The sequence below is a fragment of the Nothobranchius furzeri genome, chromosome 14 (genome assembly GCF_043380555.1).
Source record: "Nothobranchius furzeri strain GRZ-AD chromosome 14, NfurGRZ-RIMD1, whole genome shotgun sequence".
Classification (NCBI taxonomy): domain Eukaryota; kingdom Metazoa; phylum Chordata; class Actinopteri; order Cyprinodontiformes; family Nothobranchiidae; genus Nothobranchius; species Nothobranchius furzeri.
In genome coordinates this window covers 57,633,327-57,921,684 of record NC_091754.1, presented here as the reverse complement: position 1 = coordinate 57,921,684, position 288,358 = coordinate 57,633,327, and the positions used below count along the sequence as shown (strand labels likewise).

Sequence of the window (288,358 nt, the reverse complement as noted above, 5' to 3'; positions counted from 1 at the left end):
CGAGCTTTAGCAGAACACCTTGTGTTCTGAGACTGGTAAACACTCATTATTACAGTTTGTAATAAAAGAAGGAACACGGAGTGATCTCTTCAAGCATGTCTAGACAGAAAAAGAGGATTGTGTCATTGGTTTTAGGGCAATGAGTGTCGACGGGAGTAGATTCATTTCTTTATCCTGTTTTCTGTCCTTTTAGGCTTTACTGGTTCACTGAAAACCTTTCCATTGTGCTAGCTAGCCGGGACGCTTTTCTCTGCAACATCTGCCTTTAGAACTGCTTCGAAGGCGTCTTGATGGCAGACGAGGACAGTTTTTAGAGGAGCAAAGATTTGTCTAGAAAGGCGATCATCTCAGCAGAATGTTTGAAATCATTCACCACCTTGAAAACACAAAAGGTTTAGCCGCTTTAGCTAGCTAAATGTAACTCAGACGTCTGCATTTGAGACACAGTTTCAATTAAAGACAACGGCTTTTTGAAAAGACATTCAAGTCAGCATTTCCTAAAACTTAACAATTTCCAAGAAATTTTAGTTGGGAAAAACCCGCTTCACTGTTGAAAGCGCAGGGGCGTGTCCAGGGAGTGGCCTGGGGTAGCACATGCCACCCTTGGAATCTGATTGACCACCCCAGGTGCCACCACACTAATTTACCTTTAAATAGGCATTTCATTGTCCACAAAAGGCTTGGGGGTAAAACAAAAAAAAGCATAACCATCGGTGCCACCCATGCACAAAGTTGTGCCTCACCTGGGCCACCCCATTTTAAAAGATCTAGACACGCCTCTGTGAAAACGCTATCAGTCCAAGAATTCCTAATGACAGTAACATTCTAATTACTGATTGGCTGCACCTTGCGGTAAGGCGTTTCCTGTTTCCTGTTTTCAGTGTTGCACTACAAGTAGCTGTTTGGTGTTTGGGGCTCGCTAAAACTGATTTAATTTCTCTGTACTAGGATATCTCTGAGTTATTGTAGCACATAAGCACGCTAAAACACACATTTTCTGTCGTTCCACCTAGCTTTTAGGGAACCATTTGAGTTCGCACGCAGTTTATTTGGTGTTGAAAAGTTTGCTCGTCCAGTTAGCTTAGCCTCAGCACGGCTATGGCTACTACTGTCTCTGCTTCTCCGTCTCCTATCTCTTGCTCTCTGTGTCAGATGTTTAGTTCCTCCTCTGCCTCCTTTAGCGATAATGGTACGTGTAATAAATGTAGCATTTTTGTAGCTTTGGAGGCGAGGGTGTCGGAATTGGAGTCCCGGCTCCGCGCTGTTGAAAAACCCGTAAACAGCCGTAGCTACTTAGCTAGCGCGGGGCTAACTAGCTCAGAACAACCCTGTTGCGATCCTCCAGTGGAACCCGAGCAGCTGGGTGACGGTACGCAGGAAGCATAGAACCCAGCCGGTGGGCCACCACCAACCCGTCCACGTTTCTTACAGATTTTCCCCGCTCAGTGACGCACCCACTGACAAGCCGACTCTGATCACTGGCAGCTCCATAGTCAGAAACGTGGCATTAGAGGCTCCAGCAACCATAGTTAAATGTTTACCTGGGGCCAGAGCGGGCGACATTAAATCTTATCTGAAACTGCTGGCTAAGGATAAGCGTAAATACAGTAAGATTGTTATTCACGCTGGCGGTAACGACACCCGGTTACGCCAATCGGAGGTCACTAAAATTAATGTTGCTTCGGTGTGCAAGTTTGCCAAAACAATGTCGGGCTCCGTAATTTTCTCTGGCCCCCTCCCTGATCGGACCAGTGACGACATGTTTAGCCGCAAGCTGTCCTTCAACTGCTGGTTGTCTAGGTGGTGTCCTGAAAACAACATGGGCAACGTTGATAATTGGAAAACTTTTTGGGGAAAACCTGGTCTGATGCGGAGAGACGGCATCCATCCCTCTTTGGATGGAGCAGCTCTTCTTTCTAGGAACATGGCCAGTTTTATTAGTCCTCCATGACAACCCAGGGTCCAGACCAGGAAGCAGAGTCGTAGTTTAACCCACCCCTCTGCAGCTTCTGTACTGTTACCCACCCACTACCCCATAGAGACAGTGTCCTGCCCACGGCCAAAATCACACAGATTAAATATCAGGCTTAATAAAGCAAATCATGGAAATCTCATAAATATTAGAACAAATTCAACTGAGCAGAAAACTAGAAAAATTAAATGTGGGTTGTTGATCATTAGATCCATTTTTTCTAAGACTTTGTTAGTTAATGAGTTGGTTTGTGTTAATCAGATCTCTTTGCTCTCTCTCACAGAATCCTGGTGTTATCTTTGACCATGACATGTCATTCAAATCCCAGGTTAAACAGGTTTGCAGGATTTCCTTTTTCTACCTTCGGAATATTGCTAAGATTAGAAGCATCCTTTCCAGGAGTGATGCTGAAAAACTAGTTCATGCATTTATTACATCAAGACTGGATTACTGTAATTCATTACTCTCAGGAAGTCCACAAGTTAAAAGTCTTCAGCTTGTCCAAAATGCTGCAGCTAGAGTTCTGATGAGAATGAAAAAGAGAGATCATATCTCTCCTGTCTTAGCTTCCCTACATTGGCTACCTGTTAAATTCAGAATAGATTTTAAGATCCTTCTTCTCACATATAAAGCTCTTAATAATCAAGCTCTCTCATACATCTGTGACCTGATTGTTCCATACGTTCCTAACCGAGCACTTCGCTCTCAGACTGCAGGTCTACTGGTGGTTCCCAGAATATGTAAAATTAGGATGGGAGGCAGATCTTTTAGTTATCAGGCTCCTCTCCTGTGGAACCAGCTCCCAGCTTTAGTCTGTGAGGCAGACACTTTGTCTACTTTTAAGAATAGGCTTAAAACATTTTTATTTGATAGGGCTTATGGTTAAAATCTGATGTTAGCCTAAATCAGGACAAGTGGGGGAGTAGAGGGAGGTGGAGTGTGCAGTCGGTAAAGACGGCTCTCCCTTGCCCTGCCTCCAACACGCCTCCATCTAAAAAGGCTAGGTTATCCAGAGTTATCTCTGTAGTTATGCTGCTATAGGCTTAGACTGCTGGAGGATACACTGACCACTTTTCACACTCTACTGCTTTCTTCTACAGTCTGCTCTTTAACTGTACTATTTTGTCCAATTTCAGCTGTTAACTTTATTTTCTCTAAGTGTTTTTCTCCCCAGAAGAAGCTACAATGATGTTCTGCTGAGTTGTGGTGGCCTCATGGTGGGGGCCATCAATCTAGCACACTGCTGCTAACCACTAATACATTCTCCCTTGATAATAACTTTTTGCTTTCCTTGATGTTGGATGTGCTACTACTAGTTTACCCGTTTAATTATAGATCCACTAGGACAAATATGTCAGGACTCAGGTATCTCCCGGCTGACGTTCGGACCACAACTCCCGACATGCTCCTCATGGGGAGCTCCCAGCGTGCTCCTCGCGGGGATTCCCTCCACGTCACAGCCAAGCAAGGCTATATATGGAAGACGCCGGTACCGGCTTCTCATCTCAGTCATCGTTTCTTCCTCACAGAGATACGACCGGAGAAATAATAAAACAGTTAAACGTCTCACCTTGTTCGTCTCCTTCATCCAGTCTGATCAGCCCGACAGGATGACTGAGATCCAAGTAGATCCGACGGAGATCGATCGTCTCCGCCACGAGAACGTGCAGCTGCGTTCCATGGTAGATCAGCTCAACACCAAGGTGAACTCCTTGTCCGACCACACCCTGCGTCTATCCACGGCTCTCACGGCTCTCCAACAACAAGCAAACGATCAGCAGCAACAGATCGCGGCACTCCAGCATCCAACCCGCTCTGCTCCTAGGGAGGAGCCCCACTTCAGCCTGCCGGAGAGGTGGAACGGAGAGACGGGGAGCCCTGATGGTCTGCTCGCCACGCTGGACATGCAGTTCGAGTGCCAACCTGGACGCTACCCATCTGCGCGCTCCCGAGTGGCGCATCTCACCTCCCTGCTCTCCGGACGCGCCGCGGAGTGGGCTGCTGCGCTTTACAATTCCAAATCCCCTGCCTGCAACGACTATGCTGCGTTTGTGTCCGCTCTCCGGAAGACCTTTGTTCCCCCCAGCAGCGAAGTGGGAGCAGAGACACGCCTTCTCAAACTCCGCCAGCGGGAACGCTCGGTGTGCGCTTATGCGTCGGAGTTCCGCACCATCTCCGCCAAGCTGCAGTGGAATGACTCCGCTCTGCGGGCCGCCTTCCTGGAGGGGCTGGCACCCTACATCCGTGATGAGTTGGCGGGAAGGGAGCTGCCTCAGACCCTGGATGAGGTGGTTGATCTGGCGCTGCGCATCGACCAGCGGGTTCTGGTTCGACCCAAGTTATCCACGCGTCGCCCCAGGATGCCGGTGCCTCGCCCTCGTTCACCCACGCCAGCTCCTGTACCCATGCTGACGGAGGAGCCCATGCAGCTCGGCCACCTTCCCCCCGAGGAGAGACAACGACGGTGGCGCGAGGGCCTCTGTGCCTACTGTGGCTCTCCCGACCACCGACGCCTGGACTGCCCGCGACGATCGGGAAACGGGGGGCCCCACTGAGTATTGGGGTCGCTCAGTCTGGGTCTTCTTCTACCCCTGTCGCTACTAACCGTCTCCTTATTCCTGTCACCCTCCTCCATGGTGAGGCCTCACTCCACGTAAACGCATTGGTGGACTCGGGGGCCGCGGACAATTTCATGGACCTGGATCTGGCAAAACGCCTACGGATTCCCCTACAACCCCTGGAGAGGGTTATACCAGTGACCTCGGTGGACGGTAGGCCTCTCCAACCCTACCCAGTCCGAGACCGAACCCAGCCACTCCGTATGATCACCCAAGGCCACCAGGAGACCCTCCATTTCCTGATCATTTCTGCTCCCTCTTCTCCCCTAATCCTGGGGTTCCCCTGGCTCCGTCTCCACGACCCTCATATTTCCTGGTCCCAGAACCGCCTGCTGGGCTGGGGGACCTCGTGCCAGACCCACCTCGCTCCTCCTCCATCCTCGGCGGGTCTTCCGGACGGGGGCCCCAGCTCCACACCGCCCCACCTGCCGCTGCCCTATCGGGACCTGGCCGCGGTGTTCGACAAGCGGCGCGCCACCTCCCTGCCACCTCACCGGCCATATGATATGGAGATCAAGCTGCTACCCGGAACCAGTCCTCCCCGCGGGCGCCTTTTCTCTCTCGCGCCTCCCGAGACCAAAGCGATGGAAGAATATATCGCCCAGGCCCTCCAGCAGGGGTTCATTCGACCCTCCTCCTCTCCGGGTGCCGCTGGCTTCTTCTTCGTGAGGAAAAAGGAAGGCGATCTTCGCCCCTGCATAGACTATCGGGGTCTGAACAAGATCACGGTCAAGGACCGCCATCCTCTGCCGCTCCTCACTACCGCTCTGGATGCCATCTCCCAGGCACGGATCTTTACGAAACTGGATCTCCGGAGCGCCTACAATCTGGTCCGTATAAAGGCCGGGGATGAGTGGAAGACCGCTTTCATAACACCCACCGGCCACTGGGAGTACCTGGTTATGCCCTTCGGACTATGCAATAGCCCTGCTGTCTTCCAACGTCTCATTAATGATGTCCTCCGCGACATGCTGGGACGGTGGGTGTTCGCCTATCTGGACGATATACTGATCTACTCCAAATCCGAGGCCGAACACATCCATCATGTTCGCGCCGTCCTGACCCGGCTCCTGGACCACAACCTGTACTGTAAACCCGAGAAATGCTCCTTCCATCAGCAGTCCATATCCTTCCTGGGTTACAGGATCTCGGACGAAGGGACAACCATGGACCCTCAGAAAATCCAGGCGGTGAAGGACTGGCCCTTGCCAACCAGCCTGAAACAACTGCAGAGTTTTCTGGGTTTCTGCAACTTTTACCGCCGTTTTATAAAGAACTATAGCACCCTCGTAGCCCCTCTCACCTCTCTCACTCGACCAGGCTCCCCTGGCCAGCCGTTTCATCTAACTCCCGACGCCATTCGGGCCTTCCACCACCTGGTCACCCGCTTTACCTCGGCCCCGATCCTCCGCCATCCAGATCCTGCAGTCCCCTTTGTGGTCGAGGTCGACGCCTCTGACGTCGGCGCCGGCACCATCCTGTCTCAAGGCGGGCCCGACGACAGGCTCCATCCCTGCGCCTACTTCTCCAGGAAGTTTTCCACCACCCAGCAGAAGTACGGTGTGGGCGACCGTGAGTTACTGGCCATAAAATGGGCATTGGAGGAATGGAGGCAGTGGCTTCTGGGCACCACTCAGCCTTTCACGATCTGGACTGACCATCAGAACCTGACCCACATAAAATCTGCCAAGCAGCTTAATCCTCGCCAGGCTCGCTGGGCCCTTTTCTTTGAACCCTACGACTTCCATCTCGCCTACCGCCCGGGAGCCAAGAACCAGAAGGCGGACGCCCTCTCCCGCCAATTCACCCACTCCTCGCCCTCGTCCGAGCCAGCGCCAATCCTCCCGGAACACCGTTTCCTGGGCCAACTGAGGTGGCCGTTGGAGGAAGCTATCCAGAACGCCCTCCGGGACGACCCCGCGCCTCCTGAGACCCCCGCGGGTCGCCTCTATGTCCCCACGGCCTGTCGCAGCGAGGCGTTGTCCTGGGCCCACTCATCACGCCTGTCTGGCCACGCTGGTTTCTCCAGAACTCTTAAATTCCTCCAGCGAGCCCTCTGGTGGCCAGGCATGGCGAGGGATGTGAAAGAATACACCAGCGCCTGTGACGTCTGTGCACGCTCCAAGAACCCCAACCAGGCCTCGGCTGGTGCCCTCCGACCTCTTCCGGTGCCCAGCCGCCCCTGGTCCCACGTGGGGCTGGACTTCGTCACGGGTCTCCCGTCGGTCAATAACCTCAACACTGTCATGACGGTTACGGACCGCTTTTCCAAGTCTGTCCATTTCATCGCCCTTCCGGGTCTCCCCTCAGCCCAACGCACAGCGGAACTGTTCCTGGAGAACGTGGTGCGCCTCCACGGGTTCCCAGTCGACGTGGTCTCGGATCGGGGGCCCCAGTTCACGGCCCGGTTCTGGAAAGCTTTCTGTCGGCTGATGGGAGCATCGGTCAGTCTATCCTCAGGCTACCACCCGCAGACCAATGGCCAGACGGAGCGGGCTAACCAACAGCTGGGTCGGTACCTTCGTTGTTTTGTCTCGGCTCAACCCTCACAGTGGCCTAAATACCTCCTCTGGGCGGAGCTGTCCCACAATCTTCACACCTCATCTGCCACTCGGCTGTCCCCTTTCGAGGTCTGCTATGGCTTCCAGCCCCCGGTCTTTGCCCACCAAGAACCCGAGGTCGCCGTTCCAGCAGCGGAAGCCATGGTGAGACGCTGCAAGAGTGCCTGGATCAAAGCACGAGCCTCCATAACCAGAGCTAACACCAGCTATGCTCGCCAGCATCTCAGTCGACACCGTCCTGGTCCCTCCTATGCTCCTGGGGACAAGGTCTGGGTGTCCACGGCTGACCTTCGGGTCCGTGCCGGGGCCAAGAAACTCGCTCCTCGGTTCCTCGGCCCATACCCCATCCAAAGGGTCATCAACCCGGTCACGTACCGGTTGCGACTGCCGGCTACTCTCCGCATCCATCCCACCTTCCATACCTCCCGGCTCAAGCCCTTCGTGGAGTCCTCCCTTCTCCCGCCTCCGGCTCCGGCGCCGCCTCCTGCCCGCTTCCTCGACGGTGAGCCTATCTACACCGTCCGGCGCATCCTGGACGCTCGCCGCAGGGGTCGGGGCTGGCAGTACCTAGTGGACTGGAAGGACTATGGCCCCGAGGAACGCTCCTGGGAGCCGGCTCGGTCCATCCTGGACCCTTCCCTGATCTCCGACTTCTGGGTCCGCCGGGGTCGCGCTGGGACTTCTGGAGCCGTCCCTGGACCGGGGGGTCCTGTCAGGACTCAGGTATCTCCCGGCTGACGTTCGGACCACAACTCCCGACATGCTCCTCATGGGGAGCTCCCAGCGTGCTCCTCGCGGGGATTCCCTCCACGTCACAGCCAAGCAAGGCTATATATGGAAGACGCCGGTACCGGCTTCTCATCTCAGTCATCGTTTCTTCCTCACAGAGATACGACCGGAGAAATAATAAAACAGTTAAACGTCTCACCTTGTTCGTCTCCTTCATCCAGTCTGATCAGCCCGACAAAATACAATAAAGGTTATCTCTCACCAAGTAGAATATTTACTAAGAAATCACAATGTAACAATAGACACATTGCTTTGTCTTTGTGTGTGTGTGTGTGTGTGTGTGTGTGTGTGTGTGTGTGTGTGTGTGTGTGTGTGTGTGTGTGTGTGTGTGTGTGTGTGCGCTCTGTCTTCTTGATCCCGTGAGTCGTGGAGGATGGCTGCTTATACTGAGCCAGGATTCTCTGGAGGTTTCTTCCTGTTGAAAGGGAGTTTTCCTCTCCACTGTCGCTACATGCTTGCTTAGTATGAGGATTGCTGTCAGTGACTTGATGCAATTTGCTGGGTTCCTTATATAGGAAACATTATTTCTGATTGGCTTAACGAACTGACCTGAATTGGAATGTTTATTATGTGAAGTGCCTTGAGACGACTCTTGTCGTGATTTGGCGCTATATAAATAAAATTGAATTGAATTGAATTAATCTGTTTTATTCCACGAAAATCAAGAACAAATGATTCTAAGCCGGCGTCCCTGAGGTAAGCACAGGATGTCGGTGGCATTGTGGCGTGTTGTTACCAAGCGGGCCTTGACCTCCAAGCACAATAACCAGCAAGGCTACAGATTCTTATTTTTAAACTGAAAACAGAAATATAGTAGGCTTAAGACATTGTTCTACTTGTACTTTTAGGTTGAGAACATGATCTGGTCTTTTGTTGAATTATATTTGGCTTGAAACTCGGAGCCAGGGGCGGATCTACAGATGAGCAGGAGCCCCCCTGCTCCAGGACATTTTGAAATGAGACCATTTATAATTTTCAATAAAAACCTTTGGTTTACAATTTGAGCTTTTGAAGACAAAATCGTCTTGTTTCCTCAGAATTTTCATAATAAAATCAGGATAATTACTTAATGACTTTTTTGTTCATTTTATAAATAAATTTGGGAGCTGTTCTTGCCCTCTTCCGTAAACAGCTACTATAAAAGACGTGTTTTTGTTTTTGAAAGAGAAAAAAAGTCATCATTTTGGTTTTATCATTAGGTTTTAAAATGAAGAAACATAGTCTTTTTTTTATTGAGCTGTTGAGATTTGCTGAAGATAATATAAAATAACCTAAATATGCTAAAAACATGATTCATTTTAGTGCTGTTCTGTGGTGGAAAGAAATTTTCCATGAAATACTGAAAAGCTGCTTAGACCTGCATTTTTAAAAAATTAATCAAAACATGAATGAGTTGATAAGAGCCATGTGGATGGTCCACAGAGCTGCAGGTTTCAGACTGCTGGCGTAGACCATAAAACTGACATAACTTGTTTTTAACAGGTATAACATGTCCTCTTTAATACTGGTCACTCTGTAAAGGCTCTTGAGTTCATTAAAAAAATTTCTCTCAAAGATCTTCAACCATCCTTTAAAGGTGTGCTTCATTCATTTAAAGGGACTTTACGGAGTTTTGAATTTGTATGCTCACGATTGCCCCCTCAGGCCAAAAGCGTAACGGCAGCTTCAATAGTAGGCTCGTGCACGAGGCGCGCATGCTGTACGTGCACACTCCTTAACGAAAATAACAGCTGAGACAGTCCCGTGTGTGTGTGTGTGTGTGTGTGTGTGTGTGTGTGTGTGTGTGTGTGCGTGGCCCGGAGGACAGAGGACAGGAGAACGTGCAGCTAATTAATTAAATAATTTGGTTCTGTACCTTTCTCTTCAGCACAGCCGACAAAGGTTTATGATGGGTCAGTCCTCCTGCATGCTCAGATCATTCCCTTCCCTTGCTTGAAAAATTGTTCCAAAATGAAAGTTGAACCCACATCTTTTTTATCTGTGAATTCAATGCCGTTCGACGAGTCTCAAATAAAAATTTGGGCATCTTACTGTAAAATAATATACCATTAATGTAAAAAAGAAACTCTAAATGAACCATGTTCACATCCAGAATCGAACCCAGGTCTTCTGCATGAGAGTCAGACATCTTACAAGGTGAGCTACACTCTAGTAACATTCACAGTATCTAACATTTATATCCTTGATGACAGCTGAAACAACGTCAAACCAAAGAACGGTTTGGAGTGAAAATGGCTATTTTGTTGCTAATTTGCAGGAAATATCTAGAAGAAAGTTCTACAGAAAGTAGCTAAGGGTCCTCATAAATGTAGCTAGCTTTGTCACTAGGCGTTAGGAACAGCGACAAAGTGGCACTGCCTCTCTCTCTGCTGCTAAAGCTACGGATAGCAAATGCTACGGGCGATGCCTGAGCGTGAACGCGCATGAAGCAGCCTGCTCGACCCGAGCATCTCTCTTTTTCTGTGATTTTACAGAAAAACAGGCAATCACAGTAAAAATGCCAGGGCTCATTCTACAGGACCAGGGCATTGCAGGAGAATGTATGAAGAAGACATTTATTATTTCTATACATGTTTTGGCTGTCAATCTTCCATAATGCCCCTTAAGAAGCTTTATTTCTGGAATTTATTTTTTATCGTTGTCATTAAATAGAAGTTGGACAGATGACTTGAATTTGACTTGAAAATTCAAAGTTAAGGACTTGGACTTGGTTGTCATTGACTTGGACTTGACTCGAGGCTTGACTGGAAAGACTTGGGACTTGCAGAGCAGTGACTTGGTCACAGCTCTGGGATTTAGTAATGTTGTATTTAGAGGAACTCAATCAGTCATGAAACGTCAGGTTGTTTAGCTCGCTGGGAAGAAGTCAGTTCAAATGCTAAATGTCCTCCTGTGTGTGTGTGTGTGTGTGTGTGTGTGTGTGTGTGTGTGTGTGTGTGTGTGTGTGTGTGTGTGTGTGTGTGTGTGTGTGTGTGTGTGTGTGTGTGTGTGTGTGTGGTTTTCTAGCTCATGGCGTGGGACGTCTGCGTCCATAAGACTACGGTGACATAGGGTTCTGGGAATGTGAGGTACCTCTGTACTTGACTCTAAAAAAAGCCGTGCCACCTCCACTAACCCTGTCTCCGAAGTCCGTCCCTTTTTTTCACGAAGAGGCTTCTAAAATAAAATCAGCTGTCACGAGATGCCTGAGCCCCACTGAGCTCAGTGCTGGAGCTGGTCTCCAATCCACACTTTCCTGCCCTGGACTGATTTTCCGAGTTGGCCCGGGTGACTAGACCCACTTTCTGGAATTCCCTCGATCGTTCCCATTTGATTGGATTCTATTGCTGTTCTAGAACAGGAACGACTTCCACAGAAGGTAGGAGCCGACGTCCCGCTCATCCAGCTGATCTCTGCTGATCATTACAGTCCACTGAGGCTGCAGCACTTCCAGCGCTTAAAGAGAGAAACATTAACCTAAACAGATGATATTTTAGATGACGACGCATTCTTGTGCGTTATCAGCAAAAGGAAAAGGATTTTGTTTAGCTAATTGAAACTTCCCAAAGACCTCCTTCTGCAGCACATTCTCCACAAGGATTAGTGAGTCATAAAACATGCATGGCCCCTTCCTGCTCCCCCTTCATCTGGAATATTCCAAAAGCGAATCAAATTGGAGACAAAGTGCTAAGCCTAGCATAAGGAAGCGCTCGAGGACAATCCGCTCTCCTTGTAAAAGAAGTTATTTTGATAGATTTGACAGAGTAATTATTGTGCCTGTTTTACTTTGTCGGCGAGGAAGAAATTACCCTCCACAGGCTGACATTTCAATTAGTGTATAGCTCACTTGGCTCTCCTGTCAAACCTCGCCAGGCAAACGCTTCGGTCAGTACACGCCGAACACTAAACTGCATGGCTTAAGGCCGCTGATGTGAGTATAGGGCGGACACGGAGGTGACGCCTCTGTGATTAGAGGACGGCCCTGCCGGACGCAGGTCTACGGTTCTCGAACTCGCTTTGAGCTACAAAGGTACTCTGCCTTTCCTCACGTCCTTAAACGACTCTCTTATTTCTCTGGATCCACTCACTAACCCCTCACCCTTCTGCTCCTCGTCTCCATGCCATCCGGGCGAGAGAGCGACAGCTCACCTTTGGCGACTCTAGAGCTGGATTGGGCCAGCAGGAAGAGCATGGAGGTCAATGGGCCTTGGCTAAGCTCAATATAGCCACTGAGTCGTATTTGCTGCCAGCAGCATGGCCTCACATGTTGACTTATTATGGTCTTTTCCACTTCCATTACACATCAGCCGGTGTCATCACTTGGGCCGCCGTTGTGGAATTGAAGAGATAAAAATCTGTGGAGAAATAAAAACTGACGGTCATGGCGGTGGTAAATACTCGTCAGCGCGGGCCAACATCTATTCTCCACTGACAGGAGAAATGACCTGGGCTTGAGGAGCAGCCTGGTGGGTTTTATTCCTAAATCAATGCTGTTACCACAGCATTAAAGGAGAAGTTCGCAGAAATGTAGTTTTTGTCAGAGACCCTGAAGCTGTTCACGACTAGAAGGTTCACAAAGTAGATTTCTGTCACCATGAACCTGGTGTGTCCATCGTGTGGCCTGGGGGCCATTTGCAGCCCTAGAGTGATTTTGTGAGGCCTGACTTGTGTTTTTAAAGTGGTGGAATTTGGTCTTTTGATGTAGATCGACACTTTTAGGTTGAGATTTTCACTAATATCTTGTGAACTTTTGCGCAGTGTAGAAAAAAACAAACAAAAAAATGCCATATAATAGTTTTTAATGTTTTTAAATTAAAAATGCATACATTTTTGGCACCTATGAGGAGTTGTCTTGAAAACTCTCTAATATCTCAAATTTTTAATAATTTTCTTAAAGGTTATTTGTATAAATTATTGCCCTCCTCTAAATCATTTCTTTGATGCTTGATTTGGCAGAATTATCCTGGAATTCCAGCTAGAAGCTAGCTAAGTAGCTTCTTAGCTACACTTGAAATTTGCTCCACAAATAACCAGGAAATTCTACGTACACGTGTTTCGAAACTGACAAAGCTAATATTGTCATGACATTTTTAAGGTTGGAGGTTTTTTTAGGATGATGGTAATTCACTACAGATCCATCCCTGTTGTGACTAGCCGTTAGCATCTCAATCTGCTCAGCACCAACCTTTGTTTTGAGGTTTTTCCAAAGAGCGATTAAGCACAGGAAATGATTTTTCAATTTGGAATCTTTTCAAACAAACTTACTTTAAAATATGAACTATTGTTTTACACCAGTGGTAAAAAGCCAGTTCCTGTAAACCAATATTTGTTGGCGTCAACTGTGTAACAGCAGCATCAGAAAAGCTTCTGTTGCATGTTTTATTCTGTTCTATTGCATGCTGATTGAAAAGTATTACAGCAAAAATATTATGGGGGAAATTCAAAGAAGTTATTTTGATATGTTTAGTTATAGACAGTAAATGAAGTATAGAAAATTACATTATACTAAATGTGTATTGAAAAGTCTCAAGAACATTTAGAATCAAACCAAATTACACAAAAATTCATCTAAATCTATTAATTCAATTGGATTAAATATGAATATTTAGCTATAAAATAAACTCATTCTGATGCTAACGATCTATTAAAAATAAAGGTAGAGTGAAGAGATCTCTTATCTAACATCTGAAAGTCCATTTGATGGTTTGATTCAATCATTGCTCGATTATTAATGTCTCCGTTGATGTTCTTCTCCCTGCACCTCAGTAGAGGATTTATGGTTGCCATCTAACTAATAAAGAAAAGCCAAAATAGAGGATTTCTTTATTTCACTTTTTTGTTTTATTTGATTTAAAAACTTTTAACATTGAAATGAAACATTACAAATTTAGATTAGAATCTAGATACGGAGACTGAACTTAATATAGTTACGTGTTTCTTTACGCTCGGCGCCCCATACCTCCCCCTCAACCGTGTCCCCTTCAGACATGGCCTCCACGAAGCTCCCCGTTACGAGGGAACATGACGCTGCAGTCCGAGCCGGGTTATAAAAAGGCTGGCTTTATTTTCTTCCCTTCCAGTTATAGTCCCCCCTCAAACCACCTTACCTCACCTCCATGCTATGGCAGCTCTGCATATGACTGAAGTCAGACATAACCGAAGCACTGTTGTCATTGCTCTGAGACCCTGGACCCTTCCTGATGAGCGTAGGACAGCTCTAGAGCATGACGTGAACACTTAAACATGGTGATGAATGAGGGAATAACCCTGGTGTTCTTTTAATCTGCTCCGTATTGAGATACATCAGAGCCTCAGGTGGTGGATTTATGACCCGTATTTATAGGAAGTAGCGGATGTTGTTTTAGCTGACAGCCCATTTCTCCTCTCAGCGGTTCTACCTTACATTCTAGACGTGGCAGAAAGCTACAACAGGTGTGGCGGTGATACTTTTATCCCAAAGTAACTGAACCGCATCCTCACCATTAGTTTTTGAGTATTTAGATTTAGTATTTTGTTTTTCTTCGTGTAAAAAGCTAATTCGGTATTTTGACATTGCAATAAAGTTATGAGCTATTTTCTCCGTTTGTTTTATATAATGTTAATGATTCTATTGAAATGTAATGACAATATAATTTTTGTTTTTGAAATTGTTTCTTATGCTGCACCGTCTGCGCTGTGCATGGGCGTAGTTTTGGGGGAGGGCAGGGGGGACATGTCCCCCCTCACTTTTTACCACCCCAAAACAATATTCCGCTATATTAAACAGACACTGTTTGAGCTCTAGGACCAAATGGAAAACAACCACTTGTGTACCCCCTTGGTGTGCCCCCCCCCCCCTTCTAAAGTCAAAACTACGTCCATTGCGCTGTAACTGCTCAACCTTTAACATTGCTTTTGTTCTGGTTCTGAAATCTGAAATTCATTTGTGTATTTAATTTTATCTAAAAGTATGTGTATTGCAATTGTGTTGTTAAATTGATTTTAATGTTCCTACTAATCTCAGAACGCACATTGAACTGCCTCTGTATTAAGTGTGCTTTACAAATAAAGCTGCCTTCCTAAAGATGCTAAACTAATTTCTCCATCAATTATTTATTGATGGATATTTATCCATCAAACTCAATATATTTGCTGTAAAAATGGTTTAAAACGCGATAAATATAAAAAGGGAAGCAATAGTCTTTGATGTCCTTTTAAATAATTATATTTTTACAATATTCTATATTATATTGGGTGACTGCTTCCATCAAAAATCTATGAAGCATAAATAAGATAAGGATTAAACTAACCAGAGTCCTTTATGCTAACCATAAATCAGTCTACAAAAGTAATATTTCATATAAAACATTTCAGTGAGTAATTTAGGTCAGACAAACAATTCCTTTTGGCTCGAATGTTTTCAGCTTGGTTATGATGGATAATTATGATGTTTTCTTCATAAATAAAATAAAAGGGGTTGACACGACAGCCATGTTTTAGACCTGAAACAAAAGTTAGTCGCCGAGGGAGATATATATATATATATATATATATATATATATATATATATATATATATATATATATATATATATATATATATATTAGGGATGTAAGAAAATATCGATATGGCAATATATCATGATTTTTTTCCTGCGATTATTACATCGACATTCAAAAGTCGTGTATCGGAAATATCGATATGGCAACATATCGTGATATTTTTTCATGCGATTATTACATCGATATTCAAAAGCCGTGTATCTAATTCTTGAAAGAATTTACATGCAAACATTTTTGTATTTTCTTTTCATTTTGTGCAATTCAATTGCCACTCTCTAGTTGGCAGCAGTGTGCAACGGGTTTTGTTTCCACCATTGAAACGTAAATCCCTCCATCATGGTTCAGATACCTCATGTTAAACATGTTACATATCAGTTTGGACTGTTTATTGAACATTCTTACAATAAATTCAGTAAAAAAAATCGCTTGTAACGTCTGACTGAATATATCGCAATGTATTGTGACATTTCGTATTGTCTCCCCTGTATGTATGGTATCACTAGAAATTCAAAGATACACATCCCAGATATGTATATATATATATATATATATATATATATATATATATATATATATATATATATATATATATATATATATACATATATATATATATATATACACACACATACATACATACATACGCGTGTGTGTGTGTGTGTGTGTCTGTGGGAAGTTGAAGCCCAGCAAAACTGAATCTCCCCCTAGTGGCTGGCTGCAGTATTTATTTCAAGTACCGCCTCCTCCATGTAAATGAATGAGTGAATGTCCTTACTAAATTGTATATCTCTGTCAGTATTTTCCAGGCGATTCACACAGTTTCTACCTTACAAAACACTTAGAACCCGAGATCTTTTAGTCCCAATGGCTCCAAACATACAACCTGATGAGATGTTGAGTGAACGGAGGACACCCACATACCCTACAGAGATGGATTTCAGCTGTAAAGTCCCATTTTATGAAAAGCTCATACGACACCATCAGGACCGTGATTTGGGAGGCTTTGCAACCACATGGTCACTAACTTCTTTTTGCTAAATGTACTCCAGAACACACTCGTGTTGAGCAAAACAATCAGGAGAATTTCAATATATCAAAAGGTTAGAAAAGAAGGCGAATAATTTCTATTTAGGGTCTTCTTTCATCTGAGAGCGCCGCGGCTCAAAGAGAGAAAACATGCCAAGGGCTAAAAGGTTCAGTGTGGGTGGAGGTTGAGCCTTAGCAGAGCTTTCTCTCATTCCTAATGATGCTTTGTAGCACAAAAAAAGTCAGATGTAGAATCAGCGCTCGTCTCTAATTGGCTATCCACAGGGATGTGCTGAAATATATGAACTAAAAACCACCGAAATCGCTCTAAATGATGAGTTTTCTGTCAGGATTTATTATCCTACATCTGCTTCTGTTCTACTTCTTAGGTCAAATATCCGTATCCTGAACTCCAAGATGAATTCACCAAATTCCGCTTGGGTTTTCAGGAAAATTCTACAATAACAGACAACACAGGCGTGCGTTTAACGGATTTATTTATTTTACATGTAATTCAGGATATCTTCACTAAGTTTCCAACAGCTAATGAAGTAAAGCTCGACTCCACTGATTCACTTTTGTTCTGTTACAGTAGAAGAAGCCTTTTCCTAGTTATCTGTCCCTGAAGTACAATTACTGAAAAGTGAGTTCTATCACAGCTTTCCCCGATGTGCCAAACCAGTATCGAGTAGGTGGCAAATATCAGCCCATCCCTGGAGGAGACACGCGTTGCATGAAGTATGGCTGGCTTTTGATTCAACGGTTATGGGGTGTTTTTATTTGAAAGTCACATTCATGTTTTTTTTTGTGTGTGTTCTTTGGGTGTGAAGCTGCAGGCAGCACTAGTAGAACCAGATCCGGGCGTCTGGAGGAAAAGGCAGTCAGCGCCGAGAACCAGGAGGTCGAGTCGGTGTCGGTGAAGGAGAGGATGGCGATGTATCAGGCTGCCGTGTCCAACAAGGAGAGCAGCAGCTGCCCCTCTGCAGCGGTAAGACGATACTTCCAGTCGTGTGCAACAAGAGAAGGAGGCCAGGATGTGTCGAGCAGACACCCGCCGCCACTTGCTCTGATCAGGGAGGTGGCACTGACCTCTGCTGGGATGGTGGGGTGCAGGGGGATGTAACCGATGTGTCAGCGCATGATAACAAGTAAACAGGAGCAGGTCTTACTGTAAACGCTTTAGAGATAAACAAAATCTAAATGAAAAGTAGTTTTCAAATGGTTTTATTTGCGCAGGCAGCGAAGCGACATCAGACCAGTCTCTCTCTCTTTCTGACCTGTCAGGACAATGTCTCCAGTCAACCTAACATGCAGGTTTCTGGTCTGTAGACCGGAGTGTGTGAGGAGAACATGTATGCTCCACGCAGAAAGGCCACAGCAGGAATTCAAACTAGCAACCCTCTTACTGCAAGGAACTGTGATATAATTCGTGCCACCGTACAACTGACAAAATCAAATGTAGCCCAAGACTTCAGGTGAATCATCTGTTGGATGATAAATAAAAGTGGAACTGAAAATTGGCACAGCTGTAATTAGATCCTCCACCAGAGGGCAGTAGAGCCATTTTTACACAGCAGGTTTTAGGTGAACAGACTAATCCTGTTAAAGCACTAGAGCTCTGACAAAGAGACAGATCAAGTACAACACATTCAACTTTTAACATACGGGGTATTTTCGTCTACCGAAATTTAATGACCCTTTGCACCGACGTCACCTAATCACGTGGGTCCACCGTGGTGGACGGCAAAAGCATGTAAACAGTGAGCGACACGATTGCTAAACAAAGGGAAAAGCAGAGCCTGAAATTGTTTTTGGGATCAAAACAAAAACAAAACTCCTCCAGCATTCCTTCAACTAGTTCATGCCCAGTTCAGTTATCAGAAGAAGTAGCACATCTAGCGGTATGCTAACTAGCTTACCAACGTTAGCGTACGTTCTCTCTGCAGCTGTTCACCGATGTAAACATGTTGCTGACTTTGCCTAAATTCACCCCGCTGGATTTATAATTTTATGTTATAAACAGCGTTTCACTTTAAACCAAAGCTGATTGTTAAAAAGTCCGGATCCCTGCCAGCTTCTGTTGCTGGTGGTGTTACCGGGTTCAGCTGCTGCTCTCACACTGGAATGAGAAGATCTCTGAACGCCGACGCTCATATAAATAAATAAATAACGTCATTTTAACACACGTAATCATACATCGGAGCTTTAATATTGTTAATAATTGTCTCGCTTTACACTACAGTGCAGCCTCCATCAGGATTATCAACAACTATAAACACATCACATTTATCCCTGTCCCCGTCTTCCTCGTGAAATAAATGAACGTTAATCTTACTCGGTAAAAACATGTTCGCTGCAAATCTGAGGCCTGCTAGTCTGCTTGATTGATTGATTGCTGCAGTTCATCTCCGTCCTCAGTCTCCATCAAAGTTATTAAAAAGAAAAAGCGAGTTGAGTTTACATCCTTGTCTGTTAGTGGAGCAACCACGCAGCAAGCTAAAACCATTTTACAGTCAAATCAACTAAATAAAAGCGATAAAAGGCTACAAACTGGCTTGTTTTGACTAGCTTCACTGAGTTTCTATGGGTGTAAACGGTCTAATTGCCATCCATCATGGCGAAGGTGGCGGTCTCATGAGTGGCGTGACGTCACGTGCAAGGGTCAAAGGTGGAGAAACGAGGGCCCAGGCGGGATTCAGCCCCCAGACTCCCGGGTGAGAGTCATGCATGCTAACCAGTCAGCCAAAGGGACGTCCCCTTGGCCAAGTAGTCAGGGCGCATGATCAATCGGGACACTGTGACAGGACCAGGGGCGGCGTTAGGCCCGGCTACTTGGGCTGAAGCCCCGGATCTTTCATGATAAGCCCCGGATCTAAATCGCGGAAGTAACATGCAGTACCAAAGTCCAACAGAGAGGGCGCAGCTGGCAGTAGTTTGTATACAGCCTGCCTGAGCCTCCACCACTGAAGAAGAAGCCCTTCAGCAGCCGGCTTCTTCTACACTCTCTGCCTGAAACGCATGAGTGAAGATGGATATAAGGACGTTTTTTAGACCAAAAGTACGGCGACAGAACCCCAGCTTTGATGAGACTGGTGTTGACTCAGGTTTGTGAGTCTTATTTGAAAATATTTGTTGTGCTGCTGGTTTGCCTAAAGTTAGCTTACTATCAGGTAAAGTTGTTGGAGAAAGAACGAGAATATTTACTATCATCTCACACTAAACACTAACAGGAACAATACTCTGCCCTGAAAATGCTTCATATGTAGCTTCAGATTAAAAATTATGTGGTACAAGACAAATATATATATATGATGTTGACTAGTGCGTGTCACGTGTGTGCGCTCACACGGTCACACTTAGTTGCAGTGAAACTCCGCCCACTCCTGCGCCACAAAATGAGCGTCTTAGGCAAGTCAGTATTGGCTGGTTAGGGTCCAGCCCAGCACTCTAACCACTAGACTACTGTTACATGACACCAGTCGCCTAAGCCACGGGGGAGGGGGCTGGACAAGGGAGACAGGTAGACTAGCTTCCAGGAGACCAGGGCCTGATGATTAAATTAGTTTCCATTTCCAGGATTTTCTAAGTAAAACTCAAAATTTTCAGCTGAAACCGGAAACTGGGGTTGGATTGAGTGTCACTCCAGTTTCACACTGAAAGCATCAGTGGCGCGGAACGGCAGCGGAACGTCGCCGCTTCAAAAAGAATTTATCGTAGTTTATGGAGTGTTTCAAACCAGCGGCGACGCGACAATTTCAAGATAGGATCGACTTCTATTTTTGCGGCATGTCGCTTCTGGGATGCGCCAATTTCCGTAGCTAACATAGGGCTAGACAGGAAATCACACCTTTTCAGTGTAAAATCGTTGTAAAATTTCGGATTTCAGATGTCGCGTTGGGTGTGAGTAGTTTAATCGTTCTAAAGCGTATTGTTCTTCCTACTCAAACAGACAGGCGTCCTCTTTTTACAACTTTACGATAAAATAAAATTCATCCTTCCACTTTCTTTTTAAAACAGTCGTAATGCAAACCACTTTGCTGCTGGGCTAAAAGAAAGAACTATGTTGTTTAACTGTTATTCTCATAAGTGTCTCTAAGAGAAACAGATTGTTTAAAGCGTTGCTTTCAGATCACACACCACGCTGAACAGATCTGACTAATCTGAGGTTATACCAGCAGTGCATCTACCTGGAAGTGTGGACCCCTTTTTTATTCCTCTCATCAGAAGTCATTTTTCTTACATCTTAAGAAAATGTCAGCATTGTTTGGGTCAGGCAGAACACACTAACACTTTAATAGTGGATTCGGAAACATTCAAATCAACCCTGCAATTAAAATCCTTGTTCGTTTGGATCAGCAGACACAGCCTCTATACGTCAGAGGGGTTTCACTCATTTTTCCTCGCACAGTTAAAAACGCAAAAAGCAGAATATGTAATTCCAAAGATCCTTTATTACCATGTTATTATTCATCACCAAGGGAGAGACAAGTCTCTATGACTTTGAGGTGAATGTTTGGACTTCACACAACCAACACTTCAATGGAGGGAGCGGTTTGTCAGCCAAGACCGCCACAATAAACAGGCCTATTTAGAGTCTAAAATGAAGGCCAACACCATATGATGTTCTACTTCTAGAGCAGGGGTGGGCAATCCTGATCCTCGGGGGCCGTTATCCAGCAGGTTTTAGTTTTTTCTCTGATTAAACACACCTGGTTTGAATCTGCTGGTGATTAACAGGTTGCTGCAGAGCCTGATGAGCTTCTGAACAGGTGATTTGTCTAGCAATCAGGTGTGTTGGAGCAGGTAAACAACTAAAACCTGCTGGAAAGTGGCGCTCGAGGACCAGGATTGCCCACCCCTGCTCTAGAGTATGTTCTACAACTATGGCATTTAAAGTGACAATGTGTAGTTTTGACTCTTAATCTCTGTAAATATTAATCAAAATTTTGTTGAAAATGAATTAAATGATGCCCAGGTGTTCGTAACCTGATGCCCAGGTGTTCGTAGCATAGCAAAACAAACAGCTTATCAGCATGGCGGTGGAGGGTTGATGACTTGGGCTGCTTGAAGTTCTTGACTCCGCCATGAACTCTTCTGTTGACCAAATTTGGTCCAACAGCTGAGGCTTGGAACAAACTGTGTCCCGAAACACACCAGCAGAGCTTCAAGGTTTAATCAATGGTCCAGTCAGAGTCCAGACCTAAGCATGAACAGAAACGAATGCTTGCAAATTTTCAGTAAATTAGCATTGTAAAGAAGACTGGACCAAAGGTCTTCATGTGGAGTCGGATAATATTCAAGTTACTGCTGCCTGAATGGGTTCTATAAGCTTGTGGATTCATAAAACACTTTTTCATTTTCCACAGACTGAACTTAGTTTCGGTTTTCATTAAAAAGTGACATAAATGCTGTATTTTCTCCTTTTAGCAAATATAATATAGTGCTTTTCTGACCCCTGCCTCAAGTCAAGTGTGACATTCTATAAATGGCTGTTGCTCAATTCCTCCGGAGCTAAACGAATCAATGAATATGTCAAATTGGTCAAATTTTCTCTTTTGGAAAAGCAGAAGAGCCATTTGTGTCACAGTGTAGGAACCATCCTCAAGCCTGGCCTGCCAAACTCGTTCTCTGTCTATTCTACACAGAGAACGATTCAATTCAATTAAATTCAAGTTTATTTATATAGCGCCAAATCACGACAAGAGTTGTCTCAAGGCACTTCACATAATAAACATTCCAATTCAGGACAGTTCATTAAGCCAATCACAAATAATGTTTCCTATATAAGGAACCCAGCAAATTGCATCAAGTCACTGACTAGTGTCAGTGACTTTACAGCAATCCTCATACTAAGCAAGCATAAAGCGACAGTGGAGAGGAAAACTCCCTTTTAACAGGAAGAAACCTCCAGAGAGTCTGGACACTCACTGGTAGAGAGGGGCGGGACTAGCCAGCTCAAAAATAACCAATCAGAAAAAAGGCGGAAATGACGACTGTAAAATGTAGTGTGTGTGTATGTATATATATATATATATATATATATATATATATATATATATATATATATATATATATGTTTATTTTATTTTATTTTATTTTATTTTTCTACTGTAGTTGAAGATGGCGTCTGGCGACGGTGCAAACATCTTTATTTCGAAGAAAGGCTTTTAGCCATTTAGAACAGAGGAAAGAGCCGCAACAAACTCCGCTTCAGACGCCATCTTCATTGTATATGACTAATCTGAGCGTCGCAGTGTGTGACATAAGCGGCTCGGCACTGATTGGCTCACTTACAATTCTCAGGGGGTGGGGTTATTTGAATGGGAGCGTTACCAGACCCTTTGCTTCCAATAAGGAAGAATTGGCAAGCATGGCCATGTGGAGACTACTGACAGCTGAAAGTTAACGTACTTGGATCCGGTGTAGTGGTTCCATAGGTGGGGGCAGGGTGTCATTCATTATTTTTAGGTGGTGAGTGGCTGAAACCACCCCAGATCACGACTGGTCGTAACTAAGTAGGATATGACATCAGCAGATTGTCCAAGGCAAGCCGTAGAAAACTAGAAAAGTTTGTGTGAATCAGAAAGGATAAACAAGCAAATAAGCGCTGTTCCTGCTGCTTTAAAGTCGTCGTTATCTCCCAACACTAAAACACAAAGCGGAAGTCCCCCCCACAACAACGTCATTCATGGGGCGTTGGTGTCTCAGAGCACTGTAAAAAACCGTGCTTCTTCTGGTCATTGAACGCCACACTTTGCATCCTCTGAATGATTTGATTGCCGTACTTGGACGTCGACAGAAGTTGATGCTTTTTGGCACTGATCAGGGACATCACCCACTACCAAAGCAGTCGGGATATGCTGATTGAACGTCCCACTCAGTTCCCCCGTCTCACAAGTTACCCTGACGTTTGAACAACAGATACACGCTTATAGAGTTAGTAAACTAAATAACATTATTATGCATGATGATTTATTCTCGCTGTGGGACGAGTCATTGTTTTCGTAATCTGTTCATTTCCATTCATTGTTGCTAGATGTTAATTAAATCTGTATTAGCAGGTTTACAGGGCAGGGCTGCATGATGGTGCAGCTGACAGCTCTGGCATGTTCTCCCCACTCATGCGTGGGTTTTCTCTGGGTACTCTCGTTTCCTAGCCTGAGCCATCCATCATATGTGAACATATGATCTGGCAATGATCCATTAACGGCTCTCAGTCGTGAGGTGGGATCTACAGTTGTCTCTCAAACTGTCTCTGCATGCTATTGGACAACAAACAACACAACATACTCACCGTTGCAGATGTCAGTCAACGAGGCTGTCCGCCATACTTCGTCACAGATCCAATCACATCCACTGAAGTTCCTCTATCTGCTTTTGACCCAAAGAAAAGCCCAAGTCCAAATAGTCCAAAGACGAAGCCAAAGAAAATTTAAACGAGCCGTCCCTAACCCTAACCCTCCCCACCAAAAGAGTGCTGACTCAATCACCAAACCAATAGAGCGTTGGGATTGGATCGATAAGGACATCAGTCAACGGGGCAGTCCGCCATTACATCGTGGAAGAACTACATAAAACATAAAAAAATACGTAAAACATAATTTTTCTAAATAAACGCGCTGTGATTGGTCAGTCACAATACTGGCTGGGCTTACGGAGGTTCTGGTGGAGCGTGCCGAGACCGAAATGCAAAGCTAAATGATTTTGATCCGGCGAATGACAGTTTAGATGCTAGGCTACTGGTTTCCTTCTGCTGACTAAAAACCTGTATGTTTGGTTAACTGGTGACTATAAACTGTCTCTAGACCCCACAACCCCAGTAGGAACGAACCAGTACAGATACTGGCTCCATGAGGGTTTTAGATCGTTGTCAGTAAATTCAATTCAATTCAATTCAAAAATACTTTATTAATCCCAGAGGGAAATTGATTGCTGTAGTAGCTCAGAATAACAATAATAATCAAGTCATCAAAGAGTTGTTGTATATTACAATGGCTGTTGGCAGGAAGGATCTCCAGTAGCGGTCAGTGTTGCAGCCAAACTGAAGGAGCCTCTGACTGAAGACACTCTTCCGTTGTCGGACAGTCTTGTGAAGAGAATGCTCAGGGTTGTCCATCATTGTCTTGATTCTCTGGAGAATCCTTCTTTGCATTATCTCCTCCAGTGGTTCCGAAACTGCCAAAACTCTGGCTGAGTCCTTGAAAGGGCTTGGAGTTCCTCCATCTTGTTGGCCAGTGATCTCACATTGCCCATTATGATCGATGGAAGAGTTGGTTTGAACCTCCTCTTTCTCTGTCTCCGTCCCGCTCTGCACCCACGCTTCTTGCGTTTTAGCTCATTTGGGATTTGTGGCTTCAGTTGAGGTATTGTTTCAGCCTTTCCAACGTTAATCAGCTGCTTCCGATTGTAAACCAGCTTGTTGCCATTGTTATTCATCATAACAAATGCTCAAAAAGTGAAAAAAAGCTAAAAAAATAGCAGTAAAAATCCTCCAAGCTTCACAGCACCAGAAACAGAAAAGTAAAGTGTCCAAAAAATACAATTTTTCTTGAGAAACCAGAAGAAAAAATGCCCAAGAAAAGGCAAAATTTACATATAGTCAACAGAGCTACTCCAACATGCAGCCACCCAGAGCAGCGCAGTTCCGGACATATATAATGTATACCCCTTCTGGAAATAAAAGTCAATCATTGGTGAAAACACAACTTTATTTACTTTAATGAATAACATGTAAATAATGAAAGCAAGTTCCATATTTATTCATCGTGATCAAAATCATCAGTGACCATTGATGTCTACATAAATTAGTGAAATATTGATAACGACGGCCATAAGATGTCACCTGTCTGCAGAACCTCAAAGCCTTTGCATATGAGAGGAAAGTATTTACATATCACATGGGTATGCACACAGCAGCAGCAGCAGCAGCACAGGGAGATGTTGTCTCATATAGCAGCCTTCCCTTCCAGCTGTGTGCACAGACCTACACATAAATCTTTTATTAGCATTGTAATTGAAGATCACAAAAGGAGATTATTGTCTGGAATAGAGTGCATTCCTGCCTGAGTCTCATAGAAAGACCTTCTCTACTTTATTCTGATTTGAAAGGAAAAAGTCCATTTCTTCCGTGGCTCTTCTAATGATAAAGGAATGTTTTTATAATTCCTGGCTTTAAGGGGGAAAAAAATCTAATTATAAAATAGCTTAAAGACGGAGATGGGAAACCTTTTAACTTCCTAAAATAATGGCATCCCTTTAAAGCCTCTTCTATAGAGCTAGGGCCTGTTTTTATTTGGTTTTACAGACTCAATAAATTAGGTTTTATTCTTAATGTGTCTGGTGGGAATTATCTGATGCTTTTTAATATATCGTTTAAATCTTATTTTATTGTTTTGTAATTTAATACTCGAAAAAACTGATGAATTAAAACAGTTTAATGAAATAAACTGAGAGGAAACAGGCAATAGAATGGGTTTACCTGCAGGAACAAACATAAAACTGTGGTGAATAAACAGAATTTTAACTGTGGGATGGTGAGTTTACAAAGTGCAAACAGGTGAGCAGAATAAAATAAGAATAAAGCCTAAAGTCGTTCCCTTGCATAAAGGAGGTGACTCAAAAATTCTGAACAAGTACAGGCCTACATCAATAATCAACTGCGTGGTTAAAGTCTTTGAGAAATTAATCTTCAATCAACTTTATGCCTATCTCTCCGATAATCATTTATTTACTCAGTGCCAGTCTGGCTTCAGAAAACATTTCTCTACTACCGCTGCTGTCTTGAAATGTACCAATGATGTATTCTCTAGCTTTGATAATAATTTGTGCACTGGAGCCATTTTCTTAGATCTCTCCAAAGCATTTGATTTAGTTGACCATTATCTTTCACTGGATTAATTCCATGCTGTTGGCCTTTCAAGATCATCCTTACTTTGGTTTAACTCTTACCTACATCATCGTCGCCAGTGTGTGTTGCACAGGGGCTGTCAGTCAAATTTTACTGGAATATCTAAAGGCATCCCTCAAGGTTCTTCCTTGGGACCTTTGTTGTTTTCAATTTATGTTAATGATATGCCCCTGTGCTGCACAGACTGCAATATTCATCTTTACGCTGATGACACAGTTATTTATTGTAGTAAGCCAACTGTCACTGAGATACATTTTTCGCTACAAAAAGACTTTAATTCTATTCAGCAGTGGCTGTTGGCCAATAAACTTCTCCTTAAAATCACATTCCTTACTGTTTCATAAGAAAGCCCTAGAAATTGGCGAAAAAAACCTTAAGCTTTGTTTTCTCGACTCCTCTCCTCTGGAGACCACGGAGACCATCAAATATCTTGGTGTTTGGCTGAAACCTGATTTATCCTTTAAAACACAAACAATCAACTACAAAAAAAATTTAAATTCGCGTCTTGAAATCCTCTATCAATCTGTTAATTGTTTTAACTTTCTGGTCAGGAAAAGAACCGCCGCACAGCTGCTTCTGCCTATTCTGGACTATGCTGACATTATCTATCAGAACACTTCATCCTCCTGTTTGTACTCTATTGATGTTACTTATCAGAGTCTCTGTCGTTTTGTTCTTCGTTATCCATTTAGGACACATCGAAGTGTGATGTATCGACAGTTGTCCTGGTTCGCACCTGCTGTCAGGAGACAATTTCACTGGTTTCAGTTCATTTTTAAAACTTTTTACCTTAATTATCCGGATTATCTTAAAATGCATTTAATTCCCTATAATTCACTTTACAGCTGCGGCATAATGACCAGATCTTTTTTGTTGTTCCTAGAGTGAAAAGAGAGGTAGGGAAACATGCTTTTGGTTTTAAGGCTCCATGTGATTGGACTAATCTTCCTCTATCTGTTCGTTCTTTATCATCATTCACAACTTTTCGAAGGGCTCTGGTCGATTATCTTCGGAATAATTGTCTATGCTACTAATTGTTCAACTGGTTGTCGGACCTGTTCCCGGTGAGGGTTGGACTCCGCCAGGGCTGCCCTTTGTCACCGGTTCTGTTCATTACCTTTATGGACAGAATTTCTAGACGCAGCCGTGGTGTGGAGTGTGTCGAGTTTGGTGGCAGGAGAATCTCGTCTCTGCTTTTTGCGGATGATGTGGTCCTCCTAGCTTCATCCAGCTCTGATCTTCAGCTCTTGCTGGGTAGGTTCGCGGCCGAGTGTGAAGCGGCTGGGATGAGGATCAGCACCTCCAAATCTGAGACTATGGTTCTCGACCGGAAAAGGGTGGCTTGCCAACTCCGGGTCGGGGGAGAGGTCCTACCTCAAGTGGAGGAGTTTAAGTACCTCGGGGTCTTGTTCACGAGTGAGGGTAGGAGGGGTCAGGAGATCGACAGGCGGATTGGTTCGGCATCTGCAGTGATGCGGACGCTGAGCCGATCTGTCGTGGTGAAGAGGGAGCTGAGCCAGAAAGCCAGGCTCTCGATTTACCGGTCGATCTACGTCCCAATCCTCACCTATGGTCATGAGCTTTGGGTAATAACCGAAAGAACGAGATCGCGGATACAAGCAGCCAAAATGAGTTTCCTCCGTAGGGTGGCCGGCTCATTCTTAGAGATAGGGTGAGGAGCTCGGACATTCGGGAGGGACTCGGAGTAGAACCGCTGCTCCTCCGGATCAAAAGGAGTCAGTTGAGGTGGTTTGGGCATCTGGTCAGGACGCCTCCTGGACAACTCCCTGGGGAGGTGTTTCGGGCATGTCCTGCCGGCAGGAGGCCCCCGGGTCGACCCAGGACACGTTGGAGAGGTTACATCTCCAATCTGGTCCGGGAATGCCTTGGGGTCCTGCCGGAGGAGCTGGTGGAGGTGGCCGGGGAGAGGACGGTCTGGAGCTCCCTAGTTGGGATGCTGCCCCTGCGACCCGGACCCGGATAAGCGGAGGAAGACGATGACGACGACAGTTGTTGCTTTTGTTTTGTCCTTGTTAGCTGGGGACGTGTCGTTTGGGGTGAAGTATTGTGAGCCTTTGAGGGTGTGTGTGTGTGTGTGTGTGTGGGTGTGGGTGTGTGTGTGTGTGTGTGTGTGTGTGGGGGGGGGGGGTATGTGTGTGAGTCTGTAAATGATTGTTGTAATGTTTTGATTTTGACTTTTGCTCCGCTGTCTTGCTCTTAATTTTTGGTCTTCTTTTTGCTGTAAAGGAGGACCCACTCAAAAACGAGATGTTTCATCTCAAGTGGTTATTCCTCCGTATAAAAATATGTTTACACACACACATATATATATATATATATATATATATATATATATAGAGAGAGAGAGAGAGAGAGAGAGAGAGAGAGCGAGAGAGAGAGAGAGAGAGAGAGAGAGAGAGAGAGAGAGAGAGAGAGAGAGAGAGAGAGAGAGAGAAAATTATAGTACAAGTTAAATTAACTAAATAGTCTGAAATGTTACTGTTTCTTAAAGTGTGGTTTACTCATTTCTTCAATACATTTGCAGTGTTTTCTGTAAATCAATGCTTTATGAGTCATTAAACTTAAAATAGCCATGTTGCTCCTGTTCTGAGATGCAGAAGTTTGCTGGTGCAGAGGTGGGCTGAAAACAGCAGAATTGCTCATTATGATTAATGATATGTACACACCTCGCTTCTGATTGGCTAACAGAACTCGCTCAGCCATGTCGCATGTCACTATAATCAAGACACTCTCCGCTCTCTCTTCTTGCTGCAAAATTTGTTTTACATAGCCTTCCTGTGGGCGGGCACGAGCCGAGCTGGGCGGGACAATTAATGCAAATTCACAGTGTGACATAGTTATGTGAGGATTTTCAAGTCCTTTCATGTTCAGCCAGCATGAAAAATGCAGTGACCGATAAAAAATGTATTGATTATTTTTGATTATTATTCAGTAAACCACACCTTTAACACAATGATGATGATTAGAATAATAATAATAAATAATGTTTTTATTATTTTTATTAATCAATAAAATTATTATTTTTGTTTCTGTAAGAAATGTTTGTTTTTTACATCTGTAAAAACGCACCAAACGCATTCAGAAGTTGTGATTTTTGAGAAAAGTTCTAATCTTGTTGTAGAAATAAATATTTTACTGATGCATTAAATGCACTTTGGACCTTATGTTTCTAGAAATTAGATTTTGTCATCCTTAAAGTTTTATTATTAATGTCAGAAAACATGTTGATTAGTTAATTGGATTAAAAACCTGAGCTTCCGGCTTTCTCCATAATCCCTTGTTGTTTCATTCATCCTAATCCTGATTAGCTTTAATCTACAGGAGATGCTGACACATTTAAAACCAGACCAGCGTGCCTCCAGCATCAGCAGGACTCTGCTGTGCATTAATACAATACAAACATGTGGAATTTAACACCACAGATGAGGACAGAGATTAGTTCGCTGAGGTTTAAAATTCAATCTGCTCAAACCCATTTCCACTCGTGGTGTGTTTAATCCGTGGTGCAGATGGGTTTCTAGGACTAACTCGTGTTATCTGTTGCTGCTGATAGGTGACGGATGAGTCGGAGGCCTGCTCGCTGCCTGGTGGTCTGGCCACTGTCAAGAAACAGTTTGAGAGCCACGGGTTTGCCTCTTCATCGTCTCACTCCAGCAGCTCCCAGATCCATGTCCAGAGGAGATCTGTCCAGGTGAGACGTGCATCTGTCACACAAACACATTTTATTCTTACGCCTTTGGGAGTTTTGTCCCACTCGTCACAGAATAGTTCAAATTCAGCCACATAGAAACGTTTTCCTGCATTGAACCCATTTAAGGTCAAAGGTCAGACTTTCTCCTTCAGGATGTTCTACTAAAGATCATAATTCATGGTTACTGCAGGTGATCCCAGACCATCAGTCTACCACCTCCATGCCTGACTGTTGGTAGGGTGTAGGGTGAATGGTACACACATCTTCCAGAAAGTTCCACTTTTGTCTCGACAGTCTAAAGAATGTTTAATAAGAAATCTTTGGGAGCCATCTTGTAATGAATGTTTCATAGTGGTGCTGCAAGGTTGTCATGGGGCCCCGAGCCCCAATTCACAGATGGAGAATCTCTGAGTAGAGATGGGAGGGGTTACAGATTTGGAAATGTGTGGTGGAGCAATCGGGATGGAGGAAGAAGGCCTTGTTAGTGTGGGACGACTGTCAAATTACAGATTTTCACTTTCTCACCGCTGTTGTGGTTCTGATTTTGAAGGTTCTCTGCCCTCTCGAGCCCCCTTGTGGCCTGGGGGCCCCAAGAATTAGCCTGCCCTGCCTGCCGTCCCGCAGCGCCTCTGTGTATTGTTCTCAGTCAGGAGAGGACTTGGTCCTGGAACCATGGAAGCTATCTTTTTATTCCGTCTCTTTCCTATAGTTGAATCATGACCTCTGCGGCCTTTAACACCTGTTTTTGGTTTCTTTAGCATGGGGCATGATGTGTTTATTTAAAAAATCTTTTAAATTGTTCATGTCGTCAGACAGGTTCTTCTTACTTCTACTGATCTGTCAGTGATCAGGCCCGAGCGAGGCTGAAGGAACTCTGCTTTAGAAATCTGGACCTGATTCCTTCCCACAGCATTGTGTTTATTTTAGGGTTTTATTTAAGGATCGAGTCACGCACCAAAGAAAACACGTTTCTAATCTACGCAACACAGCAAACATTGACTCTGTGTAAACTTCATGTAATTATCGATAAAAGCACTTGGAACGTGTGAAACGCTTGTCACCACACTTCAGTAACCATAGAAACGTGTTAGTAAATGATCTAAAATCACAAAAGCAGCAAGGATGTTAAAAACCATCATCAAGGCACCTTTTGGTCTTGCCTTTAAATCAGTTAAAGTCACATTGAATTCTAACGTCTATCATTAAGTTGTAATGTTAATAAATGATATGTTGGGTTAAGTAATTAGCTTTAAAGGGACATTATGGAAGTCTGACAGCCAAAACATGTATAGAAATAATAAATGTCTTCTTCATACGTTCTCCTGCAATGCCCTGGTCCTGTAGAATGAGCCCTGGCATTTTTACTGTGATTGCCTGTTTTTCTGTAAAATCACAGAAAAAGAGAGATGCTCGGGTCGAGCAGGCTGCTTCATGCGCGTTCACGCTCAGGCATAGCCCGTAGCATTTGCTATCCGTAGCTTTAGCAGCAGAGAGAGAGGCAGTGCCACTTTGTCGCTGTTCCTAACGCCTAGTGACAAAGCTAGCTACATTTCTGAGGACCCTTAGCTACTTTCTGTAGAACTTTCTTCTAGATATTTCCTGCAAATTAGCAACAAAATAGCCATTTTCACTCCGAACCATTCTTTGGTTTGACGTTGTTTCAGCTGTCATCAAGGATATAAAAGTTACAGATAGGCTGAATGTCATTGGTGCTTTAGCTCACATAGTAAGGTGTTGGACTCTCATGTAAAAGCCTTGAGTTGAACTCCAGGTGCAAACACAATTTGTTATTTAGATTTTCTTTTTTACATTAATGGTATATTTTTACAGTAAGATGCCCAAATTTTTATTTGAGACTCGCCGAACGGCATTGAATTCACAGATAAAAAAGATGTGGGTTCAACTTTCATTTTGGAACAATTTTTCAAGCAAGGGAAGGGAATGATCTGAGCATGCAGGAGGACTGACCCATCTTAAACCTTTGTCGGCTGTGCTGAAGAGAAAGGTACAGAACCAAATTATTTAATTAATTAGCTGCGTGTTCTCCTGTCCTCTGTCCTCCGGGCCACACACACACACACACACACACACACACACACACACACACACACACACACACACACACACACACACACACACACACACACACACACACACACGGAGCTGATTGTCAGCTGTTATTTTCGTTAAGGAGTGTGCACGTACAGCATGCGAGCCTCGTGCACGAGCCTACTATTGAAGCTGCCGTTACGCTTTTGGCCTGAGGGGGCGATCGCGAGCAAAAAAATTCAAAAGTCCCTTTAAGCTATTTATTATTATTATTATTTACACTACTTGTGACCAAAAGCTGTAATACTCTATTTACAAATAGGATGTCAATTTGTCTGGTCTTTATTTGTTTTAATCAGAAGATTCTAGGATAATTTTATTCGTTAAGGAATTGTACCCACTTCGCTTTGATTCGAGAAACAGTCAGGTTTAGGAAAAAATAAGAATTTATTTTACAAACAATTAAGACTTGACAGATCAACTATCATTCACTGTGAGTGGATGTGAACTAAAGGGTGGTGTCTGGAACTTACGTGTGAATATAATGTAATGGAGTCATAATCTCCGTTTCTTAGAAAGAGTTCTGGACGGAAATAATTTGGTTTGCAAATAAGCTTTAAAGTTGTTATTATCAAAACCACATTCAGACACTATCTGTGTGTCTACATTACCCGGATTCGGAGACCCTCTTGTGGATCCGAAAGAGAGAGGGGTCGGATGACCGCTGGCACCGGAGGGCAGTAGAGTACCGAGGAGGTACCAATCCTTTCAGTCCAGAGATGTCTCCCGGGTCACGACGGATGGATGAAACCGAGCTTCTTAAAAATAACTCGGAAGGAGTTTTTGCGTCAGCTTTGTTCTGCAGGTGCTATCTTGTTGTTCTCAGCTTCGCAGGCTCAAAAAAGGTTTAAAACGTTCTGACAACGTGTCAAAATCTTTGCTGGTTAAAAGAGGCTTTGCTCAGATGGCCGGTCCAAAGCGTTTCCTCTAAAACTCTCAAACTGTTGACCTGTTTGAACTGAGGAAAAACCAGAGTAAACTAGTTTTAATAGATTGATGTTATCTTGGTTAGCCAACCAGAAGTTGACAAGTCTGAGGACATTACCAAGCATCTCAGAGATACACCCTCTTTTGATCTGGAGACTATGAATCTGGGCAACAGGTGACCTGACGTGACTGTGTGCCATGCGTTAACTTAACTTACTCTGTCTTTGTGCGAGTGCACATGTGATGACCTCATCCAGTAAACATGCTAATCATTAAGCACAGATCAATGAACATTTCATTGTTTTACAATCACTATAAGTAGTGATAACAAAAGTTCATTTAATGATCATTTTTAATTATAAAATCTTCTTTTCTTCTGGGAATAAAGGAGTTCATTTAAAAGAGTTTCTCTGTGATGGACCTTGGAGGAGAGAATGTTATTGTTTATCTCTGTCAGGCTCTTATTCCAGCTGGTGTGAAGAAGCAGGCTCTGATTTAAAGGGACTACAGTGATCCCTCGTTTATCGCGGTAGATGCGTTCCAGACCTGGCCGCGATAGGTGAAAATCCGCGAAGTAAGGACACCATATTTACAGTATTTATTTAACAGGTATGTATTCAGTATTCAGACTTTTAAAACCCTCCCTTTACATAGAAAAAAAATTTACTTGTTTTTTTTTATAGTTTTATTACAAAAAGTGAATTTTATGATGAAATTGATGGAAAAAAACCAGGAATTTCTTGATATTTCGCATAGAAGAATACCACGAATCTGCGAATTTCCCTTGAAAAAGGCTCCAAAGAAAAAATCTGCGAAGTCGTTAATCCGCGATAAATGAACCACAAAGTAGCGAGGGATCACTGTACATGTAGACTTCCTGTCTCCTGTGAGGGGAAAATATGGTAGGCTATGTCATAGCCAGGGGTAAGCTGACCTGGCTGTGGCTCTGACCTGTGGGATCCCAAAATCAGGCCATTTTGTGACGTTACAAAGTAACGGATGTGAGGTAATATTAGGGTTCAGCTTATCCATGAACAGTGATTAAAGAGACATTTATTTTATTTCACTCCCCCGCTTTAAATCCAGGAGTGCTAGGAAGACAGAGCACCTCCATCTTTTCTTGTCAGAGTAAAATAATAAAGATCTACCCTCCTGAAGCTCTTCGTGGGAGAAACTCGGCTGCTGAGGCCGAGGCCTTCCAGCAGGTCGAGTCAAAGAGGGCCCCTTGAACGCAGCTCGTCTACACCAAGCTGTCACCGAGTGCGTGAGCGAAATGCCAGAACGCGTTAGCTGCAGCCTCAGACGAGAGCCGGATCTTCATGAAGAAGGTCGTTTCCACCCCGTCTTGCATTTCCCTCTTTGCTCACTGGAGCGTAGGAGCAGAGTGGACCCGTCCAACGCTCGCCGAGTGCTGAATTTTACATAAGAGAAAATGTCTAAATCAGTTGCATCAAGAAGCTGCGTCTGTGCAGTGGCAGCAGCAAACCAGTTGCAGGTGTAATATCCAAACAATTTAACATCAGGAAACAGAAGGTTTGATTGCGCTGACAGCGGTTTCAGAGCAGAAAACCTCCACCCTTCATGGATCTTTTATGTTAACATCACAGCAAACAAGCCAAAACATCACATTTCTCTTTCATCTCCTCTAAATTGCATGAATCTCAGAGGAGGAAGTGCCTGACGCAGTTCTGAGCAGGTTTTACGTAATTTATTACCATTTTCTCCCCAATGCTGAAATCCTCCTCTGGCAAGGCTCTAACTTAGCAGCTCCCTGGGAAGCAGCGCAGTAATGGAAAAACATTTGTTATCGACCACAGAGGGGATTTTATTAAGCTCTTCCACAATATAAAAATTACTTAGCCTCCCACTGTTTCTTGCCGCTCGCAGGTGATAAAACCTTGTCGTGCGTTTGTGTGCAGACACTTGTGAGCTGGAGGGGTTGTACATGCGGCACCGTGGGAGGGATTCTGTGTCCGTGTTCACATTCCTCTGTGTCTGACAGGAGATGTCGAGCTCCTCTGAGGTGACAGTAAGAAGCAGTGCAAGAGAGATTGTTCCTGCAACAACCCACTCTCGACAAGAGGTATTTCTACCCAACTCATGACTAGCGTGTGTGGCTCATATTGAAGCAGCAGCTTGTTTTTTTTGCCAGGCCCACCTGTAGAGCCCCGTTGAAATTTGACTTGAGCATTGTAAATTGTTAGCGAGGCGCTACGAGACGACATTTGTAGATATCTCTTTAAATAAAGAGCATAACATGAAAACATTAACTGTAAAACAATGTGTTTTGTCTCAGTTGACTGGCCAAAGGTGTGCATTCACGAGCAAGAGGCATCGTTTACAGCCGTAAGAACGGAAGTGCGGAAAAGTGCTTAAAGTTGTAACACATTTTTCCACCTCTAGATGGGGTCCTGTGCCTGCTGAAAGTGGAATCACAACTGCGATAACAACTAGCTAACACTTACGTGAGCCAGCTAATACTGAAATAAACCACAAAGTAAAAAGATCCATACTGTTGGACAAAATATATTATTACTTACAAGTCCAGTGGCAACAAAGCCAGGTCATCATCATTCCGTGGTTTTGTAGCCTCTTTTAGCTTCCTCAAACTAGTGTAGATCATGCTGATGTTCACTCTAGTATTAGCTCTTTCCTTTGCCTACAAAGACATTACTCTCTTACTTTAACTTCCAGACTCCATCATAATTCCAACAAAAAAGCTACTTTTTTCTTTTTGTGCTTTTATTGACAATCAGTGAATTGAAAAAGCTAACTGCTCGCATAACAGCTAACAACCTTAAAGTTACTACCATGGATGTCTACATCAAATTATAGTCAAAAATATTTTGTATTGGAAAAATAAAATAAAAAGTGATTTTCTATCCCCTTTTGTAAAGGAAAAGTTTTCTCGCGAGAGCACACGCGACATTTAAGCAGACATTATAATAATGCAAACGAGAGGCGCATTGATTGGTTGAGGGGTGTTGGCACCGTAGATTTCGCTTCAGGATCTCTCTCCAAAATAACATACTTCTGCCTAAACGTTTGAATTTCAGGCAAGTTTCTCATGTTGGAATGGCCCCTCTTTCTAGAAGAATCCTCGATGCCATCTTCACCTCTTATTGCCCCAAATGTTTTTTTGCATTCTGGCTTAAAATGGCTAGCACTGACACCAATACTAGTGGGGAAAGTTTTGAGAACAGCACCACTAAAAATAAAATCAATCCACGTGTTCCTGGTAGAGTGGTCCGATTTTGGTAAAACAAACTCATTTATGTGAGGAGTTTGGCAGTCAACAACTGAGCAGCTCACATGTGAAACTCGCTTCGACATTTTCTATTCTCCCAATTTCACGGGGGAAGCGAAGCCGTGCGATCTATGGCTGCGTTGCTCTGTGCTGTCCATATATGGTACTGTACATCCTGCCTTTGTGACAGCATCAAGGCCAGAAATCAAGATTTTGTTTTGGAGTGCGCATGCGTGTGGAGTGCACGTGGGCTGGTTGAAGAAGCAAAGCATAAATATGGGCTTCCCGGCCCGTGAAAAATCATTAGGAAGCCATTATATATACTTATTCAAGTGGAAAAGTGAGAATTTCAGGTGATGACTCCTTTAAAGCAGGTAAAGAGATTCCCCCATTTAGCTTGGTTTATGCTTGACGCATTTACTTTCCGCTTGGTGATGCGGCTCGCGGATGGAACGCGCTTCACAACTTGCAGCGTTTATGGTTCATGCGGCTTGTCTCTGCGGTGAGCCAATATTCTCCCAAACTGTAGGGGGCAGCATGGAGCTCTACGGCATGCATCCAACACTACACCATAGTAGAAGTAAAAATTACTGTTGTTTACAACATGGCATTCCAGCATTTTTTAACAGCGTCCTCGTCTTTTCCGACAGTGCGAGCTATTTCTCTCCAAGAATTATTAACAACATGTTGATCACGGTGATCTTTGAGAGCTGAATCATACAAATGTCTGTATTTACGAACCTCTGCCATACTAGTTCTTGCCAGTCCGCCATGTTTTTCCGCGTCCGACTGTCCGCGTGGTTAGAAAATTTCCTAGGTGCACAATGCGGAAAATTTTGGCCATGCGGAGGCGCGGTGGAGGAGGTGGTTGTTAAAATGACGCTATTGTGCCACGCGGAGCCGTGCGAACCTCGCGGAGGCGTCAAGCATAAACCAAGCTTTAGAGCACCTACCTACTCCACAAAACTAAGTGCAGTATTTGGCCAGCAGAGGGCAGCAGTGACCGATATGATACTGGTCAAAGCTCCAGCTTAAAGTTTAGAAAACATATTTAGTGTTACTTTAAAGAGAGAGACATTAAAATGTTTATTTCGTACAGAAAATATGTCTTAATTGGAAAATCTGGGCTGTCACGTTAGGTAGCAGAATCTTAGGCAAAATTTGTGAAACAACAATTTCCACCGAAACCGCAGTGGAATTCAGATTATCATTATTATTGTTTTCATGTGAAACTTTGTATCTTTATTATATACTCTGTGTATAACAGATTTTACATCATTTAAAGTTTAAAAGGATCATGGAAAGTTGGACTTGAGATAACTGAGCTTGTATCTTTAACACTTGTACAAAATCACAGATTTTGAACATTTTACCTTTAAGCTATGCCCAACCAATAGAGAGTGATGATGTCATTGCACCTTTGCAAAAACTTCTGAAAACTATCCTTCTACACTGAGCTCTGAAACTGTCCCCTCTCCCAAGTTTGGGTCAAACTCTCCAGTAATAAAGAGCTTTCTGCTGAGGTCCGCTCACGTTTGGAGCGAAAACGGCATTAGGCTAACATTAGCTTTCATCAGCTGACACATTCCCAAATCTAATTTCCAAATTGTTCTTGGGCCTTACTGGACAAATTTGATGTTATAATTTCAGAAAACAGCTGCACACTTCCAAGCATCCTCAGAATAATTTTTTTCTTCTAAACTCAATTAAATCAAGTTAATGCAAAGCTTGTCATTTGTGACTGATTAAAAACAAGTTAGTGTCCATTAAAGATCTTCTGCCATCTTTTCTACAGGTGATCCACCACAGCACCGTGGCCAGCAGTTATGGGAACCATTCCAGTGAGACAGGTGATGCTGCTCATGCCTTTTATATTGTAATTTTTACGTTTTTAACACAGCGCCGCTTGTGTCCTGTATATTAATGATCATTCCTGCTATGGGGCAGAATAAGGGATGAGCTCGGTAAAGGCGTTACAGAGCAGATGATTTCCTATTCAGCTCACAGCAGCAAATCTAATAAGGGCAAAGTCAGGAAGGTGGAATGTTGGGGAGTGGAAATTGGGCAATCACAGCTGCATGGTTACAGAAAACGAAAACTACTCGGGTTTTTAATGAAATGATTTATTTCCTTTTCCTATTCCCCTGAGCCTCCTCACTTTGAATGACTTAATGAGGCAGCCTTCTTCTCGTGTCTAATTCAGTTATGCTTGTTGGAGGGGAGGACCTACCAAAGGTTTCCACTCAGGCTTTGAAGCAGCAGTATGAAAAAACGATTGAGGAAGCTGCACCAGCGAAGGCAGTGAAGGTAATGATCCTGTCTGTTTATCTAAAAAGATCATAGTTTGTGTGTTTTTTGATGGCGCATCAGTACGAAGATGAGGCCACATCAGGAAATCATCGAAAGGAAATTGTGCGTGCCGCGGGCTGGTGTGGGGCTAAATTGGATTGGTTAAGACATTTGAAGCTCTTGTCATAAAACAGGCAGAAGCTGCAACCTTTTGCACAAAGATAATCACTGAATTACAAGAATTACCATTACTGCCTACAGTTTAGCAAATATTTCAATCAAGACCGTAATTATGAGAGCGTTTGGATAAAAATGTGTAATTTTTACTATTTTGAATGCATTCACGTCCTAATTAGAGTTGATTTTACATCTGAAATAGAAGTTTTTATATCAAAACTTGCATCTTAAATTACCTTCAGCTTCTGTTGTCTTTCCTTTAGGATTTCCAAAGAGAACTGATCAGAATTTTCTAACAATTCTCTCCTTCCTTCATTTCCCCACGACTGGACTAATGTGTAAACCAAAGGTTGATGTGGATTTCAGCCAGTTTCAGTGGGCCCCGGTTAACCAGTCGTCCAAAATGTCCACTGCGTCTAGCTACAACACCTCGTCCACCGTTAAAACAATGGCTGCTTCGTCTGTAGCATCCACCTCATCTCTGAATCAAGAGGCAACAGAACGTTTCCCTCCCCCGCCGGCAGACCTGCCTCAGCTGTCACAAGAAGTCTCTGAATACTCTTCTCAGTCTCAGGAGAAGACCTCCCAACAGAAGTGCACTTTTAATAAGGAGCAGTACTTCAAACACAAGAGCATGGCTGAGCTGAAGCGCCTCTACAAGCACATACATCCGGAAGTGCGCAAAAACCTTGAGGAAGATTTTATGAGTCAGCTCTCTGAAGCAGAAAAGGCAGCATTTGAGAGCGCAGAGACGACAGGTGATGTCCAGCAGGTGCGCCACATGTTTGAAAATGACGACAACAGCTCCGGTGAATGCTCAAGCCCCGACAGCGAATACCTGGAGTGGGAAGAGATCCTCAAAGGTGAAGTGCAAACAATGCGCTGGATGTTCGAAAACAAGCCCTTAGACGCAATCAAAGACGATTCCCCAGATGAAAGTGAGGGGAAGAATATTGCTCAACAGGAAATCATTGCTGGCAAGGATGTCAGGTATACAGCTTGGATGTTTGAGACTCAGCCCATGGACGCTCTCGGGACCGAGGCTGCAGAGGACACCGAGCATTCTCAGAAACAGACGGACCTGGCAAGAGGAGATGTCCGTACCGCAACCTGGCTTTTTGAAACTCAGCCGCTGGATTGCCTAAATAGGATTTATCAAGAAGATGAACAGGAGATGTGCTGCGTTGTCACTAAAGACATCACTGGTGGTGATGTAAAAACCGCCAGGTACCTCTTTGAGACCCAGCATCTGGATTCCCTGGGTAAAACAGAAACCATCGAGGAGAATCACTTCCTGAGCTTGAAGTCGGAGCTGGAAGAGGTTAAAGGCGGGGTGAAGATGACCACCCGTAGGTTTGAGACGCAGCCCATGTGTGTCATCAGAGGAGACTCGGGAGAGATGCTGGAAATCACCACAATCCGCAGGGAGGAGACGGAGAAGGGAGACGTGAAGACCTCACGGTGGATGTTTGAAACCCAGGCTTTAGACATGATCAACAAAGACCCTACCAAGGTAAAGCTGATATGTGGCATTTCCATGGAGAACGACTTTCAAGGAGGCGTGAACAAGGGCAGGTGGCTTTTTGAGACAAAGACACTTGACACCATCAATGATGAGGAATGGGAGTGCTCCAGAAAGCAAAAAGAACAGGTTGTTGGAGCTGATGTGAGGAAGCACTGTCTTGTTTTTGAGACTCAGCCAATGGACACACTGAAGGATAACACCAATGCACGACCGTCGGTCGTGGAGGAGATTGTAGGGGGTGACGTTCGATCAGCCAAGCATTTATTTGAAACAGTACCCATGGAAAATCTGAAAGAGCTGCCTGAAGTGGGAAAACTTCAGAAAATGGTAACATCTGAAGAAGAGAAGGGGGATGTAAGGCATCAGAAGTGGGTCTTTGAGAGCCAGCCGCTAGAAAGCATAAGAGAGGAGAAGAAGGAAATTACAAAAACGGTCAACATCGAAGCGCTGGACAAAGGAGATGTGATCAGTTATAAAGAAAGGTTTGAAACTATGGATTTGAGTAAATGTGAAGGAACAAAGAAAATCCAAGTTGAAGGTGTTCAAAGTGGTTCTGTTAGGTCCAACAGAGAACTTTTTGAATCAGCCCCAATGTACGCCATGCAGGACAGCTCTGGCCATTATCACGAGGTGAAGACGGTGAGGCGGGAGGAGATTGTGAAGGGGGATGTGCGCAGCTGCAGGTGGATGTTTGAAACACGCCCCATCGACGAGTTCGACGAAAGCATCAACAAATTCCAGATCATAAAAGGAATTTCCAAACAGGAGGTTGAGTCTGGAGACGTCAAAACAGCCAAGTGGCTGTTTGAAACGCAACCACTCGATGCCATTAAGTTCTTCAGTAATGTTGAGGAGGAAGAACACAAAACTAAAGAATACGTCAACATTGAGAAAGGGGACGTGAAAACCTGTAGGTGGCTCTTTGAGACCCAGCCGATGGACGTTCTGTACGAAAAGGTGGAAAAGAGCGAGACCGACATGGAGGAAGTGCAAAAAGGTGACGTGAAAACATGCACCTGGCTTTTTGAGACGCAGACGCTTGACAACATTCGTGACCACACAGAGAGTGAGACGATTCTGAAAACCTGCACAGTAAAGCAGGAGGACATTCAGGGAAAGGACGTGCAAATGGCTCGCTTCCTGTTTGAAACGGAGAACCTGGAGAACATTGTGAGCGAGGACAGCGGCTCTTTCAGGAGAGTCACAGAGATCGACGTCCAGTCAGGTGATGTTTCCAGGATGAAGTACATCTTTGAGAATCGCTCCTCTGACATCATGAGCTCCACCTCAGAGGAAACGATGCAGCGGCTGAAGAAGCAGCAGGCCGAGGACATCCAGAAGGGGAACGTGGTCAATTGTACCTGGATGTTTGAAAATCAGCCAATCGATGCCATCACTGATGATATCACGAAGGCGAGGGAGGTTCGGACCGTGACCGATGTCCAGGGCGGTGACGTCAACAAGGGGCGTTTTACTTTTGAGACTTATTCTCTAGATAAAATCAGAGAGGAGTCCTCTCTAACGGACGTATCGAAACTCACTAGCATCTTTAGAGAAGACACAGAGAAGGGAGATGTGAAAAATTACACCATGATGTTTGAAACTCAACCACTCTACGCCATCCGGGATAAGGAGGGCCATTATCATGAAGTAACCACGGTTACCAAAGAAGAAATTATGAGAGGGGACGTGGTGGGGGCACGGTGGCTGTTTGAGACAAAGCCCCTGGATTCGATTAGAGACTCAGAAGAGGTCTACGTTATTAAAGCTGTGACGGAGGAAGGTATTAACAAAGGAGACGTTAACTCTGCCCGCTGGAGGTTTGAAACTCAACCCATTGATGAAATAACAGAAGACATCAAAGTGAGGTCGAGGATAGTAGCAGACATTCAAGGCGGCGATGTGAAGACAAATAAGCAGAGATTCGAGACCGATGAGATGTCTCAAAAGTACGTCAGAACGGTGAGTGTGAGCGAAATCCAAAAAGGCGACGTCAGATCCGCCACGTGGATGTTCGAAACCCGCACGATCGATGAAATTCGAGGCGACGGCGAAGAGTACGACGGCATGGAGAGAGTTACTAAAGAGGAGGTGATGAAAGGTGATGTCAAGCAGTCTGTGTGGCTTTTTGAGAAGAACCCCCTTGACACAATCAAAGAGTGTGGTGGCACACAGACTGTCGTGGCAAAGGAGGAGATCCCACAGGCCGATGTAAAGATGACCACATGGCTTTTTGAAACCACTCCGTTAAACCAGTTCAACGAGAGCAGCGTGGAGAAAACGGAAATTATTGGTAAGAGTGTTAAAGAGACTCTCGAGGAGCTTTACTGCCAGAAAATGGTCAGTTCACAGGGTATTCTCATTGAGGCAGATGAAATCGGCGACGTCCGCATGGCAAAGTACAAACTCATGAACCAAGAGGCTCCGCAAATCCAAAAAGAAGAGATCATTAGAGGAGATCTGAGCAACATCATGATGAACCTTCTAAACAACAGGGAGACCACTGAAAGGGTCGTAACGGTTGACGAGCAGGAACGAGGGAACATTAACACCACAGTGAAGCGGCTTTTCAACCAGGAGAAAGAAATGAATGTTGAGAAAGAAGCGATTATCCGCGGGGACATCCAGGAGGCGATGAGCAACCTGCTCAAGAATGAAGGCTCCTCCAAGCGTGGGATTCTGATTCAGGAAGATGAAAAAGGCGATGTGAGGATGACGATCTATTCGCTTCTGAACAAGGAGGAGAACGTCAGCATGGGGAAGGAGGAAATAATTCAAGGGAACGTCAGCAAGACACTTCAGCGTCTACTCTCCAACTCAGGAGAAGATGATCCTAAAAAGATACGGGTCGGAGACACGGAAAGAGGAAATGTTAGCTTCTACACTACGTGCATTGAGTCAGGGGCCTTGGATTATCTCAAACAGTTTCAGTCTGAGGAAACTCAAGTAGAGGTGCAAAAGGAGAGCATCATAGGTGGCGACATTGAAGAAACAAAGATTTTGTTAAGGAAGAATCAGCAGCAGATAGGCCGCACTGTGGCAGAGGACGACATCGTTCCAGGAGACGTAGACGGCATTGTCAAGGTGTTCATGGCAGAGCCCAATGTTACGTACCGAAACCTGGAGAAAGACATTGTTAAAGGTGACCTTAGTGCAGCTTTAGATTCACTGTCCCAGGCTATCAATCAGAAAGTGATCATAGAGAAAGAAGAGGTGGTGAAAGGGGACATACCAATGACTTTGAAGTTCCTCGAAGAGGCAAAGCATCAAGCCAAGGAAATGGAAAAGCCTGAAATTATCAGAGGAGACATCAGAGGTGCCCTTCAGTCACTGGAGAAATCTGCAACTGCCAAAACGGACGCAAGTGTTGAAGATTTAGTTCCGGGAAATATCAAAGGGACCCTGAAATCCCTGGAGGAGGCGAAACAAGTGGTGAAAGAGATGGCAAAAGAGGAGATTGTCAGAGGAGACATTCACACGGCCATGCAGAGTTTACACGAGGCCACGAGTGAGAAAAAGACTTATCAGCACCAAGTCAGCGAACAAGGGGACGTTAAAGCCACCATTCAGCTTTTGCTCGAGCCAACCACTTCGCCGAGATCTCAACGCAGAGGCAGCGTTGAAGGAGACGTGAAAACGTCCATCAAATGTCTTTACGAGGGGCAGGAGACAACACAGGTGGAAAAAGAAGAGGTTGTTAAGGGAGATGTTCAGGGTGCTATAAAGTGCCTGATGCAGAAGAAGCAGTATTCAAACAAGAAACGTGTGCATCCTCCTAAGAAGGCAAAAATGCCCATGAAAAATCCATCAACTGTAAAGCAAATGGAGCATGAAAGCATGCATGAGGAGCAGAGTGAGGAAGTAGCACTCGCTGCAGCCCCCGTGGTGAAAAACCTCTCACAGAGCAGTGAGTCACAGAGGCACCATGAAAGCAAATCTGTGAAAACGCAGGTAATAACTCAAGAGGACCACTCTGTCGCTGTAGTCAAAACAGGCAATCCTGCCGGGGCCTCTCATCAGAAGAGCAGAGAAGAACAGAAGGACAAAGTGGTGCCCCCACAGAAAGTACAAGCTCCTAAGCCTATTACGATAAAGAACACACAAAAGACTATTCATGATCAAACAGAGAGTAAAGCTGTCGACGCGGCTCTGATGAAAGGGGTGCAAAACACAACGCAGACAAACGTCTCGAGCAAACAGATACGCGAGACGAAAACAAGCAAACAGGTGCTGACTGCAGCGACGGAGAAGACGGTGGTGCAGACCGTCTCAGAGCAGAAGGTGCTCGCTCAGAAGCAGAGCATCAAAAACCTGAAGAGTGAATATCGGAACCTCGACACTAAAGGGAAGGGAGCGGTCAAAAAGGCCACACCTGAGATTCACTTCCCCCCTCCACCCTCCTCGCCACCTCCGCCCTCTGAGTCGGAGTTCTCGCTTCCCCCGCCGCCATCTCCAGTGACAGAGAGCCCCGCATCACCCACATCCAGGCTTCTTATCATGAGGGAGGACAGTGATCTGCCTCCCCCACCTCCCCCGCCTCCTCCACCCATGGAATGCGTAAAGTCTGAGCCTGAGTTTTTCCCACCTCCGCCCCCTCCACTGTCCTCTGCAGGTGGACAGGATTTTCTCCCTCCACCTCCATCACAGCAAGAGCTCAATGCGTTACCTCAGCTTCCTCCTGCAAAGCAAGGAAAGCCTTTTGGTAAACATTTGTTTAAAGAGGCCAAGCAGCCGGAGCCACCCAAGCAGCTCCAAGTTAAACCCAAGTGGCAAAAAAAGCAACCAGCTCCTCCTCCGGCTTCCTCTCAGCCTCCTCCTGGCCAAGAAGCAGCAGCACCAGCATCAAGTAAAGAGGAAACTCAAGTTCAGGAGGCAAAACACGAAAAAGTCCTACAAACCAAGATGGTTAGCCAGACAAAAACAGTAGCAGTGTCACCAACGAGAATCCCAAGCACCCCAGTGATTAAACCAGAGCTAAAACAAAGCCCACAACCACCCAAAAAAGTGTTTGCTCCTCCCCTTAAACTGCCCTCACCTCCTGACCCAGCTCCAGCTCCTAAGGCGAAACCCTTCGCTCGCAAATTCAAAACGCCTCTCATGCTCGCAGAGGAACGGTATCGTCAACAGATGCAGGAGAAAGAGGAAACAGACAAAAGTACAGCTTCTACTCCCACTTCACCACCGCTCAGTACACAATCACCTGCTGCTGGCGCAGAGCCGTCTGCAGCAGATAACACTGAGAAAGAAGTGATGACAAAAGTCATAAGTCAAGATGAAATATTAGTAAAGGAGGCACCTGCCAAGAAATGCCCTTCCCAAATCCCTCTGAGCAAACCCTCGATCTCCGTCGTGAATAAAAAGTCCACCTCTGCATCTTCAAAAGTGTCCTTCGATCAAAAGCAAGCGTGTGAAAAAGCCCCACCCTCAGCCGGCGTTTCTGGATCTCAGTCTTGTCATCAGGCCTCAGAAAAGGAAATGCAGTCATGCTCGAGCGTGGTCGCTTCTTCAGTCACGGAGCAGCAGCGGTTTATTAAGACGTCCAGCAGCAGGTCCATCACTGCCACACACAGCGCCGTCCAGGACGACGTAAATCTTCAAAGCCAGCCCGCGGTCACACTGAAAACGGAGGACGTAAAGAATAATAATGTGCCTCTGTCGCAGGAGGTGAAAACCGGTCCCTCTCAGCCCACTAAAATTCCAAAGGTAACTCCGAGTTTCAAAGTGAAAACGTTTAAGATGCCAACAGAGAAGAATGAAGAGAAGTCTGACAGTTCTGGGCAGACGGGAATAATAAAAAGCGAAACACATTCACAGCAGGAAAAAGGTATGGCGTCGCAGAAAGCTGAATCAAAAGTCGATTTGGAAAGCAGTCGGCTGACTGCGGCGAGAACCGAGATGAAAACAGAAGTTAAAGAGAATAAAATACAGGTGTCGTCACCGGTGACGGAGGTGGAAGTGAAGGCTCAGGCGAAAAGGGGAAAGCAGGTGCAAAAAAAGGAGGCGGAAAAAAAGCCGTCGTCATCAGTTAGCGTTTCAGGAGCTAAGATGACCAAGATAGCATCTGTGCCGACTCATCAAGGGCAGGACCTTGTTTTGGCGTCCCACAGTCATCAAAGCGTGAAGGCGGAGCACATCCAGAGGCACGAGGAGGTTGTTGTCACTGAGAGAGTGTTTCAGCAGAAGCAAGAGGCCGTTCATGTGCAGCAGCAGCAAACCAGGCTACACGCAAAAGAGACACATAAGGCAGAAAAGTCCAAAGTTGACTCGAAGGACGCGGCGCTCAAAGGTACGAGCAAAACGGCCCATAAAGATGAGGCTCAGTCAGAGGAGACGTCGGCTGAAGAGAAATGCACTGCGATGCAGAAGCTAGTTGTTCAACTAAAAGAGCTGGAGGGCACGCCGAGCAGAATAGACTCCAGCACCGTCATGGCCGTCATACAGGAAGTCCCTGCTTGGGTAATGGGCTTGGAGGAGAAAAAGAATCTAGGCGAACTTGCTAAACGGCAAAGCAAGAAAAAGCTGAAAGAGATGCTGGCTTATATGAAAAGTATCATTCAAACAAAAGTCACCAGTTTGGAGAAAAGCGTTGTGGAAAAGGAGATGAAAGAGGAGGCGCCAAAGGTACCTACCACCCCAGACAAGAAACCGCTCGCTGGGGCGACTTCGAAGGCATCAACGGTTAGCATAGCCTCGTCCAAAACAGAGAAGAAGGAAGAGAAAAGGTTACTTCACGAAACTAAAAGCTCTCACGACCTAAGTGACGCGCCCGCTCAGAGAATATCCTCTCCGTTAGCTAGCATCCGCACGCCCTCGCCTACTTATATCACGATTGAATCGAGGAGAATCGAGTCACCCTTGAGAGTGACTCCGTCTCCTCCACCTTACAAGTCAGTAGGGACACCCCCACCGCCACCTCGTAAATCATACACACCTACATTCAGCAGGGCCACGCCGTCTCCCACCCTCAGCCGCTCAGACAAACTGATGAAACTGAGGGATACCACCGCCAAGCTTTCCCGTGGAATGACCCCACCTCCTCCCATGCCGGCGCCGGAGTGTTTGGCTGCTGAAAGGGAGCAGTCTTCCCCGTTTGACGACAGGGAAACTCCCACTGATAGGTGTGAGCATGGGTCAACGGATGTCATGGAGATGGTGGACTCCATGATGACAGTTAAAGACAAAAAGAGTTTCTTTGAGGAGGCGCAGAAGGCCGAGGTGAACAAAACGTACATCCGGAAAGATCCGATTGACATCCCTGAACGTCTCGGACCTGATGCAGAGGACGCCGGTGAGGCCGTAGCCATTGACCTTCTGCGAGAGGATCTACCAAGAGTTGATTTAACCAAACTTGTGAACAAATTTGAATCTCCTCAACCAAAAGTGTACGCGAGAAAAGAGCCCATTGTGATATCGGAGAGGCTGGGGAGTGACACAGAAGATGCGGAAGTGGAGGTCCACAGTCCAAGATCGGAAGAGATTCCAATATTCACCGTGAAAGCCATAAAGGACGTGTTTGAGACAGGAGAGCACGGTTCTCAGGCAGCCAGAGAACTTAGAGAACAAATAGAGAGAAGAGAACCTGAATCGGCCCATTCTGCACCAGCGCATCACTCAGAAACAACTTCAGTCACTGAGCAATTCTGCAGCTACGACAACTTGGGAAGCGTGACAAGAGAGACGAGGAGTGAGGTGCATTCTGGGAGCTCTATGATTCGAGGTAGCCCTCCGTCATACGCAGATGTTGTGAGGGGAAGCGTTCCAGCTGTCCCTGTGCCACCCGAGGCCTCTACAGAGGAACTGCTGAGGAACTTCCAGCAGTCATGGGCCGAGAGCCAAGGAGTTTTCCAGAACCTGAGATTTAGCGTCACAGAACAGAGGACTTCACAGGTCGTAACGCACCAGCAGGAGACCTTTGTGGCGGGTAAACGGAGCGGTGCGGCATGAGGACACTAAACAGGCATGTCGTGTGTTTAACTCGCTGTCTGTGATGGGATTTGAAGGCATCGCCTGCAAGCTAAAACTGGAAGGATTCTCATTGCTTCTCTTTGTTGACTTTTATCTGAAGTTTTCCTTGAAACTTCGGAGCATCGTGCATTCCAGGAAGTGTCAGTTTCACAGCTTTTGTTATTCACAGGTTGCACTTTGTTCTGTTTGTTCATGCCTCTGATGTGTGATGTGCCAGTGACGCTAACACATTCCACTAATTCATGGGTGTGCGGTGATGATTAGCTTTGCATGAAATTTCTCCAGCAAGTATGAAAAGAACTTAAATGTTTTAGTAAATATTTATTCCTGAATTAGTTTTCCAGACAGCTGAAAGTGCACTCGGGACTTCAAGGACAAGTCGTCGGTAGAAAATCTATTTTTATTCTCAGAACATTTTTCTTTTAGGCACCTGAAAGGAAACTTTTGCACTGACACACTCCTACTAATGAATTATTTTTGCTGTTACTTATTATAAATTAATATTTTTTGTGATAATTAAATATAAAAAAATGTTAACAGTCAAAAAGATAGTTTACTGAAAATCACTGATTACTCCTTTGGTTTTTTTCTTATTCAAAACATTTAATGTTTACCATTAATGAAGACAATATCAAAAACTTGTTTTCACTCATCTGGCTCAATAAACTGAACACATTTTTTTTAAGAAATAAAGTTCCAAAGTAAACTAAACATACTCTTCACATATACATACTTTATATCTTTATATATATGTACACACACACACACACACACACACACACACACACACCCGCGCGCGTGTGTGTGTGTGTGTGTGTGTGTGTGTGTGTGTGTGTATGTATGCATATACACACATATACATGCATATATACATATGTATATATGCATGTATATGTGTGTATATATATACACACACATATACATGCATATACATATACATTTGTATATATGTGTATATATACATATTATATATATATATATATATATATATATATATATATATATACACACATATATACATATGTATATATGCATGTATATGTGTGTATATATATATATACACACACATATACATGCATATACATATACATTTGTATATATGTGTATATATACATATTATATATATATATATATATATATATATATATATACACACATATATACATATGTATATATGCATGTATATGTGTGTATATATATATACACACACATATACATGCATATACATATACATTTGTATATATGTGTATATATACATATTATATATATATATATATATATATATATATATATATATATATATATACACACATATATACATATGTATATATGCATGTATATGTGTGTATATATATATATACACACACATATACATGCATATACATATACATTTGTATATATGTGTATATATACATATTATATATATATATATATATATATATATATATATATATATATATATATATATATATATATATAATATACTTTTTTCACCATTGCATGCTAGGTGTAGCATCCATTCAATGGCCCACTCTCGTACCATGTGACGATACAAAATTCATAAAACTCCAACAAAGTCAATAAATAGTGTCAAAATACCACAAATAGGTTCATTTTGACAATATCATTATTATTCATGATCAATTAATTTATTGGTTCCAATCATGTAGGTCTTAGTTACTAAGGAAATAACTTAAAGGGTCGCTTTGTGTCTCCACTTATGAAAGTAAAAAGTTCCTTACAAAACATTTGATATATTTGTACAATTCATTACTATTAAGGTAATAATGTTAATAAAATATAAGTATGCATGGATACATCTAAAAATGCACCAACTAAACCAAAAACTATTAGTCATTAAAAGGACTTTTTTCTGATTGAAGTAGGTTTCTGTTGAGTGTTTAAATCTTACATGTAGTAGATGGCTTTTTAAACAGCCTCAGTTTGGAGAAATAGAGATTAATATTGACTAGCCTGTCAAGCTAACAACCAGTCACAACAAGGCCAAGATCAAAGGTGGATTACTGCTGTCAGTTTTTTTGTTGTTGTTTCCATTTAAAAAAAACAATTAACAAGTATTTGCAATAATTCATTACATAGAACCCTATGGCTTTTTCCTGAACAATTAACTAAACTTGACTTGCTATTTCTATTTGTGTCAGTGGTTTGTTCCAGAGTTTAACTCATAAAATGTGTGTAAAATGTATTATTTTTCTTTTTTTTGGCAGAAAATTCAAATTCCAGAGTCCGAACTGTGCAGGGTGTGTCGGAAGAGGGTGTACCCCATGGAGTCGCTGATCGCAGACAAACAAAACTTCCATAAAGGCTGCTTTCGCTGTGACCACTGCAAAGGCAAACTAAGGTGGCGCCTCCTTACAAAGCCAAATACTTCCTTTTTCCCGCCACTTTAAAGGATTTTAACCTTTCCTTGTCTTTCAACAGCCTCGGTAACTACGCCTCTCTCCATGGACGAATGTACTGCAAACCACACTACAAGCAACTTTTCAAGTCCAAAGGGAATTACGACGAGGGATTTGGACAAAAACCGCACAAAGAACTTTGGAACAACAAGAACCAAACAAATTCAGCAGTGAAGTCACCAGCAACTGAAAAGAAAGTTATAGATTTCAAATATACCTCCATTCACGAGAGCGACGTAACCAAGTTGGTGGACGAGAACAAAAAGCCCACGAGTAAGATTTCAGTAGTGTGGCCTCCACAAGTTGGTTCTCCAAAGAAAACCTTTACCGTTGAGGAGGAGCTAAAGTTGGTAAAGCCGTTGTGGCCCCCTAAAGAGGACTCACCCCAAGAAAATGACCATTTGCATCAACCGGTGAAGCCTTCTTCTAGAGAAAGTGGTGCTGAAGAATTAAATGGACCCAAGGAAGCTCACAGTATGCAGAAGGATGAAGGGATATCGAAAAACGACAAACAGCCTAAAGAGACGTCTGACGTCCCGACCGCGCGTCTAGCGATGGCCGAGGAACCAGCAAGTGCCTCCCATACTCGAGTGCATGATGACTCTGAGGCACAGGGGAGCTCTGAAGTGGACCCTGTACTGCATGTTGAAGTGGGAGAGAAGGAGCAAAACAAAGAGATTGTAAGTGGAGGTGGAGGGAGTGCGGCGGGAAAAGAAGGCGAAAGTCCATCAAAGGTGGAGGAGGTTCAAGACGACGGACAAGAGGTCAAAAACACGGAACTGAAACAGGAGAGCCATCCGGATGAAAGCATGAAGAACGGGGAGGCGGTGAAGGTCACTTTGATAGATGAGGATACGACACAAGCGCCGGCAGTGAATGAAAATTCCAACAATAATAATAACAATAACAATAACCAGGCATTAGTTGACCTAGAACTCTTAGATCTGGGCTTCGCGGAGTCTGAGCTGCAGATAGACCCTTCGGTTTCTGAGACAGATGCAATTAGAGCAACAGATTTCTCCCAATCCGATCCCTGTGAAGAATCGGAATGGATGCCAAGTGAAGTGCTTCATCTGGCACAGAGAGATGATGCTTTTACGCTAGCAGATGCCAAACACACCGAGGCCACAGACTGCTGTTCAGACACAAATTTCTTTCCAGAGGGAAAGCTCACTTTGAAGCACACAGCCACTGAGCCAGAGATTGGCACATCCAGCTTCCTTGAGGATATTTTCGCCGGCCTGAGCGCCGGCAGCTCCGCTCTGCTATCAGATTTCAAATCAGACGTCTTCAGTCAGTCAGCTGGGGGGAGGCCGGCGGCGTCTGCGCTGGATGACCATTTGGATTTCGGGCTACCGACGAGAGGTGTGAGGGAGAAAGATGAGAGCAGCGATGGCCCCGCCGCAGAACAGAGGCGTGACGATTCCGTTCAGAAGGAGGATGATGAAGGCCTGACGGTGGAGGAGCAGATCAAAAGGAACCGATGCTACGATAGCGAGGACAGTGATGGCTCTTGAATGTGATTCATTTATTAATCTGGCAGCGCTGACAATATGCAATTTCACATCTGTGTCCATGGAGAGATGAACTGCTCTGAAATGATGTGTTTTGTACTGAGTTAGAAATCTGCTCCCTTTATCTATCATGTAGCTTTGTTTGATGCTGACTGATTGCACCTGGTGTGCACCTTGTATGTCGCCTAGCGTCTACATCAGCTTTCTTTGTGTCTCATTAAAGAGTTTTTACCCCTCTTTTCATTTTGATCATTTTTATTGAGATAAAACTAGAAAAAAATAAAAGATTAAATCCATGAAACGGGACACGTGGAGCATTTATGGTAAGTTACTGTATTCACCAAAGCAGGAGTGACATTTATCTTACTCCAGACGAAGCAAATGGTCCCTAAATCCTACATCCACACTAAGGTGTTCAAACGGCGTCTTTAATGAATTTGTTTGGTGCTAGGGCGCTTTCTCTCTGTTTTGATTGGTCTTGTTGATTTGAAAAATAAACACCAAACTAAAGATGCACCAATATGAAATTTATGGGCTGATACCGATATCCGATAATAAGATCACTGTTATGGCCGATGACCAATATTTGCAGATACCGATATACTGACATTAATGCTTCTAAAATCAGCAGATTTTGTATAGAATGAATGAATTTATGTTAGTATGCACACACACACACACACACACACACACACACACACACGCACACACACACACACATACATTCATGGTTCTGAGAAGATTTCATTCACTGCTCACATGAACAGCCACTAAATAACCCCCCCCCCCCCTCGACAAAACAGGCAAACAAATGGAGTCAAGATGGAAAAAATATCGGTTGTTAACTCATTCGCTGCCAGCGTTTCTCACAGTTTTTACATTTTTTTAAAGAGTCACAGAACGTTGCGTGCTAGCATGATGTCGACGCCAAAACAACCAAAACAAAGAGAAGACTCACCTCTTACATCAGGAAGAGTCCGCGTGTTTCGAGCGTTATCCGTTCTTTCATAATCCGTTGTCGAATTGTGATTGGCAGACGCTTTTCCGGTTCGCGCCTCACTTTTTTTTACCGGAACGGCCCAAAACGATCTCCTAACACATGGATGTGTTGCTTCCTGATCATCTGATCTGTGACGTATGCGGATGAAGATCGGCTTCAGGGCTGAGATGTTTGTTCTCTCAGCGCGGGGGCTCGTTCCGATGCTCAAACAGTAAAAAAATGCAAAATTGGCAGTGAACGGTTGGATCTAAAATGACGACTTTAGTCGTCACTGGCAGTGAATGAGTTAATATTGGCCCGGGTTAATTTATCGAGCCGATACCGATATGTTAAACAATGACTAACATCGGCCGATACCGATATTGATGTCCATCCCTACACAAAACTATAAACAAAATTAACACGTATTTTTGCAGTTCTGGTCAATCCCGTGCAATAGAACATCCTTTTCTAAAATTCACACTTTTACGTTTTTTATTGGTGTAAACTTAGATGTTTCATTTGTCCACAGCTCAATGGAAGGTCTCCAACAAAATTGGACATAACATATATATGGGCGACGGTGGCACAGGAGTTAAGTGCTCGCTCCTTGGGCAAGACATTTAACCCACGTTGCCTGCTGGTGGTGGTCGGAGGGACCGGTGGCGCCAGTGCTCGGCAGCCTCGCCTCTGTCAGTGCACCCCAGGGCAGCTGTGGCTACATTGTAGCTCATCCCCACCAGTGTGTGAATGTGTGTGTGAATGGATGAATGACTGGTTGTGCTGTAAAGCGCCTTGGGGGGTTCCATGACTCTAGAAGGCGCTATATCAAATACAGGCCATTTACCACTTACCATATAGGGTTTTTATTGATTTATTATTTTGTTTTGGTTTGATGACTGAATGTCAGATAGGAATAGACCAACTATGCTATCCAGTACTTTTAAACAGTGTACACTAAAGTCAAGGTTGGTACCCTACTGAGGGTTGCAAAACACTAAAAGATCTCGAGCAATCAAATAAAACTAAAAAATCTGAAATTGTTTGTGTTCTGATCATGCCGTGGCTTGTTTCAGCATTTCAGTCACATTTATTTAATCTAACAAGCAGATTTCAGAGTTGTTCGTATTTTCCACTGTTTGGAAAAACTTGGAAACAACTACTTTAAAGGAAGAGTGTGAGATAAAGGTGACATCTAGTGGCCATGCTGGGAACACCATCCATCTCAAGCGCAATTAGAAAATCGCTCTCTATCACGTTGATGATAATAACAACAATAACTAGAAAATTGCTGAAGAAATGAGAAAACGGGAACTGCCACCTGGCACAAGGCAGTTTTTATGCAAATGTAAAAAACGCCACATGGTCGAAGTTTGAAAGGATAGTTCAATCTGCCCAAAAATGAGAAATTCTTTTAGGTTTTTTGCTAATAATTTTGTCATGGTAAATCAGATCGCTTAGAAATGTAATAGTACACGTCCAACAGCCGAGCCGCTCATTTTGATGTATAATTTGTGGGGGTGCACGCTGCCATTCGAGCCACATTAACGTCCGTGGAAGAATAATAATAAAGGATATTAATGTCGGAAAGTCCACTAGAGTGCAGAAGACTCATTAAGGCGAACTTTTGAAGAAAGTACTAATCTTGTAGAGCTCATACAAAGAAATACCAGATGTAGTGTGATTACTTCCTGTTGTGGAAATCAAAACGATCATCCACCCAGAAATATTTCAATGTTTTGTAAAACCATAAGGATTTGAGCAGATTTAGTCTTCTAGCTTTCATCATTTTCTCTTTGATCTTTGTCTAACAGAAGTGGCCCATTCTGATTGGTCCGCCTTGATAACTTGGTTCTGCTCAGGTCTCCAGTTATAGATATACTCAGTAACAGACCTGCAGCAGACTGTTCCATTAACCCTTTAGGCGCCATGGTTTTTTCAGTAAAATATGAATTTTTTATATCGCTATTTAATAAGGTTTAAATTTAGAGAGAGATTTAGAGAGGAATATTGTAAATTAGAAAAATCTTCAGTACGAGCCAAATTTTGTGATAGGAACAAATTCACTTACATAATTTGCATATTATGATGTCATCAGGTAGCAGCCATATTGGATTGCATCACATTTGCAGATTTTTTTAAAATGTTTTTGGCTTATTTTCTTAGTGATGTTATTGTTTATGATACATATTTACATATTCCTATGTAGACATATATAACAATGTATGTATATATATAATATTTATTACTTTATTGGTATTTTGTTATGTTTACTGCATATCAATCAAGAACAATGTTTTTGGTGCTTCAGTGTCATGAACACATTTCACTCATCCTTCTTTGGTTTATTTTGTTTATAATTGTTATATATATATATATATATATATATATATATATATGCACATCCACATCCCCCCTCCCCCCTGGCATGGTGGATCGAAGGATCAGACCCAGTTCGAGCCCCCCACCACGTCTCTTTGCCCGACGCGGAACATCTGACAAGATAAGGGCTGGATGGGCTGCTTGTGTAACCGTATCGTTGCTGACTGACGCTCTGTTGCTGCGCGCTGAAGCCACGCTTTCTGTCTCGCTAGAAGACGGCAGATCATCCTCCGACAGGAAATATTCTTCCTCCGAATCCGAGTCTGCCAGTACTAGACGAAGAGCTTCGTCAGCACTGAACATTCCTCTCGGCATTGTGTTTTTTCCTTTACCACTCGCTCGCTCTCACTCATCTGACTGCTCTGAGAAGCCCTGCGGCTCTGCGACTGGTGGGCGGGGTTCAAGTTCTAAATACTCGAAAAGTTTCAATAGTAACACGCCCACAAATGCTGCTTGGATTGAAGTTACAGGTGTCTGCCACCCCGCAGTGTAACGCATCAACTGCATGAGGGCTCATTTCTGCTGCTGTGGCTTATTAAATCCAACATTGCTGCATGTCGCAATTCTGCGACTTTGGCGCTTAAAGGGTAAAATGTTTTTGTCTCTCCGTACAGCTCAGTCCCAGCATGAATGGGTGCGTTAATTACAGCAGCCAAAGGGTGTCCTGAAAGTGATGACTTCACAACATCTGAGTGCAGATCCCGGATTAGCCCCCGTTCCTCGTGTGCTGATGGACGTCAGTTTAATCAGCCCTTTCAACACCAGCTCTGACACCTGCGTGGAAACTCATCGAAGTCAAAAAATCTGATGAAATAATCCAAACGCGTCTCTGAATTGTTTCATGGTTTGTTAGACTTTTTAGGCTCTTCAGCAGAAGACTTGAAGTTCTCTGTGGGGGAGTGGAGAGAGGAAGAAGTGACCCTAGCTGACCTCCTCGTTGGTTCCTGCCAGCAGCTTCAGGCTAGCTGCTACTAAAATTACACACATACATCTGTAAACAATGGGTTTTTTTGCTCTGTTGGTTGGAATTAAAAAGATGTCCTTCACACACATCGGACATGATCTGATGATAACCGCTCAACAGCTTCATGGGTGCATCTTCTCCTGTAGGCACCACCAGACCAAGACGTTCAGAGACAATAAGTGCATCCACATCCAGGAGATGCATCCTTCCAAGGCCACATCTGCAGCCTGAATATGAGCAAACTTCAAGGATAGTCAAAATCTGTCCTCGATTACTTCCTTGTTTTCCTCGGATATCTAGGATGGGTCTGTCCTTATTAGCAAACGTTGAGATTCGTTGATGGTGGAATTGGAGATTTTTGAGGTAAGTGTGGGAACAAATATGAAGGCTTGATCGTCCAGATGCACAGCTGCTCACTTTTGGTCTTAGCAGTCAAGGAAGGACCCGACCTACATAGACCAGGAATGGATGCGTCCTCAGAAGGATCCTGCCCCTGAATCTGGACACGGCCGTAGTCTTCAAGGCATTTAAATGTTATGTTAACCTTCATTTTTCTTATCTGATCACCAAAAACATCATAATACATGTGTGGCTGTTGTACCACCTCAGTGTTGCATTTTGTTTTCTGAGGAAAAATCTTGACCAACTATTTGATGGGTCTAACCGCAGCAGAAAACCTCTCACACCCACACACATTCAGCCTTTGACCTGTAGGTCAACCACTGTCCCCATTTCCAAGTGAAGCCTTCACTAAACTGAACAGATAACAGCTAAGTTGTGTAACTGTGTAAGAAGGTAAACATGTGTACCTTTTGCTAATTTAGCCTTTATATCAATTGTTTTCTTTTAAAACTCTCTCAGATCCAAATGAACGAAAAACTCATTTTCTTTTGGTTCTTCTGCTTTTCTTGGTGTGGAAGTTATAGATGTTGGTTTGCCATATTTGCACATGTGAAATTCACATATGAGTCAAGTGCTTTGCATTTGGTTTGCTCTGATTTCTAGTGTTTTTCCAGTCTTGCCTCCTCTTTCCACTGCACGTTAAAGCATCGCGAAAGGGCCGCGAAACGTATGACGCGGCAACTATCCGCCGTTATAGTGGAATTAGCTCCTTTCCACCAGCAGCGAAGAGTGAAGTTTCGGACGCGCCCTCAAAAGTGAGGGGACGCCATCATTAAGCTTCGAGTCCAGTTTTGATGCTACGCTTGCAAAACACGTCAAACTCCGCAGTTTAGATCGAGCCAGACAGGAAGTCAAACACACAATCAGTGTAGAACGTCCGAAAACTTTCAAAATAAATGTCATGTGCAGTATGTGACCGATATAAACATAACAGCAAATAACTTTGGTACGTTCTTTCTGTGTTTGGCTTCTAATTACATTTTTGGTTCTTTTTTAAAACACAGGAAAGGTTTCTCTTAACCTTGCTGACGGGTTTGTCTGCCAACTTCCTCAGAGCTGACGCCGATGGTGGCGTCACTTCCTCCTCCATTTATCCACTCTCCCCACTCCGATGATGCAGTCCCATGCGCGGTCCGACGTGTAAACTCCATCGTCTCTGTACATGGTCCCACATCCACGTCTCCTTATCTCGATTGCTTCTTTTATCCATCTTTTGTATTTCTGTTGTTCGGTGTTTATGATCCTTGTGTTGTCCCAGTCCATTACATGGTTTTCTCTTGTGCAGTGATCCTGCTACGCATGGACGTAATTTTTTGGGGGGGGGGGGGGGGGGGGGGGGGACATGTCCCCCCCACATTTTCCAAAGTCATGTTTTGACCCCTGCACTTTTTACCATCCAAAAACAATATTGCGCTGTATTAAATTGACGCTGGTTGAGCTCTAGGACCAAGCGGAAAAAAAAAACGTTTGTGTTGAAGCCTGTTTCCCATTAGAACATGCTGTAAAGATACCCCCCCCCCCGACCCCACCCCACCCACCCCCGTGTCCCCCCACTTCTAAAGTGAAAATTACGTCCTTGCTGCTACGGCTGACTTCTTTATTGTGCTTTCTGCTTCTTGAACAACCAAAGCAAAGAACCAGAAACCCAGAAAGACAAGAACCAAAATCGAAACAAGCAGTGCCCCTGTAGGGCGCTAGCCTGCCCACACAGTGAACAAGTTCCCAGGAACACAGTGTTCGTGCCCAGGCTGTGAAATGTTCCAAAGTTTTGATGCTGCCTCGCGTTTTTAAACACATCTTTGCTGCTTTAAGGGCTTTTGTGTCTGCTGCGTTTTGGGCAGATTTTCATGTTTGTTTACCACATCCTGCCTGACACAATCATTGTTTTCTACATCTCACGTCCTCGTGGGACACAACGTGCGTGACAAAAAATGACAGTTATGGTTGGTAAATTATTTTTGCTAAAATAAAATAAAAAAACTTATAAATGTTTTATAAAAGTTCAAGAAGATCTTCTAGTGTGAGTTTAATTAGATGGCCACCTCCACGATAACCCAGCTTAGACCACCGGGAGAGTTCTGCCCGCTCCTCTGAACCCACCACCGGATCTCACTCCCGGTGCGCCGAGCTGCAGCGGTGCGCTCCCTCCCTGTCCCCTATTGGCTGCAGTGCTCCATTCCCGTCAGCTGAACGCTGATTGGACACCCCCCTCTCTCTCTCCTCTACCGGCAGCACGAGCTCGGCGTGCGGCGCGAGAGACGCGGAGGAGACGGATCAGAGCGGAGCTCGGTTCGAGCCCGGGACAAGTTTTACAGAGAGGAGCAGCCTCCGGGAGCCGGCGCAGGTAGGGGCATGGTCGCGCTTGGTTCTGGTGTGTGCGCGTGCTCGGTTCGGGAGTGAAACTCCGTTCACGGTTCGGTCCGTTTTCTGCTGCTGTTTGACCTTCGCTTTTCCAGGTGGACTTTTTTTTACGTTTCATCCACATTTCCAGCAGCTCCTTAAACATCAGAGTCCTTTAGTCATGAATGAAATCAGCTGATCAGTGTGTGTGTGTGTGTGTGTGTGTGCGCGCGCGCGTGTGTGGTTATTCTCTCTGCTTTATCTCTAAGTAGGCTGTGCGTGTTGGTGCTCTGTGCAGCTAATATCAGTTTAAGTGATTTCCAGCTGTTAATCCTCCTAACAGGGATGAGTGCCCCCCCCCCCCCTCTCTCTCTGGGATGCTGTCCTCCAGGTCACCACAGAAACACAGATTGGAGGATCCGACCTTTAGCCAGCTGAGGGGTCATGGCAGCAATTCACACTCAGCCTGAGAGCGGCTGGGAACAGCTCTCTCCCCAAAAAGAAAAAAGAACCCCTTTTCCAGAGATTTCCTTCTTTGACGGATGCTTTCAAAGCCGAACGCCACGGATCTCCCTCCTACAGGTCTGATCCTCTTTTTGGAATTACAGCCCTCCTTGATGTTGGTACATCAATACTTCTCACGGTCTGGAGTCCTTCCCGTAATACCAAAGGAGCTGAGCCCATCTCTTCCTTTAAGTAACTGGCTTTCAACTTCCAGAACACAGCCTGGAGTTTTAATACCGCTGGCTCGGCCGGATCTCGCTCCACTGGCTGGCGTTTGCCCAGACGTCCTTCAAATTAGGGACGAGTTGTTTTGTTCCATTTAGTCTCTGAGTTTCAATCATCTCGACTCGCAGGAAGTATCTGTTCACCCTAAGTACCTAAAGTGGGGCGACGGTGCCACAGGAGCTAAGAGCTCGCCCCGTAATCGGAAGGTTGCAGGTTCGAGCCCCGCTCAGTCTGTCGCTGTCGTTGTGTCCTTGGGCAAGACACTTAACCCACGTTGCCTGCTGGTGGTGGTCGGAGGGACCGGTGGCGCCAGTGCTCAGCAGCCTCGTCTCCGTCAGTGCGCCCCAGGGCAGCTGTGGCTACACCGTAGCTCATCCCCACCAGTGTGTGAATGGGTGAATGACTGATTGTGTTGTAAAGCGCCTTGGGGGGTTCCAGGACTCTAGTAGGCGCTATATCAAATACAGACCATTTACCGTAAAGAAGAGTTAGTAGGTCCTAATGAGACGCCACGGGAAACTCAGATAACCTGAAATTGAGAATTGTCACATGTGAAATCATAGTCCACGCTGTCTAGTTGCTTTTTCACAGCAGTGACATGTGAAACCCACAGGGTTGCAAGTCGCTCTACATGTGAAACTTTTCCCATGTGAAAAATCACATGCTTTTAAATCTTTACGATAATGTGAAATCCATTTGGAAACGTTTTAAATTTTGTGAAATGTGTAAAACGTATGGAATAACACGTAGAACATGTATTTCTTGTGGTTTTGGAACATTTTGTGGCATCACATGTGAAACACGTTTTCACATGGAAGCGAATGTGCAACATTCTCTTGGTAATGACATGTGAAACCAACAAGATCACATGTGAAACCTATGATATGGCATTTGAAATCCATGTATTTATTTTTGTACATGTGAAACTAATTAGCACATGGGAAAATATTTTACACATTCATATTTTAAAACTTATATTCTTGTTAATAGCATGTGAAACCTACTTGAGCACAAGGAACCCATGAAATTGCTAGTGAAACACATGTAATTACATGTTTTGCACATGAAAATTGGGTTTTGAAATTTATAAGGTGTTTTGCTAAACTAAGAAAAATATCAGAAAAAATTGTTTCACATGTGAAATGCATAGGATTACAAGTTTCCTCGCCAGAAAATGCAGCTTTGCACATGTACTTTTTTTGTATGTGAAAACTATAATAGATTCCCACGTGAAACTGATTGGATCACATCCGGAACATGTAGAAATGTATATAAAAACTTTGAAATTACTGGTTATTCCACATGTGAATTATCTTATACACATGTGAAATGTCTTATTTGAATACTTCTATTAATAAATGTTAACTAAATGTAAATTAATGCAAAAGCAACAGATTTTCCTCCACACGAAAAACGCCTCTTGGGTACATGTGAAACTAATCTTGGTATTAAACCATGTGAATTCCTATGTGAAACGTGCCTGTTGTTCCGTTCACCACATACTAATTACTTGAATGATCGCAAAATGTTGTTTTTTAAACTTTGAACCAATTTTCCAGAATCAAGCCGGTTTAGTTTGCCAGCAGCCACCTTTCAGCTGTGGGATCTTTCAAATGAATTATAACAATAATGATTTTAGATCAATAAATCACTGATGCGCTCTTTAAAAGAGCCCCTCAGGGTTTCCTCCCACTGAATTTAGTGGGATTCTTTTTTCTTTTGGTTCTAAAATCAATGGTTTCCACTCGCCTTCTTAAACGCTGCTCCAGTTCACAATCACTATTAATCACTTCCTTGTGTGATCACAGGCCTTATATCTATTAAAGCTCTGTTTACAGCAGCTGTGTTATAAACTACAGCTTATTGGCATCCTGCTAGAGGAAACTAGCCCCTGGGTGTGCACGTAATGGGCTTGGTTTTAACTCATTTAACCCTCATGCTTTTTATTGTGAAGTCATCCAGCCCGTCTACGTTAGCGGGCCAACGGGATGCAAAGATTCGATCTTTTCAAATAATTTGCATTAAATCGGCTCATACCAGACTCGCCCATAGAGTAGTGGGGTAAATTGAAGCTGTATTTTTTGGGGGGGCTGAGGAAACAAAGCCCTAAGGCACAGCCATATTCTTTTAATTACATCATATTTCAGTCATGGAAATGATTGGAATTAGATTTATGATGCAACACGGGCGACACAAACTGTATGTGACATTGACGAATGGTGTTTGTAGAGACCGCAAAGGAAAAGTGAATTACCGGCAGGCCTATTAACTCGTTCGTAGTTTGAGTGTACTTACGCTTCTGATGGTGCTCCTCTTGTCACCACTGTTTAATGGGAAAATCAGTCAGTTCGGGGATCTCTTCTTTTGTAGCAGTGTGGTGGCATTTCGGTGCCCCCCGGGGAACGTACGGCTCGCCTTGTCAAATGTCAGCCATGTACTTCTTTTGCTTGAGCCTCCTTTAGAAATTGCCACATTGCGAAGACCATCAGTTTGAATTTTGCTTTCTCTGGCATTGGTTTGTCATTGTGCTCAGAATTAGTGTCAGTCACCATTTTAAGTGGCGATGTGGAAGTGCCAAAAAGTGAGGCTCCTTAAATGCCAATTTTAGGCTTCGGAACTGAGACGGACGTCTTGGCTTCTCCATGGTAGAGTGACAACTTTGTGGCAGAAACGAACAGACTGGATAACTAGCTGTTGTTTGTCCGTGTGACTGACAAGTCAGGAAAACTGCCAAAAAACATCATACGAGTTGGAAGTAGAGTCTGACGGAATGCAGAGCTTGATCCGAGTGATGGACTTGGTGAGTCAGTGCACTTTTCTTCCTCATGTCTGGTGATATTAAATAATGAAGCCGCGTGGTGTCACAAGCCTCTCGGAAACTCATCAGTGTCTTTGTCGTAACGAGATCTCTCTCCTCCACTTTCACACTAATAAATGAAAGGTCCTCATTAACGGAGCTTGGAGCATTCGTGATTTGATAGGAATCAATCATGGCATGCCTGGCACATACTGTATGTGCTAAGATGTTCTTACTTGTGGTGTGTTCTAGTCCCAATGTCTGGGCCAAAGTTTGCAAGTGTAACGTGGAGGAGAATCCTAGTGTTTACTTAGGAGGAGGAGTTGTAGGTTTTGATTTGAAGAAGCATTCAGACTAAAGGATCCAATGATATTTAAGGGTACAAAGGCTTGACACTGGGGCGGTACCCTTGAAAGTATTGTCCTTGTTCCATCAACAGGTGGTACTTGGTAGTACTTTCATAGTGTTGTACATCTGGTGGTAGCCTTGTACCAAATATTACAAAACAAAGGCCCGTCATCGAAAATGATGTCTACAGCTTAGAGGAATCAGTGCATATTTGGACCTTTTACAACTTGGGAACAAAGACCACATTGGTATATCTTGCACCCTAGAGGTCAAACACAGACTTCTGTACATTATTTTTAGTTATGACTGAGTTCCATTTGCACAACATGAGGATGAGTCAGTTTCCTAAAAACTGGTTTTGACAGGTGCTCTTCATCTGCTTAGCTACTAGGGATGTAAAAAATATCAATATGGCAGTAGATTAGGATTTTTCCCTGCAATATTATATCGATATTCAAAAGTCGTGTATCGAATATCTGGAAGAATTTACATGCAAACGTTTGTGTATTTTTCTTTTTTTTTTCTTTTGGTGCAATTCAAATGCCGACTGCTAATTGGCAGCAATGTGCAATGGGTTTCGTTTCCGCCATTGGAATGTAAATCCCTTAAGATCCCTCATGGTAAACATGTTATGTATCAGTTTGGACTGTTTATTGCATTTTCCTACAACAAATTCAGTCTGAAAAAATTGCAAATATCGCCTGACTGAACGTATCACAATATATTGTGATACATATCATATCGCTAGAATTTCACCAATACACATCCCTATTAGCTACAGATAACTCACATTCAGCTAACTGTTTAGCCCAATGTGGTTTTTATTATAGCAACTATTTACCATGAGTGCAAATATACTTGGAAGAACTGCAAAAATATCAGTTTGAGGGATTTTGGCTGAACAAACTTGCCTTTATTTTCCTGACAGGATTGAAGAATTGGTAGAATTTTCATCAATTCCTTCACAATCCTCAGTGGAGGAGGGGCGGGCAGCTCGTTTTGCTACTGTGCGTCGTCCGTGACTGCGGGGAGGTGGGTGGAGTCTTGGCCTGGCAGGGCACCAAGCAAGGCCTGGTGCCCTGCCAGGCTTATATAGGGCAGGGGGGCTCAGTAAGCAAATGAGGAAGCAAAAGAGCTAAGAATAGCAGAAACAATGTATATCTTAAAAACTATTAAAGGAATCAATACTGAAAGTCATGGCTGGTAAGTCCGGAATGAGCCGAAAGTTTTGATAACAAATTTTATGAATCAGTAGAAAAACTGTTAAAAAGACAGAAAACCAGGAAAACTATTGTGCATTGAAAGTAGTACATTTACACGATTAGAAAAGGTAGTAATACTTCTCCTAGTATGGGAGATAATACTATAGTTAAAGGTAATAACTAGGGATGCATCAATACGATACTGGTATCGATACCGGCACTGATACCGATATCGATACCAGTATCTGTATCGGTAAAAGTCAACCGATACCAGGAACCAATACCAATGCAGTTGCTTGAAAATGGCTTCACTGTAACTTGTCATTTCTGTTCACCTAATATTTTAGTTTTGTGATGATTTCCATTCATGTATTTTACTTTTTATCTACCTCACAGTCTTTTCCTGTTGAAAGCAGAGAATAAAATAAAATCTGTATTCCAAATCGTTGCACATTATTTTTATGGTATCGGTATCGGCGAGTACGCAGATCCAAGTATCGGTATCGTATCGGTTTGGAATAAAAGTGGTATCGCTGCATCCCTAGTAATTACACAAAGTAAAGTGAGTTGGGGAGCACCTGGACCGTTTATGGAGACCTTGTCGCGACTGAAGCAATAGTGAAACATACAGTGAAGATTTTAAACACCAAAGAGACGACTGAATGATACCGGTGTTGTGTCAAAAAGCGTTTTTTCCTCCTCTGTCGGCGCAAACCTCTCTCCTCTGCTGCTCCTTTTGGGTGAATGGAGTCACATTAATACCAAATACACAGATCGCAGTAACAGTCGGTCTCTGTGGAACGTTTCTAGCTGTTTCTAAGAACTCCGTGTTTGTGAGAGTCAGTTTGATCTGGTTTTAACAACCTAAACACTCTTCTGTAGAAACTAGACAGGATTATACTTGGAAGAAAACTAGAACTCAACTGGACTGGAATGAACTGTAAATATTACAAAGCAGCTGAGTGTGTTCATGCACAAAGACGGCATGGTGAGACTGAAACGATGGATGTCTGTGTAACGCCAGCTTTTCTAACCTGATTTTTGAGTCTGTGTGTGTTTTCTTCCCTGATTCCCTCCTTTCTCCGAGGATGTTCACTGGTCTTCACATTGATGTGCTCTGACCTGTGCTGCTCATCCCCTCCTCCTTTACTCTGTGTGCAGCGGGGTTTTAGGAGGCAGCACATGGGGCTATGCTTTTCATCTGCGTCTGTGACCGTCGTCCAAAGTTTATCGGATCACTTGGTAATCTCGTTGACTGGAGCCGAGCCCACACACATCCCTGGGTTCGGTAAGCGCAGGCACAGATGCTAGATATGTATCCAGCAGCATCATGCTGCGGTGCCGCTGATTTTCTTCTTTTATTCCACCAGTCCTTTCTGACTCCCGACACCCGATCCACACGCTGTCACAAAACTGTAAAGGGTTAACTTCTGATCCTCAGCTGGCCTCGTTTAAAGGTTGTTTCGTCTTCGTCACTGATGTGGTTGCTGTCGGTGAGGTCAGACGCTTGAGCTCCTGCTCACTCCAACAGAACACGTCGGTGTGAGACAGATTTCTGACTGGGTCCGAATCAGTAAACAAGTCACTCTTAATGAAACTCAAGTCTTACGTTAACCGAGTTGAGGACCCAGGTAAATGCCGCTTCCAGCTACAGAGACGTAGCCACCATTGGGTGTGCAATGATCTTAATGTTGACCCTAATACTGCACCACCCCAGTGGTCATTAATCAGTTTGGCTTTGGATTGATTAACAGCAACGTGACTCTTTTGCAGCCTTCATAGCAAACTCAGATTACTGTAAAACAAATTTTCTTGGGTGATAAAAGCAACACTGATGAAATGTTACCTCCTACTAGCCAAGACTCCTTCCTGTGGGATGTCCCGAGCCAAGGTGGGCTAGCTTGTGTTCACGTCGATCATGTCTGTTTCTTTTCTGTGGCTAAGGCCAACAACGGGGGTTAAATGTTCATGTTCAGCATCCATGTGCAACTCAGAGTGACCATTTTTAATCTAAAAAGAAAGTTTTACAGTTTCTCAGTGAATGAGCCACGTAACCCATGTAGCTGAACCAATAGAAGGACCCATAGATGGTTGGGTTCCAGTTGGACTTGCTCTGGTCTGTAGTGGTCAAGAGAAAGTTGAACCAGAAGACAAATCCCTGTTAAGGGGTCTGCTCACGTTCCAACTGTCATCAGTGCTTTTTATGAGATTTGGTTCATGACTGAAAGAAGAAGATCCTGGATGAGAGTGACTGAAACAATCTCCCTTCACAGAGACCAGTTTCAGACTTGGAGAAGGCGAGAAGCTTCCGCTGTAGGTTTTCCAGGCATGTCCCACTGGGAGGAGCATCAGGGGTCAACCCTAAACTCAAGGGATGGACTTTACCTCCCCTCCGGCCTGGGAAAACCTTCCCCAGGAGAAGCTGGGCGGCGTGTAGAGAGAGATGTTTTACTTTGGTTAAAAGATCCACAGAAGTTCCTGAAAACATACATTTAGGAGCCCAAAAAGGTGGAAGGAGTTCAGTAAACATGATCTCTGGAGGTAGATTGTCGGTTGTTCAGTAACGGTTTTCCTTCATCACCAGCTGCCACTTAAACAGAAGACCAAATTAAACCCGTTCAGCTTCATTTGTTAGACCTTTCATTTGCAACCAGCGAACAAACGTAAATAACAATTTATTACTTTAATAGTTATGAAGTGTGTGTGTGTGTGTGTGTGTGTGTCAGTCACATCCCGAGTGTTTGCTCTCAGCTCAGTGTTGGTGCACAGCAGGCTTTAAGTGCTTTAAATAGACAGGGACTTTTACAAACTACACGTTACTGATGTAAAAGTACAGCGTTTTTTCTCCCCTGGAAAAAAACCCGTCAGTTCATAAAGATGAGAGATTAGATTAGATTAAAATGTTTACAAAAGAAGCAGAAATATGCAATCCTGTGAAGGCTACTGTCTCCGACACGTTCTCTCTCTATCCGTCTACAAGGCTGAGGGTAACCTGATGTAACTATCTCAAGGATCTTTTGGAAACTGCTTTCATTTCTTTTAATTTGAGACCCTAGAGAACAAGTATTTGTCTTATCTTTTGCCTTTTAATTAGTTTTTTGTTGTGTAAAGAAGACAAATATTCAGGTCTCATAATTTAGGTTTTGAATGATTTTCCCTCATTTCTTATTAATTGGATTTTCCTTGAACAAACACGTCTGCAGGAACCTGGATGGATCTCACGGTTCCTTTTTAAATTCATCTTTCAGTCCAGAAATTATTAATAATTATTTGAGTGGTGGCACTTGAGTCAAATAAAATGAAAATTTGAAAAGCAGAATAGACCTAAATAAATGCGAAACTAGAAAAATTGCATTTATTGCACAAATGCTGTTTGAATGCTGGATAGCTGAAACTGTAAGCTGAAGCTGCTGAGCAGCTGAACTGAAGCTGAAATTAAGCAAAACTGTCAAAATGAGCACAATGTCTTGAAAGATGTAGACGCAAAAAGCACCAACAAGCAAATAAAGCACAAAAAGTAAGTGAAAAATAGAGAAAAATAATGCTAAATACCAAAAAAACTTAAATCTGTGAACAATGAATAAAAATCTGGACAGCTTAAATGTCTAAACACCTGTTATTTCAGTTTGTCAAGTTTAACAGTTTAATCTTTACATTTAGCTGAACTGTGAAATTAGCAGTTTATGCTAAATTTGGTAACTGATTGCTGAAGTTGTTGAATAGCTGAAGTAAGCTGAAACTAAGCTAAACTGTCAAATGAGCTGAACGTAGTGAAAGATGTGAAAGCAAAAAGCACCAAGAAGCAAAACAAGCACACCAAGTAAGTGAAGAATCAAGAAAACTAATCCTAAATAGCAGAAAACTCAAATCTGTGAACACTGTTTAAGGACAGCTAAAATGTCTAAACACCTGTTATTTCAGTAGGACTAGTTTAACAGTTATACTTTTACATTTAGCTGAACTGTGAAATTAGCATCACATGCTGAATTCAGAAACTAATTGCTGAAGCTGAAACTAAGCTAAACTGTTAAAATGAGCTGAATGTTTTGAAAGATTTAGAAGCAAAAGGCACCAAAATGTAAATAATGCACAAAAAGTGAAGAACAGAGAAAACAATCCTAAACAGCAGAAAACTGAAATCTGAACATTATTTAAAACCTGGACAGCAAAAATGTCTAAACACCTGTTATTTCAGTAGGACAAGTTTAACAGTTTAATTTTTATATTTAGTTGAACTGTGAAATAGTAGCATAAGCCGAATTCAGAAACGGATTGCTGAAGCTGCTGAATAGCTGAAGTGAAGCTGAAACTAAGCTAAACTGTCAAAATGAGCTGAATGTATTTAAAGATTTAGAAGCAAAAATCACCAACAAGTGTAATAAAGCTCAGAATATAGGTGAAGAATGGATAAAAAAAATGCTAAACAGCACAAAACTTTAATCTTTGAACATTTATTAAAAACTTGAAATTTGAAATGTTAAACAGCTGGCATTTGAATGAGAATAGTTTAACAGGTACATTTTTACAATTGGCTGAAATGTGCATTTAGAAATATTTGCTGATATCTGAAACTGATAGATTAACATATGTTCAGATTTGATATGGGATGGATGAATGTTGGATGACTGAAATAACGGATGGATTGTTGGATGGATGTTAGATGGTTGAATGGATAGAAGCATGTATGGATTTATATGTAGATGGATGGATTCCTTAGGCCAAGCCGATCGATTTGATGTCTCACATGCGTGGGTGTGTAATTCCATCTAGCCAGAAGATGATTGACCTCTCTCAACCAATCAGCGAGCTGGGAGGGAGCGGGGCACTTTCCCACCTTCTGACGGTCAATCAAATTGAACTTGTTTCTAGTTTTAAGTACAAACAGTTCAAAAAGATCAAAAACAGGAGTCTGTTAATGGCTCAATATCCTGCTTTTTATATTCATTCCTATGAGACTTGGTTAAAGTGATTTGTAGTTCTTTGTGTTGCCATGGTAACAGATGACAGGAGTCTGCATTAATAAAGCTATGTACAATAACACGACTCATTTAAACTTTGAATAACATTTCTATATTAAAGTATGTTGATACAGTTGTGTCTAAAATGTTGTTAAACGTTGTTGCTAAGCACGTTGCCATGGTAACGCAGAACACAATATCAAGTTAATACAAGACTCCTGGGACCAAGCAGGTTGAATTGATGTACCATATGTGTGGGTGCACATTTCCTTTTAGGCATAAGACGATTTCAAACTCTCAGCCAATGAGAGAGCAGCGAAGGAGGAGGGGGCGGTTCCTGCCTTCTGACTAGTGTTAAAATGATAACTATGCTGCTAGTTTTAAGTGTATAGAGCTGGTTGGTTGGTTAACAGCATTCAAACAATAAAGAAGAACAGGAAAACAATAGTTTGAAGGCTTCAAACAATAAAGGCATCATGGCTCATCCGGATATTATAAAGCATTAGAACAAGCCTACATATTTTTATAATAATCAGTCTCTTCACTTGACTCTGGTAAGACTTCCTGTAGGCATTTTATTTTGGCCACTATCGTCTAAGTCAAGTGTGAACATTAAGGGCAGCGAGTCTTCAAACATAATTTAAAGATTCTTTGTTGTAACAATCTGTGGCCCAGTCCCAATACTAACCCTGCGTGCGCCCTACGGTTTTCTGTGAAGTGCACTTGGAGGAAGTTCACAGTAGGGTTCGAGTGCGTAGTACACAAACATGCCGAACTGGCAACGCATGCCAGGATGCTGGTTGCTGTTCGTGCTACTTAAAAAAAATCTTTGTTAACAAAATTTCAAACAAACAATTATCTGATAAAATTGTACATTCACTGCTGTCCACATTGAGTCTTAGTCTAAACGTTCAGAGCATGCTTAAAAATCACTAATCTGCCTAAAAAGAATTGTTTCATTTGAAAATACATATTTTTCAGACAGGGCACTTGAGCCATTCCTCTGCCTTCCTCTCAAAACCCCCAGCAATGAATTGTGACCGAAGTGCAGATCAAGGGTGCAAAAGGGGCGTGGTCACCTTCCGCACTTGAGAATCTGGACACCCCACACACTTGCACTCTTGGACGGGATCGCGCAGTTGAAGAGTGCAAGGGTAGCCGTGCGAGTATCGGAATTGGGCCTATCACAAACAACATGCCCAAGCCACCAAAGAGCCATCAGCCAGGAGCCAATCAGGTTCCACCTGTGAGTGGAACACACCTGGTAGTACTTGGAGGCATTATCCATGAGTACATGTGTGTTTCTGGTTGATCCTTAAACGTAGGGATGTCCCAGTACAACTTTTTCACTTCCAATACGATACCAATATTGCAGCCTTCAGTATGGACCGATACCAATATCAATCCGATACGATATCAGCACAAATCGTACGTACTTTTACCTAATTCATAGTGTGGAATTTATGAAAGGTTTCATTAAGTGATATTACTCAATTGGAGAACAAGGGCCAATAATAGTAAGTATGAAAAGAAAAGACAATAATTTTTTAACCATTGGTTGCAAAAACCTAAACCTTAACGGACTGCTTTTATCGGAGATTTTTGATGCCGTCCGATATAATCCGATACACTGTTTTTTGACCGATATCAAATTATTTTTGATTTTGATACTGGAACGGGACATCCCTACTTAAACGTTCTACCTCACAGTAAAGACTAATTAGGCTTTCCAACCGTTTGGGGTCTTCCTGCCGAGACGCGTCGTTATGACAAAGGATTAATCAAGCAAGCACACATTTCCCAACTTTTTGCGAGAAAAGTCTATGTTCAACCATTCACCTTCTCACTCATTCACTCGTTTTGTGAACCCACTTCATCCTGAGTTGGGTCATGTGGAGCTGGTGCCTTAATGGAGGTACTGTGCGGGAAGTGGGTTCTTGGTCCATCACCGGGTCACAAAACAGATAAAGGAGGCACGACACACACACTGACTCAGGAGTCACATTGCCATGTCTTTGGTCTGTGGGAGGAAATCGGAGTACCCAGAGAAGTCCCATGCATTCATGGAGGTGCTGCCAGGATTTTACAACCGTCCTCATTCGAGGCAACAGTGCCACAAACTGCTTCACCGTGCAGCTACTAACAATACGTGATTCATTGCAAATCCCTTAAAAACATCTTTACTCAAAGTGACTCTAGATAATTAAATTATTAAAGACAAGGTCATAATTCCTTTAAATAGAAAATCTTTTTAAATCATTTGCATTTTGCTGATGGGCTCATCGAATCCTGCTTTTTGGTAATAGTTGTGACTCACAGCAAACTGGGCTCACTTCAGGCAATGCCCCACCCCCTACCAGTGTCACATCCTCTAGCAGCTGGGGCTGCATGCCGACTTCCTCTGCCTCCCATCTACCCGGGAGGCTCTGCTGCAGAACCTGCTGATTCTCCTCCACCAGCGTGTTTGACGTACCAATGAGGGGTGTCTTGTTTTTTTTTTTAACTGGCTGAAAATAACAAGACATTGCTAGAAACAGCACATGCATTCTAGTCCAAACCCTTCAATCGAGTAGATGAGGGTTAAAGCCGACTCAGGTCACACACTCTTTTATGTGTTCTGATTTCTCTTTGATGCGTTTGTCCTTCGTTTTCAAACCCAACGATCAGATTGGCTCAAAATCAACCATGAAGTTTTTACCATTGCAAGATTTGTAGAACGTTGAGAGCGAGATAAAGCATTGAAGAGAAATTTCGGATTTGAATCACCACTTTTCCGTTCTACTCAGGAAATTCATCAGCCAAGGAAAAGTTGATGATCTAATGGTGTAAGCTCCGTGTAAACACACTTCCCTTCCCTTTGGTCGAGGCTGTTAACAAGACCAACAGGGAGTGTACGACTGCTCGACTTCACATCTGCTTTCCCTCAAAATTAATTTGGGAGACGTCCTTTTGAGAAATGAATGTCAAATTTAAATATCCACCACAGGATAAAGATGCTTTAACACGCATATAGTGGATCAAACATATCTACATAATTGTTGCTGCATCCTGTTAAGTGAAGATTAATGATGCACTGGTTGGTGTTTGCACACACTGAGAGATCAGATGCCATAACAAGGTCTAAGAGTCAAACAGGTAAGCTAGGTCCAACGAGGAATACGTGCTCGTTCTGAGCAGACGCAGATTGATACCAACCGTGCGAGATATTAATAAAACCTAACGCCGTAGGAGCGCGGGCTCCAAAAATAAAATTAAAATGTTTCCTCTGTGGCAAAATGGAAGGGGCATGCTGTTCTCTGAATTTAATTAATCAGGCTGAAGGACTAAAAACAGAAAGACTTTCACTTTTCATCCCATTTCCCCCCAAAACCTGGAACCCATGTGGGGCTTTTAGAGAAAGGATTCACACAGAGGGCCGGGATGAGACGGAAATACTTTTACCTAAATTCTAGCATCTGCCTCCAGTATGAGAGCGGTGATGCAATGCTGATGTTAAATGAATAGAAGTTTTAAATTAGAAAATCAAGATTTTCTGTGAATATTGATTTTGATAGAGTTTAAAAGACTAATTGAAAGACTTTGCTAGACGGTGATTAGTGATTAGATAGCCTCAAGGATAATGATGGGATGTGATGTGTCATTTGCTTCGCCATGTTGTTTACTGGGATAGTTTTTCCGGTTGAGCGCCATCCTCATGACACATGGCCAAAACGAGTTTCCTTCGGCTTTTAAGATCAGGTAAGGAGCTTTAAAATCTAGAGGGGACTCGCAATATGGCTGAGGTGGTTTGGGAATTTGTTGAGAATGTCTTCTGGATGCCAGGAGGTCTCCAGATTGTCCCAAGGCAAACTGGAGGAATTACCTCCATGTTGGCCATGGAATGTCTTTGGGTCCCACCAAAGCAGGTGGTGGAGGTTGTTGGGTAGAGGGTGGTTTTGGGCCTCTCTGCTGGGGCTGCTTCCCCCTGGACCCTGACATGCTAATGAAAACAAATGGACGGACAAACTATTCTGATACTATGTTTAGAGAATCTGGAAAACCAGACCAAAACAATCCTAAAGTTTGTGACATTAAAGGACCTGTCGTGCTGCTTTACACTGGGTCCAATACATGATAACATATTACTGATGGTACAACTGAGATGTCATTTTTATTAAGCCATTATTTCAATCTTGAATTAAGAGGATTTGCCCCCCCCCCCCCCACACACACACACACACACACACACACACACACTCAGACCGTGCATGATATAGGACAGGGGTATTAAATTCTGGGCCTGGAGGGCCATTATCTGGCACGTTGTAGCTTAAACTCGGTTTCAACACACCTGACAGGTGAATCAACCACTGAATCTAGTGTGTAGGAGTGGAAAAACCACTAAAACGCGATATATACCAGCTAGCGATGGGTACTGAATCTGGTACTTTTTAAGGTACCGACCGAATTCCATAGTGCCGACTGAGCACCGATTCACACCATTTGAAACGGTGCCTCGTTTCGGTACCCGTCCTTCATAACGAGAACTTGCCTAGACAGCTGCGCATGCGCAAGAGCGTTATGTCGGTCGCTGTGAGCCAGTTGTAAACCGAGCAGCATGGTAGAAAGAACGCACGCTAAAGCTTGGGTCCACTTCACTAAATGTGATGGATAACTGGGTGATGATGAAACCAGCGACAACTATCTAAGTGAGACATCCTCATCTTAATCTGCTCCGGTAGGTAAATAAAATGTTTAAGATAACGTTAGCTTGATTTGTTAGCTTCCGTTCTGCTAATGGTGCGTTCGCTTTCTCCTCGGATCTCCAAATTTCCAACTGGAAGAACATGAACGCGCTCTAAAGTTTGGCTTCACTTTACTAAATGCGACGGGTGATTGGGTGAAGATGAAACCAGCAACAACAATCTAAGTGTGAGGCATCATCGTTTTAATCTGCTCCAGCAGCTAAATAAACTGTTTAAGATAACGTTAGCTTGATAAATTAGCCTCCATTGCCACCATTGTTATCAGCTAATGGTGCGTTCGCTTTCTCCTCGGAAATTCTAACTCCCCAGTAGGAAATATCAAATGAAAAAGGACGGTAAAAGGAATGAAGATACACAGTAAATTTAGTTCACAGTAAAGATGTTTGCTTCAGTTTAATTATCAGCTTATAAAACTACAAGGACGATGTTAAAATACAAACAGTTGAATGTTATTTATCGTGATATTTATCAAATATGGTTATTTATTGAGAAAAATATATATTTAATTATAAAAGAGAATTAAAATATTAAACACTCAAAAGTATCTAAAATTGGTTCCGTTAAGTACCGGTATCGATTCCTAGGTACCGGGAATTAGTACCGAATCGATTCAGATGCCAAAGGTACCCATCCCTAATACCAACCCTCCAGGACTGGAAATGAATACCCCTGATATAAGACATTTGAACCATAATTAAATGTCATTAACATTATACCAAAGAAAAACGAGTTTCTGAACAAAAAAGGTCACAAATTACAGCGAGAGCATGCAGTAACCGGAATCCTGTTGCATAAACGAAAAGAGAGGAGAAAAATATTAGAAATGAAGATGAGTTCATCCATGCTCTCAGTATCTTACCACCAGTGTGTGAATATGTGTGTGTAGGTGAATGACTGGATGTGTTGTGAAGGGCCTTGGGGGGTTGTAGAGCCCTAGAAGGCGCTTTAGAAAAACAAGCCATTTACTTATTTTAATTTTACATAATTTTAGTGTAGAAATCATAAGTGATTCAAAATCTGCATCTCCAGCTGAAGGACCTAGAACGGTGTTAGATGTGTGAGAACGTTGGCCAAAATCACCTGGTTGGATTTCATATGTTATTTTTTATTTTTTTAGCTCAGCAATATAATAAATATGCTGTATTTTAGCATAAATACTTGTTTGGTCAGACAATTAAACATCAACAGGTTCTAGTTTAATTCACGGTTCCCTGATTCTGATGGGTTGATACTTTTCTTGGTCTTCTGATACAGATCAGAATATGAAATCAGCCTTTTTCTCTAATATGAAATCAACCTTATGGATCTGTGGGTACTGTTTAACCAGAAAATTGGAACTTTTTATTGCAGGGATTAGATAACAGCTTCGTATTAACTCAGAGACAACAGAAGAGAGAGAGTCAAGTTTAAAAGTTTAAAGATTTATTACTAAACATATTAAACTAGACTAACTTAAACACTAAATGTATGGTGTAACTAAGGTGAGTGAGACAGAGAATGGTGTAGTGTGGAATGTTGTTCAGATCCAGCAAATCCGAAGAAGCGATTAGTTCTGATGGGAACTGAAGGTGATGTCTTCGCGCTAAGCTTTGGTTAGGAGATTCATAAACACATTCAACGCCATTTGTCGGTCTATGTACCCTTAGCGGAAGTCCCCGTCTAGATCAGGAGGTGTAGAGGTCCAGCTTGGACCTTCTCTGGAACCAAAGCCGATAGGAAAAGCAGCGGTTGGCGACCAGACCAGTCTTTGAGATACTTCCGGGTCACGACGGTTTTGTTGGCATCTAGCAAGACCCAAACCTGGGTCGTGATGGTTCAGCTTTTATTCTGAAAGGAACCGTTGCAGCAGTTGGAACAACAACAGATTTTATCCAGCTTGTCGTTGGTTCTTTTGGCTGAAGAGGAAAGTTACGGATTAGCCACTCCGTCAACTTCTCTAGAACGCTTTGAACTGGCATTAAAGATGGCGTGGGCATAGTTTTATACTTCGGATGTTTTGGTTTATGGTCGAATGAAAAGATGACAGATTTACCAAACACCACCAAAACCACGCCTCCGTCAGATCTGGCAGATTCTGATTGGATCAGTAAAAGCAATGTGTCGTCTCTTAACGCTACGTGAGATCAGTCCTAGTGGAACATTTAAAGTCATATTACTTATTATATTCTATAGGATTATAATAAAGTAATTAATATTTTGATTTCACAGTTTGGTCACATCTTGTTATTGACTAACACTTTGTTTGATTAGCTTTATTAAAATAGAGTTCTTTGATTAATTAAAAGGAGAGAGTCCATTCTTCATTCTTCTGTTGAGCTGGAAAGAAGCAGTTTATAACAAATGCATGAGACCTTGAAGTCATATCTCATGCAGACTAGTTCTGTGTCAGAGGAGAGGGGGAAAATGACTTTTGGTGGAAAACAGTCATTTCATTCTGTTACAGACCATAGCTGCCATTAAAACAATGCCTTGTTTTCATGTTCCAGTTGAAGCGTGCAGCCTAGGCAGAGGTGTATACTCTTAGTTAGTTTTATTGTGCAGCTGCAAGGTCGGAGTTTACTGAAGGGTAGACACACTGATTCTCTTGTGGTTGTGAAGCATTCATGCAGCAGGAGGCTGGACCTGATGGCGTTTTTACTGTTTTCTCACAGTTTTGATTCTTTTATAGCCTTTCTTCTTGCCTGGAAATAGTTTTGAAAGGTCACAGTAGCAAGTTAAGCTGCTGCTGAGTGTTTGATTTTATTCTTTAGCCTCTTTGATATGCATTAAGATGTGAAACAAGGGGTTGAAGTTAGTGCACCTAAAAAATGTAAGAGCAAAGAAACATATTTTCTGAATTTTATTATCATTGTTTGTGGTGAATGCTATCTAACTGAACTAATAAGGCTTTTTAAATGTAAACAGTTGCTGGTGTCCTTGCAGGCTAAGGAGTAAGTTTAAGGACAATCTATGAGCTCTTGGTTGTCAATTCCAACATCAATCCATGTTACTTTATGCTATTTTTAAAATAACGTAAAAATAACTATGACACTTTAAAGTCTGATACAGATCCTTACAGAAAAGGAGAAAAAAGGGGAAAAAGATTAAAAATATAAAAAAAAGAAAAAAATAGATAAAAAAGAAAAAATAGGAAAAAATAAGATAAATAAGAAGAAAAAAAAGAAAAAATCTGATACAGATCTTATCTAGCCTAGATATCTAGACTGACCTGCAGCCACGCTCCATATGAGCCTCCGCAGGTCTGCCATTGGTCTGAGCAGTATTGTGTTACGCCAATGACGGCACGCTATCGGTTCGGTGGCTACTAGAGATGAGCCGGATAAAGCATTTTTGACGAGTACGAGCGTGAAACGAGTAAAACTCATAAATATCTGTAATCGTGCTGAAGGAAAATCCTCATTGGGTAACTGATTGTCTTCACGCTCTGTGATTGGCCAGTCACATAGAGCGCCCGCCCCTCCCTACACACAGAACTCTCCAACCGGGAGCTCACAGCTCAGTCCGCGTCCGGTCCATCCACGCGCACGCACACACACACACACACACACACACACACACACACACACACACACACACACACACACACACACACACACACACACACACACACAGTAACGGATCTCTCAGTGCTTGCTTCACTGTTCACGTTTCTTCAGAACTCCCTATGTTTTTTTCAGCTCACCGCTTTTTAAAGTTACTTTAAAGTTATTTAAAGTTACTTTTGTCGTAACGTACGTAGTGCATTTGACAAGACAGAGCTGAAAACGACTCGTGCTGCGTCAGTCACTGCCTCCGCTCCCGTCAGGTTTTTTTCCTCTCTCTCTCTCTCTCTCTCCTCTTCCTCAGGATCCACTCCCTCTTTCCTATTCACTCTCTCTCTTTCTTTACATTTTTAATCACAATTGTCTATTTTTTGCTCATTTTAAATATATTTTAATCATTTTCTAAATTCTTTTTTCTATTTTACATGTTTTGTTTTTGTGAAGCGCCCCGTGATTTTTATCTTGAGAGGCGCTATAGAAAAGATCTTTTCTTCTCTCTCTCTCTTAATTCATGCACTTAAATATTAATGTTCTGATTTTATTGAAAAACTTGTTCTGTAATAGTTCCTTTACTATTGTGATCAAAAACATTTAATCTCAACTCTGAGGCTGCTCTGTAAATAGTTTTCAAATAAACAATACACATAGCAACTTCTGATCAGACTCAAAATAACATATTGATGTAAACTACGCCCACTTCCGGTTAAACTACACCCACTTCCGGGTTAGGCCACGCCCACTCCGAGTACAGATACAGATCATTTAGACGGTTGAACAGATACAGATACAGATAGTGGTGTACTCGCTCATCCCTAGTGGCTACAATGACACGACGGAGCGGAACAACAAATATGGCGTATTTGAAACGGCATCTTATTTGTATTATTTAGATTTGGGCTCTCATTAGGTTAAGAGCAGATAGAGGTACCTAAATCTTTTACTTAGAAAAAGGATGTATTTGCGTCTTCTTCAGCGGTTTATGGGGGACTGCCCCGTTGACTGACATCTGTAGCGATGAGCATGTCTCATTGATCGTTGTCCAATATCATCTGGAGACAGTTTGAAAGACAGCCGTAGACTCCGCTCACGCGCTCTGTCGACTGTGACAGAACTATATATTCACCGGCTTGCCAGCCTAGCTCTTACCCACATTACACTCTAATGGGCTCGACACACGGGAGGCGACAAACGACCGCGATCAGCGAAATTTGTCGCTTTTATTACCTGACACACGGGAGGCGACCCACGGCAGCAGCCAGCGGCAAAGCCGTCTACGTGTTCTGTTCCATGGCGAAATCGAAACTTCCGTTGTTTTGCTTGGCTGTGTCAGGTTGGAGGGAATTAAGGTTATTTAAGCGGTTCAGAGTTAATAAAGCGGTAGATACGATGTTTCACAAAGTGCTGCTAGAGTTATGTGAAATATTACTTCTGATTTTACTTTATAAAACATAATAATAATCAACTTCTCCTCCATGTTTGCTCGGAGATGTGCGGAGCATCCTGTCCGCTCATTGGTCAGTGAATGAAATCTCCGTTGATTGGTCCTCGTCCGAGCGACAGCGATGAAAAGTTGAAAATGTTTCAACTTTCTGGGATCGCGTCACTGGGTCGTCCGTGCACGACACGTGCACAAGCGCAAAATTTCACACGCACGTTTTTCGCGTTTCGCTTAGGAGGGAGACCCGCGATCATCGCTTTGTCGCGCATGTCTCATTGAAAATGAATGGAGGAGAGGCGATGTCGCCTCTCGTGTGTCGAGCCCATAATGAATAATAAAGTTGATTTGGTAAAACTCAAAACATTTGTCTTCTAACAACAAATACAGGCTTTTGTCTTTTAAAAATAATCATATCTTTTAAAATTTATAAAATGTTTTAAAATCTTTATCATTTTATTACAAAATAACAAACTTTCCCATATATCAGATTTTCCATCCTTTTCTTTAGTTTTTTACTTTCCAGTCTTCGTTTTGTCACCAACTCCAGTTGTGCTCTCCATCCGATCCATCTCGATCCGCCTGTAGCTCCTGGGACAAGCGTCCTTATGGCCGCCTATCACCCTGCAGGGGCCTTTCCTGAGGGATTTGCATCCCTGGACCACATTCCCAATCCAGGACTTTACTAGCATACACTTTGTTTACATGCAGTTATGTTGCTTTTTGAGATCCTTTATCTCAGTTCATGCTTTTGGAAAGGTTCTGTTGAGTTCAGTGGAGCTTCACCAAGCTTTCCAGAAGACTTGGTTAATCATAGTTAAGTCGTTCCTGTCTGGACCCAGTGTTTATCTGTCCTTTAAGCTCTTTTAAATTTCTTCTTTATAAAGCCTTTTGTTTTGGACCGTTGTCATATTGATTTGAATAATCCTTTTTACTGAAAAAAACAACAACAAGCTGTTTTCTGAGCACGTAGACCGCTGAAGCTCGCGCGTGTGAAATATTTACAAAGAAGAAACGATGCTGGGAGTTTATCAGGGCAGGTGCACACACTCAATTCTTCTTCTTTATTTGTTGCAGCGGGAATGCTTTATTTTCCATTTCAGCGTGCTCTCGCTCTCCTCCCCCTCATGGAGGCTCAGAAGGAAAACATAAACCAACAAGTCTTCCCCTTGAGCACCCGAGGAAACAGAAGGATAGAGACGGAAATGCACGGGAGGTTTTCTAGGAGCAGGTTTAGGCTCAGATTTTTTGTTGTTGTTTCTTTTCTCAAGGCAGACTGATCTTTCCCAGAGAGGCCCGTAAATGTGTTGTGGATAGATTTGAATACAGTTTGCTGCACTCCATTAGCCTCCGAGTTTAGACGGCGCACATGCTTTACAACACGGGTGCTGCGATCTGCAAATGATAAACGGCTTCTCTGCAGTCATAGCTCTAAAGATCCTTTTATCTTCTGGATGACTTCAGGAACGTCCGGCTTATCTGGTTTCCTTAAAGGGACATTATGGAAGTTTGACAGCCAAAACATGTATAGAAATAATAAATGTCTTCTTCATACATTCTCCTGCAATGCCCTGGTCCTGTAGAATGAGCCCTGGCATTTTTACTGTGATTGCCTGTTTTTCTGTAAAATCACAGAAAAAGAGAGATGCTCGGGTCGAGCAGGCTGCTTCATGCGCGTTCACGCTCAGGCATCGCCCGTAGCGTTTGCTATCCGTAGCTTTAGCAGCAGAGAGAGAGGCAGTGCCACTTTGTCGCTGTTCCTAACGCCTAGTGACAAAGCTAGCTACATTTCTGAGGACCCTTAGCTACTTTCTGTAGAACTTTCTTCTAGATATTTCCTGCAAATTAGCAACAAAATAGCCATTTTCGCTCCGACCATTCTTTGAACGTTGTTTCAGCTGTCATCAAGGATATAAATGTTACAGACACAAAAGACGTCACTGACACTTTAGCTCACCTTGTAAGATGTTTGACTCTCATGCAGAAGACCTGGGTTTGATTCTGGATGTGAACATAGTTCATTTAGAGTTTCTTTTTTACATTAATGGTATTTTTTTTTTACAGTAAGATGCCCAAATTTTTATTTGAGACTTGCCGAACGGCATTGAATTCACAGATAAAAAGATGTGGGTTCAACTTTCATTTTGGAACAATTTTTCAAGCAAGGGAAGGGAATGATCTGAGCATGCAGGAGGACTGACCCATCTTAAACCTTTGTCAGCTGTGCTGAAGAGAAAGGTACAGAACCAAATTATTTAATTAATTAGCTGCGCGTTCTCCTGTGCTCTGTCCTCCGGGCCACACACACACACACACACACACACACACACACACACACACACACACACACACACACACACACACACACACACACACACACACACACACACACACACACACACACACACACACACAGACACACACACACACACACACACACACACACGGGACTGTCTCAGCTGTTATTTTCGTTAAGGAGTGTGCACGTACAGCATGTGCGCCTCGTGCACGAGCCTACTATTGAAGCTGCCGTTACGCTTTTGGCCTGAGGGGGCAATCACGAGCATAAAAATTCAAAAGTCCATAAAGTCCCTTTAAAGAAAAAAAAAATGATGGAAACAAGGCCGGGCTAATGCGGAGATGAACACTCCATGCGTTTTTCACCAAACGGTTGATTACGTTTTCCAGATGATTTTTCACGTTTAACCGGCTGCAGGCATTACGGCTCTTACTCAGCCGTTATTAGAGACATGCTTTTATTTAGTTTGCTTTCACGTTGGCTTATACACTTCCAGTCCTTCTGGTAGCTTCTGTGCAGACATTTATTGATTAGTCAGCATCTCGTGATGCTGTAATGTGGCGTGTTAAAGTATCTGTCACCTTTTAATGTGCTGGCTGTACCAAATCAGGCTGAGTTACAGTTAGCTGTTGGATTTTATCTCCTGAATCATGTGTGGAGGTCAGAAAAAGGATGAAGGTGGAATGAGTTGTAGTAATTATACTCGGCCTGTTAAGAAATCTCATCCACAGTAATGAGAAGCTCCTGCGGGGCTGGTACAAGTAACAAAATATACCAACAAGTATGTTTGTTTGCACGTTTTTAAAATCATGATCTGTTAATTGGAAAAGTTAAAATGTCTTTGACGGTTCTTTTTAAATAATGGCACAAATCTTCAGGGTTTACCGCTGAAATCCTTCAATTCTCAGACAGATTGTTTTTGGAGGTTGATGCAAAACCAGCAAAGTTCCCAAACTCCAATGTTTTTTGGCAAGCAATACTCACTGGCTCTAGCTGTCGGCTGTTAAAGTGACAGTGTGTACTTTTTCCTGGCGATAGGAGGCAGTAGATACCTAAAACGATGCAAGCAGGCCATATTTTTGTGTTGGAGTGAGACCTTACCAACGGATGCCCTATTAGGGTCAAAAAGGCCCGGGAGTGCAAACTTCAGTAAAATAACAAGCGCATCAGACTCCCTTTCCTCACTGGTAACAAGTGAAGAGGAACATTTGTAAAACAACGTTTATTAATGCTGAAAGTTTAGTAACCATTTGTTACAAATCAGTAAATGTGTTTTGTCCTCATGGGCTTCCGTAAAAGGAAACAATGCATCTAATACGGCATCGCCCAGACACTTTGACCCGCTCCCATGTATTTTAGACCTGATTTTTATGGTTATATGTTACAAAGCTACCAATATTTTCAATAACAGCACATCATTTCATTCATGTTCAACAACATTTTGATTGATATTCAGAGATTAACCATAAAAACTACACATTGTCACTTGAATAAATGCTTACAAATATTTAAAAAGGCCACACTTCTTAAAAACTCAAATGACAGCTAACAAAAAAACTCATGATAGATTGACACCTCTATAGGTAAAGATTAAAGCTGCTTTAGAGAATCTACAGAACAAGCTAGGTTTTGAATGCAAACATGGGCACAGAACACTGACCCCTCCCGTCAGGTATCTTCCCTGAGATTCTCAAAAACTGGAAACCCGCGAAGCAAGAGGAAACGATATAGCGCTAAACACCGGTCACAGTTCTCTAGGTCCAAACGTCTTTTGTTATCCGTGACTTCAGATGGTGTTTTACTTTTTGGGACTCTGGTATTTAGCCCTAAAGTTGAAGTGGTAACAGACCTTCTCTGATATTGAGCGGAGAACCTCTCACACCAGTGTTCTGTTGCTAAAGTGTGTAATCAATGGAGGACCCTGGAAAGTGCAGCGGTTTGGCGAGCCCGACAACCGGGCGGTAAGTGGTTGCTTTCAGTCCGAACCGTGTTATTGGAGAAGGTTTTTAGACAAATGCGAGAGAACCACTTGATTAAAATAATTTCATTCTTTTTTTTTCACCACAATTTATTCATAGCTATACAATCTTAGAACGTTATTTAGAGTTATAAAAAATGTTTGAGGTACGGATGTTCCAAACATTTTTTTTGCTCCTAATCCGAGTCCGAGTCATGAATAATAATACCACATCTAATGTATAAAGAATGCAAAAAGTCCACACGTGTGACCATGAGTCTAGTTTTGTTTTTTAACCTAATGGTACACTTAGAAGTGTACAACAAGCCACAGTAAATGTACAAAATTTTTACTTTAAAAATATAAAAATCTGCAAAAAACAATTAAACCTCTCACTGTCTTTATGGGTGACCCGGCGAGGAAAGTTGACCATTGAGCAGGGTTGATGGTTTAACCCTTGAGGTCCACGTGGCAGGGGTGAGGTGGTGCTCACTCCTCACCCCTGCCATGTGGACCCCAAGGGATAAACCATCAACCCTGCTCAATGGTCAACTTTCCTCGCGGGGTCACACCCATTAGGACAGTGGGAGGGGTAAAGAACGTCAGTGACTCGTATCCAGCAATAACCTAGTGGTACTCGATTAAGACACGTTTCCATTAAACTTAGCTGCTTAAATGTAAAGAGTTATATACATTGTTTTAGGTTGTTATGTTAAAATTAAATGCTTATTAATCTGCACAACACTGTTGAAACCTTCAAGTCAGTAGTCATAGTTCTGCTTGTGCATCCACTCATCTTTAGTATTTGTAGTCTGGGTCTGAAATGACAGGTATATTATCAGGTCCCCATGGAGATAATGATGTGAAGCCTGAAGTGGTAATGAGGATATAAAATTGCACCTGAAAGCGTCATTCTGTTTGTTTTTCTGATTTATGCAAAACCCTAAACTAGTCGTGCCTCTTCACACGGCTGTGCTGTGATTGGATGTTTGTCGGAGGTTGTTTTTCATTAATTCATCACTGCCGTCGTCCATCTTGCCTGAGAGAAGCTGAAGTGGTGTCTCCCTCGTTTACCTGCTGACCTTTCCACCAAGATTCTTCTTTGGGGGGAAATTGGTAGCTGAGTCATTTATTTACGCCGATGCGGCCCAGCTAGCAGTAGCTGCATCTTGTGTGTAACAACCATCTTGTTCCACCCTGTTGTAGAGAAAATCATTTCTCCCAATGAAAGAAGCATTCACCTGTTTTAAAGCAAACATACCGTCATCAGTTTGTTGTCTGCTGGCAGTCCCCATATTCACATTAATGCAAACAGCCCCTGTGAAATGAACCAGAGGATGATGGTTTGGAGCTCCGAGGCTCCCCACAGTCTGGGAAGTGTGTTTGATGAGCTGTGACATCTAAAGGAGCCAAAGGAGTCCTGAGGGTTGAAAGTGAAACACACAGGTGTCCCCAAGTAGCACAAGCCAGAGACGTCCACAACAGAAAGACTCAGTTTACCGGCTGATAATTGAGTCAATTAATTAAACACGTGACGTCCAGCATTAAATAATTTACTGTTATTTAGTTTTTTAAGTCGTAAGCTTGTGTACAGCGACAGGATGTATAGGGCGGCTCATTTCAGCGGGGTTGGATGGTATTTTATAACAAATCAATAGCTCTGGTCTTTGGAATTGGGTTCTGTGGAAAAAGTAAAAGTAATAAACATCTTATCTGTTGTACATGGAAAAGAAAGAAAGAAAACAGTCTTTTACATAGCTTGTCTTAAGATAAAAATCACGAGGCGCTTCACAAAAACACAAAAAAATTAAAGTTTTAAAAAGATTTCAAAAAACGATAAAAATATGTTTAAAATTAGAAAAAATATTGTGATTAAAACTAATTTAAGGAAAGAGAGAGAGAGAAAAAATGACAAAGAAAGAGATGTTATTTCACCTCTGGTCTTTAGCCTGGTGCTCTGCAGTGGCTTTGGCCACTGGACTTCAGGGACGTAGGGACTGAGAAGATCACAAACGTGTGATGGCTCTTATGGATGTTCTCACAAATTAGCTGACAGCTTTTGAACATTTTTTTAGAGAATGACTTAAAAGGAACTGAAAATGTTTTATCTTTTCTTCAAATTACACCAAAGTATAGAATTGTGTCATCTGCATAGAAATAATTCTGATGTCTTTTCATGAAACATAAACCAGTCTGATTGGACTTCCCAGAAGTTGTCTGGATTGTAGATCCGCCTTTAAAAGTTAATCTGCCTATTAAATAAAAAAAAAATTGTAGTTTAACAGACCCCAAAAGTTTTTACCATCAAAACATTTACAAAAATAATTGTTAATTAAAGCTGCAAGCAGCGTCGTTCGGCCCTCGCAGCTCCGCGCCGCTCCGGCCTGGCCGGCAGCCAGGGGCACCAGGGTACGTCCCCGGAACAGAAACGTCCACCACCGAAGCCGCTAACGGTCACCTCGTCCGCACCTCACCCTGACTCAGCATCCCCTCTGAGCCCACCATTATACTACACGTCTCACCACTAGGGCATACTCTATCTTTGCCACACTGGTGGTGTGATGACAGTGACCAACTTTAATGCTATTCTGACCACGTTTTTTAAAGTTATCGAAGGTTAAAGTTAACTAGGGGACACTGTGACCAACTACAGAAAAGTCCCATTGAGGTCAGCTTTGGTTGACAAAGATGGTTTTCTGTTATTTTGGCATCAATCGGACGTTATGTGTGTTATCTAAAGCCAGTGAGCTGAAAGAGGCAGAGCTACAGGGATTTGAACCAACAACTCCAATGTGTTTGGTTCAGTCACGTGATGTCACAAGCCAAGTATAATGCCATTCTAACCTTGTCTTTAGAAGTTAATAAAGTTTGAACCCATCTAGGGGGCGCTGTGACCATTTACAACTAAACGCCCTGTAGTCAGGGGGCGGGGCTTAGGTGATGTCAGCTGTCCACATTGACATTGTCTTCAGATGTGGTCAGTGATCACACAGACAAAGATTGATATAGATCTGATCATGCACATGGGAGTTATTTAGTCAAGTAATGTAATGGCGAAAGGTCAAAGTTTGAAGCTTAGCCACGCCCACACCTTTCAACTTTTGCAAAATCTGAAGGTTGAATTTTTTCCCCTATGTCATAAGAGTATATAGCAGAAGTTTGAAGGCGATTGGTGAAAAGGGCGACGGAGCATCACTCTCCAAAGAATGTGTGCGAAAACCACTAAATCGCATACTTGGACCAAAATGGCCGACTTCCTGTGCGACTTTGCACTTGGGTCCAAGAGACTTTTTTGTAGGTCCTGAGACACCACATTAGTGTACCAAATTTCGTAATCCTCAGTCAAAGCATGGCTTGGGGCTGACAGTTTTAATTGCTCTAGGGGGCGCTATTTCAGAAAATAGGCCACGCCCACAAATTTCAGCTGTCTATTTCTCTTGGGGGTCAGACTAGGATCCCTCACCAGAGGTTTCGTAGCAATATCATGATAACTGAAGAAATGAGAGGCAAATGTATTTCCATGGCGTGATGGCGATTTTCGCCATGCTCCCGAAGCCCCGCCTTTTTTCGAAACCTGCCAGTACTGGATGCCAAGTGATCTCAAATTGTCTACTGCTATTTGCCAGAGATTCCTGGTGATTGGGTAAAAGGAGTTCAATAAGGAGCTGTGAAAATAAGAGTGGCATGGCGAAAGGTCAAAGTTTGAGGCTTAGCCACGCCCACACCTTTAAACTTTTGCAAAATCCGACGGTTGAATTTTTTCCCCTATGACTTAAGAGTATATAGCAGAAGTTTGAAGGCGATTGGTGAAAAGGGCGATGGAGCATCACTCTCCAAACAACGTGTACGAAAACCACTAAATCGCGTACTTGGACCAAAATGGCCGACTTCCTGTGTGGCTTTGCACTTGGGTCCAAGAGACTTTTTTGTAGGTCCTGAGACACCACATGAGTGTACCAAATTTCGTAATCCTCAGTGAAAGCATGGCTTGGGGCTATTAGTTTAAATGGTCCTAGGGGGCGCTATTTCAGAAATTAGACCACGCCCACATATGTCAGCTGTCTATTTCTCTTGGGGGTCAGACTAGGATCACTCATTAGAAGTTCCGTAGCGATATCACGATAACTGAAGAAATGAGAGGCAAACGTATGTCCATGGCGTGATGGCGATTTTCGCCATGCTCCCAAAGCCCCACCTTTTTTTGAAACCTGCCAGTACTGGATACCAAGTGACCTCACGTTGTCTACTGCTACTTGCCAGAGATTCCTGCTGATTGGGTAAAAGGAGTCCAGTAGGGAGCTGTGAAAAAAAGAGTGGTGTGGCGACAGGTCAAAGTTTGAGGCTTAGCCACGCCCACACCTTTCAACTTTTGAAAAATCCGACGGTTGAATTGTTTCCCCAATGACTTAAGAGTATATGGCAGAAGTTTGAAGGAGATTGGTGGAAAGGGCGACGGAGCATCACTCTCCAAACAACGTGTGCGAAAACCACTAAATCGCGCACTTGGACCAAAATGGCCGACTTCCTGTGCGACTTTGTACTTAGCTCCAAGAGACTTTTTTGTAGGTTCTGAGACACCACATTAGTGTACCAAATTTCGTAATCCTCAGTCAAAGCATGGCTTGGGGCTGACAGTTTTAATGGTCCTAGGGGGCGCCATTTCAGAAAATAGGCCACGCCCACCGGATGTTCACATCAGATCTTTTGGGGAGCCGGACTAGGATCACTCACAAGAAGTTTCGTGACGGTATCTTTAGAAATGACGAAATGGGAGGCAAACGTAAGGCCACGGCGGTACGCCTGACTTCGCCGCGCCGCCACAGCCCCGCCCTCTGCCGAAAACTCCCATAAAGTGACGCCAAGCAACCCCCACTTGTCTTGAGTTACCATCTACAAATCCGTGGTGATTAAGTGAAGTGGAGCAATTCGGGACCTTTCACAGTAAAACTTGATCTTTTTGTTCCTGAGGGGGCGGGGCTTGTGTGATGCCATCATCCGACCATTCAATTTACTTTGTGGGTGGATGACGAATGACCACAGAAAGTTTGGTAACTCTATTCCATTCAGTTATGAAGTTATAGCAATTTAAATATTTTTGGCGAGTAGTCAAACTTTGAGGCCTGGCCCCGCCCCTTCATCATATACGAAAACTCAGAATCCTCATCTCATTTTGTTCGCCCATCCCTTCTGAGCAATTTTACACAATGTTTGAGACGATCGTGCAAAAAATTATCGAGCAATCCAATCAGAGACGGACCCTAAAAACGGCAAAAAATCGCCATTTCAACCCAAAATGGCCGACTTCCTGTTTGATATTGACCATGCTTGCAAGATACTTTTCTGTGCGGACTGTTGAGTACTACAACTGTACAAAATTTCATAACTGTACGATAAACTAAGCTTTATGGAGAGGGTTTTTTTTAGCTTTCTAGGGGGCGCTGTTCAGCCATTTTCTTTGCGATTTTTTTGGGACCTTTAAAATATCAAAATTTTCACCAGGCCTGACAAGTTTGCAAAATATTGTGAGTTTTGGGGTATGATAAGGTCCTCAAAAGGCCATTCAAAGCGGGCTAAGAATAATAAATAAGATATAAACAGAGCAAAAACAAGAGGCCTTCGCAGCGCTTTCGCTGCTCGGGCCTAATAAAAAATTGGTGATTTTTCTAATAAAATGTTGCAAGTCATTGTCAGAAACACACTTTTGCCAAATATGTTGTATTTCTACCTGTAATTTGTCTTTAGTCATTAACTGTTGCTTTGTTTATTCTAAACTTCTCATCTTGTGGTTTCGCATACAATAACCTTAATTAGCTCATAATTAACAATCAGCCTGAATCCTACAAATAAGCCTCGGTGGATGCCGCTATTTCTAAATTTCCTTGTATTTTTTAGACAAAACCTCCCAATGACTCCATTTATTTCCTGAGACACTAGAATAAAGATGTAGACATCCAAAAAGGTCAAAGCTAATTAAAGCTCCTCTTGCTTAAGTTACAGCTGAACATCCGTAACCTTGAAGTCTGGCTGAGTGACAGCTTTCATTAAGAAGCCGACTAGACTGATTTTTATTGACTAATGTGTCAGACGTGTACATCATCGAAGAATTCCCGTCCCATGATTTCCTGACCATTAAATAAATCAAAACCACTTTTACAGAAAAATAATTGTTGATTTGAAGCTGAAGATGAATATTTAGAAACTTGTCAGATCAGATCATTTTCCAAGTGAGAGATGCGTGGACCCATTTATAGCGTGAAGAATGAGCTTCTGCTTCTGAAACCCTTTATGTCTCGCCTGAGTTTCATCTCTTCAAGTAAAACCGTGAGCTTTAGCCCTAACACGGCTCCTTTCAGTGTTTCTGCGATGCACTTTGTGGAGGAGCGGGGGTCTCCTGATGTAGAGTTATTGCTACCTTCCATCACTGCATCTGTGGCACTAGGCTTGCTATTTCCCCAGCATTCATCACCATTAAGACCGCAATCAGCCCAGCACAGACCGGCTCGAGCCACGAGAAGCACACGGTGTAGATGGCAGCTCCGGATTTTCCCGCTCATCCTCAATCACCTTGAGCCCTCCCGTCTCCCCTCCCCCCACTCCCACTTCCACCACTTTATCGAGCGCCGTGATCTATTGGGGGAGAAAGCTGGAGCTGTCTTCGAGTAAAAGCAATAACTCTCCGACTGTGGAAATCAAGAGGCAGGCATGTCCCGGCGAACCAGACAGCACCCCACCGTCTCGGCCATGTAGACGGACACATGCTTCTCAACCCCGCGTCTCCGTTTCTGCCTCCCCACTCAAGTTTATCATCAGCTTCCCTCCACAGTTGACTTATTGCCTTTTCTGCCCTCGTCTGTCGGCTTGGCTGAAAAGGCCTCCCAGGAAGAGATTAGCAATCCAATAACTTGCGGAGCCTCCGCCTCAGCAGCCGGAGCTCCCCAGAGTGAATGCTGATGAGACCAGCCAGCAGTCTGTAATATCAGACCAGCCAGTGTTTACCAACAGCAAACAGCCTTCCACAAGTGTGGACCTGTTGGTAATCCTAACCCTTTCCTCTCAGCGCTATAAAGTCTGTATGTGTTTGGGACACTTAGATGCCTCAGTGGAGAGATGGTGCCATTTCTGCTTACAAATGATGATCAGGGGCCTGCCCCTGAAATACATAGGGACTCCCATGTAATTCACTGGCTGTCAAAAACAAATAAAACAGCAGTGGACCGAAGAAAGCGAGTCTTTATGTACGTTAATCAAATGCTACTATCTTTTTAAATAGAAAATCAATAGCCTGTTAAATGAATGACTTTTATTCATTTTGTTACAAACATGGTGAGTAGAGTGAGTTTAAAGGCAACTTTATTTCCCAAAGATCAGGGATCGTCTGGTTGTGTCTGCCTTTGCTTTGTGCTCATTCGTGCGGCCATGATGAGTTGATTAATCACGACTGTGATGACTACAAAAATCGTCAGACAAAACTAATAATCAGGTTCATCGTTAATTGTTAAAAGCTTTGTTTTTGTCTTCAACCTGCCGCTGTAACCTCCGCCACTTTGTGGGGTTCAGCCATCAACATGTGCAGGAGTGGCCCTCGGGGTCAGCTGTGGCGTCAGCGGGAAAAGCCAAAATGGCGAGCTGGCAAAGGAGCTTGAAAGTTTTGTAGCATTATGTAAAAATTCAGTAGAAGGTGTAGAACCAGCTGGCACACACTCATCAAACTGTTGCAGTTTATCTACATTTTATCCTCATGATTTGCTAATTTGTCGTGTGGAAGTCAGATTCACCTTTGTCTCGGATCAACTTCCCTACGTCACAAACCGTCTCTGGCTGCACGGTGGTCACTTAGGCCCTGTCCACACGTAGCCGGGGATCTGCCAAAACGTAGATATTTTTCTACGTTTTGGCCTGTCATCCACACGAAAACGGAGTTTTTTCACACGAAAACGGATCTTTTTAAAAACTCCGTCCAAAGTGAAGATCTGCGTTTTCTCCGTTTTGGGTGTCTGCGTGTGGACGGACAAAACTGGAGTTTTAAGGTCCGCAACGTCACTTTCCGCGACAAAAAATGCTGACATCACGTGTGCGACCTGTGTTTACACTAGCCGGCATCATGGAAGCCTTCAGAGCTGCACTCTGTCACTACCCGATCCATCAATTGTCCAAGCGCTTTCTGCTTGTTTGATTTTGCAAGCGGAATTACTGCTCCTTGCGGAAGACAGCAGACGAAGGACGAGGTAAAGAACGGGGGAAGTACTGCCGCCTACAGGTCTGGCATGTCCATAACAACGTATTTCTCCGGGTACGTGTGGACAGAGTTTGTTTTTAAAACGCGGTGGTGTGGATGCAAGTTTTTGGAGGGGCGGATATTCGTTTTCAAAAAACCCCGGCTACGTGTGGACTAGGCCTTAGTTGGCTTTCGGCAAGATGGTCACAGGCAGTGCCTAATTTGAAAATCAAACATTCCCGGAACACAAATACTGATGTCAAACCAAAGTTCACTAAAGGCAAAGCAGATGCCGGTGTCAGTACAAGATCTGCTCGGGTGCAAAATCGGCTCGGGGTCCTTCGACTGCCGTTGACGTCAAAGTACGGCAAACCCACTCGGACAAAATACACTACACATCAATACTGTTGGAAAGAATTTAGCAGTTTCGTTATTAAAATAATATTTCTTAAGACGTAAGTTTGTGTTTATAATGGTATTTGTAAAATAAACACTATATTGTATTCATAATGTTGAACTCCTCTTTGAGCACATCCCTTGAAGGATCATAGGTATTAACAACACCTGTGAAATTGAATTTGCAGGAAAGAAGTGTGTCCCGTTTATTGAAGTATTTTGTGTTTAGAGTTTTTGACGTCTTGTCCATGCGTAGTTCAGTTACGCTCATAGTTGCTAGCCAAAACTCTGGAGTTAAAAGTTTTCTGGCTTTACTAAAATACCTGTCTGTACTTATTTGATTGATGGTAGTTTTACTTTCTATTAGACTCCAAATGTAATCATTTGGCACGTTTCTAATTCATAATTTGTAATAATGTGATCAGCGATATTAGCATTAGCATTCCTATGGGTTTTTCCATGTATATTAGCATTGCGCTAACCACTTGCTGCCAAATTGCAGCCTTTGCGATTAGAAAATCTCCTTTTGTCACATCGCAATTTAATTGCACATGCCGTTAATCGTTCAGCCCTAATATACATGCAGCTCTATGCTAAAAGTGTATTTTCAAAGAGGTAATGATGGATTTCTTTGTAAAAGTTGTCCGTCTTTCCCACAGAAAAATTTGCCTGGACCAACGTAACGTGATAACAACGTAACGTGATTGCGTAAGGTTCATGTTCAGCCAATCAACTACTTAGACGTCATCGGCAGTCGACGGACCCCGAGCCGATTTTGCAACCGAGCAGATCTTGTACCGACACAGGAACACGCACAAGATGGGGGGCTGTTAAGGTCAGGTTAGGCAAAAATAGCGGAGTGCACACCGGCCGCACCAGTTAGGTGAAGTCACCAGAGGACGAAACTGGTGATGTGCTCCGCTTCGCAGCAGCGAAACGCATCAGGCACGTATAAAAACAGAAAACATAAAAGGATATGAGCCGACATAAACGGTCGCGTGTTAAATTTGTTTTTTTGGCGACACTTTGAGAATGTTACTGTGGCCGTGCTCAGGGCGCATCTGTCTGGAGCACGCCAACGATCAGAGCTCTGCGCCTCTCAGCTCAAAACAATCCCCGGGGTGTCTACATGAATAACGTAGTATCAGTAGAACCAGGATCTTTTTCGGGCTCCCCCTGGGTGCGGAAGCTGAGGGCTTCCAGGGGAGCCTGTCGTCCTTTCAGGTGAGCCGGGCTCCCTTTAGCTCACCCGAAATTCGAACCCTGCGTATAGCACAAGTTGATCGTGTGAGTTGCCGAGACCTAGCAGACAGTTGCCGGAACAGCCCTTTCAAAATAAGACAGCACCCAGATCTTGTTCCGGCAGGATTCGGCTCAAATTACCCCTGGTCACAGATTATAATGTAAACTCAATGTCAAGTTGAATGCCAGTGAAAAGCAGGTTCCTCTTTATATGACCAGCAATCAAAAAGGATTAATCAATAGTTGTTTATTTTTTTAATGTTGAACTAAATGTTACCGAACAAATCCGTGTGCAAACACTTGATCTTACATCAGCTTCTCCTGATGGATCGTAGGTATGCATGGCAGATTTGAAAGCAATTAGCCGTCTGCTCTGGGTATAATAACAGTCTTACAGTCTGCTTCCATACGAGTCAGAAAGCAGCGGCCTCACGTAAACGCTCCTAACTTCTACCGTTAAAGAACTAACAGAAAACATTTAGACAAATGGCGCTGATGTTTTCTGTACCAACACCAGGGCAGAGCTCGATAGATACACTTTACTTAAAGCAGCAGAATCCATTATACAGACTGTTAGTGACAATTAGACTAAATGAATCTGAGTACCATGACAACTGGCCTTTTATATGGTGAAATCTGTTCTGCTTGAATGAAATCCTTTCTTGTGGTGATGCAAACCATGCTCCTGTGAGGATCGCCTTGGCAGGCAGAGTGACGATGTGGATCCTTGGAGTCTTTGTGACAGTTTAGGAGGCACTTAAGCGTCACCATACACGACTTCTGAATCCAACTGCAAAGGCTGGACAGAGTCAAGGTCTTTATTTAGTTGGATATAACATCCAAAGTCCTGTTCTTAATTGTGATGTCAATGTAGAGTATGTCAAGTGTCAAAATATATTTCAGTGTTTCTCTAGGCTTGTATTTGTATCAGAGTTTGAGTTTTCATCAATGTGCAACGTCTGTTTTGCTGATCGATACAACAGTGTTCATTAGAAGTTAATTAGAACGCAGCCTAATTTGCATATTCATAGAGATGAACCCTAACCCAGCATTTAAAGCAGGTGTGCCCAACCCTGGTCCTCCAGATCCCCTATCCAGCTTGTTTTATACCTCACCCTGCTGATTCAGTCGCTGAGTCACCTGTTCAACAGCTAATCGGGCTCTGCAGAACACTGCTAATCACCACCAATTCAAATCAGGTGCGTTGAAACAGGTTAAAGCATGATGGATAAGGGGTGTCGACGACTAGGGTTGGGCACGGCTAGACACTTCTGCTGGAACCGGACACCTGCGATACCAGAGGGATCGAGATAGTGCTAAACACTAACAGGTGGTGCTGCTGCTGGATTGCGGGACCGGGAAGGAGGGGTGTGGCGTTTGGTTGTGGTGGTTCTACACACAAGCTCACTATTAGGGCTGTCGCGGTTGAGGAATTCCCCCCGCGGTGATTCAGGGTGGCTTAATATTGCGGTGTGCGATATAATTACAGCACTTTTTTTATTGCAGTACTATCTAAACATAATGTTTACACATTTAAAAAAGGTTAAAAATTGCCGTGCCTTCTTTTATAACACTTTACTGAATGCAGATCAAAGGGCAGTAACAACACAGATCGCAGTGACGTTTGTTTTTCCGACAGTCGGAGTCCGACTGAACTTAAAAACAACAAAATTCAGGAGAAGGTTAAACTTTTAAATGCAAATTTGGCTGCAGCATCTAACAAATAAGAAACAAGTCCCCATTTTGTTTAGTTGTTTAAAATCAAGCATAAAAAATTACATGTACCGGGCGCGGGGCACTATCATTTCACTTTCACACACACGAAAGACGGTGCTTTATAGCTCGGTCACGTCCTTGTTACCTACAAGGAAAACCAAGCATGTTAACCATATACGGTTTGAGAGAGGATCTGAGAGGGGTGGCAACATTTCCAGCAACACTGAAAACCCTCTCGGATGGTGCGCTCGTTGCACTAACGCACACGTACCTGCGTGCGACTGGCGAGCAAAGGGAATCTCTCCCGGTTGTTGCTCCACCATGTCAGGGGGGTTTCTTTAGGGTGGATGCGTTCCTCCTGCAGGTAGCGAGTGAGCTCCAGCTCGGCTCAAACTCTCTTCGGGACGGTTGCAGAAGCAGTGCTTGTCCGGGACTTCAGCAGGTCTCCGAGCATTTATTATTATTTTTTTGCCGCTGGTGGCAGCTCTGTCTCGGCTAAGGACTCTGGCTGCGCAGCAGCTGACGTACTGAAAACCAAAGTGCTCCCAAAGGAGCGAAGTAACGTTTCGTTTTGATACCAGTGCAGCCATCCTTCTCAACTTGCATCACTGAGTTGAATCAAGTTCAGTAATCGCGGTGGCCCATGATGCAGCGCGGTGGGCTTCTTCATATTGCGATATTTCATTTTTGCGGTTACCGTGACAGCCCTACTCACTATATAATGAAACTGCGCTGCACAGCTGTCCCTTCCTCACCAGCTCATCTGTCTGACCGGGGGGGGGGGGGGGGGGGGTGTCTGCTGCTGGCGGGTCGTTACACCAGCATGCAATATAGCAGCACACCGCTGCTGTTCTTACACCTCCTGGTTGGCTGTCTGGTTGGCTTGAAAAGTATTTGACTGTATTACTTTCAAAGCTACTGTTAGGTAACTACAGATTTGTTATATTTTACAAGGTAAGCAAAAATAAATGTTGCCTTTTGGTCAAAAGATTGTTTCTGTTCACAGTTTTAGAATCACTTTATTTTACCTTGTAAATCTGTGTTTTTGAAGCATGACCAGTTTAAAGTCAAATAAAAATGTCCCATAGCTTTAACTAACTTGTACAAACAAAGTGGTTCATCCTGGAGCTGACACTCTGTTAAAGAGCAAGTCACCCCCAAATAAACTTTTTTTTTTTGCTGATAAACTAAATAAACGAGTGTCTAATCGTGCTGCAGATGTGTGTCATCAATAGTTTGGCACTTCAGTGCATCTTAGTTAAAATTTAAATATTCTGTCTAAATCTGTCAGTGTTGTGCCGTTGTCAGGTAAAAACTCTGCACTGTATTTGAATTTAAATCTGCCGTCGCTATTGGCTAAGAGGTATGCTATGATGTAAACTAGTACATTATGATGTCACAATGCTGTGTGTGTGTGTATTTGTTAGCAGCTCCGCCCTCTCGGTCTGCCAGGCAACAGCATTTGTTGCATTTTTTCAAACATGAAGTGGGAGTGGAGTTAGACTCTGGTAGGGGTGACTTGCTCTTTAATACTGATTGTGAATCGTTTTAAATTGAGAATCGAGAATCGATTCTGAATCGAATCGGCACCCCAAGAATCGGAATCGAATCAAATCGTGAGTTGCTCTAAGACTCACATCCCTAACTGCTATCTCACTACCAGTCAGACATCATTGCTGCCTTACTTCCTTGGAAAATGATCACAACATTTAAATGAGCTCTAGAGGGAAACCTTTACAGAGCAGCTGACCAGATAGTTGAAGGATTTGTTTTATAAAATCAAGGATTTGGTTCTTCATGTGTCCATTACTGCTTACGTGCTACTTTCATGGACGTTGTTTTGGGGGGGTGGGGGTGGGGGTGGGGGGGGGGGGGGGCACTTTATCCAAAGTCATTTTTTGTCCCCTGTACTTTTTACCATCCAAATAATATTACATTGCCCCCCCACCAACTCCCGGTCCTCATGCTGGTTGTGTCCCCCCGCACTTCAAAAGTCAAAACTACGTCCCTGGCTGCTGTCATTTTTTTCCTATATTTTTCTTCTTACTGAAAATACGACAATTTTTAACTGATTCAAATGAAGCTTTTGCGTTGTCTTATCTTTGCCCGTTTAGCCTTTTCTTTGTGTCGAGGTGTTAACAAAAAGCATCCAAACAAAAACTCAGCAGAAAACAAGCCGCTTGAGCACGCTTTCTCCACACGGTCGACACAAAAGGGGGATTAAACATTCTATAGTGTCGCTGCAAGTCATCTCTCCTGGAGCATAAATCCCTTCTGGCTTTGTGCCACAGGGCCGCGCTCTGCTTGTGTTATCTGTACTTTGTGTTTTCTTCAATTTCATGGGGGCTTGTGTTTCATGATATAGAGTCAGTGGGTGTCAGTTCCTTAAGGCTGGCCATCGTAGTGTTGTTCATGAAGAGGGAACCGCGGAGACCTCCCTTTTTTGGTTAGGAGTCAGAAAGGCAAACTCGGACCTAAATGTCACTTTATCTAACCGACAAAAGAAGCATCAGCAGCGACAATATTTTTCACCGCTTTCAAGTCAAAATCCTGCGAGGATGAGATAACGTATCTATTTCTGATCACTGTTTACTGATGAAGCGGTTGAGACGGAGCGTCGAGACAGATAAAAAGATGGTCTTTGCCATGCCGTTGGATGTTTGCGTTCCTCTGCGAGTGGAAAATGCAGACAACGGCTGCCGATTGTGAGGCGCAGGTGCTCCGAAGGATTGGCTCTAATTTAGTAAAGCCCAGGAAGCCAGGAGGGACAGAAGCAGGTGCAGAGATACCAGCCAGAGTGAGCTGGGGTCCCCTAACAAATGAAGACAATCCTCCCGTTTGCTGTTTCTCCTGTAGTTGTTGTTAGCCTAATATGTCTCCCAGGTTTCCCTTCTGTGCAGCAACGAAGGCAAAACAAAACAAAAAAAAAAAAGCAGAGCTCAGAGCTCTCGTATGGAATGAAGCTTGTCGAGGGTTGTTAAGTCTGCAGGCGCTCAGCAGCCCACGAGATGAAGGAAGAAATGAGAAGAGAATTCCTAAGCTGGGAGAATAATGGAGGAGGAGGAAAAACAATGGATGTGCAGTACCGAGAGGGTGACGCTACAGGTGTCTGGAGGGGTGAAGATGGATTCTGGCCTTCAGGCGTTGGCACCTAGAGGTGCCATGTGCGCCAACAAATGATAACCCGTCACAATAAAACAGACGGTGGAGAAATGGTGCGATATTAATTGTGGCAGGCATGTGCTCCTCCTTCATCTGCCACCGGTGGAAGCGTGTTTTCCTAACAAGGGGAATCCATCCTAGATGACTCTTATTTTTCCTTCAGTATAACGGAAATAAACGGGAAGCTCAGAAGACTGGAGCGTTGTGAGCTGGACCGGCTTCAACGCTTCACTCAGAACAGAACGTGACTGCTCAGATCTAATCTAGCTTCATTTTAGAGGTGACATCTTTATAGCCATAAAATTGTCCTTATCAACATCCAATCATTATGGGATGGATGGCTGATGGAAGTTTAATGTCTTCTGCTTAAGCTGCACTGATTAAATTCCTCTGTATTATTTTATTCTGAGATCGATCACAAAGTCCCTCCTGTCTGACTGTAAGGGAGTCCAGTCCCCCCACCCCCCCCCCCCCCGCCCCCCACCCCCGTTGCGTGTGAATCTCTGTCTGCGTCTCCTTATAGACTAGATATCTCTTCAACCCTTTGGCTGGCAGGTCAGACACTTGGAAGACTGCATTTTAGCCTCTAGATTTTGTAGAAGTTATGGATTCAACTCGGTGGAATTGGCGTGTGTTGATTTGATTACCTCCTTTAGGGTTAGGGCTAGGCCATGGGGTTAGGGTTAGGGCTAGGCCATGGGGTTAGGGCTAGGCCATGGGGTTAGGGTTAGGCCATGGGGTCAGGGTTAGGCCATGGGGTTAGGGTTAGGGCATGGGGCCAAGATATCAGGGATGTTGTCCATTGACTGGAAGGTGAGTGATTCGGTCTCAAGCTCCAACAGTCCTAGTGTCCAAAGTTGCATGTTTTAGAAATTACTCAAAAGTTAAAACTCTAAACGATGATTTCCAGTGCATCGGTAAAGATTCCCATTAATACCCATGTGAGCAGATCAAACATGTTATCAAACAACTCAGTTTGCTTGCATGTATCCAGATTTCCTGTAGTGAAATAATGCTTTGAGAAGCTGTGTGCTTTTGGATCATAGCCCGGGTCTTTAATAATCAGTGGCAGTGTGGTTGTCGAGACAGATTAGCAGCATAATTTCCACTGTGTGCCTTTGTAATGCTCTTTTAACTCTTACACTCAGAGGCAATAAGGAGCTCTGGCTTAGTGCGCCTGCAGCAGAAGCTCGTCACCATATTGGTTTCCATTGATTGGCATCACCGAGTTTGCTTCTAACCCCTCGGTGGCGGAGCTGCTTGCTTTTGACGCAACTTCTTTGATGTTTTTAAGGTGGTATTTTTTTCAGAGGGAACTTGACATTTTGATCAGGCCTATGGCAAATGATAATTTAACAATACGGTTCACGGAAAGTTAACTTACACATCACTTTAAATCAGCTACCTTCTCTTGTTTGCTGTCAGTTTTGTAGGCAGGTCCCCATCTAATGTAATCAAGCCAGAGTAATGCCCTCCCCCATTTGCTTTTGATCCTGCTTACTGAGGTGTGAAATGCTGGCACTATCCTGCCTGTCTCTGGCTGATCTCTCGCCCCTTTCAGCTGATGGAGACAAGTCAACAGGAACCCTGGTGGAAAACCAGCTGTACGCTGCGGGCATCCAGCGTGACGTGGTAATTACAAGAAATGGACAGCGGTCGAGCCGGGACGTGAGTGGAAGAGTAGTGATGTGTGGCTTTGGAGTTTTTATTAATTAAACGGGTGGGAAGCAGCTCTTTCATGTGGAAGACTCTGTGGAAGAGGCCGTCTTGTTAGACTGTTGCCTAAGAGTTAAGAGAAAGGAGGAAGTCTTCTTTGGTTCTATTGAAGCAGCATTTAGCTTGTAAATAGTTCCTAAAACAAATTTTCATTTTTCTTTTATTTTTGCAGCTTTACTGTAGGAATTGACCACTTTTGGTCTTCGAAGTTCAACACAATTTAAAAAAAAGTTAAAAACTACGACATCTGGTATTTTGTAGGACCATCATGATTTTCAAGGACAGCACCAAGTCTTTTACAATGTTCATTATGTCCTCTTTTCAAATATTAAACAAGGTTCTTTTAGCTTCGGACATGAAGGTGTTTCGAGTTACCGTTACATGAAATGTTCCCGTTTCCTTATTTCTATTGCCTCCCTGACCCAACGTTTGAACCGGTTGTTCTCCGTGTTGATAATTTTCCCTTCATCCCAGTCCATGATGTGATTATTTCGTTTGCAATGATCTGAGATGGCAGACTTGAGGGTTTGCTCCCCTGCTTTTTTCTTTGTTGTCCTTGTGAGTCTTTCTGCTGTTTCCTTCTCTCATTCCTTCTGGTGCTCTTTTCTCCTTATGTCATATGTTCTGCCGGTTTCCCCTATGTTTTATTGCACAACATGCAGGGTATTTCATTTCATTGCATTTCTTGCCTGGTTCTATTTTGTCCTTGGGGTGTATTAGTAGCTGTCTGAGTTTCATGTGAGGTTTGACGGTTGTGTTGATTTGTTGTTTTTTCATGGCCCTTTGTATACGTTCTGTGACTCCCCGGACGTATGGAATTGTGATGGTGTCAGTGTGCGTGTAGTCTGGTCTTTGTTTTTGTTTTCTTTTTTTTGTCTCTCTGTTTTTTTAATTTTCTTTAACTTGTTGCTTTCCTTTTTCTATGGCCCATTTTGGATACTGACAGAGGGTTAGTGCTTGTTTGATGTGTTCTTCTTCCTGTTTCATCTGTAATGAAGCTGGTCCGTTCGCGTAATGTTCTGACTACTGATAGTTTGCGTGCTGTGGGGTGTTCAGATGTCCAAAGCAGATATTGGTCTGTGTGTGTGGGTTTTCTGTGCATTGTGATTTTTATGCTGCCGTCGTCCGTGTGGTGAACGTTCATGTCCAGAAACGTTATTGGTTTGTTTGATCGTGTCACAGACACACCTGTGACATTTCTGATGAAGACCTCAAACGACGGTCGAAACATGTAAAGGTAACTCGAAACACCTTCATCTCCAAAGCCAAAAGAACCTCGTTTAATAAAGCACCAAGTCTTCTAGACATGGAATGAACAAGTTGGCAATATGTTGCAACATCTATCTTTTTTGTTCTTCAAGAAGAACCTATTTTAGAGCCTGGATGCTGGATGGAGAGTGATGCTGAACTTGCTGCTGCAGAATTCCCCACAGGTGTTGGATTGGGTTCAGATAAGGAGACATACTTGGTCATTCAATCACCTTAACCCTGTTCTTCTTCAGAAATGCAACAGCAGCTTTAGATGAGTGTTTTGGATCTTTGTATTGTTGGAAAAGTGCACGACGACCAAGTGCACGGCGCAATGGCAGCATCTCCTCCTTCAGTACAGAGCAGAACATTGTTGAGTTTATGATGACATCAATGAAACGCAGCTCCCCAACACCAGCAGCACTCATGCATACCCACATAAAGACACTGCCACCACCGTGCTTCACTGTAGGCACCATGCATTCCTCTTTGAAATCCTCACCTTTAAGACGCCATACAGCTTTGAAACCATTAGTTTAAGAAAACTTTGATCTTTGTATCATCACTCCAGAGTCTAGAGTCCCAGTAGTCTTCATCTCTTTCAGCATGGGCCCTAGCAAATCCTAGGTGTGGTTTTTTTGTGCATGGGCTTTAGGAGGGGCTTCCTTCGTGGACGATACCCAAGCAGTGTGCACCGTACAGCGTCTTGGGAAATGGTCACTCCAGTTTGGCTTTCTACTGCTTTAGCTAACTGCAGTGAACCTGCATGGCCAGTTTCTTCACCCCTTCTCATCAGAAGATGCTCCAGTCCAGATGCTAACTTCCATGGAAGGCCTGGTCTTCTCTGTAAGATGGTTGAACTTCTGGATCACTCTGCAGTACTTTGACTGAAGTGTAAAACTTTGCTGATCTTTTTGTACCACTCACCATTTTTTGTGTACAGAAATTATTTTCTTTCTCAGATTTTGTGACATTTCTCTTCCATGAGGAGCCGTTGCTGACATCATGAAATGGGAGGAGCTTTTCTTTGTTAAGTAACGCCCTTTTATAGTCGCCTGTCTGCTGGACACCTCTTAAATGAATCATTAGACTCACCTGTGGTTGAACACCTGTTAATTAGAAATTTATAGTCTTAAGTGTGGCTTTTCTCCTCAGACTATCATTGGGGTGTACTCATTTTTACAACATGGGCTTCAATAGATTTGTTAGAAAAATCCCTTTTGTGTGTGAAAATGAACAAATCTTGTTTGCAATCAATGGCCAACATTTGTGGGAGTATTTAGTAGTATGGTATCTCATAGAAAATGTTGATTCTGAAAGGAAACTAAAGGTTTTCTGACTAATTTAGTGGGGTGTACTCATTTATGCTGAGCGCTGTAGCTTAAAGGTCAACTTGAGTAATATTTCTAATACGTGTGCAGTTGTCTGTAGTAGGAACGGAGGCCTTGTAAGTTGTACGCTAGGTAAAAATGCTCGTTTTGCGTGTTTCGGGATGCAGAGGTCAGCCGGAGCAGAAATCAGCAGAAGACAGCAGGATTTGGAGTCTTATTTCCTGATATTCAGACATCTCTTCTCTCATTGGTTAACGGCAACGCAACTTTACCATTCCCTCTGTTTGTTCTACAATGTTGATGTTTTATCTCCAGAAATAACAAAAATTTGAGGGAGTTCGGCTGTGTGGTGGAGTTGCTAATGCTAACAGTTAGCTTCTACTAGCCGAGACGTTCTCTGCTGTTTCCGGGATGCTAAACCAACAACATTAGTCAAGATGGGTGAGTTTGTGAAAAGTAAGTAAGCCTGAAGTTGCAAGTGCGGTGTTCTGGCCACAGAGGGTGCTAGGGGCTGGCTGGCCTTTCTCCAACCCTGCAAAGAGTCATTTTATCACATACTGGCTCAAGGAAATGATTTCAAAATATGAAAAAGTTTAATTTGTAAAGCCTACTGTTGGCAAGCTTTGTTGGACAAACATGAATGCACGTAGCACATTAGGTTGACTTTTTTTAAATTTCTAAAGCTTTACTTTGAAATGCATCAAGACCAGGTTTTTGTCCCTTTAAGGACAACGACTTGTCCTGACAAGGTTGGCGTCAACACCAGCAAAAGTCCTCGCTAGGTGACAAAACGTGTGTCTTGTTCTAATTAAAATGGTCACAGTCATTAATTATTTTAACTAGTTTAACCCCAAAGTGACATTCAACCTCTTCATAGTTGGACTTTGGTCCTCGTAAAGACCAACGGTCCTGACTAGGTCGGTGGTTATACGAGACAAGATCACTAACAGGTAACAAAAACAAGACACACACACACACACACACACACACACACACTGGGTTATGGTGTGTGACATTGACATAAATCATAGAAAACATCTAATTAAATCTGCCATAAATGATGCATCAATGCCAATAACTCCGAGTATTGTGACCCCGGCTTTCCACAGCAGCCGTCAGCAGCACGTTACTGCAGCAGCACGTCATAGCTGCTGATAGGAACGGCTGTGGTCAACAAAACCTTTTCCACTGGAGCCGTCGGCAGCCGTCAGCAGCGCGAGTCGGCCGCGTCTCAGGAGCAGCATGTCGCGGCCTTTACGCGCCGGTTCTATTTCCTACGCGCGACGCCTCTGAAACGGGTCAAGTTCGACATTTTTGGGGAAGGAAAGACAGGAAATCGGACGTGGAAATGGAGAGAAGCTCCCGAGATTTTCAGAACAAAGAACACTTTTACTTTAAAAAAAGTTACTAACTGTGCGGCCCCGTGAGAAGTTATCACCTAGCTAGTGGTCTCCTTTGTTTTTCAGGTCCGTATTGGCGATTATAAAACGGACAGAACATAAAAACACAAACATTTTGGAGCCATGTTGTAGTTTTCTCCTGCTTGTTGTTGTGTTTACTGACGAAGTCACTCGTGTGACTTAGTGCTCTGTCGGTGACAGCTGCTCCCCTGCTGCTTCGCGTCTCGTGGGAAGGGCCAAGCACCAGTTTACGCGAGCAAGACGTGCTGCTGCAGTAACGTGCTGCTGACGGCTCCCGTGGAAACCCGGGGTGACACCTGCTGTAAACTGATTCAGGATACAACAGCTACACATTGGCATCAGTGGAAGGAAGTACTGGAAAGTCCATGACCTGTACAGACAATTATTTTATCTTCCAAACAGTTAAAACAACAGATCCAACAACTACAAGTTCCATGAATTTTTTAGGGAAAGAGGAAAAGGGAAGTGTACTCCTCATTAGTTTTCTAATGTTTGTTAATGACTTTATGTATTGTAAATATAAATGTGTTTTGCTTCTCTAACACATACAGGCTCAGTTGTATTGTAAACTGTACAAAACAAATGTATGATTTATATGTAATTAGGGGTTGTGTGAAAAATGTATTCCACCATAAGTTAGATTTTATAATGATTATATGACATAGGGCTGGGCGATAAGGCCTCAAATCTATATTGCGATATAATCTGAAGCATGTGCAGTAACTATATATATTGCAATATATTTTTTCCTCTGTATATATAAGTCAAAATGACATGCTTTTAAATATCCTCACGAGGCAAATATATGCCACTTGAGCCCTATAGGCCTCCTCCTCCGCCCACTCCATGCTTGCAGTCACTGCCATTCTGTTGTCCCAATGTCAGCAGGGTGCACATCTTAAGCTGTTTTTATAGGACCATAGCGTTTTTATAACGGGATTTGCCGCGGCACCCTGGGGAGGGTTTTGGCATTTATAGTAGCAAAGCTGAAGCTAGAATAAACTGCCATCAGACACCTCTCCAACCAAGACGGGATATAGGGAGGTCCCGCATATGACGTACAGGGTCGCGCATTCAGCCTCAGATGGAAGACACATCAGACAGATTCAATTTCTTTTTCAGGACCTTTAGCTTTGATGTGACCTGCTTTTTGTCTCGCTTGACGCCTGCTCAGCCAGTGTTTTCACCACTCTGTTGAACAGCTGGCTGTCTCTCACCGTCCCCGTAAAAAGGCGACTAATCTGTTCGTCCGCTCGCACGGCCAAAAGCTCCATGGTCTCCGCGTCAGTCCACCCGGCTTTCCTTATGGCCGGCACCCGCTGGGGAGGTGTTTCGGGCATGTCCTGCCGGCAGTGGGCCCCCGGGTCGACCCAGGATGCGTTGGAGACACGTGATTAATGCGACCACCCTCTTTTGCGGGGGGCCTCCCACAGTCGCTCCAAAGGGATTAGCGGGGCTGCAACGCGTTTAGCCGTCAGAGGCGAGGGGCTGATGCGGCAATATTACTACCAAGCGAGGCGGAATGAATGCCGCAGTATTCGCGCAACACCATGTGCCAGCTTGGCGCGTTTATAGACATACCATTGCGGTAATATTACGCCAATATGCCGGCATGGTGTGTCCTATAAAAGCACCTTTAGTGACGTCATGTGTTATCGCAATATCGTGGTACTGTGATGTAGCCAAAAACTCCATCATTACCCAATTTTATGTCGTTTCTACCTTATATCGTTTATATTGCCCACCCCTAATATGACATCTACATTAGAGCAGTAGAAATGGCATCAAACACCTGTATTTTACAAGATTCAGACATGTTTGAACTTGAAATGTTGCTTTTTCTACTCTATCCTCTTGTGTAGAAGATTGGTTTTAAATCTAAATACAACATTATTTATCTGATTTATTTATGTTTTCTTATCTTATCACTAGTGTATTTTCTAGATGCTGTTGGCGTTGATAATGGAAGTCTGTCGCAGACAATTTCTTTTGTTGCCTCTGTGAATGTTGTGTGTTTAACTTGAGCGACCAGGCCAGCCGTGGCTCTGGGGATCGTCTGTTTTGTTGTTCTCTGTTGGCTAAGAGCAGCAGAGCTTGAACAATGGTGTGTGTCGTGGGCTTTTTGCATCAGTTGCACAAATTCTCCCTCTATTGCAGTTGAGACACAAACACGAGAAAGAAAGTGATCCTACGTGTGAGGATCTGTCGTCGAAGAGCCAGGAAAATGGCGCCCAATAAGATCGTTTGCTTTCCTGCCTCAGCAAAGATCAGCAACAAAGTTATGTTGGTGCAGATTCTCATTCATCCCAGAAACGCCTTGCCTGGTTCAATCCCAGCCCATTCCTAGTGATTAGGGCTGGGCGATACGGCCTAAAATCAATACCACGATATATTGAGGATTTCACCTCGATAACGATAAATGGACGATATCTACAGGTTTGCGCAGAAACAAAAGTTGTCCACTAGATGGGGCTGTCACATGTATTACGTTGAGTCACATTTTTACGTGACTCAAGGTGGTACAGCTTCTTAAAGGGACATGAACGCTGCTAACCTACACACACTTTTTCATTTTTTTATTATCAAATTTAGTGACATGGTAAAAATTATCTCTAAGTGTCAGAAATTTCGATAACGATACATTTTTCATTTATTGCCCAGCCCTGGTAGTGATTCTGCCATTGTGTCCTTGGGCAAGGCACTTTACCCACCTGCTGCCTCACCTCTGTGAAGTTGTTTTGAATCTGTCAAATGCATAAATGTAAATGAAGGCATGCATACAAGGTGAAGGTCGGGCATGTTTCTGAGCAACAAATGTCGGGCAGCACTGTGACCGAGTCAAATGAAACCAATCTTAAGTGAATCAATAAAACTCGAGTGTCTTCTCCTCATGACTCTCCTCATAATTAGAAAATGGAAAAAGAAAAATGTGAACACAAAGTTAGAAAATCATTAAAATGACAGTTGGGTGTAAATGGAAAATTACAGAGAGCCCTCTTCCTCTTGGGCTTCTTCAAAGAAAGTCAGTGGGAACTTTGTTAGCAGAGGTGAACACGGTCATTTGAATTCAGCTCGCATGGCCTTTAATTTATTCCCAAAGTGGTGTCGTTCATTTATGGATCTGTTCCAATTTTAGGGCGAAGGAAGGATTTTCGTGGCAGAATGTCATTTGGAACTCTGATGCACAGACACACTGTTTCCTAGAACCTGAAGAAAAATCTTTACAGATTAAATAAAACCCGGTCTCCAAGTGGCGTGGATGAATTCAGACGTCTCGGCCTTGTCGATGCTACTTGGTCTTTCATTTAAATAAAACATAGAAACAACAACACTTGCCAGCCTGATGCTCTTCTAGGGAAAATGCATTTTGTGGCGCTTGAGTCTCTCTAAAGGATTAATGTCTAGAGGTGGAGGACCCATGTTGTGGCTTTGATGAGGCAATTTGTATAGTTCCGTGAGAAAACAATGGCAGTTCATTTTATTGCAATGTGTCTCCAGGGATACATCAGCATGACTCCTACTTCATACAGTGTGAGGCACGGCTCGATAATAAATCAAAATATGCTCGTGAGCCAGGGAGTGGTGGCGTCACGGCTCGCTCTTTAATGGTACATGTGTTGTTTGTGCCGCTCTTCAGAAGCAGCCAAAATCTCACGTTCACGTATTAATACAAGGTGATAAAAGCAACAAGACTTAATATTGGCTTTTTGTAGTCTAAACATTTTCCATTTGAACTGAACCATGAACTCAAACATACAGGTTGATTGTTTTGTTGGAGTCGTGGTCTTACGGAGGACTGGATTTGGTATGAGACTCTTCGTTTCGAAGGGCGTTCGATGCTGGATATGTACATCTTACAACCTAGAGACATTTACATTATGGAGACACTGAAATGTCGAGTTCCTCTGGACAAAGCTTTAAAGGGCTACTTTTTATTTGTGATTATAGACCTGAAGTTTCCTCAAGTGGAGGAGTTTAAGTATCTCGGGGTCTTGTTCACAAGTGAGGGTAGGAGGGGTCGGGAGATCGACAGACGGATTGGTTCGGCGTCTGCAGTGATGCGGACGCTGAGCCGATCTGTCGTGGTGAAGAGGGAGCTGAGCCAGAAAGCCAGGCTCTCGATTTACCGGTCCATCTACGTCCCAATCCTCACCTATGGTCATGAGCTTTGGGTAATGACCGAAAGAACGAGATCGCGGATACAAGCGGCTGAAATGAGTTTCCTCCATAGGGTGGCCGGGCTCAGCCTTAGGGATAGGGTGAGGAGCTCGGACATTCGGGAGGGACTCGGAGTAGAATCGCTGCTCCTCCGGATCGAAAGGAGTCAGTTGAGGTGGTTTGGGCATCTGGTAAGGATGCCTCCTGGACGCCTCCCTGGGGAGGTGTTTCGGGCATGTCCTGCCGGCAGGAGGCCCCCGGGTCGACCCAGGACACGTTGGAGAGGTTACATCTCCAATCTGGTTCAGGAACGCCTTGGGGTCCTGCCGGAGGAGCTGGTGGAGGTGGCCGGGGAGAGGACGGTCTAGAGCTCCTTAGATGGGATGCTGCCCCCGCGACCCGGACCCGGATAAGCAGAGGAAGACGACGATGACCTAAAGTTTATTTTTCCCTAAAGTCAAAATAAACATGGTTATATCTGCTATAGATGGATGCTCTTGATGCCGGACCATCTAAGAGATCAGAGTTGAGCATTGAACCGTTGGTTTTTACACTGAAAAATTCCTCCAGATTGAATGGCATAATGAAGCATAGAGGTAGAAATATGTAAATCATTTCAAATCTTTCTTTGAGACACGTTGTTTTTAATTATTTCAATGTTTGTTCTCTCTCATCTTTCCATCTCTGACTTTTCTTCCCTTGAAAATGATTAGGCGTGCGGGGAGCAGCTGACCAGGGGTTCTGTCTGGTTTGTTGTCTCCTCAGCAGCATTTGGTTTTGTTAAATTAAGTTTAATGTAACAACTTTGGTGGGTGCTTTGAAAAACTCTGTGTTTAACTGCACTTTGCTTTGCTTTAAATAAGACACCACTCGGTTAAGGAAGTTATGTGATGCTCTTTCAAAGTTTTGGTATTGATTTGGTTAATGAGCGAGTTTAGTCGTTACTAGTTTTGCGTTGCTGCTGATGTCTTTTTTTGATAATCTGCATTTTGTGTTATATTTATGTAAATAAATATTTTGTTAATTATAACACAAGAACATACGTCCTCATTTGTGACCCCAGGCCCTCTAGCCAGCCTGGATTGTAACAAAAATGATATTAGGACTGGAGTGGTGCCTGATTTATTTGTTTAACTATAATCAGAGGTGTGGACTCGTGTCACATGACTTGGACTCGAGTCAGACTCGAGTCATTATTTTAATGACTTCTGACTTGACTTGATAACATCTATAAAGACTTGCGGCTTGACTTGGACTTGAACGCCAATGACTTGCGACTTGAATCGACTTGCATCTGTTGACTTGACGATGACTTGAACATATTTGATATTTTAGCACAAAAGTGACACGACATGGACATATGTGTATATATATATATATATATATATATATATATATATATATATATATATATATATATATATATATATGTGTGTGTGTGTGTGTGTATATATATGTATATATGTATATTTATGTATATATGTATATATACATATATATATATATATATATGTATATATACATATATGTGTATATATATATATATATATATATATACATATATATATATACATATATGTGTGTGTGTGTGTGTGTGTGTGTCTGTATATATATATATATGTACATATATATGTGTATATATATATATATATATATATATATATATATATATATATATATATATATATATATATATATACACACACACACACATATATAAACATATATATATATATACATATAAATATATATATACTTATATACATACATATATAATAGTATTTTGATGAGATGTGAGCAGCATGTATGCAGTTCTCTGTCCATCTGTCTGTCTGCACAGAGTGGCATTAAAGTAAGCGAACTAACATCTGCACTACACCGAGTAAAAGTTGTGCTTGTGTAGGCGCAGCAGGAGGAAAACAGCTAAACTGTTGTGTTTTGATTCATTGATGTACTGATTTCCTCTGAATGCAACCGAGGGTGGGAAGAGAGGGCTGAAAGCTCAAAGGAAGACCTGCAGCCATTAGGAGTTTGCAACTGTGAGCAGCTGTCTTTGGAGATTATGCTTTAGTGCGAATGCCAGAGGAAATAAGGAGACAACGCGTAATTTCTTACCAAAGAACAGAATGGAGAAGAAAACCTGTTCTTGGGAGTTCTACTTTAGGCTGTTGAATGTGTTTTGTTGTGTGAGGTATTTCAGATTTAGATTTAGATGGACTGAAAGTGGGTGGAGGTGGACTCATGTGTGGTGGCGCAGGACCAGGAGGCAGAAATGCAGCTCAGGTAACATAAAACGGATTTAATGAATGATGGTGGGTGGGATGATACAAGAGGAGCAACGTAACAAGGTGGAAACCAACAATGGCCTGACAAAAGACGAGCAAACTGGGAGTATAAATACTCAAGGAACAATCAGGAACACATGGGCAGGATAACAAGGGGCAGGTGAGTCCAGTAAACATGTAATCAGGGGCAGATGAGACCAAGAGTCAGAGGGGTAGGAGCAGATCCGGACAGTACCCCCCTCAAGGGGCGGATACCAGACGCCCAGACGACACACAAAATCACAAGAGGACCAGGAGACTCGGGAGGCTGAGGGGTTGTAGACTCGGGAGGCTGAGGGGACGTAGACTCGGGAATTCTGAAGGCGTAGAATCCGCAGCAGCAAGAGTAGACTCCGCAGCAGAAGGCGAGGACTCTCGGACTAGCTGGACCTGCTGGGCTGGGGGAAGAACTTCCCAAACAGTCGGAACATCTGCAGACGGTGCCTCTTTGACAGGCTGGACCGGCGCCCTTTTGACCAGGCTGGACCGAAACCTCTAGGACAGACTGGACCGGAGCCCTTTGGCCAGGCTGGACCGGAGCCCTCTTGGCCAGGCTGGACCAAAACCTCTAGGACAGGCTGGACCAGAGCCCTCTTGGCCAGGCTGGACCAAAACCTCTAGGACAGGCTGGACCGGAGCCCTTTGGCCAGGCTGGACCGGAGCCCTTTGGCCAGGCTGGACCGGAGCCCTTTGGCCAGGCTGGACCGGAGCCCTCTTGGCCAGGCTGGACCGGAGCCCTCTTGGCCAGGCTGGACCGGAGCCCTCTTGGCCAGGCTGGACCAAAACCTCTAGGACAGGCTGGACCAGAGCCCTCTTGGCCAGGCTGGACCAAAACCTCTAGGACAGGCTGGACCAGAGCCCTCTTGGCCAGGCTGGACCGGAGCCCTTTGGCCAGGCTGGACCGGAGCCCTTTGGCCAGGCTGGACCGGAGATGAAGATCCAGAGGAGAACTGGAGATAGCCAGAAGGTTGGTGAACTGTAGAGGAGCGGAGCAAGGGAATCAGGATCAGCGGCAGCTACTCGACAATCCGTTCAGAGCAGGTGCACATCAGGATACTCTGGGTCCACAGGCAGAGGTTCAGGTGAATGGAAACAGAAGAGGAGCCGGGAGACGAGACCTACCACCCGGAGAACGTTGGCGTGCATAGGGGGTTTACTCATCCGATACTCCAGGACTTCTTAAGCTTCCGAGGCAAAAACAGGACAGGGCAGACAGCAGGAGAGGAGAATGGGTTCAACCACCCCGGAAACAGGTAGGATACACCGAACTCCTCGAAACAGAACTTCTGCTGGAACGGAGACAAAGCATAAAACAAATAATCCTCCAGGCAGGCGTTAGAGCTCACCACAGGTCCAGGTTGGTTGGGTCATTCTGTCACGATGTGGTGTGGGTGGATGTGGACCCAAGTGTGGTGGAGCAGGACCAGGAGGCAGAAATGCAGCTCAGGTAACATAAAACGGATTTAATGAATGATGGTAGGTGGGACGATACAAGAGGAGCAACGTAATGAGGTGGAAACCAACAATGACCTGACAAAAGGCAAGAGCAAACAGGGAGTATAAATACTCAAGGAACAATCAGGAACACATGGGCAGGATAACAAGGGGCAGGTGAGTCCAATAAACATCTTATCAGGGGCAGATGAGACCATCAGGGGCAGATGAGACCAAGAGTCAGAGAGGTAGGAGCAGATCCTGACAAAGACTTTAATAGTCCCTAGGTGATGGTGTGTGTCCCTGTATCGGACTGGCAACCTGTCCAGGGTGTCCCTCTCCTCTTGCACGTTGGCCACAGACACCAAGCTACCAGCAACCCTACTGAGGATGAAGCAGTTTAGATAACTGAATGATGGATGGATGTGCAAACATCCCTAATCTTTTTTCGTAGCACTTAGATTTTTTTTTTTAATGCTGCTAAGCTTAAACCAAAGAGAAACTCTTGGGATTTCAACATTCATCAGTTTTTTTTATATGTATTTTCCTCAATAGTGATCTGGGGCTTTCTTTTGTAAAACGCTAGGTGATGATAAAGTTTTTCTATTCTGGGCCAGCAATCATAAAAGAGGGGTTTAGAGAACCAATATGTAAAGGACTGTTGATGCTGCTTCCAGTTCCTCATAAGTGCAGCCATGGTAACGCAGGACAGTGTGCTGCGACAACAGTTTCATATGCCAATATAAATGATTGCTATCTTGATTGACACATTACTCAGTAGTGCATTGTCTGTAAATTGTTTGAGTAAAACAGTTGGAGAAGAGGCTAAAGCTAGCTTACTTCCTGCTTGCGTGTGGTTCGTCACATTATTTTACATTTCAGTTTGTGCACTGAAAAAAAATTGTGTTAAAGTTGATAAATGCTGGAAGTCTACAGAAAACCTCTTCTCAGCTCACACTGCTTAAAGGAGCAATATGTAAGAATTCTACTGTAAAATAATCACAAAATACTCTTAACGCCTCAGTCATGTTGGATGTAAGGTTATACTTAAACAAATTTAATTTTCAGTTGGCTGGGGTGTTGTCATTTTTTCTCTTTTCGAAAAAGAAGAGAAAGCAGGATGTACGTACTGGTCACACTGAGAATTTGTGAGGTTGCTGAATCTTCAGCGAGCTAGTGCTGCAGCGCCGGCATTTGTAATCCGACACCAGGAGACAAAAGCTCCAGAGTTGTTTAAAGGACCGAAGCCAGTAAACGAGAGCGACCCAGAAGTTATTTCTTGTCTCCCTAAGAAGCCACTGCATCTTTTTGTTTTACTCAAATGTCTTGTGAAGCAGGCTAGAGGCTAACGTTGCGCTAACAATGCTAACGTTGAATTAGAAGCAAATAGTCACCTCTTCAAGTATCTCAAGCTACTTTTTTATTTACCAACAGCTCGATGTTACAGTGAAATGTGTGTGAAGTGAATAATGAGTCAATCACTGTGTTTTACTTTAATCTTTTAATAAATCGTTCAGAACAACAACAGCCAGCTAACAGCAAGATGGCAAACACCACTTCCCGTAATGCCAGAGACAAACTACCGTAATAAGTGCAGAAGGTGCTCCCTACTGTAAAACACCCAAAAGTATCAATGTCAGATTGGTTATGTATTCATCCACTTATCAACTTACTGTGTTTGTCTTTTGCTTGTCAACTAGAATCTTCCGGTGCTGATTTCGTAACTGGCTACAACCGTGAAACTCACGGAACATCAGTGAAAGTATATTTTTGCTTAAGAAACAGACTGTAGTAACCACATTTGACCACATGTCAGTCTACAAATTGCACCTTTAATAGAACAAATGGTGATGTCTCTCTGTGGTTCTTTTTTTTTAGCCTAGCTAGATTGACACAAGATTTGCACACAAACAGTATTCAATATGAAACAAATGACAAAGATTAATTTTATCTGTTTAAATGCAAGATTTCTTAAGTTTATGTAAAACCATACAAATGCTCAGAGAAACTTCCTTTGGCAACTCAGCTGCAAGAATGTGGGAGGGCACCGCACAGCTGGGCGGAAGAAGACAACAATGTCTTCATTTTGATGTACAAATTGTGTACCAAGTGTGGGAAGATGTACTTTTCCAACATTAGGTAGAGATTAGACATGAACTTCTCACATTTTAATGAACATCATGTGGGAAATTCTTTCAAGTTTAAAAAAGTTAATTACGATTGTATAAAAATCATAAAACACATTTAAAAAATACCCGTGCCGTTTGTTCTCTGTTAACAGTTGAAACTTAAAAAATGTTTTGTTCTTTAAATTTCTTCGGCTGTACTTTCTAAGGAAGAGTAGCGGGAATGGTGACAGCAACGAAAGAGTAGCAGTTATGCAGTAACACAGACCCTGCAGCGTCATCTTTATTCATCTTTTATATGGTCATAGTTCTTATATAGTAGCTTTTATATGGTCATAGTTCTTATATAATAGCTTTTACAGTATATGGTCATAGTTTATATATACTAGCTTTTAAATAGTCATACTTCTTATATATTAGCTTTTATGTGTTCATAGTTTATAGTAGCTTTTATATTGTCATAGTTCTTATATAGTAGCTTTTATATGGTCATAGTTCTTACATAGTAGCTTTTATATGGTCATAGTTCTTATATAGTAGCTTTTATATGGTCATATTTCTTACATAGTAGCTTTTATATGGTCATATTTCTTACATAGTAGCTTTTATATGGTCATAGTTCTTATATAGTAGCTTTTATATGGTCATATTTCTTACATAGTAGCTTTTATATGGTCATAGTTCTTATATAGTATCTTTTATATGGTCATATTTCTTACATAGTAGCTTTTATATGGTCATAGTTCTTATATAGTAGCATTTATATGGTCATAGTTCTTATATAGTAGCATTTATATGGTCATAGTTATTATATAGTAGCTTTTATATGGTCATAGTTCTTACATAGTAGCTTTTATATGGTCATAGTTCTTATATAGTAGTGTTTATATGGTCATAGTTCTTATATAGTAGCTTTTATATTGTCATAGTTCTTATATAGTAGTGTTTATATGGTCATAGTTCTTACATAGTAGCTTTTATATGGTCATAGTTCTTACATAGTAGCTTTTATATGGTCATAGTTCTTACATAGTAGCTTTTATATGGTCATAGTTCTTACATAGTAGCTTTTATATGGTCATAGTTCTTATATAGTAGCTTTTATATGGTCATAGTTCTTACATAGTAGCTTTTATATGGTCATAGTTCTTATATAGTAGTGTTTATATGGTCATAGTTCTTATATAGTAGCTTTTATATTGTCATAGTTCTTATATAGTAGTGTTTATATGGTCATAGTTCTTATATAGTAGCTTTTATATGGTCATAGTTCTTACATAGTAGCTTTTATATGATCATAGTTCTTATATAGTAGCTTTTATATTGTCATAGTTCTTACATAGTAGCTTTTATATGGTCATAGTTCTTACATAGTAGCTTTTATATGGTCATAGTTCTTATATAGTAGCTTTTATATGGTCATAGTTCTTATATAGTAGCTTTTATATTGTCATAGTTCTTATATAGTAGCTTTTATATGGTCATAGTTCTTATATAATAGCTTTTACAGTATATGGTCATAGTTTATATATACTAGCTTTTAAATAGTCATACTTCTTATGTATTAGCTTTTATATGGTCATATTTCTTATATATGTCTATTTGTCTGCGTGCATGCGCCAGCCAGGTTTGTGGGTTTTTGGTGCCCTGAGTACAGCCTGCAAGGCCTTCATTCCTACTAGAGAACACTTCAAATCTATTGATTCTAGTGGTTCGTGTGCTGGCATGCCTTTTTGTGCAGGTTCACATCCCGGTCTCAGCAGTACCTTTCTTCTTAGTTCAGCTACACTTGCCAGTATGTTCTCCCTTTATTGGTAAGCTGTTTAAAATATAAGGACTAATGTTTTATTTATTTTTTTGCTGTCTTTGTTTATTTAGCCAGTGTGAGTCCATGTGGGGTGAGCAGACTAAATAACTAAAATGCTACTTGGAAATATCTAAATGTAACTTTAAAGATGTTTAGAGACACATCATATTTTGCAGAAAATAATCAATAAACACATGAAATCTGCTTCAGCTGGCTAAAAACATGACTGCTGACATCACCAGGATTCAAACCCACATCAGAACATGGCCACACTGAGATGGCAGACAAACACCTAAACCACTGGACTACCAAAGCCAATACAGTGACCAACTTGTTGTAGGCCCTTTTGTCAGGGTGCACATGGGTGGACTTCACTGAAACTAACCTATGAAACCATTAGTTTTACTTCTGGGTATAAATCTGATGAAAATAACTCGTATTTAAGATAAATGACATGTCAAGAGTGCCAACGGTAATATTTTATCATATACTGTGCCTACCTTTGTTCTCAAAGGTTTCAAATAGCGTGATAGGGAACCTTTAACATTTCTCACCTTAAATAACTACAATCAGTTGGTCATTTTTAATGTAACTTTAAATTTTTCCAAGTTCACACAATATGATAAAATGTTGACATCAGCTAGACGGCCACTTGGAGATTCGATCCTCTGCCAGGAAAGTGGCTTGGATCTACACCAACATTTAATGGATTTGTTGTTTAGTCCACGCACCACCTCTCCCTCGAGTTTAACTAAATATTTATGCAGACTTGCTGTCAGAAAGATGGACTAAATTCCGCTTTGACTCTTGTTTCGACTGAAGGATGAACTCATTCAGAATTAATCAATTTCATATTGAAGAGCTGTCAATTTTATTAAGTGACCTTTCTGTCTGTGAGCATGGAGCCATATTTTTATTTTGGTTAAAATCACGTGTTGTTCATACGTAAAGCTTATAGTTTATAGTATATTGGCTATGGAAAGAATTCCGACTCCCGTCAATTTTTCACTCTTCACTCGATAATGTACACACAGCACCTCTATTTACATAATAACACATAATTTCCCTCTGGGATTAATAAAGTATCTTTGAATATTGACATAAAAACACAGAATTTTGGAAATTTCTGCAGATGTATTAAAAAAGGACAAACTGAAATATAACACGGTCCTTAGTATTCAGACCCTTTGCTGTGACATTCATATATTTTACTTGAGTGCTTTCCATTTCTTCTGACCATCCTTGTGATGGTCCTACACCTTCACTGGAGTCCAGCTGTGTTTGATTATACTGATTGGGCTTGATTAGGAAAGCCACACACCTGTCCATATAAGACCTCACAGCTAACTGTGCATGTCAGAGCAAATGAGAATCATGAGGTCAAAGAAACTGCCTGAAGAGCTCAGAGAGTTGGGGTGTTTTTCAGCTGCAGGGCCAGGGCAACTGGTTGCAATCGAGGGAATAATGAATTTGGCCAAGTACACGGATATCCTGGACAAGAACCTGCTGCAGAGTGCTCAGGACCTCAGAATGGGCCAAAGGTTTACCTTCCAACATGACTATGCCCCTAAGCACACAGCTAAAATAACTAAGGAGTGGCTTCATTGCAACTCTGAATGTTCTTGAATGGCCCAACAAGAGCCCTGACTTGAACCCAATCGAGCACCTATGGATAAACCTTAAAATAGCGGTCCACCAACGTTCACCATCACACCTGACAGAACTGGAGTGGATGTGGAAGGACAAATGGCTGTATTAGATCTAAAAGGTGCTTCTACTGTTACACTGAAAATGAATCTTTTTTTATTGATTTACCGTATTTTTTTTTTGTGATAAAAGGTTAGGATCTTTCCTGCTGTAGCTCTTTAACTGACTTCACTTTGGATGCATAGAGGTTCAGTCTAAGCAGAGCCAAGGTTTTGTTCTGCATGGTGGTTTAGCCACGCTCTGTTGTAGCCTCTGCAGATCTATCATTGGCCTGAACAAGTTTAGGTCCAGCCAATCACAGCACTCTGTGTTTGTAGAGAGACATTGGGCTGGCTTAGCACCAGAGCTGTGACAGAGAAAACTACAAAGATGGCGTCAGCTCAGGAACAGCGCTCAATTGAAACAACTGTGGCATCAACTTTGGACGATGTAGACTTGGGCTTCTACTTGTGACATGAGTAGCTAGAGGTACTTAGGCTGTGGCGGTTGGTGAATTATTTCCGGTGGGGTGTATTTTTGCAAGTCAGGTTTTCAGATGTGCTAACCACACATCACCACTAGGGGGTGCCACCTTACGTTTGTTATGCGTTACACATCCCGACAGACCCGGTATCAGGTTCACAGCACTTCTAGCAACAACGTTGTTCCAAAAACACGTTAATTCACTGCCACTGACGTGTCGTCAATAGCATTTTTTTACAGGTCGGGTGTCGGAAGGAGCACCCGCACCGTGAGAATTAACATCACATCTCTAAAGCTGATCTTCATCCATGTCACGTGATCAGGAAACAGAAAATCCATGAATTAGGAGATCGCTTTGGGCCCTCCCATGGGCCCCCCTATACACACTTCAGAAATTATTAATTGCACACTGTTACAAAATTGTGGGGAACCCCAGCAATCTTGTGGGGTCTCCTTTGGGGGGTCACAGACCCTAGTTTGGGAACTACTGATCTAAATGATAGAATCCATGCTTTATACCTGAACAACACCCAATGACAATGTAACATGATGAAGGTGCTATTACCCTCTCTCCTCAGATGTCTCTGACACAGAACTAATCTGCATGAGACTGCCTCAAGGTCATGCATTTGCTTCTAAACTGCTTCCTTTCCAGCTCAAGAGAAGAAAGAAGACAAACTCTTTCTATTTTTAATAAAGCTAATCAAACAAAGTGTTAGTTCAATAATAAGATGTGAACCAATCTGTGAAATGACAATGTTATGATTAGTAAGTTTTAATAAGAAATATGACTTTAATCTAGCTGCACCAGACTTCCTGATCCACGTAATGCTTAAAGCCACATGACACATTTTCTTTCTCATCCAATCGGAACCTTCCTTTCTGAAGCGTGGCATAGTCTCTGTGGTGTTTATAAATCTGTCCAACTTTGATTCGACCGTAAATCAAAACATCCAGATTAATAAAACCAGTCCCCACGCCATCTTAGTTCAGTTCACCGCATTCTAAGAGAAGTACCGGACCGGCCACCTGGACTTCCTTTTAAAGCAAAGAATCAACAAGCTGGATAAAATCTGTTGCATTTTACCAACCAAGCAATGGTTCCTTTCAGAATAAAAGCTGAACTCACTGACCCTCAGGGTCCATCTGACGCTGTCAACCAACTGTCGCTTTTACCTCGAGACAATCCCAAGACTAGTCTGTCGTGCTGCTGATGCTGTTTCATCGGCTCCGGTACAGAAAGGGGGCTCTGAGGACCTGGCATTCTGGATCTGTACAGAGGTCTCATTCTAAGGGTATGTGTGGAGCGACAAAATGGCGTCTCATGTGTTTATGAAACTCCGATCATAGCTTAAGAGCAAAACATCACTTCCCACTCAGACTTGCTTCTCCGGATATGAGAGTTCTGATGACAACATCACTCACACATACACCGTCCATCTCACGTCTCTTTCACACCAGGATCCATTCATCACTTAGAGTTTAGAGTTCGTCTTGTTTAAAATTGTTTAGAAATAAATCTTCTTAAACGTTTTAAAGGTGACTCTCTCTTCTCTTGTCCTTCAGTTAATACGAAGTGTTACATAATCCCTGCAATTAAAAGTTCCAATCTTCTGGTTAAAATTACCCAAAGGTCCATAAGATTTATTTCATATTTCCTATGGAATCTCACACCTTATGGTTCATTAAATAATATGTAAATTTAATCTTTACAACAACAAGCCACTAAATGACAAGCAGAACAAAGCTCATTTCATGAAGTCAAAAGTCAACAGCATTAATTCAGTCTTACCTTTGCTGATTAATGGTCATAATAATTTGTTATAGTTAAAAAAATCCACTGCACTCTGTGCGTAGACTGCCATGTCCAAATGTCACACTAAGCTTATTCCTGAGGGTTCATTCTGTGCTTTTTTAAATATATTTTTTCAATAAAAAAACTAAATTGATGCAAGCAAGCTGTTTTTTTGTGTTGGAGTAAGACCTTACCAACAGATGCCCATTAGGGTCAAAAAGGCCTGGGAGTGCAAACTTCAGCAAAATGACAAGCACATGAGACTCCTTTTCATCACTGGCATTAAGTGAAGAGGTACATGTATAAAACTACAACGTTTACTAATGCTGAAAGTTTTGTAACCAGTTGTTACGAATCAGTAAATGTGTTAAATCCTCACGGGCTCCCGTAGAATAAAACATGTTATCAAATATTGCGTTGCCCAGAGACTTAGACCCGCTCCCATGTATTTTTGACCAGATTTTTATGGTTATATGTTACAAAGCTGCCAATATTTTTCAACAACATTTTGATGGATATTCAGAGATTAACAATAAAAACTACACATTGTCCCCTTAAACTAAACTTAAATGCAGATTATACGCAATTTAGAGTTTGTACTATGTATAGATCATTTAGTTTACTTTCCATGTTTTTTAAATATATTTTTTGATTCCTATCTTCTTCTTCTTCCTGTGTGACCAGTGGGGCAGTGCCGTAGCGCCCCCTATGGAAGAACCACCACTGTACTTAAGTCCTTTATTTTAGAAAATGTATGTATTTATTTTTTCTTCTTCTTTCTCTTCTTCTTCTGTGTATGGCGGACTACTCCATTTTTCGTAGCGATGAGTACATTACGTTGTTTGTTGCTCTGATTGGTCCTAGCGCTGTCCAGTTGCGTGGAGAGACAGTTTTAAAGACAATCGTAGATTCCACCCCATGATTGATAGTTTGGGTCATGGCCAGCCAACTTGTGATTTTTCTTCTTCTAATAGTTTGACTTGTGATCTTTTTTGTCTTTTGAATCTATAGTGCACCAATCCTTGACGTAAAGGCAGGAACTGCAATGTCCTCAGTCAGCATATTCTGATTATTGGCCGTGTTCACATGTTCACTCATCCACCAAGGGGGGACCCTAGTTTTCTGGTAAGAAAACGTTTTTTTTACATCATTCGTGACAATAGGGAGCTTAAGTCTTCTCCATTTCCGGTCGGCTCATGTGTCCCTGAAAGAAGGAAAAAAATTAATGCAAGTCAACGGGGCTAAAAGAGTTATTTTTTTAATCCGTTTTGTCTTACGCCCTGGATCGCCCTGGATTGTACTTCTACTTTAATGAAAAGTAATGATGGGAGTTTCGACCACACCTGTCATGTACTTTGAGATTGAGCTTGTAAAAGTTTGTAATTAGCATGACTACGGTACATCGGTACGTCGCATGTATGACGTCTCCACATAGTCTCTTCTCCCCTAGCGTAGCTGCGACTCACTGATAGGCCGGATTTATGGTGGTTCTTTCCTCCTGAAGGAAAGATTTAAAGTTCGCTGAACCTCCAGCCCTTTTCTCCGTGTCTGGTTCAAAGACATCACTTTTGTGATTCTCATCTGTAGTACTGGACGTATTTTCACACGAAACCTAAAATTACTTTTAACCCCGTTCAAAAATAAGCTCATTCTTGGTTTCAAAATGTGTGTTTAAAATTCACGGACATTGTATGTGAAATCCATGACACAAAACAAGCGGAATTAGAAAATTGCATTTTTAGCCCCATTGACTTGCCCATAGTCCGGAAGTAGATGGGCGTGACTTAAGCTTGGTGTATGCTTGACGCATTTACTTTCCGCTTGGTGATGCGGCTCGCGGATGGAACGCGCTTCACAACTCGCAGCGTTTATGGTTCATGCGGCTTGTCTCTGCGGTGAGCCAATATTCTCCCAAACTGTAGGGGGCAGCATGGAGCTCTACAGCATGCATCCAACACTACACCATAGCAGAAGTAAAAATTACTGTTGTTTACAACATGGCATTCCAGCATTTTTTAACAGCGTCCTCGTCTTTTCCGACAGTGCGAGCTATTTCTCTCCAAGAATTATTAACAACATGTTGATCACGGTGATCTCTGAGAGCTGAATCATACAAATGTCTGTATTTACGAACCTCTGCCATACTAGCTCTTGCCAGTCCAACATGTTTTTCCGCATCCGACCGTCCGCGTGGTTAGAAAATTTCTTAGGTGCACGGTGCGGAAAGTTTGGGCCGTGCGGAGGCGCGGTGGAGGGGCGTGGTTGTTAAAATGACGCAATTTCGCTGTGCGGAGCAGTGCGATCCTCGCGGACGCGTCAAGCATAAACCAACCTTTAGCCTCCCTGTGTGTGTGTGTGTGTGTGTGTGTGTACCCATTTTTTTTGTCTTTTATTGCTACCAGCAGGCCTCAAATGCAACCAGCGAGTTCTGAAGACACACAAATGCTCACTGTTGTCTTTTCTCAAACCACCTTCAAAATGACACCCAATTTGAGCGGAGAGAAAGCTTGATGATGTGTAGAGCACAGCAGTTTGCATCCATTCGATGTTTTGCTCCGACTCAAAAGTCATTTTGTTATTATTTCCATTAAGACTGCTCCTCCACAGTAGGAGGACATGGAGCAGCATAGAAACACGAACACCCAACACTGCTGCTTTAATCAGTAATCCAAACACAAAAAGAAGGACAAACGAGGAAGTCTGACGCGTTACTTCTGACAATATTGAACTGGAACAGCAGGGGAAAGGAAAAGTTCAGAGGCAGTGCTCACTGAGAGGAGACGTAGAGATCCTTCTGAAGGAAGACATTCTGTTTTGCACAGCCCTCGTCATCTATGCATACATGAATACAGATAGCAGCGTGAAATCAGAGCAGCTGAGAAGCAGTTTGGCACAAGATGTTTCTGCTAATCAGTTCGCTCAGCCAGAGTCCGAGGCAGAATACAAACCACCTCGCACAAACACACAACCATCTTCCTGCCTGGTGTTTCTTTTCCCATTGCTTTCCTCTTTCCATTCAGAATTCCACTGGAACTATGTCGGCTGTAGTCTTCTACAGGATACCAGATCAGGTTAAGCTTATCATTATCCCCGCCCCTCCTGTGATTTAAAATCCCATCCAGGAGCTTTGCTTCATGTTAGATTGAATCAGTTCATCAACATCAACAGAATCCCTACATTTGTCTGTGGCTCCTGAGGAGAGGTAATAAAAAGACCAGAGCACTTGGGGAATTTTCTGTGTGGAACAAAATATTTTCTGCTTCATAAATCGTGGCGCGGCTTCCCGGGGAAGCAGGTTCCAGAGAGTGTTTTAAAAAAACGCCCATAGATAAAAGACACCGTAAAGGCAGAAAAATGGAGTGGATTTTCACAGCTTTTATTTTGTAGGGATCAAACTATTGTGTTGCTAAAAGCTTCAGTGTGGGAAGCTGTTACCACGTCACATGATTTACTGAGACAGGAATGATTCTGTTTGGACATTGCTTCTGGAGTTCCTCAGGTGTCAGTTCTCGGTCAGGAACAATAACGTGTGTAAGGTATGACGTATTCCTGAATTAGTGCTGAGTGTAGATGACACCAACTGTTTCTGATTGGGCGAGGGGGTTACAGGAGCAACAGAAAACCAAAGTCTCAGAAATACATTCATTGATACGGTGATCTAGAATCTAGATACAGAAAAGAGTTTTTAAAACAATGATCAATTGTTGACCTTTCTATGCAAAACATTTTATTGGCTTTATTCTTGAAAGTCAGCAACAAAGTGATGTCCCATAATAATAATAATAATAATAATAATAATAATAATAATAATAATAATAATAATAATAATAATAATTCCGATATGGAAACCTCAAGCTTAACTAAAAGAATGTAAAATAGTCATTGGAGAAGGGTAACTTTCAGGTAAGGAGTCATGATTTACACTCATACATTTGGTGTGTATTTGGTTCATGGATGTAGTCTATGACTTTAGAAGTAGGAGGGACACGACCGGGGGGGGGGGGGGGGGGGGGGGGTTGGCTATTTGGTATTTACAGTGCGTTCTAATTGGAAATGGGCTTCAACACAAACGGTTGTTTTCCGCTTGGTCCTAGTGCTCACCGAGTATGTACTTATTATAGCATAATATTGTTTTTGAACGGCGAAGAGTGCAGGGGCCAAAACTTGACTTTATTAAAAGTGGGGGGCATGTCCCCCCTGTTCCCCACTAAAATTACGTCCATGGTCTGTTTCAATGTGGACAACGGTGGACGAGGAGTTACGTGCTTGTCTCATTACCGGAGGGCTGTGAGATCGATCCCGCTCACAATCGTTAACCCGCCTTGCCGGCTGGTGGTGGTCGGATGGACCGGTGGTGCAAGTGTTCATCAGTCTCGCCTCTGTCAGTGCGCCCCAGAGCAGCTGTGGCTACATTAGGTGGCTTTCCAGGATAACCACTCGGAGCAGCTCGGCCTGACCACTGTTTTTAGTCCCTGCACCGTTGAGGTACCTGACAAGACTGAGTCGGGGCAGCGATGTGATTCTGGCCGCCGATTTGTTAGGGGGCAGAGTCAATGATAGCTCCGGAGTTTTTTCGCTTTCTGTTTCACGGCCTGCAGCCATTGGTTCAGAGTCTGACAAAAAGCCATAAAACTGATCAAAATGTCCATTTCTCAGCCGAGTTGTGTTTATGTGGAGCAGACAAGTTACCTTACACTGTTTAGTCATCACCTCATGTTATTTTGTCACGAGTACAAATCGCACCTTGGGGGGTGGGGGTGGGATGGGTGGGTGGGGGGGGGGGGTTGGGGGGGGGGGTTGGGGGGGGGGGGGGGTTGGAGAACCTTAGAAGAAACCTATACAAATGCAGTCCATCTACCAATGGGAGCAAAAACCACCATACAGTACCAGAATGTACTTGAAGGGCTTAAATGTAATCTATTAAGTTGTAAATACAAATGAGTCAATTGTTCCATTTTATATTTTTGATCTGAGTCTGAATGTGAAACTATGAAAAAAAAAACTTTTTGGTTTCAGATTCAAAACCAAATAACAAAATAACTAATCAGTCTTTAAGGTTTTGAATTTTGCACGTTAAGAATTATCATAAGCAGCGATAGACTCCCATGTGAAGTCTGAAACAAGCCTGTATCGTCTGTTTCTGTCCCCAATTAGAAACCCACGAGGCTGACATGCAGCCGACCCAACACCACATCCACCTGCTTCGTGTTACCGGTGTTCGAGTTGAGCTTGAATCACGATCCAGTGCGACCAACCATGCATAACACCTGTCATTCAGTCTGTGTGGAAGAAGAGTAGGGTACTTATGGCAGTCCTGGTAGAAAAGCACAGCTGCAAACATATGTTTGCTCCGTTCCCAGGAGGGAAAGTGTCGGATCGAAAAACAAGCCCACTTAGTCATTTTTAGAGAAAATAATTGAAATTGTTTCTGCGAGTGCAGAAAGGTGCTCTTTAGTTCACGAACCACAGAAAAGTCAAGATATGAAACTTCAAAATGCTCCTGAGAAAATCTTGAAAGACTTTGTTGTCTGTTAGAAATATTTTCTTTGGATTTCTTAAGTAGTTGTCCCTAGACATCCTGGTACTGCTGAAGGGATGTAAGTGTTGGGCTATGCATCCATCCATCCATACCTCCGTCTATCCATTTCTTTTCCTGGGGGATCTCAAAGCATTTCTGATTGAATGAATGATAAACTCTTAGATTTTCTAGTTTGTGTTACTCTGGGAAAAAATCACATTCATTCAGAAAGTACCACAGCTAGCTTCTGTTTCACATGCACAAATACAGTGTAAAAGCTTGTAATGATGCTATTGAATGCTATTCTTTTAGATTAGTGTTCTTTGAGAGCAAAGGTTGGCACAGTATATCATAAAATAATACTATTGGCACAATTGAGATGTCATCCATCTTAACTCTGCCAATCATCACTGCCAATCATAACAAAAGTCGTCATTTGCATTTTTTAACTGTGTGGGCGTCGGACGAGCCCCCGCACTGTGAAAACAAACATCCCAGCTCTGAGGCCGATCTCCATCCGCAAACGTCACATGTCACGTGATCAGGAAGCAGAAAATCCATGTGTTAGCTGTCCGGAACATTCATCACTGTTATTCACGCTTAAAGGGACTTTTTGGACTTTTGAATTTTTATGCTCGTGATTGCCCCCTCAGGCCAAAAGCGTAACGGCAGCTTCAATAGTAGACTCGTGCACGAGGCGCGCATGCTGTACGTGCACACTCCTTAACGAAAATAACAGCTGAGACAGTCCCGTGTGTGTGTGTGTGTGTGTGCGTGCGTGCGTGCGTGCGTGCGTGTGTGTGTGTGTGTGTGTGTGTGTGTGTGTGTGTGCGCGTGTGTGTGCGCGTGTGTGTGCGTGTGTGTGTGTGTGTCTGTGTGTGTGTGTGTGTGTGTGTGTGTGTGTGGCCCGGAGGACAGAGGACAGGAGAACGCACAGCTAATTAATTAAATAATTTGGTTCTGTAGCTTTCTCTTCAGCACAGCCGACAAAGGTTTATGATGGGTCAGTCCTCCTGCATGCTCAGATCATTCCCTTCCCTTGCTTGAAAAATTGTTCCAAAATGAAAGTTGAACCCACATCTTTTTTATCTGTGAATTTAATGCCGTTCGGCGAGTCTCAAATAAAAATTTGGGCATCTTACTGTAAAAAAATATACCATTAATGTAAGAAATAAACTCTAAATGAACTATGTTCACATCCAGAATCAAACCCAGGTCTTCTGCATGGGAGTTAGACATCTTACAAGATGAGCTACACTCTAGTAACATTAACAGTATCTGTAACTTTTATATCCTTGATGACAGCTGAAACAACGTCAAACCAAAGAACGGTCCGGAGCGAAAATGGCTATTTTGTTGCTAATTTGCAGGAAATATCTAGAAGAAAGTTCTACAGAAAGTAGCTAAGGGTCCTCAGAAATGTAGCTAGCTTTGTCACTAGGCGTTAGGAACAGCGACAAAGTGGCACTGCCTCTCTCTCTGCTGCTAAAGCTATGGATAGCAAATGCTACGGGCTATGCCTGAGCGTGAACGCGCATGAAGCATCCTGCTCGACCCGAGCATCTCTCTTTTTCTGTGATTTTACAGAAAAACAGGCAATCACAGTAAAAATGCCAGGGCTCATTCTACAGGACCAGGGCATTGCAGGAGAATGTATGAAGAAGACATTTATTATTTCTATACATGTTTTGACTGTCAAACTTCCATAATGTCCCTTTAATGGGATGAATGTGTACGTAAACTGATCCCAACAAACTGCTTTTAATGGTTTTGGTCAAAATATGTATTAGTGTAAAGCATGTGGCTTTAGGAAGCCGTTACTCAGACACATCATATTGATCCCTTGAATAGGACCGGCCAGAAAACCATATTTAAACTGCTACATTGCTATAAATTGTACATTTTTATATTTTCTCCTCCTTTTTCTCACGAATTGGCAAATTCTGAGAAATCCGGATTCCAGACAGCCAGCCGATCCTGTTGGCCGTCATTACACGAGTCCCCGTTTCGAGCTGACTGTGTATTAGTGAGGTGCTTCCCCTGGCAAATGTGGATTGCGATGCATTATAGATGATTTGTGATGATTAAACAGCTCGGCGGGATGCAAGAGCTGGGGAGGGGCTTATTAGCAGCTCGTATTTAGAGTCAGTTTACAGGAGGAGGGGGGGTGATGTATTCTGTTTGGATTCTATCTGGACTCCGCAGACGTCCCCCTCCTACCCCTCCGTCGTCGTCAGCCATCAGTCTTGCAAGCGTATGTTGAGTTTTCATAGCAGCAGAGAGTCAGCCACCTGGAGGGGTGAGATGCCTGGGTGGCTTCCTGACACGCTGCTTGCAGCTGACAGGTTCAGGATAATCACTTCAACACTCCCATGAAATTTCCTAATATGCTGTTCGCCAAATGTCAATCCGGCTTTACCTGCGCGAGGTGTGACTGCAAATTCTCAAGTTTTTTTTTTGTGTGCTTTTTCTCCTCCCTCTACTTTCTTCCCCTTCTGTGAGCCTCACTCTCATTTGACAGCTGCTGTTCTTAATGTTCTCCCTGGCTATTTTCAGAGGATCCATCTGGTGCAGCTCAGGGTGAGGGACTGATGGGAACACACACACACACACACACACACACACACACACACACACACACACACACACACACACACACACACACACACACACACACACACAGAGAAGCATCAAATGCACCAAAACACCTGGGAAGATAAGTTTTCCAATTTTTGGGGTTTCAGAAGAATGACTGCACCGAGTCTGCTCAATAAGTGAGTTGGAGTGCAAGTAGAGAAGGGATAAATGTTGCCGCAGAGCTTTTCCGTAAGTTTCTTATGGAACTTTTGCCTTTATGGGCTGAAAATAGGGCTGGGCGATTTCACCTCGATAACGATAAATGGACGATAACTACAGGTATGCGCAGAAACAAAAGTTGCCCACTAGATGGGGCTGTCACATGTAATAGTTGAGTCACACTTTTACGCGACTCAAGGTGGTACAGCTTCTTACAAAGACATGAACGTTGCCAACCTACACGCACCTTTTCATTTTTTTATTATCAAATTTATTGACATGGGAAATATTATCTCGATAAAACTCAGAAATTTCGATAACGAAAAATTTTCGATTTATTGCCCAGCCCAAGCTGAAAGCAGCTCAAAGTGGGTTTGGTTGGAAGTCATGTGGGTACATGTAGGGTACGAAGTACTGAAGTCTTAAAAAGTCAAACATCTCTTTTGGCTAAGGTCTATAGTGGGAAACTAGCTTCAGTGTAGTTTACATATTTTGAGTAGGGCTGGGCGATAAATCTAAAATTTATCGTTATCGAAATTTGTGACTTATCGAGATAATTTTTCTCATGACATTAAACTCGATTTATAAAAAACTGAAGAGATGGTTGTAGATTGGCAGCATTCGTGTCCCTTTAAGAAACTGTGCCACCTTGAGTCATGTGACTCATCGTAATACATGTGATAGCCTCGTCTAGTGGACAACTTTTGTCTCTGTGCATACCTGCATTTATTGTTCATTTGTCATTATCGAGGTGAAATCCTCAATATATCGTGATATTGATTTTAGGCCATATCGCCCAGCCCTAATTCAGAGCAGTGCAAGACATCTTAAAGAAATATTTTAATTCCACGAATTAAAATAAAACACATCTGAATTTTCTCTAAAACACATTCAAGAAATGCACCTGGCCCCGTGCTAAATCGGTTTGTGATGGATTGTGTCCAGCTGGCTGTTGCTGTGGATGAACAATTTTCTTTGTTTCATTTATTATTATTACTATGAGTCCCATTTATGTTTATTCACTTGTCAGACTTACAAAGGGCCTAGCACGCATATGTGGGTTATTTTTTGACAGCACAAATAAAACAATTCAACTTGAAATATTTTATTTGCATTAAAAACAGTTTTGTGGTCAGCAATGACTCAGGAAGTACAATTTTTAATAAGATTAATCACACGGATGTTTAGATTAATCGCAATGCAATATCATTTTAATCTATCTTAATCACATGTCAATTTGCATGAGCAAATGGGACATATATGTGGGGTATAATGGGGTGTACGTATATATGTGTATATATATATATATATATATATATATATATATATATATATATATATATATATATATATATTAATCAAGATTTTCTGGAGTCGCCCCTGCTCAGGCTGAATTTAAAAAATGTTTGTTATTTGTTTATGTTTATTTATTTGGCAGTCGCTTTTATCCAAAGCGACTTACAATTTATAACCTATAGGGCATGTTGTGATCTGTGGGGGAAACCGGAGTACCCGGAGGGAACCCACACATGCATGGGGAGAACACAACTCCACGCAGAAAGGCCACAGCCGAGTTTCGAACCTGCAACCTTAATGCTGCGAGACAACAGTGCTAACAACTGCACCAGCATACACATAAAGTTGGATTATTTTTCCCACCAGTACCGAGTTCCTAAAAATCACGTGATCGGATCGGATTATCCCTAAATAAAACGACGTCAATCTGTGATGTTTCTGTTTGTGCTCTCGTTTCCCTTCGTTTCTCTTCATTTCCCTCTTGTTTCTGTGTGGTGCTGCAGGCAGTTTGGGTTTTTGTCTACTTCCTAGTTGCATAAGTAACATTTGTTTTCCACCCGTACTCAGAAGATCTATAATTCATACTGCCTCTCCGTTTGCCCCTGTGGGTTAGCAGTTCTTTCATTTCAGAGGGATGTATGGCAGCTCTAATCCTATTGATCCAGAAAACAGAGCCCATCTAATCCTCTATCTTGGAAGTTGGGCATTGTGATGAACGGAGGATCTGGTAGCAACAGTTTTCAGAAGGCAGCGATGGGTGTTGGAAACGTCCAGGAGGTTAGGTTGACTAAACAAAGCTTGTGGACTCTATAAAGTGTTTTCAGAAGAGCCGATGGGGGAAAAGCCAGGCTGACTCCTTGGGCTTGTCAGCCTCTCGCTATCTCACCGTTTTGTGAGCCGCTCCACTCCGTCTCCGGAGTTTTGTTCTCTTACCCTTCCACTTTTTCCTGCTTAAATAATCCTTTTATCTTTGTCTTTGTTTTCCATTGCTCCCTTGCCCATCTTTTTAACCGCTGTCTCTCTCTCGGGCCCTTCACTTGGTAAGGAGGTGTGAAGCCAAGTGCTTGTGGCAGGGCACTGTCACGACCAACACTAGTCCGTGCCAGTTAATGACACTCCCAAGCTTTCTCCGGTGCACATCAGCGCGGCTGCCAGGCCCAGCGCCGGCTGAATCAGCGGGAAAAAGTCGCACCTTGGCAGCGCTCCCGTTGCCGGGTGCATCGGAGGTGACATCAGCGACTCCGGATGATACTATTCTGGCAGCCTCTGCCTCCCACGCTCTGTCACTATAATCGATTTTCACAGCCGATGTTGTGACAGAGGGGGGAGGATTTGGAAAATTTTAAGAGATAAACTCGATATGTTTGGCAGTGCAGTCAAAGCAGCCACGGAGGGGTGAAGAAAGCCTTTGTCAGGGAAGCTTTCTGGCACTGAGAGGATTTACTCAAAACTTACAGAAGCCAAAACACTTATTTGCATACATTTTGTAGTTTGTGTCACAATCTTTGTGGAAGACATCTGAAATGGGAATATTTCTACTAATCACACATCTACACACAGAGAAAGAGAGAGAGTAGAAGCTGGAGCTATAATAGTGTATGATCATGGAGTATGAAGGAAAGATGCCTTTAGGCAAAAGCACAGGCAGCAAAGACAAATTCAATGTTTTATTATCTCAGTCGTACTCCGGGGATTCGTCTTTACCGTTCTACGGACCAGCAGCTGATTCACACGTCAGGTTGGGGGTCTAACTGAGACTTCTAACGGGAAATGACCCGTTCGAGCTTTACATTTTAGACAGAATTCCATGATCTTCCCTTTTCACCCAGCTTCTTTCCAAAAACGCACACCTAAAATACAAGTAAACTGACTTTTTCCTAGCTTAAAGGGATACTACCAACTTTTCATACTTTTAAATAATTTTCTTGAGCCTGCTAAACTAAACCTTTACAAGGTTAACGAGATGTCTCTTAGACCTCCACTGTCCTCTGTGGCCAGAATGCCGAATTTGCAACTTCAAAGTGTCGGTCTGGTTTGTTGGGCTTGTAAAAAAATGTTTTAGATCATGAACGCAGCTTATGTGTTTGATTTAGTGACTAATCACTCCTGCAGACACTAATGAATGCTGGGAGACATTTCAACCGTTAGATTAGTGCGTTAAAAGGACAAACGAGGAGGTACGTGTAATATTCTGACATATGATCATTTCAAACAGACCTATTTGCCAGTAGAACTAATAAACAGAATGCTACTAAAAACAATATTACCAAGAAATATATTTCATTATGGAAAATAGAGTGTTAATGCTTAAAAATTCACACAAGAGATTAAAGGGATCGGCATTCCAAGCCAAGGTGATGTTTGAATCTTGGAATATGTTTTCAATTACTTCTTCAATTCACAGCTCAGGAAAATGAGGAATGATTCAAGACTTTTACAAGGACTGTGCATTTAATAATAATAATAATAATGCATTGAACTTATATAGCGCTTTTCTAGACACCCAAAGACGCTTTCACACACTCTCACATTCACACACTCTCACATTCACACACTGCTAGTGATGGTAAGCTACTTGTAGCCACAGCCGCCCTGGGGAGGTCTGACAGAGGCGAGGCTGCCATTTGGCGCCGTCGGCCCGTCTGACCACCACTAACACAGGCAAGTTGGGTGAAGTGTCTTACCCAAGGACACAACAGCAGGATACCCCTGGCGGGAGCTGGAATCGAACCCATGACCCTCCGATCATGAGGCAACCCGCTCTACCACCTGAGCTACTGCTGCCCCTTACCTTTATAAGCAGCCAATACAGCAAATGCACACATTTTTCATTGACTGAAGCAATGGTGATTCAAGTACAACGGTATGTAACACCTCATGCGTCCATGTGGCGAACTATTTCAATCTTGGGAACAAGACTCTTCTTAGGGACGTTAAACTGTTTAATTGCACCCAGGGGCGTAGCACCAAATTCTGGGCCCTAGGTACAAGTCTTCTAAGTGGGCCCCCATGCTCAATTACTTAATATCTCTCTTACACATTTTGTGTCATGCTATAAGACAAGATAATAAATATGATCTTAGTTTAACCTCTATATTGAGCAAATACAAATGCCAGCATAATAAAAGTGAAATGCCCAGACTTCACATATAATTATTTTTATTTGCCAACAATGTGTTCAAACAAAAATCCTGGAATTTATTTTCCAGTAAATGCCCACTGACGGGTCTTCATGTTAGCAAAATCACTTATGAGATCTTTAAAGTCCAATCCTTTGGCTAATTGGCTTTCAATAGAAAGAAGAGCTAGGCTGTTCAGTCTATCCTGGGACATTGTTGATCTCAAATAATTTTTCACCAGTTTCAGTTTACTAAAAGCCCGTTCACCCCCAGCAACAGTCACAGGTAGTGTGCAAAATATCCTCAGTCCAATACAAACTTCTCCAAAAATGCTCTGTAATTGCATCCTGTATGGCATTAAGCAGCTCAAGAAGAGACCGAATGTGTGGAAATGTGGCACCAGATATTGTTCTCAGGTGTAGCATCTCATTCTCAAATTCAGCTGTGAGATCCTTGTAATATTTTCTCATCAGTGCCTGGCATGATATCTTCATCTGCTCTTCAGTCATGTCTGTCATGGTTCATGATGTTAAGCTTTGCTGATATGTATTGATATATTAAATACATATGACATGAAATAAACCAGGTTCTCTCTGTGAATGTAATGTACTCTAAATTTTGTAATCCCTGCATTATCAGCCAAATTATAAGATTGTCCGTTTTCAAGATCAAATATAAAGAAATTTAAAATAGGCTTAAAATATCTAACCAAGTCAATAACAATCCTCTAACACCAGTGTCATCATGCTATACGAAAAACAGTGGCAGCTTCTCATTCCTGAGATTACCACGAATCCATCGATACCAAGTTTGTCCTGGTCCATGACTGGGAAGGAGCTGAAATATCCACACAGAGTGAACCCGTTTTTACTGCGAGGTCCGCCAGTTAATTGGTGGCGGCCGCCCGCGATAATAATTCTGATTAATATATATATATTAACTAGTGTTTTCACTGATAACACTAATTAATTTATATTTGATCTTGATGGTGAAACTAAAGGCGTTTAACACTGAACACCTAACATGAATGCAGCTTCTGAGAGCTAGCTAATATCAGCTAAAACCGTGTTCTGCTGCTGCTGCTCACCTTCCTTCTACTTGCTTCTGTTCAATTAACTTTTCCTCCTTCTTTTCTTTTCTGGAAGCCAGATTTCCCTTTCTTGGGAAAAGACATGACTGACTCTCCTGCCTCCAGCTCTGGCTGTCGGCATCTGCTATGTCTCATTAGCTGTACATGCGGCCGTGCAGCCCCTGGCCGCTGGTGTGGACTAAACCACTTTGCACATTTTTAAGGGGTGATAGATGCCTCAGAGATTATTCAGTTATTATTTTTAAGGCAAAATTCTGTTTCTTAACCTCTTTATCCAGGTAAAGGGAAGTTTATTAAGACATTAAGTAAGTTGGGGGAAACAAACAACAACAATAAAACATTTTTATTCAAAGCTGTCTCAGGGCCCCTCCCTGCAGTGGGCCCTGGGTAAACGGTACCCTTTCCCCCCCCAGTCCGACGCCCCTGATTGCACCGGTGAATAACCTGATCTGTTAAAAGTGGATTTCTTCTGCATCTTCGAGCCCGTCTAACAGATTCTAGGAAGGCATCTCAGCTCCACATGTATTATCCGTCTGCCACTCGTGATGATGCAAAGTGTGCCAGTTGAACCGGCGCAGAGGAACGTCTCTCTCAGATCACTTTGTCCTTGTTCGCCAAGTATTAACCCCCACCGGTCTGCCCTGCAGCGACGAGGGAGCCAATCAACTGGCACGCTTTGTCAACCCCCAGTGTCTCCCTCATCCGAGGCTGTGACACAAAGAAATTAACGCCCCGCATATTCATCACCATTTCCAATGAGACCCCAAATTTAATTGAATATGGAACAGCACGAGGGAGAGAAGTTGGACTCGGCTCATTTCATCGTTGAGGCATGGCACAGTCGCCGTTACAGGACAACAAATGGAAGGGTGGCGTGGCAGATCCCAAAAACGGGAGGCTCCAGAGTCCAGCTGTTCACATGAAGCTGGTTTGAGATGTGTCGAGTGATGATAAACAACCGTCTTGGATTACAGAATGTAAACAAGGAGGCAGAATCGTAGCCTCAGCCATGATTGAAACGCCTCCTCAGGGCGTGAATTGATTGGTCGTTTTTATGCAGAGGGTTCGCTACATGAACAGGAAACCAAATAAAGGATGTGCTAACAGAGTTGTTATGTGTGTTTAATGTTAGAGTGGAATCAATGCTGCTGGATTGAGCGCTCTTACTGTACGTTGGTGCTTCAGTGGAGTGATTGCAGCGGTTAGCTGTTAACAGGGAGAAATGAGCCCTCAGAACAGACTAATAAGCACACCTTGAATAACACAAAAAGCCCACTCCAATCAGCCACAACGCTATGGCTGGGCATTTGGGGACTTGAGGTGCATTGTGAAGGGCTGGGCTTTGGGATGAAAGGGTCCGAAGCCGTAACCGGCTGGGGTGAGGGAGTGGATAGGCTGAGCCCTTCAGAAGTCTTGACAGCTCCTCATTCGAGAGGAGCTGGAGGATGACGACGAAAGGAGCTAAGGGCATGGAAGAGCGATCAAAGGTGTACTTGTCAAGGTCTTGTCTTGCCTTTGACATGGGCAAAAAGGTGAGGCGCTTCAATGAAAAGTCAGAGACAAGACAGACGGGAACTCTGCAGAACTATACCGACAGGGTTATCCATTTACCTGTAGCCGCGTCGCTGCATATTCCAGCAGCTGCACTATAGCACACTCTCCCTGAAAGCTGTACGCATTTCTAATTTATTATATGCACTACACTCCTGACTCAAAAGACCGGACGTATTTGCTCGTTTTATAATGTGTTACATCAAGCACTTTACAGATGAGTGACAGGCCGGTAATTAGGAGGCAAGTGGAACAAGAAATGGGGAAAGGTAATCACAAAACCAGTCTAAAAAAGATTATTATAGAGAGTGAAGTAAAACTTTAAAAACTGACAAGTAAATTTGAGAAGAGGGATATTTTACATGAGTAAAGCACCACGCATTGAGTGAAATAATGGCCGTGGAAAGTGCCAACCTTAAGGCCTTCTTTGGATCGTCTGAATGCAAATCCTTAAATTATAATCTCATTGGAATGCCGCTGGACTTTTTAAGGTTCTCAGAAATGATTCATGTGTAATCTAACAGTTATGATAAATATCACAGTTACTTTTCTGATAACTGAGCCTCCAAACCAACATTTTGCCTGAGAAACCCTTTTCTTTTCGAAATATTAAAGTGACTCATGACTAGAGGCCGACCAATATGGTTTTTTTTAAGGCCGATGTCGATTTTTAAAGATTTTTTGTTGCCGATGGCCGACAACTAATGCCGATTATTAAGGCCAATATACATCTATATGTTTTAGCAGCACATTGATTGTGAAAGAAAACTGAACACACTGTATGCAATATAAATATTATTGAACTTCAAATATAAAACTAACTCAAAACATTTAAAAAAATGATGTGTTGGAGTTTTTTTGGGTCCTTTCTTAAGTCTAGCAGTGATGGCAGTTGGCCACACAGGTGCCGGATTTTTCATAATTTTTTTATTTTATCGGCTTTTAAAAATCATTTTGGCCGATATCGAAAATTTTTAATATATCGGTCGGCCTCTACACGGCTCATGTCATGAGTTTAATTTGAAAACTAGTTCTTGATTAAAACATAACAAAAACAGCAGACCAAAAACTATTATTTCAGATATTTTCCAGAAACTCGGTGGTTAAAAATCAACATAGGACACACCCTCTTGATTTTAAAATAAAATAACTAGTTAGATTAATAATTTCTAAAATCATCCAGTCATTTTTTTTAAGTGAGAGCATCCTAATCCAATTGATCAGACCTCTGTTCTGTTTTTGTCCTTCCATGTAGCTCTGTTTAAAACTCCCGTTATTCTTAGGCCTAGTCCACATGTAGCCGGGTTTTTTTAAAAACGAATATCCGCCCCTCCAAAAACTTGCATCCACACCACCGCGTTTAAAAAAAAACTCTGTCCACACGTACCCGGATAAATACGTTGTTAAGGACATGCCAGACCTGTAGGCGGCAGTACTTCCCCCGTTCTTAACCTCGTCCTTCGTCTGTGGTCTTCCTCAAGGAGCAGTAATTCCGCTTGCAAAATCAAACAAGCAGAAAGCGCTTGGACAATTGATAAAGCAAGCGCGGCTCTGAGGGCATCCATGCTGTCGGCTAGTGTAAACACGGGTCGCACACGTGATGTCAGCATTTTTTTTGTCGCGGAAAGTGACGTTGCGGACCTTAAAACTCCGGTTTTGTTTGTCCACACGCAGACACCCAAAACGGAGAAAACGCAGATCTTCACTTTGGCCGGAGTTTTTAAAAAGATCCATTTTCGTGTGAAAAAACTCGATTTTCGTGTGGATGACAGGCCAAAACGTAGAAAAATATCTACGTTTTGGCAGATCCCCGGCTACGTGTGGACAGGGCCTATAGTTTCTACTCCATGTCTATATACTTATCACCATTAGCAAGAGCCGCTACTGTAAATTCCCAAACAAGCTCTATATTTTGTAATTATACTAAACAAACTTGTTTCCATTTATCAAATAAAAGAGGTAAAAGCAGCAACCTTGGCCTCATCCGTTTGATGCTTAAAGATCCATTAAAGCTGCTGTTTACAGCTGCATCACTGACTTATCTATGACATGTTTCACATTTAGATCTAAATCACTATCAGGCCATTAAGAATGCATGTAGTATATATGTTTCCTGTGACCTTTGAGGGATTTTGGACATCTGTTTGACCTTTTAAGAGAGTCTTCTAAAGCTTGATCTGAAAATGAAAAGTGATGGTTTAAGAATTCAAAGAAGTCCAGGTGCCTTCATGTGAACTCATGACACGTTAGAGTTGTGTTTTTGCTGACTTCAATCACAACTAGGTACACTGCCCCTGCTGCTTGTGAGAAGCGAAGCCAAATGACCCATTTTACCAGTGTAAACTGGTGTTTACACACTGAGTGAAGTTAATACCTGAATAATATTTAAAAAATATCTGAAGTTGTATTTTTCATTTTCACCCCCAAATATAGAAATATTGTATTCATTTCCATGAATATTCAGTGTAGAATCTGAAGGCAAATTTTGTTTTTAAAGGTAGGGCAGGAGTTCCTGGAGAAGCTATTTGAGCTTTTCTGTCCAAAATCATTGAAAGGGTAGCAGATCACAGAATACCACTCACAAAACTGTCTGCTTGACCCTTACCAATCAGGGTTCAGAAAGGGTCACTCCACTGCAACTGCTCTGTTAGCAGTGACGGAATCGTTAAAAGAAGCTAGAGCGGGTGAGGTAGCACACAGATGGTGTCCGATGCTGTTTTCTCTAAACCAACCGAGTTAGCTGCAAAACAACTTTCCACTAGGGCTGTCGCGATTGAGGAATTCCCCCTGCGGTGAGTCAGGGCAGCTCAATATTGCGACATGCGATATTATTGCACCCCGTTTTTATTTATGTACTTAGCAAATTTGTTTGTTAATTACTAAACTCATGGCAATATTTCCTTTGAAACATTGTACTTACACATTTAAAAAATGTTAGAAAAAAATTCATGGCCATTTTTAACACTTTATTGAATGCAGATCAAAGGGCAGTAACGGCATTCTCTGACTGAACTTAAAAACAACATTCAGGAGGTTTAACTTTGAAATGCAAATTTGGCTGCAACATCTAACAGAAATAAAAAAAAGTGCCCTACTATCTCCTCGATCAGCGCGGGCTTTACCTCTCAGCATGCGCTGTCGCGAGATTTAATCAAGTGCGGTAATTGGGGTGGCACGTCATGCAGCGCGGTGGATTTCTTAATATCGCGATATATTGTTCTTGCGATTATTGCGACAGCCCTACTTTCCACCCAGAACGCTTCTCTCGCTGAAAGAAACCTTCTGACATTGATTCACTCATCCAAAACTCGCATTTCATTTAAGTTTCCATTCAGTCACAGGTTTGCTTTTAAAAGAAGTTTAAATTCAAATTGTCTGTTAAAAATTGTCATTTCAAATAATCATTTTTAAAAGTGTTAGTAATAAATGCTTAACTTTTTAAAAACTCTGATTCTTCTGTGAAATGAAACACAGAATGTCTGTGAAGGTTCTCAGTCATCCAGGTCATTGTAGTCTAAGGAGCTTTGAAAGAAAAGCGTCTGGACTTCTTTGAGTTGCTTGAAGACGTTTCACCTCTTATCCGAGAGGCTTCTTCAGTTCTAAGGTCAAATGTTGGAGAGTCCCAGATTTAAACCCAGTGGGAGTTTCCCCCGAAGAGGGAACAAAAGACCCCCTGATGATCTTCTACATAAACACATGAGCCAAGGTGTGAGGGTAGGTGTGGGTCCTATTCAGCCAGAGTTTCGGGTGAGCTCATTGTGAAGCCTGGCCCCACCCTATCATGTGAATTCCTGAGGTCAGGAAACACAGAATGGTGTCTATATATTTGGTTATTGAATAAGCAAAGATTCCAAACTTCTGATTCAATAAATAAACTTTTGCTATTAAATTTAATTATCTTAAAATTAAAAATTAATCTTTGGACTAAAAATAGACCAAGCTCGTTGGCATATGAACTTCTATCGAATATATAATATCCTAGATATTTATATGTGATAGAAGCTTCATTTGTTAACATGTTTGATCTTTTCTCAGAATCTAACCAAACAGATGGCAAACCGTGTTAAATCCTAGTGTGTAGTTTAACCACGCTACAGCTTCAAACTGAAGGAAGTACCTCAGCTGATGCAGAGCTGATGAACTTTTCATGGACAAGAAAGTCTTTAAAATATAAATCTATGAAAACACAACATGACATGAGAATAATACTTGTAAAACGGCGTGTTTTAGCTCTGTTTGTTGGCTACAGAAGCACATTTATAAACAAGAAACATAAAGTTGCCTTCGTTATTTTTTATTGATTTATTTTTTGTCCCGTCTGGCTGTGAAGCAAACAGAATTGATGTCTGAACGCTGGTGACAAGCCTTACAGATTTACTCTCAGGTGGAGCATCAAAGCTTCTGCTTTAATGTCACGCCTGATACTTAAAACTTTATTGTTATTGTTTTTTGAATGCTTTATAATTCCGACCAGATCAGGCTAGTTTTCATAAGCCTTAAGCCATAATCATCACACTTATAACATTATGCTCCAGAAAAACATCCTTCCCCACAACTTTAACATCATTTAAAGATGTTCACGTAAAATGTTCATGCTTGTGTTTTTCGTATTATTCGTTGTTGTGACCTGGCTCGATGGGCCATAACATAAAATGGAGACTGTACGTAATTTTGTAGTGTCAGAGAATAGTTTTAGTAAAAGCATCGTCTAAAAGATCATCAAACCAGTGAGTCCCACAGGCAGAGGTGGTGATCTGCCTGACGGCACCCACCGTGCACAAGTCCCGCACGACAGCCGGGCCAATGAAGAGGCAGAGGGGTGAGACATTCATCACTTTCATATTTTTGTGTCCGAGACGATGTTGAGGAGACCTTGTTGGGATTCCTGAGATCACATTTCTGAGTGAGTTGGAATGTGTGAAATTTTCACACAAACCCAAAGACTTGACAGAAATTGTGAAAAAAAAGAATAATACCAATGAAATTATGTCCAATTTAAACATTCCCCCCTAAACACACCCAAGATTTATAAGCTGGTAATTTTGGCTCACTATCAGACTGACTTCTTCCAGCCTTGTCAGGATTTTTATGCTTTCTGCACATTGCTAATTGACCTGAGTCAGATTTGAGTGACAGCGTAATTATCCCCGTGTTGTAAATGGAACGGTTTGATTTCCTGCCGTTGTGCTAATTACAGTTTCCTGTCATACAGTTGGAAATATTTTATATCATATTTTTTATGTTTTAATGTCTTTTGGGGACATTTTTCAGTAGAAAATCCAGCAAAATTAAAACGGTCAGAAAATGCATTACAACCCACCTCACCAGACTCAAATAATAAACAGCCAATAGTCAAACCCATTAGTGGAATTTTACGTTAATGGGCAAATTTTAAACACATTGGAGTGCATAAAAATATTTTCATTAAAAAATATTTTATTTTTAGCATTAGTTATTTTCCCGATATACCTAAAAAAAAAGTGCAATCTAATGTAAAACATAAATATACTGTTAATTGAGTCTGAAACTGCCCTGGGAACCCAGACAGAATAATAAATATTATTAATATGATCATATTTAGGCTTACTAGAAAAAAATTATTTACATGGGAGTCAATGGCACAAAAAATGCACTAAGGGCGGGAACGCTACAAAAGGATTTCAGTGTTACATTAAATGGAGTAGGGGAATTTTTAAAAATAATTTGGGTATTTACGCCAAAAGTACACATTCTCCCCCCAACAAAGATAAATTGCAGTAGCATAGCCAGAATTGTTCACAAAACTACATCTGTCTGCGCCAAAAATAAAACGCACTGAGGACATATAAGGGTTAATAAGTGATTTATAGAAATTCTGTGGCACCATTTGTTTTACCAAACTTGGGGGAACATCTCACTGCCACATTATCACACATTATTGCTATAGTCTCCACCGATTTGTCTCAGGAGACCGAAAATGTTTGTTTATTCACGTGTCAGATTCAACATGTCGGACTCCAGTGATTTTGCACTGACCAAACCTGCAGACCGTCTACAGCTGCTGTCAGAAGAACTAGAATCACAGTCAAGGCGTCTGTTTTTCTGCATAGTGGAAAGTGGGTGGGTTAGCACTTAGCTGTTGAGAGGCTGAGAGTGCTGCACAATGAAAATGACACACTTGCATGTTAAAGATTGCCGGAAGAGAGCTAACTCATTAAACATGGTCATTATGAACGGAGAGGTTAGAAAGGCGAACTGGGGTGACATGACCCATTTGTTCCTGCTGAGTACAGCTGCTCCGACTGAACATACAAGCAGAAAAATAATAGTCCGGTCCAAATGATGGGATGCAATTTTCCTCACTTATGTGTAAGAAAATTACACTTGGGCTAAAGTTAATCCTGCACCAGCTATAAAGATGCAAATGTGACTCTGTGTGGATTTTACATGTTAGTATAAAAATGTTGCAGTTGTTTGCAAAGAAAAAAAATTAACATTTTAAAATTGTTTGATTTTCTACCCAATGTTTAGCAAGATTACCTGTTCTGCATGTAACTCTATAGCCGTGTAGAATGTTTCAGAAGCATGTGCATAATGGGATGATGATTTTGTAATCTAGTTGGTTCCAGATTCTTATTTTCACACATTTAATTCCACATTTTCATAGGTAAATATATTGGTTTCACATGTAACATTACGTTTCATGTGAATAAATCTAAAGGTTTCATGTGTAATTTTATATGTTTACCAAACATATTTAAACGTGTCATGCTTTAAAAATGTTTCTAAGTGATGCACAAAACATTTAAAGTTCTTTAATCCAAATGGAAATGGAATGGAATCATTTCAGATTCACATGTATCTGTTGATTCCACATGGATAATAAGGGTTTCACATGTATTTGCATGGGTAACTCATGTGAATTCACGTGTTCTCCTTTTACATTCAACAATACAGGTTTCAGGTGTAAATATAAGAGTTTGTATGTGTAAATGTGTTAGTTTCATATGTAATTCTGTGGGTTTCACATTTACTTCTTTAAGTTTCAAAGGTATACATTGAACCTGTAATCCCATATGTTTCTATCTATTTCATGATTTTGAAATACAACATTATTAAACGACACGGTTTATATGCAGGTAGCGGCGCTGCGGCTGCTTTATATAGCGACTCGTTGCATTCTCCCTCAACCCAAATCCTCGGATCACGCATTTTAGCTAAAACGCTAACGTTAGCTTGCCTTGCGTTGACTGTAGAGTTGTGGGTGATGGTCACGCAGATGTGTCATGAGATTTGAAGCGTTGCTGCCTTTCACAGACACTTTTTCTGCACGTGCTGCAAACAGGATAGCCGTCTTCTATCAACTGTCCCTCGGCATTCTTAAAATATCCAAAAAATGCCCGGACTTCCGACTTTGTCTTCTTTGAGGGATAAAAAATGTCCTGAGCACTGCCGTCTCCTCCTTTGGCCGTTATTTCAGCTTTAGCTTCAAGAAAGTTTTGGTTGTAAACAGCAAAGCGCGCATGTGCCGCCGGCAGCTTCAGCAGATGATATGGTGGCTGGTAAGGGTCACCGCGCCTACACCGCAGCTACGGAATCCACCAAGATAATATAGTTTTTTTTTTAAAACAAGACGGTTATTATTATTGTCAACTTTTTTACCGAGGTTTATCGCTACAACGGTTACTGTGACAACCCTACCTGATCGGTCTGCTTTGATCTATTTTGAAAACTCCGATCAAAACCAATAGGGGCGCTATCGGCCGATTGGGATCAAATGCCGATCCATCGGTGCATCCCCACTCTATGATTTAACTTCTGCAGCTTCAGTCAACTTTGCTTTTTCGTTTCATAGAAACACAATTAGCCAGCCATAGCATTCTCATGTAAAGTTACTGACAGTGGAAGCAGAGGCGAAGACAAAAACAGACTCTGCTGTTTCCTCATGCTTGACTGGACATCTCTCCGGTCTGGCATCACCGTGAGGGTTAACACCAACCTGCAGACACAAAACTGCCTTTTTTAGGCGAGTGTTCTCACCCTAACCCTTACCTAAACATCCTCATCTCAATTTTTCCCCTCCTGAGAACTTTTTTTCTCCTATTTTCATTCCATTTTCCTGAACTTTTCATTTGGCCTCAACAGCGAGTGCTGAGAGGTTTAGAAAGGTCTTAATCTTCATGTTGAAGGACTTAATTGTCAGGATTTTACATTCTAAAAGGAATTATAATTAGGACTTTGATAACTCTGTTGGACGTGGAAAATGTCAACCAATTAGACTCATAGTTCTGTTAATAGCACCTAGAAAGGCCTTCTAACAAGTCGAGGGTTCTTGTCTTCTCCAGATGTGTACTTGGAGTGATCAGATAAGGTCATCTGGTGTTGGATCAGACAGTTTCTAGTTTTGACCATTTTTAGCTCAGAAAATGCAACAATAAAGAAAAGGTTTTGGACTGAAACCAGGTTATATGTGTGTGTTTCTGTTAGTTTCCACTTATTGGTTTTCACTCTGCCAGACAAATAGGGAGGAACTAAGATGGATGGGCAGCAGACAGAAAAAGGAGGATGGTGGGCCGAGCTGGAGTTGGTTGGGACAACTCCCATGGGGAAAATGGAAATAATAAACACTGCAGTTTTTCCTGGAAATTGTCCTGTTTCCATTTTATTTTGGGTGGAGGGAACAGAGTGGGTACTGACTGCGTCCTGTTCTTGTTTATTCATGTTTTTCAATTAAACGTGGACATAAAGTACTGTTAAGAACCAAGCAGACGAATACATTTTAATTATAATCTTAATGGCCATTTCTTTAATTGCAACAGATGCGGTGCAATAAGTGACAGTGATTCCGAACACATGAAGTCAAATGGAAACGCTTTTGAGATTCAGTCAACCCAGGCAACAAGAAATGACAGTTTTCAGCTTCACGCCACAATAAAACAACATGACAAGCATAAGTTGGCTCTTTAGTCGATGTTCATCACTAGCGGATGGCATTTGGCCTTGAAATGTGGAAAATGTTCTATTCGCCATTTGAAATGAAGACGCCTGTCAGATAATCCGTCATTCGTTCGTTTTAACCATCTGTAGATTGTTGGTGAGAATCATTTATTATGAGAACTCTGCGCCATTAATGAAAGTCGTTAAATAGGTCATGATTAGTGACTGGTCTCAAAACTGGCATCAGAAAGGCAACGGAGATTCTTCGTGTCGATCTCTTAAAGCAAGATTGTAGAAGAATCACGAAATCCAAGAGACATGTTGGACAAAGAGAAGTGGTTTCGGACAACAGCGTCTGCCAAATACATAAAAATAACACTTGATATGGAATTCTGGGATGGATTTTTAAAGACCTGGGAGCAGTGTTGGGAACATGACTTTTAAAAAGTAATTAGTTGTAGTTACTGATTACTTTGTCGAAAAATCACTCAGTTACTTACAGAGTTGCAAGATTATAAAAGTAACTACTTACCAAGAAAATAACTACTTTATTACTTTTCATTACAGAATGCAAGGAAAATGGGCTCCCCTATTAATTAAACTAATTTACTGTAAAGTACTACAAATTTGTGTCTGTGAATCCATTCTGACAAGGTAACAAGTAAATTATATTTCCATTAGTTGATGCCCCGGGTCTGTTTCAGTAGTATATGCATGGGTGCAAAGACCTAGAAGACAGTTACGCAAAGCATCAAACTCACAGATGATCCTGATACCATGTTTCAAGGCAGCCACTCAGAATATTCAAGCGGTACATCTCCTGTTGCTCCACAGTTTGGTCTTAATGCTTACATTTCCATTGGAGGTGCTTTTGGCTCTAAACTCTGGGGTCTTGTGTGTTGAGCAGACTCATCAGCAGCCGCACAGGCCAAGAAAAAAAATGGAAGAAAGTCAAATAAACCAACAAAATCCAAGGTCCAAAACTACCTAAATGGAACCAGCAAATATAGTGCATGACTTAAGGATTATAATTAGCACATCATCTGCATATCGTCCAATACCAGAGTTGACACATTCAGATTGAAGTTTCTGGTTAACCTTACAGCAGTAAATGTAAAAGATCAACAGTTTTGCTTTTTGAACAGCAACAAACAGGCCTGAAGTGTAAAAGGCAGCAGTTTGTTTTACTTTGTGCAGTTTAGGTGTCAAACCCATTAAAACAGGTGCTGTGTCAAGTCTTTAAGCAGTCTAAAATACTTTTCATAATAACATGATAAATGTGTCCTCCTGGTGCCAATAATTCAAATATTTCGATAGCTCAAAGGCTTTAGAGCGGTGTGATGAGGTAGAAGGGGGGGTTTGTGTAAAGATAGTACAGTGTAAGGTGTAGCTTTGCTTTGGCAGAGCCATATGTGATCTGGATGTGCTGCAGAATTTCAATTGAAACTGAATCCAGTGAGCAGCAAGAGTGAAATGTGACCTTGAATTTCATTACCCTGAAGAGAGCAGCGTTGGCAGAGCAGTGCTGGCTGCAGATGATCTGCCGATTACTAAATCATTTTGAATAAGCCACAAAAAAAAAAAACTTAGCAAACGTAATTTCCAGATTTGCCCTTTTTTTTTTCTTGGACTTTCTCAAAACTGTTAACAGCAGCTGACGGGGAGTTTTTGGAACACCTTCAAGCTGAACTTTAATTATCTCATTCGCTCTGCTGGGTCTTACGATCTGATAGTATTTGTGTGAACGTCCCAAACCACACAAAACACAAAGGCGGTGCTTCACACCACAGTCCGCAGCACGGATCAGTGATCGGGACTGAAGGAGTGCCAAAAGGACGCTGGGACAAGAAACCATGGAGCTTTACCAACAGAGATATTCACTATTTTCTCCTGTTACATAAAAATAATTTCTCCGAAACAACTTTCACTCACCTCTCTAACTTCATCTTCTCTTTAAAGGGCAGCACTTTTCAGCCCTGAATCACATCTGCTGTAATCAACGTGTCAGACTTTAAAATTGACTCAAACCTGATTGGCAAATGACTCTGAAAGGTCAGAGGATCCATGCAGCTTGGATTCAGCTGAGCCTATTTATCTTAAGGTCATTAAACTGGAAAATATGTCAGAAATTCAGACACCTCATGAGAAAAAAGCAAGGTTAATCAGATCGATCTTGTCTTGTGAAAATAAAAGAAATCAACAGGTTGGAAGTATAAAAAGGGACGAGCACTGCGCCAGTGAATAGCTGTTTTTTCCTTTGGTTTCTCTCATTTTAGAGGCAACTTTTAAAAGATTTTCTCTGATGTCTTTGCCGTCGTCTGACATGTCTGGCTGTCGCCCATGAGGTTTATTGGAACAGCGTAAGAACTGATTCGAAATGCAAAGAGCATTTGTCTGGCATGTTGTACCCTAAAAAGCAGAGAATGACCAAGTCATTGCTTTGCAAGTCACAAGTAAGCGTCAGTCTGTCCATTCAAGTCTCGAATCAAGTCCAAGTCAAAGGCAATCAAGTCCAAGACAAGTCCAAAGTCAATGATGTGGAAGTCCAAGTCAAGTCCAAGTCCTTAACTTTGAATTTTCAAGTCATAATCAAGTCATCAGTCCAACTTCAATTTAATGACAATGATAATAAATAAATTCCAGAAATAAAGCTTCTTAAAGCTTCGTTTATTTGTTCAAACAAGCAAAAAATGCAACTGAAACAGATTGTAAACAAAGAGCTGCTGCATTTAGCAGTAAATCAAACCCAGAACCAAGAATGATTCATGATTGTTGTCCATGTCGTGCCACTTTTGTGCTAAAATATCAAATATGCTCAAGTCATCAAGTCAACAGATGCAAGTCGATTCAAGTCGCAAGTCATTGGTGTTCAAGTCCGAGTCAAGTCGTAAGGCTTTATAGATTGCATCAAGTCAAGTCAGAAGTCATTAAAATAATGATTCAAGTCTGACTCGAGTCCAAGTCATGTGACTCGAGTCCACACTTCTGCTAAAAAGTCTGACGTCGTGGTTGACGATGAAAGAGATTGGACATTTCAGTTTGAACTAAACTGGAAAAGTTTAAATTTACATTAGCTTCATAGAAAACCTCATCTCGCATAACTCATCCATGTTGCTGCTACAAGAATCTTAATATACATTTATACGACAAATGCTTCATTGTCTCTTTTTTTGACAAATCATTTCTCCTAATTTAAATGTGCAAATCGACCATCTATCCATTTTTGGCTACTTATCTGGGGTGGGGTTGCAGGGACAACAGCCCAAGCTGAGAGGCCCAGACTTCCCTCTCCCCAGCCACTTGGGCCAGCTCTTCCAGGGGAATCCCAAGGTGTTCCCTGACCAGCCGAGAGATGTAATCCCTCCAGAGTCTCCTGGGTTTTCCTTTAGGTCTTCTTCTGATTGGACGTGCCCAGAAAACCTCATCAGGGAGGCGTCCTAACTAGATGCCCGAGCCACCTCAACTGGCTTCTCTCGATGTGGAAGAGCAGCAAATTTAATCCGAGCCCCTCCCGGATTACCAAGCTTCTCACCCTATCTCTAAGGGAAAGCCCAGACACCCTGCGGATAATTTTAATAAACCTTTAAAAGTTTTCTAAAATGCAATAAAAATGTCATTCTGCTGGTCTTTGACTGAAACCAATAGAAAGGTTAGGTTAGTGTTTTTTACTTGACCAGCTTGAGAAAAATGGTAACACATCTCTAAATTCACAACGCCAGTGAGGTTAACAGTTCTATATCATGCTAGTTTTAACCTTTCGGAGAAAAGGTAGGCATTCTAGATTTGCAGCTCATACAGGAAAATGCATGAATGTAGCCAATAACAGGTTTGGAGGTTGTCCGAGGCCCTTTTACAGGGAAATTCATTACAGTTGTTTTGAGAATTGTTGCCTGGAAACTAAAAATAGTAATTGTTGCAGTTTTGTAAAAACAAAAAATTAACTATCCAAATCTATTTATCTGAAGGTTCTCAATAGAGGACAATCGGACCAGTAAGAGACATAATCTGTATCGCCACCATGCCATTGTGCGCTGTGCTTAAATAGATTATCATTTTTTGGAACAACCGCAAACCTCAGATGGACTGTGTACAATGACTGGTTGAGTTTTGGTCCTCTCAAACGTAAGTGGTTCGACTGTGGCATGAAAGCCAATTTAAACCCAGTTTGGTCAAACTTCCTCCTCCAGTGTGTTAATATCTAAGAATAAACCTGTTTGTAAAACATGGCCGATGCAAAACTGGTTCACAGCAGCCGACTTCATCCCGATAACAAGCTCATGAAAGCAGTAAATAAATTACTTTTCTCACGACGCTTCATTTCCTTTGTGTATTCATCAGCTGCAGATAACCTCTGAAATTGTCGGCGGCACGCATTTTAACGCAGATAGACTTCTGAATTATATTACCGCTAGCTAATTCACTCAGAGAACGCATACAAATAAAGCAGATTTAATAGTGCGACTGACTTCCAAACCGCCATTGAGACGTGAACGGGAAAGTTCACTCCACCCCTCCCCCACCCACCCACCACTCGCTTTAACGGCACACGGAAACAACAATTACACAGCAAATATTCTAATTTGTAAATCACACTTTTACTGGGTTCCTATGATCATTTGCTCACTAAGGTACAATCAGGTAGGATTTGTGTGTGTGTGTGTGTGTATGTGTGTGTGTGTGTGTGTGTGTGTGTGTGTGTGTGTGTGTGTGTGTGTGTGTGTGTGTGTGTGTAATGGTGTTCAGAACCATTCCGACGACAGAGACTCCGATCCGAGTTCAGCTCCCACAGGACGGAGAGACACAGCGTCTAATGATCGCTGGCAGCTTAAACTAAAGGTGCTTTTGTGTTCTCTTTATTATTTCTCCTTGTTGAATAATTAAGACCTACTGTTATTTCCCAGCCACCCTCTAATGATAGCAATAATTCATATTATGCTGATTAGTGCTGGGATGGGATGTGGGGAAGGGGGGGTGGGGGTGGGGGGTGGAATGCATTCCAAATGTCCCGTTTTTCCAGTTGTCTGGGAAAAAAACCTTCACTGGAAAGCTGTGAGGTAATTATTCAGGAGAAAAGTCAGAATTAGCTTTTATTGAAGGGCTGGTTGGGAATGTGGTCAAAGGGATTTCTTTGCATCTGGTTTCCCTCCACTGGGGGATTTTGGGAACAGGAGCTCGTCGATAAAGGAGAGTTCTGCGTTGAAATTTGGTGCCTTAGCTGCCGTCTTTTTTTTCTTAGGTTAGCTCTGCAGTGATGTTTTACCGCTTTTATCCAGATTAAATACAGCAAATAGTTCTAGAACGTAGGAACAGGAAATTCTAGGAGCTAATTTTAGCGACCACACTGATTCAGTACTATATGTTGGATTTTCAAATGTTTTAAACCCGTAATGCCTAAAAAAGCAACTTTTTTAAAATGACACTATTACAAAATGTTAAAACTATATAATAACCACTTTATCATATAATAGCAGTACATATGTCTAAAAAAACCAACTATTAAAATAGTCTCTTTCCACCTGTAGATCCTCCACCAGAAGGCAGTAGACACCTTTAGGACTGAACATGGTGATGAAGGTATTTAGAGGTATCATCAGGTTTCCGATGAAGTTACTAATCTTAATACTCCATCTCCATGCTTCAAGGCCAAATTAGGTTTGGCGATAATTTGCAACTATGGCCCACATGCAGGGAAGAACAAATCCATTGATGGCATAACCTGGTCATTGCGTGTATTCAGGTAGTCAGCCGACCTCATTCTTGGAGCACATCTTGTTGCTCAGCCTAGACCTGACCAACTGCAGCAACCCCAGATCATAATGCTGCCCCCACAGGCTTGTACAGCAGAGACTAGGCATGATGGGTGCCTCTCTTCTTACCCTGATGCACCATCACTCTGGAACAGGGTCCAGCTGGACTCGTCAGACTAGTTTTTTATAATGTGGACCGTTCCTAACCCAGTTTTAGTCATATCTACAATCTCCTTAGATGTTTTCTCTGCTTGATGCCAACGATCTGACCCTTCTCAAACAGACTAACATCTTTTCCACAACCACTAGATTTGTCTTTCCACACGGTTGTTTAAGAAATGAAAAGCAACTTGTTGCACCAGTTGGGTTAAATAACTTGTTGCAGCTGAAATATGATCAGCCATGCCGTAATTATCAACCAGGAGGCTACTACCTATTTGATTAGTTAAGTACAACTGGAAACTTTTTGAATTGGCAGTAAAAAATTGCATCAAAAATCACCGGCTTGGATCTAGAAACAACCAGTTAGCCCTGATTATGGAGAAGGTGCCAAACTTCCCAACGGCGTTCCTTCGCAGTTTAATTTATTCTCCTGGAACTACCATGAGTTCAAACCATAGACGTAATTTTCACTTTAGAAGTGTGTGTGTGTGTGGGGGGGGGGGGGGGGGGATCTTTACAATATGTTCTTATTATGTTCTTAGTATGTTCTTATACTGAGCCAGGATTCTCTGGAGGTTTCTTCCTGTTAAAAGGGAGTTTTCCTCTCCACTGTCGCTTTATGCTTGCTTGGTATGAGGATTGCTGTATAGTCTTGATGCAATTTGCTGGGTTCCTTATATAGGAAACGTTATTTCTGATTGGCTTAATGAACTGACCTGAATTGGAATTTTTATTATGTGAAGTGCCTTGAGGCGACTCTTGTCGTGATTTGGCGCTCTATAAATAAAATTGAATTGAATTGAGTTCTAATGGGAAACAGGCTTCAACACAAGCGGTTGTTTTCTGCTTGGTCCTAGAGCTCAACCAGTGTAAATTTAATATAGCGTAATATTGTTTTTGGATGGTAAAAAGTGCAGGGGTCAAAACTTGACTTTTGAAAAAGTGGGGGGGACATGTGCCCCCCCCCCCCCCCAATTACGTCCATGGTTCAAACTCTTGTGTCTCGTCACCAATCCTCTAAGGTATTCCCATATTTTCCTTTTATTGATGACAATTAGACTCAACTTTGTCTGCAAAATATCTGATGAGGATGGGTGTTAGCCAAACTCTTGAGAGTCTTTGCTGGATGTTCATAGTTGCTTCATTTTAGGGATAAACATGGCCACCAGGGTCTTCTGGAGATTTTCAGAAGATCATGTAAGATCTCACGACATAGGATGAAAGTCCACGATCCAAGCTTTGGCGTAAGCTGTGGTAAAATATTCTCAGAATGTGACGACCTTAGCTGAAACAGAGGTGGGTGCCAGTGGAGAATATCTACTCCCATGCCTCTGGTTTGGCCATATCAAAAGATATCAGCTAAAAGTCAAGCTGACAGTGGCAGCCCGGCAGACATCAGCCGATCCATCCTCGAGGGAAATCCGAGCTCTCTTGGAATTGTCGTGTTTAGCTATGGACGCTTATTAATCAAGTGAAAAACCCAATTTGATACAACAGAATTTCATTTGACCTTTTGCAGGCGTAAGTAGGTCTAGAGTGATAGAGACCCCACCCCCGCTGCTTGTTTGTTGCCTCAGAGAGGAGATGGAGCGCTGGCTGCAGCATACTGATGAGCCGTCGGGTGATTGCACTTAAAACTCACGTCAAGATACTTTTAAGCTGAGGTGTTTTTACAGTTTGCATGAAGGGAAGCGTGTATGGATGGATGCTTTTTGCATCTATGATTTTATTTCCTGACAGACTAAGCTTAAGTTTGGGCCTTCTAGGATAACACCCATGTTTCCCTCCCTTAAAAGGTATTTTTCTATATTTCTTCTGAAAAATCTCGTTAGATCTCCTGACCTGCCTCTGTCTCTCTTCTCTTTTCTCTCCTCCTTTTTAGACACGGTTTGAAAAGACGGAGCCCAAATTGTGCCGGATGAGAGCCAGCTGTGTCAGGTACGGCACTCTCCACACTGACCTCACCCTCCTGTCCGTTTGTCAAATCGCTGCTCAGTCGAGGGTGCTGGCGGGTTCTGGTTTCAGAAAGACTCGCCATAATTGGCTGACTCAGCGGTCGTACGTATCACCGAGCTTTTAGCTGGAGGAACACCAACAGAGACGGGAGCAGAAATGGAAGCCTGAGTAAACGTTGTTACTACCTGTGAGGTTCACCGTTGCATTTACGATCCAGGCGAAGAGAAGAAAGGAACGGGCTTTCAGAGGCGTTTCAGGGGAAAAACTAGTATCAGAACTGCACATTTTCTAAATATGAATGTTGCAGCTGCTCAGAATTTCAACGCACATCACCTGTCTCCTCCGCAGGGATTTACTTTTGTTACAATTTAAACCTCGTCACAACGTTTCTGTAAATGCATGAGAAGTGTAACAAGGACCCAAATTCTAAGGAAATGTTAGCGCTGCTGCCAGTGATTCATTTGGGTCACCATGGTGATTGCACACCTGTTTGTATCATTTCATGATAAGAGTGAAGGAAACAGAAACACCTTCAAGAAATCAAACCTAAAACAAACATTTATTCAATAAATGTTGTAATGAAAACTATTTTTGAACCTTCAGCAGCAAAAAAAATTCTAATTGCCCTACATGACAATTTCTGTGCCTACAGTAGAAATATTCAGAACTCACATTCATTGGAAGCTAATGATGAGTGCACTGTGTAATCTAGAGAGGTAGCAATGACAGGTGAAAGACGGAAAATCCTTTGTTTTGATGTATGAACTGAATAAAAATGTAAAGTTAGACGTAGTAAGAGAAATTGTTGGCAAACCTTTTGCTTCAGCTACTCCACATGGACCATTCTGTGGTAACATCTTCAAACATCATAAAACATGATTAAGTTAAAACTATAAATGATGAACCCAACGTTTCTTGTTGGATTGACTCTGAAAGATGCCGTGGAGTCGAAGTTATAGAACTTTTCACATTTAAACCTAACTGTTTTAGTCAGCCTGGAAAATCATAGTCTACATTTAAAAAGTGAAGTAGTAGACTTAAAGGGACGTTATGGAAGTGTGACAGTCAAAACATGTATAGAAATAATAAATGTCTTCTTCATACATTCTCCTGCAATGCCCTGGTCCTGTAGAATGAGCCCTGGCATTTTTACTGTGATTGCCTGTTTTTCTGTAAAATCACAGAAAAAGAGAGATGCTCGGGCCGAGCAGGCTGCTTCATGCGCGTTAGCGCTCAGGCATAGCCCGTAGCATTTGCTATCCGTAGCTTTAGCAGCAGAGAGAGAGGCAGTGCCACTTTGTCGCTGTTCCTAACGCCTAGTGACAAAGCTAGCTACATTTCTGAGGACCCTTAGCTACTTTCTGTAGAACTTTCTTCTAGATATTTCCTGCAAATTAGCAACAAAATAGCCATTTTCGCTCCGAACCGTTCTTTGATTTGGCGTTGTTTCAGCTGTCATCAAGGATATAAAAGTTACAGATACGTCAAATGTTACTAGAGTGTAGCTCATCTTGTAAGATGTCTTGACTCCCATGCAGAAGACCTGGGTTTGATTCTGGATGTGAACATAGTTCATTTAGAGTTTCTTTTTTACATTAATGGTATATTTTTTTACAGTAAGATGCCCAAATTTTTATTTGAGACTCGCCGAACGGCATTGAATTCACAGATAAAAAAGATGTGGGTTCAACTTTCATTTTGGAACAATTTTTCAAGCAAGGGAAGGGAATGATCTGAGCATGCAGGAGGACTGACCCATCTTAAACCTTTGTCGGCTGTGCTGAAGAGAAAGGTACAGAACCAAATTATTTAATTATTTAGCTGCATGTTCTCCTGTCCTCTGTCCTCGGGGCCACACACACACACACACACACACACACACACACACACACACACACACACACACACACACACACACACACACACACACACACACACACACAGGACTGTTTCAGCTGTTATTGTCGTTAAGGAGTGTGCACGTACAGCATGCGCGCCTCGTGCACGAGCTTACTATTGAAGCTGCCGTCTATTGATTTGCATGCATGTTCAATAAAGAAAGAAAGAAACATGATCTCCAGCTTTTGCCGGAGTGGTTTGCAACTGAGTGTCAAGCAGCTGGGATGAGAAACAGCTCCTCAAAATCCAAGACCATGGTCTTAAGTCGGAAAAGCGTAGAATGTCTTCTCCCGGTCAGGGATGAGGTCCTGCTTCAAGTGAAGGAGTTTAAGTATCTCAGGGTCTTGTTCACAAGTGAGGGAAAGAAAAGCAGATAGATGCTGCATCTGCAGTGACGCCGGCGTTGTACGGGTATGTCGTGGTGAAGAGAGAGCTGATTCCAAAGGGGAAGCTCTAGATTTTCCGGTCGATCTACATTCCAACCCTCACCCATGGTCACAAACTTTGGGTAGTGACCAAAAGAGAGTGTCTGGGCTCTCCCTTGGAGATAGAGTGAGAAACTCGGTCATCCAGGAGGGGCTTGGAGTAGTTCCACTGCTTCGCCACATTGAAAGGAGCCAGTTGAGGTGGCTCCGGCATCTGATTAGGATGCCTCCTAGAATCATTCCTGGTGAAGATTTCCGGGCACGTCCAACCAGGAGGAGACCTAAAGGAAGACCCAGGGCACGCTTGAGGGACTATTTTTCTTTGCTGGCCAGGAAACACCATGGGATTCCTCCTGAAGAGATGGCCCACATGTCTGGGCAGAGGGAAGTCTGGATCTCTTTGCTTAGGCTGCTGCCCCCTGTGGCCCGCCTCTGAATAAGCAGACAAAAATGGATGAATGGATGTCGGACTACCAGTTTTTGATTGGTTGTGGCAGTAGGACAGTAGTCCTTACAGCCAAACCTCGTCGGGAATACCGTAAAGGGTGGAGAAAGGGATCTCATCAGGGTATCCGCGGGTCCTTAAAAAGTCTTAAATTTGGCTCCCTTAAACCTGCAGTACCCTGTCTCATGTATTCCAGTGATTTTAAAGTTTGGAGTCACAAAAACCTTAGACGCACAGTGATGCTGATAGCTAAACTATGCAAAACCCAACTTGCAGATTTAAAGCTCCACTCCACTAGATGGGAATTAATCTTTCAGCTTGGGCTTGCTCTTGGGCATTGAGACAAAATGTAGCTAACGCTCGTTTAAATAAGACATAAAGACAGCTGTCACTGTCACCGTCAGCAGCAACCTGCAGAGACATAAACAGTTATCGTACATATGTCAGATGCTCGGCACAAGCTAAAGTTCAGATCCTCTAAATATGTGAGCTTCCTCTGTGCCACGAGCAGGAACTGTGCAAAGGTCACCTCTCAGTAAATCAAGGAAAAGTCTGGCTTCAGCTCCCCCTCCCACCATACTGGCTTTTAGCCATTAGCGAGCTTCAGTGCCTGCCGCTGACTCCCACTCACCTAATCACCACTCACCACGGCAAATTAATACATGAATCATGTTACTAATCTGCATATAATTTGCATTTTCTAACCATGAAGAGTATTTTAACGTGTCGTTTTTAATTGCAGCAGCTCTGCAGCCAGACACATAGTGTTTTCAGCTGTATCATTATGTTCAAAGCTCCAGTCACACAGAAATTCCAGTTTCCAAGCCCAACAAAGAGGAAGGCTCCAAGATGGAATTACATTCATTCGTAGGAAGCCTAATTGAAATACTGGCCATTTGAGGTTTGGCCAGGAAACCTTTTTGGTTCTAGGGATGTTTTCCAGCGCGGGGGGGGGGGGGGGGGGGGGGGGGGGCACATCAAAGATGTGCCCATAACATCACTGTAAAATCTGAATGCATGGTGGGTTCACCCACGGTGCTCTAGTTAAATATTCTGTTAAAGGAACTGAAGCTGATGATGGGCGTTGGTGACGAAGAGTCAGCAGCAGGCTTTGAACTGCTTCACGTTTCGTGGATCAGAACCAGAGAGGCTCGCGGATGCTGATCATTTTAGTGAACTGATTCTCTGAGCCGTTTTCAGACAGACATTCTGGAACATTTGCAGACAATTCAATCCGGTTTTTAACCGGAACTGTGTTTTCAGACACACCACTTTTGTACCGGAACTTGTCCTTTCGGCTGCGTTCACACAGCAGGGAAAAGTTCCGGATGTCTGACGGCGGCGGGGGTGGGGGGGTGGGGGGGGAGAATCAGACTTATGTTAAGAAGAAGAAAATATCATTTCTGTAGCGCCTCTCAAGATAAAAATTACGAGGCGCTTAAGCATAATTCTGCGCACACGAAGACGCATAAGAGACCTGGATGATGAAGCTCAATGGTTAAAGGAATCACTGAAGCGGTGTGAAGCGCTCCGTCGCGCGTCTAGGCGGTACCGTAGGAGGCGAGCTGCCATGGTTCACCGCATGCTACTGCAGCGGGCTATCTGGGTGCGCACAGCGTCCCCCGGTCCCCTCCCCCTCCCCCTTGTCCGGAACTCTACCTCACCAGTCTGAAGCAGCCACCCTGTCCGTAACAAGTCCGGACCTGTTACTAGGGGCTTCGTCCGGATAAATTCCGGAACACGTTATCCGGATGTTTGTATTCAGACAGAAAGGTCTTACGGACAGAGTCCGGAACCTTTCCGTTTTTCATGGCCTGTCTGAAGGGGGCTTAACACACACACACACACACACACACACACACACACACACACACACACACACACACACACACACACACACACACACACACACACACACCAGTGTTAATGTGCTTCTTGCTCCGCTGAACGGTTAGTTAATAGCTGTTTTACTGAAGGAAGGCTGTCTGCAGATGTGCTGAAGTGGGTTTCAGGGAAAGGTTATGATCAGTTCAAGGCTGTGTGTTAACTGGTTTAACTCGTAGCTCCAGTGCTGCAAAGTTCGATGATTTTGTAACACAATTTAAAATGTTGTAGCACAAACACAAAATGTTGTTACAACCTTTAAAGACCATCTGTCCAGATCATTGAATCAAAAATCACACAAATGTTTTATTTTTTTTGAACCAACGGATTTTAATAGAGAAATGTCAAACATAGCTTGTTGCAGGGAGAGAGAGAGATGGGGGGGGGGGGGGGGGGATGCAGTACAGTTTGTATTGTCTCATGTGTACGCATTTTGTCACACTACATATCAATGTGAGTAAATGGAAAATGTGGGTATTTTGCCCTATGTCTTGTTCACATGGTGAGATTTAAAAGTTACAAGACATAATGTGGCAGTTAAAAATATCACAAATGTAGGTTTCTGTAAAACTTTACTGAAAGAACGTAAAAGGGTGTGGGGTGATCAAAGCTGCCTAGGTATGACTTTATGGGAGTCCAAATTTACCTAAAGTCACTGCCAAGATCTAATTTTGCCTCAAAATCAATCAATCAATCAATACTTCATCAAACCCAGAGGGAAATTAGAGTTTCAGTACACACAATTCAGAGATCAGACATACATGGGCAAGACACATGACAAGAATTGGTGACTGTGGTCATTCGCAACCTGAGTCGCGCTACCTTAATAGAGATAAGAGGGCTACATGAGGATTGGTTCAGGTGGAGGGAAAAAAGGCACTTTAGTTACCCTCCCACCAGGAGGGCAGCTTTGCTCTGCAACAAAAACACCTCAACAGATTTGCAACGGACTTCAGACAATACAATATAACATGAGACTCCAATAGGAAGGCGGGGGGGGGGGGGGGGGCGGGGGGGGGGCTGGGATCCTGTTTCCCCCAGCGAGAGCAGCCTTCTACGGCGCTCATCTACTGTACAGTCACAGGTGGGAGGGAGATCTTGGGAGAAGCGAAGAGCATATTGACTCCTGCAGGTTGATGACCTCGCCAGGCTGAAGTCCACCAATCCGAAGGCACAGGGTGGGGGGGTTCACATCATCTGTCTGCATTCCTTCGTGGGGGTTTTAGTTGCTTGCAGCTCAAGGCTACCAGGGCGTCAGATTCAGATAACAAGACTTTCTTTGGGTCAGGCTGAGAACATTTTCCTCTCTGCCTTCAGTCTTTAAGCTGATTATTCCAGCCCTTCAGTGAAGCCAATTTTGGGTTTTTAAACCTGTCCATACCGTCCGGTGACGCTCTCCGAGATGACATCCATTTTGCGCACTAATACCGGTATCCGCCACAAACAACCATAGAATTCTATGTAAATCATTTAGTATCAAATGTAAGCATTTTATGAATTAGATTTTAAATAAATGAATCACTTTTTAATTTTGGCATATTCAAGACAAATGATTTGTATTTTGATTAACCTCTACGATGATGTTTTCTTATCTGTCTGGTAAGAATGAAGCATTTCTCCTGACTGAGGACATTCAAAGATCTCCCTACATCTGGCCCCCTTTGTTTTAGGGATGCTTTAATAATGAAATAGAAAGTTATTTTAATGTCATTACAGTTTGGGGGATCACTTTGGCCTCAACTTCAATAATAAGTGTAGAGCGGCCACCTCATTGTCAGGCTAATTGAGCTTTACACACCACTGATCCAACTGCAGGCACTATTTGCATTGCTTCATCATAATTTATCAAAGACATCTCAGGGTGCACTTTATCATGTCTCTGAAGCAATTTTTCCATCCTTTCCTCTGTGAATACATTACACCAGCAGCTCGTACATCCTCTCACAGCGCTGTCATGCCCAGAGTCTGAACGCGGGGCGTAGTTTGTCATCTACGGCTTTGTACACCAACTATATTCAAATACTGGCCAACAGTGATGAGTTATTTTACTGTGCGTGAAGATATGAGGGGGTACAAAGCTTAATGCATTTCTAAAAAGACCTCTAAGATTCACTTCTTGGCAAGCTGCAGCTCATTAGTCGATTTCCCTGATCAATCTCGGCTGAATTATCGTGGGTCATTACAAATGTAAACCCTGAACGCTAGCCTTGGGAGAAAATCTGTTTTGGCGCAGTAAGAGGTGAAAAGCTGAGTAGACAAAGGCGTTTGCTTCACTCAGACCATGAACAGTGATCTGTGTTTTTACTAAAAGACAGCTTAACTCCATCTACAGTTGTGTGGCTACCTTAAGCGGCTGATGTACTGAAGGGAAAACAATGACGGTACTCACACACGGGGATGGATTGCTCACTGAGTAGCAATGAGAAAACGGTTAAGCTTTTGTGCTCGATGCTTTCACGGACTGACATTGTTTGGCATTATTCCATTTCCAGGGGTCTCTTAGTGATTATGGCATGGAAACAACAATAAACCCTCTTAGTGTCTTTAGATCAATGAAGTGAGTATTTTATAAGCTTTCCAAATGTTACAGTTGGAAAGGGCAATTTCAAAAGATTATACCTGCCAGATTAAATGAAAGGGTGGCGGTTATTTTATTGGCATACAGCAAGTGGCTCACAGTTTGAACAATAACATTTAGTAGCTTTGAAAACACGAGCCAAAGGCGTGTGTTTGCAGCACACAGGTTTGGTTCTAAGATCATTTAAAGGTGTGTAGGGTTTCTTTAAGGGTATTCAAGAGACAATAACTAGTTTTTCCTGTTCGTTTCTGGAAAGATCTATCGAAATTTTGTTGAACATGAATAAAATGATGCCCAGTTTTTAAAAACCGTTGGTGGTTCCGTAACATACGTCTGTAAAAATTTGGTCAAAAATACACAGGAGCAGGTCTAAGTCTCTGGGCGTCGCCATAGTATACGCCATGTTTCCTTCTACGGGAGCCCGTGGGGACAAAACATATTTACTTTTTTGTTTTTGTTTTTTAGAACCGTGTCCTGTCTGGCTGTGAAGCAAACAGAATTGATGTCTGAACGCTGGTAACATGCCTTACAGATTTACTCTCAGGTGGAGCATCAAAGCATCTGCTTTTAATGTCACGCCTGATACTTAAAACTTTATTGTTATTGTTTTTGAATGCTTTGTAATTCCAACCAGACATGGAGTCAGAGGTGAAAGAGAAAGGAAAAGACAAGAGGTGGGGAGAGAGGGGGGAAGGGGGGGTCCACAAAAATAAACAATAATGAACAAGAGTCTGCTTCTAGACCTGCAGAAAGAGAAAGAACAGAAAAAATGGGACACACAACAATACATCAGGAGCAAGCTATCACTGCCTCAGCCTGATGAGGAGATATAAAATCAACATTGTTTAACTGAACAATCACACAATAATAAATCACAGTGCATTTAGTGGCAACGACAGCCTTAAGACATGTGTTGAACGTGCCCAAGTCCATACTTATGAGAGCACCATGTGAGCACCTGTGTGTGTACACGCGCTTGTTTATGTAAGGTTTCTCTATAGGAGCGTCCAATAGAGTGTGAGGGGCCACAGATCTGCCCCCCAAAGATGCGTAGGAGACGGGGGAGCTCCAAGTCCCAGAGATCCAGGCGCTGCCCCAGAACACAGGAACCCCAAGGAGACTGCAACCAGAAAGGCCCCCGCCCCCCTCGAGAGGCACAGAGGATCACCTTGGGGGACCACAACCAGCAGCCGGCAGAGTCCCGGGAGACATCAGCAGCAAGCCCACAGGCCCGCCCGCAGCCTCCCACCCCCTAGCCGGCCGAGCCCGGGACTCAGCGACCCGGGACCCAGGGGCGACCACCCCCGCCAGGGACCCAGCAGAGCCCAGGAACCCATACCCACCAGGCAGCCACCGGGATTGAACAGGCAGATGCCAAAAAATCTTAAACCCCCTGACCCGGGAGCCACGAACACTCAGGCAGACCGAGGCACCACACCCCACACCCGGTTTGGCAGGGGGAGGGGGGACGAAGATCTATATCATCAAAACACATTGACTGATTTGTAACAATTGGTTACAAAGCCTTTACCCTTCATAAACATTGTTGTTATACACCTTTACCTTTTCACTCGTTTTTGACCCTTATGACCATCCGTTGGTACGGTCTGAATTAAAACACAAAAATACCACTTGCTTGCAATGATTTAGGTCTTTCCTGCCTCCGTCACCAGGGAAAATACACACACCGTTACTCTAAGCTTTGGTTATTTGTTATTAAATTGTACCTTTGCTGCCATCTGCAAAAGTACTGTTTGGGTTGGCTATGGCTCAGTGGGAAGAGCAGTTAGAAGGTTTGTGGTCTGAATTGTCCCAAAGCAAGACTCTGAATCCCGTGTTGCCCCGCCAATCTATGAATTGGGTGTACGAATGAGTGTATGAGTGGGTGAATGTGACATATAATGTAAAGTGCTTTGAGTGGACAATAAGGCTAAAACAGCAGTCCGTTTACCTTCTTCCCCAGAACGTTGTTAACGTAGCGGTCAGTGTTGCAGCGAAACTGAAGAAGCCTCTGACCGAAGACACTCTTCCGTTGTCGGACAGTCTTGTGAAGAGAATGCTCAGGGTTGGCCATAATTTTCTTGATTCTCTGGAGAATCCTTCTTTGCATTAGCTCCTCCAGCGGTTCCACAGTCGTCCCCAGAACAGAACCAGCCTTTTTTATTAGGCTGTTGAGCCTTTTCAGGTCCCTGCTTCTGATGCTGCTACCCCAACAGACGATGGCTGAAGAGATTACACTCTCAACAACAGACTTGTAGAAGACCTGCAGCATCTTGCTACAGACATTGAAGGACTTAAGCATCCTCAAGAAGTGCAGTCTGCTGTGTCCCTTCTTGTAAACGGCTTCGCTGTTCTTTCTCCAGTCCAGTCTGTTGTCCAGGTGAACTCCAAGGTATTTGTATTCCTCAACCACCTCCACTTCTTCTCCCATGATGGAAACAGTGTTTGACTCCACCCTGTTTCTTCTGAAGTCTAAAATCATCTCCTTTGTTTTGTTCACGTTCAAGGTCAGATGATTGTTTCCACACCACGCCACAAAGCGCTTCACCAGCTCTCTGTACTCAGCTTCCTGTTGTAGTGATCTGTAGTTGTATATTTATACACTGTAATTAGATCTAAATATTATAATCAGAAGTGGTTGTTTTTATCATCAGGGAGTTTACTTAAACACTTTGTATTGACTGAGAGACAAGAAAAGAGAGAGTTGGGATCGTTTAAGAATCTTTAATTTCTATAATTATAAATTCTTACAATCTACCAGGACTAACTCCGTGATGGATGCATATGGATTTGGATGTTTCGTGTTGGTGTGTGTGTGTGTGTGTGTGTGTGTGTGTTTCAGAATCTCTAGGCTGACGTAGCGGATCTGGTTGTTATGACTAGGAACCACGAGGCTTCAAAAGCTGATGACATGAGCAGCCATTTTGCCGTAACCACGTACCGTATGGAGCCTCCCGTGTTAGATCAGGAAATGCCAGGTCCTCGGACCTTCAGATGTGCTGGAGCTGGTGAAACAGCGGTCGCAGCACTACCAAGCCCGTCTGCGGGTCGACTCCGGTAGCAGCGGCAGGCGTCAGCGAGTTCACTCTTATTTTGAAGGGACGTCGTCATGTTGTTCAAACGACGGAAATCTCCAGCTTGACAGTTCTCAGCTTAAAGTAGAAAGTGCATCTGGCCAGGCTGCACCTCTCTTTTGCAGTGATGGATTGAGAGCTGGTTGAAAACTGCGTTGAGAGTATGATGTAACTCCTTTGGAGCTCAGGTCGAACAGAGCTGAGGTTAAAATGGAACTGAGTTTAAAATGGCGTTGCCTTGTTTTATATCCCCTAGTTGTTTACAAATCTTAGTAAACCGGATTGGACAACTTCATTAAACAACCCAGATTCTGCCCTACGACAGACGAAAGTTCTGATTGGTTGAAAACAATGTGTCATGCGTTTCCATGGTAATGCAGATCAGTCTGTCTGGTGCAGTCCTGTTTATTCATTAAACACATAACTCATGACATCTTTATTTCACAGATCATTCACCTGATTATCATTGATCAACATATGCTCTGATTAGCTTTATCACAAATAAAGTACTTTGATTAATTAATGGAAAGCGTTCTTCTTCTCTTCTTCTGTCTCTTCTCCTGGAATGTAAACATACTGAAACCAGCATCCGACCTTGGCGAGTCCTACACGTTATTACTGTGTGAAGGGGCAGCTGTTAAGGGCAGACAATTATAATATTCATAACGCTACACTGTCCATCTCTGATACACCCGACAACTGCAGAGTCATCTGAGTATTTCTGTAGATGACAGGTCTCTGATTTGTACTGGAAGTCTGAGGTGTACAGGGTGAAAAGGAATGGTGAGAGTACAGTCCCCTGTGGTGCTCCAATGTTACTGATCGCCTGGTTTGATGTGCAGTTCTTCAGCCTCATGAACTATACCGCTATAAGTAGATTTCTTCCTCAACAAACGTTCTCTTGTTCTTTAGCTATCAGCCATGATACTCAACATTCATGGTCTCTAAAAGTTAAACAGTTTTGTGACATTTATTCCTATTTTGATTCCCAAATCTGGCCGTGACAAACGTGTTTGACCCAAACAACTCAATGAGCCATTCACAGGGTCTCGATGTTCAGCGGGTTTAAATGAAGCTCGTAACTCCAAGGTACCGCTCACCTGTCTTCGGACTGCTCGCCTTTGTGGCTCACGTGTACGGTAGACGCTGATGTTTGAGCTTAACCACAGATGGCAAGGTATCAAGGTGAGAGACTGTGCAAAAGAAAATGTTGTGAGGAAATTCGAGCGTGACGGCTTCCTTTGGCGAGCAGCCGGTGCATTTTTCATTCTTCGCTCCTCTTGTATGGTAAATCTGCCTTCGACTGTTTACCCCCTGCTTCTCTGCCACACTCCCCGCACTTTCCATTTCCTGGAGGTGTTTTCAACACACACTCACACAGAGCCAGCACACACCACCTCTTTGAACGCTGACGTTTGATGTATGAAACGAGCCAAGGCGTCCCGGCTGTGAAGCTTTCTCCTTCCTCAAATCCTCTAGTCTGTTGTGTATTTAATGAGCGATTGCATACTCTTAACCATGCACGACTCTGATAAAGCTAAACTCTGCAGAGGAATAGACCCTCCCTCCACGCATCGGCAGCACACTGCATAAAGCGCTTTTTTAATGCTTTGCCTTCGTTGTATGGACTTGTACTTTGGTACAACAGTGTTGTGATGCTGCAGAAAATTAGAATCCCGTTCAAAAGCCTGAGTTTTAGATGCTCGCGCGTCACGTCGGCCTTTTGTCAACCAGCTCATTGTTGTTCGAAGAAAAATTGAGAGCTAAGTAAAGAGAGGGCTGGGGAGCTCGGTCTTGTGTTTCCATCTTGTCTGAAAAGATGTAAAATTTGAAAACTTTTCCTTCCTGCAGCTCAACGTTTAAAGTTCTGCCCGTGAGCACTCTGCCACACAGCCTTACCCTTTTCCTCCATCTGTGGGAGTGCAGGCTTTGTAGCATCTCTGGTGGCTCAAAGTGGGCTGCAGAGCATACTAAGTGCTTTGTGTCGGTGGGATGTTACGTAAAAGTAATTTAGAGCTAATTTCAGTCCAAAGGGGCGATGCTGTGGCACCGTGGTAAGATGTAGTAAACGTCACACACACTTTCTCCAAATTTAGCCTTCGGATAGACAAAAGGAGGGACGAGGGTCTATCAATGACTGTACATCCGTCTGAGCTTTGCATGAATGTCTGGGTTTATATCTGTGGGTCCGGCTATAAAGCGGAGAAGGGGAGTCAAATCCTCATTGTTAGTAGTTAATCGACATCACTGAAACTGGTCGTGTGCAATTTTTATTTGGGTAAAGTCACGATAGTAACAATATTTTAAGTAAAAAGGTCATGAAAAAATGTATTTCTTCATGGGGGGGGGGGGGGGGGTTATATTCAGCAGCTGTAAATAATTATTAGTTCAAATCTAAGAGGATTAAATAATGGGTCAAAGCCTTACCCCGGCTTTCCACTGGAGCCGTCAGCAGCCGTCAGCAGCGCGAGTCGGCCGCGTCTCAGGAGCAGCATGTCGCGGCCTTCACGCGCCGGTTTCTTTTTCTACGCGCGACGCCTCTGAAACGGGTCAAGTTCGACATTTTTGGGGAAGGAAAGACAGGAAATCGGACGTGGAAATGGAGAGGAGCTCCCGAGATTTTCAGAATAAAGAACGCACTGCCTTCCGGTTGCTTTACTTTTAAAAAAACGTTACTAACTGTGCGTCCCCGTGAGAAGTTATCACCTAGCTAGCGGTCTCCTTTGTTTTTCAGGTCCGTATTGGCGATTATAAAACGGACAGAACATAAAACACAAACCATGTTGTAGTTTTCTCCTGCTTGTTGTTGTGTTTACTGACGAAGTCACTCGTGTGACTTCGTGCTCGGTCGGTGACGGCTGCTCCCCTGCTGCTTCGCGTCTCGTGGGAAGGGCCAAGCAGCAGCTTACGCGAGCGAGGCGTGCTGCTGCAGTAACGTGCTGCTGACGGCTCCCGTGGAAACCCGGGGTTAGAGGTAAACCATATCAATGTATTATGGCTGAGTTTCATCCTCGTCTTCAGAAACACTCAGACACACGTAAAAACATTCAATTCAATTCAATAACGTTCACCGTCTTTTGTCCCGACAAGAGATTAGTCTGGCCCGGGCTTTAAGTGACGGGCCCACTCCTCTGTTTTCCCACCAGTTTCTTTTTAATCGTTAATGTTCCTTATATGGTTAAAGTAGAGCCGCTTCATCACCAGCAGACTTTCCACTCTGACGACGGTCCTCGCCTCTCCGGTTCTACCCGTCCCTGTCCTCCAGCGTGGTCCCAGCAACACAAATGGATTAATGGCACTGAATTCAGGATGCGAGGCCTGTGGCTGTTTACGTCTGTGAATAAACTCCTGCTATTTGCATGCTGGCTGCAGAGGAAAAGACGAGAAATCTTGCCTCAAATTACCTTCATATTTGGATGGAAATTCACAAATTCTTAAGGGGTGCAATGTTCGACTGTTGTGATGCACACCCGAGGAAACCTGGTTCCTGATTCCTGGACATTTAAGCTTCTAGAGCAGATCCCTGAGCTCACTTGAACTGTTTTGTGAGAATCCGTAGTTTGGCTTGTCTGTAGATGAAACCTGCTTGTCAAACTAATTGCGCGGTAGCCTCGAGGTGGAAAGGACGAACGATGAGTCACGTAATAGCCGCTCCGTCTTCTGGACTTTTTGTGTCAGAAAGGCAGTTATTTTCTGTTTGTGTGCAGAGAGAGCGGAGAAGTTCAAGGACTCGACAAGGGCATGGATCTCTCCTGCGCCCCCCCAGAGACAACGATTCCTCGTTCCCACCTCTACACGCCGGCCCGCCTCCCCACCCTCCGTTATGACACTGAACAATGAGGCCCGCTCTGACCTTGCAGCAGCTTGCAAACGTGCACCTAACTGTTCTGCTCACGGGGGGAAAACCAGTCACGTGCACTCATCTGCAGTGGGAGGCCGTTTCGCCTTTCCCTCTAGGGACTTCCTATCATCACAAGGTCCAACACTCAGCCTGACCCCCCACTCCTTAGCTCTGCTTCTATTTCTCCACCCATCACACCTTTAGCATAATAAGTGCCGGTATCCGTCACCCCCTGGGTCTGGATGACCCGGTCAGACATCAGCGCTGTGACCCCCCACCCTCCATCCAGCGCAAGGCCAATTAGTAATCTGATGTATTTTATTTGTGGCCCCTTCCCTTTGATGAAGGGCATCGGAGAATAGATTACACGGCCACACTGGCTGGCGCAGACCTCGCTTTCATTACTTTCAGCTCGTCCTCGAAGATAAAGGAGGGGGCAGGAGATTATGGGAGTGTTGGACGAGCTGATCGGCGTTTAAAAGCAGCGCCGTTGCTCCTGCCAGGCCCAGAGGCTCGTCTTCCAGCAGGACGCCTGAAAATGTGCAGTGCGGCGGGGGGGCTCCTGGCGCTGAGGCGGCTGAAATGAAAGTGGAAATGACAAACGGGACTCTGGAGCCCAAGAGCTCATGGAGGAAATGGGAGCCGTTCTCCAGAGGACGAAACCCTCCTCCATTTAGTCACCTTAAAGGGAAAAAACCTTGTTTCGCCACATCGACAAGAGGATGTAGATTTCAGATAGGATCTGAGGGATATTAGTACAGGCTCCAGCACGTTGGATCCTTTTACCTCACACACACACACACACACAGCTCTGCAGACTTCTGTGCGTGGCTAAGCAACAGTTTAGTGAAGACAAGGAGGTGAGTTCTGGCCTGCATCCAGAATGCAGCTTGTGGTGTCAGCAAAGCAGCACCATGACTTTCATCACGGACCTCATTGTAACCGTCCTGACGTTCAGCTTTGATGGAAACCCCTCGGCTGGGAGAGGGAGGATGTTCATCTGGAGATTACTGAGATCTGAGCCACTCTGAATCCCTACTTCAGCTTGTGTGGGTGGCAGGAAGCAGAAGCAGGCGGCGGTGCGTGCAGCAGGTGGGTGCGTGCAGCACTGGAACGACTCCGTCGCTGCACGGACGTGAACAGCGCTAGCTCCTTCTTTTTTGAGTTGCTAGCTAGTGGGACCGTCCGCTGAAGTTTGAGATGTTCCTCAGTCTGATGGAAAAACACAATTATATCTATGACGATGCTCTGTTATGTATTCAAACAGCTCCGACTAAGGCTGGTGTCCGTAGTTATTCAACAATCTTAATTTTGACATTTCTTCATATGAAATGTAAAAAAACGGCCAGCTGGCTTCCTGCTTTCGCTGATCGGCGGCGTAGCCGGTGTTGTGCCATAAATCAACTCGCTGCCAAAAAATGATTAGCTTAGTTTTTTCCAGTTTGGAAGTTGTTTTAAGTGTTGCTATTTGTCTTAAACGTTCACAATGAGGATATATTAATCCTTTTTGCAATATTTGCGATTGAAAGATGGTTTGTGGTAAGAACTGGCTTTCTTTATGTTACAGCCTTGCTACTAAAAAATAAATAAACAATGTAAAATGGCGCCCTGTATTGAATGTAAACGTTGTATAAATGTAAATAAACAATTCTCCAGCGATTTGATTTTTCCCCCTTCCTTTCTTTAGTGGCTAATCATTTTTTGGCAACGAGTCGATTTATGGCACAACACCGGGACTCCTTCCATGATGGTGTGGCCGAGCGGAGGCAGAGGAGAACTGGAGGTGGAAAGACCAAAACCCAAACCCTAGATAAGGTTATTGATTACATAATGAGGCAGATCCCTTTGGCCCACCATTTGAAACCAAACACTGTTGACAGTAATGTGTGATGGACACATTCACATTGACTAACCTGTTTACCTCAACACAAAAAGTGCCTGCGCTTCAAGTCACCACCGTTCGTGTATTTCCCACCACTTATCCAAGGTCGACTGGTGGAGATAACACGTTCAGGATTGTTGCCCGGACATCCCATCCCCAGTGACTCTCCAGCTTCTCCTGGGGATTCAGAGTGCTCCAAGGCCAGGGAGGTGATTTCCCAGGGCCTCCCCGCAGTAGAACGTCCTACTCAGATACATACCACCACAACTGACTCCTTTAAATGAGGAGGAGCAGCAGCTCAACTCAGACGTCCACATGGAGCCCTTCATGGTATCTCCAAAGCGTAGCCTGGCTAGCTTACAGAAGAAGCTTATTTCAGCCGCTTGGGTGAGGTGAGGGTTGGAGTCAGTGTTGCCAGATCCAAAATCCCACAATATCGTACAGAGTGGCCTAAATTATCGTTTTTCAGTACAAATTATCGTACATTATAAATTTGATAACAACGTTCTATAAACGACTTCTCACCCCAATATAATATAACAAAGAAGGTGTTTTATATTGCCCTGTTTAATTAAACATCTTTAAAACCAGTAATATAATGCCTATAAACGTGCAGAGTGTGTCGGCACCACTCCGACCTCCACGCATTGACACAATATGCACATTAGCGCAGTCCTATAAGCGATAAGCTTGTGTCCGGTGTTGCTTTGCTTTACCTTCATCCGTCCCTTCTCTGGTTTTTCTTTTAAGATTAGAAGACATTGTCTCGTCGCTCTGTCCTCCTAGCTTAGACTTAACTCGGCGCGCTCGCGGGCAAACAGCAAAAACTGGCGGGCCACTGCCACATTATATAAACTTACAGTTTCTTGTGAGAGTAGGCCCTATCGATGTGATTGGGCTGTTTATTGTACAGATCCAGAGTCAGTTTTTGTAATAGACACAATAGCATAAACCTGTTAGCACTGAGGTGAAATCTGACTTCAGAACAGTTTAAAATTATGTAATTGACTTGGGAATGCCACAGCAAAAGACGGTGTTACTAGATGCAATGTGAAATTATCGTACATTTGAGGATTTTTGAAACTATTGATCGTACATCGTACAGAGCCCAAAATTATGGTACAAATACGATAATTATCGTACATCTGGCAACACTGGTTGGAGTGGAAACACATCACCACCTTCATGAGGGTTTGAGAGGCTTATGATCCCGGGGGCTGTGTTGTTCAGGCCAGAGTATTGTCTCACCTTACAAACCAGCCTCAGTGGAGGAGTCAGCAGTGGCGGATTTAGCAATTTGGGGGCCCAAGGCGAGCACAGACATGGGGCCCCTTACACTAAATTTTCGACAATCTTACCTTTAACTGGATTTGCGAAGCTCTCCCTTCTTCTGACACAAGTTATTTACCCTTTTTATTAGTCCTCCTCTTTTTTCCTGTCTTTCTCTCCCTTTGAGTGCTTTCTTCTTCCTGTCAGTGCTCCTGTGCTTTAGCCTTAGTTATATTTTTTCTATTTTCCATTTTGGTCTATGTTTTCCTCCCTTTAAACATTTTCCATTGTCTTTCCTCTTCTGCTTCCTTTTGATGTTTACATCGAAAAACGACGTCACTTTCAGAAGTGAAAATAAAAGCTTTTATGAAGCATGCTGCTTCTTTCTCTTATTGGAGCCACTAGGATAACTCCATGTCATGCTTCATGTTTTGACTGTCGCTTTGAGTTTGTTACGAATGCTCCCGCCTCTCTTCTTATTCTTATTTGTGGTCTTATGGCACTTGGCAAACAACAATTTGGTGCATTACTGTCACCACCTGGATTGGAGTGGAATCACTTCCTGTTTGTGCATCGCCGTCTTAATAACCCTCTTATGACCATAATTATAACAGGGCCGCCTGGTATTTTTTTATCTTATGGCTGTAAAATTGTAATAAAAAGTACAAAGTGTGTGTAACTCTCCTTTTTTCAGAACAGCCTCAGCTTTTAGGGTATGGTTTGTATTTAGAATTTATTTCTATTAAAGCCTTTAAAAAATCAGCTTAAAAGTGATAAAAGCAAAAAACGGATTTGAATTTTTTACATTTATTACTGAACAGGAACTTCTAAATTACTGGGCAAACAATTTAAACTTTGAACTGTAATGCATCTAATCCTAAAAAAGTGTGAACCTTGGTATCTTTTTTAGCAGTTTTTAAGACCATTTATTTTTGTAAACTTTCAGACGTTTTTATTTGATAGACCTACCTATTTGGTAGGCCTTGAAGCAGTTTCTCTCCAGCTGCAGGCAAAGCGCACCTCACACTGCCATGGGGTGCTTCTCTTGCACACCGTGCACTGCTACACCAAAAACTTTTGTTTTAGCAAAAATAATTATTTATTGTAAAAAGATAAATAATACTGGAATGAAGCTCTGAATCTTACAATTAGCAAATAGTTGAGGGTTGTTCAAATAAAAAAATAAAAAAATAAAGACTGCACAAACGTTCATACCCTGGTTAATCGGAGATCTGTCCTTCTTCGTGGTCACTGTCTTCCGATAGAAGCCTTCTGTGACACCTAATAGATCGTGTTGATTTTCTTTAAGGCATTTCCATAATTTCATGCTGATTTTTATGCTGATTAGCTTCCCCGTTCCGTTATCTGCTTTCACCGCGGCGCTGCGCTCCGTTTCAATCAGGCTGTACAGCAGGATTTCCCCTCGTAGCGATATTTCCCCTAACTCTGATTGCTTCATGCTATAGATCGTTGGAAACCTGATTTTATGTACTTTTAGGAACCGTTGGAATTATCTGAATCTGATCAGCCATTCAAAAGTGATAAAACGGAGCATTTTGGATGACAAACAGCACGTCTCTGAATCCGTGTTGTGATTCGTTGCGCTCAAGCCAGGGAATCCCGGTGGCTACCGTAATGTATTGTATATGCACGAAAAGCCCCATTTTAAACTTTTCAGCACTTTTTGAATTTTAATGATATCTTGAACGGTTCAGGAATTATGGTAATGAGAAGTACGCATGTCCAATCCCGTCTGCGGCCACAGGTTGGTAATAAGAATATTGTGGCATTAACAGAGGGGTGCCGGCGGTCAGGGCTAGGGGCCCCCCAACACAAGGGGGCCCCAGGCAGCTGCCAACCTATGCTTAATGGTAAAACCGCCACTGTATGTGTGTGTGTGTCCTCTGCATCGCAGCTCTGACCCTGGCGAGCAGACAGCTGCTCACAGGAGAAAGCAGTGTGTGTGTGTGTGTGGACCAAGATTATGAGGACACACACAGAAAATTAATAAAATGATGTGTTTCCGAGTCTCCAAAAGTAGCACAGCTCATGCCCTCCTTTGTTTACCTTATTATTAGAGCTGCACAATATATCGCAAATATATCGTTATCGTGATATCAGCATGTGCAATATGCATATCGCAAAGAACAGATAAATATTTGAATGAGTGGTCAGCTCAAATGTTTGCTACACACAACGCATTCTGTCAATCAAACAGAAGCATGATGTTTTTAACAAATCAAATACAGCTCTTCACCCATTTGGCCAGTTGGGTGGGTTCTCATAGGTTAGATGCTCGCGGCCCGCCCCCGACACTTAACTTTGATGGTTAGCGAACACCTGAGTTAGCTTAGTTCTGCTCTTTCTGCTGATTCTGCTTTTCCTGGGATCCACTGATCGCCTTTTCTTGTTCATTATTTTTACCCCTTTCCTCGCATTTTTGCTTTTCTCATTTTTATGATTTTTTGTCATTTTTTAAATTTATTTGTTTTTGATTATTTTTGTTCCTGAGTTAAGTTTTTATTTATCACAAATAATATCGTCATGGCAATATTAATCACTGTTATCGCATATCGCAGGTGTTCCTAATAATGTGCATCCCTATTTATTATAGATGACACCGCGGACTTTCCTGCTCGTATTAAGCTCCGCCCACAGGCTCGGGGACTTCAGCATTCCTGAGAGGTCCCTCAGATTTATGAGACCACTACACCGCCCGTACGAGACCGAACTCATGCCATCCAGCCCCACCAAACCCCGACCGTGCCGACACTAATTTGTAAGCACCATATTTGGTTAGCTGCTACATTGTGATGTCACAATATTGTTGTGTGTGTGTGTGTGTGTGTGTGTGTGTGTGTGTGTGTGTGTGTGTGTGTGTGTGTGTGTGTGTGTGTGTGTGTGTGTATTTGTTAGCAGCTCTGCCCTCTTGGTCTGCCAGTCAACAGCATTTGTTCCATTTTTCAAACAGGAAGTGGGGGTGGAGTCAGGGTGACTTGCTCTTTAAAGCTTAAATAAGAAAAACAGAACAAACTGTTGATATTGTCGACAAAGTAGATGGTAAATATTAAAAAAAAGAGCTAAAGCTTTATTTATTGCAAGAATGTGTATTAAATTGAACGTATTCGTAGTAAAAATGGCATGAGTCCATGCTTTTTCAAACTGAAGGCAGCTGAAATCCAATTACACGTTATAATAAACTAAATGGAATTTAACTATGTGAAAGATTCATTTGGAGGCAACGTTATTGATCCGGCGAGGCTAAACCGGGTAAGAGTAGCTCTAAAAAGAATTTATAAAGTTGGTTGTTAATCTTCAGAGCTCCAGGTCAGAGAGGTGTAATCAGCCCAAAATAAAAACGAGTCATTGTTTCTAGAAGGGATTTTTAAGAACATTAACATCGTTAGCGGTTATTGTTTCTCCACGAGAAGCGACTCAGAATGCTCTCCGTCTCCGAGCTTAGACGACAGCCCGAAGCTCTGTTTAAATTTGTGCCGTGAACAAATCTGCTCAAAAGGCTTTGGGGTGAAAAATATTTGCACAAAAACAGCTTGATTACATTTAAATCAGCGACGGTGTTGAAATCTTCTGAAGTAAATGGTTAAAAGGGCTCCTTAAACATCAGGCTGTTTAAAATGTAATTAGAAATCGAATGCGGTGCTGCTATGAAATATTCAGTGATAGCTCATCTGTGGTATCTCTAGCGCCTTAAGCCCTTAATCTGAGAGGGTTATTGTGCGTGGAATGAGAGCGGGGAGTGAAAACAAGGCGGGCTGAGTTGAACATAAAATGATCTGCCATCCAGCGTAATGACCCGCCTTCCTACGCCAGTGTAATTTAATGCTGCCTTTGCAGGACACACTCGGTGGCTGTGTAATGTATGGTGCATTACATGCAGGGTCATGTAAGCTTTTAATGAGAGAGGCTCTGATGAGGGTTGGAAAAGTAATGAAGTCCTACTGCCTTCTGTCAAAGACCACCCATCAGCTCTCCAACTGGACTATTACCAACACACCACTGGTGTTACAAGGGACTCCCTCTTCCAGCTGTTATAGCATCAAATAAAGACAAATGTTATTTTTTAAGTTATTACAAACATAGGTGAACGTCGCATCTTCCAACATGTTGACTAAATAAAACACAAGATCTAAAAACTCTTATTAGATTTGATGCTCTTCTACGTAACGTTGAGGTTTCTCTTTCTCTATCCTTGCACATCATTTCATCCAAAGTAAAGATCAACTCTACTGAAAAAAAACTTTTTAAATTATTATTTCTGATTATAAAATAGTCTCCTACACCTATCTTCTGCGTTAGCTGACGGTGAAACTCTGGGATTTGAAAAATCCTGGTCATTCATGGACCCATATGGACTCCTGAAGGGGAAGGCTGTTGGTGGTTTGGCGTCCAGGAAACAGCAGAGAACGTCTCAGCTAGTAGAAGCTAACCATTAGCATTAGCAACTCCACCACACAGCAGAACTCCTCCAGGCGTGTGTTATTTGTGGAGATGAACATCAACGTTGCAGAGCAAACAGTCAATGGGATTGTCCTATTGCTGTTAGCCAATCAGAGGAGATTCGCCCAAATATCAGGGAATAAAACTCCTAATCCTGCCTTCTGAAGCTCCGCTCTGATCTAGATCACATCTACTTCCTGAAGCAGGCGCACTGGAGCTTTTTTTTCCCTAGAGAATGACCTACAAGGCATTCGTTCCTACTAGAGATCACTGAATATGTATTGAAAACATTAGAAAAGTTGATCTTCACGGTTTGAGCTCTGAGTGGACCATTGTAAGATCTAATAGATGTTTTCATCTGAGTCCAAGTGCATACATTGAAGTACTTTTTGATGCCAATGATAGTTACATAGTATATAACGTGGGCCGCATGATAGTTTTGCCAAGGCATGGGCCTAGTGAGTCAAGGACTGGCAAATGTGTACACCCCCCAAGGCACTTTACAACACAACCACCCATCCATTCACACTCACACACACACACACACACACACACACACACACACACACACACACACACACACACACACATTCACGCACTAGTGGTAATAAGCTACATTGTAGCCACAGCTGCCACGGACCACACTGACAGAAGCAAGGCTACACCCCACTGATGTCTCCGACCACCACCGACTTCAAATCCCCAAAGACGAAGCCTCTCTAGCAAAGCAACCACGCTGGCCTTCATACTTTCTTACTGAACTCTTAGCACACCTGAAGACCTCACCTAGACTTTGAAAAGTTGATCCAAGTATGGACTGATTTAATTAAAGGTGAGGCTACCTGAGAAACATATAATACTTGTTCTTTTTGAAATATGATCATCACTCCAAGTAGCACATGCATGCTGAGCACGTAAGTACTCTCCAACCGCTATCGTCTACATTCAGCATTGAAAGACCCACCCACCTTAGCTCGCGATCTCAGAAGTCTGTGTCGGTTTAGTGGCTAGGAGAGGTGATGCTAACCGCTAGCAACTCTACAACATGGCAGAGCACATTCAGGCTTGTGATATTTGTGGAGACAAAATGGTGCATTTTATACCTACGGAAGGAAAGCGAACAGAAGCAGCAGAAGAGTTGTGTTGCCGTTAGCCAATCACACTCAAGATGTTTGTTTAGTATGAAAATAAACGAGTAACACTCCAAATCCTGTTGTTCCCCATCCCACCTTACCAACTCACATGCACACACTCCTCCAACTGACTTCCATTTCCTGAAACAAGAGTGCAAGAGCTGTTTTTCGAGGGACAATGTCTCACAAGGCCTTCATTCACCCTAGAGACCACGTCAGATTTGTTGAAATGACGCGGGTTGAACTCTTTGATATGTCATGGCATGTGTCAGGGGGCTCGTTGCGAGACAAAGCTATCTCTTGCAACCCATCCAGACAAGTCAGGCTGCTTTTAAGCCGTTCTTTAATAAACCCGTCATGTATTTGAACACCAAACCTTCCAACTGAGGCCTGTAGAGTCGCATGTTCAATGAAAACTAACTGTAAGAAAACAGTAAAACACCTGAAAACGTTCGTAAGGAGACTGTGGCCAAAGACGCGTTTCCAGGTTAACGTTGAGGAACAAACCAGTGCATATATTAAGTTGCATTATTGCCTAACTCTTTACCTGCAGGTGAGATTAAAAGGGAATTTCAAGAGACATTTGCTGATGGCATTTAAAAGGATTATTGGGTCCTGCTTGACTAGCGTATCGCTTGTCAAATATAATTAGAAGTCATTTAAATGGTTTCTTTGGGCTTTCTGCTCATTTTCTGACTCATTGCACCCAAAAGCAAGGTATACGATGTCAGCTGAGAGACGGGACAAAGCATGGAGGGGTCACGCCTAATCACCAAGTTTTACTCGGCTAATTCCTGACTCAGGAGGAACCGTGTTGAATTCCACACCGTTGCAAGATTTGCTAAACTGAAACAGAGGACATGAGTTTCAGCAACGGTTCGCTAATTGAGACGATTTGTCACACACTCTTGTGCATAACAATGTGCCGCCCCCACACACACACCTACACACACCTACACACCAGATCTCACTTTTGCATGGCTGTACGGATGAGTTTTTATCCGAGGCGGTTGTCACGTGCGTTTTTGGCTCGTTCGCTGGAACTTCAGCGGCAAGGCAAAGAGCCGCGTCGTCTTTTGTCAGAAAGAGTTGCAGGAAGAGTTCAAGAGTGCAGCCGTCGCTGTGAGCCGGAGCCGCCTCCTGCTGCCGAATTTAGTTTTCTCCATTTATGTGGAGGTAAACAGAAGGTATTCACGTGGGGGGGAACAAGGAGGAGACTGAAAACCGCTGCGATGAGAAGGGTGGGGGAGTCGCAGGGGACCATTAGGCTTACAAAATGAATTTTTATCGGCTGAGGTCACACACTGCTGTGTTTCATCTCCATCTGCTCCCAGTCCCCAGCGACATTCACAGGAAACCACTTAGCTTCTCCTCCTACTGCGATATTTTAGTCTCCGATCGGCCACTTTTGTTCTTTTTCCTCCAGAATGTGAGTGAGGACATTATCCTCGATGATTCTGTAGGTAGAGCTTCCCTTTTTTAATAAAAGACAAAAGTATGCTTAGTGACGCTGACATGGATGCACGGTCAAGACTAGTCGCTACAGCTCATCAGCACACAGGAGAGTGACACAGAAAACTTTTGATTCGAAGCGACGTCTAATTCACATTTTCAAAATGTCACATCTGCTTTTCTCGCCCTGATCTCTCCGCTCTGCCTTTCTTTTTCTCCAGCAAGTCTTTGAAGGCAGCAGTGTGTGTGTGTGTGTGCGTGTGCGTGCGTGTGTGTGTGGCTTTGTCACCTCAGTGTGATGCGCCACACTGCTCAGCCCCTTAAATATTCTCTTTGATGCCACCAGCACGTCAACGGTCGTCCAGACTGCGACACCGCCTTGTGTTCAAAGAGCCGTCGAACATCCTGAGCCGCGGCTAATGAGCCGCTCTAAACCTCGTTCCAAGCTCGGGCGCAGATGTGCCCTGATTTTAGTCACCTGGCTCCGTGGGTGCCGCAGTTCTTGTTGCACCGTAGAAAACGTCGTGTAGACATGAATCAAAGGTTGTGGGGTGTGACGGTCTCCGGAGGGAAAGATCACAAGGGCGTCGTTTTATTGATTTCCTTTCTAAACAGCATCAGAGAGGGTTCCATTTTTCTTTGTTTGTGTCTGCAGGTGTTCTCTCTGATCCAAACCTTAAAGTACAACCATGGTTTCATTTTATTACATCGTTATCAGAGGCAACCAGGGCTTTGGCTCCCCTTCTGGTCACTGAAGGGTATTGCAACTTAACTCAATGATAAATTTATACAAACAGCAGCAAAGAATAGTTTGTTTGAAAACTTTTTTCTGTTTTTTTTGCTTTAGTATTATTAAAAGAGACAAGTATAAAAATATAAAGCAGGATTATCTGCTTGACCCTTTTGTCCATCCATCCATCCATCCATTTTCTGAACCCGCTTTGTCCATCTGGGGTGGGGGGGCCTGGTGCCTGGTGCCTATCTCCAGCGGTCAACGGGCAATCAGGCGGGGTACACTCTGGACAGAGAGCCAGTCCATCGCAGGGCAACACAGAGACACCCAGGACAAACAATCACACACACACACACATACCTAAGGACAATTTAGACCGACCAATTAACCTAACAGTCATGTTGTCGGACACTGGGAGGAAGCCGGAGGACCTGGAGAAAACGCACGCATGCACAGGGAGAACATGCAAACTCCATGCAGAAAAATCCCAGGCCGGGAAGCGAACCCAGGACCTTCTCGCTGCAAGGCAACAGCTCTAACCACTGTGCAGCCTGACCCTTACTCTCAAAAGTAAGAACTCCCTAATGTCAGGTGTGTTTCTGAGTAATCTTACTCAAAATACTGTTTCCAATTAGGGGTAGACTGATAGATCGCTGTATGGGCCCGATATATTGATTAACCAATATATCGGTCGGCCGATATATCGGTCAACGGATATCTTGTTTGTCCTTGGTAAAGCTTATTTAAAGTCAGGCGCATCCTCGGGCATCTCTGTGCAGTTGCAGAATTTCATTTAAATGTATTTTTACGTTCACTAATAACATCTGCGTAACAAATACTCTAAATTAACTTTATATAGGTGTCTGACTTTTAACACTGAGCAGTGCGCAAAGTTTAGATTTAGCAGTTAGTTCAATTCAGAGTTCAAAACTGATTTAGCTTCAGAAGTTTTATGCATTCACTGATGTTATTTGTGACATTTTAATATGAAAATAAGGTGGGAAATGAGTAGAAATAGCCGTGAAAGTCGTCCCGTTAAAATTGGCAGTATAAATCGGCTGAATATGCCTTCTACAAATCAAAATTGGTATCGGCAATCGAAAAGCCAGAATCGGTCGACTTCTAGTTCCAGTACCAGTTTTCAGTAATGTGGCTTTCCCCTCTTAGTTTAATTGCAGCAGGAAACGGTCAACTTTAGAGTACATGGATGTAAATGCAAAGAAAATACTGGTGCAGCAGTTAATTTCTGAACCCTCAGAACACACCTTAGCTCAGGTACACACCATGAATCTAGTAGTCACTCCTGATCATTGCTCCCAAAGTAGCAGCATGCTGTATTTAGCTGCGTTTTGCTAACTGGTTGCAAAATGCCCGCATCAGAATATCATAAAGAAGATAAAAGAACCTAAGTTTGATCCATGGAAGCAACGAGCTTTGTGATGCAGGTATGGCAAGCTGTTGCATCATTTAAAGTGCTCTTTGGCGACTTGTGTTTGTGCTGATTAGTTAGAGGCGTGTTTGGTCTGAACGTTTTACGTAAACACTCAGTTCTGTTTGACTTTTTACCTTAAATCAAATCCAGAGCACTTCCTTGGGTTTCCTGTGTGTTTTCGTAGTCATTTGTAACCAAAGATAGAGAAACCTTTCTAGGGCTGATTCTGCTGTTACTTAATACACTCCTAATTTTAGTTTTTATTTTGTTTTTGTTTAAAAAAAACACAGTTTTACTTTTTATGTCTGAGGTACCAAACCATTTCTTAGGTCTGTGGTATCAGTATCAAGAAGTACTCAAATGTAATCACTTGTACTTGGATTGGAAAAACGCCGTATCAGCACTTCTCTACTCGGAAGTCTCTGGGCCAGAGGCCAAAAGGTTAGAAAGAAAAACAAACCCTTGAGGGTTTTTGTCTTCTGAGCTAAGGGAAGGTGGGTGTTTATCTTACAGATTCGGTGCCTCTTTGAAACTGAGATGTAGCAGAAAAAAGGCAGAATTGGTAAAAGTTGTCAGTTTTTAGTTCAAAAGATGTGAAACGTAAATGGACAATAAACTAGGGATGCAACAATACCACTTTTTTCCAAACCGATACCATACCGATACTTGGATCTGAGTACTCGCCGATACCGATTACCAATACCGATACTTCTACCACACAAAAAAATGCAATGATTTGGAATACAGATTTATTTTCTTCTCTGCTTTCAACAGGAAAAGACTGTGAGGTAGATAAAAAGTAAAATATATGAATGGAAATCATCACAAAACAAAAATATTAGGTGAACAGAAATGACAAGTTACAGCGAAGCCATTTTCAAGCAACTGCATTGGTATCGGTTCCTGATATCGGTTAAATTTTACCGATACTGATATTGGTATCGGTATCGGCACCAATACCAATATCAGTATCGTATCGTTGCATCCCTACAATAAACTCCATTAAATAGCCCATCTATGGCTTTGGCTGGGCTTAGATTTCTTTGCTAAAATTTGACTTAACAGCAAACTCTCAGATTTGACTAAAACACCATTCTCTTATTCCAACCGGGTCCAGTGGCCATTTGTCTTTTCTGATCACCAATGGTCCCAGTTCAGTTCTAGAGCTGTAGGGCCATGGATCGTAATTGGACCGTAGATGGACCAGAGCTTCAGTGGGAGTCTGCTGATGAGTGTTCTTGTCTTTCAAACACAAAACTGTCATGAGAAACACAACTCACAGGAAAAAGTCTGCGGGATTCTGCAGCCAACGAGCTCATTAGCTTTATCCCTGGAAAAATCTCCTAAATAATTGGCCATTAGTGTAACTAGGAGCAAAATCATGATGACTATAGACTGTAGATGTACATGTGTTCACGTTTGTTTGTGTATATGTTTAATGAAGCTGCACTGGAGAGTCATCTGCTCGGTCATTAGCTCCCGGCAGGTTGCTGCTGCTCTCCTGCAGCGAAGTCCCGGAAAACCAAGGCTCGTTACGGCGCCTCCGATCAGATCCGGGCAAGATTCGCCCACCTTTGCACGACCGAAATGCTGCAGATCTGATCGGCATAACAAATCTCATTAAAGACTTAAAATAGGAGCTGAGGTCAATGTGGAGGAAATAAACAAACAAGTTAGAGCCTCGTTTAAAGGATTCGTTTTTAATTCCATGTTCGTTTTAGGACAGTCATTAAATCCAGGGGGAAATTGTGGTAAATGTTTAGGGAATGTTCATTTTTCCATAATTAGGCTTGCAGAAAACATTGAATAAAAGTTCACCCTTAAATTGGTATTTTTGTTTAATTCTGACTTAAAAGGACTTTACGAAGTTTTGAATTTTTATGCTCGCGATTGCCCCCCTCAGGCCAAAAGCGTAACGGCAGCTTGGGGCAGCCAAAGCCATAGATGGGCTATTTAACGGAGTTTATTGTAGGGATGCACCGATACGACACTGATATTGGGGCAGCAGTAGCTCAACAGGTTGAGCGGGTTCTCCAGTAATCGGAAGGTTGCAGGTTCGATCCCGGCTCCGGACAGAGAATTCTGCTGTTGTGTCCCTGGGTAAGATACTTAACCCACCTTGCCTGCTGGTGGTGGTCGGAGGGACCGGTGGCGCCTGTGCTCGGCAGCCTGACCTCTGTCAGTGCGCCCCAGGGCAGCTGTGGCTACATTGTAGCTCATCACCATCAGTGTGTGAATGTGTGTGTGTGAATGGATGAATGATATCACTGTAGTGTAAAGTGTTTTGGAGTCCTTACTCTGAGAGGCGCTATACAAGTGCGGGTCATTTATCATTTATCTTTCAATAGTAGGCTCGTGCACGAGGCGCGCATGCTGTACGTGCACACTCCATAACGAAAATAACAGCTGAGACAGTGTGTGTGTGTGTGTGTGTGTGTGTGTGTGTGGCCCGGAGGACAGAGGACAGGAGACCACGCAGCTAATTAATTAAATAATTTGGTTCTGTACCTTTCTCTTCAGCACAGCCGACAAAGGTTTATGATGGGTCAGTCCTCCTGCATGCTCAGATCATTCCCTTCCCTTGCTTGAAAAATTGTTCCAAAATGAAAGTTGAACCCACATCTTTTTTATCTGTGAATTCAATGCCGTTCGGCGAGTCTCAAATAAAAATTTGGGCATCTTACTGTAAAAAAATATACCATTAATGTAAAAAAGAAACTAAATCAATTATGTTCACATCCAGAATCGAACCCGGATCTTCTGCATGGGAGTCTGCACGGCAGCACGCAGAAATCACGAGGCAACATTTTACATGATGTTTACTTGTTGTTATGAGTAATAAGACAGAAAAAGCCACGCCAAAATAAGTTTAGGAAGCCCACTAAGAATCGCAATAAAAGCATTTAAAATAAATACCATACACAGTTGAGAAAACATTGGTTTAAGTACCTGATAGGAAGTGGTCGCTGCATAAGTGAAAACCTTTACTCTCGTGGTCCCACAGTTTCATTTTAGCCCGGTCACTAGCGCGTTTTATTACAACGATCCAACGTTTGCGGCGCTCCGGATCTTGGGAATTCTGTAGATGGCTCATTCCTTATGTCGTCCGTGTCTGTTCTGCATCCTGGGGCACAACAGGAATCTACCATATTTCCCGTTTGATTGAGTTTTCTGACAATAACAAATAGTCCAGCTGCGGACTTCTGCCTGCCAATATGGCGCCGTTTCGATTTGAACTGTTGCATGCCGGGAGAAGTGACGTCAACTCCCGGATCTCTATACTAAGTATGGCTGCAACAACGAATCGATAAATTCGATGAAAATCGATTACTAAAAGCGTTGGCAACGAATTGCGTCATCGATTCGTTGTGTCGCACAACTCTTCCAAAAGCGCCCCCCCCCCCCCATCCCCTTCCCGCCCGCCGTTGCGCGCAGACCAGAGCAAGTCAGATCAGCGCGAGGGAGAGCCGCAGATCAGCGCGAGGGAGAGCCGCAGATCAGCGCGAGGGAGAGCCGGCAGACTTGCTCTGCTGCGAACCGGTTCCGCATTGCTGCGCAGCGATCCAGGCAGCTGCTTCCAGCGCACGGTCCATTCTCAAAGTGGCGCAACCAAAAAACTATAATTAGCACACGAACGTTCTTGTCTGCACATGTTCTCTATTTTCTGTCTTATTTGTGCCTGAAGCGAGCTACTGCGGAGCTCATCACCTGTGCTGTGGTGATGTCACCTCACGCAGCATCGAAAACACGCTCTGCGCTTTGCGGTCAGGAGATGATCTGCTCAAAAGTAACTGATGAGGTGAAAAGGTAAGAATCCAGGCAACAGATTTTCTGGAGAATTATGAGGAGATGCAGGAAGATTAGAGACAGACAGGACAGGAAAATAGTTCAATAAAAACAAGAAAACAAAACAAAGTGTTGAAAAGTAAAATGCAGGTAGATTTATCTCCACTACACGTTTTTACCTGTATAAAACAATAAGTTACGCACATGTCATATTTATACATCTGATACAATTCAGATCACCTTCAAAACTCAGTCACACACCCAGGGCCGTTTCAAGACATTTTGGGGGCCAAGGCTAAATGCCCCCCCCCCCCCCCCCCATAACTGGGCTCCCCAGAAGCCTCTGTGTAATTCATACCCTCTCCAGGAGTATTAGTTATACAGTGTTTATAAAAGCCCCTCAGACATTACTGACATGTTCTAATATTATCAGATGAAAAACTAAATTATCAGACATGCTGTCTCATCTGCTTCTTTTCTAAACTTGCAAAAAGTAACAAAACCATTTGAAAGCCGCTATTTGTGGATTCTCTGAAAGTTTCCATGGAGTGTGTGACAACTTATTTTTTCATTGATCCTATCGTCTAATCTCACAGCTGAAACAAGCATCCTTGATAATCTGTGCAGAGGAAGCTTACCGATGCTGTAGTAAAACAAAAGATATAATAATTTATTATTAATAAAACCTTGTTGCAGTACAAAAGCATAAAAATGAGATTTTGCATTAAATATGCAAAATATTTACATATGAATTGTTTTAGAGCCCTTTTATTGGCAGAATCTGATATTAATTTAGTTCTTACAAAAAATGGGTCCCAACATGGTTTGTGTGGCGTTGCCATAGTGTGACGTCATAGGCACAGATCCCCTGTCCTCTTGTTTGGAAATGGAAATATGGTCACCCTACATTAAACAAACTGTCCACCCGGGCTTTTGCGCTGCACAGAGACGCTTCGCTGCCTATGACTTTGAACGTCAGTTGAGAGTCAGTCTCATGCAGACTGACCAATGAAGAGAGGGCCTCAAGTTAAGACCCTCTCCTCATTGGTCAGTCCACACGAGGTGGGTCAAAGGTTACTCTGGGCGGGTTACGTGTTGTCAGGCATTCAAGTATTGAGTATATTTACTGCATATTACAGTAAAATATTCTGTATGTGACCACATTATGGTGATCCTTGGGTCGTGATGATGGAGCCCTTGAATATTGTTGCCCAGGGTACAACAAAGTGTTAATCTGGCCCTGGTTCCGCCGTCACATTCCCGCAGAAACTGGTTGATCACACCGGGGCCAGACTACTAGCATGTGGTTTTACAACCACAATGTTCTCGGAAGCAAAAACGCTTTTAAAAGGGAGGGAGGAGTCCTAACTGTTGCTGCAGGCGTGTTGTGTGAGAGTGCAGTTATATACTGGTTAATATATTTTTGGGTTCAGTTGCTTTCATGTGGCCTAATGTGAGTCTATTTGGGATCATTGGAATGATCAGCAGCATTTCTTGATGTGACTTTATGGCAGTTGCCCAGGGCATCATCGCAAGGAGGATGGCATTCATTTACTTTTGTTTTATTTGGTATTTTTTCAGTCATTTTTGGAAATAGTGATCAATTTTGATTAATTCACAGCCTATGTTTAATTACATTTAAAATAAATGTCAACAGATGAGATCAAACAAAACAGATGAGAATTGCCCTTAAGCTGTTTAACTTGGACCAAGCATTTTAGGTCACAGATAGATGTAGCTTAGGGTCTCTGTCTATACACCTTATAAGACAATTTAGGTGATGGCATGTTGTTTTTCTGCTATTGAACTGTTTTCTAATAATGTTGTGTTAAATAAAGTGAAGGAAGGAGAGAAATAACGTTTCCCTAGCAGTTTTTAAAAATTTCCCCATGTAATCCGATTAATCGTGTCGAGACCCCATCCGATTAATCGATTATCCAAATAATCGTTTGTTGCAGCCCTAATACTAAGTATGGCTGCTTTATTTGTTTGTTTTTGTTAGTTTTTGTAACATAATTCAAATCTTTGGCTCACCCTTCACATCTGTTTGTGGTTTCATGACGATAAGAGCTGGTGCTCAAGCGGAAGTGAATTGTTGTCACATAAAGACCTATTTTGGATATTTCTTAAAAGTTGGATTTTTGGAAGTTTTTGCCCAACAGCAACGATTTGGGAGCTTGCAGTACAGATCTACGGCTCAATCTCAGTTCGAAGAAACACTTAAATTCTGTTTGGATTGATGAGCTAACGGCTAGTGAAAGACCACTGTGGATTGTTGCCGTCTTATGAAACACTGTTCTTAAAAGTAAAAACTTTTTTACTAAAGCTATTTTATGAACCTTTACAACACACGGCTAGTCACGTATCATTTAATCTGTATTTTATCGGAAATACCAGATGGATCGCTAGCTAGCTGTAGGTGGAAATTCGTAAGATTTCTGTTGAAATTACATAGTAATGAAAAATTGACATCTGGGTAAAATTAGGAAAACTAGAGTTTACTTAAAACGCCATGAGAATTTAGTTCAGACCAAAACTTTGCTTCTTTCTCCTCATGGCGACTTGCACTTAGCTCATTAGCCTGGTCAAAACGAACATTAGATGTTATTTTACTGTTGCTGAAAGTTGTAGATGATATGTGAAAGATAAACACACTAAAATACTTTCAAACCCGAATCAGGTTTTTTGCCCTCGAGCCAGATTCCTAGCCATGTTTGATTCTGACCAACGTGAGCGAGAATAAAGGAGAGTGAAGAAAGAGATCCAGGATTTTTCTTATTTTTTTAATTTAATTTACTTTATTTTAACATTTAACAAACAGAGCACATGTGGCAAGTAGCTTGAACAAACAAGTAATAAATAACATTAATTCGTCACATTTGGACTTTAATGTTATTCTCACCAGCTAAAACCTCCAGAACGCTGACAGACTTCGGTTTTCAGCTTCAAGCTGCTTCCGTGTTCTTCGTCGCTGGTGTTTAACCAACAGTGTCTGCAGCAGTGATGTCATACCGCAAGCGTTACTTTTTCTGTCTAGAGTCAAGAGGTCTATAGATATAGATATACACATATTGATATAAACTGTAGATGTGTTCAAAATAATGAAACTATACACACATACACGTGTATCCACGTCCGAATCAAGAGGTAATGTCCGATTCCGATCACGTCTGAAGCTACGTGATCAGGACCGATTTCTGATCACGTAATCCGTTCTTGACATTCCTACTTTAAAAGTTGTCACTGCACTCCAGGGTGCTCGTGCCAAATATCTTAAAGACGCTCAATGCCCAAAAGCAAAGATTTTACTTACTTTGTATAATGTTTGTGCTTTTCTAACCTGGAAGGTTTGGCAGACGTTACTACATCAGGCACCTGTGAACACTCCGTAGTATTTTGTCTGTCTGAGTCTAATTTTGCTTCAGGAGTTCGACTGACTGCAGGGCAACAATCTATTTCTTCCTTCACTCTGCATCAGTTCTATAGTAAAAACAATAAAGCTGAGCTGACTGCTCTCATTACCAAGCAAGTCAAACTAAAAGTCGACTCTGACCTCGGGCTGTGGCGGCGGTGATTTCCAGCAGAGCTTGTAGCTTCAGTGTCGATGGTGAGCTACTAAGTTTCCGGCTGCAAGCGGTCGTCGCCGGAGGAAATGAGGTTGTCCTCAGAGGTGCCAGAAGCATGTCTGACTTCCCAGAGATGTTGCTGTTGGTGGGGTCTTCTGTCCCAGAGACGAGCTGAAGCAGAAACCCGTCGACCGCACAAACAGTTGTTCTTTATCTCGCTGCCTTTTACTGTCAGCCTCGTTTCTGTCATGTAATTAAATCTAAGTGAACATTTGCAGCTGCGCAGCTTGATGAGTCTTGCTAATTGGTCCCACATTAAAAACCGTAATGACAACGCCAGCTCCGGGAAAATGGGTTTTGTGTTGCGCCTGGCGTTTTTTAGAGGTTTTCTGTGGTGTGTGTGTGTGTGTGTGTGTGTGTGTGTGTGTGTGTGTGTGTGTGTGTGTGTGTGTGTGTGTGTGTGTGTGTGTGCGCGTTCAAGTGTGCGTCTGGATGTGCTTGCATGAGCTCCCTTGTTTGCAGAGCTACCTTGATGCTGAATAATTCAAGTGAGTTTGAACAACACACTCTTCAAAGAGCTGTTATTAACACTATGGAAACATCCTGAAACGAATCGAACGAAGAATAAACTCCATAAGCTGACAGAAGAAGAGCAGCAGATCTGGAGACTCTGAGCTGGAACAATAGCTGTTGTCTGTTTCGAACAATGACTTTATCTGAGAATATGCTACGCTCTGAATTTATGCTACTTCCACCAATAAAAAGCATTTGTCAGTGATGGGAAGACCAAGAAAGCATTGTGTTTTGTCTGTAGGAGAAGAAGAAGAAAATATCATTTCTATAGCGCCTCTCAAGATAAAAATCACAAAAACAAAAAATATAAAAATTGTAAAAATATAAAAAAGCATTTCGAAAATGTTTAAAAATATATTTAAAATGAGCAAGAATAAGCAATTGCGATTTAAAAGAAAAAATGTAAAGAAAGAGAGAGAGTGAATAGGAAAGAGGGAAATCAGTGGATCCTGAGGAAGGTGGAATAGGTGGGGAGAGCAGAATAAAGAGAGAGAGGTGAAGAAGGTCATACAAAAGCCAGCTTGAACAAGTGAGTCTTCAGCTGCTTTTTAAAGGAGACCACTGAGTCCACTGACCTCAGGCTCAGGGGGAGAGAGTTCCAGAGTCTGGGGGCCACAGCAGCAGATGATCTGTCACCTTTGGTCTTTAGCCTGGTGCTGCACAACCAGTAGGCTTTCATCACTGGACCTCAGAAACCTGCTGGGGGTGTAGGGACTAAGAAGATCACCAATGTAAGATGGTGCTTGTCCATGTAAGGCCCGCCAGACCAGAACCAGGATCTTGAAATGAACCCTGAAGTTGACTGGCAGCCAGTACACTCAGACTCATCTGCCTGTAATCCACAATAAGTTGAGGAGCTTTTCTGCTATTTTTGGGGAATAGACACTCACACATATATTAAGCATCAGGGCTTTTTTCTTAAAAATTCATTGCAAAAGTTCACTAGTGTATTTATTAATTTATTTTTGGATAAATAAACTCTTTCCCAAAACCAAAATCACCTGAAACTAAAAGGTCGAAAAAGCTGCTATTCCCCCTTGTGGTTGCTGAAGGGTTTAGCAACTTAACAGTAACTTTACCCAAAAACATACTTTAGTTGTTGCCCTGTCGGAGAACATGAATAAAAATAACACCATTCAGTACTTGTTTTGAAAGTCCCATTATTCATTCACACACTTGTGAAATTACATCTCCACATTTGCCGGACATAATTTACACAGATAGTTACCATCAGTAATAGTGATATTGTGTATGCCTTGTAGACGGATGTTTGACAACAGTGTTGTAATAGTTGTGCTACCTTTTTGGGCCGCCTGCCTAATCCCAATTACAATCACAGGTAATTTGTACAATTTCATAAACATTAAAACTCCTCACCACTCCTCCGTGCTGCGTCAGTTTAGCATTAGCCGTTAGTGAGCTTCATCAGCATTGAAATTAACTGGATTTATGACACGTCTCACCTTTATGTTAATATTGTTTTATTTGATGCACTCCACTTTGAACTGCACCAATCCAGCGACTGCTGCATTTTAATAACTAGTATTAAAGGTGAATACACCAATATTTGCACAAGAATAATTTTTGTTTTTAACTCTCAGTGACACACTTTGCAGGAGGGCTGGCATTTAATTTTTCTTGGTGTCTGCAAAAACATCTCCTTTTAACCCCCCCCCCCCCCCCCATTTGACTTTCTGAGGGGGAGAGAGAGAGAGAGAGAGAGAGAGAGAGAGAGAGAGAGAGAAACATTTAAAAACCAGACTGGAGCGGAGGCAGTGACCGACGCATGCACGAGCCATTTTCAGTTCTGTCTTGTCAAATGCACCATGTATGTTAAGAAAAAAGTAAATTTAAATATTCAACCGAAAAAGAGGCGAGCTGAAGAAAACGTAGGGAGTACCGAAGAAACGCGAGCAACAGTGAAGCAAGCACAGAGAGATCCGTTACTGTGTGTGTGTGTGTGTGTGTGTGTGTGTGTGTGTGTGTGTGTGTGTGTGTGTGTGTGTGTGTGTGTGTGTGTGTGTGTGTGTGTGTGTGTGTGTGTGTGTGTGCGTGCGTGGATGCATTGGCCGGACGGACTGAGCTCCCGGTTGGAGAGTTTTGTGTGTAGGGAGGGGCGGGCGCTCTATGTGACTGGCCAATCACAGAGCGTGAAGACAATCAGTTACCCAATGAGGATTTTCCTTCAGCACGATTACAGATATTTACGAGTTTTACTCGATTCATGCTCGCATTCGTCAAAAATGCTTTATCCGTACCGGATACTCGTCTGAAACGAGCACTCGGCTCATCCCTAGTTGTGACCACCCTGCCTCCTCCTCCTTGCTGCCTGCCGGCTGTGATCACAAGCAACAAAAGAGTAGTTCCCGCTGCTTCTTCGGGAAACGGCGCAAAAAAAATTAAAAAATCAATAAAACTTGAGATCTTGTAGGTGTGGTGCTGGGATTTCAGCCGTGGCGGCCCGCCATGGCTACGCCTACGTAAGCGAAACACTGATTATAATGTTGTGTCCTTAAGCAAGACACTTAACCACCCCCTGCTGGTTGTAGTCAGGGTGACCGGTGGTGCCAGTGCTTGGAAGCTTCACCTCTCTCATTCCCAGTGGAGCTGCGGCTACAATGTAGCTCACCATCACCAGTGTCTGAATGTGTCTTTGAATGTGTGGCAGAAATCACAGCTGGCCAATCCGCCACCATTGTAACATCATATAGGTCAGTAAACGGGCACTGAAGGCCCAGATACCAAATACAGGACGTCACCGCTAAAATCATGTTATCATGACCTTTATGGGTTTAAAGGGCCCGGTCATTTGCTCCGCCACCAGCCCGGCTCTGATTTGTTCCGCTAGTGGTGGCAACACCACTTTTAGCAAAATGCTAAAAAATAAAAAAGACCCCAGCTAAATATATAGTATTGACCCAAATATAAGACGAGGTTTTTTTCTTTGACTATAAGACGACCCCACATTTTACATTTATTTTTAGAGTCTAAGCCTTCACACGTGCTGATGTTTGTCTGGGGTCATTACACGACCGTAACAGCAGCGGGCGCCAAGCTGTGTGTTCTCAACAGGAGAAAAAAATGGAGACGAGAGGTCCTGAGCATGGTGGACCGTGGTCAATTCAGCAGAGGCGTCAAACATTGCATGCATGGATGCGTTGGATGGCAGTGAGGATGACTTTCTGGGAGGAGTCGGCAGGTGTAGCGATCTGATTTGTAAAGAATGGGTCGTTTACATCTTACTTATGAACCATAAAACGTGAGATTCCATAGAAACATGAAATATCAATCTGATGGATCTTTGAATATTTTAACCAGAAGATCAGAACTTTTTATTGCAGGGATTAAGCGACACTTCGTCTTAACTCCAAGGAAAGAGAGAGAGTCAGGCTTATAATAGTTAAGAAATTTATTTCTACACAATTTAAACAAGACTAACTTTAACACTCTGTGTACTGATGGACTAAGGTGGAATGAGACGTGATGAACGATGGTGTGTGTGTGGAATGTTGCTATCAGAACCAGCGAACCCGGAGAAGCAGTAGTTCTGACTGGGAGTGAATGTTTCTCTCTAAACTTTAGTTGGAGATTTATAACACACATGAGACGCTATCTGTCAGTCTAGGTACCCACAGGAAGCCTCCGTTAGATCCAGAATGCCGAGGTCCTCGTGGACCCTCCTTGGTACTGAAGCCGGTAGAAAAGCAGCGGTGCCGACCAAACTAGTCTTGGAATGCTTCCAGGTCACGACAGGTTATCACTGGCGTCTCCGAGACCCTGAAGGGGTCGTGAGGTTCAGCTTTTATTCTGAAGGAACCGTTGCGGTCAGGTGTAACTTGCAACAGATTTTATCCAGCTTGTCTGAGGTTCTTTATGGCTGAAGAGGAAGTCCGGATGGCCGGTCCGAGACTTCTCTAGAATGCTTTGAACCAAAGAAAAGGTGGCGTGGAATAGTTTTTACAATTGTCATATTTTGGTTTACTGGCAAATCAGAATTTGACACGCAAAAGAGGGTTTATTCAAACATCACAGAAAACCACACCCAGCCCCAGAAACGAAGGTTCTGATTGGATCAGACACAAGGAAATGTGTCATGTGACTTTAGCATTACGTGTCTTTAGTGTCTAGTGCAAATGTCCAGGACTATTATTACTTGTAAAATACTACTGATCACAGGATTATAATATCAAGTAATAACATTGTCATTTCACAGACTGATTGAACATTGGGCTGGCATTATTATTGGTAATAACAAACGTTGTTGATTACGTGTTTATCAAAATAGCTCTTTGTCTTGAGCTGTAAAAGGTGAAGCAGTTCAGATGAGCAGAGTGCATGAAAGACCTTGGCCATTATCTCAAGTAGATTAGCCTGTCAGAGACTTTATGTCTCTGCTCGAGCAGACGCAGCAGATCATGACCTTTAGGTCAAAAACAGGACATTCACGACGCTACAGATGGTAAACCAGGACCGCAGCACCATGAGAGTGAGTGAGCACAGCGAGGCAGAGGACGTCTGAATAAAAGCCTCATTTGACTTTTGATTTCACATGTCAGCAAAGTTCTGATAGTTTGCATTAAAATAGTATTTTTGCTCAATATTTGTTCTCAAATGTTTAATTAAAATAGTTTATTTAAAAAGTGATCTTGAGTTATTTTATTTTTTTGTCTTTTCCTGAAGATTAGTCTTGGAAAGGGGGACCGTCTTATAATCGGGGTGGTCCTATATTCGGGTCAACACGGTAGCTGTACACGAAACAAAACCTATCCAACTATAAAACAAACAAACAGTTTTGGTTGAACTCTCTGGTTGAAGGAAGGAATTAACAGTGAAGATATTCTACTAGCAGTCAAAGTTAAATTCATTCTTTTTGTTGTTTCGCTGCTCCTGGAAGTCACACCACTGAATCTTGGTTCTGACCTCATGATGAGTCTTTGATGAAAAAGACAAGTCTCAAAATAAAACCTGCACCAGAAATATCTCTAAACCATAACAGAAGAAACATTTTAAGCATGCCGTCCAACTTTTAGACCTTGTTTTTCCAAGAAACTCCATTACGACTTTTGCAGAAATTCTTTTAAATAAATAACTGTAATGCTGCTTGTTTTCCTGCCACACTTCCCTCATTAAGCACGTCTCCCGCTCATGCATCACTGTCTAACTTCCTGTCGGTGCATGTTTACTCGCTTTCACTCTTGTATTCCCTTTGACTCGCTTCCATGGAGAACATTAATGTTTCATCTTATGTGAAATCTGCAAGCCATAGAGAGCAGGAGGAAAGCTCACAAATCTGAGAAATGGTGGAGGATATCAGAAGTGTAAAACACAGTCCTACATCTCATCTTGTTGTTCCCAGTGAGCACCATCTGGTACGGCAGGCAGGCTCCTTAATCTGGCCTTGATGTAAACTGACTTGTCTTGGTTGGGAACATCCATCTTCCAACGCATAAAATGGTTTAATCTGTTTGGCCAAATGTTGGACCTAAAACTTGGAGAAAGGTTCACTTTTATTTGTTGACTTTAAAGTTTGCTTGATTTTTATTTATTTTCTTTTCCTACCCTTCAACATTTGCGTATAATACCAATCGGCCAGTGACGGGTGAAGTGAAAAACGTTGTTTATCTCATTATGATTCCTGGCAGCGGGTTGGAGTTTTTGACAGGCTTTTGTCCTTGAAGTAGGCTTTTGGAAAGCAGAATAAATCTGCAGTTTTTACAGTTTAAATTGTGGTGGTTGGTGTGGGTGTTTATACCTCATAATTAAAGAAGGGAGCCAAGGACTGACAGCTGAGAGATTTAATTGAACAATCATAATTCCTGTTTTCCATGATCTACCATGATCATCCTTATGTGTCGTAGTCATCTCTGTGGCATTTAAATGAACTAGTTAACATAATTATGTCACTACAAACATGCATTTTATGACAGCTTAAATCCAGACGGTCTCTGAGATGATGTGAATAGCCAGAGCATTCATTAACATATATTTCTTCAGTAATTTCAACTAAATAATCAAAACCTGGCAAAACTGGTCCTTGGAAAGTGTCAATCCAAAATCAACCAAAGCTTTATTTATAAAGCATAATTAATACAATAAATGCAACTCAAAGTACTTGACAAATTAAAAGGACCCCACATAATAATACTCCCGATCACAATCATCGTCTGACACACACGCGCACACGCTTAAAGGGGCATTATGGAAGTTTGACAGCCAAAACATGTATAGAAATAAATAGATAAATATAGAAATAAATGTCTTCTTCATACATTCTCCTGCAATGCCCTGGTCCTGTAGAATGAGCCCTGGCATTTTTACTGTGATTGCCTGTTTTTCTGTAAAATCACAGAAAAAGAGAGATGCTCGGGTCGAGCAGGCTGCTTCATGTGCGTTCACGCTCAGGCATAGCCCGTAGCATTTGCTGTCCGTAGCTTTAGCAGCAGAGAGAGAGGCAGTGCCACTTTGTCGCTGTTCCTAACGCCTAGTGACAAAGCTAGCTACATTTCTGAGGACCCTTAGCTACTTCCTGTAGAACTTTCTTCTAGATATTTCCTGCAAATTAGCAACAAAATAGCCATTTTCACTCCGAACCGTTCTTTGAACGTTGTTTCAGCTGTCATCAAGGATATAAATGTTACAGATACAAAAGACGTCACTGGTGCTGTAGCTCACCTTGTAAGATGTCTGACTCTCGTGCAGAAGGCCTGGGTTTGATTCTGGATGTGAACATATTTCATTTAGAGTTTCTTTTTTACATTAATGATATATTTTTTTTACAGTAAGATGCCCCAATTTTTTTTTTGAGACTCGCCGAACGGCATCGAATTCACAGATAAAAAAGATGTGGCTTCAACTTTCATTTTGGAATAATTTTTCAAGCAAGGGAAGGGAATGATCTGAGCATGCAGGAGGACTGACCCATCTTAAAGCTTTGTCGGCTGTGCTGAAGAGAAAGGTACAGAACCAAATTATTTAATTAATTAGCTGCGTGTTCTCCTGTCCTCTGTCCTCCGGGCCACACACACACACACACACAGACACACACACACACACACACACACACACACACACAAGGGACTGTCTCAGCTGTTATTTTCGTTAAGGAGTGTGCACGTACAGCATGTGCGCCTCGTGCACTAGCCTACTATTGAAGCTGCCGTTACGCTTTTGGCCTGAGGGGGCAATCGCGAGCATAAAAATTCAAAACTCTGTTAAGTCCTTTTAGGGACATAAAAAAAATTGAACACACTGGGCTGAGTTCAGATTAGCCAGACAAGCTAAGGAAACGCCATCAGGGGAGCCATCTGCCTCGACAGCAGCAGATCCACAGCAGCAGCCGAGGCACCGACACAGGGTGCCCAGGGGAGGGAGGGCGGAGACCCCCCACCTCCACCCAGGCACACCCGGAAAGCACCCAGGCTGCCACAGCCGACCACAATGTCACAATTCCAGCCCTCCAGCCGTCCACATTACACCAGACCATGCCTAAGGCTTCCCAGCCTTCCCCTCACTGATAAAAACTGAGTTACTATAGCTTTAAGGTTGTGCCAACAGAACTCCTAAAAACAACTGTGGAGGGTATAAGACCAAACTGGTCTACGTTTTGAGTTTTCAGTAACAATTGTTACTGGGGGGGGGGGGGGGGGGGGGGGGGCATTTTTACTTGTGACAAAATAACATGAGGTAATCAGTAAACTGGTAACTTCTTTGCACCACAAAAACACAACTCAACTGACAAATGGACATTTCTCTCAGTTTTATGGCTTTTTCTCAGACTCTGAACCAGGAAATGGCTGCAGGCCAGAAAGCAAAAACACTCCGGAACAACCGGTGACTCCGCCCCTCCTAGCCAGTCAGCGGCCAGAATCATGACGCCGTCCCGACTCAGCCTTGCCAGGTACCTCAACGGAGCAGGGAAAGTATAGGGAAAGTACCAAACCGTGCCCTTGGAAACAGTGGTGAGTTGCTCTGAGTAGTGTCCCTGGAATACCACCTTAAAGCACCAAGTCACGTGCTTTAGCGTCATAACAGTTAACTATGGAGTCCAGCCCCATTTGTCTGTTAGGAAGGTATCTCATCAACCACTTGATGAATTTGAATGAAACTCCTAGAATGTAATGACTAGATGTGCATTTAAAATGGTTTACATTTTAAAATAAGTCAATACAAAATAGCCACCAAAACCAGTTGAAATTTAAAACCAAGTTTTAGTTTGAAATGTAATGATTGGTTCCGTCACTGAATTCTGGGCCTAGCTAGCGTTTAGAAATATATTTTTAACTCCCACAATTGTGCGTGGTTTTGCTATTCTCTGGTGATCTCCTTATCTTAGCAGATGTAGCTTCATGAATGTCGTGTTTTTGACCTAAAGGTCATGATCTACTGCGTCTGCTCGAGCAGAGACATAAAGTCTCTGACAGGCTAATCTACATGAGATAGTGGCCAAGGTCTTTCATGCACTCTGCTCATCTGAACTGCTTCACCTTTGTTACAGCTCAAGACGAAGAACTATTTTGATAAACGAATAATCAACAACGTTTGTTATTGCCAATAATAATGTGAGCCCAATGTTCAATCAATCTGTGAAATGACAATGTTATTACTTGATATCATAATCCCGCGATCAGTAGTATTTTACAAGTTATTATAATCCTGGACATTTGCACTAGACACTGATGACACGTAATGCTAAAGTCACATGACACATTTCCTTTTGTCTGATCCAATCAGAACCTTCGTTTCTGGCAAGGCAATAAAACAACAGGCAAGCACAGCTTTCCCTATATTAAGGATTAACGATGTTCGGAAGAACCAGTTCTCTTTGAACCAGGCTGGGCTGTGGGGTGGGGGGAGATCCAGCAATCAACGCCACCTTTTCTTTGGTTCAAAGCGTTCTAGAGAAGTCTCGGACAGGCCATCCAGACTTCCTCTTCAGCCAAAAGAAACTCGACAAGCTGGATAAAATCTGTTGCAAGTTACACCTGACCGCAACGGTTCCTTCAGAATAAAAGCTGAACCTCACGACACCTTCAGGGTCTCGGAGACGCCAGTGATAACCTGTCATGACCCGTCTTTCCTCGGAGTTAATACGAAGTGTCGCTTAATCCCTGCAATAAAAAGTTCTGCTACCATTTTGCATCTGAAACACTCCCGATGGGAAGGGAACGTGTCTATTATGTTACGTGTCACTTACGCATTCAGTGAACAGGCTGGGTCAGCTCTAACACCTGCGTTCATCTATAGAAAATCCATTTACTCAGAGTTCTGAACTGACAATGCGCTCTTTAAGTTATTCCTTTTCTTTTTTAGAATCCTTACAGAACACTGACCAGTCAGCACACTCAGGAGTGACACAAATGATCAACGGTGGGAAAAACTGCAGGGAGCTCAGGCTGCTGATCTCCTCTGGGTGTCAAAAACGGTGATTCTGCAGATACATCAGTGTCGTTTTAGAGGTGAAACACAAGCTGTAAATTGATATCCTCCTTTATTTCATAGTTTTATTAATGCTTAAGGTCAAAACCGTCTGTTTAAATGATGATTCTACCGGTCCTTCAACATTTAAACAGCTGAAGAAGAGTGGGCTGGGGTCTCCATGCTCTGGGTGGCAATTTGACAACAGAGGTGCCTATTGGGGCCAGTGGGGGAGCTGGCTCCCTGGAGGGCTAGGCCAACCAGCCATTCCTCCCCATCCCCACACATTTTTCTCCTCCTGCTCCCTCACATCATCACACAAACATGCACACAGGACCTTGGGGGGTGGACAAGTCAGGGAGTGCGGGTATGGACTCCATTTCCGCATTCCTGTGGCAACCTGCCCCCCAATTTTATCTGCACCTTAAACACTTCCACCAACGACATTCCACGCAAACACACACTTAGGGCCTTGGGAGTGAGCACATTCAACGGCATTTGGCAGGGGGATTTCTTAGCCTCATCCTGAGTGCCGGTGCCCACTTCCAATTTTAAACTGCACTTAGACACTGAGGGCTGTGGGCGCAAGTGGGGTGGTGTGGTGGCATCCGCTGGCATAGGCCAGACGATGCCCGCACTGCCCGCTCACCACAGCCATGGAATACACCTCATCAACACTAACTAACACCATGTTGGAGCAGGTGGAGGGAGACTAGGGGTCTTAGCACACCTCTGTTGTCGCTTGGCTTCCTGGGGCTGGAGGCTAGGAGGGAGATCCGTCCGTTCGTCCAGTTGGGGTCCGGGGTGGTGGGTTGCTGTGCTCAGTGTTGGGCGGAGGAGCCTGCTCATCAGCACCCCAGCAGAAAGGGTCGAACTCTGGGAACCGGTAATGGTTGTACCCCATGTGCAGCAGTACCGGGACCAGAGTGAATAGGGTTTGTATGGGGAGCATGAGTGGGTGTCCGGCGTGCATTTTTGTAAGTCTTTGGTTGTACGTGCATGTGTGAGCATGATGGAGGCAGTGTGTGACTGTGTTTGTGTATGACTGTATATGTCAGGTGGGGCCTTTGACTCCTCCCTTCTCCTGGGACTTCTTTTGGTGATATAGATCTTCATCTCCCCTCTCCCTGCCACACCTGGTGTGGAGTGTGGTGCCTTGGTCTGCCTGGGTGGTGGCTCCCGGGTCAGGGAGTTTAAGATTTTGGGCATCTGCCTGACCAATCCCGGTGGCTGTCTGGTGGGGTCTGGGTCCCTGGGCTCTGCTGGGTCCCCGGCGGGGGTGGTCGCCCCTGGGTCCCGGGCTCGGCCGGCTAGGGGGTGGGAGGCTGCGGGCGGGCCTGTGGGCTTGTCACCGATATCTCCCGGGACTCTGCCGGCTGCTGGTTGTGACCCCCCGGGGCGACCCTCTGCGCCTCTCGAGGGGGGCACGGGCTTTTCTGTTCGGAGCTCCCTCCGTCTCCTACACATCTTTAGGGGGCAGATCTGTGGCCCCTCACACTCTCTATCGGACGCTCCTATAGAGAAACCTTACATAAACAAGCGCGTGTACACACACAGGTGCTCACATAAGTATGAACTTGGGCTCGTTCAACACATTTCTTAAGGCTATGGTGGGCACTTAATACACTGTGATTTATTATCGTGTGATTGTTCACTAAAACAATGTTGATTTTATATTTCTTATATATTGTTGTTGTGTCCCTTTTTTCACTCTTTCTGCAGGTCTAGAAGCAGACTCTTGTTCATTATTTTTTATTTTTGTGCAAAAATGGCCATGTGAGTGTATTTTTAGTAATATTTAATATCTGCCCTGGTCGTGTGACATTTAATAATCCCACCTGAGCATCAAAGACAAAATGAAAACTCCAAACGGAACTAAACAGATGCAAATTCACTAACCGAGAGGAAGTTGTCATTGAAAGGCCCGTAACCTGGAGCCGCCCCGTAAACTAATAACATACTTCACACATTACCTAATGAAAAGTGTGCACGAGTATGTGTGTGTGTGTGTGTGCACGTGCACATCTGTGCTTGATTTCTCCACACAGTGACTCTCTTATGAACACCAATAGCCATACATAAAGTGATTGGATCATGAGCATTCGGAGGTTTGAGTGCTGCTGATTCCTTTTTCACAGTTTGGTAAATTGATCTTCGTTTCCCTTAAGGGTGGAACTGTGAATCATGTTGTGCTTGTCTGAATCATCTGAGAATATTAGAAATAAAAATCTATTTGTTTGTAGCAGTCATGACCTTCGTCACTTCTCTCGGTCTTGAGTTTGATAAAGTTTTGTGTGCGCCGCTGAAAGGATGGATAACTGCTGAAAGTTCACTAGCGTCTTTGGCATACATCAGCCAATAGAGCAGATGCATGGCTCATAAACATTTTTTTGCAGGCACTAAAACAACAGGGGTTGGGGATACAGATGCAGCGCCGTTGACATTAAACAGCAGATTCTTTAACTCTTGGCTGTAAAAGCTACGAGTCAACATAATATACGGCCCATCACTTCCTCCAGCGCGACTCATTAAAAAGATACAATGATGTTCTGACGCCTACATCTCATTGGGAATGGCTGTGCTGCCTGCATTTGTAGTTTCATGATTTATGTTTGGGGACAAATGTGTTGCACTTTGCCCGAATGGCATTATCAAATGAGGTTTAGCCAACATTCTGACTCCATGCAACACATTAGGCTGCTATACCCCAACACGTGTTTCATTTGCAGTAAGTTGTTAGATTTAAGCACTTAAGATGACATGTTTGGATGACACTGTACTCTTTTTCTCTGAACCCCCATCACGCTAAAGCTTTTTATTTTAACTTGCAAATCTATAGCATTCCTCTGAACAATCATTGAGATTATCAAGTCAGTGTCCATTAAGTGTCGCAGTATCCTGCAGGAATACATACCGATGGCTCCACGGTTGTTGGGTATTGTTGGGTAATTTTATCAATCAAACTAAAGTAGTTCACAGTCGTTTTGGGCTATTTTTGGTTGTCTTTGATGCTAATGCATTAGCTTAAACTGGTTTTGGGCTACTTTGGTTGACATTTGGCTACAAAGTAGCCTGAAGTGATTTCAGGCTACTTTTACCCAGAGTGCATCTGGGTGCCTTTGTATGGTCGTGGGCTACAAAGTACCCCAATTCATTTTAGGCTACCCAGGCCCAGACCGGTTCCGGGCTACTTTAGGTTGTTTCGGGCTACGGGGTAGCCCATAGTGAAGCTGACATACCTGCCCTGCCCTCTGGTGGAACTTTGCGGAACAGGGTGCCCCGAATTTCCTTTCCCTAGGCGTCCTGCATCCTTAGGGAAAGTTCAAAGCACAGGGGGTTATAGTAATCAATCGATCAACACCAATACCAATCATAAACAATCAATTTAGACTTTTCAAAGTGGAGAGGAAAAGATACACACCAGACAACGGGTCTCAGTTCACGCTCATCAGACTGAGATCCTCCGAAAGCATTTATTAAGCACAAACGCAAAGATTAACGCACACACGTTTGGACATTCCTTAGACTCTCAGGCGGGAAAGCTGTAAAAAGAGACTAAACTTTCTCCAGGTGCACCCTAAATCAACAAGACAATTGCTAGACTTTCTCAAGGGAGTTTTACTGATAAAGGTCGGTTCTGAGGCAAGGTCATCCTCCTAAAACCTATTCCTCCCTGTAGGACCTACTGGTGCCTGGTATCTATCAAGAGAGTAAAATAAAAGGATGAAGCTATGTTTAAAAAGACACCAGATGTTTAACAGTCAAGACATTAATATCAGTTCAATAATGTTAATAGAGCTCTGGACGTCATGTGACTCTCAGAGAGTAGACGCCATGTTGGCAGGCAACAAAGGTAAACAAAAAGAATGGGATCGGCTTGGATTTTACTTCGTCGGAGTTTACTTCACACTTTAAAACTGAAGAAATCATTTTATATTGTCAGAAATTAAATAGACTAAACATCTCCGACCCTTACTGTGCCCCTGGGAAACTTTTTAAAAACGCCAGAAGCTGTCAGAGCGGACTTCTTACCGGACCTGGCCAGGGAACGTCTTGGGATTCCCCCGGAGGAGCTGGCCCAAGTGGCTGGGGAGAGGGAAGTCTGGGCCTCTCGACTTAGGCTACTGCTCCCGCAACCCGACTCCGGATAAGCAGATGAAAATGGATGGATGGACAAATAACATAGATTTACATGTAAGTAGTTTAAATAGAGTGCTGTGCTGTTTGAATGTATGAACTGAACGCCAAGAGAAATCAATAGTCAGATTTTTTTCCGTGAATAAAATAAACATGTCAGGCAGGAGCGTCTCAGGATCTGTCTGAGATCTGTCTCGGTGAGACAGATAATAGCAATCCAAAGTGCTTTTTATGTGTGATCTGACAATTGATCAACCATTGCTTAAAAATTAAATACAGCTTAGCCGGTTAATTGCTGTGATCATAAAACACGTAAACGGCAGCACGCAGAAATCACGAGGCAACGTTTTACGTGACGTTTACTTGTTGCTATGAGTAATAAGACAGAAAAAGCCACGCCAAAATAAGTTTAGGAAGCCCACTAAGAATCGTAATAAAAGCATTTAAAGTAAATACCATACACAGTTGAGGAAACGTTGGTTTAAGTACCTGATATGAAGTGGTCGCTGCATAAGCGAAAACCTTTACTCTCGGGATCCCACAGCTTCATTTTAGCCCGGTCACTAGCGCGTTTTACTACAATGATCCAACGTTTGCGGTGCTCCGGATCTTGGGGAATCCTGTAGATGGCTCCTTCCTTATGTCGTCCGCGTCTGTTCTGCATCCTGGGGCACAACAGGAATCTACCATATTTCCTGTTTAATTGAGTTTTCTTAACGGTACCAATTTAGATACTTTTGAGTGTTTAATATTTTAATTCTCTTTTATAATTAAATATATATTTTTCTCAATATATAACCATATTTGATAAATACCACGATAAATAACATACAACTGTTTGTATTTTAACATCGTCCTTGTAGTTTTATAAGCTGATAATTAAACTGAAACAAACATCTTTACTGTGAACTAAATTTACTGTGTATCTTCATTCCTTTTGACATCCTTTTTCATTTGATTTTTCCTACTGGGAAGTTAGAATTTCCGAGGAGAAAGCGAACGCACCATTAGCTAATAACAATGGTGGCAATGGAAGCTAACATATCAAGCTAACGTTATCTTAAACAGTTTATTTAGATGCTGGAGCAGATTAAAACGATGATGCCTCACACTTAGATCGTTGTCGCTGGTTTCATCTTTACCCAATCACCCGTCGCATTTAGTAAAGTGAAGCCAAACTTTAGAGCGCGTTCATGTTCTGCTAGTCGGAAATTTGGAGTTCCGAGGAGAAAGCGAACGCACCATTAGCAGAACGGAAGCTAACAAATCAAGCTAGCGTTATCCTAAACATTTTATTTACCTACCGGAGCAGATTAAGATGAGGATGTCTCTCTTAGATCGCTGTCGCTGGTTTCATCATCACCCAGTTACCCATCACATTTAGTGAAGTGGACCCAAGCTTTAGCGTTCTTTCTACCATGCTGCTCTGTTTACAGCTGGCTCTCAGCGACCGACGACGTAACGGTCTTACGCATGTGCAGCTGTCTAGGCAAGTTCTCGTTATGAAGGACGGGTACCGAAACGAGGCACCGTTTCAAATGACGTGAATCGGTGCTCAGTCAGTACTATGGAATTCGGTCTGTACCTTAAAAAGTACCGAATTCGGTATCCATCGCTACTAGAACCTGAAATATCAAGTTTCTACGACATCTAACTTCCATTTGGGATAAATACATTTGACAATTTGAATTTCTAGTTTTGTAGGGAAAAGTGAAAACTGAAACAGAATGAAAGCCTACTGGGAGTTTGAGGGTGTTCCAGTTCCCTTGGTGATTATTACTTTGTAGCATTTGCTTTAACCATCACTTGAATCAGATGTTCAACATCTGGAAGCTCATCTGATTGGCCAGATGTTACATATATTGTTGTTCAAAGTCAAATTGCTCACCATTTGTGTCAGACTAAGACATCTTTTGCATAATAGAATTATCCGAATACTTATAGGCTGAACATGTGAATAGAAACAATATGGGAAGACAAGGAAAAGGGTAGCCTAAAGGAAGATGCTCAGTCAGACCGATTGAAGGAAAACATTCATGATCAGACAGTTGTTGCTTCTATAGTAGAGGTGGATGTGGAGCAGCTGGTGGTTAAACCTCATCCAGTTTTTTCTCCAGTTCTGCCATTAACACACACACACACACACACATGCACGCGCGTGCAACGCCAGTTATCGATCAAAGAGAAGAAGTGAAGAGTATCTCAGCATCAACTCAGGCAGGTTTGATCAATATAAAAATGTCTTGTTCCTGAATGGTACCTCACACTGTACGTAGATGTCAAACAAGGAGATGATACACACCACCACTGTTAAGATACAGCAACCTTGAGAAGTGGCCAATTCTGCGGTGGCAGTGAGTGTGGGGCTGCAGATGTAAACACTGAGCTGATGAAACTGTTTGATGGCATCGCGGAGAGTGAGAAACCACATTATAACAGCTCCGATTGTTGCTTAAAGAGACAATGTGTAGTTTTTAACCATCCATCAAAATGTTGTTGAAAATGAATGAAATAATGCCCATTTCTTGAAAAATATTGGCGGATTTGTTACATCTAACCATAAAAATCAGGTGTAAAATGCATGGGAGTCTCTGGGCGATGCCATATTAGATGCTATGTTTCCTCCTATGGGAGCCCATGAGGACAAAATGCATTCTCCATTCGTAAATGTTGTTGTTTTACACATTTACCTCTTCACTTGTTGCCAGTGGTAAAAGCGAGTCTGGTGTGCTTGTTATTTTGCTGCAGTTTGTACTCCCCAGGGCTTTTTGACCCTAACGGGCATCCGTTGGCAAGGTCTTAGTTACTCCAACACAAAATTACTGCAAGCTTGCAACAATTTAGGAATGAGTTTATGGTGTCAGAACGTTTGACCGCAATGTCTAGGATGGTGTCTCCAAGGGATGACTGGGCTTTCGTCTTCCATACGTTCTTTGCTATCACTTCTTCAGTGATAATAGGGTTAGGGTTAGGAGCAGGGCCAGATTAAGACTTTGTTGTACCCTGGGCAACAATATTAAAGGGCCCCATCATCACGACCCAAAAATCACCATAATATGGTCACATACAGAATATTTTAATGTAATATGCAGTAAATATACTCAATACTTGAATGCCTGACATCACGTAACCCGCTCAGGGTAACCTTTGACCCACCTCGTGGACTGACCAATGAGGAGAGGGTTTTAACTTGAGGCTCTCTCCATTGGTCAGTCTGCATGAGACTGACTCTCAATCGCTCTCAACTGACGTTCAAAGTCATAGGCAGTGAAGCGTCTCTGTGCAGCGCAAAAGCCCGGGTGGACAGTTTGTTTAGTACAGGGTGACCATATTTCCATTTACAAAAAGAGGGCAGGGGATCGGTGCCTAAGACATCACACTATGGCAACGCCACACAAACCACGTTGGGACCCATTTTTTTGTAAGAACTAAATTAATATCAGATTCTGCCAATAAAAAGGCTCTAAAACAATTCATATGTAAATATTTTGCATAATTATTGCAAAATCTCATTTTGCCTTGGAACCCAAAACGCCTTGAAACGGCCCTGGGTGTGTGACTGAGTTTTGAAGGTCATCTGAATTGTAGCAGATGTATAAATATTACATGTGTATAACTTATTGCTTTATACAGGTAAAAACGTGTAGTGGAGATAAATCTACCTACATTTTACTTTGTTTTCTTGTTTTTATTGAACTATTTTCCTGTCCTGTCTGTCTCTCATCTTCCTGCATCTCCTCTAAACTCTCCAGAAAAACTGCTGCCTGGATTCTTACTTTTTCACCTCATCAGTTACTTTTGAGCAGACCAAAGGGATCTCCTGACCGCAAAGTGGAGAGCGCGTTTCGATGCTGCGTCAGTGAGGTGACATCACCGCAGCGCAGGTGATGAGCTCCGCAGTAGCAGAGCACTTCAGGCACAAATAAGACAGAAAGTAGAGAACATGTGCGGACATGAACGATCGTGGGTTAATTATAGTTTTTTGGTTGCGCCGCTTTGAGAATGGACCGTGCGCTGGAAGCAGCAGCCTGGATCGCTGCGCAACAACGATCATCGCTCTGTCGCTCTCTGTGCTCTCTGCTCAAAAGAGTCCATAAATGATGTAATATAGGTAGAAAACTTTTTTCCAGCTCCCCTGGATGTGTAGGATATCCAGCTCCCCCATAATTCGATCCCTGCTCCTGGATGAAAAGCCGAACATTTTCATCAAGAACCCCCAGTCCGGACGCCCCGGACAGAGAGTGAAAAGTGGACATGTCCGGGGAAAACAGGACGTACGGTCACCCTAGTTTAATATAAAGCGGGAGATTACATATACAGTATTTTGCTTTTGCCCTTGCTGCCTTGGGCCCTTTGGAGTTCGTGGGCCCTGGGTAATTGCCCAGTTTCCCATATGGTTAATCCGGCCTTGGTTAGGGGAGGAACTGCCTTACAGTCATAGGACAGGTCTAGCTGAGCAGCAAACTCAAAAGCATGGGACTAAATCCTCTGTGCGCAGCATTGCTTTCAGCCTCTTCAAGATTTAAACCCATGGCAGCATGTCCTGCTGTATCACCTAGAGCAGCTGGTGGCCGGGCTTTGGCCATGTAAATGATATTTATAGCATGTAGTAAAATGCAACGGCTGCTTTCCCTGCTGGCAAGTTAACTGCTTCAACTTTCCAGCCTTTTTGTGTGGTAGCCAACAAATAACAACACATTTCAATACGTCACAGACAAGCATTGCATATTTATATTTTTACTATGGCACAAGTCCCACCAAACCCTATAAATTGCATTTAAGTTGAGTGAATAGTCTTTATGGTGGTGAAAGGTAACAGAGAGTGCTGACTGACAGTCAAATATGTTTGCTTATCACCATGTGCACACTTCAGAAGCGTTTTCCATTGGACAAGGGTAGCCATTTCTCATCTTAATCCATTTCCACTGCAGAAACCAGGGTCAAAGCGTTTTACCACAGCAAACATTTACCCCAGTAAACAACCGTGGTAGGAGGTAGTACTTTAAAAAGCACATAACGTCTTTATTCATAAAAGAACAAAGGCCACACTTGACATCAACCACTTAATTTGCTTCTCTATCTCATAGCTCAGATCTTATTGCAGTGCAGCCCTAACCCTGGTCCTCAAAAACATCTATTCTGCATGTTTTAGTTGCTTCCCTTATGCAACGCACCTGATTCAGTGGTCGTTTAACTCTACAGGACTTTTTTAATCACCCACTGACTAAAATCAGGTGTGCTGAGGTAGAGAGACCTCTAAATGTTAGAGACTAAACACTAAAGATTAATTTAATTGTTGGCTTCATCAGAATGTGATCTTCAGCTTTTGCTGGAGCGGTTCGCAGCTGAGTGTGAAGCAGCTTGGATGAGAATCAGCTCCTCTAAATCTGAGACCATGGTCTTGATTTGGAAAAGGGTAGAATGCCTTCCCCGGATCAGGGATGAGGTCCTGCCCCAAGTGGAGGAGTTTAAGTATCTCGGGGTCTTGTTCACGAGTGAGGGAAAACTGGAGCGTGAGATCGATAGGCGGATTGGTGCTGCGTCTGCAGTGATGCAGGTGTTGTACTGGTCTGTCATGGTGAAGAGAGAGCTGAGTCAGAAGGCGAAGCTCTCGATTTGCCGGTCATCTACGTTCCTACCCTCACCTATGGTCATGAGCTTTGGGTAGTGACCGAAAGAACGAGATCGCGGATACAAGCGGCCAAAATGAGTTTTCTACGAAGAGTGGCTGGGCTCTCCCTTAGAGATAGGGTGAGAAGCTTGGTCATCTGGGAGGGGCGCGGAGTAGATCCGCTGCTCCTCCACATCGAGAGGAGCCAGTTGAGGGGGCTCGGGCATCTGGTCAGGATGCCTCCTGGATGCCTCCCTGGTGAGGTTTTCCGGGCACGTCCAACCAGGAGGAGACCTAAAGGTAGACCCAGGACATGGTGGAGGGACTCTGTCTCTCACCTGGCCAGGGAACACCTTGGGATTCCCTCGGAGGAGCTGGCCCAAGTGGCTGGGGAGAGGGAAGTCTGGGCCTCTCAACTTAGGCCCCTGCGATCCGACTCCGGATAAGCGAATAAAAATGGATGGATGGATTAATTTAAGAACTCTATCGAATCAAAAGTAGGCTTGAGTATAGATGAAGTGGAATGGGTACATTGAGGCAAAGACGCCTCTAAAATTTAGAGGTTTATCTGATAAATCATCGAAGCCAGATATATAGGTTGTCATTAGATGAGATGATTGGTACCATTTTGTTTCCTTGGTCTAAAAGTAGAGGTTTAGCCTTAAATGAAGGAGTTATCGTGTCTTGGTGTTCAGTTTGCGAGTTGTAGGATTGAGCAGAGATTGGGATTCGCATCATGACCAAAATAACGGCCTCTGAAATATTTTAGGGTGGCAAGGCTCAGCCTTAGGGATGAGGTGATGAGCCCCAACATAAAGAAGGAGCTCAGGGCGGAGTGGGCGTTGCTTCTGATGTGGATGTCTCTGGGTCAGCTCCCTTTGGAGGTCTTCTTTGACCCAACTGTTGATAAGTTACAAAAAATGGATGGAAAGGGTGAATTCATATATGCTAAAGATGAATCTAAGGGATGGTTAGAAGCAGGTCCGCCACATGTTAGAGAGCATTTTATTTCCTATAGCTTATTAAGTCATTCAATGAACTCAGATAAAAAAAAAACATCTATAACATTCTAAAATTAAATAAATGGGAATGTTGGAATAAAAAGTTTATTTTTTAATATTTTTAATCAATTTATTATGATTTATGAATTAAATGTTTGGTATTTCCAGTTCTTTTCATATTTTCAGACCCAAACCCTTTGTTTAATACATCATTTGGTCTCATTTAAATGTTAATTAACATATAAAGTAGCAAAAGTTTTGTTTTGTTCTCTTTTTCAGGAATGACTCATTGCCTGCCCTTATAAGCTTTTTTTTCTACTATTAAAGTTCTGGCAACAAGATTATACATCAGTTCATTCATTAATCAGATAAAGTTCCAGAGAGTTCTGTGGCAAACTGCAATCAGCCATAATTAAGTTGATGATAAGATGATCTGTAGACTCTGAGCATTGATTATGGGCATTTTAATTAGTCATTTAATGAAGGTTATGTTACAGCCTGCTTAGTGATGGTGGAAATAAAACCCAGTAGAGTAGAGGGTTAGTCACTGATGTCTTTATGGTTTTGGCGGGTGCAGTTTGTCTAAATGAGAACACATTTACTTGGTTATTATGACCGAAAATAATATGGATCATACTTGGTTTTGCATGGACACGTTTATTTATTAAACTTAAATTAAAAGAATTGAATGCTCTAATGAAAGGTCTACAAAGTGAAGCTGACTTTATCGCCATGCCCAATGAGACCAATGGTGCAGTGCAACCATTTGTAAAAGGTGTTCAAGTGCAAAATAGTTCAAAACGATTTTTAAAGACTTTGAAGATGAAACGTTTCCATTGAAGGTGAGATTGTAGAAATCACTGTAACGCTCAGCAACATGTTCCTTCAACGTACTTCAAGAAGATTTTTGTTTTCTTCTAAGTGCTCCACTTTTAGAATAACTCACGGGAGATTTTCTCACAAGATATTTTTCTACGATCTGGCTTGTCGTCCACACGAAAGTGTAGATCTACGGCATCAGACACAAATCTTTCAAAAACCTCCAACCAAAGTGAAGATTTGTGAATACTCTGTTGTCAGCATTTTGCTTGTGTACAAAGTACCCAGGGTTTTAGACATCACAGTAGCGATGGGTACCGAATTTGGTACTTTTTAAGGTACCGACCGAATTCCATAGTACCGACTAAGCACCGATTCACGTCATTTGAAACGGTGCCTCGTTTCGGTACCCGTTCTTCATAACGACAACTTGCCTAGACAGCTGCGCATGCGCAAGAGCGTTATGTCATTGGTCGCTGTAAACAGAGCAGCATGGTAGAAAGAACGCACGCTAAAGCTTGGGTCCACTTCACTAAATGTGATGGGTAACTGGGTGATGATGAAACCAGCGACAACGATCTAAGTGAGACACCCTTATCTTAATCTGCTCCGGTAGGTGAATAAAATATTTAAGGTAACGTTAGCTTGATATGTTAGCATCTGTTCCGCTAATGGTGCGTTCGCTTTCTCCTCGGAACTCCGAATTTCCGACTAGAAGAACATGAACACGCTCTAAAGTTTGGCTTCACTTTACTAAATGCGACGGGTGATTGGGTGAAGATGAAACCAGCGACAACGATCTAAGTGTGAGGCATCATCGTTTTAATCTGCTCCAGCAGCTAAATAAACTGTTTAAGATAACGTTAGCTTGATAAATTAGCTTCCATTGCCACCATTGTTATTAGCTAATGGTGCGTTCGCTTTCTCCTCGGAAATTCTAACTTCCCAGTAGGAAAAATCAAAAGAAAAAGGACGGCAAAAGGAATGAAGATACACAGTAAATTTAGTTCACAGTAAAGATGTTTGCTTCAGTTTAATTATCAGCTTATAAAACTACAAGGACGATGTTAAAATACAAACTGTTGTATGTTATTTATCATGATAAATATCAAATATGGTTATATATTGAGAAAAATATATATTTAATTATAAAAGAGAATTAAAATATTAAACACTCAAAAGTATCTAAAATTGGTACCGTTAAGTGCCGGTATCGATTCCTAGGTACCGGGAATCAGTACTGAATCAATTCAAATGTCAAAGGTACCCATCCTTACATCCCACGTGGGACCAGTCTTTTCACTCAGAAACAATGAGGATGCCCTCAGAGCTGTATTGGCATCATCGATAATCCAAGTACTTTTTACAAGCTGTTCAATGTAGAAGACCAAAGTCGAAGGACAATGTTAGGGACAGCTATTGGGGAACTACTACTGGCTACAGGAGCAACATGCATATGTCTGTGCTTAACAATCCACTTGTGCAGTTAGGTTTGGAGAGATCTTCTTATGTTTTAGATGAGGTAACCTGATCCCAAGTTTTATTTGTAGAAGGATATTTGGTTTGACAACAGTCCTGTCCTGTGTGTAGATGGTGATAATTCTTGACTGTGGTTTAGTTTTAGAATAACTGACGCCATCCCAAACAGATTCATAGCTGGTACCATCGTGGGATGCTCGGATCAGTCTGATTTCACTCAAAAGCAGTTGTGCAAATGTTTACAGCATATACAATCAACAGTATCTCATCTGTAGTATGACCTCAGTTTGGAGATTAGTTCTGAATGGATTGACAAGATAACTGCTAATCTGGGCAAGGTCGAGAAACCCAACATTGGCGTCTTTTGCTGTAACATTTTATCCTGTTCAACTTTAACCTTTTATTATTCACAGAAACGTCTCTTTAACGTTAAATGTTCAAAACTTCTTTAAAATCTTAATTTTACCTAAAACAGGGTACCCGCTGGCCCATAAAAAGTCTTAAATTTGCCTTTCCAAATTTAAGGCCTTAAAAATCCTTAAAAATGACAAATAATCCTTAAATACAGTTTCCAAAGGTCTTAAATGACCAAAGACCCAATAAACAAGATTCTGTTATTTCTATAAAATTTTCATAAATTTCTAGTTGGTGTTCAGCATTTTTTGTGTATGATATTGGCGTAAGCGGAACCGTACACATTCAGTTGGTTGTGAAAGGGGGCTATTTTTAGATGAGCACATTAGCTGGTTAAGCTAGTGGGAGCTTGTGCCATGGGGAAGTGAAAGTTTGATGGTAACTGGATGGCTTATCCCACGTTGGCGACGTGGTTAGCACCGGTTCCAGGCAATAGCTGGAAATTATAGCTTAAATTGAATTTTAAAAAATTGCTTAAATTTGGTCAAAATGGCCTTAAAAAGTCTTAAATTTGGCTCCCTTAAACCTGCAGATACCCTGTAAAAAAAAACCCACTAATTTCATCCCTTTTTTTTTTTTTTACAATTTTATCTATTAATTTTCATGTTTGAGTTTCTAAACACTTCAAATGAAAAATACATTTAAATTATTGTCAGTTTACCAAAACAGCTCATCAAAGAGCTCACGACAACAGGACATATGCTCATTTGCAAGGTCACTGGAAAAGGGTCTCTTGTGGACCCAGAGTGAGACTGCTGACAAAACCTCAAAAGCACTTTTGGGAGTTTCCCAAATTTCTCATAACTTTTCCCAAGAGTCCCATAGGCCTTGGGTTAAATGATTCTGAACATGTTTGAAACCGTTTTTGATGAAAAATTATTTTTTCTCAAATCAGGAAGTGGCAGACATGTGAAACATCTTCAGGAGTTGGAGACCAATGGCACAAAATTATAACTGATAGGGGAGAAAAAGACAAGTTTAACAAGAATTAATTGTGAACAAATTAGGACATAATAAAGTTTTTTTTAGGCGAATTTGGAACCAGAAATCAAGCATGAAATTATTCTGATATAAATTAGTTTTATAAACAGTTCAGTGTGATTCTAACAAAAGTTAACATATTTTTTCACATCTTGCACTGTCTGCCAAAGATGTCTAGGACGCATCTCGAGTCTGTCCTGCATGCTTTTGTTTTATCAAGGCTCGACTACTGTAATGTTGTACTACTAAATGTTGGGCTGAGTCAGGCGGTAATGAAACGATTGTAGTTAGTGAAGAACTCGGCAGCTAGATTCCTGACAGGCTCGAAAAAGACAACACATGTTACTCCTGTCCTGGCTTCCCTACACTGGTTTCATGTGGTTTACTGGGCAAAGTTTCAAGTTCTGTTTGTGTTCCGGGCCCTCCACGGTGGTGCCCCACCATATCTGGGTGGGTTGTTACAGATGCATGCCCCTACATGTTCCCTTCGCTCGGCTGATCAGGATTGGCTCATCGTCCCACAAACAAGGTTCAAAACAAGAGGTGATAGGGCCTTTTCGGTCCTCGCTTCAACACTATGGAAAGAGTTTGTGTTACAAACAGTTCCCATCACTGCAGGTCTTCAAGAATCGATTGAAGACTCATTTTAGTTGTTTGGCTTTTATATAATATGGATGGTTAGATTTTTAGTCTTTTATCATATCTGTCATCATTTTAGTCATTTTTATGCAATTTTTAATGTGTCTTTTTGCTCTGTTACTGTATTTATGCCATGTTCAGCGCCTTGGGCTTCTGTAAAGGCAGTGGAAGGCGCTATACAAATAAAATTTGATTGATTGATTGATTTTCTCTTTTCCAGCTGCAGTCCCGTGGGACACAGACTTTAGTCCTAAAGATTTATGTGGGACTGAAAATCGTTACAACTCTTAACACTTGCTTTCATCATTATGCATTAGCTGTAAACAGTCTTTATCATTTGATTAAAATAATCCTTAATCCATGGCAGCGTGCCAAGTTGGGAAATTTTTATTTAAGTTGTTGTCACTAACGGAGTACAGACGGCTTTATAAACCCCAGAGGTCTTTTAATGCCAGTTAGGCTTCTGAAAAACAAGATTCACCCCTTTTATAAAGTGGATTTTAATTGATTTTATTTTCTATCTATCTCTAGAACATTTAAAAAACACGTGTTCATTTTATTTTTTTCCATTTCTGCACATTTTACCATATTTTTCCTTACAAGTGTCTTCCATCAGGCTTTAAAGCAGGGGTCACCAACCTTTTTGAAACCGAGAGCAACTTAAAGGGTACGGAGTAATACGAAGGGCTACCTGTACATGACACACTTCTGAAAACTTAGTTTATTTTTATTTTGAATTCAATATTGATATGTCTGACAACATTTTATTTGCTTCTCAAATAATAATAATGATTTAAGGCAGGAAACAGATAAATCTCAACATGTAACACTTTTTTTTATCTCAGTGCATTTCAGTTGTCTCTCATATTCAAATAATCACCTCTGCAACATTTCTTGGAAAAACATATGCCATTTTTACTAACTACTTCTGAAACAATCTTAATCAGACTAGGTAAATTGTCAGTTATGTAACCTTTCAGTCCTGCAAAACACAACTTTTTAACACAAAATCTTTAGCATTTTAAACTAAATCTGTACATAACAGCTTGAATATCTTGGAACTTTGCCATGCAGCTGTTTAGCTGAAATCATCTGGCATATTTCTTTTTCTATTAGTGGGAAACCTGGCATTGCATGCTGTTCACCAGTTTGCTGTAATCTGGGGTGTAACTTGATACTGCAACTCTGACTGAGTCATGTAGATGAGCATCAGTAAGGCGTGTTCTGTGTTTGCTCTTTATGAAGTTCATGTCAGAAAAGGCTGATTCACAGAGATAAGTTGAACCAAACATGCAGGCAACCTTCATAGCTGCTGTGCACACACCTTTGTACTTCTCTGTATCCACAAGGCACCAAAAGTTTGGTTCACTTTGATGGGCTTTGAGATGGAGGTCGTTTTGCAGTGTTATAATTTCTATCTCCACCTCCCCAGCATTCAAGCTGAATGTTGCACTTAGCTGCTCAGCAATGCATGCAATTTCTACTTGCACAAAAGGATTGGAAATGAATGACACACATGGCTCAAGTTGATCAAAGTCACGAAACCTATTCTCAAACTCTTGTCCAAGTCTGTTAATGACTTCAGAGTATTTGTCAACAACTTTGTCAAAAGTCTCAGATGCAGAAGCATTGTCATTCAGCACTGACTGCACAGCAGGAAAGTGCAGCACCCTTTTTTTCTGTAAATGCACAGAGAAAATGTTCATCTTGGCTTTGAATGCATTTACAGCACTTATCATGTCAGCAACAGTTTTACCTTTGCCTTGCAGCTCACAGTTCAAATGGTTAAGTTTCCCAGTGATGTCCGTTAAAAATGCAAGGTCAAGTATCCATTCAATGTCCTCCAGCAATGAGATGTCTTCACCTTTGGATTTCATGAACTTCTTGATTTCACACAAAAGTGAAAAAAAAACGTAAAACCCGTCCCCTGCTGAGCCATCTGATTTCTGTGTGTAGTAACAGGTCGCCATATTCCGCTGACAGCTCCTCCAATAGCACTTTGAATATCCTGTGCTGTTTGGCTTTGGAACGGATGCTATTTATGATCTTCACAACAGGAGTCATCACATGCTCAAATCCGGTCACTTTTGAACATATCGCCTGCTGATGAATGATGCAGTGGTAATGTAGAAATGTTGGGAAGTCTGTGTCACCTTTGCAGTGCGCGATGAAACCTGCGTGCCGGCCGATCATGGCAGGAGCCCCATCTGTAGTCATGGACACCAGCTTTTCTAGTGGTACTTTTTTTTCCACAAGAAAACTCTTAACTGCGTTGTAGATATCAACTCCCCTTGTAGTTGTCTGGAGGGGCAGTAATGTAAGAAGTTCCTCTTTAGTGGAGAAGTCATCAAAAACCATACGAATAAAGACCATCAGCTGTGCTGAACTGCTGCAGTCCACAGACTCGTCACACTGGATGCTAAACCACTTACATGTTGCCACATCCTGCTCCAGCCTCTCTGTTAAGTTCTCTGACATAGCCGTCACTCTTCTTACCGTTGTACTTGCGCCCAGTTGGACGTTGGAGAGAGTGGAGATGACATCGGTTCCATTCTTCTCATCTTTAAATACAGTCTTTGCGATTATCATCATTGCTTCTTTGAAAACTTCTCCATCTGAAAATGTCTTCTTGTTCTTAATCAAAAAATGTGTGGCTCTAAATGACGCTTCTGTTGTTTTTTGTGACTTTTCCACTGGCTTCTTGAATAAAGACTGCTGTTTGCCCAAAGCTGCCTTTAACTCACGTGCTTTTTCTGTCCGTAGTGCGCTGCTAGGTGGGTAGCTAGCATTGTAGCTTTTATGACAAGTACTGAAGTGTCTCTCCACATTGTGCCGCTTTGCTGTCGCCACAGTCATTCCACAAATGAGACACACACATTTTCTCTCACGAGCGTAAAAAAGAACTCCTCCTCCCAATCACTATGAAAATTATATGTTTTCTTTCGTTTTTCAGCCATTTTCGGTTGGTATCCAGCTCCTCATTGGGACAGCACCCGCCCGCTAGCTTAACGCCGCGCCGAATCGAACTAGTAGGTCAAAGAAAGTTCATGTTTACGTCTTCTTCTTCTACGGTTTTTAATGACAGCTTGCAGCCTATGTGATTGCACTACTGCCACATTCACGTACGGTAAAGTACTATTTATATGTCGATGGTAAAATATAAAAACATACAAAATATAAAATATTTTTGTTCTTAAAAATTATTCGTTAATAGTTTCATTTTCAAATAAGCATTGATGCAACTGTGACTCAAAAACAAAAGCAACACAATAAAAAAAAGGAGATATCAAGTCAAGTTCAGTGGTGACTAGTTCTATTTTTAGAACATAGCCTGCGGGCACCCCGTGGTTACCCCGAGAGCACCTTGGTGCCCGCGGGCACCACGTTGGTGACCCCTGCTTTAAAGGGACTTTTGAATTTTTATGCTCGCGATTGCCCCCTCAGGCCAAAAGCATAACTGCAGCTTCAATAGTAGGCTCGTGCACGAGGTGCGCATGCTGAACGTGCACACTCTTTAACGAAAATAACAGCTGAGACAGTCCCGTGTGTGTGTGTGTGTGTGTGTGTGTGTGTGTGTGTGTGTGTGTGTGTGTGTGTGTGTGTGTGTGTGTGTGTGTGTGTGTGTGTGTGTGTGTGTGTGTGTGTGTGTGTGTGTGTGTGTGTGTGGCCCGGAGGACAGAGGACAGGAGAACGCGCAGCTAATTAATTAAATAATTTGGTTCTGTACCTTTCTCTTCAGCACAGCTGACAAAGGTTTAAGATGGGTCAGTCCTCCTGCATGCTCAGATCATTCCCTTCCCTTGCTTGAAAAATTGTTCCAAAATGAAAGTTGAACCCACATCTTTTTATCTGTGAATTCAATGCCGTTCGGCGAGTCTCAAATAAAAATTTGGGCATCTTACTGTAAAAATAATATATCATTAATGTAAAAAAGAAACTCTAAATAAACTATGTTCACATCCAGAATCAAACCAGGTTCTTTTGAACGAGAGTCCAACGTCTTATTAGGTGAACTAAAGCGCCAGTGATGTTCTTTGTATCTGTAACTTTTATATCCTTGATGACAGCTGAAACAACGTCAAACCAAAGAACGGTTCGGAGTGAAAATGGCTATTTTGTTGCTAATTTGCAGGAAATATCTAGAAGAAAGTTCTACAGAAAGTAGCTAAGGGTCCTCAGAAATGTAGCTAGCTTTGTCACTAGGCGTTAGGAACAGCGACAAAGGGGCACTGCCTCACTCTCTGCTGCTAAAGCTACGGATAGCAAATGCTACGGGCGATGCCTGAGCGTGAACGCGCGTGAAGCAGCCTGCTCGACCCGAGCATCTCTCTTTTTCTGTGATTTTACAGAAAAACAGGCAATCACAGTAAAAATGCCAGGGCTCATTCTACAGGACCAGGGCATTGCAGGAGAATGTATGAAGAAGACATTTATTATTTCTATACATGTTTTGGCTGTCTAACTTCCATAATGCCCGTTTAATATGGTGTATAAAAATCTAGTTATATATTTTCTAAATAACATTTAGCTTGTTTCAGATGGTCTTCTCTGTAATGAAACAGGTTTTTGCCCCTTTTCTCTGAATTTTATTTTCAGTGATTTTATGCCGTCTTTGCTGAAGAGCGAGTTAGATAGCTGACATAAACACATTTTATTAAACTTTAATTGATTTGTTTTTTTGTCTCACAGCAGAGTGGGAAGGGATTCCGTTGTCACGGTAACTGTTGCAGTTTTTGTGGTCTGTACAAAATCTCTGGTCATTTGTTTTGAAAGAGATTTTGTGACAAGAAGCTCTGATATCTGCTGTCAAAGTGCCCTTCAAACAAAACGAGCCTGCAAGTTGAAATCCACTTGTATTTTATTTTAGGACTGACGGTGAATTGGATCAAGTAGCCAGATGTATGCAGAGAGATTTGCTTTATTTCCTGCCACTAACCTGTCCGTTAGCCCGTCGCATCCATCGTTGCTGGTTTTGAAGGCTTGTTGCTGCATTAATGAATGAGAGATCGATCTGCCCCAGATGAAAGTCAGCTTGTCCCTGCAGCTAATCCCGCAGATGGATCCACTGTTACACAGCTGTCACAATCACCGACAGCAGAGCCGCATCACTTCCTGTCTTCGCCGACGACGAGCTGCAGCTCATTGTCGGAGGCTGCATCACAAGGGTCAAAGGGCACGGCAGCCTCAAAGCACTGATGTCCTACTGAGCTTTTCGACTCTCGAGGATATTCTTCTGCTGAATGTCACAGCTGAGTCACATTAGGTGCTTAGATGCAGATAAAAATGCTGGGAGAGACAACAAGGATTGTTTCATTACCTCCTGTTTATTTTGCTTAATCACAGCATAAATAAAAATCACAACCATCAGGTTTGCTTTTCATCATTTACAGACTCTAAAGTAACACAGATCAGTTTCCTGCTCATCTGCCCTACTGGTGGAAAGTGGAATTACAGTTGTCGTAAACAACCCTGCTGTAGCTAGCGCTGACAATGAACTAACACTAGGGGCTGCATGACTTTTTTTTTAGAGTCGACCGTCAAGTAATGAAAATCGAGTCGACTTCGACTAGTCGTTGATGACGTCATACATGTTGGAGGGGGAGGGGGGTTATATTCGCCGGAGTTCTTGACAATTAAAATTGCGCCCGCCCACATTTTCTAAGTTAAACACATCTCTTTTAACAACGGTAGTTTCTGCTTCAGCTCTCTCCCCCCTCCCCTTGCGCAGGGGCGGCAAACTCACTGATGCGCCTGCAGCCCCTCGGAGTTCCTGCTGCTCTAAACATTAAAATAATTATTTCATTTTCTGTTCCTCACTTCTGATTACCTTCAATGGTGTCTGTTTGTTGCAACAGCAGGTACAAAAACTAACTTGTTTTTATTTGACTATTTTTCTGTCCTGCCTGTTTATTATCTTCCTGCATCTCCTCTCAGTCCTAAAGAGAAACTGCTACCTGGCTTCATATATATTCACCTTATGAGTTACCTTTGAACTGCAGTTCTAAAAGATCTACCGACCACTAAAACAGCGGAGTGCGCTGGCCGCGTCGGTGAGGTGAGTCACCGGAGGACAAAACAGGTGATGCGCCTTACTCCACAGCAGCGAAACGCATCAGGCGCAAATAAAAGACAGAAAACATAAAAGGAAATGAGCTGACATGAACAATTGCGTGTTAAATTTGTTTTTGAGGTGGCGACACTTAGATAATGTTACTGTGGCCGTGCTCAGGATGCAGATGTCTGGAGCGCGTCAACGATCAGAGCTTTGCATGCGCAAGCTGGTTAAGGTTAGGATGGGGGTGAGGGGAAGGTTAAATTGCAAGAGGGTAAAGGTCACAATTCGGTCAAATGTCCATTTTACGACGGGCGTCAGATACCGACGCTCTGGCGCATCGCGTCGCCTCACAACGCGCTGGGGCTCGTCACCTGCTGTCTTTTCCGAGGACTGCATCTTGTCGGTCATTATCACGTGACAGCGACTAGTCGATGAAAGGCATAAAAAGTCACTACAGAGCAGTGAAGTCGACTAGTTGATACAACTCCTAACTGCCACTAGTAAAACAAATCCACACTGTTGGACAAAACATTACTTCCAGCATCTTTGTTACGTTTATTCTGTGTTTTCTATCTGATTAATTTTTTTGTTCTTCATTATACACAGAGCAAAGAGAGCTTGTTTTTTATTTTTACCGACACGTTTCGACGTGCATTACCGCTTTCGTCAGAGCAAATGCCAATGTTGGTGGCGTCACTTCTGTTTATTTGTGAGAAGCAGAGTACGATATCTCCATCTACTGCCTGCCCCTTCTCCAGATCACCAAGTCCCATGTGTGGTCCAGCATTTATACTCCTGGGTCCATGTTTCCTTATTTATATTGCTTCTTTGGTCCATCTAATTGATCACTGGCTAGCTTCTGTTTCCAGAAAAAAGGGGGTCAGAGCTTTTTCCACAAAGAATGACTCACTTTGATTGATCACATGGCTTCTCCTACCACTGCTATGCAGACGACACCCAGCTCTATCTGTCATTTCCACCGGACGACCACAGTGTCTCTGCACGAATATCGAACGGTTTCTCTGACATATCAAAACGGATGAAATCCCACCATCTCCAACTCAACCTCTCTAAAACTGATCTACTTGTCATCCCAGCAAAACCATCCATACATCACAATATCTCAATCCAAAATGACTTCCTATCTCTGGCTCCTTCAAAGGCAGTTCGAAATCTGGGCGTTGTGATTGATGAACACCTGACCTTTAAAGATCATGTTGCCTCTGTTGCTCATTCATGCCGCTTTGCGCTGTATAACATACGAAAGATCAGACCATACCTAACACAACATGCCACCCAGCTCCTGGTGCAATCTACTGTCATCTCCCGCCTCGATTACTGCAATGCCCTTCTAACTGGTCTTCCAGGCTGTACTGTGAGACCTCTTCAAATGGTCCAGAACGCAGCGGCGCGTCTGGTCTTCAATCAGCCAAAAAGAGCACACGTCACCCCTCTGTTCATTGAGCTCCACTGGCTACCGCTAGCAGCACGCATCAAATTCAAATTGCTAACATTAGCATACAAAGTCCGAGATGGTACGGCTCCCATCTACCTGAATCCTCTTGCAAAGGCTTACGTCTCGGCCCGGCCGCTCCGGTCATCACAGGATCGTCGGCTAGCAGTGCCTACACCACGCTCAGGACAATCCAGACTCTGCTCATGCATCGTTCCACAAATGTGGAATGACCTTCCAAGCACTACCAGAACAGCGGCTTCCTTTTCAATTTTCAAGAAACTCCTGAAGACCCTGCTCTTCAGAGAGCATCTTCTTAACTAGCACCCTACCTGCACCCGTCCCCCCTCTCTACTGTCCACTCCTCGTTCCCTCCTCTCCATGATTGATGTCAAGTTGTTGTTGTTGTTGTTGTTGTTGTTGTTGTTGTTGTTAGCCTCAAGGGCAACATGCCGATTATCACTTGTAAGTCGTTTTGGACAAAAGCAACAGCTAAATACATAAACATAAACACTTTGGCATTAATTTGTATTTGAGACCCCTGCAGATTTATTGAAAAAACAAGTAAATGAGTGCTTTAATGTTGCTTTTCAACTTGTAGGTAATTCAGGCAACATAACCATGATTCATTCAAAGTACAGCACTCCCTATTTTTATGCTAGATCTCCAACATTTTCAGAGACGAACATCAAATGGGAAAAGATGTCCTGAAGCCCTAAAGAGAAAGGGAGTGGTCTCTTTTCTTTTTTTCTCAGTTTTAATCCAGTGATTAATAACACACTACCTAGAGTATACACTCCATGATCGGTTTCTCTAGCTAATATTTGACAGTTTGATTAAACGCCTCACTTTGTCCAGAAAACCAAAGTGGATTAAGCCAGCATTCAGGTTGGAGAGCATGGAGAAAAAACTATTTGCTGAGAGGTGATTATGGCTCTTAAGGAGTCATCTGATTTGCTGGCTGATGGGAGCACAAGCAGACACTGATTTATGTAAAGTTTAACCTCTGAGGCCTCAGCTTTGGGTGTGAGAGCTCGGTCCTAACCCTAACTCACCAGGTGGAAGGGAAACCGCCGTTTTACCATATTCCAACACGTGAAGTTTGTTGTTGAGTTATCTCATTGATGTCTATTTGGGTGCAGATAACCACAAAGGTCTACTGCTGTGTGATTCATTGGGTTCTTAATGTGAAATCACTTGGAGCTGAAAGAATAATAAATGTTACTTGATTACCCCTTTTACTGAAAGTGTTTGTCAGCATCATTAGTTTGTTTTTCATTTCTTTGCAACAAAGGAAATTAAATCTATATTTAAATGTTATAATGAGGTTAAGAAATAGGAGTCTGATCACACAACAGCAATGATTTGTGAGTGAGTGGATCTAATGAGTGATAGGGCAGCTACAAGCGTTGATGGAAAACTGATTGTTTTGGGAACCACTGTGTTCCCTGGAAAATAATGAGGTCGCCAGAACCGGAGCAGTTTTATTCTACACACTTTTGTCCTAAACACACTTTCTAGCCAGAAGCTTTATGGTTGGATGTTGGGGTGACGGTGGCACAGGAGTTAAGTGCTCGCCCCGTAACCGGAAGGTTGCAGGTTCGCGCCCTGCTCGGTTTGTCCCTGTCGTTGTGTCCTTGGGCAAGACACTTAACCCGCCTTGCCTGCTGGTGGTGGTTAGAGGGACCGGTGGCGCCAGTGCTCGTCAGCCTCGCCTCTGTCAGTGCGCCCCAGGGCAGCTGTAGCTATAATGTAGCTCATCACCACCAGTGTGCGAATGTGTGTGTGAATAGGTGAATGACTGATTGTCTTGTAAAGTGCCTTGGGGGGTTCCAGGACCATTTACCGTGTTCTCAACATACACTAGTAGCATCCTTCAGCCGACTTATCATTAAGCTCATTTTAAAACTACTTCTAAACAATTATCTCTGTATTTTAAAAGAAACTGAAAACTATTTTCATTATATAAACACACTAGCTTAAAGCTATGCTACCTATGCATCTGTAGAATTGCAAACATTTCAAGGGATGTCAAAAACATGGAAAAGGGATAAAATGCCTTAATTGCCACTGAACTCACGGAGGATGCCACATTGCCCATCCCTATTGTGCAGTTACTAATGCCGAAATATGAAGTTAATCTTCTCCTCCATTTTCCTGCAAACTAATCACATAAATTCTGTGCAAATAACCAGCTAAACTGACATGAGTGTAAAAGTTTAAGAACTACCTGACCTGTCCATCGAACGTGCAAATGTTACGTAAAGTCTTAAGAAGTGCAGTGCACAGCAATTAACCGCAGTTATAGTGGATGGGTCATCGGGCTTTGGATGAGTCCCAAAAGCGTAGGGATGCGATGTTCCATAAAATTTACGCCAAACTTTCAAATAAGTCACGTACGGATTTCCAGTTGCTCAACTAGAAAAAAATACTTACGTTATTTCATGTGAAACCTCCGTAGCCGAGGTAAGCAGGACAGAAAGTAAACCACAGACTTTTTGTAATCTTGCTATACTATGGTCACGATACTGTGGAAGACCGGCTTCGTGGAACGCTTTCACTGTAGTTTCACATGTAAAACACTCCCAGTGGGAGAGGATCTCCCGGGTAAAACGCTTTATTCTGTTACACATCACTTATGCATCTAGTAGAAAGCGGAGGATAGTGTTAGCATGACCCTCTATACGTTTATTTTATTTTATTTTTCAGTTAGTGTAGTTATAAGATGGCAGACATTCATTTTGGCCTTGGCCTTGGCCATGTGACAGATGTGTGGTGTTCCTCAGTAATAACGACAAAATAATATTACGTTTATTGTAATCAGGGCCATAAAAAATTTTTCGGTTTCCTTTTTAGTTTCCTAACCTTCTCAGTGGCCTAGTGGTAGAATATCCGCCTTGGGAATGGGAGAACGGGGTTCAAATCCCGGTCGGTCATACCAAGGACCTTAACAATGAGACCCAATGCCTCCCTGCTTGACACTCAGCTTTAAGGGGTTGGATTGGGGGGTTAAACTACCAAATAGTTCCCAAGCGCAGCCACAGCTGCACCTCACCGCTCCCCACGGGGATGGGTGAAACTTGAAGATGAATTTCACCAGTGTGTGATGACTTATGGGACTTTAACTTAAACTTTAAATAACCTTCAGTGCTAAGACAACAGGATGGGCCTTTCTGGTCTACCGTATACCGTGGTATAATTTGAGGAATGGTGCCACTGATTTTTACCTCTATTGTTTTTAAGAGACGCATCTTGCTGCTTTTTCTCTGATTCCATGCAGTAAATTATAGTTCAGGCTGTTAGCTCATCAGTCGGTGGACTATCCTGAGACAATAAAGTCAGTCAGATGTTAAGTCAGTGCGAAATTTGGGATGTGTAAGCACCATAAGCTCCAACAGATTGCCTTAACACGCCTGTAAAGCCCCAAAAGGACTTGATTCACCTTCTTTGCTACTTCACTATAAACTTGTCCAGTTCACGACTCTTTAATCCTAATTGGAGAAATACATTAAAGGGGTGTTAAGTCATCTAATGGGTGTTTTTATTTACAAGGTCTCAAATTTGAAGCCTCAGCACTTGGCAGAAAAATCGTTGAGTCACTGGTATTGATCAACAGTCCCATTAAAGCCACTGCAGATATATTATGGTCATTTTGTGCCATGGGACAGTAAAAATCATACTCAGGAGGTTACGAGCTGCCCAGTAATTCGCCTTCTACCCCGCTTCTCATTTTGCCCTCATCACATTTTCCTTTCCTGTCTCTTTGTCACTTGATTTTTTTAGATTTCTTCCATCTGTTTCCACCACCAGTGTTTCTAACAAAAGCCTGTGAGTGAACGGCTGGCCTGGAGGCTGGAATGTTTGAAAAGGTCTCATTAAAGCACCATTCAGACACCTAGACAACTTGCTCGAGGTTCAGTCAGCCCGTATTCACACCGGTTAACTTTGTCCATCCAGACTTCAGTCATTTTTCAGAAAACAAAACAATATAAAATCATTTCTCTATTTGTTGAAGAGGATGGGTGGACCTTGTTTTGGTGAGCTGCTTTTTTAACTTGGATGTTGAATAAAAACAGTTTTCTGATTTTTGCTGTATTTTGGATTTAATCACCTTAGTAATGGGATCACCCTAGAAACCAGAAACCTGATTTTAATCATGTGTAGTGTCGGATGCACGACAAATATGTTTTAATTAAACAAGAAACAAACTATTTTCTTTAGTTCATTAGTTGATTAGTTACTTAGAATTGTTTGCCGTTGCAGCAGCTAGCTGTTGTAATCCTGCTTTAGCCTGGGGCCCTTCCTGCTGTAAGAAGATATTTCTGCTCAAAGACCACTGTGTAATGCTAAAGTAATAGTGGTGTAAAGATTTCTTATGACACATTTTGCATGAGCCCTTGTAACATTTTCAAGACTGCAGGTGTTTAGGCTTTGCTAAGATTAGCTATTAGCTCGTCTGTCTCATCTGAATTAAACTCAGTTTCTTTAACATTAATCCAACACATGGTGCAATCCTTACTCGTCGTCATTGGTTACAAAACAGAAAGCATCAGCGTTTGTGTGACTGAAAGTACTCTAAAAGTTTTAGGGTTTTTTTTTTGTTTTTTTTTTTTATTAGTATTATTAGCATTAGCACATTAGCATCCCTGGTTGTTTATATGTTGTTTTTAACCCAGTTTCCAACCACAGCAATTTGGAAGTCATCGGATTGTGGATACTTTGAATTTAATTGATATGTTTTATTGTGTTTATTACTGTAAATGGAAATGGTGACAGTATGGTTCTTCGTGACTAAATTTAAATGACCAGAATGACAGAGTCCATCCACGGATGGATAGGTTGGATAGGTGGATACAATGGACTTTGTAAATCCTGCTAAAGCCACTGCAAAAAGGTGTCTGCTAGTTTTGGTTCTGGAATAATCAAGTGGGTGTTTTCCACCCAAAACTTTTGATTTTAGGGCTGCATTGTGATTTTGAAAATCTGCTGATACAGAGTATCAATCTGATACTTCAATAAAGAAAGTGAAGAAACAGATCCAGGATGTTTCTGATTTTTTATTTATTTTATTTTAATATTTAATAACTCTGTATCACAATCCTGTTCTGTTGTTAGTAAAGGAGAGAAAAAATCTTTCCCTTGCAATTTTTACATTTTCCTGCTTCATCCGATTAATCGATTAATCGACTCGAGACCCCATCCGATTGATCAATGATCCAAATAATCATTTGTTGCAGCCCTATTTGATTTTCAAACTTTTGACAACAATTCGCTTTACTAACAAGACGAGATGAGATCGGGTGTGTTCAGGGTGGTATGGAAGCAGAAGTATTAAGTTTTACTCTAACCTCCATGCAACTTAGCTTGAATGACTAATTAATATCCTTTCCAGCAGCGCTTTGCACAAATAAATGTAAATGAGCAAGAACTTCCTATTATTCATTGATGTCAATGTATTTAAGAGCCGCCTATCTGGACAGCGTTCCAGATCACATTAGCATGGACCACTGCTTCCCTTTAATGTTGATTTATTTTTTTATACTGACATCTAAAAACAATTCTATCAGAAATATTATTAGTTTAACATTTTTATAAAGAACTCTAACCCACAGGTTGGTTTGTTGGGCTGCATGGTGGCACAATGGGTTTTACTGTTGTGTCGCAGCAAGAAGGTTGCTAGTTGAAATCCTGCCTTTCTGCAGATTTAGCATGTTCTCTCATGCATGAGTTTTCTCCAGGTGTTTCATTAATCTCCCATAGACATGCATGTAAGGTTGGAGACTTTAAAATCTCCCTAGGAGTAAGGACATGTTTGAATGGTTGTGCGTCTCTCTGAAAGACATGTGACCTGTCCATGGTGTCCCCCACCTCTTGCCCAATGACTGCTAGAGATAGACACGACCCTAGTGAGGATAAAGTGGTTAAGATATTGTTTGATGGAGGGTGGGTTTGTTGTGCCCCATTCTAAGACTTTACCTTTATTGTGTAAAAAATATAAAATACACTTTTTAATAAGATAGCCACAGCTTTTCCAATAAACTTTTCTCCTTCTGATCATAGTGCCTGTACCAGTCTTAGTTCTGTGTCTGTTAGAAATAAAAAAAAAGTGTGGTAGTTTGGATTATGCCACTAAGCCACAGATAATGTTTTATTTTTATTTGTTTTATTTTATCGTGGCTAATCTACTGCAGCAGTGATCTCTTTGCATTTAGCTGTATGCCAACAGTTTCTTTGTGATAAAAAGTGGGATTATGATTGATGTCGACACCAAAACGTAACATAAAAATCATTTATTGGACTTTTCGTGTCTTTCTCAGGCTGAATCGTCCCACAACCACTAGCAATGGGTACCGAATTCGGTACTTTTTAAGGTACCGACTGAATTCCATAGTACCGACTGAGCACCGATTCATGTCGTTTGAAACGGTGCCTCGTTTCGGTACCCGTCCTTCATAATGAGAACTTGCCTAGACAGCTGCGCAAGAGCTTTACGTCAGTCGGTGCGAGCCAGTTGTAAACAGAGCAGCATGGTAGAAAGAACGCACGCTAAAGCTTGGGTCCACTTCACTAAATGTGATGGGTAACTGGGTGATGAAACCAGCGACAACGATCTAAGTGAGACATCCTCGTCTTAATCTGCTCCGATAGGTAAATAAAATGTTTAAGATAGCGTTAGCTTGATCAATTAGCTTCCATTGCCACCATCGTTATCAGCTAATGGTGCGCTCGTTTTCTCCTCGGAAATTCTAACTTCCCAGTAGGAAAAATCAAATGAAAAAAAAAACGGCAAAAGGAATGAAGATACACAGTAAATTTAGTTCACAGTAAAGATGTTTGCTTCAGTTTAATTATCAGCTTATAAAATTACAAGGACGATGTTAAAATACAAACAGGCATCAGGCAGGCCTCCATAGCGAAACTACAGAAGGTCCAAAACGCGGCAGTCAGGTTACTGACTGGTACCAGGAGATCTGAACACATCACGCCTGTCTTGGCATCCCTACACTGGCTTCCAGTCTCCTTTAGAATTTCGTTTAAAGTTCTGGTGTTTGTTTTTAAATGTTTAAATGAGTTGGCTCCACGCTATCTGGTGGATCTGATCCATCCTTTTGTTCCCGCAAGGAACCTTCGGTCAGCACAACGAGGACTGTTGGCCATTCCTAAACACAGACTACAATCTCGAGGGGGTTGTGCTTTCTCGGTGCTGGAGCCGAGGCTCTGGAATGAGCTACCTACATGGGTTAAACAGGCCACCACGCTCGGCAAGTTTAAGAGCCAGCTGAAAACACACTTTTATTTTTTAGCTTTTATTCAGGAAGAGTCCCGTTAACTGATGGCTTTGCACTTTTTGCTGCCCCGCCTAGATTTTATCTGCATGTTTTTGTTGGTTTTTAAATGGTTGTATATGGTTTTTTTTATGTTTATTTCTGCTGTGCAGCGCTTTGTTTGGTCCTTGGGCCATGTGAAGGCGCTATATAAATAAAGTTTTAGTTAGTTAGTTAGTTAGTTAGTTAGTTAGTTAGTTAGTTAGTTAGTTAGTTAGTTAGTTAGTTAGTTAGTTATAGGGGTGTGGTGTAGGGTGAGGGTTAGATTCTAGGTTTGCAATGGGTAAGAGACTAGTAGCATACACCCCGCTCAACCTTCTATGAACAGCGTCAATTGGGCCTTTACTAACACCAGTTAGGCTTCTTTAGGAGTCAAAGTTAGTTAGTTAGTTAGTTAGTTAGTTAGTTAGTTAGTTAGTTAGTTAGTTAGTTAGTTATAGGGGTGTGGTGTAGGGTGAGGGTTAGATTCTAGGTTTGCAATGGGTAAGAGACTAGTAGCATACACCCCGCTCAACCTTCTATGAACAGCGTCAATTGGGCCTTTACTAACACCAGTTAGGCTTCTTTAGGAGTCAAAGTTAGTTAGTTAGTTAGTTAGTTAGTTAGTTAGTTAAACAGTTGTATGTTATTTATCGTGATATTTATCAAATATGGTTATATATTGAGAAAAATATATATTTAATTATAAAAGAGAATTAAAATAATAAACACTCAAAAGTATCTAAAATTGGTACCGTTAAGTACCGGTATCGATTCCTAGGTACCGGGAATTAGTACCGAATCGATTCAAATGTCAAAGGTACCCATCCCTAACAATCACTCTCCAAACTTACCACTGATCCTCCTTCAAACCACACTGATGATCAAATCAAAGCTAAGCTGTGAGAATCTGTGGGTTTTATATCTACGAGTGCTCTTGTGTGTGATTTTACACCACCTCTGACAGACCGACCAAATACTGAAACTAGATTGTGAACATCTGTCAGGCTTAAGATCAAAGCTAATGGGTTTGCACTTTTCTCTGCCTTCTGCTGCTCATCGTTCACACACACTCACAGAAAACTGCTTCATGAAGCTGAGTCGCTCTGACAGGTGAAATTATTTATTTACCGGGGGGCATGCTGACCAGCGAGGCCTCTGACCGGACCTCGTGCTGACTGGAGATTACCGGCTCACCGCAGATGGACCCAGGCAGCTCACACTCACAACACCAGCTGAAGTGCCTGCTGTGATTTCTGCACAGTAATGATGTTTGGAATGTGTGGCGGGGTTAAAGGTAGTGCTTTTGCTCTCAGCGCTTTCCCTCGAAACTTTCACCCAAACCAGAGGAGAAATTCAAGAAGGAATCACGAATACGAGTTCAGATGTTGTTTCTGATTCTCTGTCAGTGAAATCAAACATCGGTTCTAGAAGAAGTTGCTTTAAAGTTCACAAATCTTCTGAAAGGACCCTGCTCCATACTTACCAGCAGAAGAGAAACCGCCCAACCATCCATTCATCCATTTTCAGCCGCTGTTACGTCCCTCAGCTCTCTAGGAGTGATGTGGTAGAGGGAGTAAGAGATGTGGAGCTAATTTTTTCATCGGTGTGAACAGAAAAAAGGAGAGGGTGCTCGCTGCAGAACCACAAAGGCGGAGCTGCACCATAAGGTGGAGCTGCACCAGAGTCAGCCCCGCCCATTCACGCAAACTCAGCCTAGCCCACTGACTTCCGTTTTTGTTTTCAACTTTATCGCAAACTAACCTGACCCACATGAATTACGGCTGTTACTAGTTTACAGTCGTTAATGCTATGTTCTATGCTCCAATTAAACAAGATAAATATAACTTGCTACATGACAAAGACTGAATATATCTCGAAATGAAAAGGTTTCTTTCAGCAAATATCTGCCCACAGCCGGTCTAACAGAAATGGTGTATAACAGCATTACACACTTTTGAATGGGCTTTGGTAGTCTAGTGGTGAGATCGTCTGAGTTAAGTTTTGCTTTCCCCTCAGCTGATGCTGGTTCGACTCTCGGTGGGGTCGTCAGCAATCTATTTAGCCAGCTGAAACATTTAATTTGTTTATATTTTAGTTGTAATGTTTATTTTCAGCAAAATATTTATGTGTGTAAAAGTTCTTTGAATTTGGTCGTTCCTAAACAGCATTTTAGTTGAAACTCTGCTCACAAATGGACTCACACTGGCTAAATAAACGAATAAATAAATAAAAAAACACATTAGTCATTATATGTTAAACTGTATACCAGTAAATTGTTGTAAACATAGTACTGGCAAGTGTAGCTAGAAATGAAGAAAAGAGGTTGTACACTACCTAAAACTTACAGTAATGGGAGGCGAACCTGCACAAAACTGCATGTAAACCTGACTCCATAACCACTACTCCACCACATCTGTTATAACTCATGCGGCGTTACATCTAATTGTGCTGCCTAGTACGTCTCTGAGATGGGTTGTATGGTTTTTCGGCGGTGTCTCAGTAGAGGTCATTTCAGAAATAATTTGTCAGAAAATTCACAGAATATCCAGATTTGAGAACCAAGACCAGACCCACTTCGGGGGAGGAGACCAAATTGAAGCTGAGATGGGAGGAAAATGCATGAATGAGGCTAAAAATTGCTTTGGCATGCTTCTTATGAGGAAATGACAATATAACATGATTAAAAGTTCCAAAAGTTAGATTTTCAATTATATGGAACCTTTACAAAAACTGTTCAATTAACTTCTCAACTCCATCCTCAATCTTGCATTTTTTAGCTATAACACCCTCTTTGGTTCCAGAATGCTATCAAGTCTGACAACTGGAAGGAATTGGACTGACTCTGACGGAATGGGCAGGGCTGATTCTGGAATGGGCGGGGCTGACTCTGGTGCAGCTCCACCTTCTGGTGCAGCTCCGCCTTTGTGGTTCTGCAGCGAGCACCACTTGGAAAAAAGTGCAAGGACGGGCTTCAACGTGGGAACATACATTTGTGGGAGACAATCATTTATGGCAAAGAAAACACCGGAAATGTTAGTGTGTTGGGCTTGTTTTAAACCTTTAAGACCAGCGAGAGCGCCGGCGCTCCCATTGCATTTCTGTGTCCGTATGCTTGTTGAACTGAAACTATATGAGATAGAACAAAAAGATTTTTTTGCATATTAAACCAGAGTAGTTACACTTAAATCTCACACACTGAACGCTGCTTATTTCGCAAAAACAGCCAAAATGCACAAATAAGAAAAGCCTTGTCATTCAGACACGGACGCTGTGTCGTTCTGACCTGCAGGTGCCACGGCTTCACACGTTGTCATCATGACCTATCACATGATTATCACTCATCCAATCACCTGCTTTGATGTAATTTTCCCACTAATTGTAGTTCTTTGTAGTCTTTCAGCTTTTTCTTGTGCTTTTTCGCAATAATACATTTAGACAAACACATCCTACACACATCACACACCACTACGAACGTTTTGATGAATCGCGGACCCGCCAAACGGTACATCCTCCCTCCTCAAAGCGATTACCATTACAGCCGTTACAGCGCCGGATGATGTTTAAAGAGCAAGTCACCCCCTACCAGAGTATTACTTCACTCCCACTTCCTGTTTGAAAAATGCAACAAAAGCTGTTGCCTAGCAAACCGAGAGGGCGGAGCCGCTAACAAATACACACACACACAGGCTCACAACGACATTGTGACATCATATGGTACCAGCTAACATTCTAGGGTACCTCTTAGCCAATAGCGATGGCAGATTTAAATTCAAATGCAGAGCAAAGTTTTTACCTGACAACGGCACAACACTGACCGTTTTTGGCAAAAAATTTAAATTTGAAGTAAAGTGCAAAACTATTGACTACACATGTCTGCAGCATGATTAGACAGGCATTTATATAGTTAATCAGGAAAAAAGTTGATTTGGGGGCGACTTGCTCTTTAAGTTTCACTTTCAGTTTCCTCACGTATATATTCATGAAATAATTATTATTAGTCAGAGAAAAGAAAAACTATGTACTACTGAAAAATTTGCTACAAATATTCAACATGATTATATATATATATTTATATAGACTACTGCTGATTATTATTATTTATGTTTTCATTTTTGTTACGGTTCATATAAATGAGTGTGTCTCAGAAACTAATCATTGGAAGTACTTCAATTAATTTTTTTGTTGTTTGAAAGGATGTGTGAAACTTTTTTTCATTGACAGTTTTGAGGGATAAAGCTGTGGCATTTCTGTATAATGAAAAATATGTGTAAAAACAGAAAACGATTCTCAATTTCTGTGTGGATAATTGCCTTTTGTAGTAAATTATTTAGTTGCTATGAACATTTTACATTTATATTATTAAAATTTAGAATGTAAATGTTGTATTAATGTATAGCAGGTTGTAATACTCCAAAATATGGCACCACAGCATGTAAAAATGTGAATATCAGTTCTGGTGAACTTGTTCTATGGCCAAGGGTTACAGTAGCCTGGATTAAAAACATAAAACAAAGCAAAAAGAAATATGAAATTTAATAAGCAGTTAATCAGATTATTTCATCCTCACATATTTCAAATAATGCATGTAAAAATATATTTATATACTGTATATTTTTCTTTTTTTTTCTTCCGTAATTCTGAATAATCTAACATGAGTTTCTAAGCAAATGTGGTCGTTAACCTTTGCGTCTGTGTTTTATTTGTGAACATTCACTTAAACAGCTCCAGCTCACACGTTTGCAAAATTAATTAGGGATTCTGTTGTATCCCGCAGCCATAGCAGGCAACATAAGCTGATTACGCATCTCGATTTAATCGTTTTTAGTTGTAGATAATTAAAACGTTCCTAAATTATTTTTGAAAAATAAAATAAATGAAGCATATTTGGCTCCACAGAGGACTTTTGTGGATTTGGGCGTGTTTATACACACAAAGCCCTTTATCAGGATTAAATTTTCATCAGTGACTGGAAATGCCGGTAAGCAGCTTTCCTGTACATCCCTCTGCTTAACCCCATTTATTCTCCCAACATGTTTGTGAGGGAAGGACCAAATATATCATTATTCTGGGGTTTTGTAACAGATATTGTTGTGATAACAAGATAGATATCCTTTTTTGTTTATTTTGTTTTTATTATGTAAAAGGACCTTTAATTGCACAGTCCCATTGTCGGGACCAGTAAAGCTTGGTTTATGCTTGACACATTTACTTTCCGCTTGGTGATGCGGCTCGCGGATGGAACGCGCTTCACAACTTGCAGCGTTTATGGTTCATGCGGCTTGTCTCTGCGGTGAGCCAATATTCTCCCAAACTGTAGGGGGCAGCATGGAGCTCTACGGCATGCATCCAGCACTACACCATAGTAGAAGTAAAAATTACTGTTGTTTACAACATGGCATTCCAGCATTTTTTAACAGCATCCTCGTCTTTTCCGACAGTGCGAGCTATTTCTCTCCAAGAATTATTAACAACATGTTGATCACGGTGATCTCTGAGAGCTGAATCATACAAATGTCTGTATTTACGAACCTCTGCCATACTTGTTCTTACCAGTCCGCCTTGGTTTTCTGCGTCTGACCATCTGCGTGGTTAGAAAAATTCCTAGGTGCGCGGTGCGGAATGTTTGGGCCGTGCGGAGGTGCGGTGGAGGGGCGTGGTTGTTAAAATGACGCAACTTTTCCGCGCGGAGCTGTGCGAACCTCGCGGACGCGTCAAGCATAAACTAAGCTTTATGGTTCCAGTTTAAGATCCTATTTTTCAGCTCTTAGTGAGACAACAAAGCAGTGAAATTTCAGCATTTTGGGGGAGGTCATATTTTTGGTGATGAGAGTTTAGAACCAGTGACTTTAAACTAGAGGACACACTGCTTTTTTTTTCTTCCATTCTGCTTCACCATTAGCTCAGCCGATTTTACAAAGGCTGGCTGCCTTTGTAAAATCGGCTGAGCTTATGGTGAAGCAGAATGGTGGCATCTGCCAATGACGTTTCCTACCGAGTCACAACCAATCAGCACGAGTCCAGCCTAGCGACTCTACCGGGTCTTTCTGAGTACAGACCCATGTTCCTGTACTCTTGTGATTCCTCAAAGGGTCCAGAAAATGGTCACTTCATGGTTAAATGGAGACACAGAGGTCCAGTAGAATTACCCAGAAGTTCTGATGGTGGAAATAGACCTAATGAGGTGGAAACTCATGTTTGGGTTGGGGCAAAGGTGTGATACCTGTATGAGTTTTCATTACATTTAGGCCAGAGGCCTTTAGGTGTCAGTGGCAAAGACCTTCAGGGGATTATTTTCCAAAAATAGTTATTTAAAAGTCTCTTTCTAAACTTTTGTTTCAAGAATAATAAGGTGCTGATTCAAGGGACTTTTTGGACTTTTGAATTTTTATGCTCACGATTTCCCCCTCAGGCCAAAAGTATAATGTCAGCTTCAATAGTAGGCTCGTGCATGAGGCGCGCATGCTGTACGTGCACACTCCTTAACGAAAATAACAGCTGAGACAGTCCTGTGTGTGTGTGTGTGTGTGTGTGTGTGTGTGTGTGTGTGTGTGTGTGTGTGTGTGTGTGTGTGTGTGTGTGTGTGTGTGTGTGTGTGTGTGTGTGTGTGTGTGTGTGTGTGTGTGTGTGTGTGTGTGTGTGTGTGGCCCGGAGGACCAAGGACAGGAGAACACGCAGCTAATTAATTAAATAATTTGGTTCTGTATCTTTCTCTTCAGCACAGCCGACAAAGGTTTATGATGGGTCAGTCCTCCTGCATGCTCAGATCATTCCCTTCCCTTGCTTGAAAAATTGTTCCAAAATGAAAGTTGAACCCACATCTTTTTTATCTGTGAATTCAATGCCGTTCGGCGAGTCTCAAATAAAAATTTGGGCATCATACTGTAAAAAAATATATACCATTAATGTAAAAAAGAAACTCTAAATGAACTATGTTCACATCCAGAATCAAACCCGGGTCTTCTGCATGAGAGTCAGACATCTTACAAGGTGAGCTACACTCTAGTAACATTCACAGTTTCTGTAACATTTATATCCTTGATGACAGCTGAAACAACGTCAAACCAAAGAACGGTTCGGAGCAAAAATGGCTATTTTTTTTGCTAATTTGCAGGAAATATCTAGAAGAAAGTTCTACAGAAAGTAGCTAAGGGTCCTCAGAAATGTAGCTAGCTTTGTCACTAGGCGTTAGGAACAGCGACAAAGTGGCACTGCCTCCCTCTCTGCTGCTAAAGCTACTGATAGCAAATGCTACGGGCGATGCCTGAGCGTGAACGCGCATGAAGCAGCCTGCTCGACCCGAGCAGCTCTCTTTTTCTGTGATTTTACAGAAAAACAGGCAATCACAGTAAAAATGCCAGGGCTCATTCTACAGGACCAGGGCATTGCAGGAGAATGTGTGAAGAAGACATTTATTATTTCTATTCATGTTTTGGCTGTCAGACTTCCATAATGCCCCTTTTGCAATAAGGCCTTTTATGTTATTTTTGACAAAATACAAAAACACATAATTAGCAACACAATTAGGTAGCTCAGACTCCTGCCAGAGAATGCTGCTGTTGTGTCCATGGGCAAGACACCTAACACACCTTGCCTGCTGGTGGCGGTCAAAGGGACCGGTAGCGCCGGTTAATGGCAGGCCTCGCCCCATTCAATGTGCCCCAGGGCAGCTGTGGCTCATCATTACCAGCATGTGCATGGGTGAATGACTGATTGTGTTGTGAAGTGCCTTGGGGGGTTGTAGAAGTCTAGAAGGTGCTATACAAATACAGGTCATTTACAATTTTACAATAAAATATATATATTTTTGACATGCCGCTAGGTTCCTGACAGGCACGACACGCGTGGAGCACATTCCTCCGGTACTGAATCTCTGCATTGGCTCCCTGTGCACTTCAGAGTGAAATTCTATGTGATAACTGTTCAGCTGATAGGGAATAGTTGGTGGTTCTATGTCTCCGGTGTAGGTCACGGGGGGATCGGGCATTCTCAGTGTTGGCTCTGTGTCTGTGGGATGAATTGCCTTCATTGTCCAGCATGCAACGTGGTCTTTTTCTTGTGTTTAATGTTTTAAAGGTTGTTTTTATACTATTTTTACTTGTTTCTCTTTGCTTCTTGTATTGTTCAGCACCTTGGGAATCCAATAAGGTTGCGAAAGAGGCTTTATACATAAAGTGAAATTAAAATAAAAAATTAAATGTTATGAGGCTATTAGTGACGGACAGATAGAGTTTCTGCTTTTGCCTGATTGTAAGTGTGTTTCTGGTTTAGTCATCAACTAGACTCATTTGATGGTTAAAGCTGAAGTTTGGGATGGGCTTCCGAAATGAGCAGATATCAATACAATGTCCTCATAAGGATAGATAAACAAGTATGCGTGTGCCTCCTACTCATGGCCCTAAGAAGTGTTATTTACAGGAAGGAGTGCTGAATCTGCACGTCCTCACCCTGTGTGTGTGTGTGTGTGTGTGTGTGTGTGTGTGTGTGTGTGTGTGTGTGTGTGTGTGTGTGTGTGTGTGTGCGTGCGTGCGTGCGTGCGTGCGTGTGTGTGTGTGTGTTGTGAAAAAGTTAGGAGATTGGGTAATTACCGCTGGACCCTTCATCTGGCATCCACTCACCTCTCCGGTCTCCACAGAGCCACTAAAAGGAGCTCCGTCAGCTTAAAGTGAGGACACCAGGCAGGTGTGAGCACGTGCACAAACCTTAAAAAAAACACAGGGGAGAATATCCGCACACGAGCACCAACCCTGCAGGTGCTCCTCCTGTGCGTGGTGTGTGTTCTCCATCACAGCACCATTACAGCCCGGAGTCGAGTGCGTTATCTCGACAGATGCAGTTGTCTGCGCTCTCTGCTGTATAATGGGGATGTGTTGGGACTGTTCCATGCTGCACCCGTCTGCCGGTGCTGATGTGGTGTTTCCTGATTACTCCTCCTGATAGAGGCTGGGTGAAGCTCTGCTAGCTCATAGCTGTTGTTGCACATATGTTTGCATTGATGCTAATCCTGCACAACCCCGTCAGCCTCCTCCAGATGTTCTCCTGGATTGGTTACTTAGCATGGGTAATGTGTGTATTCAGAAGTGACTTGGGTTCTACTGTACGCTGTAAAGATTGTGTTTTTTGTGTGTGAGTGTGCTTTGTACTGAAATTAATTGTTGCCTGTAGCACACAAGTGTCTCTGATGAGCTGTGGCCTTTTATTGTTGCAGAGCCGCACCACCAGGGCATTTTGTGTGCTCCTTTTGTGCAAATTTTTATAATTAATGCGTGACTGTAGGCTGCTCAGAGCAGCACCGTCACCTCACAGCAAGAAGGTCTCTGACGGTGGGGATTTGTATGCTTTCGCTGTGATTGTGTGCTTTCTTTTGATGCTTCAGAGTCAAACGCACGGCGAGTCTAAATTAAACAGTGATCTGACTCTGAACTGCTTTCCTGGCCTTCATTTAATCATATTGTTGAAGATAAGCTGGGATTGAACCAGCAACCACATCTGCACAGTGGAGGTAGAAAATAAAGAGTGAACAGCATCGTGTGCTTCTGATGAAATAGATCATCTTCTTTATCTTCCTGGTTTCCTCTCAAGTGAAAAATCTGCCCCAGTGTGCTGTTGCGGCTCCAATGTGCGACTTTTTCATATTTTTACATCATTTTCTTGACTTTTTGAATGGTATTACTGAAATAAATCAACTTTATCTTGATATTCTAATTTTATGACCAGCAACCCTAACCCTGTATGAGACCATGGTGTTGATTCGGAAAAAGGTAGAATGCCTTCTCCGGGTCAGGGATGAGGTCCTGCCCCAAGTGGAGGAGTTTAAGTATCTCTGGGTCTTGTTCAGGAGTGAGGGAAAACTGGAGCGTGAGATCCAAAGGCGGACTGGTGCTGCATCTGCAGTGATGCGGGTGGCGTATCGGTATGCTGTGGTAAAAAGAGAGAGCTGAGCCAGTAGGTGAAGTTCTTGATTTATCGGTTGACCTACGTTCCTACCCTTACCCATGGTCACGAGCTTTGGGTAGTGACCGAAAAAACGAGATTGTGGATACAAGCGGCTGAAGAGAGTTTTTTCTGCAGGGTGTCTGGGCTCTCCCTTAGAGATAGGGTGAGAAGCTTGGTCAGCTGGGAGGGGCTTGGAGTAGATCCGCTGCTCCTCCACATCGAGAGGAGCCAGTTGAGGCGGCTCGGGCATCTGATTAGGATGTCTCCTGGATGCCTTGTTTTCCGGGCATGTCTAACCTGGAGAAGGCCTGAAGGGAGACCCAGGACACGGTGGAGGGACTATGTCTCTCTCCTGGTCAGGGAACGCCTTGGGATTCCCCCGGAAGAGCTGGTCCAAGTAGCTGGGCAGAGGGAAGTCTGGGCCTCTCGACTTCGGCTGTTGCCCCTGTGACCCGATCCTGGATAAGTGGAATAAAATGGATGTATGACACCCGCATGTGCTAAAATGACCCTTCACAGGGTTAATGAAATGTCACTCAGACCCCACTGCACCTGTGGCCAGAATATCGTACTTGCAACTAGCGATGGGTACCAAATTCGGCACTTTTTAAGGTACCGAACAAATTCCATAGTACCGACTGAGCACCGATTCACGTCATTTGAAACGGTGCCTTGTTTCGGTACCCGTTCATAACGAGAACTTGCCTAGACAGCTGCGCATGCGCAAGAGCGTTATGTCGTCGGTCGCTGCGAGCCAGTTGTAAACAGAGCAGCATGGTAGAAAGAACGCACGCGAAAGCTTGGGTCCACTTCACTAAATGTGATGGGTAACTGGGTGATGATGAAACCAGCAACAACAATAAGTGAGACATCCTCGTCTTAATCTGCTCTAGTAGGTAAATAAAATGTTTAAGATAATGTTAGCTTGATATGTTAGCTTCCGTTTCGCTAATGGTGGGTTCGCTTTCTCCTCGGAACTCCGAATTTCTGACTAGAAGAACAAGAACGCGCTCTAAAGTTTGGCTTCACTTTACTAAATGCGACGGGTGATTGGGTGAAGATGAAACCAGCGACAACGATCTAAGTGTGAGGCATCATCGTTTTAATCTGCTCCAGCAGCTAAATAAACTGTTTAAGATGACGTTAGCTTAATAAGTTAGCTTCAATTGCCACCATTGTTATCAGCTAATGGTGCGTTCGCTTTCTCCTCGGAAATTCTAACTTCCCAGTAGGAAAAATCAAATGAAAAAGGACGGCAAAAGGAATGAAGATACACAGTAAATTTAGTTCACAGTAAAGATGTTTGCTTCAGTTTAATTATCAGCTTATAAAACTACAAGGACGATGTTAAAATACAAACAGTTGTATGTTATTTATCCTGATATTTACCAAATATGGTTATATATTGAGAAAAATATATATTTAATTATAAAAGAGAATTAAAATATTAAACACTCAAAAGTATCCAAAATTTGTACCGTTAAGTACCGGTATCGATTCCTAGGTACCGGGAATTAGTACCGAATCGTTTCAAAAGTCAAAGGTACCCATCCCTAGTTGCAACATCAGAGTTGCCGGTCCGCTCCCTGCTGATGGAGGCAGCTGTGGAGTGGAGATGAAGTCTGCTTCCAGCACATTTCCTGCATGTTTTAGATCATGAACACAGCTGATTTGTTGGATTTAGTGATGAGCCACTTCTGTAGAAACTAATGAAGGATGAGGAGACATTTCAGTTGTTAGATTAAGGTGCTAAAAAGGCAAACTCACAGGGGGTGCTAAAAGCAAGCATGCAGAGCTTTTTTAATAGCTGTAAATTTAAATAAATCTTCGGAAAGGTGCTCTTGGGACTTGTGCTGCCAGTGGATCATTTCCAAAAATAAAGATGGCTCCATTAGGGTGAGCTCCACCCAGCATCAACATGGCCTCTTGGTTAGCTGAAGTTCAGCCAAGTGTTGCTTGTAAAACTGGAGGGGAGGACCAACAGCAGCAGGAACTCTGGGTAATGGGGCTGTTTTAGGCAGAGCTATGCTTTTATTTCTCTTCATTTTTAGGGGGAATTGAAATCCTCATTCGTTATAATTGAAGTGGAAAGCATGGTGGATTCAGAAGTGATCTAATTTTATCAGCTAAGTGCCTAAATGACCCATTTGTGCCCAGAAAGGAACATCGCTCATCCAAAACTCCCCTCCTTGCCATCATCAGGTGAAGTGGCACTTTTTTTTCATTGATGGTCGGCTCGTTTTTCCCGAGTGAAACACTTCACACGGAGCGTTCGTATGCGGTGCGCAGTGCCGAGTGCCCCGGGGGTGGGCGCCTTTTTCCTGCTGCCATACAGACAGGATGCATGATGGGAAAGGAGAACACGTCCATCTCTCAGAAAGACCACTTAGAGCGGTCTGACTGTCACACTGTTATTGTTATTACTGAATCTGGTGCTTCTGGTGGCGGCCCTGCCTCGGGATGAAATCATCATCTAATATGCTGCGTTATTGCTTTTGCTGGAGAACATAGCGAACGCGACGTAAAAGTGAAGAAACGTCCTGAGAGAGCATTCAGAGTCATTTTAGACGCTCATCAGAGGCTCGGCTCAGGTCGAGGGTCAGGGATGGAAAAACGGGAGACCAAAAGGAAATAAGATGTGATGCCGATGCTGCACAGTGTGTGTGTGTGTGTGTGTGTGTGTGTGTGTGTGTGTGTGTGTGTGTGTGTGTGTGTGTGTGTGTGTGAGTGAGCGATCGATCGATCCGCTCCTGGGTTTGTTTTTGGACTCCTAAACAAACGTTTCTCTGCGTGAGCGGAGCTATGTGATCCACAGATTACCTGATATGACTGAAAACGAGCTCCCTCCAAGGCGAGATTAACACCGACCTTTGCACCCGAATCAATACGTTCGACTGAAACTAGCTACGGTCTTTTTCAGGAGGAGAAAACACTTCTTCAGCCGCAGGAAATGTGTTGTTGAGGGAGAACACAGCCTGAGGTGTAATTAGGCTCTTTTATGTCTGTTGCACTTTAAATCAAAGGTTGTATTTTACGCTTGTTAAGGCCGCCTTCGCAGGATTAAGACCCTGCCTCCTTGTCCCTGACCTACTCCACTTATCAGAACATGGCTGGATTACAACAGATCAGAAAAAGCATCTTCAGTGTGACGGCCACTGTTATTTCCCTCCGCCTCCAGCGGCCAGGCAGCTGTGCAGGTGTTGATTGCACCTGTGGTGAAGCTCCAGGCATGTCATCGCCGAGACACTTGCCTGTGTGACTTGTTGCAGGTCTGATGAGGCCTTTTGTGGTCAGTCTCCATGCATGTTGCAGCTCAACAAGCAGGGTTGCAACAGCAATAAAGAAGCTAACAGACAGGGTTGATTTCTGCTCGTTTTCTCATCCTCTTCTCATCTTCTTTTGCACCATCACCACCATCTTTATTGCCACAGTAGGTTTTTGTGCCAACTAGCCGCTCCCACTTTTCCTAGCGCCTGCAGACTCGTTGAAACTTTGCTAAACTCAGATCTGAGTGTAAAACCTAGTTAAAGATCAGGCAGCATGTCCTCAGCTCAGGGCCAAAGGTTTGAGACGAATAAAGAAGCAAATGTCTAATTCAATGTGAGTACACCTTACGAGCGATGGGTACCGAATTCGGTACTTTTTAAGGTACCGACCGAATTCCACAGTACCGACTGAGCACCGATTCACGTCATTTGAAACGGTGCCTCGTTTCGGTACCCGTCCTTCATAACGAGAACTTGCCTAGACAGCTGCGCATGTGCAAGAGCGTTATGTCGTCGGTCGCTGCGAGCCAGTTGTAAACAGAGCAGCACGGTAGAAAGAACGCTAAAGCTTGGGTCCACTTCACTAAATGTGATGGGTAACTGGGTGATGATGAAACCAGCGACAACGATCTAAGTGAGACATCCTCATCTTAATCTGCTCTGGTAGGTAAATAAAATGTTTAAGATATCGTTAGCTTGATATGTTAGCTTCCGTTTCGCTTATGGTGCGTTCGCTTTCTCATCGGAACTCCGAATTTCCGACTAGAAGAACATGAACGCGCTCTAAAGTTTGGCTTCACTTTACTAAATGCGACGGGTGATTGGGTGAAGACGAAACCAGCGACAGCGATCTAAGTGTGAGGCATCATCGTTTTAATCTGCTCCAGCAGCTAAATAAACAGTTTAAGATAACGTTAGCTTGATATGTTAGCTTCCATTGCCACCATTGTTATCAGCTAATGGTGCGTTCGCTTTCTCCTCGGAAATTCTAACTTCCCAGTAGGAAAAATCAAATGAAAAAGGACGGCAAAAGGAATGAAGATACACAGTAAATTTAGTTCACAGTAAAGATGTTTGCTTCAGTTTAATTATCAGCTTATAAAACTCAAGGACGATGTTAAAATACAAACAGTTGTATGTTATTTATCGTGATATTTATCAAATAAGGTTATATATTGAGAAAAATATGCATTTATTTATTAAAGAGAATTAAAATATTAAACACTCAAAAGTATCGAAAATTGGTACCGTTAAGTACCGGTATCGATTCCTAGGTACCGGGAATTAGTACCGAATCGATTCAAATGTCAAAGGTACCCATCCCTACACCTTACAGCTCTGTGGCATGTCATTGTTTCCTACCAATTGTTTACTTGTGACCTGAAGCTGCTCAAACTTTGTAAAGCACAATGCAACGTTTAGTTTTGTGTGAGAGATGTTAAAGCCATCCTATCTACATATGTGAATACATAGTCTGGCCACGACCCATAGACAGAGTTCAGTCATTGAGCGGGGTCTTTGGTTGTCGTTCACAATGTCTCCACATGCTATTGGACAACAAACAACTTATCAAATTTCCTGATATTCCATAAGCTACTCGAAGGTGTGTGTTAGTCGCTGTGGAAGAGTGTGTGTTCAGCAGTGTTGGGAGTAACGCGGTACAAAAGTAATTAATTACTGTAATGTATTGCTTTTTGCTGTAATGTGGTAATGTAAGGCATTACAGGATAAGAAAATGGTAATATTTACTCAGTACAATTGTCAGTAACGCGGTAATTACAATACATTTTTAAACCCAGAATCAAGATGTGGGTTTGCGGGAAGCTTGAAAAAAGATCCAGTATCCACATATATGACGTCATTTATGGACTCAGCTTTGCGGGCGTTCTATGAGCAGAGAGGACGCAGCGGTGATGGCTCAAATCCTCCAGCTGCGTCCTGCACGTGGCCGCTGTTATATTCACAAAATCGCTCCACCAAAACAAAGTCATTCGTTTGCGATCGTTTATATCAGCCCATATTCTCTGGTACTTCATGTACTTTTCAGCTGAGTTCATAATCTGTGCGCCGGTGATTTCAACTAGGCAGCAATATGTTCAAATAAACAACACAAAATCACATATAAATAACATTACTTGTGGTGTACCACAAGGGTCGGTAATGGGCCCTAAACTATTTATCATTTATATAAATGACATTGTTGAGGCATCCAATATATTTAAATGCACCTTATTTGCAGATGATACAACGTTTTACTATTCAGGAGATAATGTTGAGCAGATGATAGAAGTGATACAAGCAGAGATGAAAAAAATTAAACTATGGTTTGATGGAAACAAACTATCATTAAACAGTGATAAATCCTGTTTTATGATATTTAGTAATACAAATTCAAATGATGAAATTTTATTAAATATAGATGAGATTAATATTAAAAGAGTTCAAGAAGTCAAGTATCTGGGAGTCATCATTGATGAAAAAATGTCTTGGAAACTGCATATAAACAGTGTCAAAACTAAAATATCTAAAACGATTGCACTGTTACATAGAGCAAAAGGGTTGCTTGATAATAATTCATTATATTTGTTATATAACTCACTGATCATACCATACCTGAACTACTGCATTGAAATCTGGGGAACAACATATAAAACTTACACAAATTCGATCTACATCTTACAGAAAAAAGCAATAAGAATAATCACAAGGAGCAACTACAGAGATCCGTCCAATCCATTATTTATTAAATTAAAAACACTAAAATTCTATGATCTGGTGGACTACAATATTTTAAAATTTATGTATAATGCAAACAAAAGGAACGTACCTGCAGGATTAATTAAACGATTTTCAAAAAGACATAGCAAATATGATTTAAAGGGACATGAATTATTTAACATACCTAGACATCGGATACTCGTAAAGGAACATTGTGTCTCCATATATGGAGTTAAACTGTGGAATAAATTGAATACTGAACTCAAGAATGCAAAAACAATATTGACTTTCAAAAAAGAAATAAAAAATAAAACGATTAACTTAAATAGATCCGTTACATAAATGTGTGAGGGGAGGGGGGTGGGGGGGATTAAAGGAACAAGATATTAACCTAGTATGTGCTTGTATGTGTATATATGTATGTATATAGATCTGTAACTTAATGCTTCTTTCTGTGTAAATTGTTTTCTTTTTCTATTTTTTTCTCAAATTCATGGGTTGAGATTTTGTCGGCCAACAGGTCCAGGAACTATATTGTTCAATTTCCTTAAGAATCATATGATTATTTCATTTGTATGAATGCTATTTTAGTTAAAAGGGGCAGACAACATAAGTTTTTCTTCTTTCTGTCCCCTTTTTCATTTTGGCTTGCAGCAATTTAGTTCTGATTGTATTTTTATTTTAATGTCAATAAATGAAAATAAAAGATAAAAAAAAAATCATTACTGCTGGAGCGCAGCGCATATTAAGCTTTTTATTATTTTTTTCTTGCGTTCGGTAGATCCCTTTGGCTGACTAGTTAGAAAGTAGGAAGTCTAGTTTACAGTTTTTCTGGAAGACGGAGAAAACATGCAGCATGCAGGAAGGTCAGAGAGAGAAAGGGCCGGAAATTATTCACATAAAATCAGCAAAACAAAACAAAGTGCTTGAAAAGACACAAGTTGGTAGATTTATCCCCAATACACATTTTTACCAGTGAAAAGCAATAATATATACGCATTTAATATTTATACATGTGATAGAATCAGATCACCCCAGAAGTCAGTCCCACATCCAGGGCCGTATCAAGGCATTTGGGGACCAAGGCAAATATAGGCTTGGAGCCCCCACCACCTCACTCCCTGCTCAGTTAATACAAGAAGAAGAAAGAAGAAGAAAATGTCATTTCTATAGCGCCTCTCAAGATAAAAATCACGAGGCGCATCACAAAAAATGTAAAAATATAAAAAAGCATTTAGAAAATGTTTCAAAATATATTTAAAATGAGCAAAAAAATAGACAATTGTGATTAAAAAAATGTTAAGAAAGAGAGAGAGTGAATAGGAAAGAGGGAAATCAGTGGATCCTGAGGAAGGTGGAATAGGTGGGGAGAGCAGAATAAAGAGAGAGTGGTGAAGAAGGTCATACAAAAGCCAGCTTGAACAAGTGAGTCTTCAGCTGCTTTTTAAAGGAGACCACTGAGTCCACTGATCTCAGGCTCAGGGGGAGAGAGTTCCAGAGTCTGGGGGCCACAGCAGCAAATGATCTGTCACCTTTGGTCTTTAGCCTGGTGCTGCACAACCAGTAGGCTTTGATCACTGGACCTCAGGGACCTGCTGGGGGTGTAGGGACTAAGAAGATCACCAATGTAAGATGGTGCTTGTCCATGTAAGGCCCTATAGACCAGAACCAGGATCTTGAAATGAACCCTGAAGTTGACTGGCAGCCAGTGAAGCTGGAGGAGAGAGATGGCAGCGTGCTGAGAGTACAGATTCTTGTTGCTTTTATTTAATAAACAATCATTTTAAAGCACTGTTATTACATCTGACTGTTTTTAACAGCAACCCTAGCTCAGACACCACATCACCTTCCACATATATGTCACGAGCTCACTGAGCGTCACATGACCAGATTCATGTTGAAGTTGTTTTGGTGAAAGTAACTTAAAGTAATGCAAAAGTAGTGTAATGCCTTCCATTTTAAAATCAGTAATATTGTAATGTAATGAATTACTTTAAAATGAGGGTAACAAGTAATAAATAATGCATTACAGTTTTGAAGTAACTGGCCCAACACTGGCCCGAATAATGCAGCAAACAGCATGGTGGACATTTTATCAGAGCTGCTTCCGCTGACCTTTACAGGCAGATCTTCATATGAAGCTTAACAGAAGTACCTCGTCTTCACCGGCTGCCGTCACGTAAAGTTTAGCTGTGAACGCTCGGAGCACGCCTCAGGGGTATTAGCATAAGTCAAGCGTCATCTCGAAGCCTCGTCCCCACTCATCGTGATGCGGCACATGCTGTATAAATTCAATGTCACCCGGTGGGACAGCGAGATGTATTGCAGCCATAAATCAAGCTGTGGTGTACACCATCTAGGAGGGATTAGCATTCAGGATGCGGGCCCTGCTGACGTGTGGAGTCGGATGAAGCTGTTTGTAGCAAAACCTTTCAAAGAGAACGCCAACAATGTCAGGCTTTTAAGACGTTCTTCGTTCCAGTCACTGAAGGTGTTTGGCCTGAAGTTTTTCTTCTTTGTTCGGCAGCTTTTACCCAAAATCCCCGTCTCTTTTCATTCTCCAGGTGTCACAAACCACCACAAAGACTTTCACCGGGTTTCAGACAGCACGGGGACCAGAACGTACTTACTGGAACCGAGAGTAAAACGTTGTGTTCTTTCTTCCCCAAAGTCTTCAGCGCTTTGCGTTTGGCTGCAAACCGAACGGCCCGGCCCGGCGTAGCTCGGGCCCTGAAGAGGTTACGGCTCATCAAGGCTCTTACTACGGCCAAATCTGCTGGCTCCCATCGATATCCCATTTCCTCTGTCACTCCTAAGCTCCTTTGCATTCCGAGGCTTGCCCGCTAAGCCCGGAGCGTCCAGCCCGCGGCCCGTAATGCCGATTATACGGCTGCTTGTGCTGCTCTTCAACAACCATCCAGTCCTTTTGTTATGCAGCGTACGAAAGCATGACTGCAGCCACACCGGGAGCCCTCCAGCCGTGACATTTTAATCGTTCCTCTCTCACAGGAGGTGGAATGAAAACCAATCCGACCACAGCTGTGTGCCTCACTCGTCATCATCGCCCAGTTTAGAAAACGGACAAAGCCACTTTCTGGAAAACTCGAGCAGAAGAGGATCTGAACATTTTTCCTGCCTTCACCTGTGGCAGAAACCTTCTGGTGTTCCCAAGTCCAAGCCGACGGCTGTGGAAGACTCGAGTCAGCAGAAAGGCTTCTGTGTTCAAACCAAAAGCTACAAAAGTATTGTTGAGATTTGCACGCAGACACCAGTGGCGTGTCCAGATCTTTTAAAATGGGGTGGCCCAGGTGAGGCACAACTTTGAGCATGGGTGGCACCAATGGTTATGCTTTTTTTAATAATAATAATAATAATAATAATGCATTGAACTTAAATAGCGCTTTTCTAGACACCCAAAGATGCTTTCACACACTCTCACATTCACACACTGCTAGTGATGGTAAGCTACTTGTAGCCACAGCCGCCCTGGGGAGGTCTGACAGAGGCGAGGCTGCCATTTGGCGCCGTCGGCCCCTCTGACCACCACTAACACAGGCAAGTTGGGCGAAGTGTCTTGCCCAAGGACACAACAGCAGGATACCCCTGACGGGAGCTGGAATCGAACCCATGACCCTCCGATCATGAGGCAACCCGCTCTACCACCTGAGCTACTGCCAAGCCTTTGTGGACAATGAAAAGCCTATTTAAAGTTAAATTAGTGTGGTGGCACCTGGGGTGGCCAATCAGATTCCAAGGGTGGCATGTGCTACCCCAGGCCACTCCCTGAACACGACCCTGGCAGACACCGGAGCGGCGCCGCCTCCGGCGCAGCGGCGTCGTACGCCGCACTCGCTGCCCTTCAGGTCTGTTTGGCTCAGAGGCAGAGTGTTTGAGTCGGCTCCCTCAGGGAAACCGTTTGTTCTGTAATAATAAAAGCACGCAGCCTCATGCTTGAACAATATGGAGTTTTGTATCCATTATTCATCAGAATTATATTCACAGGTCATGTTTTGCTTTCAGATACCATTACCACGTCATTACAGCGCGTTGTAAAGAACCAAACGTGTCGACAGCGTTGCTTAAATCAGCCGTCGTCAGAAGCAGAATTGATGGAGGCGGCTGGCGTGTTTTTCCCTCTGCCGGTCATTAGACCGGTGATATGGAAGCAGGCGGCGAGAATGTAAGATGTCAGCTCTGAGATCGGGCTGTGATTTATTTACTTTCTGATGTGTCTGCCCTTTGTTGTGTGTGTGAGCACTTTGTTGTTCTCCTTTGCTGACTCACACGTCAAGCCCCTCCCCCACCCAGGAGCAAGGTCACTCCACGCTACACTAATGACGGCAATCAGTTAGCAGATGCAGCGCTAAATGGGACCAAGTCCGCCTCAGCTTTTTGAGGCCCCCGTGGTGCTCACTCGATTGCAACGACAATAGAGATAATTCTTCTCAAAAACTCCCGTGACTCGAACGCCCCCCACCCAGCAGGAAGTGCATCCGTTAGGTTGTCTGTGATGCAGTCATGTGGTGAAAGACAGTTCTCCCCTCAGTTTTCTTAAATGTGTTAACTCATTCAGTGTTTCCCCTGGGAAGTTTTTCAGCTGTGGTGGTGGTGGTGTGTGTGTGTGTGTGTGTGTGTGTGTGTGTGTGTGTGTGTGTGTGTGTGTGTGTGTGTGTGTGTGTGTGTGTGTGTGTGTGTGTGTGTGTGTTGGACCTCCTCTGTGTGTGTGTGTGTGTGTGTGTGTGTGTGTGTGTGTGTTGGACCTCCTGTGTGTGTGTGTGTGTGTGTGTGTGTGTGTGTGTGTGTGTGTGTGTGTGTGTGTGTGTGTGTGTGTGTGTGTGTGTGTGTGTTGGACCTCCTGTGTGTGTGTGTGTGTGTGTGTGTGTGTGTGTGTGTTGGACCTCCTGTGTGTGTGTGTGTGTGTGTGTGTGTGTGTGTGTGTGTGTGTGTGTGTGTGTGTGTGTGTGTGTGTGTGTGTGTGTTGGACCTCCTGTGTGTGTGTGTGTGTGTGTGTGTGTGTGTGTGTGTGTGTGTGTGTGTGTTGGACCTCCTGTGTGTGTGTGTGTGTGTGTGTGTGTGTGTGTGTTGTGTGTGTGCGCGCGCGTGTGTGTGTGTGTGTGTGTGTGTGTGTGTGTGTGTGTGTGTGTGTGTGTGTGTGTGTGTGTGTGTGTTGGACCTCCTGTGTGTGTGTGTGTGTTGGACCTCCTGTGTGTGTGTGTGTGTGTGTGTGTGTGTGTGTGTTGGACCTCCTGTGTGTGTGTGTGTGTTGGACCTCCTGTGTGTGTGTGTGTGTGTGTGTGTGTGTGTGTGTGTGTGTGTGTGTGTGTGTGTGTGTGTGTGTGTGTGTGTGTGTGTGTGTGTGTTGGACCTCCTGTGTGTGTGTGTGTGTGTGTGTGTGTGTGTGTGTGTGTGTGTGTGTGTGTGTGTGTGTGTGTGTGTGTTGGACCTCCTGTGTGTGTGTGTGTGTTGGACCTCCTGTGTGTGTGTGTGTGTGTGTGTTGGACCTCCTGTGTGTGTGTGTGTGTGTGTGTGTGTGTGTGTGTGTGTGTGTGTGTGTGTGTGTGTGTGTGTGTGTGTGTTGGACCTCCTGTGTGTGTGTGTGTGTGTGTGTTGGACCTCCTGTGTGTGTGTGTGTGTGTTTGTGTGTGTTGGACCTCCTGTGTTTGATGCACTCCACTTTGAACTGCACCAATCCAGCAACTGCTGCATTTTAATAACTAGTATTAAAGGTGAATACACCAATATTTGCACAAGAATAATTTTGGTTTTAAACTCTCAGTGACACACTTTGCAGGGGGGATTTGGCATTTAATTTTTCTTGGCGTCTGGAAAAACTTCTCCTTTTGCCCCCCTTTATTTTGGTCCAAGATCATTACTGGGCTGGCTCTATTAAACACGTTCTACACCCCTGCTTAGTAGACTTAATGAAGTATTTTTAAGCCAGTATAAAAATGACTGAAACACAAATATACATATTTGGTATTATTGACCAATATCTTTGATTTAATTTATTTGTTAAGAACATCAAGATGCATTACAGATGTTTCTAGTGCAGAGAGGAGACAACCCATAGAAGCACTGATTTGATCTCATTTCAGAGAAAAGTAGAACAGGTCAGATGCATCTAATAAATAAAATTACTAACAAACTCAGGAATCTGTTTCTTTGATCATTGTTCTGGTGCTGAAAACATCACTAATGTGGATCAAAGGTCATACACAGATGAATGCACCTCTTATTTATTATTTGGAAATTAGTGGGTGTGGTTTACAGCAATACATTATTTTAAATCTGAAATTGATATGGATCGATCAGAAGTTGATAGGTGTTGTTTATTTGAAAACTATTTACAGAACAGCCTCAGAGTTGAGATTAAATATTTCCGACCACAATAGTAAAGGAACCATTACAGAACAAGTTTTTCTGTAACATCAGAACATTAATATTTAAGTGCATGAATTAATACTGAACTCGTGCTGTAGGAACTAGGAAATACGAAATACTAGAACCATTTTATTTTAATTTGATTAAACAGATTTTTTTCCTAACGTTGTTGGAATTTTTCACACACACATTTAAACAAAACAATGTTGATTAAGATGTGTGTGTGTGTGTGTGTGTGTGTGTGTGTGTGTGAGAGAGAGAGAGAGAGAGAGGGAGAGAGAGAGAAAGAGGGGGGGGAGAGGGAGAGGGGGAGAGGGAGAGGGAGAGGGAGAGAGAGAGAGAGAGGAGAGCGAGAGAGCGAGGAGTGGGAGGAGTTAAAATAATTTTAAAAAACCCGACCGGAGGCAGAGACCGACGCATGCCGTTTTCAGCTCTGTCTTGTCAAATGCACCATTTACGTTACGAAAAAGTAACTTTAAATATTGAACTGAAAAAGAGATGAGCTGAAAAAAACGTAGGGAGTACCGAAGAAACGTGAGCAACAGTGAAGCAAGCACAGAAAGATCCGTTACTGTGTGTGTGTGTGTGGGGGGGGGGGGGGGGGATCAGAGTTTTGTGTGTAGGGAGGGGCGGGCACTCCACGTGACTGGCCAATCACAGAGCGTGAAGGCAGTCAGTTACCCAATGAGGATTTTTCTTCAGCACGATTACACATTTTACGAGTTTTACTCGTTTCATTCTCGTACTCGTCAAAATTCTTTATCCGCGGCTCATCCCTAGCTGTAACCACCCTGCCCTGCCTCCTCCACCTTGTTGTCCGCCGGCTCTGATAACAAGCAACAACAGAGTAGTTCCCGCTGCTTCTTCGGGAAACAGCACCAAAAATAAATAAATAAATAATCTATAAAACGGGGTCTTGCAGGCGTGGCGCTGGGATTTCAGCTACGCCTGTGTAAGGGAAACACTGTCGTTCACTGCTAGCATTTTTCAGCATTTTCACTGTTTTTTAAGAGTCACAGAATGTTGCGCGCTAGGATGATGCCAAAACTACCAAAACAAAGCGGAGACTCACCTCTAACGTCAGGAAGAATCCGCACGTTTGGAGCGTTATCCGTTCTTTCATAATCCGTTGTCGAATTGTGATCGGCAGAAGCTTTTCCGGTTCGCTCCTCACTTTTTTTACAGCAGCGGCCCAAAACGATCTCCTAACACATGGATGTTCTGCTTCCTGATCAGGTGGAGTGTGACGTACGCGGATGAAGATCGGCTTTAGAGCTGAGATGTTTGTTCTCACGGTGCGGGGCCTCATTCTGATGCCCACACAGTAAAAAAAATGCGAATGACGATTTTAGTCGTCGTTGGCAGTTAATGAGTTAATGATCCACATCTGGTTACCGTGGCAATCTAAACAACCCCCTTGTAGTTACCATAATGACCCTAATGATTCACTGGTGGTTACCATGGTGACCTTGATGATCCATCGGCAGCAGCTTTGCCATTCTTGGTCCCTTATCTTTCAGTACAGTTTACACGTGAAATCCCAGGCTGCCTGTCTCAGTTTCAGAGCCGAGCGGTGAGCAGGCGGATCAACGTTTTAGTAACAAACCAAAGAATTCAGAGCTCTTTACCTGCCGACTGTTCTGCCACATGAAGGTGATCATGATGTTCTGCCTCGTAGTCGCTGTGAGGGGTAATGGAGCTGCAGGCAGCTCAGCAGAAGTGAGCCCAGGCTGCTTAACTGACTTCCCATGGGGGGTGGGTTACTTCCAACACACTCCAGCACTTAACACCAACGTACAGCAGAGCAGCTGCATTCCTTCTTCTCAACCTCTTCCTTTACTGTTCTGCCCTGCAGCCTTTCATCACATTGTCATGACAACCGCTTCACTCTGGCGCCAGTAAACACGCTGAGTGAGTTGTTGCGTGTTTATTTACAAATATGGCTGTTTTAAACTATTAGAGTGATTTTCTCAGTGTTTTGTGATTTTCCACTGATTGGTGTTCAGTAGATTACCTGCAGGCCTATTAAAGGGTTCATAACATTTCAAAGTGTCAAACTATTTAGCACAAAGTGGGAGGAGCTTAGAGGTGTAAAATTCTTAACAGTGTTTTTCTCATCATGTTAGCACGCTTCACCTCATTACAGGTTCCACCAGATTTGCTGCAGCACAAAAAATGGTGACATTTCACTTGTTTTAATCACACAAACTGCTGTGAACACCCAGAACGGCCGTGACCTCACAGGCTGTCGGGAGAGAAAATGACGAGCCGACACCGAGGGCACAAAGTGGCTGCAAATCGCTCAGAGACGGCTTTTTGTGTGTTTTCTTTAGGATTAGTTGTTCACCTTCACTGTGCAGCGTGATGCAAGCTCTGAGTCTAACAAGAGGATGAAGAAAAATGGCAAATGTGTACAGGTGCTGGCCAGTAAATTAGAATATCATCAAAAGGTTGAAAATATTTCAGTAATTCCATTCAAAACGTGAAACTTGTACATTATATTCATGCAATGCACACAGACCAATGTATTTCCGATGTTTATTACGTTTAATTTTGATATTTATAGGTGACAACCAATGAAAACATCAAATCTGGTATCTCAGAAAATTAGAATATTCTAAAGGCCAATGAAAAAATGTTTGTTTCTCTAATGTTGGGCAACTGAAAAGAATGAACATGAAAAGAATGTGCATGTATAGCACTCAATACTTAGTCGGGGCTCCTTTTGCCTCAATAACTGCAGTAATGCGGCGTGGCATGGACTCGATCAGTCTGTGGCACTGCTCAGGTGTTATGAGAGCCCAGGTTGCTCTGATAGTCGTCTTCAGCTCCTCTGCATTGTTGGGTCTAGCGTATTGCATCCTCCGCTTCACAATACCCCATAGATTTTCTATGGGGTTAAGGTCAGGCGAGTTTGCTGGCCAATCAAGGACAGGGATACCATGGTCCTTGAACCAGGTGCTGGTGGTTTTGGCACTGTGTGCAGGTGCCAAGTCCTGTTGAAAGGTGAAGTCTGCATCCCCATAAAGTTGGTCAGCAGCAGGAAGCATGAAGTGCTCTAAAACTTCCTGGTAGACGGCTGCATTGACCCTGGACCTCAGGAAACAGAGTGGGCCAACACCGGCAGATGACATGGCACCCCACACCATCACTGACGGTGGAAACTTTACACTGGACCTCATGCAACGTGGATTCTGTGCTTCTCCGCTCTTCCTCCAGACTCTGGGTCCTTGATTTCCAAAGGAAATGCAGAACTTGCTTTCATCAGAAAACATAACTTTGGACCACTCAGCATCAGTCCAGTCCTTTTTGTCCTTGGCCCAGGCGAGACGCTTCTTGCGCTGTTTCTTGTTCAAGAGTGGCTTGACACACGGAATGCGACACCTGAATCCCATGTCTTTCATGAGTCTCCTCGTGGTGGTTCTTGAAGCGCTGACTCCAGCTGCAGTCCACTCTTTGTGGATCTCCCCCACATTTTTGAATGGGTTTGTCATCACAATTCTCTGCAGGGTGCGGTTATCCCTAGAGCTTGTACACTTTTTTCTACCACATTTTTTCCGTTCCTTCGCCTGTCTGTTAATGTGCTTGGACACAGAGCTCTGCGAACAGCCAGCTTCTTTAGCAATCACCTTTTGTGTCTTGCCCTCCTTGTGCAAGGTGTCAATGATTGTCTTTTGGACAGCTGTTAAGTCAGAAGTCTTCCCCATGATTGTGGTGCCTTCAAAACAAGACTGAGGGACCTTTTAAAGGCCTTTGCAGGTGTTTTGAGTAAATCAGCTGATTAGAGTGGCAGCAGGTGTCTTCTATATTCAGCCTTTTCAGAATATTCTAATTTTTTGAGATACCAAATTTGGAGTTTTCATTAGTTGTCACTTATGAATATCAAATTTAAATGTAATGAACATTGGAAATACATTGGTCTGTGTGCATTGCATGAATATAATGTACAAGTTTCACGTTTTGAATGGAATTACTGAAATATTTTCAACCTTTTGATGATATTCTAATTTACTGGCCAGCACCTGTATAGTTGTTTTTTTTCCCCCCTTGAGAGATCAAGACAGGTGAAGCTGGTTTCCCCCACAGATCACAACACGCCCTGTAGGTTATAAATTGTTAGTCGCTTTGGATAAAAGCGTCTGCCAAATAAATAAACATAAACATGGTGCAATAGTTCATTTATGTCATTAATTTCAGATAAAACATGTATTTGCTATATGGCTTACAGCTCGTGCAAACCCACATTCAAAATCTCAGACTCAGAATCTCATATTCTAGACTCAAAGTGAGAGAACGCCTGCTAAAGGTTCCTGAGCCTTTAGATGGTCTCTCATTCAAAACTGGATAACTGACATAAAAGGACTTTTGCACCAGATTCGAGTTGCTCCCGTCTCACTTGTAAGCATGTGAATCTGCAAGCTGACAGTTAGCCATTGTTAGCTCACCAATATGGACTTCCAAATCTTACGTGTAAGGATGGGTACCTTTGACATTTGAATCGATCCGGTACTAATTCCCGGTACCTACGAATCGATACCGGTAGTTAACGGTACCAATTTTCGATACTTTTGAGTGTTTAATATTTTAATTCTCTTTTATAATTAAATATATATTCTTCTCAATATATAACCATATTTGATAAATATCACGATAAATAACATACAACTGTTTGTATTTTAACATCGTCCTTGTAGTTTTATAAGCTGATAATTAAACTGAAGCAAACATCTTTACTGTGAACTAAATTTACTGTGTATCTTCATTCCTTTTACCATCCTTTTTCATTTGATTTTTCCTACTGGGAAGTTAGAATTTCCGAGGAGAAAGCGAACGCACCATTAGCTGATAACAATGGTGGCAATGGAAGCTAACATATCAAGCTAACGTTATCTTAAACAGTTTATTTAGCTGCTGGAGCAGATTAAAACGATGATGTCTCACACTTCGATCGTTGTCGCTGGTTTCATCTTCACCCAATCACCCGTCGCATTTAGTAAAGTGAAGCCAAACTTTAGAGCGCGTTCATGCTCTTCTAGTCAGAAATTCGGAGTTCCGAGGAGAAAGCGAACGCACCATTAGCGGAACAGATGCTAACATATCAAGCTAACGTTATCTTAAACATTTTATTTACCTACCAGAGCAGATTAAGATGAGGATGTCTCACTTAGATCGTTGTCGCTGGTTTCATCATCACCCAGTTACCCATCACATTTAGTGAAGTGGACCCAAGCTTTAGCGTGCGTTCTTTCTACCATGCTGCTCTGTTTACAACTGGCTCGCAGCGACCGACAACATAACGCTCTTGCGCATGCGCAGCTGTCTAGGCAAGTTCTCGTTATGAAGGACGGGTACAGAAACGAGGCACCGTTTCAAATGATGTGAGTCGGTGCTCAGTCGGTACTATGGAATTCAGTCGGTACCTTAAAAAGTACCGAATTCGGTACCCAATGCTACTTACGTGTAGTTTTTTTTTTTACCGTGTGCCCAATAAATGAAACATGATCGGATATCCTGTTTCCTTCACATACCAGCAGAAATATGAAGACTATCTATTTTTACCAAGCTATGTCAGCTCATGCTAGCTACAAATGAAAGGAAATCTGTCGGGATCAGCAAAGTCAAGCCTTGACCTCCTCGTGGCAGAAAAAAGATTCTGTAACGGGCGTCCAGAGTGACACAGAGGTATGAAACGGTTCAGTCGTCTCTCAATTTACTCCCAAGTGGAAGTGGTGCCTCAAGATTTTGTGAAACGCCTCGTCAATGAAAGATTAGTTTGTGGCTGGCAGTGCAAAGTACTTTTAGGGGCTTGCAAACAAATAGACCCTTCTCAAGGTGAAAACATGCAAACAGGAGGAGTGGAAAAATGGGGAGCAAGGTCGAGGAAATGGGACGGATCAAATGAGTTTTGTGGGGAGGGGGAGTAACCATAGCAGGGATGAAGTGTCTGCAGGTGGACTGATTGGAGTGGAGGCTGTCAATAAGTTGTGGAAGAAGGATACCTACCTAGAGGGGAGGTTAAATGAGTTTTAAGTGATGTGAGCGAACAGACGAGATGGTGTGGGAGGCCTAAATGCAGACAAAAACAGTGAAAGGCTGAAGAGAGGCGGGGGAGGGGAGCAGTGAGACGTGTAAAGATGGATCGAGCCTCCGCTGAAGAAGAGACGGAGGGAGTGATTGAGGGCACGAGGAGGGAGGGGGTGTGGGAAAGCAGCTGTGATGAGACGGCTTCTACTGGACCATGAGATTGATGAAAGCACTTCGGAAAGAGGGGGAAGAGATAGCGGAGTAAGAGAAAAGTCTTGATGAAAAGAACCGTCGCGTGCCGCGAGACTTCAGCGCGATAAAAGAACGAGCCGCCCTTATCGCAACGCTTCTATCTTAAAACGGAGCGCCAGATGCGTCTTTGCTCATCTTACTATCGTTAATCGGATCTGTGGCACTTTTGAAGGGTTGTGTGGAAGATCAGTGAGAACATACAGAGCTGCTGTCACATCACAGGAGATTACAGCGTATCAGGAGAACAAAAGTCTTGGAAGAGATGGATTTAATTTACTTTGGCTTTGAGACACCAAGAGTCCTTTGAGCAGCTCATCCATCACTGCCTTTGAGTCCCAAACGACGCTGACGTCCCAAAATTTAGAATAATGACGCTGAAGTTTTTTCATAGTCCTATTAGAAGAAAAGCCAGAGGTCAGTCAGGTTAGGTGGATGTTTGGGAGAGGAGACGGGAGGGTATCCACCGCTTCTCCCTCGAGTCTGTTTCACCTCCTCTGCCTCAATCCGTCTCCTCCCCACCATCTCAAACTGCTGCAGGAGCTCTGGACCCAGCGGGGCTAAGAAACAGATAAACAGCATTCCCAAACGGAGAGTGGCTGGACCGGAGCGGGCCGTTTTCTTCACTCGCATCAGTCAGCGAGAGAATGACGGCCTGCACAGCCGCCGATCTTATGGGCTGTAATGAAAAAGGGAATAAAAAGTCTTGTTAAATATGTCACACGCCTTGCTGATATAAACGCCTCCTAAAGAATATAAAGTGCAGCCTGTTCTGTGTCACATCGCTGTGCCCATCTTACTGCTCTTTCATTACCAGCTTATGATTTGTCTGTTTTTCTCTCCTCTTCTTTTTTTTTTCTCCAGATGCCATCTGAGAAAATTGAAAGCCTTTCTGTGAGCTGCGATGGGACTTGATGAGGCCGGAGACATGATGAGACATCTCCCCAGAGCTGCTTTCTGATAGACGTCGGAGGAATCGGTTATCTGAAATTAATGTCAGCGGCGTCGCGGAGGCAGCCTCAAGCTGCGCCGCCGGCTCTAACTCACCCCATGGAGGCCCGGCCTCCATGTTTCCAACGCCACTGCCGATGGTAACGCCAGCCAAGTGCGGAGCGATGCCTTCTAAGGTCTCGTGCTTGTACTTGCTGACGGTGGTGTGCTGGGCCAGTGCTCTGTGGTACCTGAGTGTGTCCCGTCCTTCATCCTACATCGGCCCGATGTCCTTCCAAGTGCGCAAAGCCACCAAGAACTCCACGATCAGCAACATCCGAGCACGCTCTCTCAACCCGCACGACTTTGGCTACCTCATCAACGAGGCCAAGAAGTGTGAAACCGAGCCTCCTTTCCTCGTCATCCTAATCAGCACCACCCACAAGGAGTTCGACGCCCGCCAGGCCATCAGGGAGACATGGGGGGACGAGACCACGTTCCCAGACGTCCGGGTGGTCACACTTTTCCTTTTGGGTCGAAGCACCGATGCTGTCCTCAACCAGATGTTGGAGCAGGAGAGTCAGATCTTTCATGACATCGTGGTGGAGGATTTTATCGACTCGTACCACAACCTGACCCTTAAGACGCTGATGGGCATGCGCTGGGTGGCCACCTTCTGCGCCAAAGCTCAGTACGTTCTTAAAACAGACAGTGACATCTTTGTCAACATGGAGAATCTCATCTACAACCTCCTGAAGCCCACCACTAAGCCCAGGAGGAGGTATTTCACAGGCTACGTCATCAACGGCGGGCCGATCAGAGACATGCGCAGTAAGTGGTACATGCCCAGGGACCTCTACCCAGACAGCAAGTACCCCCCCTTCTGCTCGGGAACCGGCTACATCTTCTCAGCAGACGTGGCCGAGCTCATTTACGGAATATCCTTGCACACCAGGCTGCTGCACCTGGAGGATGTGTATGTTGGTGTATGTCTCCGTAAGTTAGGCATCCACCCCTTTCAGAACAGCGGCTTCAACCACTGGAAAATGGCCTACAGCCTATGCCGCTACCGCCGTGTGGTCACCGTCCACCAGATTTCCCCGGAGGAGATGCACCGCATCTGGAACGACATGACCAGCAAGAAACACCTCAAGTGTTAGCACAACTGGAGGTGTTTCTTGCTGGTCGAGGAGCTGAAGAGGAACTAAGCCTCCTATTGCCTTACACTTCTCCATCATGGGCAAACGGCCCACGGATCAGTTCTGCTGAAGCCTTCAGGGCTTTATCGAGCTCTGGCCGCTTGGCCAGGAGTTCCTCCCGTGCAAGACCAAAGCAAAGTCCTCGGTATCATCGTGTCGGCGCTGACATCAAGGCGTTTCGGTGCTGCTGACAGTTAAAGTTGGAAACATGTATCCCAAGAATGTGCAGAACCCTCAGGCGGCTGCTCGTCCGTATCAGCGGTGCCGTGATTTTTACATGAAATTACACGACGGGAAGCGTTACGGCTTGTGTCGACCTCCTCATGCGCAGCATTTTCAAGGCAAGCGCTGTCTCTACTTTTCCCAAAACTGCCGCTGACAGAGATGTCAGAGATGTCGACACGCTTGTTGGAAGCTCCCGCTGGCTTGATCCCATGCTCTGATTCTGAATGTTCATGTTTGCTGTTCGTTCTGAGCAAGGTGTTACGGTGGGATGGATGGCAGCGGGAGTCCTCGGTGATGTTGCCATCAGTGTACAAATGCATATCAACTGTATTAATGAAGGGACAGCCATCCTCTTCTATGAAAACGTATTTTCTTACGGAAGATTGAAACAGATTTGTACAGAGCAAAAACTAGACTAAAAAAAAGGGCCGGATCAGAATGAAGATGCTGGCTTTCTGTAGTGAATGTTGACCTCTGTTTAAGGGATAGTTTAGACCTTTTGAAGCAGGTTTCTGTGGAAAGGTGATGAAGAAATGGAAATGAGTTTTAAAGCGCTCGTTAACAAGCCAGGTTGTCTCCTCAGATCGGCTCTTTACTGATCGACGGACCCCAAAATTCCACTATCTCCGCTCCGCTCCGGCACGAACTCCGCAACAAAAACGGTCCCATTGTAGTCCATCAGAGCTGTTCCACTACTGCGGCCGTGCGGCGCGGTGTGCCGCCCGCCGTTCCGCCATCCGGCAAAAATAGGATCGATTCTATTTTTGCCGGACGCCGGAGCACCTCCGCAGTCAATGGACAGAAATCACAACCGCCCAACAGGAAAGGGAGCGAGCACAGCTTCCGTTATTTCACAATAAATCGATAAACAAAAAGTGTTTTATTGTTTCATATGCACAGGTTTAACAACTTTTAATAACTATCAATGGCGGCTGAACTTTAAATACACAAAAATAAGCCATAAATACAGTTTCCACTATCAAAGTACTCACCCTTTGTTGATCCAAACACTGCTGATCTCTCAACACAAATGATGGGCAGATTAAACAGTTCATTTCGATGCTTCTCCCACACAACGGGTGTTTGGATCTAACTTCCGCATTTATTGCTCGGACTGTATCGCAAGATCTCGAAAATCCTGCGCATGCCTGTTTGCGCACCTCAGGTCTCCGCAGCGGGGCGGAGCCGTTGTAGAGCGGGTACAGTATAATTTGAGTTCGGAAGCGAGCGACAGCGGAAAGCGGGGGCGGAGCGGAGATAGTGGAATTTTGGGGTAACCCTAACCCTGCTTAAATTACCGCATACCGATAACAACCATAATGCTGCCAAAGTGTCAGAGGTGCAAACACGCTGGTGGCAGCTGACTTATAAACCACTGTTATGTTAACAGACTACTAATCTAGCCCTCCGTCTGACACGTTTGTCTTTAATTATTACTCAGTGTAGCAAACACTGGTCCTCCAGGGCTACTGCCTGACATGTTTTAGTTGTTTCTCTGCTCAGATACACTTCAGTAAATTTAGAGTCTCCTAGGCGTATCTTTGGTCTCCACAGAAGTCTGGTGATCATCAGTTGTTCCAAATCAGGTCTTCTTGGCCGAGAAAAGGTAAAACGTGCAGGGGAGTGCGAAAAAAGTTTTTAGCAAGAATTTTTTTACGTTATTTCTTCATTTTATCAAAACGGTCAACTTTAAACGGGCAGATTTCTGAACTAAACAAACGTACCACCTGTATGGTGGGACAGTGGCTCAGGGGTTGGGAGTGTGCCCTATGACCAGTGGGTTGCTGGTTCAAGCCCAGATCTGTGTCCGTCACTGTGTCCATATGCAAGACGCTCCACCTTTCTTCCCTGCTGTTGCTGATTTTGGGGGGCGATGACTTTGAGTGTGTGGCAGCCTCGTTTCTGTCCCCGTGGCAGCTGTGGCTAATGTAGCTCATCACCACCAGTGGGCTCTGGAGTCCCTGACTTAGAAAAGAGTTATACAAATGCAATATTTTTTATAACAAAAATTGTCACACACTAAAACTACTTTAGACTGCAATGTTCCTGTGAGCCCCGAACTGCAAAAGTGTCAATTATTTTAAGGATTTGAAGCCTTAAAATGCTAAATAAAATAAAACATTTCTACATTTATGATCAGGTGGTGCTTATAGTCTGGACAATGTAGTTGATATGATTAAATATTACAGTAAATTTGAATAAGAGTATGTCTATAAACACGGAAAAACAATCAAACTCAATATTAAGATTTGAGGGATTGATGGAGTTATTTTTATTTCATATAGATATTTTTTATAATATTTACTATTTATATTCATGTGATGATATAAATCACCAACTTACATCTTTATGTTGCTCCAGTTTATTGAAAATGGATTTTAATGGCCTTTTTAGCACTTTTCTAACAATGTGGACGAGATTCTCGCAATTAATTGTGGGTACCATATGACATTAGAACAATGTTGATCAGTATGAAGAAATCTTTGATTACAGGAAATTTCACAGTAGGATTTTATTTAGGTGGAGTTGTTTGGAAACACACATGGAAACAGCAGCTAGCATTAGCTCAGAGGATTTTTGGGAGGAATTTAATTACATTTCTACCCGATTAATCGAATACTTGCCTAATGAAGATTACATGAAGTGGGTCATTTTCATGTTTGAGTTGCTTAAAGACTTAAACCCACCTCGCTCTAGCCTGACTTGTTAGCCGTTAGCTTGTCAATCCAGTTAGAACTAATCTCCATTTCTCCAAACTGAGGCTATTTGCTGAGGTATCCGCAGCAGGAAGGAAATAAATTCACAGAGCCTCACCTCAAAATGTCTAAGCCATCCTTTGATATTTTGTGTGCAGTCCGTGCAGCTGGCCGTTTTCTATGACTTGAACATGGCGAGTGGTGAAAAGCGTAAACTGAGAGCAAATCTGACATTTTTCAGTGTTTTTTCTTTCTTTTCCATTACTGGAGATTAAATAAAGTGCTTTCATAATATTGCTGTGTTCCCTCTGCACTCCATATAGAACAGCGAACCTGGAAGCTAATATATCTGCGTGCATACGAGGCTTGATTACTCACTGAGGGAGAGCGCGAGCTGTAGGAGTGAAAGCAGCTCATTATGACTGCTGTTCACTGCAGCAGCTGCTCATCAGACAGGCGAACAGCGAGGATTAACTTTCCTCGTGGCTCTGGAAGCGTCCCCGCTCCCTGTGCAGGTGTGGACGGATGAAGCAGACACCAACATGTTATTAAATCAACTGTAACATCTCCGTAATTGGCAGCTGAAAGTGGATGTTCAGGCTCAGCCATTGTGTCCATAGAAGAAGGAAAACTTCCATTTCTGTGATCAGAATAATTGGGTTGTTGTTGTTGTTGTTTTTATCAGTTTGCCTTAAAGGTTCCACAAACATCTGTTTGTCTACTTTAATGAAACAATTCTTTATATTGTAATTACAATAAAAATGAGCTGCTTCTATCTGTTAAAAAATAAAATCATTTTTTACAGAATTTCATTCAGTCTACAAATTATCGTGTTTTTATTTAATCTTAAACAGTTCTGTGATTCTCTGGGGAAACCTAAATGTTACCAGTGGAGGAAAAGTCAGTGACCTTGGGTGTTTTTACCTTCCATGTTGTGGAATTTCAGCCACATTTCAAAAATCTTTTGTAAGACTAGTTTGGACATTTCAGTTCAAACCAGTTCAGTACTTATTTTTAACTAGGCCATTACAAAACCATGACTCAAAAGCTCAAACCATCAATGTGCCACCACCGTGCCTCACAGTTGGTATGATGTGCTGAAACAACACACAAGGCCGTTTAATCCAAAGGCTGTACACATAATAATGAATTTAGACATAAAGCCAAACCTTTATTGTTGTCTTTTTGGAACCAGACCTCAGATAATCAGCAAATAGTTGTAGTATTTTAATCCTCAACCACCTAATTACAACTAAACTGAACGGTCAGCAGCAAGGTAAGAGCTATGAACCCAAAGAACCCCTGGAAAAGTCAGCAGAAAAGTATTTTTGCTATTGAATCAAAACAATGTCCCACTGGTTTTCATAAAAGGGGCAGGGTTAAAAAACCTATACTGCAACCAACCACTAGGGGGGCTGACTGTTTTTGTTTCACTTTCAACTTCCACCATGCTTTCCTAAATCTATAATATGGAAGGGAGCAACTTCGTTAACCTTCTCGATAGAACTGACTCCACCGTTTTGAGAGAAAACCCCTAAAGCCTGATTTATAATTCTCCATCAGTTCGAGTCTGGAGTCGTGGACACGCATTGAGGGAGAATTTTTCCTTTCAGACTTCTCCGTCACCTGGAGAGAGTAGCAAATCAATTCCCTGCCAGGACAACAGAGGGCACAGAGCTTTTCTGGGGTGTCCCGGCACCATTACAGCCTCGTATCCGGTCCAAGCTGGTGTATTTACTAGGGATGAGCGAGTACACCACTATCTGTATCTGTATCTGTTCAACCAACTAAATTATCTGTATCTGTACTCGGAATGGTTGTGGCATAACCCGGAAGTGGGCGTGGTTTAACCGGAAGTGGACGTGGTTTACATCAATGTATTATTTTAAGTCTGAAATTGATATGGATTGATCAGAAGTTGCTATGTGTATTGTTTATTTGAAAACTATTTACAGAGCAGCCTCAGAATTGAGATTAAATATTTTTGATCACAATAGTAAAGGAACTATTACAGAACAAGTTTTTCAATAAAATCAGAACATTAATATTTGAGTGCATGGATTAATACATCTGAACTCATGCTGTAGGAACTAGGAAATGTGAAATGCTAGAACCAGACACAACTTTATATATATTTTTTTATTTTAATTTGATTAAACTGATTTTTTCTTAACGTTCTTGGCATTTTCCCACACAAAGTTAAACAAAGAAATGTTGATTAATGTGTGTGTGTGTGTGTGTGTGTGTGTGTGTGTGTGTGTGTGTGTGTGTGTGTGTGTGTGTGTGTGTGTGTGTGTGTGTGTGTGTGTGTGTGTGTGTGTGTGTGTGTGTGAGAGAGAGAGAGAGAGAGAGAGGGACAGAGAGGGAGTTAAAAAAAATAAAAAGCCCGACCGGAGCGGAGGTAGTGACAACAGCACGTCAGCTCTGTCTTGTCAAATGCACCATGTCAGTTACGAAAAAAGTAACTTCAAATATTCAACCGAAAAAGAGGCGAGCTGAAGAAAACCTAGGGAAAACTGAAGAAACGTGAGAAACAGTGAAGCCATCACAGCGCGATCCGTTACTGTCTGTGTGTGTGCGTGGATGAGCCCCGGACTGCGCTCCCGGCGGGCTAGAGAGCTTTGTAAGTAGGGAGGGGCGGGCGCTCTATGTGACTGGCCAATCACAGAGCGTGAAGACAGTCAGTTACCCAATGAGGATTTTCCTTCAGCACGATTACAAATATTGACTCGTTTTACTCGTTTCATCTCGTATTCATCAAAAATGCGTTATCCGTACCGGATACTCGGCTCATCCCTAATATTTACTGTTGTGTATTTCAGAGACTTTTTATCATGGTCTAATCTGTCCCTCAGTCTCCTCTTTATGAACTCGCCACCTCTAAACCCACGTTTCTCGTCATTTCTGACCTCAAATAAAATGCTTACTGCATATCTTTGTACTCCTCCAGTTACAGGTGAATAAACGTTCACTTTTTATTTTTTCAGGGGGCAAAGGTAGGGCTCTTGACGAATTTAAAGGGAGTGGCGTTCTGACCAATCACAAGCTTGCGGATTGTTAAAAGTGGAGTCTGTCGGAGAGCCCTTGCGCCGACACATAATGGCGTTGCGTGTCTGCACCAACGCAGACGGAGAAGTGTTAATCAGCCTTTAGAAACACTTCACCGTTCTTTGAAACCAAGCAAATAAGCACCACTAAAAGCTGCTGTACATTTTGGGCCATCTGCAGAGCATTAGATCTATTTTGTACATTGGCAACAAAAAGCAAGTTTGAGCACGCATGGGGATGGCATGGATCAGGCAGAAGAAACACCGAAGGAGATAGTAGAAACTAGGGGTGGGCAATATAAACGATATAAGGTAGAAACAATAGTTTTTGGCTATATCGCAATACCGCGATATCACGTTAACACATGATGTCACTAAGATGTGCACCCTGCTGACATTGGGACAACAGAAGGGCAGTGACTACAAGCATGGAGTGGGCAGAGGAGGAGGCCTATATGCCTCAAGTGGCATATTATATCGCAGTATAGATTTGAGGCCATATCACCTAGCCCTAGTAGAAACTACTAAAACTTCAATAGAAACTGTTGCATAGCATTTTAAAAACTAAGGAAAATGGGAAGCCATCGTATTCGAGGAGGAAATTTAGTTGGACAAAAATTCTTAACGCTCATTGTGAAGAGGACTCGAGGGATTGGGATTGAGATTCTGTGCAGCCCTAAGAAAACCACTAATTAGTCAGGCTAACTGGAGAAAAAGGCTCTGATTAGATAGGGAGCATAAGATTGGCCTCTAGAGCAATGGAAGAAGGTCATGTGGTCTGATAAGTCCAGATTTACCCCTCCTTTCCGCCAGGTGCGTAAGCGTTGAATAACGGCAGCAAAACTTACTTTGCAGCAATTAGCCGCCGGTATAATAGACGGGTTCCTTTTCATTGGCTGTGAAGCGTCACGTTTTGGATGCCAGAAGCATAGGAAGGGATTGCCTAAGTTTCAAGTCTATTTTTTGCACGCTAAGCATACATAATGGCGAGCCAGCCAGGAGAGAGGGTAAACAACCTTTGGAGGAATAGCTCCTTCATCACGTTACAGCTTTCAGAACGCATCACACTCGGCAGTTCAGATCAGGTCAGACAGGAAGTCAAATACTAAAGTGCTTAACTAGTGAAAAAAACAAAACAACAGAATTTCCTGTGAAACCTCCATAGCTGAGGTAAACAGAATGACAAATTAACCACAGAACGTTTTGTATTTTGTACACATGCTAGCATCTTTCTCCTTGCTTGTTATCGTCTGATTGTCGCGTGGTGTTACAATTCTTCCATGATTGTGTGACCTTGCTGGTCCTGCTTCGTGGAATGCTGTCACTTCGTTTTGCATCGGAAACACTCCCAGTTGCAAGGGAGCTTGTGGGTTAAATATATTTATTACGCAACACGCATAGGCGGAGTTACCCTGCTTGTGAGGCACATCCAGTGTTGGGCAAGTTACTTCAAAACTGTAATGCATTATTTATTACTTGTTACCCTCATTTTAAAGTAATTCATTACATTACAATATTACTGATTTTAAAATGTAAGGCATTACACTACTTTTGCATTACTTTAAGATACTTTCACCAAAACAACTTCAACATGAATCTGGTAATGTGACGCTCAGTGAGCTCGTGACATATATGTGGAAGGTGATGTGGTGTCTGAGCTAGGATTGCTGTTAAAAACAGTCAGATGTAATAACAGTGCTTTAAAATGATTGTTTATTAAATAAAAGCAACAACAATCTGTACTCTCAGCACGCTGCCATCTTAGATTAACTGAGCAGGGAGTGAGGTGGTGGGGGCTCCAAGCCTATATTTGCCTTGGTCCCCAAATGCCTTGATACGGCCCTGGATGTGGGACTGACTTCTGGGGTGATCTGATTCTATCACATATATAAATATTAAATGCTTATATATTATTGCTTTTCACTGGTAAAAATGTGTATTGGGGATAAATCTACCTACTTTGTTTCTTTTCAAGCACTTTGTTTTGTTTTCTTGATTTTATTTGAATAATTTCCTGCCCTTTCCCTCTCTAACCTTCCTGCATGCTGCATGTTTTCTCCATCTTCCAGAAAAACTGTTTCCTAGACTTCCTACTTTCTAACTATAAGCCAAAGGGATCTTCACATGCGCGGCGCTCCAGCAGTAATGAGTTGAAATCACCGGGGCACAGATTATGAACTCAGCTGAGGCAAAGCACGTCAGAAAAGCACAAAATACCAGAGAATATGCGCTGATGTGAACGATCGCAAGTGAATTATTTTGTTTTAGTGGAGCAATTTTGTGAATGTTGCAGCAGCCGCGTGCAGGACGCAGCTGGAGTAGTTGAGCCATTACCTCTGTGTCCTCTCTGCTCATAGAATGCCCGCAAAGCTGAGCCCATACATGAAGTCATATATGCAGATACTGGATCTTTCTTCGGGTTTCCCGCAATTTGAATTTTTAAGGAACACATCTTGATTCTGGGTTTAAAAATGCATTGTAATTACCACGCTACTGACAATTGTACCGAGTAAATATTACCATTATCTTTCCCTGTAATGTCTTACATTATCACATTACAGCAAAAAGCAATGCATTACAGTAATTAATTACTTTTGTACCGCATTACTCCTGACACTGGGCACATCAAGGTAAGAAGAGAGGCAGATGAAGTGATGCACCCATCATGCCTAGTGCCTACTGAATAAGCTTGTGAGAGCAGTTTATGTTCTGGGGTTGTTGCAGGTCCAGGTTCAGCTAGGTTGTGTGTGGAACGGGCATTTTCCAAGACAAAACCAGGATTCGTTCGGCTCAAATTGTGAAAGAGTGGTTCCAACATATTCTCACTCCCAGCGCGTCAAAAAAAAAAAACGCTTGGTCAGCCACCCTCCTCGTCAGACCCTTGACCCCAAAAGTGCCCTTTTTCGTCACTTATGTGCGAAAAGGGGTTTTCCTCTTTTCTGACTGCAGATTCCAAAGCAGCGTAAAACTGACGCGATGGGATATCCACTGATGCGGCACCGAACCAGCTCATTTAACCGCACCTAAACCTTAACATTTTGCTATTTATAACCTTCCCCTCGCCCTCATCCTAACCTTAACCCTCTTGCTAACTAAAACGTTACTCCCACTGTGATCAAGCGTCTGTTTCCCATGCATTCTGACTGTGAATTTTCGTATTAGCCGCCCAAGGGGAACGTTAGAACATACCATCTGGCGAGGAGGAGGTTACAAATACCCTCTACTTTTAACCTCCGCCTTGGTAGTTGAAACCTCCCCCTCGCGTTGCCTCGGTCCAAACCCGACCAATGACGAGGCGGATCCCGCCGTTCACTTCATAGAGCCGGCTTTGAGCGTGACCGACACATCACTAACGTGTTCGCTAGCAAGATGGTGAAGGGTCGGATAGGGGTGAGGGGAAGGTTAAATAAGAGGATAAGGTTAGGGTGAGGTACATTGAGCTTGTGTACTGCCCTGGCTGCGGACATCCCATCGCGTCAGTTTTACGCTGCATTGGGATCTGCAGTCAGAAAAGGGAAAAAAACCTTTTCGCACATAAGTGACGAAAAAGGGCACTTTTGACTTCAGGGGACTGACGCAGAGGGTGGCTGACCAAGTGTTTGTTTTTGACACACTGGGAGTGAGAATGGGTTGGTGGTTCGTGCAGCATGAGACATCGATCTCACGTATGGATCGGCCAGTCTGGACTTTAACCCTACTGGGAAGCTTGTCTTTAGCATGTGCTGGAAAAAGTCTTTGCACATTAGTCTTCCGTCATCAGTCCAAGATCAGAAGCTCATTGAAACAATGCATTAATTGCTTGCCATCATCAAAGCTGAAGTTGGTCCAAAGAAATATTAAATAACCTTTTTTAGGACAGTGTGGACACATCCTGTGGTGTCACCCGGTAAATATGACTGCTATGTTTTCTGTTTACCTGCTCATAAACACACACTTCCTCTCAGTGCTATAAAGTGTGTAGCGGCGTCTTCTCACCTGCGTTTATTACAGCCAACAGTATCGACCCGTGGAGTCAGCTGGAAATGGGAACACCGGGTCGACGGAGACATCCCTGGTAAGTGGCTACGTGTCGGTGGTGCTGTAGCGATGGCAATTATCTGAAATCATTAGAGTGTGGCAGCTCTTTCTTCACTGAAGGTGTTGCAGTACCCACAACAAAAAACAACAGCTTGTTTGTCTTGATTGAGCCAGTTTAGACAAAGACGGTTAAAAAATGGTTTTCAATCATAAATAACTGGATTGATTTATTTGTTTTCTGCAGCGGTCGAGCATTTTCCAACATAATATGAATTGTATGAGGTTTAGACAAATCCGTATCCATCTCCAGTGGGTTGACTCTGTGAACTCTGTCTTTCAGCAGTATTCATCTCCTCCGTAGAGGACCTGATCCAGGAGAAATGAGAAGCACTCAAAAAAAAAAAAGAAAAATAGTCTCTTTGCTCAAATGGTTCCATTGTAGAAAAATAAAACCTTGGGGGATTTCGTCATCAGAACAACGTTTTCGTGATGGAACAATTCCCAGCCAACATGTTGGCGTCAAATTCTTCTTTCCTGATCACTTTGTCGAGGAGTTTGACAAACGAACCGGAGTTTTTTCCCATGGATGCCCAGCTCTTTGGGTTTATCAGCCACAGCGTGTTATCAGTTAATAACTTTATTTTCTTCCAGGAAGTGTGCAGGCGGGCTGCCCGGTAGTGCACGTGTGGAATGATTGGTATTCACGGCTTCTCCGGCTCAGTGCTGTGTTTTGCATTCCTCTGATCACCCCCCGTGGCACATGCAATTTGACACAATGTGCTGAGTAATGCTGCGCGCCGTAACCGGCCAAACAGCCCAGTGGAGGAGCGTTTAAAGCAGCCGAAGCTCTGGGTAAATGAAAGGAGGTGATTATTCGGAGGGCTTGTGGTAAAAGGGGCTCGTAACGAGCGAGGCGGAGCGCCGGACAAATGGGAACACTAAGACGTAAAAACAAAGCATTAGGAGGAAGGCCTGTGGAGCATGGAGGAGCACAGAGTGGACCCTGGTTTTCTTATGGTGCTTAAAAAGTCGAGGGAAATTTTCCAAAAGGGAATCAATCCTACGCAATGAGCTGTTGCATATTTGTGCTGTGCTCTTTCACACTCAACGCCCTCTCGCAGATCACATGACCTCCATGCCGCTTGTCCCCCGAGGCACCGAGGATGTGTGTTTATGAGAAAATAACCACGGAATAAATAAGCAGTGAGCAGTTGGCCATCTGGGCTCTCACTTTTCCACCAAGGTGAGAGGAGAGGGGCTCACGGAGAGCAGCTGGGATCGGATCGGTCACTCGGTTCACAACCTCCTCCAGGAGAAGCAGGGAGAGAGAGCCGTCGCACTCACAGAGGTGCTTTTTATGCATCCCGACAATCCCTGCAGTTGTCCTGAAAGCGTTGCGGCGATAAGGATTTCAGCGCGGCTCCACGGTAAAGAAGGTCCGGAGCGTCCAGCCAGCGTTAGCTGGGCTTTTTCTCTCACCGTTCGAAGTGCATTTTAAATTAAATGATAAATCTAAATTGACTGTAGGTGTGAGTGTGAGTCAGCGATTGTCAGCGTGTGTTAGGGTGGTGGTATCTGCCTGGAGAGGCTTCAACTGGAGAGGACAAGCTGGGTAGAAAATACAGATGGATTTATGTTTGCTGTTCTTTTCTCTTGCATTCATGTAAGATGTCAAACTCAAACTCACACGGGGCCGAAATGAAACTCTGGGACGGAGTCGAGGGCCAAACTTAATATTTTTTGAAAAAGTGACGGCAAATTTGCACATTTTCTTTATCAACATATATGCAATTTTGAACCTTTAAATTTGGAAACAAACTTATTTCTGCATTAACACTGAATGTGGAATAACCAAATTACACACGAGCAAGTCAGTTTTAAATAAAAGGCATCAGTGGTATTCATTACTTGTGGTATAATCAGCATTTTTAAAATCTATTCAGGATTTATGTTTTCTTGTTTATTCATTTTTCTTATTTTTTATTCTCCTTTCTTCTCCTGTAATAAGTGTCATCGCTGCTGTGACGTCTAGCTTTCCCCACTGAGGAACAATAAAGGATTTTCTATTCTATTCATCTATCTGCAGCCTTTCCACTTCCTGTTTACTGTAGGTTAAATCTTTTCTCATGGGCCAACAACAAAATAAAAATATCATTTTATCTTAAATGAAAATGCAACATCTCACCTGTTAACTTTCATGTTTTGGAGCAGAAAAAGAGCATAAAACCAACATATTTAAAGCTCAGTTTGCTCCACTGGTTTACTGTGATGCTCACCTGTTCCAGCCAGATACCTGCATCATGGGGTTGATCTGAGCTGAGGAGGAGACTCCTGTTGTTTTGTTCATCTTCATCATAATAATGACAACATTAGATGACAACAGGTGCTCACATAGGTTTGTGCTGCTGAACATGTCTGAGCAGCGTGACCACGTTGTTGTGTGTCGGGGAGGAAAAATAAAGACTACAGCAGCCACAGAGCCGTGCTGGTTTGAGCGTGTCGCTGCTCGCTGGAGTTCAACTCTGTCTGGAAGTTAGTTGGAAAACTTTCTCTTTCAGTCGTGAACACATTACTGAGCGGCTAGAATCTCCGTTTCTGGGCTTCAACGTCAGAAAACAGCTGAGTGAACTCGGCGCTGAGTAAGAGGAGTGTAGTTTGTCCAAGACAGCGGAGCTGCAGACACCCAACTACCTCTGACTGCCTCGGCGCTGAAAAAACACAAAGGAGGGGGCGCGTCTGCTCCGCGCTGGCGCCGCAAAGCATCATGGGAGTTGTAGTCTTTGCTGTAAAATCGGCCAGCGGGCCAGTTTTAATATATTTTTGATATTTATCTCGCGGGCCACATAAAAATGCTCCGCGGGCCGCATCTGGCCCGCGGGCCTTGACTCTGACATATGTGATGTAAGATGTCAAAAGGTTAGTTTAACATCAAACCCAAAAGCTGCATTGGTTCAGGACTGTTTTACCATTCCAGTGGCCACAGGATGTGATTTCCTTACAGGAGGATCCTTCGTGGCATCAATGTTTACGTTTCTTGGGTTGGGGTCAGGGTTGCATCACAGGATTGTGGGGCAAGAAACAGCATGTTTAGTCTATAATTTGATTTATTTGCCACTTGGAGGAGGATTTAGCAATGCAGACGGATTATTCTTGCTGTGTGATCTATTGTTCGGCCCGTGGAAGGCTTCATAAAAAGTTTCGTGGAACTTCATCCGTAAACGACAGAAATACAAAAGAGATGATTCTGGGCGGCCCGGACTCCAAAGAAAGCCTGGACTTCTGCAGCTACGGACAGTTTGTGAGGCTCATTTTGTTCACGGTACATCCTTGCGACCAAGTATTTGTCAATTAGAAAACTAAAAGTGTAGGTCACGTGTCGATAGCAGGGCCCTTTTTGCGTGTTGTGCCACCCAACAACTCTCACATGCACTCAAAGATGTCTACAAGGATCCTTCTATCGCGCGTCTTCCGGTTCTGCTGTTGGTTGGTAAGAAAATATGTTTTTTTATCTACACGACAAGCTTCCAGGATTGGCCCAAATTCACCGCACGCAGTCTACAGTGGGTACAGAAAGTATTCAGACCCAAGAGTGAAACAAAGAGTGAAAAATTGACGGGAGTCTGACTGCTTTCCGTATCCACTGGACATCGGTAATGGCCATTTTTACACAGCCTCTCATGTAAAAATATCTTTTCATTCTAGTGGAACCGGATCACCCGGTTCACAATACTGTATCTCGTGCAACAAGTCCGTGTCTCTTCTGCCGCACATTCTCACACCCAAGGCGTCAAAATATGATGCGTGTGACCAAGCCTCAATATATGACGATTCTGGACGCCCCAGCGCGTCAGTAGACGACGATCAGGGACACGCTGGGTCACCTGACTCCGCTGGCGTCACTGTTTGACGCGCGCGGTCACACGGACATTATTCGACTACTTAACCTTCCCCTCACCCCAATCCTAAACTTAAGGTTCATAAACTGTGACCTTAAGGTTAGGATTGGGGTGAGGGGAAGGTTAAGTAGTTCACAAGTAGTTCTAATGTCCGTCTCAGCACCGGCGTCGGATACCGACGTTCTGGGACGCTGCGTCATCAGTTTGTCCCTAATCGGCGTCTCCTGACGCGCTGGGGCGTCCCGAATCGTCATATATTGAGGCTTGGTCACACGCGTCATATTTTGACACCTTGGGTGTGAGAATGTGTTGCTTCTGCATGTTCGTTCTGTGTATTGATTCATAATCTTCTTTTCTCTTATTTAACACAGTGCAGTAATTTGATGTTTTTGCACATTTTACCTACGTTTCGGCCGGTACATGTCAGCCAAAGGTAAGTTACCGTCAAATTACTGTGTTAAATAAGAAAGAAGAAGATTAAGCCCATATCTCAGTTCGTGTGTGTAATTTTTGCCTTCATGTCAAATATGTTTTACCCCCTCAACATACCAGTGAACTCTGGATATTGTACCCAGTAGTGTAACGACTCCATATTTGTACATTTATCTAACAATTCACATTTCATGCTCTCATGAAGGAACACATCAGGTGTCTTTCTCCTTAAAGGTTCACTCCCAGGAACCTGGACCAAGCAGGTTATTAGGGTGGAAATTCACTCAGAGCCCAGCCCATTTTTGAGGAGGTGGACTTTTTACCCCAGCTGAGATGAAATAATAATAATAATGCATTGAACTTAAATAGCACTTTTCTAGAAACCCAAAGACGCTTTCACACACTCTCACGTTCACACACTGCTAGTGATGGTAAGCTACTTGTAGCCACAGCCGACCTGGGGAGATCTGACAGAGGCGAGGCTGCCATTTGGCGCCGTCGGCCCCTCTGACCACCACTAACACAGGCAAGTTGGGTGAAGTGTCTTGCCCAAGGACACAACAGCAAGATACCCCTGATACACATCAAAGAATGATTTGGCTAAATCAGGCCAGGGGCTCGGACTTTGGAGAAAAGGCAACAAACCAGGGATTGATCTGAGTGGATAAGAACAAAGGAAAACGGATAGCGAACCCTGAGTTTCACCGTCTAAATGATAGCACCCAGGACCCCGCGAGGCTGCCACCACGATGGAAAACAGTCATCCTGCGATCACACATGAACACATGATACCCTGGAAAACCATGTTTTTGATCATGTTTGGGTCTTCAGCTAGTAAGAAGGTGGAATTGGATTTTTTTATGCACTTTAGAAAACTTATCATCTTTTCTGGAAAGTGGATTTTTTTAGGATTTGACACAAGGACATGATTAAAGGGACTTTACGGACTTTTGAATTTTTATGCTCACGACTGCCCCCTCAGGCCAAAAGCGTAACGGCAGCTTCAATAGTAGGCTCGTGCACGAGGCGCGCATGCTGTACGTGCACACTCCTTAACGAAAATAACAGCTGAGACAGTCCTGTGTGTGTGTGTGTGTGTGTGTGTGTGTGTGTGTGTGTGTGTGTGTGTGTGTGTGTGTGTGTGTGTGTGTGTGTGTGTGTGTGTGTGTGTGTGTGTGTGTGTGTGTGTGTGTGGCCCGGAGGACAGAGGACAGGAGAACACGCAGCTAATTAATTAAATAATTTGGTTCTGTACCTTTCTCTTCAGCACAGCCGACAAAGGTTTAAGATGGGTCAGTCCTCCTGCATGCTCAGATCATTCCCTTCCCTTGCTTGAAAAATTGTTCCAAAATGAAATTTGAACCCACATCTTTTTTATCTGTGAATTCAATGCCGTTCGGCGAGTCTCAAATAAAAATTTGGGCGTCTTACTGTAAAAAAAATATACCATTAATGTAAAAAAAGAAACTCTAAAATGTTCACACCCAGAATCAAACCCAGGTCTTCAGCATGAGAGTCAGACATCTTACAAGGTGAACTACACTCTAGTAACATTAATAGTATCTGTAACTTTTATATCCTTGATGACAGCTGAAACAACGCCAAATCAAAGAACGGTTCGGAGCGAAAATGGCTATTTTGTTGCTAATTTGCAGGAAATATCTAGAAGAAAGTTCTACAGAAAGTAGCTAAGGGTCCTCAGAAATGTAGCTAGCTTTGTCACTAGGCGTTAGGAACAGCGACAAAGTGGCACTGCCTCTCTCTCTGCTGCTAAAGCTACGGATAGCAAATGCTACGGGCGATGCCTGAGCGTGAACGCGCATGATGCAGCCTGCTCGACCCGAGCATCTCTCTTTTTCTGTGATTTTACAGAAAAACAGGCAATCACAGTAAAAACGCCAGGGCTCATTCTACAGGACCAGGGCATTGCAGGAGAATGTATGAAGAAGACATTTATTATTTCTATACATGTTTTGGCTGTCATACTTCCATAACGTCCCTTTAAGAACTTGGACGGTAGAAACAGAATTTACTGTAGACAGGCTGAATTTGGTTGGTCAGTGGCAAACATCTTAGCGATCAGTGACCATCTTCACAGGGACTAATCTGTCCTCTGATCAGCCAGTCAACACGGCCCGCCTTCAGGCGCCGTAAGCGAAGAGCATCTGCACGACTCAAAGGTCATAACTCGATGCAGTTCGGTGATCAAAAGCAGAAAAACTATTAGTCTTCATCTCAGCTGCTAGCTTTTATTCTTCTGATGAATGCACATCAAACAAAAGTCGATTTGGTGGAACATTAAAATTTGTTAGAAAATCTCTGCAAAGAAAATCGATGGCAGCGAGGCAGAGGAAGCCCCAGACCCCCCCGTTGAGCGTGCTTGTACATCTGTGCGTGAAAGCCGTCTAAATCGATGCATGCGGTCACATTTTGAATCGAGCTGAAGTCTTCTCAGCCGTGTCCAGGAGTAGAACGTCGACCCCTGCTGCACAGCGACTCAGATGTGTAAAACAGCCCTAAAAATTGCGATCTGACTTTTAAATATCTGCCAGCAGAGACCGTCCCCGTCGGAGAGCGTTTCAGCAGCATGAATTATTTCCTGTCATCTCCAACAGATGGATGGGATTTAAATTGGAAGCATACATCAGGGCGCCGCGAGAGCCTGACGGAGACGAGTGTGACAGCCTGACTGAATATGCATTAGGTCAGCTGTAAATTAACTCCTAATGTCCTGGGATGAGAGCTGCTACCCTCCAACCCAAAGAGGCTCAGAGCTCACCTTCGCCTTAAAGCAGGACTCATATTTATGAACAGCTGCAAGCCGAGGAGGAAGATTTGCATTTTTTGCATGGAAGCTGAACCCCATAAATAGCGTATGGAGTGTGGATGTGAAAATGGAGTAAAGGAGAGAAGTACCCGTGACTGGCTTCCTGTCTTTGATGTCAGAACTTCTGGTTTTAACGTCCTGAAGGCTGAGGCGTGTATGGTCTGTTTGAAAGGTCATCCTGTGCTATATTCTCTTTGTCTCACATTCAGACAAACCCGGTTTGGCAGTTTGAGGCCTCAAAATGATGCACTAAAGCAAACCCACAATTATTTTATATGCTCCTTGCTTCCTTAACGACGAAAAGGCAACAGGAAATCAGTCAGGATATGGACGGTCTTGGAACAGTCATGGGGTGAATAAAAACGCAGAAGGATTCCTGTTACGTGGGACAAAAGAGTCCATGATTGTTTTGAGCATGCCTAAAGCTTCCAGAGTGGCTTCGTGGTACTTTCATGGTCTCCCTGACACATTTGCATCCGCTAGCCAGGATCCTAGCAGCACTGATGTAAATGAGCTGGTGTCTGAACATTCCTGCCAGGAATCCCAACAAGGAGAGTGCAGTAGTCCCGCCTGGGGGGGACGAAGGCATAGACCTGCTTCTCGGCATCTGCCAGGGACCGGGAGGGGTGGAGTTTGGCCGTATTTCTGAGATGAAAGTCTTACAGAGTTGTTGAAATATTATGTAGGGGTCAGATATGACTCCAAGGTTAGCGACAGAGGAAGAAATGAAAATGACTTGATCTGAAAAAACAATGCCGGCAACAGGAGGATCAGTGGTACGTTTGGAGAGTGGTTTTAGGGATGAGTACCTTTGACATTTGAATCAATTCTGTACTAATTCCCGGTACCTAGGAATCGATACCGATACTTAACGGTACCAATTTTCGATACTTTTGAGTGTTTAATATTTTAATTCACTTTTATAATTAAATATATATTTTTCTCAATATATAACCATATTTGATAAATATCATGATAAATAACATGCAACTGTTTGTATTTTAACATGGTCCTTGTAGTTTTATAAGCTGATAATTAAACTGAAGCAAACATCTTTACTGTGAACTAAATTTACTGTGTATCTTCATTCCTTTTGCCGTCCTTTTTCAATAGATTTTTCCTACTGGGAAGTTAGAATTTCCGAGGAGAAAGCGAACGCACCATTAGCTGATAACAATGGTGGCAATGGAAGCTAACATATCAAGCTAACATTATCTTAAACAGTTTATTTAGCTGCTGGAGCAGATTAAAACGATGATGCCTCACACTTAGATCGTTGTCGCTGGTTTCATCTTCACCCAAAGCCCTAAAAAACTGCACATAAAACATGTTTAAAAAAACAAAATTCACTTATCACTTAGAGCAGTAGTTCCCAAACTTTTCAGCCTGACCAACAGATGTTCCTTCGTATTTTTACGTTATTTAGAAATTTTCATTATATTTGGAAAGTTTTACTTTATACATAAATTTATAAATCTCTTTTTAAATTTTATATTTTACTTTTTTGATGATTATGTGGCACACTTGACTTCCATATATAGCGCATTAGCATCTGCCTCTTTTTTACGGCTTTTTTGTTTTTACATTGTCGCTACGTCTGTCACGTTAGCGGTGTTTTACCATCGTTTCTACATCCATCACGTCCCAGAGAAGGTTAAACCAACATCAAACCCAACGTTTGGAGCTTGTAAACTCCACACACCTCTCGTGCAGCACCAGCTGTCTGATGCTGCAGCAGCGTCCATCTTCCTAGCTGGATGAGTGAATTTCTTCATCAGAGTCAATATTCTGCTTCATAATCAGAGTCAGTCATGACCAGACAAAGTGATCAGTCAACAAAGACCAGACCTGCCGGCAATTATACGTTTTATCAAATATTTGTGCTCTTCATGCTGCGCGCATCTCCTCCTCTCCCCGACTGGGAGCCTCTCGGCGGGAGGCGATTTTCAAACTCTAAAAACTCCCAAACTTTGCTCAGCCTGAAGGTTCCACATCTCCACTATCTTCTGGTGTAAAGTAGTAACTTCATGAGGGATTGTATTTGTAGATGAGACTTGTTAAAGTCAGCAATGAGGCTTTGGCGCTTTTAACGAGTCCCAACACTGACAACAACGTACTGAAACTAGAACCAACACGCATAAACAGACAGATCGGTCCCGCCTACTTACACTGTTGGTCTTTTTTAAATACGCAGTAATCGTTGCTCGTCTTTATCGCTTCATCCTGCATCCTAGCAGCAACCACTTTGGCGCCTCTGGAGTCGGTGTTTGTTTACGTCATGCTGCATTCAGTGTAATCGGAAAAAGGAGCTTCAAGCGCTAAACCTCCGATTTTGTTTTCTTTCTGGCCTTAGTGCGGGGGACGGATCGGGGTCGGTCTGAATCTGGGGGGGACAGATCCCCCCCATCCCCCACCCTATCTGCGCGCCCGGGTGTCACATGATCTACAACAAAGAACAGCGTGACATCTTAAAATAAATGGGGATCTTTTTGGAGCCTTCAGGAGATCGCAGCCTCATTTAGGAAGGTTTCTAACTACCAACCACCTAGAAATAACTGTAGAATAAAAGCATGCATATAAATGAACTATAATAAAACCAACACACGTTTGATGCCTATTGTCAGCTATTCATCTCCTCTCCAATTTTTATTTTTGTTTTCTGGTTTCAAACCCGTCCCCCTAAAGCCTCTTTCCTGTCCTGAAAATCGGAGTCTAGCTTAAGCCTCAGTCTACTCCGTCTGCCTCCCTCTGTGGCAGTTTCCTCCTGTCTGACTCGGTTCTTACTGCGAGCCTTAGGAAATCCTCGGCAGACATGCGAGAGCCTGTTTGGCTGCCTCGGCGCCGCTGACAGAAAACACAGCACCGAACGTGAAAACAAGGCTGTCTCCGGCAGGCTTCACGGACATGAAATGTGAGGATTTACAGACACTGACTGCGTCTTTGCACTTGCTTAACACGTTTACTGCAAACTTGTCAACACAGAATGTTCCATGAGCAGCGTGGTGGAAGATGTAAACGTTTTGTACCTGCCACACCGACGGCTCTTATCCTGACTTTAAACATGGATTCACGTCAGAAGACTCTGAATAATAAATGTGGTAAAATCAGGATATTCCAGCTTGCAGAGGTGTGACCAAGTCACTGCTTTGCAAGTCACAAGCAAGTCTTTCCAGTCAAGTCTCGAGTCAAGTCCAAGTCAAAGACAACCAAGTTGTGTCCAAAGTCAAAGATGTGTAAGTCCAAGTCAAGTCCAGGTCCTTAACTTTGAATTTTCAAGTCATAATCGAGTCATCTGTCCAACTTCAATTAAATGACGATGATAATAAATAAATTCCAGAAATAAAGATTCATTTATGTTGTTTATGTTTATGTTGTTTATGTTGTTTATGTTCTTAGCAGACGCTTTTACCCAAAGCGACTTACTCTTTTTTTTTTTTTTACCTATAGGGCATGTTGTGATCTGTGGGGGAAACTGGAGTACCCGGAGAAAACCCACGCATGCATGGGGAAAACACGCAACTCCACGCAGAAAGGCGTTTTCTTTCTGCTCAAACAAGCAGAAAGTGCAACTGAAACTGATTAGAAACAAAGTGCTGCTGCATTTAGCAGCAAATGAAACCCAGAACCAAGAGTGATTTATGATTTTTGTCCATGTCAGACATACATGGGCAAGACACATGACAAGAATTGGTGACTGTGGTCATTCGCAACCCTGAGTCGCGCTACCTTAATAGACATCAGAGGGTTACATGAGGATTGGTTCAGGTGGAGGGAAAAAAAGGCACCAGAGTTACCCTCCATAGGGAGGGCAGCTTTGCTCTGCAAAAAAAAACCCACCTCAGACAGATATGCAACAGACTCCAGACAACACACAACGTAAGTGTCCACTAGGTGGGGTGGTGGGTGTGGGACTATCCCCACTTCAGTTCCTGCAGCCACGATAAGCAGCGCATGTCACCTCAGTGTGGAGGGGGTGGGGGGGTGGGGGGGGGTGCATTGAGGGTTGGAGTGACCCTGGAACGATTCAGCGGCCTTCCCGCAGTCCCGCCCAGGCTGGGAAAGGAGACAGAGTTGAGTTGCCATAGCGACTACACATTCCACATGTCTTCTGAGTTAACCAATTTGTCATGTTTAAAATTGTTTGTAAAATAAATTCTTACTTTTATAAACTTGACTCTTTCTTGAAGTAACACTAAGTGTGGTTGATCACTGAAAAAAGCAAAGAACCTAGATCTTCTGAATTAAATCCTAGAATCTTCTGATTAATTACAATAAAGACTTCGCAGGTTAATATTTAATATTTATATAGAATATTACATCTTCATGGTCATAACAGATAAAATCATCAGTTTGCCTCCGCTACACTAGATAGTGTTAAACACCAGCCGCTGTTTTCGACTTCCAAGCGTCTTTTGTTGTCTGGAAGTTGAAGTGGAAGCAGACGGCTATTTCCTGGCTCTCGGCAGAGAATGCTGCTGTTGTGTCCTTGGGCGAAACAGTTAACGCTCCTTTCCTGGTGGTCGTCGGAGGAGGAACCGCTGGTGCCCGTGCTTGGATCGCGCCCCAGGGCAGCTGTGGCTACATTGTAGCTTATCACCACCAGGGTGTGAATGTGTGTGTGATTGAATGAATGACACACTGTAGTGTAAAGCGCTTTGGAGTCCTCTGACTAGAGCGGGTTATTCATTATCTATTTATCATTAAGGAGGAATGAATAAAATGTTTTAAGCTATAGCTTGTTTTGGATGTTTGCCATTGAAGCTTTAAGTCATATTGGCCATATTCATTTATGTCTTAGTCCTGTTTACGTTTGAAAACAATGCAAATAAACATATGAATATATATGTTTCTATAGCAAACACGGATGCAAAGGCATACATTTTAATGGGGCTATTTTAGAAAATGTAACATTTGGTGGAGGCCATCTGTGTAAATCACAAGTTCCCACTGAAAAATCATGGAAGTATAAAAAAGTTATTTCTTTGAAAAATGTTATTTAGAAGAGAAAGAGATTAGTTCTGGCTGTTATGACAGGCTACGACTAATCCAAGTAGGGCCAAGGTTATATTGGATTACAGCTCATTTAAAACAACTCCAGTCTGAAAAAGCACAAAGCGTTTCACGTGAGGTCTATTTAACAACCAACAACAACATTGTAGATTCTGAATTGCAGTCATTCTGAAAGAATTTTTCATTTCAAGCCAGAAGAGACACAGCTAGTGGCTGCTGTAGCTACTTGAGCGTTGTAATAAGTGGAATTTTAGTGAATACCCATGTGACGCTAAAGGGATAAGATGGTTATTAGCATAATTGTGACAGTTTTTTCTGTCACAATTTCGGTTTTCACTTGACTGAATCTTCTTAATGGTGCAAACATGCTAAATGGTGTTGCAGAAGGTGTGGCACGTTAAGTATCGTTTTGTGACTTTTTCCTCATTTTTTTTATTAATATTTGGTATTCTCCAACCTCCTTGTTTCTGTACAGTCTTCATGGAGACACAAAGAAACCTCTTCTAGATTTCTTTCTAATTTAAAGTAGTGAGAAATGCGATTTTATTAAAGTTAAATTCAAATTTACTTCCTAAACAGGCTTTTCTGATTCCTATCATGCAGCTAAATTAGCCCGTGTGTTAGCATGCTTCATTTTGTTCGCCTGTTGATTTGAAGAGGAGAAAGTAGTTTTGTGTAATTGTATGGTGATAATGTTCTCCAGATATTTCAATTCAATTCAAAAATGCTTTATTAACCCCAGAGGGAAATTGATTAAATTTACCTTAAAGGCCAACTTCACAGAAAAAACATTTTCAATGATTATGTCTGATTAGAATCAGACACTAGGGTTTTCACGCAGGCTGAACATGAAAACAGTCTCCTACATCTATCTCCTGCATTCGCTTCTGATAGAAAATAATGATAATAATAATAATAATAAAACATTTTATTTAAAAGTGCCTTTCAGGACACCCAAGGCCACTTGACAGGAAAAATACATTCAATAAAATACATTAAAACAACAATAAAACACAAGAAAATAGTCTCCTGCACCTATTATCAAAGCACAAAAGAGGACTCAAATGCAGAGCTGACACAGTTTAATAAGTTGAAGGGATTCCTGGCAGTACAGCACAACTGAACAAGTCCAAAATTAACTGAATACACTCACACAAAGTGTTACTGAGAGCAGGTTCACTTTACTCAACTGAAGAAGACAAACTGGCAAAGGAATCTGTTTGCAAAGAAGCATAAATGGAGAAGCCAGGACACAGGTGCATGACATAAGGCTGATTAGTGAGGAGCCTCAGGTTGTGAAGCTGCCTGTAATGAGACAGGAAGTGAATACACAAAATAAAACAGGAAGTACTAGAAATACAATAAAACCAGAAACATGACTGCAAAGCATTCAACCTACAGAACCACCCACGACACCTATCTCCTGCTTCTGATAGAAAATAGACAATGAAACTCTAGGATTGGAAAGCCTGACAGACCTACGTCACTTAACATAAATGGACTCATCTTGACTCACGACGGGCAAGGTTGTTGGTTTAGCGTCCAGGAAACAGAAGAGAACCTCTCATGTAGTAGAAGCTAACCATTAGCGTTAGCAACTCCACCACACAGCATATTAAAATAAAAAGATGATTAAAATGTGTTTTTTGATGTTTAGTTGATCTTTAAACTTGTTTTAACTTGGAAAAGCCACAAAGGCTTAAGATCTTTTCTAAGATACTTTTTGTGATTGATTAAACAAGCTAGGCGCTATAGCTACATTTAGCCTAGCGAGCACTGTTTCGCTAACTTTACAGGTTTACGGACTGCTTTCCTCATTTCATTTCTGACTCTCTGTTTTCAGGCCCAGGACACTTAGCTATAAATCGTCTCCGACCTCTTTTAAATCTATTTTCCGCACAACCATCCATCCGTTCTCAGCCTGACGTTTTTTGGCCTCACTCTGCGTGACCCCCTGTAATCATCTCATTTCCCTTGTCGGTCTCTCTTTCCGCGCCATCCCTCACTGATAAGTGTGGGCCTTTCTCCAGTTTGTGCCATCCATCACACAAACTCCAATAGCTTGAATGCAGGTATGCTGCGGAGAAATAAATAATAAGTATCTGACAAAATGAAGCCTGAATAGATGAGAAATCCCATGCAGTGTCAGGATTAGCTTCACAGAAAATCCAATCCGGCCTCAATTGTCCATGAGATTAATAGCTGCTGTTATTTAGACTCGACTCAGGGTGCTCGGAGTGTGCTGTTGGGTGAGTGAGTGAATATAGGGAAGCATAGATCATATTCCCTCTGCAGAAACGGTGTAGACAAAAGAGTTTATTTAAAGGTAATCAACCAGCGAGAACTCTTAAAAGTATGGGGGAGAAACGATCGTAACCCAGGAGCTCACAGATACAAGTCAGCATCTTTCTTCCTCCGTTCACCTCCAATTTACTTAAGCTTGGACAGGAGTTATTTTTCTTCCGTGAGCTCTGGGACATTAAAGACAATAAACCGAAGCACTGAGAGGTCCGTGGAGACTGTCAGGGATGTGATGGCTGAGGTTTTGATGGGAGATAATCACTGGGAACAATAACCATCTGGCCTGCTTTATGGTCACAGTAACGACTGTCTTATCGGGGACTTTAACATAAGTCAAAAACTGCTGACATCAACGTTATGTCATTTGAAAACTACCACACAAGCACATAAGTTTAAAAACATTCCTTTCTTTCTCCATCCTGGAGCGAAGTCCACACACACACACACACACACACACACACACACACACACACACACACACACACACACACACACACACACACACACACACACACACACACTTTTAGAGGGAGTGTACACGTTCCCAATTGTGACAAATCACCCCCTCTGCTGCCTGTCCCGCCTTTAGGGGGTTGTAACAACGGTGTCAGGTTAGATGAAGGGAAAGAGGCGTCTCGCCCGCATGGAATCACTGAACCTGACCGTCGCTTTTACTTTCATGTGGTTGAGCCGCTTCACTTCATCACTTCTCTGCAAGGAGACTGCCGTGGAGCTGAGATTTTCCCAGAAATCACTGTTTTCATCTCCCCATCGATCCGTTCCATATTTGTTTGCCGTGGCTCACATGAGCAGTTTGGCCCTTTTTGTTTGTTCTGACCCTTTGAAGCCAGATTCATAAAATAATAGTTTAAAATGTAAATTTTTTTATTGAACAGAGCGAAATAGAAATGGCTCTGATGAGATCTGAGGGGAAAACATAAATCCTACAACAGTAAGATATGAATGCTGTATAATTTTTTTTTATGTGCAGAAAGTAATTTGTAGGCATAAGAATATGAATTCCCCATATATGGTGCCAAAATTAAGATTACTGCCCAGCAGCAGGAGGCTATATAAATTCCGGAGCAAACTACCGACCTGATTAATGACAAGCTGGCGCTGGTAACTGAGATGCTGGTGCTGCTTACTGAGGAATAGCACCTTTACCGGTGTTATTACTAGATACGCTAGGGACTAGCAGCCCTCGGCTGGTCATTGACTGGTTCACACACTCCCTCTGCTGTGCATGGATAGGCTAGCATTATAGCCTGGACGGGCTGGTGTTAGTATTGGAGAGGCTAGCCATTACCGCCTAGGCTGGCAACTAGCTGAATTTCCCACCACCTCGACGGACCTTAAGCATGGATATGCTGGCGTTAGCATCAGAGAGGCTAGCCATTAGCATGTCTCGGAGAGTCACTGTGGTAGAGTTTCTGTCTGGAGAAAGTCCAATGTTGGTATTAAATAATTAAATGTTAGGTCTTGTGAAATAAAAGTGAAAAACAACGATATTTGAAGGGGTTTGGGCTGCTCTGACCGATCAGTCAAGAGCTTCACCTCAATAGAATAGTTTCACAATGGTCCCTGAGAGACTAGGGACATTATGGAAGTGTGACAGCCAAAACATGTATAGAAATAATAAATGTCTTCTTCATACATTCTCCTGCAATGCCCTGGTCCTGTAGAATGAGCCCTGGCATTTTTACTGTGATTGCCTGTTTTTCTGTAAAATCACAGAAAAAGAGAGATGCTCGGGTCGAGCAGGCTGCTTCATGCGCGTTCACGCTCAGGCATAGCCCGTAGCATTTGCTATCCGTAGCTTTAGCAGCAGAGAGAGAGGCAGTGCCACTTTGTCGCTGTTCCTAACGCCTAGTGACAAAGCTAGCTACATTTCTGAGGACCCTTAGCTACTTTCTGTAGAACTTTCTTCTAGATATTTCCTGAAAATTAGCAACAAAATAGCCATTTTCTCTCTGAACCGTTCTTTGGTTTGACGTTGTTTCAGCTGTCATCAAGGATATAAATGTTACAGATACTGTGAATGTTACTAGAGTGTAGTTCATCTTGTAAGATGTCTTGACTCTCATGCTGAAGATCTGGGTTTGATTCTGGATGTTAACAAAGTTTATTTAGAGTTTCTTTTTTACATTAATGGTATTTTTTTTTTACAGTAAGATGCCCAAATTTGTATTTGAGACTCGCCGAACGGCATTGAATTCACAGATAAAAAAAGATGTGGGTTCAACTTTCATCTTGGAACAATTTTTCAAGCAAGGGAAGGGAATGATCTGAGCATGCAGGAGGACTGACCCATCATAAACCTTTGTCGGCTGTGCTGAAGAGAAAGGTACAGAACCAAATTATTTAATTAATTAGCTGCACGTTCTCCTGTCCTCTGTCCTCCGGGCCACACACACACACACACACACACACACACACACACACACACACACACACACACACACACACACAGGACTGTCTCAGCTGTTATTTTCGTTAAGGAGTGTGCACGTACAGCATGCGCGCCTCGTGCACGAGCCTACTATTGAATCTGCCGTTACGCTTTTGGCCTGAGGGGGCAATCGCGAGCATAAAAATTCAAAAGTCCTTAAAGTCCCTTTAAACCCCACAAAGACGTCTGTTATGCACATCTGTCTAAGAAAGACCATGTGAACAATATGAATTCTGGGTAATATTGTTCTCTAATGTGCTGAAGGAATTTGGCAAACTCTTTGTTTTTTTGTATCATTTCAAATCTGACTGTAAAAAGTAAAATAAAATAAAATTTTCTTTTAGATCAGAAGAAATCTACAGTAAATCTGTCGTCGGGCAGATTCTCTCCTGACTCGTGTGACTTTCTTTTTTACAGGAAGGCTTGAAGCCAGCTGGCTCTGCGGAGTGAGAGCAGGTGTGACCCTGTTGGTATCAGCTGTGTGTTTAAAGAGCAAGTCACCCCAAATAACCTTTTTTTTGCTGATAAACTAAAGAAACGAGTGTCTAATCGTGCTGCAGACACGTGCCGTCAATAATTTGTCACTTCAGTGCATCTTAGTTAAAATTTAAATATTCTGCCTAAAACTGGCAGTGTTGTGCCGTTGTCAGGTAAAAACTCTGCATTGTATTCTAATTTAAATCTTCCACCGCTATTGGCTAAGAGGTATGCTATGATGTAAACTGGTAGATTATGATGTCACAATGCCTGTGTGTGTGTATTTGTTAGCAGCTCCGCCCCCTTGGTCTGCCAGGCAACAGCATTTGTTGCATTTTTCAAACATGAAGTGGGAGTGGAGTTAGATTCTGGTAGGGGTTGACTTGCTCTTTAAACTCCTAGATGGGAAGAATCAGCACAATTTGTCGCCATGGTTACGCTTCTTCCCAGTCCACAGAGACCACAGCAGAACAGGAAATCAATGTTTTAGCCAGCAAATACCTTCATGTTAGTGGTTCAAATGCTACATGACGCTGGAAAGGATCCACCAGCCACCTACAGTGTGCCTTTGTTGGCTACCGGACCGGTTTCGGGTTTCTGTAGGGCACTGCCCCTCTCTCCACCCCAGCGTGTTCTCTATGGCCTGCTGATATGGGTTTGTTGTTTTTTTAACAGGTAAAATGTAAAACCAGGGCTGATGGGGCTTTTTGGTCCTTGGGCTGAGGCTGTGGCACCAAACTGCCTCTTGAGGCTTTTAAAATAAACAATATTTTATGCTTTGGCATTTTAACAAAGAAGAGTTTTTGTATATTTCTAATATTTTTTATTATGAACCGGATTTCAGTCAGTATTTCTGTCTTTTTCCTCTTGATTTTACTGGTTTTACGTCTCGTTGTGTACAGAACTTTGGGCATCAGTTGATGTACGGAGGTGCTGCTGCTGCTGATGTGTTCTTACAACCTGCCTACGCAGCTTGTTTTTGTGCTCTTGGACTGAAGCAAGATGATCCTGCCAAAAAAAAAAAAACCAACCAGCCAATAAGAAGCCAGAAAAGCTGACCAATCAGCTTGTCACAGTCTTCGGCTTGTTTTATCTCCACCCTCGTTAGGCGTGGCCACCTTTGATAGTGGTACATTTGTGACACCAGCAGCTCTGGGCAGCCCCACATAACGACACTGCCACCACCATGTTTCACTATAGGCACCATGCTTTTACTTTGAAATCCTCACTTTTGCAATGCCATACAGTTTTGAAGCCTTCCGTTCTAAAAAGAGTAATCTTTGTCTCACTACTCTAGAGTAGAGTCCCTGTAGTCTGTATCTTCATTGGACCTGGTAAACTCTAGGTGTGCTTTTAGATGCATGTCTAACGGGTCTTTCGGGGAAGCTTCCTTTGTAGACCATACCCATACACGCCATTCATCTGCATAAGAGTCTATGGTCTACGGTCGCTCTAGGGTTGATTTCTACTCATCTAACCTCAACCCTTCTCATTAGAGTATACTCCTGTTGAGATGTTGACCTCTGTGCATGCCTAGTTGTCTCTGTGAGATGGTTGCACTTTGATTATTGGATCATTTTTGCTAAAGTCTTCTAACTGTAAATGCAGCCGCTAGCAGTTAGCTAAGTGAGCTGTTATTCTGTGTCTTTGTGGTGTTTTGGTCAAAACAGTCTTGCATAAAGGATGTTTTTGGGTCAATTTGGGTCTAAATGCACCTTGCTTCCTGCTTTGGGTGTGGGTCAGGGTCAGTGTTGGGGAGAATACTTTTTTAAACGTATTTAGTTACAGAATACTGAATACCTGCTTTAAAGTGTATTTTGTAACGTATTCTGTTACTTTGCTTAATCCTGGTACTGCATTCACGTCTATTAACTATCACAGCGTACGTTGGTAGCTACTCCCGCAGGAAAACAGAGGACATGTTTATGCTAAACAATATGAACTGACTGGGAAAATTATACAATTTCATTATTTTTGTCACTTTATTTATCAAAGTATGAGCAGATTCTGTTTCTGTAATACAGTGACAAAGTGGGTGAACATAGCACAGCATTACTGCCTTCAACGTCATACAGGCATTGGTAAGTACAGCAGTAAGAAAGCTACATTTCACCCCAAAGTGAAACTTTGTCTGTTACCGTATTCCCCAGAGTTAGATAAGTGAGAAAAAATCATTTTGTAACCAGTGCAGTAATTCTCCCGATCCGGCAGCAGTTTGTTTGCTTTTGCCTAGCATAAAAAAAAGAAGTGAACGGGAACTAGTAGCACTTTGGTTGCAAATTTATCACAAATTATATCAATGATTCCTGGTGAGCTTAAAAATCACGTTGAATGCAAATGAAAATTTAAAAGCAGCACAAAAGTTTTTCTAGGAAGTTATAGCATTTTTTTCTTTCACTGCTAGTCTGTTGATTTGGTTGCGGTTGTGGCTCCACCCACTTCACCTCATGTTAACGCTGTTGCCTTCTAGTCGGGGGGGTGGGGGGGGGGCAGCCGTTTCGTGTTTTCAGCCATAGCGTTACTATAGTTACAGAGGCACGTCGTTTAGGGGCATTATGGGATGGATAGGCTACACAACGCAGATACACGGGTTCCCCGAAATTTATTTCTTCGTCTTTCGAGTGGAAAGTGGAAAACCCACAAGTATTCCAACGGTATTACGAAAGTAACTGTATTCTAATTACCATGTTTAAAAACAGTAACTGTAACTGAATAGTTTTTATCTTTATTATTCTGAATACTGTAATCTAAATACATGTCTTCAGTTACTCCCCAACACTGCTTAGGGTTAGGGTGAGGCTATGTGTACTGGAAAGTTGTCAGGCAATCTCACTAATGGTGGTGTTCTGACAGCGAGCTCTCAGACAGCGTACTGATCAGACCCAAGAACACTAATAGTATCTGTGGTTAGTTTAAGAGGACCTAATAGGAATCTTTCTGATCTGAAATGAGAAACTGAGAGGTGCCTCTGGTGTTACAGAAGGTGTTTTATGCCGGGGCTGCAGCTATAGCGCAATCCCGTTTGAGAACACACTCCTTTATCCTTTTTATTCCTCCCTCAAGGAACACTGGTCAGCAGAGGCAAAACAGTGACAAGTGGATTCCCTGCTCCCTCTGGTTTAAACACGTCGCCCTCATGACTCGATATCACTGCTTCTAATGAGTAGGATTAAACTCAGGACTCTGTGTTAGAACACGTGCTCTTCCGCTGAGCAGCATCTAAGGTCAGACAGCCGTAGTGTACGAGACTGTGGTCCAACAGCAGATCCTATCTGGTCTACGAGACGTCAGTCTGCTGGGCTTTCATCCGCCCGACAATTGATTTACACACGACTAGACAAGCTGTGCATTCAAATGTTCCTCACAGAGGAACGTTAAGGTCATGTTTTTCTGCTGAAAAACAGCCTAGAAGAAATCTAGTATTGAGAACCCATCGCTTGTTTAACGCCTCCTTATCATTTAGTACGACTGGCCTGATGCTTCCTTCAGTGTTTCTATTGCAACCGTCAGGCTGAAAAGGTTTAAACACACCCTCGTGGTTTCATGATTGTGATTTTTATATGGTGTGTTTAGAGAACATAACGATGGAGATGAGAAAGAAATTGAGTTGGATGCAACATATCAGCGGTGTCAAACTCAAATTCACTCGATCCAAATTTATTTTTCTCCCTCCGACATTTTCTGCCATTTAATGACTCTTTGCACGTGATGTCATGCCACTGATGGGACCGCCTCCTTTGCCATGATGGACAGCAGACAAACTTTACACACATCCACAGCCTCTGTCAGTCCGCCCCAGAGCAGCTGTGGCTACATCGTAGCTCATCACCATCGGTGTGTGAATGTGTATGTGAATGGATGAATGATGCACTGTAGTGTAAAGCGCTTTGGAGTCCTTACTCTGAGAGGCGCTATACAAGTGCGGGTCATTTATCATTTCTCCTGTGAAGCTAGTAGAAACAAGCTAGTTTGTAGCCTTATAGCACTTTGATTTAGGTGATTGTCTCAAACACATTTTTCCGGGTAAGATTAAAGTTCTTATATTTCACGAGGAAGATCGGAGCTGAATGTGATGGACCTGAAATGATAAATACGATGTGTTAATGTAATTTCATCGTCGTCATCTTCCTCCACTTATCCGAGTCCGGGTCGCGGGGGCAGCATCCCAACTAGGGAGCTCCAGACCGTCCTCTCCCCGGCCACCTCCACCAGCTCCTCCGGCAGGACCCCAAGGCGTTCCCGGACCAGATTGGAGATGTAACCTCCAACGAGTCCTGGGTCGACCCGGGGGCCTCCTGCCGGCAGGACATGCCCGAAACACCTCCCCAGGGAGGCGACCAGGAGGCATCCTGACCAGATGCCCAAACTACCTCAACTGACTCCTTTGGATCCGGAGGAGCAGCGGTTCTACTCCGAGTCCCTCCCGAATGTCCGAGCTCCTCACCCTATCTCTAAGGCTGAGCCCAGCAACCCTACGGAGGAAACTCATTTGGGCCGCTTGCATCCGCAATCTCGTTCTTTCGGTCATTACCCAAAGCTCATGACCATAGGTGAGGATTGGGACGTAGATCGACCGGTAAATCGAGAGCCTGGCTTTCTGGCTCAGCTCCCTCTTCACCACGACAGATCGGCTCAGCGTCCGCATCACTGCAGACGCCGAACCAATCCGCCTGTCGATCTCCCAATCCCTCCTACCCTCACTCGTGAACAAGACCCCGAGATACTTAAACTCCTCCACTTGAGGTAGGACCTCTCTCCCGACCCGAAGTT

General features: G+C 43.0%; 3 protein-coding genes across 13 annotated transcripts in view; 2 read left to right on the top strand and 1 right to left on the bottom strand.

The window, feature by feature from the left end:
* Positions 1-51,123, top strand: part of xirp2a (xin actin binding repeat containing 2a) — a 114,289-nt gene extending 63,166 nt beyond the window's left edge. For 2 of the 7 annotated variants that reach the window (XM_015952418.3, XM_015952419.3), the window contains exons 3-10: positions 17,317-17,474; positions 29,968-30,105; positions 35,144-35,224; positions 38,184-38,238; positions 38,592-38,695; positions 39,204-48,300; positions 50,573-50,706; positions 50,787-51,123. In XM_015952418.3, coding sequence (XP_015807904.3) covers positions 17,317-17,474; positions 29,968-30,105; positions 35,144-35,224; positions 38,184-38,238; positions 38,592-38,695; positions 39,204-48,300; positions 50,573-50,667 — 9,728 coding nt within the window. In that variant the 3' untranslated portion in view covers positions 50,668-50,706; positions 50,787-51,123. Of the gene's footprint in view, positions 1-10,285; positions 11,299-16,092; positions 17,225-17,316; positions 17,475-29,967; positions 30,106-35,143; positions 35,225-38,183; positions 38,239-38,591; positions 38,696-39,203; positions 48,301-50,572; positions 50,707-50,786 lie in introns of those variants that run through there. The other 5 variants (XM_054743212.2, XM_070544220.1, XM_015952422.3 and 2 more) reach the window with 5 other exon arrangements.
* Positions 51,124-58,558: 7,435 nt separating this feature from the next.
* On the top strand, positions 58,559-259,941 carry LOC107380986 (beta-1,3-galactosyltransferase 1). 5 transcript variants are annotated; one of them, XM_054743206.2, is made up of 5 exons: positions 58,559-59,349; positions 120,629-120,742; positions 151,695-151,750; positions 171,680-171,844; positions 254,944-259,941. In XM_054743206.2, exon 5 carries the CDS (start codon positions 255,147-255,149, stop codon positions 256,167-256,169), a length of 1,023 nt encoding a protein of 340 aa, XP_054599181.2. In that variant the 5' UTR covers positions 58,559-59,349; positions 120,629-120,742; positions 151,695-151,750; positions 171,680-171,844; positions 254,944-255,146; the 3' UTR covers positions 256,170-259,941. The 5 variants fall into 5 exon arrangements, with proteins under 5 accessions (XP_054599181.2, XP_054599184.2, XP_015807909.3 ...); XM_054743209.2 differs by lacking the exon at positions 120,629-120,742; XM_015952423.3 differs by lacking the exon at positions 171,680-171,844.
* On the bottom strand, positions 211,806-213,549 carry LOC139062739 (general transcription factor II-I repeat domain-containing protein 2-like). The gene is made up of 2 exons (XM_070544402.1): positions 212,692-213,549; positions 211,806-212,576 (listed from the first exon to the last, which is right to left on the bottom strand). Exons 1-2 carry the CDS (start codon positions 213,547-213,549, stop codon positions 211,806-211,808), a joined length of 1,629 nt encoding a protein of 542 aa, XP_070400503.1.
* Positions 259,942-288,358: the final 28,417 nt, after the last annotated feature.

Excerpts from the sequence above, each read along its gene's own strand:
- LOC139062739 (XM_070544402.1), bottom strand. The coding sequence starts at position 213,549 with ATGACTGTGGCGACAGCAAAGCGGCACAATGTGGAGAGACACTTCAGT. Across the intron at positions 212,577-212,691 it reads AACAGCACAGGATATTCAAA|AAGTTCATGAAATCCAAAGG; the intron begins GTGCTATTGGAG and ends TGTGAAATCAAG.
- LOC107380986 (XM_054743207.2), top strand. The coding sequence starts at position 255,147 with ATGTTTCCAACGCCACTGCCGATGGTAACGCCAGCCAAGTGCGGAGCG.